Source organism: Vipera ursinii (assembly GCF_947247035.1).
Source record: "Vipera ursinii genome assembly, chromosome: 3".
NCBI lineage: Eukaryota > Metazoa > Chordata > Lepidosauria > Squamata > Viperidae > Vipera > Vipera ursinii.
This window is the reverse complement of record NC_139516.1, coordinates 67,632,794-67,908,957: the sequence shown is the minus strand read 5'-3', so window position 1 is coordinate 67,908,957 and position 276,164 is coordinate 67,632,794. Positions and strand designations below refer to the sequence as shown.

Below are 276,164 nucleotides of genomic sequence, written 5' to 3'. Positions count from 1 at the left end.
TTCTATTGACTACAAGGAAGCAGCAGGATATACAGAGAGTCCTCAACTTATGATTGGTTGCTTAGCAACTGTTCAAAGTTATGACAGACCCCGAAGAGGGGACTCAGATTCAGAGTTCCAACATCTGCCCTCTCCCTCCATAGTCACAGGACCATATTTTGAGTGCTTGGCCACCAGCCTGCATTTATAGCTGTTCACAGTGCCTCATGCTCACGTGACCACAATTTACATTTTTGCTCTTTAATTCTGGTCTCCAGCAAAAAATACCTCAAACTGAACTATGATTACGCTTAACAACTGCAGTATTGGCTTAATGGCCACAGCGTTCGCTTTATGATTGCTGCACTCAGTTATCGACCACTGCAAAAAAAAAAGTCATAAAATTGTGTCCAGTCACATGGAGAGACCTACTTTACAAATGTCATGACTTACTCTGAAATTACGGTTATAGCCATAAATTGAGGACTACCTGTAAACGGAGTCCTCAGGCTTCATTTTGCGTCTCAGTGTGTTGCTGTGTGCCTGTTCTTTGTCCCAAACCGCTAATCTGAGATCATTTCTCTTACAGCTACTTCCGCTTTTGGATGGAAGTAGCTGTATTTTTTGTAAAGAAAACTCCTTCCTATAATAAGTTATATATTCTCTGATCTTTGTTCAGGTTAGATACCCACTCAAGGGATTGATTGCATGGACACACAGAATGCTCTAACCTACAGTTATGTTACTGAAATTACAGAATAATGCATGGAAGGGGGAAAAAAGTGCATTGATGCCTGCATTGGTCATCCCTTGTGCTCTTCTGTGAATATTAATTTTAATAGCAATTCAATTAATTAATCAAAATGGAACTGTTACAGGTAATCCCTGACTTACAACCACTCGTTTAGTTACAATGGCACTGCAAAAAGTAACTTATAGCCAATTTTTTTACGCTTATGGTCATTGCAGCATCCCCGTGGTCACGTGATCAAAATTCAGCCATTTGGCAACTGGCCTCTCTCTATGACCGTTGCAGTATCCCGGGGTCATGTGATCATCTTTTGTGACTTTCTGATGAGCAAAGTCAAAGTCAAAGAGCCTTGGTGGAGCAGTGGGCTAATGCCTCCTTAAGTAACACCAGCTGCCTGCAATCAGTGCAGGTTCGCATCCCACCAGGCTCAAGGTTGACTCAGCCTTCCATCCTTCCCAGGTAGGTAAAATGAGGACCCAGATTGTTGGGGGCAATTAAGCTGACTTTGTAATAATGCCGCTGGGGTGTGTGTGAAAGCCCTAATAAGCAGGCATATACATAGAATGAAGGCTACTGCTAAGCTTGTAAGCCGTCCTGAGTCTTCGGAGAAGGGCGGGATATAAATGGAATTAAAATAAAAAATAAAAATAAATGGGTTAGCCACATTCATTTAACCACTCTGTTATTAACAACTGCAGTGATCCATTTAACAGCTGTGACAAGAAAGGTCATAAAATGGAGCAACAATTAGCAAGAGAAATTTGGGGCTTAATGGTGATCGTAAGTCGAGGATTACCTGTATTTGTCAAGCCAAGTTAAGCAAACAATCTGATGGGGGGTGGGGGAGAGTGTAATGTAGCTTTTCCCATTCAGGAAGTAAAAAAAAAAATACCACCACCGCCCCACCCAAACCCTAACAGATTGTGTGTGTGTGTGTATTTTTATCTCTGCATTACACTGACTACACTTTAGGTATCATAAATACTGAAGTCGGGTAGGTTTCATTGCTAGCACAGCCCCTTCCAACTATTGTTTTCCAGAGTAAGCAGCAGGCAATAGGTATCAATGGCTCCTGGGTTTAATTTCCATTTCTGTGATTAGTCTGCATATTATGAAACCACCCATCTGATCTATCATGGCAGGCCTGCTGACACCGGCTGACCCCGTACAACAATCTGGATAGAAACGGTGGGCCTGGCTGTTCAATGCCTGTGACTTTAACAGCACAGCTTTGGCCCTGGAATCAATTCTTTCTGTTTACAGACCATTTCACAGCCCTTTACTTGCAACATCACTTCTGTCAGTCCCATAAATACTTCAGTGTATATAATGCCTGAATTAGCATAATGGTTTAGGCACAGAGCTTTAAGCACCAAAAAGGACATGTCAACATGTGCTCTTCACTTAAGCAATTAAGAGTCATTATGCTGCTTCAGTGGAATATCATCAAGGTTAAAGACAATCCTGAGGCCCCCTGCTAACCTTTTTATCCTAAGTCTAATAAATGTGGCATAGAAATTGAAATGTTAGTAAACAGTGCTACCTGCAAGCCCTTTTTGGATCATGTTTAATCACACTTCTCATTCAGCCGCTTCCAAAGTGTAAGGAAAGGGGTAGGTTGCAAATGGTCACCTGCATTTTCAAGGATTGGAGACATCTCTTGGACCACAAATGAATTTCTGGGGCGATTTTGTTTTCTGAACAAAGCAAGTTATTCAAATTTGTGAACCTTGCCCCTGTTTTTGCTTTGATTTGTTTTTTGATGCCTTCAAGTCAGTGTTGGCTCCTGGAAACTGCTTGAACTAGTCCCTGCAGTTTTCTTGGCAAGGTTTTGAGACCTGTTTTGTCCTTGCCTTTTTCTTGGGGCTGAGAGAGAGTGACTGGCCCAAGGTTACCCAGCATTAACAAAGGCAGGGCCAGAATTCACCATTTTCCAGTTTCTAACTTGGTGCTGTGGGAAGTCAGACCCCCCCCCAACCCGAGAAAGAAATATTTTTGGGAATATTAAAAGGCAGAATATAATATTTCCCCAAAGGATCTTAAAGGCAGAAACCAATAACCCCCCCCCCAACACACACACACACAAGCCTCTCTACCCTAAACAGAAACCAGGTCTGCAGAAATGCAGATGTGATAATCTTGTCAGAAAGATTGGAGTCAGGAAGCTGGTATTAGAAAGACAAAGATATCTAGAATCAACAATCCCTCACACCAAAAAATCCAACATAGGATATAGTCATCAGCCACAGCCCCAGGGAAGAAGGATATTTATTTATTTATTTATTTTATTAATTTTATTTATATACCGCCCTTCTCCCGAAGGACTCAGGGCGGTGAACAGGGCAATACATGTTAAAAGACAAAATACAAAAATTAAAAGAGCCTATTGTAAGCCCACAGCTCTTACAATAGGTTAAAACACATTAAAAGTAATAAAAAACCCAACCCATCCCATCAGGCCAGGCCAGCTTGTTCAAAGAGATACGTCTTTAGATCGCGCCGGAAGGAGCGCAGGTCGGGCGCCATCCGGAGCTCAACCAGAAGATGGTTCCATAAATATGACCTTTGGGACATAATAGGATTAACCCACCACAATCAAAATACCAGAAAGGCACACTCAGACTCAGGTCAAAGTTCATGCCACAGGAACAACTCCAAACAAAAGGTCAAAACCTGGCCAGTGGGTGCTCTCAGTTAGTTGCAGGACTGCTTTGAAACCACTGACTGGAGTGTATTCGAAGATCAAGACCTGAATGTATACACGGATGCCGTACTCTCTTATATTAAAACATACACTGACAGTGTGACAACAGAAAAGTGAATTAGAGTTTATGGGAATTGCAAACCCTGGATGACTGCAGAGGTATGAACACTCCTGAGAGTCCGGGATTCTGCCTTTAAGGCAGGGGACAGGGACACATACAGAGAGGCCAGGGCAAATCTCAGAAGAGGCATTAGGATGGCGAAACAACAATATAAACACAAGGTGGAGAACCACCTAGCAGACAACAATCCAAAGTAAGTGTGGCAGAGACTGCAGCACCTAACCAACCACAAGGGCAATACTGATGCCTTGTTGGCAGAGGAGCTGAATATCTTCTTCGCTTACTATGAGGTGAAAAGACCAGACCCCATAGCCTCTGCTGGCCAGCCTTTTGATTCTCAGCAACTCACCCTGTGTGAACACCAAGTGAGAGCTGTATTGACGGCTGTGAATCCCAGCAAAGCCGCAGGCCCAGATGGGGTGCTGGGGATAGTGGTTAAGAACTGTGCCGACCAATTAGCAGGGGTCCTGACAAGGATCTTTAACATCTCCTTGCAAACGGCATGTGTACCATCATGCTTGAAAGCAGCTACCATTGTCCCAGTCCCAAAGAAAACTGCAGTTGAGTGCCTGAATGACTACAGACCTGTTGCATTAACGTCTGTAGTCATGAAATGCTTTGAAAGACTGGTTCTCCAACATCTTAGGACATGCCTCCCACTGGACTTCGACAAATATCAATTTGCCTACAGGGGGAACAGGTCGATAGACGATGCCATAGCTACTGCTCTACACTCTGTAGCAAGCCATCTGGAGAAACCTGGAAGCTATGTCAGGATGCTTTTTGTTGATTATAGCTCGGCTTTCAACACCATTTTGCCGAGCACTTACCGGTAATTGAAAAGCTGACTGACTTGAAAATTTCCCCCTCCATCTGCAATTGGATTAAAGACTTTCTCAGGGACCGGTTACAAACAGTGAGGGTCAGGTCTGTTTTATCCACCCCCCTGAAGCTTTGCACCAGCTCACCACAGGGCTGCATGCTTAGCCCCTACCTGTACTCGTTGTACACATATGATTGTGTATCATCCAACCCATCTACTGCGATAATTAAGTTTGCAGATGTTACCACCATAGTGGGTCTTATTACAGGTGGAGATGAGACAGCATACAGGGGGGAGGTACAAAAACTATCCATATGGTGTTTCAAGAACAACTTGCACCTGAACATCGGCAAGATGAAAGAGATGGTACTAGACTTCCAGAGGAAAAAAGAGGAACCTGCCCCACTTTACATCGGGGGGGGGCTGTGTGGAGAGAGTTTCCTCCTTTAAATTTCTAGGAGGCTACCTCTGTGAAGATCTTACCTGGAAAGTTAATACAACCCAGGTAGCCAGAAAGGCCCAACAGAGACTCCACTTCCTCAGGGTCTTGCAGAAGAACAGGGTAGAACAACGGCTAATGACCCTCTTTTACCGGTTTACTATAGAGAGCGTCCTCTTGTACTGTATTGTGGTTTGGTATGCTGGTCTGACAGCTGTCAAGAGGGAAGTATTACAGAGGGTGGTGAGCACAGCACAAGATATTGTGGGCTGTCCCCTGACACTACTGGATGACATCGCCAGGGCTCGCTACCTTGGAAGAGTGAGGAAAATTCTCAGGGATGACTCACACCCTGGTCGGTATCTCTTTACTCTCCTACCATCGGGTAGGAGATATAGGAGTATAGCCAGCCATACCAATAGGCTGAAGAACAGCTTCTATCCATGGGCAGTCAGGCTCTTGAACGGGAAATAATTTTATAAATTTTATGTATGATTGACTTGCGAGGCCAGTGTGTTGTGCAATTAGCTCACATGGTGTAATAAGATGGACGGTTTGTTGTCACTGTGAGTTGTGGGGGGGAGGGCACAAAGGGAGGCTCAGCCAATCTCAATGTATACATGGTTGTACTTTGACAATAAAGGTTCATTCAGTCAGGGTATTCTCCAAAACACCTGAAGGCAGGACAAGAAACAATGGATGGAAACTAATCAAGGAGAGAAGCAACCTAGAACTAAGGAGAAATTTCCTGACAGTTAAAACAATTAATCAGTAGAATAACTGCCTCCAGAAGTTGTGATTGCTACTACACTGGAATTTTTTAAGAAGAGATTGGACAACCATTTGTCTGAAATGGTATAGGGTTTCCTGCCTAAGCAGAGAATTGGACTAGAAGACCTCCAAGGTCCCATTCTATTCTATTCTATTTCTATTCTATTTCTATTCTATTCTATTCTATTCTATTCTAGTCTAGTCTAGTCTAGTCTAGTCTAGTCTAGTCTAGTCTAGTCTACTCTAGTCTAGTCTATAATTTACCAACTTCATATAAGTCTACAAAATGGTGTCCTTGCTGTTGATTGGGTGGGAAGGACAATGTTTATTTAAGTAGGAAAATAAAGATGTAATTCAGTTCTTGTGGACAATTTTGAACATCACTATGCAAAAAGTAGAAGATCTCTTTCCGCTATATAATTACATTTTGTCCTAAAATGAAATTAAATTTCAGGATCATCATTTTGTTGAAAAGTATCATGGATATTCAAGTAAAAGGATGTTATGTCATAGCAGTTATACAAAAAAATGTACAATGTAGTAAGTAAAGTGGCCAAAAGGGGTGTTCATATAACTACTAAGATGTGAAATCCAAAAACTGGCATTGGAACATTTATCTTTAAAGAGGATATACTGGATGATGTCATACACACTACCCTAAGAACTGTGAGTGGGCTTCAAATTGCATAATTAAATAATGAACAAAGACTAAATTTATTGGTTTTTGAGTTATCTATGTCAGTTGAACCAATCAAGTATTCTTTGTTTTCAAAGAAACACAAACTCAACTGAAATATGTGATAATTGTGTTATATTTGTAAACAGTCCCGTAATAGATATGTATATATGTTAACAGTTCAATAATACTGCAGCAGCAAAGTGTATAAACTAAAAAGCCTCCTGACAGAAAAACACGCGGGAACTTTGACAGCTGTCAAAGTTCCCCGCACAGCGCAGGCGCCACCACTGACAGCTCGCGGCTGTCAAACTCCGGACTACGAGGAAGCCTGAGCTGTCAAAACATCCACCGCACAGCGCAGGCGCGACCACTGACAGCTCGCGGCTGTCAAAACACCAAGCCACGCGAAAGCCGGAGCTGTCAACGGAAGACGACGCGGATTGGTCCCTGCCTGACACGGCGCCAAAATAAACACCTCTGATTGGTCCTCGCTACCAGCTGCCGGCTATAAAAGCCGGACAAGTTATTCTATGTTTGCCTTGCTCTTAATAAACCTGTTGTTACTAGCCTGTCGTCCCGAGTGGTCCTTCGGCTACTTCACTGGCGACGAAGGTGGGATCGCTCCGGAGCTGAAGTCACGGCCGAGGAAGGAAGTTCCCGGCAAGAGCTGTCACGGAAGTTTTAACTTCCATCGGAGCAACCCAGGACCGGACGACATGGCAAACTTCGGCCGTGTGAGGGAGTTTGATACCCGCCATCCCGAGAGATGGCAATCACACCTCGGCCAAGTCGAGGGATTCCTCCTCGTCAGTAAAATCACTGACGACCGAGCAAAGGCCGCCGCTCTGCTGTACATCAGCGGGCCCCCGGTGTACGATGCAGCCGTCGGGTTGTTCAGCCCAGTGCCCATCACTGAAGTCTCCTACGCGGACTTGGTGGACCAGCTGAGCAAATACTACATGCCGGCTCGATCAGAACTGTACTGGCGGGTGCAATTCGCACAAAAGAAACAACGGCAGGACGAGCCCGCCAACGAATTCATTGCCGGGGTCAGACACGCCGCAAGGAACTGCTGCTTCCCCGACCTGGAAGACCGCATCAGAGACCAGGTGGTGATCGGTCTGAGGGACGAGAAGCTACAGAAAAAACTGACGTCCAAACCCGACATGAACCTGGCCGAGCTGACCAGGGAGATCATGGCATACGAACACAGCCACAAGAAGAAGCCGACCAACACGACCCCAGAGACCCCCGCGACCGTCTACCAGGAAAGCGCAGCCTTCAGCGACAGTGGAGAGTCGGTAGATTTCACCGACGGAGAAGCTCTACAGCGCCGAATGGAGCACCGACAGCCGAGAAGGGGAAAAACGTCGGACCGCCGGGGGTCCAGGAACCCTCCACCGCCACCACCGCGTTACGAGCAACGAGCCGCCTGTGCCAGCTGCGGGGGCAATCATGCCCGAGGAAGTTGCCGCTTTAGGAACGCGAAATGCCACAATTGCGGGAAGACTGGCCACATCAAGCCGGTGTGCCGCAGCAAGGGCCGGGACAACATCAATGAGGTGGAGGCAAACCCCCCAGGTAGGCCGGCTGCCCAGGCCAGCAGAGAACCCCACCCAGGTCCCCTGGTAGAGACAGTGGACAGGGTAAACAGCATAAGCTCCAAGGTTAAGATCTGGGTCAGAATTCAGGGGGTGCCCTGCCACATGGAAGTAGATTCTGGGTCGGCAGTTTCCTTAATTTCGCTGACAACCTATCAGGAGATCTGTCAGAAAGGCCGAGGACAAATTCCCCTGAAACAAACTCAGGTACACCTAGCTGACTTCCAGAAAACCCCCATTCCGTTGGAAGGGAAAGCCAAGGTCGTAGTGCAGTACAAGGGGTTCAAGGGTCCCCTGGAGGTTTTAGTTACACCAGGGAACCGCACCAATTTGATAGGACTAAACTGGTTCAGTCCACTAGGCATCGCTTTAACAGGGGTTAACACCATTCTAACACCCAGCCTAGAAGCCGTTTGCGATAAGTTCGCCGACGTTTTCGATGGCACTTTAGGGAAATACACGGGTCCCCCCATCTCCTTACAGCTAAACCCTGCAATCCAACCAATTAAGATAAGAGCCAGGAGGGTACCTTTTGCCCTTAAAGAAAAAATCGAAAACGAACTTGATCGCCTCGTAGGACTAGGGGTGCTTGAGCCAACAGAAGGGGGAACCTGGGAGACCCCTATTGTCACCCCAATCAAACCTAATGGTGAAGTGAGACTGTGCGCTGATTATAAGGCGACAGTCAACCTAGCCCTCAGCCCCCATGCCTACCCGGTGCCAGCGGTAAGGGACGTATTTGCTTCCATCCGCTCTGGCGCCCTTTTCGCCAAGCTTGATCTCACACAGGCGTATTTGCAGCTGCCTGTCACTGAGGACACGGCGGAGGCCCAGACAATTGTCACCCACCGCGGTGCCTTTAAGGTAAAGAGGCTCCAATTTGGCATATCGGCGGCCCCGGGTATATTTCAGGGTATCATGGAGAAGACCCTGAAGGGAATACCCGGGGTCTGCCCCTATTTCGACGATGTTCTCATCGCCGGAGAAAACGAAGCGAACTTAGCTGACAGGCTGTCAGCTGTGCTGAGCCGACTCAGAGAAGCCGGCCTCAAACTTAAGCGGGAAAAGTGCTCTATTGGAGTCACATCCACTGAATTCCTAGGGTACAAAATAGATAGCCAGGGCATTCACCCCACCTCAGAAAAACTTCAGGCTATTCAGACCGCACCCAGCCCTAGGAATAAACAAGAGCTTCAATCCTTTTTAGGATTGTTAAACTTTTACCACGCCTTCATCCCCCATAAAGCCACTATTGCGGAGCCTCTGCATAGACTCCTAGACAAGGGTACAACTTGGTCCTGGACCAAAGAACATGAGAGTAGCTTTCAATCGTTAAAAAAGATTATCTGTCACAGTTCAACTATCACCCTTTTCAGGGAGGACACCCCAATATGCATCGCTTGCGATGCCTCTCCCTATGGAATCGGGGCTGTCTTAAGTCACATATTCAAGGACGGTACACAAAGACCCATAGCCTTCTATTCACGCACTCTAACCAAAGCTGAAAGAAACTATGCACAAATTGACAGGGAAGCCCTAGCAATAGTAGCAGGGGTCAAAAAATTTCATGATTACCTATATGGAAGACCATTTACTATAATTACAGATCACAAACCCCTGCTAGGCATATTCACGTGGAACAAAACTACTCCACAAATTCTCTCCCCGAGAATGCTAAGATGGTCAACCTTCTTAGCAGCCTATTCCTATCAACTAATACATAAACCCGGTAAAGAATTGGGACATGCTGACTGCCTCAGTAGACTACCCATACAAACCAGGGACTCAGACCCAGCCCCAGCCAGCCAGATTTTAGCAATCTCCCAACTTCCAGAATGCCCCCTGACTGCAAACATTATAGCTAATAATTCAGCTAAAGATAAAATACTTGCTAGAATCCTCAAATGGGCCACAACAGGATGGCCAGCTCAAAATCCACAACCTCAATTCCAACCTTACTATAACAGGAAAAATGAGATCTCAACACATAGAGGATGCCTACTGTGGGGAAATAGGGTCATCATACCCGAGAAAAACATTGACCAAACATTACAAATATTACACGAAGGTCACCCTGGAATTGTAAAAATGAAGGCGATGGCTAGAAGTTATGTGTGGTGGCCAGGCATAGATAAACAAATAGAAAAGTATGTGGGTGGGTGTTATACCTGTCAAGAGACCAGGAATGAACCACCCCAGGCACCAATCCATAAATGGGAGACTACAAGGAACCCTTGGTCACGTATACATATAGATTTTGCTGGACCCATCCAGGGCCAAAGTTTCTTAATTGTAGTAGACAGCCACTCTAAATGGCTGGAAGTCACACCCCTTAGAAAAACAACGTCCCAAGCCACTATTCAAGCTTTACGAAAAATATTCGCTACGCACGGCCTACCTGATACCATAGTTTCTGACAACGGACCTCAATTCACCTCTCGTGAATTTCAGATCTTCGCTATGAAGAATTGTATTAGGCTGGTCACGTCGGCGCCGTTCCACCCATCGTCGAACGGAATGGCTGAAATTATGGTACGATCCACAAAAGAAGCGTTAAAAAAATTCGTTAAAGGGAACTGGCAGAGGCGCCTCAGCCAGTTCCTCTTAGCACAACACACAACTCCATGCTCTACAACTGGCAAATCACCGGCGGAATTGAGATGGGGGAGAAGGCTAATAACACGTCTGGACAGACTACACCCCGATACATATCCAGAAGAAAAACAGCACCCCCACCCCGCCCGCACACTCAACCCAGGTCAATTGATTTGGGCACGATCATACACAGATAAAAACAAGTGGGCCCAAGGGACAGTAATAAAACAAACAGGGCCCATCTCATACCTTATAGCTACGCAAACACAGGGCATCATACGCCGCCATATTGATCAGCTCAGACCCAGACAACCACCACACAATTCTGAGCAACCAACCAATCCCGACATACAACCCCCACCGGAAATGCTGCCTATCCCAAACCAGGAAGAAGAACACCAAAACGAGGATCCAGAACCAGACCACCCTCCACCCCTTCGCCGCTCAACCAGGAATCAGAGACCACCCACCTACCTAAAAGACTATCAGTGGGCAGGTTCAAACATCCAAGAGGAAAGAAACGCACCAGGGGAGGGGTAAGGGGTGTGTTATATTTGTAAACAGTCCCGTAATAGATATGTATATATGTTAACAGTTCAATAATACTGCAGCAGCAAAGTGTATAAACTAAAAAGCCTCCTGACAGAAAAACACGCGGGAACTTTGACAGCTGTCAAAGTTCCCCGCACAGCGCAGGCGCCACCACTGACAGCTCACGGCTGTCAAACTCCGGACTACGAGGAAGCCTGAGCTGTCAAAACATCCACCGCACAGCGCAGGCGCGACCACTGACAGCTCGCGGCTGTCAAAACACCAAGCCACGCGGAAGCCGGAGCTGTCAACGGAAGACGACGCGGATTGGTCCCTGCCTGACACGGCGCCAAAATAAACACCTCTGATTGGTCCTCGCTACCAGCTGCCGGCTATAAAAGCCGGACAAGTTATTCTATGTTTGCCTTGCTCTTAATAAACCTGTTGTTACTAGCCTGTCGTCCCGAGTGGTCCTTCGGCTACTTCAATAATTGTTCCAGTCACATATTTATAAACCCTAGAATGTGCTTCAAATGTGCTTTTTTTTAACCTCTTATTATCCTAAATTGTCCCAAAGCTTTGGAGTTGGAAAGAAAGAAAGAAAGAAAGAAAGAAAGAAAGAAAGAAAGAAAGAAAGAAAGAAAGAAAGAAAGAAAGAAAGAAAGAAAGAGGAAGGAAGGAAGGAAAGAAGGAATGAAGGAAATGAATCATCTCTAGTCCATTAAAACAGTCTCTAAAGGCAGGAATTATAATGTATTGAAATAAGAGGACATACTCTAAGAAAATGCTGAATTGATTTTACAGAATGAGAAAATTATTAATGAAAAGAGGTAAAATCTTTCCCCAGAACAGGAAAAATTATATGTTCCCTGCTTTGGTTTGGTTTTCATTTCTGGGTATCTACTGAGGATAGACATAGTAAATAACTGAGCCAACCTAAAGCATTAGAGATGGGTACAGAATATTTTAGGCCTGAAAGAAAAGACTCAAAGATTTTCATTTTGAAAAGTAAGGAACCCAGAAAAAAATAATAAATTGGATTTAACTCAGATCAAATAACATCAATATGACTGTTTCCTGTATATATTTCATATCAAAATAAACAGATTAACAATTGTTCTTCCTACTGTTATGAATGTTGGAAAGCGTTCTGTTGTGCCAATTGGTTAGGAAAGAACATGGATAATAAATGCTGGGGGAAAATGAAATTAAAAATGTGATGAACTTAAAGCATTGTGAGAACTGATCCACTTCATTCCCTCCCTCTTGCTACCCATTTGCTAAATGTTAATGTTGAAAATCTGGAATAAATCTGTATAAAACAAAGTGCCAGAGCTTTCTGGAGAATGTAACACTTCATATTTTTAAGTTTTATACCTGGAATTTGCCTATTTCTGTAGACAAAGGAACCTTAACCCATCTAATAGAAAAGCACCAATAAATTTAAAATAGCTTGTACATGTTAGGCCCTAATGAAAGTCATCTTCTGTTTTGTCATGAAAAAAGATCTTTCTGCTGCTAAAGGAGACTGATTTAGATTATGAATAGCAGTCGTGATTTGCAAAAATGGCTCCAGAGAGAGAGTCAGAGATTCCATAGACTTGTGGCACTTGAGGTTTCTGCCCTTTTTGTTGAAAATTAATTTGTCCTGTGGGTTATTGGATTTCAGCTCAGCCAATGTAGATTGCTCAGTCATCACAAATTTACTTAAAATTTAGTGTAGTTGAAGTTCATTCAACAAGACAAAAGTCGGTACCTGAAAATGCCTACAAGAATTCCTGCTAAATATATATTGGAAAGTGCCAATTGTCTGACCAGATCAGTTTTACTGCTAATCCTCTCCAGCCAATCAGTATTTCACATAAACAGGTTTTGATATAGCCCCTGAAAATGCACAACAAACATTTGTATATGATATTTATGGGCTGAAATCCTGCTTGCATATATTCTTCAAATCTCAAGATTGCAATTTCTATTGCAGGTTGCCCCAAATTCAGTCCCAAACAGAGTAATATACATGCTGCAGATAAAGATAAAACTAATATTTACCTGACTAGGTATATAATCTAGTGGACAGCACCAAATCCTATAAATGAATAATAATAGATGAGAAAGGCTGCTCATTTATACACTGTCTGTGTGAAGGGGAAACTCATTAGACTATTTTGCTGGCTACATCTCTGATGTGTGAGGTCCTTTCCCTCCAAATCAAGTCTTAGAGTTTTTCCAGATTTAACTCAGAGACCAGGTCCAAGAGAACCCATATTATGCAGGGCCTCTGGCTCCATTAATTGTATAGAGACACTTCCAGAACATATAGCAAATATAGATTATGTGGATTCATTCTCATTCAGAAAATATATTTGGTTGACTACTCTCCTTTCACAAAATATCCCCACCCAGCAAGATTCTCTTCAAGGCCACAAAGATGACCTTGGAGAGGCTAAACAATGGTTGGACAAATGTGTTAGGCCTAGGAAAAGGAGGAAACTTGAGAAAAAAGCTCTGAGTGACTGGTGGGACAGAGGATAATATTCAGGCTTTCAAAGTTAGATCAATATGGCTATAACTTCTATCAATGTAGTATAGTTCCAGTTCGATTTGTGGCATCTTATTACTTTAAGACAGACATGTCAAACACAAGGCCCGGGGGCCAGATCCGGCCTGCGAAGTGGTTTCATGCGGCCCACGAAGCCATCCTGGAAACAGTGAGGGAACGGCCCCCACTGCCTTGGCTTTGGCCCAGGGACCCTCCTTCTGCCAGAGACCCTCAGATCTGTCCCACTCCTGCCTAGGCCCCCATAGGCACCCTTGATGCGAACGATGTAGAGCTGGCCACGCCCACCCAGTAGGCCATACGCACTCCAGCCGCGCCTACCCAGTAGGCCACGCCCACCCAGGCCATACCCACCCGGCCCCCTGAGGCCAACCGCAATGCTGATGCGGCTCTCAATGAAATTGAGTTTGACACCCCTGCTTTAAGAGCTGACATCAGTCTTAAAAGCCTTAAACCAGACTGAGGTTTCCTCTCCCTTCATTATTGGCCCTTGATCCTAATGTTTCTCCCTATCTACTTTCTTCATTCCACATATGATTTGATCCCAGTACTTGCTCAGCTTGTTTCCCAGACTCCCAAATGTTTAAACGTGACCTACAACTAACCTACAAACCCCTCAGAATCCAAATCATCTGCACAGCCAACCAGAGATAGCACCGACTCTCAACCAACCACACAGGCCCCCACATAACCAGCACTTCACCTCCCAATGACCCTCTCCTGACGTAACCTCCCCATCACAGCCTCTCACTGGTGACCCACACCTGAGCCATCACAAGACCCACCACAAGGTCCATCACAAGACCCTGACCTGATGGGATCCTCACTTGATGTGACCTCACCGTCAACTACTGACCACCTGAAGCCCTTATAAACAGAAGAACACTGACACTAACATCTCCTAAGCTCTGTTAAAAATGTTAGCTAGACTGGTAACGAAGCATTCGGAAACCAACTCAGAAGCTCGGAGAACTAAACTTCACCCTCAAGCAACACTATATTTGAGCAACTGGTGTAAACCTTTTAGCTAGTCATTTGCAGTAATCTGGGGCTTCTGTTTTCTGACAGTTCTAGCAGATTCTTTTGTTAGCTTTCAAGCTAATACCCCACAGTCAGTGAAGAAACTGAATCCTGAAAAAAAAAAGGTTGGGTATTGTATGAGACAATGGTCCTGGTAACTTTGGAGATAAAAGTATTGAAATGACCTCTATACTTTCTAGACATGATTACAGGTGGTCCTTGACTTACAAGAGTTCATTTAGTGACCATTCAAGGTTACAATGGCAGTGAACAAAGTGATGTGACCATTTCCTCTACTTATGACCGTTGCAGCATCCCCATGGTCACAGGATCAAAATTTGGATGTTTGGCAACTGATTCATATTTATGACAGTTGCAGTGTTCCAAGTTCATGTGACCTTCGGACAAGCAAAGTCAGTGGGGAAGCCAAATTTACTTAAAAACCATGTTTCTAACTTAACAACCACAGTGATTCACTTAACAAACTGTGGCAAGAAAAAAAACATAAAATGGGGCAAAACTCACTTAACAAAACTCTGTCTCTCTTAGCAACAGAAATTTTGGGCTCAATTCTGGTTGTAAGTCAAGGACTACCTGTATTACTAAAAGTCTGCAAGGTGATCTGGAAGATGCAGTGCTGGATGCAAGGAGACTTAAGGATATTTCTTAGCAAGAAGAGTTCTTAAAGAAAGAATAGGAGAAGTTTCCTGAAGCCAAAACAGATTCTTAACTAACTACAATTGTATAACAATGTTTAGGGCAAACTGGTCAAATTGAAACATACAAAATGACTAGGGTTGCCTAAACATTTGTAGAGAAACATAGATTGCTGGTAAAAGGGTATCCTGCAGAGCTACCATTATGTTCTTTATATAGTGAATTTGATTCAACATCCAATAGCTAATGTAAAATAATAGAACTGTGAAATTGTAACCTTTTAAAATACCATACACAGCTCGGATGAGCTCAGACTGAAAAACCCAAACCAGTTCTTGTAATACTGGCATGGTGATATTTTTCGGTCAAAACATTACATTTAAAACTGTCCTTGACAATTGTAACAACAATGATTCAAAACTAGTGTTAGATATCACAACATTTTAAATAATCTAATTTGAAAGGCTGGAGGAGATCTAATGCATTTTCCATCTTTCCCTCTCTGGAGCTTCGGTCTCAGCTTTGAGGCTATCCCCTTTGTGCTTAAGGTACAACCTTTATTGCAATTGTAAGGAATGAAATATTTTATTAAAACCAAATCGTGGCACAATGGACTGGAAATGTTAGATTAATAAACCTTTTCCTGTGGAGAACTAAATAACTTTTACAGTCTTATCTGGGGCTATCTACTTCTCTGAAGATTTATGATCTTTCCTACAAATATGCATCTCATGTCTCACTTCTTTAGGTTAGAGAAAGATGGCTTTAAACAAGTTTCTGAATGACATAATCCGAAATCAGCTGTGATCTAGCTTTTGTATGAAAAAGAGAGAGAGAGAGAGAAACCAAGATCCAACCTGTAATTTAAATAGAATCCTGACGGCTCACATCATAATGACTTGAAGAAAATCCAAATAAGTCTAGTAAAACACCATGCCCATCGTGTTTTATTCACCCGGTTGCAGGAAGATACCCTTTAGAAAGAATTAAAGGTTGTTTCCCTTTAAGGCCGCTTTAATTGATTGATGCTCAAAGTTTGGAAACTTACAAAACCCATCTAGCCATTACCAGAGCTGCTTTAACCAAGCCTTTTCCTTTGAAAGCAGGAGGCTCAATTGAAACTGGCAGCCCACAATGTTAGGTTTCAGGCAGCTCTTGTCATTCTGCAAGGAATGTACCTGCCACTTCACACGATAGGTTGAACTGAAAGACAAGGACTTTGAATCAAGGAATCAATAGAACACTTAATGGACAATTAGGAGAACAGCTGTAGGACTGTCAGAGTCCCATCTGTACATTGCTCAAACAGACTCAGCCTTAGACAGGCCACCGCAAACAAAGTACGCCGCTGCAGGGCATTCGCTTCCATTACCAAACCTCCCTTCATTTCCCCCTTGAATCTTAATACAGTATAGTGCTCCCTGTTTCCCCCCCCTTTCCCCCCCATTACAAATTTTAACACGTGTCGAAAATTATGGAAATTGCTCCGGCCCTTTGTCAACTTATATCACGTGAATTGATCAATAAATTTTACCGCTTTGTTGTTAATGTAGATAAATTTTGGCATTTAATTAAGCAATCGCAAAAATGTGGCCACTTTCAATTTGGGCAGATGCTGCCTCTTGCTGTGGAAGGCAGGCGCAGCTCAGACAAATGCGCGCCATTGCTAAATATTTATAGACAACATGATAATAAGGAAAGAGTTATTGGGGATGTTGATGCCGAGACAATTAATACGAGCATGGTGAGAACCCAGGCGTGATAATGAAGCGAAATTCTTTTTCTAAGGAATATATGATTGGGAGGCCTGTTCACGAAAAATGAAATGTATACATAAAGGCACATTACATATATAAAGGTGAAGTCTCTTCAATTTCTTACTGCCTCGAGCTTTCAGAAAATAAAATGGACGCATTGACAGGCAAAGAAATTAAAGTGATGGCTTGAAGTCCTTGTCTCTCTATGGCACATAAAAAGCTATGGTTGTCCCATTTTGGTAAATTTGGATTTTAATTTTTTTTTAAAAAAAATAGGTTAATTGGGAGCATTGAAAAGCCTGTCTAGGTAGAGTGATGACATTTTGGATCTTTTCCTAATAGTTCAGTCAAGCAATCTCCATACCACATTTCAGGCTATTTTTTTATAATTTATTATTTAGCTGCCTCTAAAGAAGATTCCACTGTAGCAACGGGGGTGATCCAACAGAGATGTGTCAGAAGATTGTTCAGAGAATGTTCTAACATTCCCCTTGGGTGGAAATAATTGTTCAACTCTTTGACTCTAAGCTGAAATAGTCAATCGATGTAGGGTTTAAGATTGCAGTCAGCATTACTTTCTTCTCTACTTTCTTCTCATTTCTCTTCCTTGATAAGGAAAACACTTTCTTATTATGAAACTTTTTTTCTTTTCTTACTTAAATAAAAATTGACATTTCTTATGAAAAACATGGCAACAAAGAAAAACTGGGATCTAAAGGGTAGCAACTTTAAGTATGGCCAGAGGGATTTTGGCATATATTTGTCATTCACAGTTCTCAATAGGATATGGCTATTGTCTTTAGAAGTCAATCCAGTTTCTAAGACTGGTTTGGAACAGGTCTGGATGAAGCTGATCAAAGAAGGAAAAAAATCTGCTAGTCAACTCCAAGTTACTTCTCCAAGTTACTTCAAGACCAGAGTCATTCTGTGATTTCACAGATATCAAAGTGAAATATTACTTTTATTATGAAATTTATTTGCCATTTATCTCACCATGTGGCTACTCTAGGCAGCTTACAACAACATATACAGAATCTAGTTGCCTTCCCAACTGTGACAGGGTTTGCCTTCTACAGAATAGTGCAACTAAATCATGGATCAGATTTGAGCACATAGCTACATAAAAATTCACCCAGCCGCACACAGCAATACTCTATCCTATTATAATTATTGTTTCACAATGAGAGTATTCTGATAGTTGATTTTTAAAATTATCTCACAACATTCAAAAGTTTGTAACATTTTTGAGAACCAGATGCTAAGCCTAAAACTAAAGACTCTGAATCATTTGGGGAAGTCTGCATTTATTGTAAAAGAAATAAATAAGGGATTAACTAAAAGCAACAATTAAAACAACTCCTTTGTGACTACATGCTGCTTGAACCTCATGGGGGTTGAAGGTGGTGGATATATGTGTGTGTGTGTGTGTGTGATTGTCCGCGTATTGAAGGTCAACTTTGAAAACTTAAAGCGTGCACAGATGTGGTCTGACAATAGGCAGCAAAACTGAACATGCTCAGTTTCCAAGATGGCCTTAGGGACTACAAAATGAAATCCTGCATTTGACAGCCAGAGGCCCTAAACACAGCATTCAGCAGCCGGGCTTGACATGATTAACTGCTGTAACTCATTGGGGTAAGTAGGAGGTTGACTGCCTTGTAGTGCTATTGCTGCTGCCTTGAGATTAGGAAAGAGTTTGAAATCACTCTGTTGTTTTAATCATAATTACCCAGAAAAAGCTGATTCTACACCGGATCTGTATTCTTCCCAAATAGCTTTTGCCAGGTAGAGGGGAAAGAAAATGGAAAGAATCAGTGTCTACTATGGGAAGAACAGAAAGATTGTCAGTCAAAGAAATCCTGCTGATCTTCATTCCTAAATTCATCCAGGATCTCTCAATATCTTAGGCTGCTATAATCTGATATTCTTAGATGTGCTAAATTGACTAGGAATTCTCTTGCCAAGTAATATGCAATGGTTTTTGGAGAATACAGGTCCTCCTTGGCTAAAGCATATTGAGCAAAGCTAGAGCCACTTCTTCTCAAACCAGTTTCAATTCTTCAAAAGCAGTAGACTTTAATATACCCCTGTTTTTCTTGTCATTAAGTTAGCATGACAGCCCTTGATAAAATTGAAACATGTAATGCTGCCTTATTTCAGTTGGACCAGAGGTCCATGCCATTCAGCACAGGACTTGTGCTTGGCAGCTGCTCTCCAAGGTCTCCAGTGGGGCTGTTTCTAATACTTGTTATTTCACAGCCTCAGTGACAAGTGACAAGAAGAAGCAACCAATTTAGCATCCGTTGAATGATGGTTGTTGAATAGATTCACACAGTTCTGCCTGAATATTCCTACAGAGAAAAATAGTGGAAAAAATGGATGAGATTATGGGATTGCACAATGATGGGAAAAACTGATAGGACCAAAAAACAATATTATGATATTTGGGGATAGAATAATATAATAACTATAAGTTACTTTAGGAAAGGTATTTTGGGAAGCTGCAATTCAATCTTTAATCTGTTAAGTCAATATCACCAGCTATGGAAAAAAAAATCTGATATGCTTAGCTGAATTAGTTTTCTTTGTTCAGTCCAGAATCTAGTCACTCTTATACCAACAAGCGACCTCCAAATTATTGTAGCTTGATATCTCCTAGCAAATATAACATCATGTAAACAATACTGTAATTTTTTTTCCTGGCCATTTGAATTAGCTGAATATTTTAGAAGCATGACATCATCAGTTGTGTGAATAGAAACCTCAGTACAGAACAGGAAAAGAAGAATCACAGCAAAATGTGTGCAGGACAAAAGATTTTAAGGATATTTAGGGATCTAAGTTGGCAATGAATTTGTACAGTGGCTCAATTTGGGGCTTTTTGCAGATTTCTTACAAAATAACTATGGGATTTGCTATCACAATCCTTTTCGCTGCAAACAGATTGCAAAAGGTGTGTGACTCCTGATTAGCAGGTATTTAAATAGCTTTAAAAAGTCATCCCAATTCTCTGAGCTCCCAGGTAGGGGTAGAGTTCTCCAGGGCTGCCTGAGCTTTGAGCTTGGGCGGCTGAAGGATTGAACTCCCCCGTAGCCTGGGTTGCTCCCAGCTGGCCAGCGTCTCTGCTCTGGATTTTATGGAGCAGAGCCAGGCGTCTGTGACCATCCCTGCCTGAAGGAAAGACTATGAAAGGAAAAGAGCAGGCAGAGCGGTACAAGAGGGAAAGATGAAGAGGATTATTTTATTCTACTCTCGAGCTTGATGGACTTTTTCTAAAACTTAAAGTGAAAGTGCGTCACAACTGTAAGTAAAAGATGGCGGCTAAACCTCCTCCTAAAACTTTCCGGAGTGCAGGAAATTCTCCGGTGCAACAACATTCATTATTGCAGGCGCTGCATTCTTCTGATGTATTGACATTGAAGGATCTTGAAAAGCATACCCAGTTAATTTTGGAATCAATGGGTGTTAAATTTCTACAGATGGAGGAGAAATTGCAGAAATTGGAGGAGAGAATGGAAGAGAGGATGGAACAGAAATTTAGAGAGATGAAGGTAGACATTTTGACTTCAGTGCATAAAGTAGCTGTATGTGTGGAAGATCTGGAGGAAAAGGTGGAAGATTTGACTCAAAAGAATGCTATATTAGAAGCAAAAGTATTGGAAATTGAAGAGTTAAAAGACAAAATGGATAACGAACTGAGTCTGGCTCAATTTTACCAGATGCAGTTTGCTGTTAGAATTAGAGGTTTAAAAGAGAATATTAAGGAAGACCTAAAGCAGCTGGTCTCAGAGGCTTTTGAGGTGGTATTGAACCAGCCAGCATCTGAAATAAAACAAGGCATGGACAAAGTGTTTCGTGTGAACTCGTGGATTGCTAAACAGAGAAAGCTGCCTAGAGATGTGGTGGTTTATTTTTTAAAAAGGGAAATTAGAGATGAAGTTATACAAGCTGCCTATGATACTAAAGTTGTGATTGCTGATCAAGAAGTTCTGGTTTTAAAAGAAATTCCTCCAAAGATTTTAAAGAGAAGGAAGGACTTTATATTTCTTGTGCAAGAGCTTAAGCAACGAGATATAAGGTTCAGATGGGAGATTCCACTTGGCTTGAGCTTGACGTATGAAGGCAAAAGGTATTGTTTGGTTACTGTGAAGCAAGCGCGTGATTTTTACAACAATGTTTTAAAAGTAATCCCATCAATACTTTCGGAAGATGCAGAGGGATCTGGAGAAGGAGAATATCAAGAGGATGAAGATGGACAAACAGATGAGAAGGGTGTAGGAGGAGATCAAGCCATAAATCTTTTGGATGACCCTAGAGAACAGAGAGTGACGCGTGCTGCTTTAAAACGTTCAAAGAAGATTAAAAAATAAGACTTGCAGAAATCTATGGAACTTCTATAATGTACTTACAGCTAAGCAGTGGACAATGGACTAAATTTACTAAATACTTACAGTTAAGCAGTGGAACTAATGGATTAAATTTACTACAGAGGAAATGGAAGAAAGCTTTATGGGCTAATGTGGGTTAATTTGTGTAAGAATTATCTATTATAGACTATTTTGGTTAGAGAGTGATTAGGATAATAGGGATAGGTGTTTGTGGTGTGTAAATGAGAATTTGTTTAGTAAATAGACAATTGTGGAAGAATGTAGACAGTGGAGGAAGGTTTTCTGTTTTTTTTTTCTTTTTTAACATGAATGACGCTAGTTTTTTTTTTATCTTAGTTTTCTATATATATTTAATATTATTAAGGATTGGTTTATTTTATATAAGCTAGAGAGTGATGGATTTTAGAGTTTATAGTTGTTAGTATATGATTGTTTATGATTGTTTTTTTTAGATATATACCTTGTATTTAGCTCTGGGAAGTCAGGGGGGGGCTAGGGGGGAGGGGGGGAAGTAGGGGGGAAGGAGGGTGGGAAAGGGGGGAGTTGGGGGGGAGGGGGAGGGGGGAGGTAGGGGGGGAGGAGGGCAGGGGAAGGGGGGTTTTTTAAAGGAAAACTGTATTTTAAAACTTTTCAATAAAAAAAAAAAAGTCATCCCAATTCTTAAAGAAGAGAGGAGTAGATAGGTGGAACCACATAGCACAATGTACACAATGTAGTTTGTTATGGTTTGAAATAGAATGTGATGTGAATTCACCCACTGTGGCTTCTAAATCATAATCTATGATTTAGCATGTTGTCTGAAGCTGACCTGTTAGAATTTAATCAATAAATTATGGTTAAGGAGTAACAATTTAACAATCTTTGTGGATTTCAAATATCCTTGACATTTATTATGAATCTGAGTAGGAGAATATAAGTTTTTTAAAAAATGTGGCAAAAACTTCTAGTTTTGATATGAACTGTCAATTCAAAGCTTTTAAAATTCCACAAAGCCTGGTTTGACTCTGAAGGATATCAACCAATGGTGTCGGGGTTTTTTATTATTCCTTAGCTACTTTTTTGCTTATTTTTTTAAAATATAAGAAGCATATGTATCTATAAAATTCATTAGAGAGACATTGAGACATAGAAGTATTTTCCTAAATAGGCAAGAACCTATTGTTTTCAGTACAACTGATTCCTGGCTTTTGCTGTAAACCACAAACGTTAGAAATTTTTATTTATTTATTTATTTTATTTTATTAGACTTATATACCGCTCTTCTCCGGTAGGACTCAGGGCAGTTCACAAGGTTTTTTAAAAACAATACAGCAAATTACAAAAGTTAAAAACAATTAAAATGATTACATTAACCTTGAAATAAAAACCCCAGTTACAATTAAAATACAATTAAAAACCCAGTTAATACTCTCAGTCCAGGCCAGAAAGCTCAAAGAGCCAGGTCTTCAGGTCCCGGCGGAATGAGCGAAGGTCAGGGGCAGTCCTAAGCTCTACAGGCAGCTGGTTCCAAAGGGCCAGCGCACCCACAGAGAAGGCCCTCCCCCTGGGTATTGTCTGCCGGCAATCTTTTACCGGCAGTACCCTGAGAAGACCCTCCCTGTGGGAGCGCAAAGGACGAAGGGAGCTTGATGCCGGCAGCAGGTGTTCCCTCAGATATCCCGGACCCAAGCCATTTAGGGCTTTATAGGTCATCACCAGCACCTTGAATCTCACCCGGAGGGCAACCGGAAGCCAATGCAGCTTGCAGAGTAGAGGTGTTACATGGGAGTATGTACATGGTTGTGATGGAAACCCCCATCACAACCCGCATGGCTGCATTCTGCACCAGCTGAAGCCTCCAAGTGGTCCTCAAGGGCAGCCCCATGTAGAGAGCATTGCAGTAGTCCAATCGGGAAGTCACGAGTGCATGAGTGACTGTGCGCAGGGCATCTCGGTCTAGGTAGGGCGGCAACTGGCGTACCAGGCGAAATGGTCTGTTAGTTATACTGGAACATTTGTAATGATCCAGAGGATCAGCTCTATGTAAATAATGTAAAATCTCCACATTCATGATGAGAAACTGAATCAAAATGCATGAAATATTTTTCATAAATTCAGATTTATGCAGCTTAACCCCGAGTCCATTAAACATTACAAAAAAATAGTAATTGAGCATGCATCTTAAGTATTTCTTCCTGTGCTAATTTCTCATTCATTTAAAAATGTGCTATTAAAAAAAACCAAATATAAACATTTGCTAAAGCATGCCAGATTTTCATGTATGTGAACAGCCATACGAGCAGCAAATTATTTGAAGGACTTCCTTTATTCCTAACCCTAAAAGCTTCTTTTACAAAAGCATTTTTAAAAATGTATTTCCTTTGCCTATTATTAAATTTATAGACACAAAATAATTGTGAAGCAGGAAAGACCTACTTCTTTCAATATCTTCATGATCACAAGCAGCACTAGATTACAGCTTCCTAGTGGAATAAACTTCTTATCAATAAAGGCTTGCACCCACGTTATGGTCTCAACTAAGTATCTTTACTTACATCAAGACACCATACTTCCCAAAAGTGACTTCCTAATTTTCAATTTAGCGATGTAAAAAGACAGATGTATAACCAATTATAAATATGTATTTTTGAATATATTCAGGATTAAATTAAGAGAGAGAGAAAGAGAGAGAGGGAGAGAGAAAGAGAGAGAGGGAGAGAGAGAGGGAGGGGGGAGAGAGATGGAGAGAGAGAAAAAGAGAGAGAGAAAAAGAAAGAGAGAGAGAGAATTTTTTAAAACAGTATACAGGTAATCCTCAACTTATGACCACAACTGAGCCAAAATTGCTAAGCAATTTGCCCCATTTTACAACCATTTTTGCCACAGTTGTTAAGTGAATTACTGCAGTTATTAAATGAATATGCAGTCATTAAGCGAATCTGGCTTCCCCCATTGATTTTGCTTGTCAGAAGCCAACTGGGAAGGTTTACAAAGGAAGAGTGTGACCTGAATTAGCAAGTGCCTGAATTCTGATCATGTGACATGGAGATGCTGCAATGTTTGTAAGCAGTGGTGGGATTCAATTATGTAAACAACTGGTTCTTTGTGTAGATGCCACTTCCGGAAGTCCATTCTGGGCCTGGGCAACAAAAAATTAGCTACCGGTTCTGCCGAACTGGTGCGAACTGGCTGAATCCCACCACTGGTTGAAAGAGTGAAAGCTGCTTATAAGTCAATTTTGTAATTTTGAACAGTCACTAAACAAATGGTTGTAAGTCAAGGATTACCTGTGTTTCATTGTATAGGTAATTCTCAATCATTTGAAAAGTGGATTATGACTGATTCTTACACTTACCATTGTTGCATCATCCCCATGGTCATGTGTTCAAAGTTTGGGATTTGGCATCTGACATGCATTTATGAAGGTTGCAGGATCAAGGAAATGTATTATCAACTAACATATTGATCAGTTATAGAAATTAATTATTATTTGTAAATATATGAATCCAAACAACACATTGTTCACTAAGCACTAAAGATTGTTATTGTAAAAATGAATAAAATATATATTTTTAAAAAGGTTGCAGCACAAAGGGGTCATCAAGATTGCCATTTGGGACCTTCCCAGCCGACTTCCAACAGGTAAAGTCAATGAGGAAATCCAGATTTGCTTAACAACCATGTGATTCACTTAAGAACTTCAGTGATTCTCTTAACAAGCTTGGCAGAAAAGATAGTAACCTCAGCAGTGACTCAATTAAGAACTGCCTTGCTTAGCAATGCAAAGCCTGGTCCCAACTATGTTTTTTTAATTTTTAATGAGATATGAACGCCACTGTTAAGTCATAAATAAATAGTATGCCTCTGTAGGAAGCAAAAAGTATATCAGATTAATAAAATATATCTGAACTAATCGTAGGTTTCAGCCTGCAACATTTCTCATTTTAGTTCTCATCTCAGAAAGCTACCTTAAAGGGACTTGATGTCTCTAAATTCCTAGAATGAGAAGGTTGTAAAAATATGTATTAAGAAATTGGTCTAATCATAAACAAGACAGATTGTGTTTGGAGATTCTAAATTACTGTTCATTGGTTGTCAAAAGTTGGGCAAATGGCTTTGACTACTGGCTATATAAAGTGCCTTTATACTCATTTCTATTGAACAGCATCTTTAAAAAAGAATCCATATAAAATATGTTGGTCAATAACCATTGGAAACCTATTTCTTCTGAAGGGCAATAAAAATACCCATTTGGTAAAGTTCAAATGTGTTATCAAAAAGGTTCACTAAGGTATAGAGTCCTAATTGGCACTTTCAGACATGCAAACTTTATACCTGAAAAGATATTTTTTTAAAAAAAAGAATGAGCTTGAGGTGCTTCTAAAATCTTGCCCTTAACAATTAATGGGATTGGAGAATTAAACACATAGTTGCTTAAACAAAGGTTACCAGGATGAAAATACTTAAAAGATACGTATATTCAAAAGGTTAACTATTACAGACAGATTTGTCTTCAAAACTGCAAGTATCTGCGTATCATTAACATTTAATCTTAAAAAAGATTACTGCTTATCAGGCCTCAGGAAGATTCCTTATAAACATAGGTTTAGCATTCTTTTGAAAGAGCACTAGAGATATACTACAAAGATTTATTTAAAGAGGGGAAAAGAGCTAGATTCTGTAATGGAATATTGATAGTTCTGTTACAACAGAGTGCATTTCAGTCTTTCCATGTGACACAAGACTTTTTGTCATCAAGGAAAATGCAACTATGAGTTTAATCAGACATGGACCTTGGGTTATTGGATACGTGTCTTTAATAAACACAGAACAATGTTTAGAACAATTCCATAATGGGGAAAAAAAGGAAAAATAAAAACAGTGATCAGGATGAATGGTTAATTTGAAATTTTAGAAAAGATCATGAAGTACTTCCAAGCATTTTGAACCAATGCAGTGATTATAGGGATCATGAAGGGTTTGTCAGGAATAAATCCATCAAGCTAGACTTATCTCACTGCAAAATACATTTTCTTGTTAGATCATGGAAATGCTTTGTATGTGATGAAGTTTGATGTCAATAAAGTGCTGCATAATTTGCTGATTAGTAAGGTAGATCACTGGTAGCGCTATTATTTGATGGCCTCATAACTGGCCACTGAACTGCACTCAACTCAGAAGCACCTGTCAATGTTTAGACAACCAACTAGAAAAAGATGTCAAGTAAGATGCGCAGAAACTGGAGACAATGCAGATTAGAAATCTGCAAGGTGACACCAAATTGAATGGAATGGGAATAATTGGATAGAGAATGATAAGAATGAAAATGAACTAAAATAAATAGTAATAGAAGCTATTCTGGATGCTTTTTCCACTTCTGGTCACAGTAGTACCTCGGTACTCATAGGTGGAAATTCCCAGTCATCCAGGTCATGGTTATCCCAAAGGTGCTTTTTCCAAGAGGCAACTGGACTCTCTTGTTTGTCTTTGAAGATGTTTCGCTTCTCATCCAAGAAGCTTCTTCAGATTCTTCGCTTCCCCACATCGAGTTAGAGCTGAAGAAGCTTCTTGGATGAGAAGTGGGGGAAAAAACCCAAAGGAAGTCCAGTTGCCTCTTGAAAAAAACACCTTTGAGACTCAGTATTTATCGTTAATTGGTTCTGGGAGCCATGATGAGTACCAAAAGTGATGTGTATGAAACAAATTTGTCCCATAAGGAATAATCTAGGGCAGCTGGGCACAAACAGATTCTAGCTTGTCACAGGGTAGCTGACAAAAACAGATTCTAGCTTGTGCACTGAGTACCAAACAAATGATGAGTACCTGGACAAAATTTTCATGTCAAAATGCACTGAGTACCAAATTTGGTGAATTTCAAAGCAGTCGAGTACCAAGGTACCACTGTCAATGGAAATGCCTTAAAGAAAAAGTGCCCTCTCCCCTAAAAACCTTCAGGAATGACATACAGAAGAAAACTATGGTGGTCCTTTTATCACCTCCGTGTACAGAACATGGAGTAATTTCATTTGAAGATTTTAATTTGCAGCCACAAGACTGGCTTAGTAAATCAATTACCCAGGACAAGTGTTGATCTTTCAGTCCTACAGTGTGTTGAAGCAGAAGCTGAACACACTCTTACTGTCTTGAGGATTCTTCCGTTGAAGAACAGATTGCACACCTAGACCTTGTGATCCTATCTAATTCTGATTCTATGCATTTACGTTTGTCGAAAATAGAACTAACAACTTGTTTATTATTTCCCTATAACCCAATAATACCTTATTAATGCTAAGGATAAAAAGAAAAATAAGTATATAGATGCCTCTTCAGGATATTTTTTTAAAAAGAAGTGTAGTTCTGGAAAAGAAACCTATCACACACACACACACACACACACACACACACACACACACACACAAATATATCTTTCTGAAGTTCACTATATTCTATTTTTGTTTTTAGTCTTTTTGAATAATTCACTTCATGCAACAATTTGACCAGTTCAGCTGACCATACTTTTATAAATGAACAGCATGAGTTCTAGTTTCAGATTCTTTGGATGGAAGATGAGTTTGGACAGCCATTTGTCGGAAATGGTATAGTGTCTTCTGCTTCAGCAGGGTGTTGGACTAGAAGACCTCCAAATTTCTTTCCAACTTTGTTATTCTGTTAATTCCATGGAACTTTTACACTCTGTTTCCTATTGGTTAAACATTGAGAGGATACAAAAGAGGACTTACACCTTTACATAACACATTATGTGCTGTGATAATTCATTATGTAACCCATAGTTTATTTTATAGGTAACTTTGCATATCATAATGAAACTGAATTGCAGCAAGACAAAGGTGCTGTTTGTCTGGAAGCCATCTGGACCTCATCAGCTCCAGTTATCATGTTGGAGGGGAATGCTCTACATGAAAGGCCCAGATCCATAACTTGGGGGTCACCCTAGATTCAGGACTCTTCCTACATAGGCACTGGAAGCCATGGCTGCCTCTGAAATGGGAACTTCTGGCAACAATTGCCACCACTGGATTGGATGATTGCAGTACACTCTACATAGGGTTGCTTTTAGAAATACTCAGAATTTGCAATTGATAGAGATTATATCCTGGTGTGAGGAGTCTCTCAGCTTACATTACTAGTGTGAGCATTGTATTAGTTGTGACTAGGCTTCTAACTATAATTCAAAGTTGCAGGATCTAATCCCAGTGACAGACTCAGATTGGATCCTGCAACATTATCCTGGGACACGTATATTTGCCTTCATTAATAATTAAAAATATTGGTCATTACTATAAAACCCTAGATGGTTTTGCTGCAGGACCACTTTCTCCATGTAAAATGGGGTCAGTTTTCCAGTTAGAGGGATGGGAGTTTCTCTCCCAGGTAAGATTCAAGGAAGAGAATAAAGAACTGTATGTTTTTTTTTTCAATTTAAGACTCATCCTATGGAATACTTTACCTCTCAAAATTTGAATCACCCCTTCATAATGACTATTAGCAGGACTCTCTAATTATTCTCTAATTGCTCTAGAGAATAACTGATCTTGCTGAATGTACACAGAGTTTCATTGTTTTATTGTTATTAGTTATATGTGTAACAGATTTCATACATAAAATATGGACTTTTGTATTAACTACAAAGGGTCCATATGAAGTTAGTGGTATACAGCAATGGTCCCCAACCTTTGTGGCTTGGCGGCTTGGCTGGGGAGGGGACAGGGGAACTGGGCCACGTAAATGGTGGGACGGCATGCACACACGCACAAAGTTTGACTTGTGCAAGTGGTGTGCACGTTGAGCTCCACACACAAGCATGTGTGTTCTAGTCAGCCAGTCGCACAACCCAATTCTGAATAGGCCACAGCCCGGAGTCAGCTGCAGCCTGGAGATTCGGGACTCTTGGTATACAGGTAGTCCTCAACTTATAACAGTTCATTTAGTGACCATTCAAAGTTACAAGAACACTGAGAAATGAGACTTATGACTGTTTTTCACACTTATGACTGTTGTGGCATCCCCATGGTGACGTGATCAAAATTGAGATGCTTGGTATGTGACTCACATTGTTGCAGTGTCCTGGATCGTATGATCACCTTTTACAATCTTCTGAGAAGAAAAATCAACGGGCAAGTCAGATTCACTTAACAACTGTATTACTAATATAACAACTACACTGCTTCACTTAACCACTGGGGCAAAAAAGGTCATAAAATGAGAAAATTGGGGCTTGATTGTGGTCATAAGTTGAAGACTACCTATTAGGATAGGATAGGATAGGATAGGATAGGATAGGATAGGATAGGATAGGATAGGATAGGATAGGGTAGGGTAGGGTAGGGTAGGGTAGGGTAGGGTAGGATAGGATAGGATAGGATAGGATAGGATAGGATAGGATAGGATAGGATAAGATAGGATAGGATAGGAATTTGATATATACTGTATATTGGAGAGAGAAGAGAGATGTAGCATGGTTTTTTAAACAGATCAAGGAATTAGTGTTCTTTATCAAACTACTAAGTTATATTTCACTTTCTAGGACTGAATCCTGCTCTGTTCAGGAGAATTTAGCTCTGAGAATATCTAAAATAGTGCTGCGAGGGAATTTGAATGAGGCCAGCTGAATAGTTTTATAGCTGAGAGCTTTACATGCATTCCTCTGTTAGTAGTCAAGGAAAGGACTTGCATCACAGATGTGAAGCTGAAAAAAATCCACTTAATATAGCAACAAATTGTCTATGTTTCAGTGCTTGGTTGAATCATAACTGCTATTGGAATCATCTGTGTATATGCAATATATGCTTGTATTTGTGTGCGTAAAAGCACATGAATTGAATTCCATCTCAACCGATTTAATTCTTAAATGTTACATATACTTGCTTAAACTCCCAATTTATAAAATAGAAAAGGTTAGGTTATAACATTGGTTTAGCTCTCTTTGAAGCTGGTAATAATTAAGTTGATTCACTGTTACAATTACTGTCAAATCCCCCTTAATTACCAGAGATTTTATAGCAGCTTCATTACACGTCTGCTGTAATGCAGTGTGGCCCTAAGGAAAAGGTTGCAAGAAATTTTGCAGAGCATCTGTAATTCTAAGTTGCACTTAAAGCTGCTCCTGAAAGCTTCTGCACTGGAGTTTGCTTTTTTCTCTCTTTTCAAAAAGCAAGTCTTTAGCTTGCTCCAAGTAGTTTCACTGAAGCAATACCACTAAACTATCTAATGAACTTTCTGTGGAAGAACTGATCTTTTCATAAAGGTAAAGGTAAAGTTTCACCCGCATAAGTGTGCTAGTCGTTTCCAACTCTAGGGGCCAGTGCTCATCTCCATTTCAAAACCGAAGAGCCAGCGCTTGTCCGAAGACGTCTCCGTGGTCATGTGGCCGGCATGACTAGACGCCAGAGGTGCACAGAACGCTGTTACCTTCCCACCGTAGTGGTCCCTATTTTTCTACTTGCATTTTTACGTGCTTTCGAACTGCTAGGTTGGCAGAAGCTGGGACGAGTAACAGGCACTCACTCTGTTACGCGGCACTCGGGATTCGACCTGCCAAACTGCCGACCTTCTGATCGACAAGCTCAGCGTCCTAACCCACTGAGCCACTGCGTCCCGATCTTTTCATAGATGTGAGAAATAAAAATGGAAAAGGAACAAATGTGTAGGAAATTCTTTCCTGTGGGAAGCTTAATTGCAAAATATTAGTAGGGCAACAGTAATTTGAAAATATAAAGTCGGCAGACAGTGGTTTTGATTGTAGCCATAGGACATTTTTGTTTGTTTTGTCCTAATCATTCTTTACTCTTCTGCCAATGAATATGAATGGCTTCCAGTTTGCAAATGAAACCTACTGAACCTAAATAGAAGTATTGGTTTCTTTATAGTTGAAGATTTACTACAGGAGAACCCATATTTATTACCGTTGTTGTGTTTTGGGGCCATGTGATCACCCTTTTGCAGCCTTCTGACATACAAAGTCAATGGGGAACCCAGAGACACTTAACAACCGTGTTACCAACGGAATAACTGCAGTGATTCAGTTAACAACTGTGGCAAGAAAGGTCATAAAATGGGGCAAAACTCATTTAACAAGTCACTTAGCAACATAAATTTTGAGTATTGTCACTGCATATTACCAAGAAGCAAACTTTATCTCTTTCTCTCTCCATTTTTCTCTCTCTCATACACACAACACACACACACACACACACACACACACGTTACACAAACCAAGGAGCAAATGTGATCACCGCTGCTGGTTAATACATGAATTTGCAGTCAGACATTTTGTCTGAGTGAAATATTTAAAATAAGAGCAAAGAATACAGGAAAATAGCCTCATCTTTATACGAATAAAGTAGCAGAAAGGATCATCTTCAAAATTATAAAATTATTAGAATGTAAAAAAAGCCAGCAGATATGACTCCCAAAATAAAGAGAAGTTCTAACACTTCTTAGCAAGTGTATGTAAAAAACACATTGGGAGTAATAGTGGAAAATGAATGACTAGGCTTTGGTGTCTAAGAGAAAACTAGAACCTGGGTCTTCCCCTTCCTAGTCCAATGCTTTATCCACCATACCACGCTGTCTGTAAGCACATATTCTACCATTTTTCCAGGCAGTTAAACATCCAGGCTAATATGGAAAAGGGAACATAGCAGGCAGGAATAAACTCAGGGATTTTAGAGTGGCAATTTCATTAATGAGCATGTTAAAGTTTAGAGTAGGTTTGGGCAAGAAAATGAGTCAAAAGAAGTAGTGGTTGAAGAATTCATATTTTTAACTATACAATATAAATTGAACATATGAGAAAAGGGAAACCATAGCAGAAGATCTCTGATCTTTAGAACGAGGAAGAAATTAGATTTTTAGAAAACACTTTCAAAGCATCAATGTTGTTTCTAAATTTTATAAAGATTAGTGACAGTTATACAGAGCCTACTTCAGGTCTATAGGCAAATAAATATACCGCAATGCACATTAAAATGACAGAGAAAGACGTAAGACCAAGAATCAGAACCAATGCTCCTAAATCTGCTATTGAAGAGGATTAAATTGATCTTCCTTTGTTTTGGTAGGATCAGGGATCATCCACTCAGCTGATAATGCTGAATGCTTTGAGTCTTTACTAGTATTATCATAGGTTGAACATTTATTTTTCTAAAAAAAATTTCTAAGAGCCAAAGAGTTGCCCTTAAATGTGTATTTGATTAGTCCTACTGAAAAAATTATCCAGCAGCTGATTTTGGATTTTTTCCCCTTACAAACCAGCATTATTTATAGTGCTTAACATAGGACACTTTTTGTCATCCCTAATTACCTATAAATTTATTAATATAGATCAGTTGATAGAAACCTAAGGCATTTAAGAGAATTAGAAACTAGAAGACACACGCAGATCCTCTTTCAAAGTAGACAGTGAATCATCTCAGAAATAGTATACGCTTATATGGTGACCAGAAAATCATACTTAGGTATTCTCCTTCCCTATGTATCTAGATTCTTATATTGAGGGCTGCAGTCCTAAACTTTTTTAACCTAGGATGAAGCCAAATTCAGCTTAATGGGATTCACTGTTTAGCAAATACAGTATATGAAAATTTTTCTCAGATATTACCAAATCCAAAGGACAGAAAGAAAAATGGGATGTAATCTAAAAGCCAGCTTTAAGGGTCTTTCTTACCTACCTCTTCAATTACAATGCTCTATACAGTCAGGAATTTGCGATAACAGTTTTATCTTAGACTTGTCTTGTGAACATAAGGAGATCAGATTTGTAAGGGCAGGATTTTTTCTTGCATTTTAAGAAACATGATGATAGGCCACTCCAACTTGAGTGCTGAAGATGTTACTTAGTGAAGCAACGAAAGGTCTACAAGCAAACAGAGAAGACCAACAATTCCACAGACTTCTCCAACTTGACTATCCTCAAAGTAGTGTGGATGTCAATTCTCAGAATTCTCAGAAAAGCTCTAATAGCCAGAGAATTTGGGGAAAAGAAGTCAGTCATCCAGAAGATGCCCAAATTGGAAAAAAATATATCAAACTACATTATAAATATACTATTCTACCGAACTCCTGTACACATTAAAAATCTAGTTTTAGACTATTTCATATGCTGCATCTGATAAGAATCATCTTACTTATCTAAAAGACTAGTCATTTATGATACAATTATTGAAACGAGAAAAGGAGCTACTTTTCCCTCTAAGATGTTGAAAGGAAAACTGTTGATATCAACTTCCTGGCCTTCCTATCAAATGCATGCAAACACAAAGGCTTTCTACAGCTTGCATGTCTAAGATGGTTTCCACAGAAAAAATCTTTACAAATTAGAGCCAGTAAAGTGAGCTTGCAAAAGTTCAAAATTGGGGAGTGTATCACAATCTTCTCTTGTGTTGAAAGGAATTCACTTCCTAGCATACATTTAGATTCAGAAAGAGCTTCAGTTTCACAGACACCCTTAGCAGCTGTGTTAACAGTGAAGGAGCTTGCTTTGTAAAGCAGTACAGTTATTAAATTTCTCCAGAGACCATGACTCATTAATCAGATATTCATACATCTTTGTAAATACACGCAAAACAGAGAACGGCTTCAGAGTGGACCATCCCAACACAAGGTCTCTTTCATGTAGGGCTGACAAAAATCCTGAGAACAAGAGGTCATGTTGTCCATTTCTGATGCCCTATGTACCCCAATTCCTAAAACAGAACAGAAGAAATCTTACCACAGGCAAAGGCTATGGAGTTACAATTAAAATTACTTTGCTATTGCTTCATACTATCTTGCTTTCTTAGAAAAAAAAATAGAATAATTTCTACTGTTCTTTGTTTTCCACCCGGCAAGTCACTTTCCCCTTGGGAGTATGGAAAAACCAAAGATAGAGTTTGTATGAATTTGTCCCATGCATTTGTATTAGCATGCACAAAAACAACTTTACCACTTGGACTATGGATCTTAGAGAAAGCAGTCCTTTGAACTGAGGCTTAGCTACTTTGACAGCCCAGCTGTATAATCTGCAAAGGAATTAAGCTTACTGTCCTTTTCAAAGCATTTGTCTTGCTTCTTATCCATAGATATAAACTGCAGTTTACTTGCTAATGTTTTGGGACTGGGTCCTGAATTAACCAGAATGTATTTTTTCTATCAAAGTTTTTCAAGTCAAGCAACAAAATCCAACAAGCAGTTTGGGTTTTGCTTGTACTGACAGCCGGCTGCCCAGAAAATGGCCAGCACCTGTGACACTGCCCTGCCTCTTTAAACGTCTCCCCAGCCAGCACTGCAATTTGGCTATAAAAGCTGTGCTGAGAGGCAACTGGGTGTGGTGGACAGGGGATGAAGTGTGTGTGTTTGTGTGGGGAAATAAAGCAGCCTAAAACAACTAGAAAGAATTTTCTCTAGTAATTAGTGTAGCAGGAGTAGTAGTAACAGTGGGGAAGAGTGGAGTAGTGGTGAGTAATGAATAATCACTTATGAATGTGTGTTACCTAGGGACTTGTGCTGCTGCTGGCTCCTTTGTGTCTTGAGCACACCAAACTGAGCGAAGTTAAAAAGAACTTGACACTAACCCACCAGAATACTTTTGGGTAGAATAACTAACTTGTTCCCTTAATTTTATGAAGAAACTTTTCTGAGTATACCCATGGCCAGTGTTTTGTGTTTTTTTTTGTAAAAGAAAAAGGTGCCGGAACTCACACATGTCATACAACCCGCCTTGCCTACCCTACAAGGTTCCATCCAAAAAAGGTGTTGGAACTCCATTCTGAGCGTTCTGTGAGAAAAAAAGCCCTGCCCTGGGCTATGTTTTGTAACAAAGATAGCTGAGATTTGTTGTTAACTCAGATTCAGAATGGGAATTTTTACACATTTCTCCAACACTGCAGATTAGAGATCTGTACAAGGCCACCATTGCACAAAGCAGAACATATTCCACAATGTAATATTTACAGCTTATCTTCAAAACAGACCATGGAAGGGCATTGACACCTAGTCTTTAGCAAGTTCATGCTTTCAAGTTACAGGAAATCTTAAAAACAACTTGAGCCCAGCAGAACTCATTTATCGGAACTTCTAAAACAAGAATATGGATGAATGAATAGATACCATTACAATCAATAGATAAATGGCATTTGTAGGCAACCTCTGTGACACCAAATTTATATTTTGCTACTCCATTGATGTATGTTTGTATATTACAACTATAAACTAGAGGAACAGCAATTTTTAGCTCAACTGGTTTAGGACCACACATATATTGGTTTGGTAGTCTTAGCAGATGCTTTCTCAGTGGCAGAGAAAAGAGGGGGGAGAAAGTAAATCTGCATGATGAAATTAATGAATTCCACAAGACTGGAAGGCTGACATTGATTGGCAAGTTTTTGCAGGATGTAACAGATTACAAAATATTCCCTTGGGCTTAAATTATATAAAAAGTTTGCCTTTATCTGAAGATAATTCAAAACATAATTTTTATGCAAATCATTGGTAGAGAATTAGATGTTTGCAAAAAAAGTAGCAGATGATAAAATTATATACTCTAAAAGTTGTCTTTTTTGCTTCAAACTCATGGCAAAAATGATAGGGATATTACTACAAGGCTTGGCACATTTTTTGACTGGATACATAGGAGACCCAAGAAAGCTGGCCAGTTCTAAAGATAAATAGGATGGTCTGCAGACTGGGTTTATAATCTAGCAATAGTTTTTCCCATCATTGACAAGTTTTAGTTGTTTAAAGCCCATCTTAAATCTTCAGTCTATGTATCTTAATAAGTAACTAAAGCCAGAGCTTGATTTACAAAGGCATATTTAAGAAAACGAGGCTACTGCTGGGTTTGTGATAACGAATGCTAGGATGGTTTCTGTTTGAAAGCAGTGGCAACAATAATGACACAAATTAATTGCAGAGATTTCAGAGATAATGCAACAGAGGTAACAAGAAATCACCATGTAATTAACGTGGTTTCAAATTAAAGTCCCCTGTAGTTATTGAAAAACATTAATTTATGGTAACTTGGTAATTTAACTTTCACCACCACACCACAGACCTCTAGAATAAGGACAGTTCAGGAATGCATCTAACATGAGACTGGGATCCAATGCAGATGAGACTACTAGCTTTAATATATTAGCTTTTGCTAATGAAATGGTGCTTTCAAGCTTCACATCTTTGTTGGTGTACAAAGTAATATGATGGTGACTCAGCTTAGTTCAGGAAAATGTCTTGTTCTGAGCTGCAATGGAACCGTTATAATCCAATAGTTTTAAACCTTTCATAAGCAAAATGGAAAGGATGTGTATTAATTCCTTATCTCATGATTTGACTGGAAAAGTTCCATGGATGCTGATGTAACTATGTAACCTGAAAAATGAAATTGAAATGGCCCTCACAACAGGGACTCAAAATTATTCGCTGGTTGGAATACTCTAAAAATGTCTGCACAGACTTGCCTTTGAAGGCCATTCAGACACCAGTTTGTCCAAAATGCTAATGACAAATGATCACTACAGCAACATATTCCCTGTTCTAAAGACACTACACTGATTAGTAGTAGGTTTCCAGGAACAGTTTAAACTGGTGTTTTAATCTATAAAACCATATGTGATTTACATCCTAGAGAATTAAAGGATTTCCTTTTCATCATAAAGGCCTTTCTGATCCACTCAGTGTACATGTCATCTTTTGCCTCCCAAGTCCATAAAATTGTGGTGTTACAGACCTACAAACAGAATCTTTTATTTTAGAATAGCCTCCCTCTTGAGGTTAGATTAAGGAAGCTTGTGAAGACAGTTATCCTGGAAGATATTTGTGGAATGAAGTTGATTCAATTATGTCAATCAGGAACCTGATTATTTTGATGATTGGTTAAAAGGTACATATGTTGAGATGGCAGAACTAAAGTTCAGGCCTCAGCAGGCCTTTGAAGGTATGCAAAGTTTCATTAAGAAATCACAAGCCCATGGGTTAAGCATTTGACCAAAACCACTTTATTTATGCTGATGTTTTCCACTTTATAGTGTAAGATACTGGGAAATGCTTTTGGTATACAGTGGTAACCAGATTCAATACAGGTTTTTGAAATGATTTTTGTCCAGAAGCTTGCTGTTAATGATGGATTTTTCTTACAATTAAAGAATCTGAAAATGAGCTACTTGTTGATAGCACAAAGGCTCTTCTGAAAAGATCTGTTGTATCTTGAGTGATACTGGACAGTTTTGAATTCTATTAGTAGCTTACATAAGATCTTTATCCCAGGAACAAAGTGGAAAGTATTACTGATTTGCCCTAAAGAGTTTTATTTCAGTATAACTTTCTAACAGAATTTACTTTCATTTTAGCAAAGAAAACTGATAGCTGGGGAAAAATATATTTTTTTCATAAAGTGGAAGATATACACCAAGGTAAATGGACAGTTAAGGAGACCTTAACAGTTTAGAAATAAGCAAAAAGTTTTATATTATATTGTAAAAAATATGTGACTAAATGTAGACAGACCACACTTAATATCACAGGACAATTAAAGTTTTAGTTGCACTTCTTTTTTTTCAGTAAGCTCTTTATTGTTTTTTTTTTCTCCTCTCTACATACACAGTGCTTTTTTTGTAAAAGAAAAAGGTGCCGGAACTCACACATGTCATACAACCCACCTTGCCTACCCTAGAAGGTTCCATCCAAAAAAGGTGCCGGAACTCCGTTCTGAGCGTTCTATGAGAAAAAAAGCCCTCTACATACATATGTTAATTTTTCAATCAGCGTGTGATCTGGGTTCATAAAACGCTAATACATAATCAAGTCCTACTCTTTGGTTCTCTCCTCTAACCATTTGTAGAATAAATTCCAGCTTTGGTAATATTCTGTTTCTTCTTTGTCTTTCAGTCTCATAGTTAGTCTGTCCATCTCAGCGCATTCCAGTATTTTTTTTAATTACTTCTTCCTCTGATGGTATTCGTTCATTCTTCCAACATTGCGCGTAGGTTATTCTTGCTGCCATTATAATATGTAAAATCAAATATAAATTTTGCTTATTAATTTTTTCTAGTATTATACCTAATAAAAAAAATCAGGATTAAATACTACATGTTCTCCTAATATTTTTTCTAACCAAGCATGTATTGTTTTCCAATAGGCCTTTACTTTGTCACATGTCCACCAGATATGATGGTACGTACCTGAATCATGTTTACATTTCCAACATTTATCTAACATTTTTAAACATTTTTGCTAATCTTGCTGGTGGCAAGTGCCATCTATAAAACATTTTATATAAATTTTCTTTATACGCAGTTGACATTGTCAATTTATAATTTCTCTTCCATAATTTTTGCCATTTTTCTAATTCTATACTCTAACCAAAGTTTTTCGCCCACCTTGTCATTGTCTCTTTAGTTTGTTCACTTTCCATCTCTAAAATTAACAAAAAATTATACTTTTTCTTAATTAATTTCTCATCAGAAGTTAACAATATCTTATCAAATACAGTTTGTTCTTTATAAAATCCGTACAATTTCACATCTTTTTCATATCTATTTTGTATTTGTAACAATGCCCACCATGACATGTTGATGCCCTGATTTTCCAGCTCTTGTTTCGATTTTAATGTCCCATCATTATTCAAAATATCTCTATATGCCCAAGTTTTTTCAAAATCTAACAAATTTGGGTGTGAGAAAGCTTCTGTCATTGATAACCACCCTGGAATTTTTACATATATTTTAGTTTTAATTTTTTCCCATACTGTTATCAAAGCATTTCTAATACAGTGATTTTGAAAATACTTAACGAATTTTGTTTTTCCCGTACCACAAAAAAGCGTGCTACCCCAATTGTAAGTCATGTCCCTCCAAATATAACAACCTTTTATTCCTAAGCATTACCCATTCTTTCACCCATGTTAATACAGATGCTTGATAATACAAAGCCCACTCGGGTAGGCCAAAGCCTCCATTTTTCCTTAGCATCTTGCAACGTTTTCATCTTTATTCTAGCTTTCTTTCCTTGCCATACAAACTTCAAAATTAATGAATTCAATTCTTGGAAGAATTTTTTCCCAAGTTTTATCGGAATTGTTTGAAATAAAAATAAAATCTTAGGCAATACTGTATATTCATTTTAACTGTAGCAATTCTTCCTAGTAATGACAATTGTAAATTCTTCCACTTTTCCATGTCTAGCTTTATTTGTTTCAATAGCCTTGTATAATTGTCTTCTTTTATTGTTGAGCATTTGGCTGATAAATATATACCCAAATATTTAACCTTTTTCACTATCTGTACCTCTACTGATTCTGAAAATTGTTTTTTTTTTGCTTATCTGTGAGATTCTTAACTATTATCTTAGTTTTTTCTTTATTTATTTTTAGTCCCACTATTTCTCCATATTGTTCTATCTTCCACCACAATTTTGGGATCATCTCCAAGGGTTCTTCCAAAATAAATACTAAATCATCAGCAAATGCTTGTAACTTATATGTTTCACCCTTTATCCCCAACCCTCTAATTTCTGTATCTTGTCTTATATTTCGATTTAAAACTTCCAAAGTGAAAATGAATAACAGAGGGGATAAAGGGCATCCTTGCCTTGTGCCTTTCCTTATTTCAAAGCTCTCAGTACAATCTCCATTAACAATCACTTTGGCTGTTTGTTATATATTGTTTTTACCATGTTTATATAATTCTGTCCAAAGTCCATTATTTGTAATTGATGAATCAGAAATTACCATGAAAGATTATCAAATGCCTTTTGAGCATCTAAGAATATTAATGCCATTTGTTTCCCTGGATGTAGCTCATAGTATTCTAATACATCTATTATCACTCTTAAGTTATTTTTAATTTGTCTCTTTGGTAAAAAGCCATTTTGATCTGGGTGTATAAATTCAACTAAATATTTTTTCAATCTCTCCGCCATTATTGAAGTAAAAATTTTATAATCCACATTGAGCAATGAGATTGGTCTATAGTTCTTAATCTGGGTCAAATCCAAATCTTCTTTTGGTATTAAAGTAATATTTGCTTCAATCCTCGTCATTGGCATTTTAGCTTTTAATAAAAGTCCATTACAAACGTCTTTCAACGGTTTGCTTAATATCTCTTGTAAGTTCTTATATAACTCTGCCAGAAGTCCATCTGGACCTGGTGTCTTCCCATATTTTTTTTTGTCTCTTTATGGCCTCTGTTATTTCCATCATTGTAACCCCTTCATCTAGCATACTTTTAAATGTCTCTGAAATCTTTGGAAGATTACTTTCTTCCAGATATTTTACTTTTCTCTCTTGAAGTCTCCTCATCATACAGTTCCTTATAGAATTCTTTAACTATCTTTTTTATTTCTTCATTTTTATATTGTAAATAACCTTTCCCATCGAGTAAATTATGTATCTTTTTTTCTTTCTGTTTTTTAAGTTTATAAGCTAACCATCTTCCCGGCTTGTTGGCATTTTCAAAAAAAAATTGTTTCGCTCTTTTTATCTGTTCTGCCATTTTTTTCTGAATAACAGATTTAATTTATGTTTTATTATGTCCATTTCTCTTTTTAAAGTGTTTTTGTGGATTTCTTTGCAGTTCTAATTCTAATTTTCCAAATTCTTCTTTTAATAATACATATTGCTGTTTTCTGTTTATTTTTCCTTACCATATACGTTATATCTATACCTCTAAAGTACGCTTTAGCTGTATCCCATACATTTTGTGCTGTTGTATCTTCTTTTTTATTTTCTTTGAAGAAGAATTCCATTTCTTTTTTTGTTAACTCTATAAATTCTTTTTCTTTTAATATGGAACTTTTTAAAGTCCATCTTGGCCCTTTTTGTATTCCTTTCCAGGTCATTTTCAAAGGATTATGATCTGCCTATATGCCTGTTTCTATTTCAATGTCCTGAACGTTTATTCTCATGTCAGCTGTCATCCAAATCATATCAATCCTTGACCAGGATTTTTGGCTATTTGAATAAAAAGTATATTGCAATTTTTGTGGATTAACTTCCCCCCAAATATCTTGAATTCCAATTTCCTCTGCCATATCAAAACATGTCTTAGGTAATCTTCCTCTTCCACTTTTCCCTGTTTTGTTACTTTTATAGTCAATTTTTCCATCTGTTACTGCATTGAAATCTCCTAGTAGGCAAATATTTTGATACTCCATTTCTATTATTTTTCTATGTAAGTTTTTGTAAAAATTTTCTTGATTATTATTCAGTGCATAAATTGCCATTAATAATATTTGCTTTTGATACTGATAAATTTCTACCATTAAAATTCTTCCTTCTTCATCTGAGTATACCATTTTAGAATCTATTGTCTCTTTAATGTATATAGCGATTCTTCTTTTTTCTGTTGCACTGATGCATAATAAAGTTTCCCAATTTTTGAATATTCCAATAATTTATGATGTTGTTCTTTTATATGCGTTTCTTGCAAACAGATTATATCCAAATTCAATTTCCATAATTTCCTAAAAATCTTATTTCTTTTAATTGGGGAATTCACTCCATTTATGTTTACTGAGAAGATTCCATTTCCTTCATTTCCATTTATTTATATTTCGGTCTAGTAGATCTAGTAGTCCTTTGTTCTCTGGCAAATCCTTCATCCTCGCCCTTTTGGTCGTCGTCTTCTGTTTGTGCAGTTGCTCCTTGGGTCCTCTCTTCTGTTTGTTTCTGCTCCTCACTCTTCCCTTGGCTTAGTTTCACTCCTTCATCTAAGATTGACCTGTTCCTCACTTTAAAATCTTCTGCTTTCCAAATTGAGTCCAGTCTATATCTTGTATTGTTCCAGTTTATTAAGATGCCTTCCGGCATCAGCCATCTGAAATTTATATCATTGGCAATCAGCTTCATGGTCAAAAAGTGATACTGTCTTCGTGTGTCTCTAACTCTCTTGGGTATCTGTTTTAAAACCACAATTTCTTTATTTTTATATTGTATTGGTTCATCTCTAACTTTCCGTAGTACATCTCTTGTTGTCTTCTTTGTAAACCATACATGTACTTCTCTTGGCAGTTTATTTCTTCTTGCATAGCTTGAATTGATGTGAAATGTCTCATCTACCTCTAACTGAATTTCTCCTCAATCTGCCTTCAGAGCCTCCTCCAGGATGTCAATAATCACCTCCGTTATGTTTTCTTCTCTATCCTCAGGGATATTTTGAAATCTTAAATAATGTTCCGCTTTCTCCATCTCTAAAGTCTTGATTGCATTCTCTAATTTTTCATTTTCTTGTAGTAATATTTCTATCTTTTTATCGTTCTCATCTTTTTTCTTCAATTTTCTGTATTTTCTGTTGATTTTTTATTATCATTTCTGAGCTTCAAATTTTCCCTTTATATCCAAAATTTCTTCATTTAGTTTCTCCAATTTCCTTTGTGTCTTTATGTGACTTTCCTGCATTTCCAGGTGGTTTTTTTCCAATGCCTCTTGATTTTTTAACATAAGTTCTTGAAGAAATTTTAATGAAATCTGTGTTTCACTTTGAGCAGTCCTTGTCTTTTCACATTGCAACATTGCTTCAATGGATCCCTGTGTTGTAGGACTAGATTGTCCTTCTGAGGGTGCAGAAGTTTTCTTCATAAGTCTAGTAATATTTGATGAAGTCATTTCACAGCTTACAATCTAAAGCCAAAACAACATCTGTTTAGATTTAGCCAAATTCAATAAAAGTAGCTTTGAATCTCAATCTCACAGCAAGGCACTCTTATCATTTGCAGGTGTCCTTTGTCAAGGTTACTTCAGTCCACATTTTTGTCAATTCTCACAGTATATCAGAAATTTCGTTCTTCTTTCACCACTAGATGTCCTCCTTAGCTTATTTATCAATGTCCGATATTTTTAACAAAGAGTCTTTGCCCCTCTTTATAATTGCTCGTCACTTTTAACTTTAATCCTCCTGGGGGTCTTTACTTTTCAGCCCTTTCAAATCAGGGGCACAACATTTATAATCCTCAAGGAGAAGGAAAGAGAAAATCTTGCTCACCCAGCTTCAGCACGCAGTTGGAATTCCGCTGATTTATAGTCCTTTTCTTTCCTGCTGGAGACGCCTATGGCTGCTAGATCTTGGCTGCCTTTTCCTTCATTTTTCCAGAGGGTCCTACAGTTCGCTCCGATCGGATGCCCCCTGATCTGAGCTCCTGAAGTATCCCTCCTCCTTCATTGCCCCTCCAGGGCAACTTTATGACCTTTTAAGGGTCGCTAGATGAAGAAAAACCAAGCTGGAAAGTCGAGCACCGCCTTTTCCCAGTTTTCCTGATGGCTGCCAAACAAGAAGTTGTCTTTAGTTGCACTTCTATATGCACAAGTATTTCCTACAAATCCTCATTGGTGAAAAAGATACTGAACATAAATGTAGCTGTGAAATCCATATTTAATTAAAGATTCTGGTGTCTTTTCTATCAGTTTGCACTTTTACCCTTGATATAATATACGTACAACAATCTTTTTGTTAATCCATTGGTCTCTTGATTATTTTTTTTAATTGTATGTACCAAGTAGCTATCCTTACTTGGACATCCATATGGGAAATGCGGAGATAAAAAATGAATAGATCTGTTCCACAGAGCAATGCATAGGCCATTTCATCTTAAAAGCAGGAACAGCCAAACACATTTAAATCTGTAATCCTTAAATATACTTTATGATGTAAATCATGCTACAAAACTGTGGAACTCTTCTTGTTCAAAATAACCACAGGATTGCCTTGCATGACTTCCAAGTTTACTTAATCCAGCTGTTTTAACTCACCTTTTCTGTAAGATTTCCATTCTTCAGCATTAGGCCTAATTTCAAGACATGTTCTTGAGCTAAGCTTCTATAAACTTTTTTTTGCTATTCATATAAAAAGTAATATAGCTATTCAGTTAATCAGCTCTGTCAGAATGTTAATATTGGTTACAAGAAACTGCTTATTTTTTTAGAAAATAGAATGAAATCATTCCTTGAAGGAAAAAAATCTGCATTTTAAACTCAGTTTAAATGAAATGAAATCTTGTTTATATAAGGTATCAGCTCTTCCAGAGATGCAAAGATCTATAAAATTTCACAAAATCGTGCTGTAATATACCTGTATGTTGGCTGCTGGCTCACTCCACACTTTTAGATTTATATTTAAGGATTTTGACGTTAAGAGGATAGATATCCAAATTGCACTTGGAAGTAAAAAATTAAGCAGAACTCCCATCCAACCATTATCTGTATCCAATATTATAGGCTATAGTTTAACAGTAGCAAAATGAGAGGACGGGGCCAATATTATATTAAAATTTCTTGTTAAATTTCAATTACAACAGTAATGAGTAGTCATTATAAGATCATACTGTTAAATAATAATCTTTACTTACTCTTCAGCTTACAATTACAAAAGCATCACTGGTAAAAATACATTTGACCACAATACTCTGCCTAGAATTCCATGATTACATCCATTAAACATTGTAGGGATTGACACAAAATAACACTAATATTTTGATTCCCTGGTTCTTTATGCACATTAAGCTTAGGTTTTTTAACAACACAACATTCTAAGTATTGGTTTCCAACAAACTGGTATGCTCTCTTACAAACTAACCAATTCCTTTATCTTAAATTAGTTAAGTGAGGAACAGTTGAACCACTTCATGGTCATTGGGATACTTCAGTCCTAGGCTCTTATCAAGCATTATCAAAAATATTTTTAAAATACCCCGTGTACCTTAGTAGAAAGACAATAGCATTGCAATGAATCCTTTTGAAGTCAAGAACTGATCTGAATTCAAAACAGAAATTGTGGGAAAACTGGAAATATGAGAGAACAAGCCCAAAGCATCAACAATTAACCATATCTCAACAAGCTCAGTATCTTTTTATTGCCTGCCATATTTGCCTACTAATAAAATGTTGCTACTGTATATACATTTTAAAATGTTTTAAAACATATTTGATTCTTTCAGAACACATTCAATAGATTTGAAGGATACTCAAGGAAACATCATTTCTCTTCAAATGCTACCATTTCCCTGAATCTGTTGGAGCAGGCGGATACAGTACCACAAAGATCACTTTGATACATCTAAATGCTACTTACCTATTAGCTAAAATGATCATCCTAGCATATTTTTTACAGTAGTGCACTCTTAGGACAGATGGTCCCCAGGATGTCACCTGCAGTAGTTATACTGCTTTAAAGAAATCCATGCAGTTCAGTGTTGATTTGCAAAGCATCATTGTAAAATGGCTATGTCAGTGTATTTACTATAAATGCAGACTATAGGATTAGAGATCCACTACAGTAGGTAAGACAGCTCAGAACTGACATCTGTCGTTAAGTCACTTGCCCTAAACAGGTGTCAGAAGTTCTTGAGGCATTTCTTGACTTTCTAATGCCCCTGGGCCAGGAAACATACCTGTTGCTATATATATATAAGGTGTATCCCTTTTTTCTGCTGTGTGATAGCACCGGTCAAAGACGTCTGGTGCAGAAACCAAATGTATGGAAGATGCTGTGCAATTTATGAAGTATGCTTAGAATGGGCTAAACTTGACTATTATGCTGAGCAAATTGTTAAGATGTGCCTGAGTACAACATCAACATTGAACACTGTAGGCCTTCAACATTGATTGTCTTTTATTGTCTTTCATTAAGTTTAATTACTTTCACAGTACAGGTTCTGGGTTCCTTTTAGTTTATTCTTTTAACCACCAGGAACAGAATTACTCATTCCTAAGCTTTTTGACATATTAATTATAAATCTGTTCTTATTAATTATATGCCAATAGACGCTTTGTTTGGTAAACTGTACATTTTTATCAATTAAAACTAATATTTAATTAAAAGGTCCATGTGATATGGCTTTATGTGGTTCATATAAGGAATTCCTCCTGTTCAATTTTCCATCTTTTTTACTTTTTTCATTGTTACTTAGACTAACAGAATTCAGACAGTTTGGGCTTAATATCTCCTGGAATTCAGCTGCTGGAAAAACTGATGATTCTAATCTTGCAGGTTAGACTTGAGTCACCACTGAGTGTCTATTCTGTGTCACTTCCCAGCTGAAGTATTGTGCATGGTTATGCAAAGCAAAGATTACTGGGCAGTGGTGCCTAGTCTTAAACTCTAGGATTCCTTTTGTTGGAAGTCAGAAAACAAGTTTTGAAAAACTGATCATTGATGATAGTCCTTAGTAGTCTACTGCTTATTGCCACACGTTTTTATTAATTACTTTTAATTGTGTTTATGTTGCCTGTAGCTTTTAGTTAAACCATTTTGTAGCATCTGTGAAGACTGAGCATAAAATCATTTTCCATGAATAAATAAAAATGTCCTCATAGCAAGACAAAGTCTTCATTGTTAAAACACGCCAACGTTTTGTGTTCATCTTCGGAGAACATTGTCTTCTCTTCCTGGACTGGACTCGCCACAAAATCGTAGTCTCTGGAATGTCCGTTTACAAAAGTAAACAAGGGATATTTCTCTTTAGACGAGGATTTCAAAATCTACAGTGAAATGTATTGGAAAAAAGAACATGAATTAGAAGACCAATGCCAAGAGTCTAAGCATATCAGTTTGAAGCAAAATGCACAATCGTTTAATGCACATCTTCCTTTCAATTTTATTTGTTTCATCTCATATTCCTCCTCATGTTCCTCCTCAGCAAAGTGCACACTAAGCCATATTTATAATGACAATGAAGTCAACAAATATTTCCCATTAAAGGCAACATTTAATCACTTCTTGGGCATGGCAAAATTGAATCAACAATATTGTCACTCGTATTTACTATTCTGCATCGGCTTTGGAGGCTGCTAGAATTTTAATCTAAATTGCATAAATGGTTTCAATAACTTATAAAACTAAATTAGTCTACAGATAAGGTGCATAAGGGATTGGTCAAATCTATATCCGAAAAATATTAACAGCAATATTAATCTGACATATTGAAAAAAAATCGAACTATTCAAATGGGATAAAATGTTTTAGAAGGAACCAACATGCTTCTGGAAAATTGTCTGAAGGTAAAATCCAATTCTATGAATTTTATTGGGCTCTTCAGTTTTAAACTTCATTCTACTATTCTTGAATGTATCCTCCAGATAATATGGAAGTAGTAGCAGGATTGAGGAATAAGAATAAAAAGGAGAATCGGAAAGGGAAATTTTTAAGGTGGAAGTTGATGGCAAAGGATCTCAAGGGACATGATAATTAGGTACAGACTTTTTATTGCTTGGCTACTGGATCAATTCAGTTCCCATCAATAACAAAAGTTCATGGCATTCTGATGCCTGCTTGGTAGCCTGTGAAATTAGCTGGTGGCTAACCCCTCCTATTAATTGACAGGTGTCTTAAAACTTGACAGCCGCCACCTATTAAGTGTCTCACTACCACGTTACTCTTTGATCAGGGATAGCTGCCACATTACAGATCACTTAGCCAGACAATGTAAATTGAGTTTATTCTAGCAATACATGCTATCCGAGTCACAAGATGAGGCTTCTACTTTCTTCAGTTAATTACTCCATCCTATAAATATTAAGTTTAAAGAAAATGTATGGCAACTTAGGACAGTGCAATATTCAGTAACTGCTTTTATGGAAATAATTGTACTAATATTTCATTCTCCCTATACTGATGGCTCTTAAGATACATGACAGCTTTATAAACCACCAATGATGTGAAACTCATTTACCCAACAGAAAACCACATTAATGGTCTCTTTTTGACATTCTCCAAACATTTGGCACATAGTTCTGAGTTTCTCTGGATTAAAAATATCCAGGCTATAACCTGGCTTTCAAAAAATGAAGCAAAGAAATGTGTCCCCCAGGATGAGAACACAGTCCTAGCTGTGGCTATGATTACTTTAAAATAAACCCCAGATCTGATGTTTTTGCACTTGTAGAATAATTTTTCTTTTATTAAGGCACTCCTTAATAAAATTAGACCTTTCTATATTTCTGATCAATGGCTGGTTTCTAATACAGCTATTTTTCTCACACAGATGATTTTAGAATGAATCGTATATAAAATGTTATTCTCCAACCAGAAAGCTAGAAATAACATGGGGAAAAAATTCTGAGGAAAAGTAATTTTAAACATTGCTCCCTTCCAGAGACAGAATTCTCATATCTGAAAGCTAGTGGGAGTTTGACTGCCAGTACAAACTGTAAGCTTTAAAGTCCCTAATTCAAATGTCATCTCAATAATGAACTTTCCAGTCCTAAATAGGCACTTTCTCTACACCCCAAGAAGTTCTATTAAAAAAAGTTAAAAATAACTTTACCTGGGTTTTTTCACCTGTTTTTTAAAGCATACATTTTACTTCCCCTCCCTCCCCCAGGTTTGACAATATATTGATTTAAATATCAAATAATTTAAAAAAGCAAGTCTGAATCGGCGTGAGATACTAAAAAGTACTCATAGTATATTATTTTGACCTTTGCAATTTGGCTTCTTAATGCTTAAATCTAATAAATAAGTAAACATAATAGCTCTGAATTTTATAGAAGTGATATACCATGTAAACTGAAAGAAGAAAATAAAAGTACAAAATTAAAGTCCATTTAATTGTCCCAGAATTCTCTAATACAACTGGGCAAAATAAATCATATATGACAGCTTGAGGAAAATGAAGAGATTAGTAGATATGAAAAAGCGTGGATAAAGTGAAAATGAAATATTTTATTGCAAGAATATAGCAGCAGCTTTCTTTCCATGTCTTAAGTAAAACTATTTTAATTTTTTTTCTGAATGCACTAAAACAAATGCTTATGTGGTTCTGGGAAATACTTACTTTTAACGTGGCGCTAAAACACCATAACGATATTTATTAAAGTGTAAATGTAATGAACATACTTCAACTAATGAAGAAATAATCTACAATTTATTTGATTTAATATTTCCATTTAAAATCCTCCCAGAGAAATTGATTGTCACAATACACTTCTTCAGGCTCTAATGACTGGAAAAGGGATTGTTTTTTTGTAGATATATTTTTGTTTAAATGCTGCCACCTGGTGGGATAAACCTCGACTTGTGAGGGAGAAGGATTGAATTAAACCAGTTTTACTCAATCTGGAAGCTGCTAGATTTGCTAGAACCAGAACACTCAGAATTCAGAGCTGCAGCCTCAGGACATTTAGAGGGTACCATGTTAGGAAAGACTATCTTACGGTATCAGAAATAAGTTAACTTGGATGAAATATCTTCTACATTCATATTCTGTCATAATACAGTCACTTCAAAGTGCACTTTAAAATGTAGTTAAATTTCAATAAGAGAAAGACATAATGCTCTGCAAACATATCAGTTTTTGCTACAGTTACTCTGCTTGTTACTGAATCCTTTACTTGAGACTTTACTAACTCACTTTTGCAGGTTTTATTTGCAACAATTTAACAGGATCACAACAAGCCAGAGTCGAGGTTATTTTGGGGTAGTGCTGTTCATACTATGACAGCAATTTAAGTTCTACTGGTATAATTGAAATGCATAAAATACAACCGAGCAAATGAGAATGACGTTGTTTTCGTCATCTAAATATTTACCTTAGTTATTTCTTCAGCAGCTCTTTCAAAACCTTGCATGTCAGGACAATACAATCCTATGGTGCAACTTGGATCCATTTTTTTAAACGACATCTTCTTTGGAGAAGGGCAATGGAAAGACTGCAAGTGACATATAATCTTTTTAAATGGTTAATAAGCATCAGAAAAAAACTATGATACAAATGTCCCTGGGTGGTTAGCAAATATTTATATGCAACAGATGAAGGTTAGGCTTTCAACAGGGGGAAAAAAAGTTATGCTACCCTCCGTTTGCTTCTCAAATAATATTTCAGCCACCTACAACGTGGGATAACATTGAGGTGGGGGAACAGACATGCTGGCAGAATTCTTCACAGTGTGTGTCTTGATTCATTTTTTTCCATTTTTCTTCCATTATTTAGTCCCCATTTAAATGTGCAAACTGTTATTTTAATGCTCGCTATCAATGATAATGTTTCTAGTACAAGATATTTAAGGCCCACTCCACATTCTCCTCTCTGTGAAAGGGAGAATGGAATCTGGAAGTCTTTTATTTGAAATCCCAGAGATGTTCAGCCAATCAGTAAAGGCAGTATTAAATTACAATACTGGACTAAACACAGCAGCCAGCAAAGATTTCCTAATGGAGTGGCAAACTTCCTAAAGGACATTTTGAGATTTTTTTTTTGAGAAGCTATTAATTACAGTGAATTGGAAAATAGAAATAAAAAAACACAATTAGCACAATGAGGGAAATGCTGTATATACAGAAATCAAATTAGTTTCTCATTGTGTAATGTTACTGTTACATTATTAATATGTAGTGATAATAATTGCTACTAATTGATATGTTTTTGGATCAATCATTAATGTAGTGGGTGATTGAAAAATTATATTAATAACCTATACTTTCCATCTGTACAGTGTACAGTTGACAAGAGTACCACAAGCCTGCAATAGGAAAACTATTTAATTTGCTTCTAGAAAGAAATTTGAATATTTTAGCTGCTTTAGAATTTGCTTCATTATGTGATCAAATGCTATCTGGTTTCAGAGAGATTTCTTGCACTGAAAACTAAATTAGCATTTTGTCTTCATATCTCAAAAAGTTTAGATAGCCATTTCTTAACTGTGGCACAGAAGAAGCTGAGATGATTTCAAAAATATCTGAAAAACTCAACGGTTGGCAGACTAATTTGATATATATGCCATTATTACATTCAAATTCAAAGGTAATTGTGCAATTTAATTCAATGAAGTTTTCTGGTGGAAATATGTAAGCTTGAAAAGCTACAAATAACTGAAGGACAAACTTAAGTTGATCAACTGAGATGAGTCCATTTTTTTAGTTTCAAAGAGAGAAGCAGGATTGCCCTAGAACTTAAAATTCACTGCAAAGAGTATTAGAACAGCCGGCAACATAATCGGGGACAGTTCTCTGAGGCATAGTATCAAGGAGATACATCAGCACCACTATAAGATCTAAGTGAAATTCCGCACTGGGTCTTACTAAAAGCAGACCACCTCTCTATGCAAAAATTATGAAGTAGAATCATAAGCCAATCTTGTACAATTTTCCCTGTACAAATACACCCACAAATATATACACATTTCAAAGGACACAATATACACAAGACTCTCCGTCCCATCTGTTCATGGCCTACTCCCATAGGCCAAAGATCTCTGCATAACAGAGGCCTGCACATTTAATGTGCAACTCAGCAACTACCAGTCTGGGGGCAATGAACATATGCATATGCATTAATTAATTGGTAGATTTTATATCTACAGCTTTGTTTGGAGACTTCAGCAGGTAGCACTGCTTGTTTTCTTGCCTAGTACTTTCCAGCCTTCTACTGAGCATCTTTGTATCAGTGAGGAAGAAATAGCTTTCCTATTAAAGTAATATTATCACTTGGAGCACTTGACTTTGGGTTAAACATTTATGAACATATTTGTGTCAAACACCTGGGAAGACTCTCATCTCTATTGCAGTGCAATTGGATATCCAACATTTGAAACTCTACTAACTGCAGCACAGTACAAACTAGCCTAGAGGGAGGAAAGTCACAGGATAGAGACTGCGCTGCTAACACAACAGACTCCTTGTAAGAGGTGGGATTCTCTCAAGTTAAAAATGTGAGCCAGGCAACCTCCCAAAAAACTATGGAGGTGTATTTGATATTATATATAAAGGATCAACATTTGACAGAGGTGGATCTCTTTTTCTTTTCTTTTTTTTTTGGCTACTCTAGATTTAAAAGGAAGAGGAGGTGGAAGGGGTGATTTAATAATTAGTGTTTGGTTCATCCATGAAGAAAACAGTGCTGTTCTTTATCCATCCTACCTCAAGGGGGAAATCCTTTACGCTGACATCTACAAAAGACTGGCAATAATGAGGATCCATGTAAATCAAGCTGTCATCTACAAGGACAAAACAAAAGACAAGTAATTCAAAAAACACTATATTATTACACTGCTTACAATCCAATTTCTATGCAGAACAGGAGGAGGTGTGGGGGGGGGGGTAAGAGTCCCCTTAGCAAGTCACTGTCTGCCAGGGTATATTCATTGACTTGAGGTTTTTACAGGGCGGATTAACTTCTGCATAATCAAATATGCTTGTAGAAGCAGAATTTTGATAAAGTGATAAGACTGTCATTTAATTTTTGGAGATAAAATTACTTTTACAAACACACAATTATATATACCTTGATTTTGCCTATGAAAAATGCATCGTATTTCCTCATCATGACAAGGAGAACATACTTGCTTGTCATTTGGTCATCAATTTGCACCACTTAAACTACTAAAGGATAAATACGTAACTAGGATCTGCCAGGTAGTAAGCAGGGAAAGGCTCAGGGAGTTTGATGGAAGAGATAAATTATGCCTTGTTTGTGCAACAAAGAAAATTATACATATTTTTACAGAATCTAATTATAACGTGGGGTAAATGACAAATGACTGGACTTTGGTGGGTCTGATAAATTAATAAAGAAATCTCTGCTGTTTTAATCATTTTTCTTTCTGCGGGGGCTTATAATAACTCCAAAGGTCTTGGAATAGAGATAGAGGGACACACACACACACACACACACACACACACACACACACACACACACACACAAATTAAAACACTAACCTTGAAATCCAGCAAAGTAATATGACTGCTTAGGTTTGCCTCCGATAATGCCAATGCAGTAGTCGAGGCTCAAAATTCCCTGTTTTATAAGAGTAGATTAACTGAAATTTAGACTTTTATGGCAGGAGATTGCAATGTAACAAGTTTAGACCTGTGGCCTTTGATTTGACAACAATGCAAGCTGTTTGCAAATCCTTCAGTGCGCAAACAGGAACTCTTTATTTTTGGCTGATAAAGAATAACGAAGTATTCAATATGCAAATGCCTATGTATAAATAGAATCTTTTACAAAAGGGAATAATAAATCCTCCATTCACAAGCTCTGGATTGCACCTTTTTAAATGCAACAGGAAATCATAGAAAACATCCTAGGGCAGGAGTCTGCAACCTTGACAACTTTAAGACTTGTGGACTTCAGCTCCCAGAATTCCTCAGACAGCATTATCAATGTTGCAGACCCCTGCCCTAGGGTAAGACCATAAAATAGAGATTTGTTAGCCCAAGAATCTGTGGAGTTCTGGCCCCTGTAATAGCTATTAATCAAAAAAGGAAGTTACAGTCCATTTTATCTTTGCAGGCTATAGATGAAAAAGATCTAGCATCTGTTAAATCTGTCTCCACCCTGTCCTCCCATTCTCCTCGTCACCATCTTCATTTCTTTGACTGTTATCCTACGGGATGCTAATAAAAAAAAAAGAGTATGGCATTCTTACAACTTCTGTCTGCCTTACCATTCTTTTAATTCCAGACTTCAGGCTCCTAGAGAACCAAAAGATTCTTTAGATACGTGCTGTCTTGCTTTCATTTAACAGAATAAGTCCACTTTAAAAAAAGACTAAAAATCCAAATATAACAGTTGGCAAAATTGCTTTCTCCCAACTAACTTGACCCTTTCAAGCAAATTCTATTAGAATATTAGGTTTTCGTGGTGCTTATAATTATCAAGCAAAATATCAACATATGCTGTAATTGTGTGAGTGTTACAGCTCTCCTTGTCTTACATGATAGCTACTAAATGATACAAAATGCCAAATGGCTCCTGTTGTATTTTCCTGTTGCATCTTCAACAACTCGTGAATAATGACATGGCTTCTTACGTGAGAATGAAAGTGAAGAGTGTTTTTCTTCTTTCCTGTTTATTTATAATATTTAAAGCACATTCAAGAATTCTGGACAATGTACAAAAGAGTCAAATCCCAATATTAAACCCTTCCAAGGAGATTGAAAGGTCAGAAGAATCCCTGCTGAAATAGCTTCTATGCTCTCTCTATCCTTAGGCCTCAACTGGCTCGGGGTATTTTTACAGGGCAAGGTTAAATTATTTTTCAAATTCATTTTTAGAACTCTTTTTTCAAAGGATAAGGGGGGACGGGGTTGCAGGAGATAGGAAAGTCTACAAATAAACTGACAGAAGGATATGAACTACCTATATAGTAAAGAACTTAGACTTAGTAAGGCAAATAATTAATAAGACCAGATACACTGAAAGAAGGGTACAATCCCCTATTTTTTCACTACCAATAGTTTTCTAACTTAATTTGCCCTCTATTCCCAAATCCTTGGCTCAAGAAGCAAAACACTTTGCCGAACCTCTAATACGAATCTGTGTACCTAACAAATGCAGAGTAGTCTTTATCATTCAATGTGCCCAAAATCTAGAACTAGAGGTAACAGAAACATCAATTTCAGAGATGGCCCATTGCTGATGTTACTGGAAATAATAATCTTTACATTTTATGGGGGGGGAAAAAGTTGGAAGCTATCTGATCTCTGAAGGAATCGCCAAAAAAGTGTGAAGCAAGTTCAGTTTTTATGGTGAACTCTGTAGCAGGAAGACAGCTATTTACGTTCTGGAATAGCTGTACTAGCTTACTTTTAATACTTAGGATTTTCAATCATGACCATATACTGAAATTTCAATTATTAATAGGTTAATTACCACTTTCAATCTTCTTGCCATTTAATGTCCCACTCTGAAAAGTGACTGACTCATTTCATACCTTCACAAACTCCAAGTATTCCATATTGGTCCGTTCACCACCAAGCCTGACGGGAATTAATATAATAACAGATTTGACTCTTGTCTTTTCAGAATCCATGAAAGAGCAGAGAGCATCAATAACATCCGACTTGTAAACTTGAAAAGAGAAACAAAAGTAAACAAGCTTTATTGAAATGCATTTTAAGTGTAAACTGAGTTGCTTTGTCAAGAATATCAAAACATCTTTTAGAATAAATTTGTAAGCAGAAAAAACATCTTGTCGTTTCACTTTATTGGTGTGCACTGATGTGTGAAAATGCAACAAATGCCACCAACCAGTGATGGCTTTAGCAGAGACCTGAACCATGCGTATGTGTGTTGAGACTGACAAGATGGCAGATGAATGTTGCTATACAAGCCCATTCCTTTTGTACTTGCATGCAACATCGACCTACAAACAAAAGAGACAGGGTTGTTTGATTTGCGACAAAAAAAACCTTGCTGACTTTGACACCCAACCCACATTATTTGCAGATACTGCTGGGATTCTACATTAAACATTTCACCCCTAAAATTGGCAGCATAATTATTGTATGTAGGCAAGACATGAGATAAAAAAAAACATATTGCAAGAAAAAGAACAAGTCCAAAACAGAGCCAATGAGCTTAGAAGACCATTTTAAGACCAGATTTTAAAGAAATTGAGAGCATGCGCAGCCTAGGCAAATCAGAATGTGCATCCACAGTCACATTTCTTTTTCCAATATTATTTAAAAACTTAGAAGTCCATGCAGCAATTATCATTGTTTAGGACTCTTAAGCCCTATGACATGTTGCCTTGTTTCCAGACATTGGGCTAACCCAATGGTCTCTGCCTCCTTCAGAAGTCAAAAAGAAACTAAATTCTACGAATGCAGATCCTGGATTTATCCCCTTGTGTTTCACAGATGTCATAAAGGATAGTTAATACTCCATAAGAAGTGTAGGTGACACTGTTCTGTTCCAGCCTATGACTGGCCCTGTTTGTGTGACAGAGACAACCCCTTTTTCCTTTTGACAAATTAGTAGGCTGGAAAAAACCCAACCCAAATTTATTTACAGTTCCAAAATGATAAAGTCTTTCAAACAAAAAAGCAGCAGAATATTTTCTTCAATAAATGATTCAAAACATCAAACAAGAGTCAACCAGATTAGCAAGAACAGACCAGGATTCTCTTCGAATGTCTATGAACAATTGCCTTCAGCAACCAGCACTGCCCAAACCTTCCCCTTTTATTATCTGTCCCAAGGCATGGCTTCTCAATGCCTTCTCCTCCTTTCATTGAGTTGCCCCATAGATTTTCTCTGCTCTGCTCTGCTGGATTGCCTTCTGCTTCTAGCATCTCTGAACAAATTCAGCTGTGACTCCTCTGAGTCCGACACCTCCTCCTCACACAGCTGAGCCTCATGAGGAACACAACTGGAGGGGCCAGGCTGAGAGTCCTGCAGTGCATCAGAGCTTCCCTCCAACACTGAAGGCTCTCCAAACCCCTCCTCCGATTCCTCAGACTCAGCTGCAGGGAGCACAGACTGACACTGAATCACACAGGGAAATTTCTTCACTAGTGTTCTGTACCAGCCTGCTACCGGCCCTGCAGAAAAGGCAACCCCTTTACAAACGGCAAGAGGCTGGAATTACGTCTGCCAAATTTATTACTACAAAAACAAACAAGACACGAACCAAGATACAGGAGCTTTGAAACACTATCCCAGCGGTTGCTTTCAGCAAACCAGCCCTCCCCACACATTCCCCTTATATAGAGTTCAGGGCGTGGCTTCTCTCTGCCTCCTTCCGAGAAGCCCCATTGCCTTCCTCTGTTTACTCCTACTTGACTGCCTCCTGCGTCGGGCGTCCTTGAACAGGGCCAGCTGTGGGTCATCTTCATCCACACTGTCAGGCTCACACAGCTGGGTCTCCATGGTGACCAAGTGGGAGGGGCCTGCCTGAGGGCTATCATCAGCAAGATCTTCAACCCCCTCAGCAAGGTCTTCAACACCCCCCTCCTCCTCTGAGTCGTCCGACCCAACTGCCGAACCCACAGGCTGACCCTGAATCACAACAACTAGGAGTTCAGGCATAGCTCTGTTTTGAGCTAAAATCGGTGCCTTCGGGGCACTTATAAACTCACTGTTGGTGTTCACGCAACATCCCACATTCCACCCAATGACTCAGTTAAATGGTTAATGTGATCCTAATGTACTTTACTTTCCTAAGTAAAATAGCAGAAGATTTGCTAGCTTTTTCAGTCAAACACTGAAGTGACCACAAGCTCCTGCTGAATTTATTTAAAGTGTTTTAATCTGTTTTGAATAGAAAATTCTGTCAGATGCAATTTTATAATGGCTTGATACAGAAAACTGTAAATGTATACTTTTCCCTTCGTAGTCTAGGACACACACAAGTCTACAAGACTAAGTTTGTAACTGCAAGAATATAATTCTTTAAGAATTATATAAGATGGAACACTCCCAGTCTAGTTTTAAAAGACAGCCTTACACCAGGAAAAGCTATTCATCTGACCTAGGAAACTTTGATTCTAGTATTACATTTTTAGGCTCTCGATGAAAGTTTGGGAAATATTTTGAAGAATGATCAAGTACATAATACACTTTATCTTACCCGTACAGTCTTGAGCAACGTAGATGGTTATTCCTTGTAATTCTGGGTCCCTTGCTTTTTCAATTGCTTTCCTAAAGGTATACATGACAGACACATTTCAGGTAAGCCACAAAAGGAATTAAAGCTATACAGTCCTCAGGAAGTGTTTTTTAGAAAAAACCACAAAAGTTTGAAAAGCCAGCTTTAAAAGATTACAAATGTAAACACATGTGATTTAAACTGTAAAATGTGATAAAAGAAAAAAAGGGTTTTTTTAAAAAAGGCCAATACATTATTAGATTTATCATGTTGTATCCATATATGTACAAAGAAACAAAAAGTGGACATATATACGTACATACATATGTACACATACATATACTATAGACATAAAAGCAAAGATAGTCAATCAATGAAACAATCCCAAGGTAAAAATCTAAACATACCTGTTTCTGTAAATGGATTTATGATTTTAACGGCTTCCATGTCACTATGAATAGGTTTGTTATACTATTTGCTATAACAAAACAATTCCAAAGAAGCACAAGTTTTTATGTTTAACTCTAAGGTTGAAGAGGGAAAGAACAGGCCTTCAATGAAAAAATGGCCAATGAAATTGTTACCAAAAACATATACCGGTAATATGACAACTGAATATGTAAATTATCAACCAAAATTGTGGGAGAACAGTTAACAAATTTCTGTGCTAAGTTCATTAGTTACTTTTACAAATGTAACAGGCTACATAAATAACTTCAACTCTTACACATTACATTATTTTACCACTTTCATTCAAGGAGACTGTTCTTGCTATACAAAACCATGCGCACCCTGCATTTTTTGGGCATTTTAAATTTTTAGAATGTGATTTACTTATTGGGGCTAATTTAATTTATTTTTAACCTTGTATATTGTATTTTAACTGCCCTGTACACCGCCCCGAGTCCTTCGGGAGAAGGGCGGTATATAAATCCAATAAAATAAATAAATAAATATATAAAATTTTCAGATATTTAAAATTACACCTGGATTTTAGATTCTTGTCATTAGATGACTGTAAAATTGCAAAACATAAAAACTATAAAAATAAAAGTATTGTCCAAAACAATGGTATATAATCACAATCTATACTCCAAAATTTGACTTTCATATAAAAAGACTAGGCTGAATGTTGGACCCTTTTATTTTTTATTTAGATGTAATTATTACTAACCCTATACACTTAATGTCTCATGAGAATATATTGATATGTTTGAAAATATAAGTTTTAATCTGACAGTTCAATTACACTATCAGTATATTAAAACAGGAAGTCTACAATGTAGGTATATTTCAAGGTTAAAAGAGGTGCTAGTTTTTATAATACATCATTAAAAATAGTGTAGTTAAAGGCTAAGTTTGTAATGCATCTGGTTAAGTTTCTCATCCGGAGGACCTACGGGAACATTTCAGGAATTCGAAATTGGACAGAAGTTCTTCAATACTTTCATGTTCCTGCGACATTTTTTTATGATTGAATTATAAATAATCAGGTAAAAAGTAAAGGTAAAGGTTCCCCCCGCACATGCATGCTAGTCGTTTCCAACTCTAGGGGCCGGTGCTCATTTCCATTTCAAAACTGAAGAGCCAGCGCTTGTCCGAAGACGTCTTCATGGTCATGTGGCCGGCATGACTAGACGCCAAATGCGCACGGAACACTGTTACCTTCCCACCGTAGTAGTCCCTATTTTCCTACTTGCATTTTTACGTGCTTTCGAACTGCTAGGTTGGCAGAAGCTGGGATGAGTAACAGGCGCTCACTCTGTTACGCGGCACTCGGGATTCGACCCACCAAACTGCCGACCTTCTGATCGACAAGCTCAGTGTCCTAACCCACTAAGCCACCACGTCCCTAAATAATCAGGACACATTGTTAAAGGTCTATTTTTTAAAAACCAAATTTGTTTTGTCCAGAGTTTTGTTTTTACCTCAAAAGGTGCGCTACCACTGCTGGCCCATACCAGTCTCCAGCTATTTTTCCAGAGTTCTTTCCATATTCTATCAGCCGATGCAAGCCAAAATTGGCAAATGGTGAATCGCCAAACCAAGAGATAATTCTTCGGTGATACTGCTCCTCCACACTTTCTTCAGTTCCCTGCTTGCGTATTGGACTTTTAGGATGAGTTGACTGGCTCCTGAATTCTCTTTCTCTTATAAGTGATGTTTCAAGAGATGCTGTGAGCTTTTTTACTGTCTGACTTGTCCATGATTCAGATTCTGGATTCTCAAGGACAAAGGCATTGGCCCAAGTCCAATCTGTGATAGGATTAAAAACATTATAGCTTAGTGAAAGTTAGTTTGTTCTGACATTAAGTTATTTAAGAAGATTTCTACCTCTTTGTTGTCTCGTTTCATATTAAATATTAAAGTTAGTTATTCCATAAGCAAATGCTGCATATGGATAATTTAGCAATTCTACAATAAGCATTTCAATTAAATTAAATGCATAAATGTACAATAATATGAAGCTTAAGTCAGCAACGTAACAACATCCGCAAACACCCATTCAAGAGAAAAAATTATGGTAATTATTGTCAAATATTTTATCCTTATAATTTCATATTAACCAAGACAGTTAGCATTAACTGTCTATGAGATAGTACTAAGATTTAACTGAAGTTAAATAGTTTATACTTCAATTCTTTCAGAGTGTTGGTTAGAAACTCTGATATGAGAAGCCTCCTCAACTGTTTATCAAGAATAAACACTTTCTTTCACACAAATCTTGGTAACTTACCTCTACCAAGAAAGTGGAGAATAAGTCCTTGAGCCAGAAGCATTTGGCCAGTCCTCAAAGTACAGCCCCAGCCACAGTCTGTGGTTAAAACCGAACCCCTGATTTGGGGAAATTCTTCCCTGTAAGTCAACCATATTCTAGAAATAAAGTCTTTACGGAACTCTTCGACATTTCTTGAAAAGCTTTCATCTGTCATGTCATCACAGGAACCATTTGGTGACTGGTCACTGGGCTCTGTAAGAGAGACATCACGCATACATGTTGTAAAAAAAATGAAAACATGGAACACATTATCCCCAGTTTACTAACATTGTACATCGTATTGTAAGAAAAGGCCATTTTCTATAACTGTAAATGAAAATAGCTTTTACAGATGCAGCCACTGGAAGAACGATAAAGAGCAAGGACATGCTCTTTTAGCAGAATTCAAGGACCTTGTTAAAAGTCTCCGCATTCTTCTCTTCATAAGATAAATAAGATTCAGATAAAGCACTGCTTTGAGTTGATTATAAAAGTTGTCTTAACCCTACAATCCCTTCTTGGGAAAGAACTTTTCCTCCTCAGAACAGATTCAGTGATCACCTTAAGGAGTTGTGTATATTTCCAACTTCTTTTGCAGTTCCCCCCCACCCTCAGGAGGTGTGTATGTATCTGAACTGATCTAATACTCAAGTATTTTCAGAAGCTCCTGCAAAAATAAAATGCAAGGTTTTGTTACATAAATGTAAGAACCAAAACCAGCAGCCACTTGGATTTAAAATTAGGTACACATACCATCACTCTTGAAATGGTAGCATTTTCCCAGCAAAAAGACAGGAGAATTTCTGCTAAAGTAAGTTTTGGTTTTCAGTACCCAGCCTACAAATAAAGACAAACACAGATTTTTTTAAAAGCTGCTCCATCTAGATCGAGTAAAAAAAATGATTTAAGGAAATTAAAAATAGGAGCTTTCCATTTTAATCTGAAACATTCTAGCATCTTTTAAAGATGGGAGAGAAGGAAGGTGTGGCTTAGTTTTCAAAATATCATTATTAAGCCTCAAACCAACTTACAGTAATTCTCTAAACAAATATTTCTTTCTTTCATTCTCTAAAGCAGAGTTTCTCTTTAAAAAAAATTAAGTTTTAAGAAATGTTAATTGCAATTATACACACACACACACACACACACACACATATATGCAACCTTACATAAAAACCATATAAGTATCTAATAAAAAATCCCCCCCACCGATGCTCACTGTCATGATAATAGCCACAGAATTAAAACTCTGCCCCTTTTTATATGCATCATGGAAAAAGGGTGTTGACTGCATGAGTACAGTCACCATCTTGATTTTTTTTTTACCCCATGTCCCTGCCTCAATTACACTAAAGCACCAGGCTAGAAACTAGGTAACATTTATTATTAGACAGGTCCATGATATAGGAGAAGAATCGGGAGTTTGCAACAAACCACCCTTCCCTCCACAAGTCAACTCTCAAAAACTGCTGACCAATATTTGTTCATCTCGGATGGTACAGATGAAGGACTGCGATAAGCGTTCTTCCACCGCCCAGAGAACCCAGTGGCGGCATCATCTTTTCCTTGAAGCTTGTAGAGGCGCTGGATGACAGTATAATTCACCCTAGAGGCACCATATTGATTTTTTTTTACCCCATGCCCCTGTCTCAATTACTCTAAAGAAATGACTAAGGCACCAGACTAGAAACTAGGAGAGACTGAATTCTAGTCCTGCTTTAGGCATGGAAAACCAATGGTGATTTTGGGCCATCAATCTCTCTCAGTCCAACTTGCCCTCATAGGGTTGTTGTTGTGGTGGGAAAGGAGGAGGAAGGAGTATGATACCTTGAGTGCTTTACAAAAATAATAAAGGCAGGATAAAAACAGACAAACAAATAACAGAGAGAGAGAGAAATTAAAAGCGTGAATAGATTAAAAAGCCTGTTGGGAAGAAAACCTGCAATTGAGCAACTAAGCAAAAATAATCAACCCACACAAAAATACCATTAACAAATATGTCAGACAGTTGGAGTGTCAAGGTCATATTTTGTTGTTTTTAATTCTTCGTTATGATTCATAAGAACATAGAAAATTGTCTGGTCTCGCCTCTTCAATACAAAGCTAATTCAAAGGCTGAAAGTTTACAAATTTCATCAAAACAACTTTTATAGTCTAGCACACAAAATTTATTTCAGGAGTAAATAGCCACCTTTTTGTAACTGTCCAATATATCAAAAGTTCTTTATGAATTGAGACATTTCAAATCTCTAGTACATAATTTACTATTTTACTGATATTTTTGTCTTTTAAATGTCTGCCAAGTTACTGGTTCATTATAATAACTTCTAACTAAAAAGAATTACAAAACACACTCATAACATGACTAGCTAACCTCCTTCAAATTTATTGCATCTTTGACATAGAAAACCTGACAGCCATCCTTTAAAAACATTCCTGGATTAGTTATTTATTTATTAAATTTACATGTTGCCTATCTTGCCATCAAGCAACTCTTAATGTCCAATAAACCCAGAAAATATTTTTTTTTGCTAAGGTCATTCACTGCTCAAAGTAGGATTCTCCAGTTCTACACTCCATTTTTAAAAATATATTATCCACATTTATTTTTGTAATGTTTTAAACTGATGCCACTAATAAATTGTTGGTTTAATGAGGAATACACACTGAAAGCAATGTGCTGCAGCCAGCAATTGCAAAAGCACTGTGCAGTCTGGTGTATTCCCCATTGTATGCCTGCTTACTCTCTTATTATCCCTTCCTTTCCAATCTTTCTCCTTTGCAACAGGGGAAAGAAAAACTTCAGGTCAGGTAGAGGACAATGTGTACTCACTGTAATGGCAATCATGTGAGTGAGGGATACTGCAAAGGTCGTAAATGCAGGCATTGGCCATATTTTTTTCAGCGTGACATCTTCAAATGGTTGCTGAACCAGGAAGTTAGTAAACAAAGAAAATCTGAAGCTGGTTAAGACTATCTATGCTTGAATAGGAATTACCTCAAAGTGTTGGATCAAGGAACTCAGACAGTTAAGCAGTTAATAATAGCCTAATCAAAGAATTACAAAGGAGAAAGCATGTCCACCAACACTGACAAGAACCCCGCTCCCTTCTAGCATCAAAGATGTTGTCTAGCTGGATAATGAAACCACTGCAAGAAAACAACCAAACTCAGAGAGGGTCAAAGACTCCACCAGTTCAACCCTAAGCTATAAACATTCTCTTCAATTAGTACCCAACTGTTAATTTCTTATGAGAACAAGAATCAAATTTAATTTTTCCACCTATTGAATATTGTGTGAACATAAAAACAGTCTTCAAAAATAGCCAACTTCCTGTTATGATTAGAACTAAGAACGTGTTAGGATTGCAAGAGTGCAAAGTAGTAATCTTCACGATGGTAAATAATCAGTAAAAGTCCTAAAGGTTACATCTGAATCTGAAAGCTTTAGACATGGCCTATAGAGATTTTCCAAATTAACTTTTTATTAAAGCTACTAAATATATGCGGACTAATCATATTTATTATAGTATGATTATAGTTACATTTTTATTTAAATCAAAGCTTCTTTTTCATTCTGATTTTACCTATATTTTGCATAATACTAAGTGCTGAATGACTGTTCTGACAAATCTGTGCTTTCTAACTGATTTTATGTCATGCTTGGCAGCCATTTTGTGAAGGCATCTAGAATTTGTTCCAAAATTCCAAACATATTCACCATCCCCTAAAGGTGGGGATTCCTGCTCTACACTAGATTCTAGTGTTAATTTCAATACAACACTAAACTGTAATTAAGTAAAAGCAGAACTGAAATATTTTACTCACTTGGCTGCTTATGAGTTCATTCAAACTTAAATCATGAAATTGACTATTTTTCTCCCTCATTATCTCTTCTGAACAAATTCCCTTTCCTTCTCTTGCTGATGTGTTTCACCTGAACCGGCACTAATAACCTTAGCATATTTCAGTCATTTGAGTAAATATACTATTGGTCAGCAAAAGCTAGCCTGCATTATTTTGCTAACTTTTTAAGTAAGACTTAAAAAGTCTATTACATTTCACTTACCATATTTCATATTATGCCATGCAGATACAAACTTTGATTTTATTTTCTCTACTTCATCTGTTCCAGTGGCCTCCATATTCAGATTCATGAGGAATAGCCATCACTATCTCAAGGACCTTAATGATTTTGTTCCTGCAAAAGGAAAGGAGTAAGACCAGCCATCATTATTCAGAACAGAACTGGATGCTTGTATTAGGTACTTGCATCCATTATGACCAGGAAGGGAAATAAAACCTCAAGAACATCCACTTGCATAGAGAAAAGCAATTGTAAGTTCTATGAATAAATAATAAAAAGCATTTGATTCCAAATATACAACAGTAAAATTATCATGCAAAGCTAAATAAAACATAATGTCCTCCAACTGCTCTCTACTCCACAATAAACTATCCAGTGTGCACGTATGTGTGGTTGTGCAACTGAGATCACCTAAAGGCTAATTGGAAGGCAGAGGAAAATATTTGAATTGCTGTACAAGGAACACCGTTTTATATTATGCCTATTCAGTTCACAGCAAAACTCAAGGCTTATCAATATTAATGCTCTATTTTAAAAAGTTGGGTTCTATCCCAATCCAAATTGCATGAAGCAGGTTGAGATGCAAATAAAAAGAACGTGCCTAAAGGAAGTATGAAACACAAAGAAAGAGACGGAAACATAAACATTTTGTTCTGCAAGACTAGCCCTAAACAACTTTAACAGAATGAAAATTACCCCACATCCAGATATGTTATTCAAAGTATCGGGATTAGCCTTTCTACTTTGCTAAGTCATCTTTCACTCCAAATATTTACCAAACTGATATGACTTTTCCTAAAGACTGGTCCTTTTGCTAAGGCACAAGAAGTGTCTCTTACTCAAAACCATGTGGCATGAAAGCCATAAAGTGCATCAGCATCTTTAAAAAAAAGTTGTGGGGGGGATTGACTTTTGTATATTCATGGTTTTGTTGTGTTAATAGCAGACAACCATTTATCTCTCTGCTGAGGTTCTTTTATTGCCTTTTTCACATCTGTCCAGGACATCCACTTGATCGCTGGTCTGCAAGTCAAGCAACCTGCGAAACTGTTCCTGCTTATTTTCAGAGATGAAATAAATTCACGCAGCATTTAAGTGATCTTGTGCAGAAATTTTCCTTTTCCCTACCGATTTAAATATATTTTCAGTTCCATTAACTTTATTGTACAAAATGTTGCAGGATTAATACCTGATTTCACCATTCCTTAGACAAGTTCAAGCCTAATGTTTCCAGTTGTGCAAAAGGTGTCTGGAGAACTCTTAATAAGCCTTGAATAGCCAAACAAAACTCCTCACTTCTCGTATTTGCCAGAGCAGGTTCCTCAGCTAAATTGTCCAGTGTCCAAACCTCGAACTGGAGAAAGTAATCTAAGAAAATTGGAGAAAGTAATCATGTTTTACTTATTTGATTACTAGATTTTTATTCCAATTTGCTAATAAATGGGATTTGCCACTTACAAAATAATAATCCAATTAAAATTAGAAATAGAATATACTTTAATACATAATACAATATTAAAAATCATGTGATCCAAACCATAATTCAAGTAATTCAGATTATGTTAGAGAAAGGAGATGAATTCTGCAATTTTGGAATGAAAGATAAAATGGCCATTTCTAGCATGCCCGAGTAACCCGTATATTTAGAACAACCTGATTTGCAAAGTTTTATATCTAGACTTGTTCATAATGATCTAGAACAGATGGTCTATTAAGTAACCTGGCAAGTCATTTAGGAGTGTAAAAATTTGAAGTGAAAATCATGAATTGATTCAAATGGCACTGAATACCTGTCCCCCCACCCAGACATTGAGTCTAGTAGGGATACAACCCCATGGATGAACCTGTGTTTCTATATTGCTCCTTTGGATATTTGAGTATTTTGTAGTTAATTTATTATTTATTTATTAATGATATACAAGACATTTACTGAAGAGGGAAGCTATATAGATTAGATATGGGCTTTTTTTCTCATAGAACGCTCAGAACGGAGTTCCGGCACCTTTTTTGGATGGAACCTTGTAGAGCAGGCAAGGCGGGTTGTATGACATGTGTGAGTTCCGGCACCTTTTTCTTTTACAAAAAAAGCACTGGATTAGATCATAAATCAAACAAAGCATTTGCAACTCTTTAAATGGTCAGTATACTCCTCGTGATTAGATCTTATATGCTCTTTATGTATAATTTCCTTTATGTCTTACAGAATTCTGCAATCAGCAATTTTGGACTTGGCTATTAAGAGCAGCAAAAATTCCATATAGCCAAACTGATGGTAAAAATCCAGTGATTAAAAAAAAACCCAGCTAGTGTGAGTGTTTTGCCTACATTGCTTTATTCAGGAACTTATAGATTGATAATGCCTTCCAATTGTCTTCTCAAAGCAATATGCAATATGCATGCGATCTGTAATATGCAAGCAATAGTTTGGGAGTTAAGCAGATCATACAAAAGGTGATCTATATGAAAACTTAACAGAAGTGATTTTGAAAGTCGGTCTGAATGCTGACACCAAAGGCAATTAATTCAATTTGATTTTGCATCCTTTTTGTTAAAAAAACTTAAGATAGCCACCTTCAAAAAGGAGAAAGACCACTTAGTATGAGAGAAGACAAGATTCGAATTATAACTTAGTAGCCTATAATCTTACATACATTTCCTTAGAAATTAAGTACTGTTGGATTCAATAACATTATCTTGGAAAACACAAGTATGCAATGTTTGATTACATTGTATGATTACATTGATCACTGCAGTGCATTCTTTTTAACTTGAGTAGCCATTACTTATGTCCTGAAGCTTTATAATTAATTTTAACTTTCTCTTTACATGTTAGATCCAAAATAAGCACATTTTGTCCAATGTATATAATAATCATCACATTTAAGATACAATATATAAAATTATAGAGTGTAATACAGAGGGGAAAATCAGTTTTTGGAATGCTAATTCACTTTTGGGTTGAAGTAATGGAAGATTTAAGGGAAAGATATAGTAGGGACTGAATCTGGACTTGTCAGGCCTGTTTTGTTCTCTTTCCAAATCCTGCAATGAAAGTCAATAAAGCAAAGAAAGGAGAAGCCCATCTAATACATAATCAACAGGAATTAACGTGAAAAAAGCCAACTAATCTTATATTCATTGTACTCTATATGTGATACTTGTTTCCATCCGATTAATACAAGTTCATGTTAGTTTACTGTGAAGATCCAGTGAAGATGAGAACTTGCAAACTGTTATAAATCTAATGTCTCCTTGGCTCCACTTCTCCCAAAATTCTAGGTTTGTGGTGAGGTGTTTTTTGCATTAAAACAGCACGTTTTTTGCTAATGATTTGATTTATTTGTGGGCTGAATGATAATAGGCAATAAACTCATAGCATTTAGCAGAATATGAAGAAAAACAACCGTGTCCTACTAGTGTCTTGCCAAACAAGCATTCTAAATGAGATCAAGCCACTTCCCAATCTTTTTTTCAAAAGCATTTAAAAACAAAAACAAAACACACACCAAATGGATTTTCCCCAGCTTCAAATTGAAATTCATTCCTGGAATTACTGCTCTGTAATTTCCAGATCCGACCATCTTTGCAGAAAAATCGGAGATCTTCTAGTTTCAATTTCAACTGAATTCAATTTCAATTGAATTCAGTTCTTACACACAGATACACAGCCCTGAGTTAAACCCGTTCAGTCACACACGAATTACTTCGCTTTTGCTCCATTGCTACACGTTGCCCCCCCCCGCCAATTCTCCAGATGATCAAAACTTCTATTTCAAACCCCTTGACTTGCAAAATAAAAGTGATTTTGACGACTCTCGGTACCTTTTTTTAAAAAAACCACCACCACCACCAATCTTTCAGACCTTTCCTGAATAAGGAAAAAAAGAAAACTTTCTTCGAAATAGCATTTTTTTTCCCTGCAGAAATGTCACTCTCTCTCCCGAGGTCCATCCGAGCCCCACGATCTCGAAGATTATTAATCACCCCTTGCAAAAGAGTCTTCCACGCACCGGGAGCTTCGCTCGGGGTTCGGAATCGACTGTTTCCTCCCGAAGAGAATCCCGCAAAATTCGAATCCCGCTCCGCGTCCAGGACACCGGAGCTAGCGTAAGGCGAGGAAGATACCCTCCCGCCCACCAAAAGCTAAAAAAAAAATCCTGTTTCGACTTACCACCGGATTGTTTTGACCCACTCCGGCTCCCGTTACTTATCCCCCTAGAGGCGCTGCTTCCGGAAAGGGAAACCAAATTTGCATGTCCAAATAGTACAGCACACTGTGTTACCATCATCTGATTCTGGGGGAATCCGACGTTGCGGCCGTCTCATTTGATACCTAGGCACGGACTGCATGTCCCAGAAAGCATTGCACTTTAGGCGGAAGTGGGCCCTCGGGGAAGAACTGCTGTTTGGGAAATGTAGGCTTCCAGTTTAGAAAAGTTGCAATGTTGGGAATCCGAGGAAATGGCCTCTGAAAAATCTAGTTTTTCATAATTTGTGCAATCCGCTGGGTTTTACGAATTAGGGATTTCTAATCGGTCGTACATTGCCACCAATTAACTAAAATAAACTCTATCCTCTTTTAATAGGTTGAAAATGAGCATTTTCATGATAAAACATTTCTATGAAGTATTAGTTTGTATAATTAGTTACAATATAAGTAAAATTCAAGGGTTGAGGTTTTTAAACTGTGTGTCAAATGTCCAGAAGTATCTACCCTAAATCATAATGAATATGGCCTACATCAGAAGAAACAAGTATACAATCAGATAGTTTTATATATGGGAATAAACCAGTGAAATCAGAGGAAATGGGGAATACAACAAAGAAACAATATCAGAACAGTCTGGCCTTCCGTGTTCTCAGTAGGGACACTTGTTGGAAGATAGTTATGATGGATGATGTTGTCACAGGTGAAAGTGGTTTCTCTGCATTGATTTAAATAATTTTGAATATTAAACCTTAATTCAGAGTAATACATTTAGCACACCATATTTTAATAGTTGCCAGTAGATGGCTCTGTTAATGTAATGTCTGGATAATTTATGTTATGGCTGTGTTTCTTGCCATAATGTATTATTTATTTCTTTGATTTACATTCTAGTACATTTTTTGTACAGAATTCAAGGTGACATGCACAGAACGTCTTCCTCCTACTTTTTGCCACAATTCTAAAGTAAAAGTAATCTATCAACTTCACCTGCATTATTTGAAAAACATAGCCTAGATATGGTGTACCTAACCTATGGTGTAGTTGTTATTGTTACTATCAGCATCTATACAAGCATTTATAAATACCCTAATGTAATCCCTTCAATGAAAAACCATGTCTGCTTCTACTCTTGTTCAAACCGTCACTGTATTCTTTCTCTTATTGTATTTTTTTAAATTTGTCTTTCTCTGCATTCTGTTTTGTATTGTGAACTGTCCAGGGTTGTTTTGGCGTTGAATGCTATCAAAATCAAATTAAATAAATAATAAAGAAATGATGAACTGAGCTTTACACCCACTATTTGTCTTGTATTAGTTGCTCATTAAGTATTAATAATCTACTGTAAGTTAATAAGTTCATAGGCACATGGAGCCAGTATCACAGCAAACCTAATCAGAGAATGATGCACACTGATTTCATGTTTGAGTTTATGTAAATAAATGTATAAAATCATATAAGGGATAGTTTAGTTTAGTTTAGTTTATCACGTCCCAGCTCTTGCTCCATACAGTAATCAAAAATAAAGTATCCCCAGCAGGTTCAGTGCACCCTGTGAAGGGAATAGTTACTCTTTTCTTAGATTTTTCTTAGATACCATTTGGCAAAATATGATGTCCTATAATTTGCATTCATTATTTTTTTGTTCTGTAAATATAGGCAACAGACTTATAATCTTCTGATGTGTGATGTCTTTTCAGGTATGTCACTTCATTGTCTCAGGCTAGCCATACCTAATTGTTTGAATATCTTAGAGTATTGGATTTAGCTCCTAGTTACTGGTCATCACTTATCTTCTCTAAATCTGATATAGTTTGTCTCCTTAAAGTGAGTCCTCAAAGCTGAACATAATATTCAATATGGAGTCTATTGATCACAGAACAAAATGGAATTATTATGTCCTGTGATGTGGGAAATATACCTTTGTTAATAAGTCTAAATACTGCTGTTAGCAAAGCTAGTATCCTCGTTCTATTTTGTGTCTATATATTTGATTTTTGTTTCCTAAATAAATGGCTTTGGATTTGTTTCTCTTAAATGTAATTCCATTATTTTCAGCCCATTCTATCACATCAAAATTCTTTTGAATTTTTTATTCTTGCCTCTCAAATATTAAAAATTCAGTTTTGTGACCTTTGCACATTTGCTATGCATTTCCTCTATCTTTTCATCCAAGTCGTTAAGAAAAGTGTGACAATGCTCAAGTCCAGCACTGAAACTACCTTGCACTCCACTTAAAGCTAGTCCTCCTAGACTCACAGCTATCCTTGGAAGATCACATAGGAGCTGTGACCAGGGGGGCCTTCACTCGCGTTCGACTGGTGCGCCAACTACGACCCTATCTGGACCTGGATGCCTTACGTACAGTCACCCATGCACTTGTGACCTCTCGCCTTGACTACTGCAACACTCTCTACATGGGGCTGCCCTTGAGAGCCACTCGGAAGCTTCAGCACGAGTGCAGCTGCACGAACACTTTTGGGGGCTTCCCGATACTCCCATATCACACCTCTCCTCCGTGAGCTGCACTGGCTTCCAGTTGCCTTCCAAGTGAAATTCAAGGTGCTAGTGATGACATACAAAGCCCTACATGGCATGGGTCCGGATTACCTACGGGAGCACCTACTGCCAGCGTCAACACCCCTCCGTCCTGTGCGCTCCCACAGAGAGGGCCTCCTCAGGGTGCCACCGGTCAGAGAATGCCAGCTGGTGGCCCCCAGGGGGAGAGCATTCTCAGTGGGTGCGCCAACCCTGTGGAACTGCTTGCCTACCGAAATCCGGATGGCCCCCAACCTTCGCACCTTCAGGCGCGACTTAAAAACCTACCTGTTCCAGCAGTCCGGCCTGGCCTGATAGCTCTTGGGGTTTCATTTGTTTTTTTACTATTGTTTAACTGTATACTTACTGTTAAGGAATTTGTTGTGCAGAGGTCTCCTTGTGCTACCAAAGAGTTGCACAGACAAGGAAGGGTACTGAGAGCAGCAAGAGTCACACACAGAAATACACTGAGTTCTAAAAACAAAAAGTAGTTTACTTTTGAGGTGGTGTAAGAACAAAAATGCACAGTCAAAAATAAACAGTCCAGGTCATAAACAATAGCAACAGTCCAAAGAGTAATCCAAAACTACAAAGTCTTCTTACCAGTCCAGAGGTCAATACACAGTTCAGGTTACAACAGTAGTAAACCAACAGCAGAGCAAAAACAGTAATAGTAGAGATCAGTGAATTCAGAGAGAGAGAGAAGCTACGTTCCTAGCTTCCTCTTATGGCCATGAGAACACTTACACACCCATTGGCCAATTAACATCTTAAAGACATAGCATTATGGTTAATATATTTTCAACCCAACATTGTAGGCTAACACCATATGCCTAACACTTACCTTGCTCTGTACACCGCCCCGAGTCCCTCGGGAGAAGGGCGGTATATAAAAACAAACAAACAAATAAATAAATAAATAAATAAATAAAGCACTCTCTGGTTTAACATTCTTTCATATAATAGTCAAGCCAGTTTGTTTCAGTTTTCTAGGCAACACACTTCAGAGTCATATACTATATTTCCTGACTTATTTCCTGCATTAAATGATGCCAAACATTGAGGAACATCACGCTATATATTCTTAATTCCCTACATCAAGTCACTTCATTTTTCATAGTATGCAAGATTTTAATTTCCCTCTGACATACCCGAAGTTTTTAATGTCCCTGCAATATTCTCATGTACGTACTGTTGTGAAGAATTCACTCTTATTTTGAGAAGTAAAGAAGTTTTTGGAGGAGAAGAGAAACATTTTTAAGGAAAAAAACAAAGTCTGGTTGCCTTTTGAAAAGCACCTTTGGGACACTCTTATTTTGATGAGTGAAAGGCCAGAGTTTTTAAATTCAGCACATTTTACTCACTGACCATTTATTCTGAGCTAAGAATTACCGTACATTTTTAATGTGTCCTATAATGCCTCCATGTCAATTATGCGTAGCACAGTAATTTGTTTAAATAGCTTTGTTACAGCCATCTACCAAAAGGCACCTTAGGGAGACATCCAATCACACATATGCAGTAATAACAACAGCATGACCAGACGATAAAGACTCCAGAGCTATATTGGAGCAAGGAAATTTATCCAACAGAAGAAGATCTACATCTCATGCACTTACTATATAAATTAGCATTAGCATTGGCATATACTGTATGTAAGTGCTGTATATATAAGATGCACCTGATTGAATCAACAATTGAAATAAGTATTTGTTCCTATTGATGCATAGTTACAAAATATTTTCATGGGTCAGACAAATATTTGCATACTGTTTCCCAACCAGTCACACAGTTTCCTCTTTCTGAAATACAGCGTAATGCAGCTACTTTCATATGTATTTTACTGGGAAGCCTGTCAGAATTGCTGTATCTAGTAAGAATTTGCATGTCTTTATTTCCATGCATGACTACATACCTCTTCCCCCCCCCCTATTATAGCATACCATAATAACATTGTCTCAAGGGAAGTACACAAATGTTGGTCATTAGCTGCAAGCCATTTCCTCAATTTTTGGGCAATGACAGATGGAAGGTGTTAATACTATTAACTGAAGTCATAGGAAATGAATAGCCAGGAGTCAATTGTTCAGCAGCTTCCTATACATGAGGTAAAATAACTCTTTTCCTAACAGAGTAACCATCTGGCATCTTCTGCACAAAAAAGTTATATTGTACAAAAGTGGTAGTGCACAGTGGTTAGAATGCAGTATTGCAGGCTAACCCTGCCAACTGCCAGCAGTTCAATTCTGACTGGCTCAAAGTTGACTTGGCCTTCCATCCTTCCAAGGTCAGTAAAACGAGGACGCAGATTGCTGGGGAAAATATGCTGACTCCGTAAACTGCTTAGAGAACGCTGCAAAGCACTATGAAGTGATATATAAGGCTAAGTACTATTGCTATTGCTGTACACATAATTAAGGACAATTCTCTTTAACTTACCTTAACCTTCATATAAACCAGTTATCCCATCCTGTAATACAGGATTGTTAGATTGAACAACCCTAGCATGAGATCAGTGGTCTCAGTTCAATAAACCTCAATTTTACTCAATAACTATTTATTAAAAATGTATATTGACTCACATAGCAGTAGAGATCTCCCATCAAGACATGAATTTGTCCAAAGGCCAGAGCGTTGATTCCACACCTACACTACGCTCTCACAAGTCTTTCCTTGTGTTAATCAGCTTAGCACTCCTTGGAACACATCCAAGTTCTCTTTATATCATAAATCTTTTGTAAGTTTCAGGAAATTTAATTTACAAACACGATGTTTTATTAGAGACTTCAGTGTTGCTGTTACTTCCTTCTTGACAGCTTATAGTCTTATTATCAGCTCTATTTTCAACTTCCCATCCCATTTATCCTCGACACAGTTCTTTTGTTTGCAGTGTTGTGACATCACCATTGCCCATACTTCTGCCTGCTGTAAATTTTCCCACTTATGTCCCATAATACTTACACAGCATTACATTGGAATCAGTGAATATCGACAGTATGTTAATAGCTATCAATGGCCCTGATGCAAAACTAGCAATATCCATAGAAGTATATATATTATGCAGATGATTCATTCCATAATTGTTTCAATATTACTCATAGGCTTTGGCCAAAGTGCAACTCACATAATATAGGGTGTAGGCAAGCAGGCAATCTAAAGGGTATCTGGGAACTACCTGAAGCAGTGAGTTTTATTGCATGAAGACTATACTCAGGTCTGTGGGACACACCTTTGGCTATTTTATCATGTACACAGCAAAATATTTGGTACATTGTCAACCTCCCCCACCCCAATATCCACTTCTTGTTCATTCACAAAGAGAAAGGATTCTCCCCTCCTTCATCATCAACCTTGGAGAGCCTGTCTATCATATCTTTCCAGTTCCCACTTCATGGTACCCAAATGCTAATATTTAGTTACTATTGATTTATTTTTATGTCTACCTTTTCCCCTACAAAAAAGCAATAAAATAATTAAAATATTACAACATTAAAACTACACAGATTAAGGCATTAATCTTATCTCGCAGCGATAAGGGCGGCGAGGTCTAATCACTTCGCTACCCTTATCGCGTCCGCAGATAACCGCCCAGCCGCCCTGTTTAGGGTGACCTGCTCCCTCCTTAATCAGGAGGTGAGGGAGGAACCCTTGCAGGGTCGTGCCGAGGAGTTTAGTCAACATCTGTTGGACAAAATTGCTCGGATTCGGACCGGTTTGGACTCCGACTGGGCAGAGTCTGACGATCAGGACACGGGTGGTCTTGTCGAAGTTATCTGGGAGGATCATGCAGAGGAAGTGGACAGGATTATGGGGAGGTTGAGCTCCACCACATGTTTATTGGACCCGTGCCCTTCCTGGCTGGTTTATGCGGCTCGGGACGGGACATGAGGCTGAGCTTCAGGCGGTTATATCTGCATCTTTGAGTGAGGGTAGTTTCCCCGCCGTCTTGAAGGAGGCGGTGGTGAGACCTCTCCTCAAGAAGCCTGCCTTGGACCCAGCTGTGTTAAATAACTTTTGTCCGGTCTCCAACCTTCGCTTTCTTGCAAAGGTTGTTGAGAGTGTGGTGGCGCATCAGCTCCCTCTGGTTCTGGATGAAGCGGATTATCTAGACCTGTACCAATCGGGTTTCAGACCCGGGTACAGCACGGAGTCGGCATTGGTCACTCTGGTGAATGATCTCTGGAGGGCCCGGGACAGGGGATATTCCTCTGTCCTAGTCCTATTAGACCTCTCAGCGGCTTTCAATACCATCGACCATGGTATCCTGCTGCAGCGTCTCAGGGGATTGGGAGTGGGAGGCACAGTTCTTCAGTGGTTCTCCTCCTATCTCCTGGGACGTTTGCAGTCAGTGTTGGCAGGGGGGCAGAGGTCGACCTCGAGGCCTCTCGCTTGTGGAGTTCCTCAGGGGTCGGTCCTCTCGCCTCTCCTGTTCAACATCTACATGAAACCGCTGGGTGAGATCATTCGTGGTTTTGGAGTTGGGTATCATCAGTATGCTGATGATACCCAGCTTTTTATTTCGACCCCAAACCACCCCAGTGATGCCCTCGACGTGATGTCCCATTGCCTGGAAGCGGTTCGGGTCTGGATGGGGAGGAACAGGCTTCAACTCAACCCTGACAAGACTGAGTGGCTGTGCGTACCGGCATCTCGGGATATTCAGAACATTCCATCTCTTTCTATGGGGGGTGAGTTATTACGCCCCGTAGATAGGGCTCGCAACTTGGGAGTCCTCCTAGCTTCACAGCTTTCTTTGGAAGACCACATAATAGCTGTGAGTAGGGGGGCCTTTGCCCAGGTTCGCCTGGTGCACCAGTTGTGGCCCTATCTAGACCGGGATGCCCTGCGTACGGTCACTCATGCGCTCGTGACCTCTCATTTAGACTACTGCAATGCTCTCTACATGGCGCTGCCCTTGAGGACCACTCGGAGGCTCCAACTGGTACAGAATGCAGCCGTAAGAGTTGTGTTGGGATTCTCCCGATACTCCCATGTTACACCTCTGCTCCGTGAGCTGCATTGGCTCCCAGTTGTCTTCCGGGTGAGATTCAAGGTTCTGGTAATGGTTTTCAAAGCCCTACATGGCATGGGTCCGGAGTACCTTAGGGATCACCTGCTGCCGGCGTCAACTTCCCTCCGCCCTGTGCATTCCCACAGAGAGGGCCTCCTCAGGGTGCCACCGGTCAGAGAATGTCGTCTGGTGGCCCCCAGGGGGAGGTCCTTCTCTGTGGGCGCCCTGGATTTATGGAATCATTTGCCGGTTGAGCTCCGGATGGCGCCCGACCTTCGCTCCTTCCGACGCGATCTGAAGACTTATTTGTTCAAACAAGCCGGCCTGGCCTGATGGGGGATGGGTTTAGGTTTTATTGCTATTTTAAATGTATTTTAATCTACTGTTTTAACTTGGGCATCTTGTTTAATTCTTTTTTAGTTTTTGTATTCCTGTACTTTTATATGTTTGCCCTGTTCACCGCCCTGAGTCCTTCGGGAGAAGGGCGGTATACAAATAATAATAATAATAATAATAATAATAATAATAATAATAATAATAATAATAATAATAATAATAATAATAATAATAATAATAATAATATAATAATAATAATAATAATAATAATAATAAAATATGTATTAAAAACTACTAAGAGAGCTAAAGCCTTTGATTGTGTGGATCATAACAAACTGTGGCAAGTTCTTAAAGAGATGGGAGTACCAGAACATCTTATTTGTCTCTTGAGAAACCTATATGCGGGTCAAGAAGCAACAGTGAGAACTGGACACGGAACCACTGATTGGTTCAAAATTGGGAAAGGAGTCCGGCAAGGCTGTATACTGTCGCCCTGCCTATTTAACTTATATGCAGAGCACATCATGAGAAAGGCAGGGCTAGATGAATCAAAAGTTGGAATTAAGATTGCCGGAAGAAATATCAACAACCTAAGATACGCAGATGATACCACTCTAATGGCAGAAAGTGAAGAAGAACTAAAGAGCCTCTTGTTGCAGGTGAAGAAGGAGAGTGCAAAACTTGGGTTGAAACTTAACATTAAGAAAACCAAGATCATGGCATCTGGCCCTCTCAATTCCTGGCAAATAGATGGGGAAGAAATGGAGGTAGTGACAGATTTTATTTTCCTGGGCTCCAAGATCACTGCAGATGGGAACTGTAGCCAAGAAATTAAAAGACACTTGCTCCTGGGGAGGAAAGCCATGGCAAATCTAGACAGCACACTAAAAAGCAGAGACATCACCCTGTCAACAAAAGTGCATATAGTCAAGGCTATGGTCTTCCCAGTTGCAATGTATGGCAGTGAAAGTTGGACCATAAGAAAGGCTGAGCGCCAAAGAATTGAGGCCTTTGAACTATGGTGCTGGAGAAGACTCCTGCGAGTCCCTTGGACTGCAAGGCGATCAAACCTGTCAGTCCTAGAGGAGATCAATCCTGACTGCTCTTTAGAAGGCCAGATGCTGAAGCTAAAACTCAAGTACTTTGGCCACCTAATGAGAAGGAACGACTCACTGGAGAAGAGCCTAATGCTGGGAAAGATCGAGGGCAATAGAAGAAGGGGATGACAGAGAATGAGGTGGCTGGATGGAGTCACTGAAGCAGTAGGTGTGAGCTTAAATGGACTCCAGAAGATGGTAGAGGACAGGAAGGCCTGGAGGAATGTTGTCCATAGGGTCGCGATGGGTCGGACACGACTTCGCAACTAACAACAACAAGAGAGCTAAGAGCCTGGAGCCAAAACTCTGTTCACATTATAGCTAAGCAGAATTTGAATTTGGTGTAGAGCAAACATGAGTACACAGCACACTTACAAAAGAACACCAGCATTTGCAGGTGAGCACAATGCAACTAAAGAAAAAACCTAGATTAACTTAGGCATGTCAATATGGCATATAAGAATTCTGTGATAAATTTAACAACAGTATATATGTGTAGAGGTTTGTTTCTACAGCTCCTGCAGTGAAAAAAGAATGCAATCTCATGCAAAACAGCCTGAAAGCAAGAGAGAACCATACCTAGTAAGGGATACCACTCAGACATGTCTACAATCTATATAAACATAGTTAGTGTTCATATGAAAGTTGGTAGATCATTTTATTTCAGTAGAAAAGGCAGAGACTGCATTGCATTTTTCAGACTTAATCAGTTTTTCCTTCATTTTGTTTGGTTAATGTTCCATGAGCTGAGCAAACTTGAGTCAGAGTGCAATATCAGCTGGTTTTCCTTACAAGGTCATACATACTACTAGCCATTTCCTATCTGTTCTGATTTAAGGTCACTAGCACTAGCATAGTTCCTTATAACACATGTGTCATGAAAATACATGAAATAAAGGAAAAAGAAAAGGCTTTGATTTTGAATTCAGAGGATGTGAAGACTAAGGAGGCTATTAAATTGTTAAGAGGACAATTTGATAAATTAATGGCTGACCAAGTGGCAACCAATTTGCGGTTTGCCAGGCATAATACCTTTTGCAACGCTAACAAACCAGGTAGATGGTTAGCTTATAGATTGAGGAAAAAGCAAAGGGCTTCTAATATAGACAAAATTGAGCATAAAGGAAGGGTTGTGTTTCAACAGGACCTTATCAAGGATGCTTTTGTGGATTTTTATTCTAAATTATATGCTAAGGAGAAGATTAATGAAAAAGACATTGATATATATTTGGAGAATGCTAGCATCCCGGTTCTTACGCAAGTACAAAAAGAGGGGATTAATCAATTAATTACAGAAGAAGAAATTTTTACAGCAATTAAGGAATTGAAGGTGGATAAAGCACCAGGTACGGATGGTTTGTCTGCGGCTTATTACAAAAATTTACAATTAGAGATGATGAAACCGTTAAAGGAACTGTTCCAGACAATCCAGAGGGGGGGAAAGGTGCCACCGTCTTGGAGAACAGCTTTTATTTCCTTGATTCCGAAGGAAGACCAAGATGCTACTCAAGTTAAAAATTATAGACCGATATCGCTTTTAAATACAGATTACAAGATATTTGCTAAGGTGTTGGCTAATAGACTGATGAGGGTTCTGCAACAGGTGATTCATGGGGATCAAACGGGGTTTATTAGTGGTAGGCAAATGAAGAATAATGTGAGGCATATAGTTGATGTGTTAGAGTTTTTGGAAAGGAACAACCAGATCCCTGCGGCGCTAATTTTTCTAGATGCTGAAAAAGCTTTTGATCAATTGAATTGGCAATTTTTGATGAAAGTTTTAGACAAAATGGATTTTGGGGAAAAATTTTTACAACCGATTAGGGCATTATATCAAAAACAAACTGCCCGAATTATAGTTAATAATAGTCTGACAGAAGCATGTAATATTGAGAAGGGCACTAGGCAAGGGTGTCCGTTATCGCCCTTGTTATTTGTGTTAACATTAGAGATATTATTGGTTAAAATACGGAATTCGGAAAAAATCAAGGGTATACAAATTAGAGATCAGGATTATAGATTGAGAGCATTCGCAGATGATCTGGTTGTTACAGTGACCCAGCCAGAGAACTCTGTTGTGGACCTGATGGAGATAATAACACAATATGGGAAGGTTTCTGGATTTAAAGTTAATATACAGAAAACCAAAATTCTGGCCAAAAATATGACAGTTTCGCAAAAGGCTCTCTTAGAAGGATTAACTGGATTTGAGATTGTTAAAAGGGTTAAATATTTGGGGGTGCTTTTGTCGCCCTCTAATACAAAGTTATATAAAAATAATTATGAAAAACTATGGGGGAAAATTCAAAAAGAATTGGAGAGTTGGGAAAAATTGCAATTGTCTTTGTTGGGACGGATCGCAGCAGTGAAAATGAATGTCCTGCCTAAATTTTTATTTTTATTTCAAATGATACCGATTCTTAAGAAAGATTCTAATTTGGAGGAATGGCAGCGAGGTATCAATAAATTTGTTTGGGCAGGGAAAAGGCCACGAGTTAAACTTAAGATTATGCAGGATACTCGTGAGAGAGGTGGTCTTAAAATGCCCAATCTTAAACTATATTATGAAGCTGCTGCATTAGTAGGAATAAGTGATTGGATTAATTTGACACAAGAGAGATTATTAAATCTTGAGGGCCACGATTTGTTGTTTGGCTGGCATGCATATTTGTTGTATGACAAGAAGGTAGACAATGTGTTTAGAGTGCATATTCTAAGACAGGCATTGTTGAGAGTTTGGAAGAAGTATAGACATAAGCTAGATTGCAAGATACCACTGTGGGCAATTCCAAAACACGCAATAGAAAATATACATGCTGGTTTCAAACATGATGTGACTACGTACAAGGAGATTCTGAGCTTGGAAAGAAATGTCTGGTGTTTGAAATCATATAGCCTCTTGCGAGAAGAGAAGGTTGTTCAAACTTGGTTTCAATATATTCAGCTACGGGCCAGGTGGAAAGAAGACCAGAAAATTGGTTTTACAATGACTGATGAAAATTTGATAAAGCAAATTAGAAATCAGGGTCCAGCACATATTAAACGGATATATCTTGCATTGATAGAAATTGACTCAGAAACAGAGCTTGTTAAAGATTGTATGATTAAATGGGCCCAAAATATCCAAGAAGTTATTACAATGGATACGTGGGAAAGGATTTGGGTGAGGAACGTAAAATTTACACAAGCTCAAAATCTAAGAGAGAATTTTTACAAAATGTTTTATAGATGGCATTTAGATCCTAAAAAGCTTGCGAGTATGTATCCGAATTATCAGCCTAAATGTTGGAGGTGCGGTGACGAAGACGCAACATATTTTCACATATGGTGGACTTGTAAAAAGGTTAAGGCTTTTTGGATAAAAGTCTGGTGGAACATGCAGAAGATTTTTAAACAGAGGATAAAGTTTTGTCCGCAACTTTTTTTGTTGGGAATAATTACAGATGCTACAGTTGTGGACACTAAGTTGATGTTGAATTTAATTACGGCAGCAAGACTCTTAATAGGTCAGTATTGGAAGAAGGAGGAACTGCCGACTATAGAAGAATGGACTTTAAAGGTTTCTGACCTGGCAGAGATGGCAAAGATATCGGCCTATTTGAAAGATCATTCGCAAGAATGCTATATTATGGAGTGGAGAAAATGGATTGAGTATATCCAGAACAAATACGGGTCTAAGAAGTTTCATGTAGCATTTGAATAAGTCTTCCTTTTTTTATATATATATTTTTATATATTTTATATTAATAGTGTTTGTAGTTATCCTATATGAGCTAGAGAGTGATAGATTTTAGAGTTTATGGTTGTTAGCATATGGTTGTTTATGATTCTTTTTTTTGTTGTTTTTTATACCTTGTACTTAGCTCTGGGAAGTGGGGGGGGTAGGGGGGAGGGGTAAGGAGGGAGGGATAGGGGAGGGGTAGGGGGGTTTGTTAAAGATAAAATGTATGATAAAACTTTTCAATAAAAAAAAAGAAAATACATCTAGAAAGCGTTCCTTTCCAGAGAATGTAAAAAAAAAGTACAAAAATGATAACGTTCTTTGATAAAACCCTAAAAATCAATCACTCTTTGAACTAGAATGAACCATATTGAACAAACTGGAGAGTGCAAACAAACACTCTCCAATTTTGCTTTTTCCTTATCCCTCTTTTTAATTCTTTTTTATTTGATTGTATTTTATTCTTTTTGGAAATTTAATAATGTTTTGAAAAAAGAGGGTTTTTTTCTTTAATTAACTTCTTGAAAGTTATTAAAGTGAAAGAACTCTACCTTTATTTTCCATTGATTTTAGAGAAAAAATGTAGTGGATTTGTAAGGTGTAACTTTTCAGAAATAAGTCGTATAATTGTATAATACCTTGCAAATTGTTAAAGTTCTATTATTGAAGACACGTGGGTAGCTAATTTATAATTTAGACCAGGAGTCTTCAAATTTGGCCCTTTTTTGACTTGTGGACTTCAACGCTGGCTGAGGAATTCTGGGAGTTGAAGTCCACAAGTCATAAAAGGGCCAAGTTTGAAGACCCCTGATTTAACCTCACTCAATTTAGACTTTATGCAAAAAATAGTATTGTGGATCTGAACAATAAACTGAGTCAGAATTTATCCTATTAAGCAGTAGTAACAAAGAATAGTAAAGTATGCGGTGCATTTTGATAATATATACTTCATATACTATATACTACATACTTTGTGTTTTCATTTTATTAAGTTTATCAGGGTGCAAAATAAAAAATAAAATAAAAATAGTAGGAAAAAGGAAGAAAAGGAACAGAAAAAAGCATTGACTTCTGATTCTTTTTAATACAGTAGAATAGGATAATAACATCCTAGCTTCAATCTTTTACTTTTACATGCTAATATGTAGCTACTATATATTACTATACTGTACTAGCCATTTATTGTACTAGCCATTTCTATCACAACAAACCTATCTAATCAACAAAACCCAAAGTCCAAGTTTAATATTTTTTCCCATCTCAAGCACAAAATCCAGAAGCAGAAGCAGCAACTAAGTTGGATATGTTCTTTTCTTTGATAAGGCAATCAATTTGACCATTTCCATCAGTTTTTCCAACCAATCATCCATTGTGGGAATTAAGGTATCTTTCCATTTTTGTGCATAAAGCATTTTTGCTACTGTCAACATATATAACAACAAAGTTCTAATTATTTTTCAAGTTCTTTGTCCACTAAACCTAAACGAAGATTTGCTTTAAGACTCTTTTGCATTAAAATATGAATCTTACTTACCTAAGTATATATTTTTTGCTTTGTCACAGGTCCACCAAAGTTCTTTCTTTACATTTACATACTTTTATACATTTTTGGCAGTTTATCTATTGTTAAATAACAATGGTACATCATTTCATAAAAATTTTCTTTTAAATTATAATTTTTCTTTTCTTTTCTTTCCATTTATATCCTGCCCTTCTCCGAAGACTCAGGGCGGCTTACAAGCTTAGCAGTAGCCTTCATTCTATGTATATGCCTGCTTATTAGAGCTTTCACACACACCCCAAGCGGCATTATTACAAAGTCAGCTTAATTGCCCCCAACAATCTGGGTCCTCATTTTACCTACCTCGGAAGGATGGAAGGCTGAGTCAACCTTGAGCCTGGTGGGATGCGAACCTGCACTAATTGCAGGCAGCTGGTGTTACTTAAGGAGGCATTAGCCCACTGCTCCACCAAGGCTCAATTTAATGTAAACTTTAAACCCTTCATGCACATATTTTCCCATTGTTCAAGCAGTATATTACACTGAATGTTTTTTTTGTCCATTGGATCATAAAATGCTTCAAATGTTCATTCTCCATATTTAATTTTAATAACAGTATATGCACCTTAGCAATAATATATTCATTATCATACGGTACAATTTCCAGTTCAATTTTTACAAGGTCAAACCAATGACTTTTTAAAAACTAATTTAAAACTTTCTTTCAATTGTAAATATGTAAACCAATGACAGATATGTCATTCTGATTCCAGCTCTTCTTTGGATTTGAGAGTAGGTTCACCTTGATTAAAAAATATTGCTTGACCATAAGTCCACCAGCCTCATCTTGTCATCATTTTTTTTTCTAAAAAAGGCTTCGTAAGGTGACACCCAAAGAGATACTTTCAAAAGAACCTTATTTTATATTTGTTCCAAATTCTTAGGGATGACGCATATAGCAATGATTGTTGAAATAAAATTTATTTTAACTTTGTAGCATGGCATCCAGATGGCCCTCTAATTCAAGTAGTCTTTTGTTTCTGGAGAGCCAGCGACTCTTTCATCATGATCAAACAATAGGCATCAAAATACAACTTCAAATTCCTCTTTCATCTTAATAAGTCCTTTTTGATATCATTCCAGAGTTATTTTGAAATAATTAAGGATGTGTATTTGTCAATATAACTGCAAGTTATTTCACTTTTTTCTCCACCTTGAAACCTGTTTTTTGTCAATATTTCATAATCCTGAAAAGCCATATTCCTGATGAGCATTGTTATTTTCTGTTTATTCTGAAGCCTGCTAAAGCTCCAAAGTCCTTTATCTTCATCAAGTATTCTACACCAGTTTTTGGATCTCATAAAAATATGACTAAGTTGTCAGCAAACACTCTCAATTTATAAACTTCCTTTTTAATATTTATGCCTGTTATTTTCTCATCCTAATATCCCTATTCAAAACTGTCCCTTATATCCATTGTTGTTTATACTGGTGCTGGAAGTTTGGAATACTGCATATTTTACTGAAGTATTTTTCTGAAATATTAACTATCAAAAGTCACAAGACTGTTGTGGTTTAAAAAAATCAAGTAAGTCAATTTTAGCATAATTGCTGTGGTTATGCCCTTGTAGAAAATAATGAAGATGAAGATATCAAGAATTAGTCATGATAAGAATAATGATCGTAATGATAATAACAATGATGATAATAATGAAGATGAGAAAAGGAAAAGCTTGACTGCTTTGGGGAAAGATCTTCTCCACAATGGAAAGGTCCTCACCTTGTGCTACTGATGTTGGAATTTCATCTCTTTTGAAAAAAGCTTGGACAACAACTGCCTATTTTTCATTCTTAATTTGGATGTTGCTTCATGTTCTACTGATGGCGTCTACCAATTCGACATTTGGCAAATTGTAGTATTTCTTATAGTTTTCAAAGTAGCCCTTACTGGCCATAATCTTGCTAGAATCACTGTGCTGTCCAGCTCTCTCTCACAAACACACACACACCACACACACCACAGTTGTTAGGAGTCTTTATTAACACTACCGATTTTCTCCAGCAATTCCCTTTGCCAGCACCAGTCCACCCCAATGAATTCAATAAGCTACTCAAAAGAAGCCAGCACTAGTCCACAGCACAAAGACATGGCAAGTCCCCAAGGTAAATCCAGAGTTCAAGAGGCACATTCCAAAGGCAAGAATCATGATGGTTGAAGAACACACAACAAGGAAATGAATACGTTGTTCTCAGCATAGTTTTACTCCCCCTTGCTGAGCTAAATAACTGCTTCCTGGTGCAGCCCTTCAAGAGGGTCGAGGCTGCCTCCTTGCAAGTAACCTTGCTGATCTTTGTTGTGCCTGCCTCCTCTCAGCTCTGTGTAGTCTCGGACCGGGAGGAGGAGGCAATTCTTCATCTCCACTGACTAGCTGCAGCTTTGTGTGCTCTCTATCAGAAGCCTCTGGGTTTCCCAGCTGCAGCTCTGCCTCTCCTATCAGTAGCTCAGCCAGATGCTCATCCAGTTCCTCTTCTGTGCTCAACCTCTCCATTCTTGGCTGGTAGCCATCGGCTGCCTCCCCTCCTAACATGCCTGGGACAGGCTCATCCTCCTCTGAACTAGCGTCTGGAGAGGCATCTGGAGAAGTGTCTGGGGGAGTCATCAAAGTCACCCTTTGTTGCAATGGCCAGAAAACATTCATAGAGGTTTTTTTTAGTTTTATTCATAACTAAAGTCATGCTCATAGGCATTTTATTTATTACATTTATTTGCCACCTATCACCTATGGCTCCAAACAGTAATGCTTGATCCATCTTCTCTATGGCCATGTCCAAGACCACAAGTGATGCTGCTGTTCCAGTTTTTATAAATAGGATCTTTTTTTTTAATTTCACAAATTTTGGATTATTTTTAATAAGAGGAATATTAATTTTTTCTGCAACTGATCCAGTATTTTAGTGTATATTGTAATGGATATACAGCACCTGCTGTAGGAACTTTAAACTCTGGACTTTTATTTATTTATTTATTTATTTATTTATTAGTTTTTATAAACCGCCCTTCTCCCGAGGGACTCGGGGCGGTGTACAGAGGAAGGACGAAGTATACAGACCGAACAATAAAATAATAAGAAACACTAATGAACACAAACTGGGACCCCAATTAACGCTATCATGCCAGGCCAGCCTGCTGGAACAAAAAAGTTTTTAAGTCGCGACGGAAGGTACGGAGGTCAGGGGCCATCCGGATTTCGGTAGGTAAGGTGTTCCAGAGGGCTGGCGCACCCACTGAGAATGCCCTCCCCCTGGGGGCCACCAGCCGACATTCCTTGAGCGGTGGCACCCTGAGGAGGCCCTCTCTGTGGGAGCGCACAGGACGGTGGGGTGCTGACATCGGCAGAAGGTGCTCCCGTAGGTAGTCCGGACCCATGCCATGTAGGGCTTTGAATGTCATTGTTAGCACCTTGAACTTCACACGGAAGGCAACCGGAAGCCAGTGCAGCGCACGGAGGAGAGGTGTGATATGGGAGTATCGGGAGGCTCCCAAGAGTGTCCGTGCCGCCGCACTTTGCACCAGTTGAAGCTTCCGAGTGGATCTCAAGGGCAGCCCCATGTAGAGAGCGTTACAATAGTCCAGGCGAGATGTCACAAGGGCATGGGTGACTGTACGTAAGGAATCCAGGTCTAGATAAGGCCGTAGTTGGCGAACTAGTCGAACCCGGGAGAAGGCCCCCTTGGTCACAGCTCCAATGTGGTCTTCCAGGGAGAGCTGCGAGTCTAGGAGGACACCCAGGTTGCGGGCCCTATCAGCAGGGGGAAGTAACTTGTCCCCAATGTTAAGCAGTGGGACGTTCTGAATCTCCTGGCTTGCCGGTACGTACAGCCATTCAGTCTTGTCCGGGTTCAGTTGAAGCCTGTTTCTCCCCATCCATTCCCGGACCGCTTTCAGGCAGCGGGACATCACGTCTAGGGCATCACTGATATTGTTAGGAGTTGAGATAAAAAGCTGGGTGTCATCAGCATACTGATGGTACCCTACTCCAAAACTGCGAATGATCTCACCCAGCGGTTTCATGTAGATGTTGAACAGGAGAGGCGAGAGGACCGACCCCTGAGGGACTCCGCAAGCGAGAGGCCTCGGGGTCGACCTCTGTCCCCCTGTCAGCACCGACTGCAAGCGACCCTGGAGAAAGGAGGAGAACCAACGCAGAACCGTGCCTCCCACTCCCAGTCCCCTGAGGCGTCGCAGCAAGATACCATGGTCAATGGTATCGAAAGCCGCCGAGAGGTCTAATAAGACTAGGACAGAGGAATGGCCCCTGTCCCGGGCTCTCCAGAGATCATTCATCAGAGCGACCAATGCCGTCTCCGTGCTGTAGCCCGGCCTGAAACCCGATTGGTACGGGTCTAGATAAACTGCTTCATCCAGGATCTGAGGAAGTTGGTGCGCCACCACGCTCTCAACAACCTTCGCAAGGAAGCGAAGATTGGAGACTGGACGAAAGTTATTCAAAGAGGATGGGTCCAAGGTGGGCTTCTTGAGGAGAGGTCTCACCACCGCCTCCTTCAAGGCGGTGGGGAAGTGACCCTCACTCAGAGAAGCAGAGATGACCGCTAGGAACCAGCCTCGTGTCGCCTCTCGAGCTGCATAGGCCAGCCAGGAAGGGCACGGGTCCAGTAAGCATGTGGAGGAGCTCAACCTTCTCATAATCCTGTCCACTTCCTTAGGAGTTACAGGATCAAATTCTTCCCAGATGACGTCGACAAGACTGTCCATGTCTTGTTCTTCCATCTCAGCCCAGTTGGAGTCCAGACCAGTTCGAATCCGAGCGATTTTATCCAGCAGATATTGACCAAATTCCTCGGCTCGACCCTGCAAGGGTTCCTCCCTCACCTCTTGGTTTAATAGGGAGCGAGTCACCCTGAACAAGGCAGCCGGGCGATTATCTGCGGACGCGATGAGGGTGGAAAAGTAGTTGGATTTTGCCACCCTTATCGCAGCGAGATAAGACCTGGTGAGGATTCTTAGTCGCAATCGGTCGGATTCGGATCGACTGGCCCTCCAACGGCTCTCTAGGCCCCGTCTCTGACGCTTCATCTCCCGGAGCTCCTCGGTGAACCATGGGGCTCGCTGGGATCTGCGCCGGGTCAGAGGCCGCAAGGGTACAACTCGGTCCAGAGCCTCCGTGGCTGCCTTTTCCCAGGCTTCCACTAAGGCTTCCGCCGAGCTGTGAGCAGGGGGTGCATGCGAGTCCCTAAGCGCTGCCTGGAACTTATCAGGGTCCATTAGGCGCCTAGGGCGGTACCATCTGACTGGCACCGTGCACCCACGCTGGGGGGTGGCAAGGGGGAAGTCTAGCCGCAGGAGGTGGTGATCGGTCCATGACAGGGGCGTAATAGTTGTGGCACCCCCACCGACATCATCACGCCACCGTCCAGACAAGAACATCAAGTCTGGGTTGTGGCCTCTCTCATGAGTCGGCCCAGAAATTATTTGCAACAGGTCCATGGCCGTCATGGAAGCCATGAACTCCCGAGCCAGTTCGGACGATCCTCCCAGGGACGGTAGATTAAAGTCGCCCAAGACCATGAGTCTTGGGAATTCAACCACCAACCCTGAGAGGACATCGAGTAGCTCGGGCAGGGCCGCCGCTGCACGATTAGGTGGTAGGTACGCCAGCAGCAGACCCAACTGCGCCCCTGGGCCGAATCTCAGTAGGAGAGACTCACACCCGACCATCTGAGGGACGGTGGTCTCTCGCGGGCTAAGGGATTCCCTGATGATAACTGCCACTCCCCCGCCCCTCCCATGAGCCCGGGGCTGGTGCAGTACCTGGAAACCTGGCGGACAGAGGTCAACCAGAGGAACACCCCCCTCTGGGCCCAGCCAGGTTTCCGTGATGCAGGCCAGGTCCGCATGCTCACTCTCCACTAGGTCACGAATGAGGTGAGCTTTGTTAGCTGCGGACCTTGCATTCAGGTAGACCAGCCTTAGCATGGGAGGGTGCGCACCTTTGCTCCCGGGTCCTCCGGGGGAGAACAGAGGGTCGGAGCGTCTCACCGCCTGTACAGGGCGGAGATGACACTCCCGGTGACGATACGGCCCTCTGTCTGTGGACCTTCTGCCATTCCCCACCATCCTAGGGATGGGACGTTTGTCAGTACGCCACTGGGTGTTATCGGCGACTGCACGTTTTTTTATGTTCGTCAGAAAAGTTCATTTCTAACTGTACATTTCCCCTGTTCTCTGCACCTGTTGTGATAACTTATCTGGTAACCATAGTGAATCCCATATGACTAGCTATGTTATGGTTTCAGTCTGTTTAGTGCGCATGTCTAGAAGATGTTCCCAGAGTTATTATCTGTATTGTTCTTTTTTCACTTTGCTGTTACTGTCTGTTACGTTAGGATGAAGCTAGCTAGCTCTGTATAATATATATTTAGTTTTTATTTTTTGTAAGTAAAAGGTATTTAGTAAGATTATGCGTCGTGTTTTTCTTGCCTTCCTGCAAGTGTAACATGCATTCTCTGAAGCACGGTCCGTCGCCCTCTACAAAGGTGATTTTTACCTTGACATTTTGGTATCGAGGATGGTTTGATTTATGTTTTTGGAGAAGCATGTTTCTGCGGCTGTTATCAGTTAGTTAGTGCTAGTGGGGCAGCGGTGATTAACTGCTGAAACATGTCAGGAAGGAAGCCACGGCTGGAAAGGAGTCTTTCTGTGGGGCAGATCCCTTCGACCTTAAGAACTCCGATAGCTTCGGCCACACGCCTTGGAGAAGACGCGCCTGCTCCTGTCCACGATGCAAGGTCAGTCACTCCTTTTTCTATTTTTCCAAGCTCCCTGGCAGCTGCTTTTGAAAATGTTCACACTCCAGGGGCTCAGGATGAATTTCAAAGGCTTGGAGCGAAACCTAAAGTTCAGCCGAGGAAAATTCCTTCTGCTCCTTCAAGCCCCAAGCAAACTATGCGAGATAGGGCTATGCAAGGCTACTGTGAACAAATTGGGGTTTTTGAAAGGCATTTGCAGCAGGCAAAGAAATATGTGTCAATGGTTCAGCAATATGAAAGGAATTATGAGCATGAACCGGCCATATTGCCACACCCACAAGGAGAAGCCATATTGCCTCCTTCTTCCCCAAAGCTAAAGTCACGCCCATCATTGAGTGTCATGCAAGACGAATGGGAACCGGAGGCTCCTATGTCACATGATTATGGGCTGTCCCAAAGGACATACAGAGCCACAGTGATGCCTGAAGCAAATGTTATAGCACCATCTACTGGTGAAGCTGCATTAAGACATAAATTGGAGCTCTCACTCTCGCAATTGTCTATGGAGGAGTCTTTGCTCAGAGATACAAGATTTCTGCCATCATCTGAGGCTCCAGTCCCTGATGGTGCTAGGATTCCTGTTACTATTGCTTCTCCTGTTAATATTGCTTCTATGCAAGCCCCTCTACCTGGCAGAGCACAGCCATATGTAGCCCACATGCAATTGCCACCGGGTTCTTATATGCGAAGGCCAGAGTCATCTGCAGATTATGCTAATGCACCAGTCCCAGCGCCAGCGCCTCCTGCTGGCCAGGGTGGAATAGCAGCTCAAAGACAGTCACAGCCAGCACCAAGACTACCGGCAGCTTCAATGCAACTGCCGCATGTCCAGAGACAGACGCCACTGGTGCCCCCTGCAGGTTATGGTCGGATTGCACAACCTGCACAGCCAGTACCTCAATTGTATATTCCTCATCAAACACCTTCCATTGTACCACTGGCTGGTGATTCAAAATTAAAGAAGTCAGGACAGAATTACAGGGCATGGGTCAGTGAGGTTGGACTTTTGTTACGCAGAGAAGGTACTCACATGATGGTGTTTAATCCTCCTGCCCAGCCATGGACTCCTGACATATGGGACTTGGATAATAGAGCATGCACAACATTATTGATGTCAATGGACATTGAATTGCAGCTCACGTTTTCACAAGATGCAACTGCCCAACAAATTTGGACTCAGTTAGAGGCATGTTATCGGCCTACATCAATTGAGTCTACATGTTTGCTTTTGTCTGAGTTCCATGGTTCCAGATTAAAACCTGGTGAACATATTGGAGAACATTTGACTAAAATGAAAGGTATTAGAAAAGAACTGGGTGAAAAAGGCTATCCTATTGATGATTTTCAAATGATCAGCATTATCATCAATTCTTTGAATCATGAGTGGAAAGATGCTATTTCCAAGATCAATCAAGTGCCTATTGCTCAACGCACAGTGGATCATGTATGCAGGATCTTAGCCGAAGAAGAGGCAGTTATGCAAGCTGCGCCACATTTAAGGGAACCACCTGCATCAAGAGCTTCAGCGAGGCGTGCCTTCCGTGGAAGGACCTACGTTCCAAGGATGCCAAGATGCTACATCTGCAATCGTGTGGGACATGCCACCCGGGATTGTCCCCAACGAGTTCCAGCGCCCGTCACATACCAGCCCAGAGGAACAGATTCCAGAGGAGGCAGAGGTAGAGGCGGACGACAAAGTCATGGTCGTGGTTCCAAGCGTGATCCACAAGCTCCACTTGCCACATTGGTTGTGACCAACGATCCACAGCCTCAACCAGAGTACGACAGACGATTTCTTTGGACTTTGGACAGTGGAGCAGCATTACATGTTACCTACAGAAAAGAGCTTTACACTGAGATGCACGAGCCTGAACCTGAACTTCGTGAACTTTACTCTTTTTCCAATCATCCTGTTCAGGTCTTGGGAAAAGGAACTGTCTACATTGAAGAGCTTGATGCTCTCATTCCAAATGTTTACTATGTTCCATCTGCCAGTAGTAATTTGCTTAGTCAGAGTCATTTGTCTAGGTTTTCTCATTTTCAGGTCCACCATCTTGAAAAAGCAAGTTATATAGTCAAAGACGGAGATATTGTTGCTGAAACCATGTTGATTGGTGGTGTTTATTACTTAAAACCAAAGCCTAAGCAGCAAGAGCAGGCAAGTATACACGTTCCAAAGAGCACAGGCCCAGAGAGAGACGTCTCAGAGAGAGATCCTGTTGCTACTCCAAAGGTTCCTAAAGATAATAAAAATACAAAAAAGACACAGGTTGCTCACAGCAAGCCTGGGGTTCCTAATAAAAATGCTAAAGTTGAGAATTCACTAACAGGTAAACCTTTGCATTCCAGGTGTATCCATAAGTGGCACAGAAGATTGGGTCATGCCAGTTTCCGTGTTCTGAAGAAGATGCCAGAGTTCGCAAGAGGTTTGGATCTAAAGGGGTGTAAGGTGTTCTTGGACTGTGCTGTCTGCAAGAAAGCCAAATCCAAGGCAGCAGCAATTCCAAAACGCGCTACACGCCTGTCAACACGCATTTTTGATTTGGTACACACTGACATAGTTGGTCCTTTTGCACCAACACTTGGTGGTAAAAGATATTTCTTGACAATCGTTGACAATTATTCTAGATATGGATATGTATATCCTATGAAAGAAAAATCTGAGACCTTTCAGATCTTTAAAGACTTTGCTAGTCTTGTCTATACCCAATTCGAGGTCAACATTGCCAGAATCCAGAGTGATCGCGGTGCTGAATTCATGTCTCAGCGTTTCCAGGACTGGATGCGTAAGAATGGGATAGTACATCAGACATCTGCTCCTTATACTCCAGCTGAAAATGGGGTGGCAGAACGCAGAAATGGGGTTTTGCAAACCATGATGCGTTGCCTCCTTGAAGATGCTAACCTCAGTCTTCCATACTGGGGTGAAGCTATCAAATATGCTAACCATATCATCAACCGTACTTGGAGTAGTGTGATAAATCAGACCCCTTATTTCATGTTGTATGGACACAAGCCTGATCTCTCACATCTCCATATTTTTGGTTCCTATGCTATGGTGAATATTCCTTTAGCCCAAAGAAAGAAAGGGGGTCCTGCAGCAAAAAGGATGAGATTTATGGGCATTGATGATAATTCAAAATGGAGCAAATACATTGACTCTCATCATGTTATTGTGATTTCACAATCTGCTACTTTTGAGGAAGATGCTGACTGGTCCAGGATTCATTCTAACGATCCTGGAGTTTATTTTCCTAGAGATGATGTTGCTGATGCCACGCAACCTGATGCTCAAGATGCACAGGAGAATGTTCCTTCCACGAGTTCTTCTCAACCTGTTCCGTCTTCGCAAGCCGCTGATGTTGCTGCTGGCGACGATGATGAAGACGAGGACGACACAGAAGAAGAATGGACGGTTGGCCCGAGGCGTTCCAAGAGGTCCACAAAGGGAATCCCTCCAAAACGGTATTCGTGGCAAGTAACAAAAACACCTGTACCTTTGATTTGTAATGTTACACTTCCACCTGAGAAGTTCACACAGATCAAACATCTTCCTGAATCAGAACAAGATAAATGGTTTGAGGCAATGCAGGCTGAAATGGACAGTCTAAAGAAACTCCAAGTGTTTACGCCTGCAAGCCCTCCAGCAAACAAGAAAGTTATTGGTACTCGATGGGTCTACAGGATCAAAAAGAAGCCGAATGGTGAGTCGTTGTACAAGGCCAGACTCGTAGCCCAGGGTTTTGCTCAACGTTATCCTGAGGACTATACAAATACATACTCACCCACAGTGCGGACTGAAAGTGTGAAAATTGCTTTAGCCACTGCAACTATCCTTGGCCTGGAAGTTTTCCAGTTCGACGTTGAAACGGCTTATCTTCACGCTGATCTTGATGAAGACATCTACGTCAAAGGTCCTCCAGGTTTCAGACAGCAAGAAGGGGATACCTGGTTTCTACACAAAAGTCTTTATGGTCTGAAACAGTCTGGTTTAATGTGGTACTTATGTCTTTCTGACAAACTAAATTCAATGGGCTTTATTAAGTCCGAAACAGATGAATGCGTGTTTACCAAAAGATCCGGTAATAGGTATGAGATAATTCTTGTTTATGTCGATGATATTGTTTATATTGGTCCAAATAAGCAGATGAGTGAGGTTTTTGCTAAAGCTTTACATAAGTTTTTCACGTTGAAGTGTTTAGGGTGTATTAACACTTATTTAGGTGTTCAAATTGCCAAAACTCAGAAGGGGTTTAGTCTCACACAAGAAGAGAAGATTGAACAACTGTTACATCACTGTAACATGGAGGACGCTAAGCCTGTGAGTATACCCATGCAAACTGACTTTCACATTTTGGCACATGAACCAAGTCCTGAGTTCGAAGATCAAACACTATATCGCTCAGTCATTGGGTCGCTGCTGTATATTAGTAGTTGGACTAGACCCGACATTGCACTTAGTGTTAATCTTTTATCACGACACGTAGGTAAGGCAAAACAGTTTCATTGGACATGTGTTAAAAAGTTATTGAGGTATCTAAAACACACAAAAGACATGAAGTTGTTGTTGGAACCCACACATACTGACTATGCAGAGTTATGTTGTTATGCAGATTCAGATTGGGCGAGTGATAAGAAGTCACGGAAAAGTACATCAGGTTACATGATGTTTTTAAATGGATGTCCTGTTTACTGGCATGTGCGTAAACAGAATTTTGTTTCTTGTTCCTCTACAGAAGCTGAGTATGCTTGTGTGTCTGATGCATGCAATTCTTTAACCTGGTTTGATGCTTTGGTCACAGATATCTGGACACATCCGATTCGACCGATCACAGTAATGGAGGATAATGAATCTGTGGTTTATATTTCTGAAACACGTTTTACAGGTTCAAGGTCCAGACACATTGACATCCGATATCAAAACATAAGGCAACTGGTTAAACAAGGTTTTGTGACGTTACAGTATGTGCCTACACGTGATCAAATTGCTGACATGCTGAACAAACCACTTCCTACAGCCCAGCATGAGTATCTGCGTGAGAAGATGTGCCTTACTTGAGTCTTCACTTTGCTGACGAAAGAAGGGGAATGTCACTGCACGTTTTTTTATGTTCGTCAGAAAAGTTCATTTCTAACTGTACATTTCCCCTGTTCTCTGCACCTGTTGTGATAACTTATCTGGTAACCATAGTGAATCCCATATGACTAGCTATGTTATGGTTTCAGTCTGTTTAGTGCGCATGTCTAGAAGAAGTTCCCAGAGTTATTATCTGTATTGTTCTTTTTTCACTTTGCTGTTACTGTCTGTTACGTTAGGATGAAGCTAGCTAGCTCTGTATAATATATATTTAGTTTTTATTTTTTGTAAGTAAAAGGTATTTAGTAAGATTATGCGTCGTGTTTTTCTTGCCTTCCTGCAAGTGTAACATGCATTCTCTGAAGCACGGTCCGTCGCCCTCTACAAAGGTGATTTTTACCTTGACATCCTCGTTGTACGCCGTCGCGAACGGCCGTGGGCCTGGCATGCGTTATGGTGGCTGGAAGGCGTGCCTTTCCCGCGCAACCATAGTCTTCTCCCTCCCCCCTCCCTAACCCCACAAAAAACTTAACTAAGAACTTAATCAGGGGCCTCTTGTTGGGCTTATGCTGGAGGCCCCTGACCCTGCCTGGCCATCTCTCAGAGGCCCAGTGGTTGGGCCCATCATCAAGATTGGATGTGATGCAGGCGGGTCGCACCCAGGAGAGTGGGGAACCCCTGAGGGCGTGCAGTGCTATGCTAGAGTATTGAACGAGCATAGTCACAGGTGGTTCCGGGAAGGCTGTCCCCTGGATGGTGAATTTGCAGGAGGGTCGAGTCGGGTAGGTGTGTATCTGGATCGTCGCCCTGCCACTGCCACTTGGCCGGGCGAACCCCCAGAAGCAGGCCACTCCTCATCCTCTCACGATGGGTTGTGTCTCTGCTTCCGGAGGTGGTCCAGAACGTACTCTGGGTGAGGCATACCCCATAGAGCTCTCACCTCTATGGGGTAGCAGGTGTAAGGCCCAGCCACTCTGCCACTGTGGCTAGCACCCAGGCCCGTTATGTCCTGTGGGGAGAGAATGGGCAAAGATGGGTGAGAGTGGGCAGAAGGCAGGATGGAGGGATCCATTAATTGGCGTCAGCTCCGGTGGTTCAGCCGCCCCAAACAGTTCCCTCCCTGATCCTCTGGGCGTTGTTCCCGGCCGCAGTTCCATGGCCCCTATTGGTTGAGGACCGTCCAGAGCGTGGCCTCCCAGAGGTACGGGAGTCCCTGGTGTCATGCCCCTGGTGTTGCCGTCTCCGATCAAGGTGTCTCGAGGAGGTGGCTCGGGCCGTCGCCTCCATTGTCCAGTGTCTCCTTTGGTGTGAATCTTTCGGAGGCACCGCCGTCCAGGGGCAGCCCACGGTGTTCGAGACGCCGCACCGCTGTTACTGGCGTCTCTGTCAGGGCCTCTGTCAAGGCCCCTCGGAGGGCGGTCGACCAGGGCCCAGAGCAGCTGCCTCACCGCCCATGTCTTCGTTGCTGCCGCTACCGTTGTAAAGCTGGTCTGCGGCGTCTCCTTGAGGATTGTTGCAACGGCCGTAGCGGTACAGGGGGCGGGTCGAAGATGCCACGCCCTCCGTGCTACCGCCGCTGTCAAGGCCCCTGGGTGGCGAACGACTAGGCCTGGAGAAGCAGTCCCGGCCGCGGTCGTCTTCGCTGCCGCCTCTTCCACCGCCCAGCTGATCCGCGGCGCCTCCTCTGATCCACGGAGACGCCGCCGCTGCCCGTTGCTGCTGCTGTTGGTTTCGTTGGCGGCGCCTCCGCCGCACAGCTGATCTGTGGAGACGCCGCCCTTGCCCGGTGATCGGCATCGGAGGAGACCGCAGACCAGGGCTCGCTGGGCTCTCACCGCGGAAGATGCCGCCGCCACCCGGGAGCCGGTCACGGGCAGAGCAGAGCCTTCGGCCCCTCCTGTATGGCTGCGAGGGCTGCCGTGGTCCAGGGCTGTCGTGGTCCAGGGGCGGGCCTCTCGACGCCGATGCCGCCGCCTCCGCCACCCAGCTGGTCCAGCTGGTCCGCGGCGTCTCCGTGGATAGTCCGGTGACGCCGCCGTCCCCGGGAGCCGGTCAGGGGGCCGGGGCAGAGCAGAGCCTCCGGCCCCTCCAGGATGGCTGCGACGGCTGTCGTGGTCCAGGGGCGGGTCTCTCACCTCCGGCGCCGCCTCCGCCTCCGCCTCCGCCACCCAGCTGGTCCAGCTGGTCCGCGGCGTCTCCGCTGATAACCTGGAGACGCCGCCGTCACCCGGGAGCCGATGGGGGGGCCGGGGCAGAGCAGAGCCTCCGGCCCCTCCTGGATGGCCACCATGAAGCTTGGGGGCCACCTTAACTTTATATAATGAATGGACCATGTGGGTCTCTAAGTCTTGTGAGAATACATCATGTGACCTTGTACTGTAGTTACATTACACAGATTTTGGGATTGTATGAGGCAGATTGACAGACAGAAAATTTCTTGTGGAGATTCATTTTCACATATAATAAACTCATACAGTATATAATTGTAAATATATTTATTTAACCCTTTACCTTAAAAATGTAATTATCAACTCCCTTGCATCTGTTCCTTTCCATAATTCTCAAAATTTTTCTGCTTTGACAAACAAAGAAGAAAGAAGGGATGGTGACAACTTGGACCCCAGAGTGCTAATGACCAGATGACTGCAAAGAATAGAATTCCTTCCATTCCCTAGCTTCTTGGATAAGAAGCGAAATGTTTTCAAGGAAAAAAAACAAGGAAGTCCAGGTGCCTTTTGGAAAAGCAGCTTTGAGACTGAATATGGTTTTGCCCATCAAGCAATGCTCCATTGGTGATATCCTATTCGGCTCAGCAAATTAGAAATCAATTTTGTTAAGAATTCTTGGAAGAATGATAAGGAAAGTAGTATGCTTTTCATTGTGCCTTTGTAATCTTGTGCAAATGAGCTTATCTTAGTGAGGCAATTTGGAGAAACAAATGTTGAAGGCCATCTACTTAGGCCTCTCAGCAAGGAGGTCAATTTATCCGGATATCTTAGGACTTAGGAGCACACTGTTGTGTTAGTAACATTAGGGGGTTTCACACTAGGGCTTCACACTGGAGCTGTGGTATTCACAACTTGTCTATGATGGTTTATGACTGTAATAAATATTGGATTTGATCTGATTCACCTCTTATGACTGAAACTTGCTTGTGTTGGATGAAGAAGCGATACCTCGCATTTGCCTAGATTCTAGCATTTTTGAAGATGAATTAAGAACTGAATATTCTAAACCTTGGTATGATCTGATTACTTAGCCTCTCTTTGAAAGAGATGGGCAGTTTAGATATATGAAATATAAATAATTTGACTAGTTAGGTAGAACATGAAATAAGACCGTCCACTTTAAAAGGGAAATGCCATTTACCGGTACTTGGTGCCAGTGGGAGAAATGAATGCATTTAGATTAGAACACACTGAGCTAGAAATAGAAACTGTTTTTTTTAAAAAAACAGAAGGAGCTAAATTAATTCACAGTGGTTATTCTGGATACTTCCCACATAGCCCTAATAAGAGTTTCTTTTTAGGAAAATAATTGTTTGCAGTGTGTTTGGTTTTATGATTATATTGCACTTAATTTATTTTGTAATTGTTTGTTTTTGACTACACAAAGATATTATTTATGTATTATTTAATTCTGAATTCAGAATAGAGGAGTTATATGGCAACTTAAATATAAAGACAGATTAAAATTCTGGCTTGAAGTCATACATACATTTACTTCAGATTTATAGTTCTTATGTCATACATGCGCTACAGGTTAGCCCTTCAAAATAGTCCAGACAAAAAATACACAAGTAGGTATACTAGCTCTATCTTTATTTCAAATTTGCATTAATAGGATCTTGGAAGACTGATAAGTGTTTCTCCTCTTTTTTCTTTTTACTCTCTGGAAAACTAGAGAGGTTTCCTCTGAAATGTTCGATTAGCCCTAGCTAAATATAATAAATACAGATATACCGTACATTCCCTTTTTTTGTCAATGTCCTTGACTATTTGATCATGTTGTACAGTGAGAATGCAGACCGTCTTCCAATAGAGTTAGCATAGGAAAGGAAGTTTTTTAACGTAACATTAGTTTTACTTTAAAACTACTTTTCTGTGGTCTCTTTTGTCTTTTATTGTGAATTTGGATGCGATGGTTGGCATAAAATTGTGACAGGCCCAAGAGAGGCCTCAACTTGCCTCAAGTGTTTGAGCAATGCTATCTATTTATGCATGAGAACAGATAAGAGAAATGAAAGCCATTTTTTATTACAATAACTGGAGGGCTGCTATCTTTCCCAAGCAGAAAAATGTCTTGGCAGCTTTGGCCTTCCTCTCTAGATTTTTTTTTAAAGTGGGAACTAGCTAGAAACATATCATCCATTTGAAATGTCCATAATTACACTTCATGTGTAGGTGCTTCCTTTGCAAGTAGGCCGTTGTGTGACACACTTACTTGAAATTAAGGTAGTTATAGTTGACTCATTGAAGTGAGTTGCATGGTTCATTCAACATGCTAGTTTGTGTTTCATGTTCAGTATGAACAGAGAAAGTGTAATTATATTTTGGATTTAACATCTGTATTTTTTTCAAATGTACTCAAACAGTTTAAGATAGAACTTTATATGTTATTCAATGTTCTAATGTTAAAATTGATGTTCTCCTGTCACTTTTGGATCTGAATCAACAGAGTTATTGATAGGTTTCTATGCCAATTACTCTGTTTAAAATATACTGTTTTGTAATTGCCTCGATATTTGGAATCCATCATGAGAATTCTTTTTAAGGAAGTATATATCTATGTTATATAGGAAGGAAGGAAGGAAGGAAGGAAGGAAGGCAATAGCATCTTCCTACTTAGGCTCCACAGCAATTGGAGTTGAGGCATATTAATGAGCAATAATAGTATTACTCTTATTTTTCATGAAATGACAATTCAGAAATCCCTTCTCAGTTACTACAGTTTGTTTTTAGTACCATTGTCCTAAATCCATCTGACTTTTCCCCTAATTTTTCTGATGTGCTTATTTGTGAGTGGGGCATGATATAGTATCATAAGCCCAACTTTCTCTTCTTGTTATGGCAGGGGTATCAGTCAAACTGCCAGCCCGCAGGCCGGATGCAGCATAGCGAAACCGTGCCCACCCCAATAGGAAAAAAGTAGAGATACATCACATTATGGGATCTCAAGACTGTTTCTTGCTCCTTTCTTCTGCATTGTGTGAAGTATCTGTTTTGGAATGAACATAATCTAAAGGCATATCTTGAAGGCACATCAAACAGCAAGTTTTGTAACAGTGCTGGTTTGAGGTTGATTGATTCTGACTGGAAAACTCAGAAAAAAACAGACTGTGCTCTTTCATGGAAAGAAAATCAAACCTCACTATAATTCCTATCACTTAGTAATAGTTTCTACCAAACAGTTTTACATGTCTAGGTAAAGCAGTTGGAAGTTCCTGGACAAAACAAGGAAGTATATGCAACTATTCAACACAGTGAAAGTACCGTATTTTCCAGTGTATAAGATGACCCAGCGTATAAGACGACCCCCGACTTTTAAGATTTTCAAGGTTTTTCGTCTTATATGCCGGAAAATACTTACATGCCAGTTGCCAAGTGTCCGACACAAGCCCGATTCAGCCCTGTCTGATGCACATGGTGCAAAGCCCCAAAGGGGCTTTTCCTTCCACCCACCCATTTGAGAGCACATTTGCAGACGGAGCAGCCGCGTGTCTGGAGGCAGTCAGTCAGGTGGGCTCGGAAGACGCGCTGGAGAGGCGGGCTTGGGGCGGCCATGCCGAGGCCAGCTGGCGAGGGCCGCTGTGTGGTCTGCGGGCGAGAGGGGCACCAGGCCTGCCAGAAATCCCCGGAAGTTCCTGAAACTTGGAACGGCCTGGCGGCGGGCGGGCGCTCCCTCCCCAGGGGGGATGCAGGGCAGGCGTCCTGCGGGGGGGGCGGTGCAACCACCCCACCAGCGCCTGGGGTCCAGCTCCACCCCACGGAAGGTGGCTCTCTGGCCCCTGCAGGGAAGAGGGGCTGCTGGGGGGGGGCTCTTGCCTTCGAGCTCTGGCTGGGAGGACGCCTCTCAGCCCAGGAGGCTTTTCTCAGGGGAGGGCGCGGGGGACGCGCAAAAGGGGCCGTTTCACCTGAGGGCTCCTAGGCCTTGTGGGGGGCGGCGAGGGGGCAACTTTTGCCAATTGCACCTGCTCACACAAGACCCGCAAAGGCGAGAGCAGAGGGCCGCCCTGCCCTCCCTGTCTGTCGCAGAGGAGGCGAAGGCCTGACTAGCCCCGCTGGCCCTCCCGCTGCTCCCGCGCTTCTGCCGGCCCCTGAGGCACAGCGTTTCCCAGGCGGCAGGCAGTGCCGGAGGGCAGCCGCCACCCCGCCATGGCCGGCGCCCTCCTGCTTCCCCCCCAGGCCTTGAACTTCTCCCATTGGGTGCAGGGCGGGGCAGCTCTGCCCGCCGCCTCTTTTTTACAACTCATGTGCCGCTTCCCTCTCACTGTCGGCCGAGGCGTGCTCGGCCCGGGCTCCCAGTCCCTCTTCCCTGCCGGCTTCCCACCCTGCCCCTCATGGAGCTGGACTGGGCGTGCAGCCTCTCGGTGTGGCTGCTTTTCCTGGGCAGCCTGGCGGTGCGGCTCCTGCGCTCGGACCTGTTGCTGAGCCGGCGGCTGCTGCTGCGCGTGGGGCTGCTGGCTGTCCTGCAGGCGCTGGGCCAGGCCGTCTTGCCGCTGCCCCTCAGCGCCACGCTCACGGCGGCTGCCTGCTGGCTCGTCTCGGCCAGCACCGCCCGGCGGAAGCGCATCCCTGTGGGGGAGAGAGCGGTGCTGGTGACAGGTGAGTCCGGCGGGCGCGAAGCCCTCCCCTCGGGCCAAGAGCCGCCGGGCAGCGCCGCCTTCACGTGGGGAGAGCCGCCCGACGCTCCCGCCCAGCCGTGTCCCGGAGCCGCGCCGGAGATAGCTCGGTTGCGCGGGGCGGCCCGGCTTTGCAAGAAAGGGGACGCTCGATTGATTTATGTTTTTTTTCCGGCATATAAGACGACCCGGCGTATAAGACGACCCCCCAACTTTTGATAAGATTTTCATGGGTTAAAAAGTCCTCTTATACGCCGGAAAATACGGTAGTCAACCTATCAAGTGATTCTGGATGATGTGAAAGGCATAATAATTTAACCAATTATTTATTTAAAGTTGTACATGGTTTGGAGATGGTTGTATGAGATATACCTTAAATGAATACACCTCAAATGCTAAATCATTGTTATGAATATTGTCTGTTACAGCTAGGCAAGGAGGGAACTTCTGGAATTTAGAGTGTCATGTGCCAAAATAGTTTGGCAGATGGCCCTGGGTGATGCTTATGAACAGTATTTGGAGGGGACAACCCTTGGATGCTCTACTTTAAATGATGAAATCACTTCTGTGGAAGTAAAACAGAGGCATTTGCTTTCTAAATTGTTACATGTGTTTGCTCCTGGCTGGTGAGGGATCTGGTGATCTCTCTCACATTAACAAGTTTATGTTTGTGTACCTTTGAGTCAGTTTTTGATTCTGGTGACTTCCTGCACAACTCCCCTGCAGTTGTCTTGATAAGGTTTTTTTTTCAGAAGTGGTTTGCCATTGTCTCCTCCTTAGGACTGAGAGAGAGTTGCTCAACTGATTTTGTGACAACAGTGGGCCAAGAATTCACAATATTTCAGTTTCTAGAAGGATGCCTTAATCACTCACTTCTTGGCCCTAGGAACTTTATGCCAGGGCTTTTCAACCTTTTCACCCATTGTACTGCTTTTAGGATATGACAACATCCGCCTATCAAGGTGTCAAAAACTTGATGACTAAAAAAAAAGGAAAAAAGTGATGAAGTACAGGTAGTCCTTGACTTACAACAGTTCGTTTAGTGACTGTTCAAAGTTACAATGGCACTGAAAAAAGTGACCCCCAAGCCACAGCCGAGCAAGACACCTGCCCTGCCTGCCCGGCGGCACTCTTCCTCCTGTCTAAGGTTTCCATTGTTAGCATTTCTGTTGAGGATTGGCAGCAGGGGTGTGGTAGGGGGGTGTTTGGTTTTTATTCCCCCTGCCCATCTGCTAGGTGGTTGCAGCAGATTTTGGTCACTTCACATGACCCTGGGACACTGTGACCGTCATAAATATGAATCAGTTGCCAAGCATCTGAATGTAAATCACAAGACCCTGGGGATGCTGCAATATTCCAGCTGATCGGCACTTCTTCTGGACTCAGCGGATCAGCGCCAAGCTCCAACTGGAGCATGGCACTGATCCTGGTGCTACCACTAAGCCCTGGGCCCTGCAGCTCCAGCCATCTCTCGCTCAGGCTTGTGCGGTGCTGCCACCGGTTCAGCTCATTCTCCTCAGCCACTACCACTTCTCTAGGATGGGCGTGTACCACCTGTCAGGTGCCAATGTACCACAGGTGGTACCCGTACCACTGGTTGAAAAGCCCTGCTTTATGCACTGAAAAACACCTCACCAGAAAACAATCTGATCATTCAAACGGATGGTGAAACTAGGAAAACTCGACAGAACTGGTAGGAATCGACTCTACCCGGGGACGCAAGGAGGAGGGAAACGAATCTCCCTTTTCTTTTCGTCTTCCAGAGCTTCTTCGGCTTTGACGTGATCCCCTTCCAGTGTGGATCGGATCTTCTGGATCTCCTGCTCTTGTTCTGAATGGAAACCTCCGCCACGGATTTCTGGAAAACAGATCATCCTTGCACTTTTAAGCGAAATCGGTGCCATCTCTTTCCGGGGAGGGTGTTGGACTACTAGGAAGGACGTTCCTGCTTTCTCTCCAGGATTCGGCTCTCTACACAGCCTCCAGTCCAAGTCCGGTGCAGCTCCAACGCAGCCACTCCTCCCGCTTAAAGAAAATTGGAGGCAAACACTCCAGTCCCTCCTCCGTAGCCCACACCCACTCATTCCCGTCTAGATAGCCTGTGATGGACCACATATCTGCTAGGAGAGGCGCATAAAGCATTTCCCTCTTCTTGCTGGAAACGGGCAAGACTTTGGGACGCGCGCCGTTCAGGAGCATTACGGCACCCATTCCTTATTCCTTTTGACTGCTCTCCGGCGGCGGCGGCGGCGGCGGCGAAAGAGCCGAGGAGCGTTTTTGGGTCGCAGAACCCGAAGCGGCCATGGCCGAGCGCCGCGCCTTTGCTCAGAAGATCAGCAGGTAAAAAAAGAGCCGGTGCGCGGCGGGGAAAGAGGCGCTGGCCGCAGGCTAAGCTCCGTGGGGTTGGCCTGGGGCTGGGCAGAAGCGCGAGGGGCCTAGCAGGGGAGATGCGTTCCCGTCTCCGCTCTAAGGGAGATGGTTTTTGCCGGCGTGGGGGATTCCGGAGGCTTGGCGGGGGGAAGGGCCGGGAATTGCGCCTATTGTGTGGATGGCTTTGCGGGTGGGTGCGTCGCGCCGTTTTGTGTACTGGGCCGTGCAAAAGGCGGGGGGGGGGTCTTCCGGGGCTGGGCGGCCGCTAACCCGGGGCGGGTTTGTTTTTTTTTTTTGCTCCGGAGCCCGATCACGATAGGCGCGGATGTGATTTATGCAGCCGAAGCGGCAGCAAAGGGCAGGCCGTCCCGTGGGCGGCCGGATGCATTTTGCGCCCAGGCTTTTAAATTCAGAAGCACGCTCCCTTCCCGCGGCTTCTCGTAGCGAACTTGGTTGCTTTCGTTGGTACGTGCGTACGCGGGCTTTCTTTGGGCCACAAAGGCGTCTTTGCTTTAAGGCAGCGTTTCCCAACCTTAGGAACTTGAAGATGCGTGGACTTCAACTCCCAGAATTCCCCAGCCAGCATAGCTGGCTGGGGAATTCTGGGAGTTGAAGTCCACGCATCTTCAAGTTCCGAAGGTTGGGAAACACTGCTTTAAGGAGTGCTAGCTTTGGATGGAGTCACTGAAGCAGTAGGCGTGAGCTTAGATGGACTCCAGAAGATGGTAGAGGACAGGAAGGCCTGGAGGAACATTGTCCATAGGGTCGCGATGGGTCGGACACGACTTCGCAACGAACAACAACAGCTTTGGATTTGCAGCCTTGCGTGTTAGATCAGCTCCCCGCCGCCTCCCCCCCCCCACTTTGTCCTTTGGCTTTAGACGTAGATGATGGTCCTTCCTGGGATTTGCATCTGGTTCGCTTGTCTACAGTTTGCTCTTTGGACGGTCCCTCTTGGACAAGGGAGAGCTGTGCTTTGGCATTGGTTGTTTGGGATGGATGGTTGTGTGTGTGTGTGTGGGGGGGGGTGTTGTTGTAATGCACTTGGCTTTGAAATAAGGGAGGCTGCCTATATTGGGGTTATGTGGAGGAATTGGAAACGGGGTTCTCGTTAATTTTTAGAAGACTTAATCACGGGGTTAATGTAGCAGAGCAGCTGCCTCTTAATCTCTGACATTTTTTGGTTGCCTTGCTTGATGCTCTCTTGTCATGCTCTCCTCTGAGTGCATTTTATCCATTCCCTGAAGTTCTTTCTCTGCAGTCTTTTCTCAGTGAAATTTTTCTGCCCCTGCACGTGAGTGGGGTGGGGGAAATCCAGACTTCTAAAGTTTCAGTTTCTGTATTATGTATAATCTGGCTTCCAAACTTAGATAGATAGATAGATAGATAGATAGATAGATAGATAGATAGATAGATAGATAAAAAACCCATCTGATTTTCCTTTATTACTTTTTAATTTTATTTTTTTTCACCTTTATCACTTTTTAGTTTTATTTTTTTCCACTTTTATTTATATTTTATCGTTCAGATTTTATTTTGTATTCCATTCTTACATGTGAATGTTGGTGGAAAGAACTTTATCCTTTCTTCTAACATACCCTCTGTAAATGGCCACTGACACATTAATAAATTCACTTTATCTACAGTGCTGCCTTTGAAACTTTTATAGAGTTTTTCATCTGTGCTTTTTAGAAAGTTTTGGCATAAGAGAGTGTATTCATACTGTAAATATTGTTGGGAAAGAACCCTGTTAGTCTTTGGTAGCCAAAAATCAGGAATATGATAGTTCCCTTTCATGCTTAACATACTTTATCAGTTTAGCTATCCTCCATCAATCTGATGAAATGAGATGAAAACTTAATGTCTTTTTATACTATCTGTTAACCTGATATGGGACTGACAGTTTCCTACTGTAGAGGTAGTCCTCAACTTATGCCACAATTGAGTCCAAAGTTTCTGTTGCTAAGCAAGACAATTGATAAGTGAGTTTTGTTCCATTTTATGACCACAGTTGTTAAGTGAATCACTGCAATTGTTAAGTTAGTAACACAGTTGTTAGGTGAATCTGGTTTACCCATTGACTTTCTTGTGAAAAGGTCACAGAAGATGATCACATGACCCTGCAACTGTCATAGATACATGCCAGTTTCCAAGTGTCTGAATTTTGATCACGACTCTGGGGATGCTGCAATAGTCATATGCGTGAAAGACAGTCATAAATTGATTTTTTTCCAGTGTTTTAACTGAATGGTCATTAAGTGAATGGTTGCAAGTCAAGGACTGCCTATAGCCTATCAGTTTATTCCTTATGTGTTCTGTCCTTATGTGTTTAGCTACTAAACGTGTTAGGATTAGGGAGATTGCTTAGCAACTAGCAAACTTGGCAGTTGATTTATATGTATGGTGGTTGCTGCGTCCTGGGGTCATGTGATCCCCTTTTGTGACTGTCAACCAAGCAAAGTCAGTGGAGAAGCCAGATTCACTTAACAACTGTGTTATTAATTAAACAACTGCAGTGATTCACTTAACAAACCGGGGCAAGACTCACTTAACAAATATCTCACTTAGCAACAGAAATGTTGCGCTCAATTGAAGTCGTTAGTTGAGAACTACCTATGTCTAAAAAGGCATAGGGATGCTTTTTCCATGTTCTGCCAATCCACAGTGGTATTAAAACAGATCCAACAGAAGCTCTTCCTTTTGTCAGAGCACTGTGTGATCAAGACATTTGGTTAATGCTCTTTCTGCTTTTCTTGACTACTGGCTTTTCCAGATTGGTCAAATATTGCGATAATTATAGCTGTTCAAAAGAAAGAATGTTATTTTGCTTCTCTTGAAGGACAAGCGCTAATAATATTGACAGAAGCTATGTACAGCAAATGAAAAATGAGGAAATCTCTCCTAAGAAGTGTTGCGAAATAAGAGAAAGGATATATTTAATTACTATTGTTTGTTTGTTTTTTTTAAATTGTGCTAGCGATATATATACATATACGTATACATATACATATATCACTCAGCAAAGAAAATTGCCAGAGCTTTTTTTCTATCTAGGATTTTTTTTTAAACTAAGTAATGCCATGGACTGACAAAGTTTGAAAAATTCTTTTACTGTCATTCTAGGAAAGATACTCTCCAGACATTGCAAGTTAGCTTAATTCTGATTAAATTGGAAAATACTTGGCAGATAACTTACATGATTGCCGGTAGGTTTTGCTTCTAATTTTAAACCAGGTGTAATGATCTGGAAGCCATGGTTTGTTTAGAAATAAAGAGAGAATTGAAATAATGACTTTATCCTGACTTATTTTAAGTTATGTTGGGATAAACTAAGGACAGGCAACTATTTTTGTTCTGATAAGCAAATTTGGAATTATAAGGTTATAAATTATTATTTATGTATGCATATATTCAATATAGCTGTAAATAAAAGCAAGGAAACACACAATAATATAAAACTCCAAATGTTTTTTCCACTCCAATCCTTCCAGAAATGTTTCCATGGATTTATCTGTCTTTTTCTGGATTATATGGGCACATTTACTAATGAAGCACTGGATTGGAGCCATGTATCATTTATGTTTCCAGAATGCTCTGTGGGGCCCTGGAGGCATTCTTGGTAATAAAAATTATGTTGGCTATAAAAACAGTGGTGTCTTGTAGCATGTTACTATGGTAGTGTTCTTATTTTTAATTTAAAGGATTTAAAACAAGTGGAGTCTCATGGAGAAAAGAGTCAGACACCAAGGGAGGCACCTGTGTTTCTTTGGTACCAAAGTGTACCATTTTGTCTATCACTAACTAGCTGATTCCTGGAAAAAATATTACTTTAAAATTTAAAGTGGTTGAATTTTCATTTTTGACTCTGAAAACGGAGAATCTTTCTGTGGAATTATGTTAGGAGAGAGAATTGAAGGGAAGAATAAGTCAATGCAAAGTTTTTGCGGAAGAAGGCGGCTTTGTTTTCATTGGTGCAAACTTGATCAGGGACCACTTACAACTCTTTGGGGAGGAGGATGGTAATAGTGATTAGAGATGGTTATTCTATAGCAGGGCTTTTCAACCAGTGGTACATTGGCACCTGGCAGGTGGTACACGGCTATCCTAGAAAAGTGGTAGCGGGGGAGGGGAATGAGCTGAAGCGGTAACAGCACTGCACAAGCCTGAGTGAGAGATGGCTGGAGCTGCAGAGGTGTCAGGTTTCAGCGAAAGCGCCAGGATCAGCACTTCTTTGGGGCTGTCAGGGCTCAGTGGAAGCGCCAGGATCAGCGCCAGGCTCCAGCTGGAGCTCGACGCTGATCCTGGCGCTTCTGACCCCAGAAGAAGTGCCCATCAGGTGGAATGTTGCAGCATTTCCGGGGTCTTGTGATTTACATTCAGATGCTTGGCAAATGATTCATATTTATGACGGTCACAGTGTCCCAGGGTCATGTGAAGTGACCAAAACCTGCTGCAACCACCCAGCAGACGGGCAGAATAAAAACCAAACACCGCCCACGCCACCCCACCCCCGCTGCCAATCCTCAACAGAAATGCTCACAACAATGAAAACCTCGGACAGGAGGAAGAGCACCGCCGGGTGGGCAGGCAGGTGTTTTGCTCGGCTATGGCTTGGTGGGCACTTTTTTCAGTGCCATTGTAACTTCGAACAGTCACTAAGTGAACTGTTGTAAGTCAAGGACTACCTGTACTTCATCACTTTTTTCCTTTTTTTTTTTAGTCATCAAGTTTTTGACACCTTGCTAGGCGACTTGGTGGTACTCGGATGTTGCCATATCCTAAAAGTGGTACAATTGTAAAGCCCTGTTCTATAGGAAACTCAGCAAAATCTCCGCCAACAATCAGTGATCCAGTGACAATCCAGTGAATAAAGGAGTTTTAATTAGGCTTTTGAGATACATTGTGTTAATAATTTTATATGCATATTTCCTAATAAGGTCATTCTGCTCGGGAAATTCTGAGAATCTTAAATTATAAAATGGTTTACAATATATTCCAATGGCACAATCATTACGTATGATTGTATTGTATTGTGTTATAATTTCAGAGGAACACTTCACAGATGAGTTATACATACAGGTTGTCCTCGACTTACAACAGTTCATTTAGTGATCGTTCGAAGTTACAATGGCTCTGAAAAGAGCATTTTTCACACTTAATCATTGCAGCACCCCTGAGGTCATGTGATCGAAATTTAGACGCTTGGCAACTGGTTCCTATTTATGACAGTTGCAGTGTTGCTCACCTTTTGCAACCTTCTGACAAACAAAGTCAATGGGGAAGCCAGATTCACTTAACTATCTTAACAACTGCAATGATTCCCTTGACTATGGCAAGGAAAGTCATAAAATGGGGCAAAATTAACTGCCTCACTTAGCAACAGAAATTCTGGGCTCAGTTGTGATTGTAAGCCGAGCTCTTCCTGTATTGGGGAGATAAAAAAAAGATCAGAAGATGATCTTTGTAATTCCCTTCCTTTCCCTGAAGCTAAAAAAATGCTATGCTAATTGGGAAATCTTTCAGAACAGCTGTAGCAGAGGTCTTCAAACTTGGCCCTTTTATGACTTGTGACTTCGACTCCCAGAATTCAGTCATTCCTTAGAATTATACTCTTGTCAGCACTATTCTTATGTTTTTATAACAAAATGGTTAAATTTGTCAATGAGTATTTTATTTTGCTTTAACTGTAGGGATGCCACACTTTCTGGAAAGTCTTATGTGAGCTTATGTCTAAATGTAATTACAATTCGTTGCACTTTTCCCTCTTCAGGTGACTAGATTGACTATGAGGTTTTTAAACCTTGTTGAGGAATTGCCTGCAAGATCCACAAAGGGAATTAGATTAGTCTTCACCCACCCATGTAGGTGGAATATTTTGAAAACTGTAGTCTTCTCCACTTGGAGTGTACCATTTGAGCTGTTCTAGAATAATGTTTTCTATATGAGCAATGTGCTAGAGTTGATACAGGTCTGTACCTAAATATGCAAACGAACAGAATTCAAATTAGCATATTTATCCCAATATAAATGTAGGCCACACAGGTAATTGGCAACATTACTTGATTCGAAAAAATTACAACTATCTTTTTTATTAAGTTTAAATTGTGCATTTAAGAAAACAAAGAGCTTTGATATGTGGAGAAAAATGATTATGTTGGAAACGAAGTTGGGCAATAGACAGTAAAAGATTAAAAGATATGAAACTGCCAAAATTGCCTGAAGTGGAACATTCTCTGCAAAATCTTGACCCCGGAAATTTTTCCAGTCTACATCTCTCATGCCATAAACATCAACTCTTTCCTTGTTCTATCTAGGTGGCCAACTATACAGATGTTGCTTTAAAAAATAGATAGGAATTTTTCTTTCAGCATCTTGTCTAAGTAACTGCTTTCGATCGCGAGTAATTTATTAAATAGTTCAAAACAAGACCAAGATAGGATTTTAAAAAATTATTCTCTATACATAGCATTCCAGATTTTATGTATAAAGAATTGTACCATTTCACAAATACTTACGTAATCTTTAAATTAAAAGTGTATAAAATCAAGTGTTTTCTAAAATCCAATTCTAATGAATTTTTCCACTCAGAAATTACTCAAAATGCAGACCAGAAAGGTTTATCAGGCATTTTTTGTTTGTGGTAAAAAAAAATGTTTAGCAAACTTGGATACTCGTAAAAGACTGTGCAGTGTGCAATGTGGGAATTTTGCTTTCCTTTCTATTAGCATAATCAGCTGATCTTTTTCTTCACAGCTATCAGATGATTTCCCCAGTTTTATTCTTTAGAAACTAATTTGTCAGTTTTTGTTAGAATAATGTAGGCAGTTTTGTAATCATTTTCAGTTTCCAAAGTTATTTGGGAACCCCTATTCAAAGAGTCTTCTGACTCCCTTCACAGCCTCCTGTTTAGAAAACTTTGAATCCTACTGTCGATAAGAAATTCTACATTACAAAGTGTATTTTTTTTGAAGAAGTGAAGAATGACGCATCATTATCGGATATTTTAATGTGAAACAGCCCAGTTTGATTTATTGCTTTAAAAAATAGGAAGGCAGAAGTAACTGAATTCAACTAGAAATAACTATTATTTGTGTGTCATTGTTGCTGTTGTTAGTTGTAATTCCACTCCAAAACACTGGGTGACTTTTTCATGTTGCGCTATCCTTGAAGCCATTCCAATAGATGCAGTAAGTTGACAGTATGCGGTTTGTGATTGAATCCTGACATCAGTTGTTAAGCAAGCTCAAGAGATTTCATTTTTCAGTTGTCAAAAATATTTGCATCCTGCTGAAACATCATTTCCAAGTGCTTTTGAGACATGTTGTCTTTAGCGCCTATTGACTCAAATCTTAGTTTCTGTTTATAAGAATTTTTTTGCAGAGCATAATTCCAAATCTCTAATTTTAAGTGAGTATCTATGGAAAAAGTATCAACACTGCATTCTCAAAGTTAGTACCAAATAAATATAATATCAACTTATGATAATAGAAGTAACATAGGTAAGAAAGGTCTTATTAACAAACCAGGATATGAATATACTTGACCACCCATGTTTAGGACACAGTCAGTGGAAGTAGTACAGGTAGTCCTTGAGTTACGATCACTTGTGACCTATGACCTATTAATTCCTGTTTATATGTACACTGTGAGCTTATGCACTGGAGAAGAATTCCTTGTGTGTCCGATCACACTTGGCCAATAAAGAATTCTATTCTATTCAGTTGAGCCCAAAATTTATATTGCTAAGGGAGACAGTTGTTAAGTGAATTTTGCCCCATTTTACAATCTTTCTTGCCACACTTGTTAAGTGAATCACTGTGGTTAAGTCAGTAACATGGTTGTTAAGTGAATCTGACTTCCCCATTGACATTGCTTGTAAAATAGGAACATATGATCCCGGGACATTGCAATCCTCATAAATATGAAACAGGTGCCAAGCAGCCAAATTTTGATCACATGACCATGACCAAGTGAAAAACAGCCATAGGTCTCTTTTTTCAGTGATACTGTAGCTTTGAATGGTCAGTAAATGAAGAGCTGTAAGTTGAGGATTACCTGTAGTTTCTTTGATAAAAGAAATTTTAGCTGGAGAATCAGACCTAATTGCTGGAAGAGTTTGAAACTCACATGAGAATTATAGATATTGTCATAAAAATTTAGTGATTAGGAGAAACACAAAGCATTATGGAAAAGCTTCCTTGAATTCATGTCCTGAGCATATATGTACAAGAGGGTTTTCTTGATTTTAAACAAAAGCCTTGTCCATGTAAAATGCTGCATTTGAAGGAATAATTTAGAAAAAAAGTAAGTTGTGCCATTTCTTAAATCACAACGTGCAAATAGTCTGAAATACTCCTTTGCAGTGTTTCATCACCTTTTTTCAACTCCCCAGTTTAGCCTACAATTCTAGGATATCCTTATGATCATGCTATTGTGTACTAAGCAGATTTTAGCTTTTCAAGATCAATGTTATTTAGCTGACTTTAGTCACTTATAGACTCATCATCATCATTATCCAAAATTATTATTTTCATCACAACAATGAAAGGGGGCTATAAACGTATACATGAAAACCTTTTGTATATTTCTTCCAATGTTGTGTGTACACACACATATATACACACAACATACACATACACACACATATACATTCACACACACATGTATGTATGTACACACACACACATCCCTTCTTGGGCTTTTGTGTTTGGAGTTGTTTCTATGGCATGAGCTTTGACCTGAGGTTCAGTGTGCCTTTCTGGAATTCTAATGGTGGTGGATGTTAATCCTATTATGTCCTGCTTCCCTGAGCTGTAGCTGATGGCTATGTCCTGTGTTGGATATTTTTGGGTGAGGGGTTGTTGGATCTTCGTCTTTCTAACCCCTTCAGCTCCAAGCTTCCTGGCTCAAGCCTTTCTGAAAGGATTATCAAATCTGCATTTCTAAAAGCTGCCCTGCTTGGTTTCTGCTTGGGGCAGAGAGACTTGGGGGAGGGGCTTCTGCCTTTTAAGATCTTCTCCATTATTCCTTTGGGGAAATATATTCTGCTTTTTTAATATCCCCCAAAATATTTCTTTCTCTGGGGTGTGTGTGCTGTCTTCCTACAATATACCGGTAATTGGAATCCTTATCCTTGTAAAGTGTGTAGGGTTTGGGATGAAAAAGACTGAGCCAATAAAATAATCAACTATTATCTATTATGTCTTATTAAATACATGAACCCAGACATTATGCTGTTTGCTTAATATTGAGAATGTTATTTGGAAAAACCCTAATCCCAATTCTAATCCCAGCCCAAATCCCAATCCCACCTCATCCCTAACCCTATAAAAACTAATAAAATTTATACAAAAAAAAGTAACATAATGGATCTGGATAAGTTAAATGAAAGGCATAAATTGGAAGGCATAAATTGGATTTAGCTGACTTAGTATTAATACACATAAAAAAGATTACGTTTCCTTTCAGCCAGAAGTTAAAACACGAGTTAGCAATGTGATGAAGCTGCTTAAAAAAAGAAAAGGCTATCTTCGAGTATTTTAAGAGGAACACAAAGTCAGTATTGTAAGAAATAAGTACTCCATTCTACTTTTCTCTGGTCAGGCTCTTTGGAATACTGCCCTCAGTTCTGAGCCTCACCATTCAAAAAGGAGGAGTTCAGTTTTGTTTTATATTTTTAAAAACTTATTTTGTAATTTAACTCTTGATTCTTCAAAAACATTCAGTTATAAATAGGATTCTACAACAAAATGTTGCAACATGGAATCCTTCTTGAGGGCTTCAGACATGCTTCTATTCCCCTACTCAGCAATTTTTTCCCCTTTCTCAAACTGAGAACAGTCTTATCTTGGATTCCTTTCTCATCCCACTCTACTCATTCTTTAGACCAGACATGTCAAACACAAGGCCCGGGGGCCGGATCCGGCCCGCGAAGTGGTTTCATGTGGCCTGCGAAGCCATCCTGGAAACAGTGAGGGAACGGCCCCCCCTGCCTTGGCCCTGGCCCAGAGACCCTCCTTCTGCCAGAGACCCTCAGATCTGTCCCACTCCTGCCCAGGCCCCCATAGGCACCCTTGATGCGAACGATGTAGAGCTGGCCACGCCCACCCATTAGGCCATATGTACTCTAGCCATGCCCACCCAGTAGGCCACGCCCACCCTGGCCATACCCACCCAGCCCCCTGAGGGCAACTGCAATGCTGATGCGGCCCTCAATGAAATTGAGTTTGACACCCCTGCTTTAGACCATTTTTCTAGAATGGGTTTTGGTTTGCATGCTTTTGTTTTGTACTTTGCAAACGTTGAGCTACTCTGAAACCTGCTTGCATGCCCTTCTTGTACATGGGTGGTACTTTTTTGAGCTCCTCAGACATTTTATATTATGTGAGCGTACATTCTTTTGATTATTGTGTGGTTCATTGCAAACTGGAACTAAATGCCGTCTTTTGGAATATTCCTGTTCACTCTATCATACAAATGAGCCATGTGTTTTCTCAACTTTATTCCATTTTAACTCTTCCCTTTTTGTTTTTATTTTCCTTTGTGCATTTACAGAAGCCTTGTAATGAGATCATAGGAACAATACTTCCATTGCTCTCCTGCGGGCCTCACCCGCCAAAAATGGAGGTCGGGGCTGGTGGCCGCGGGTCTCCCGAGGTCCGTTCTGGGCAGGGGACGCCTCCTGTGGGCATCCGACACCCAGAACGGAGGTCGGGAGCTGTGGCCGTGGGTCTCTGGAGGTTGGGAATGGTGGCTGCATGGCTCCAGAATCCCTTCTCGGCAGCAGAGGCTTTATGCAAAGATGGCAAAAGGCTTTGCAAATGGAGGGAAGGCTTCGATGTTTCAGCTCTTACCTTCATTTGCAAAGCCTTTTGCCACAGATCTCGTCCAGGGCTCCGTTTGTAGAGAACAGAGGCCTAAAATACTGTGAGATAACATGAGATCAGTATTGTGAGATCTCTCATGATCTTGGTACTTTAGGTCTCCATTCTCTGCGAGTGCATGGAAGGGCTGAAGCAGCAAATCAGCCAAGAAGCAAAGATTGTCTAGATCAGGGGTGTCAAACTGGCGACCTGTGGGCCGGATGCATCAGGTTAAAACTGCACCTACCCTACTGCCGACAATGGATAAAAGGCGTGATAAGTCACGACATGTCACATGACATCGCGAGTTTGACACCCGTGGTCTAAATCTTCACAAGGTGAATATCCACAGGCCTAGTGCTTTGGGAGACCCGGGGGAGGGCGAGGAGCCAGGGTGAATGTTGCAATGCTTCTGCGGTCATTCGTAAGGGTGAACAACTGCCTTGGTGCAGCAGCATTCATTTTATAAACACTAGGGCAGGGGTCAGCAACCTGAAACAGTGAAAGAGCCACTCGGAACCGGCTCCCTCACAAAAGGATAAACTGGGAGCCGCAAAAAATGTGTGCACATGCGTGTACATGCACCCATGCGCAGAACAGAATTTGAGTGGAGCCAAGGCGGGATATGCACCTACCCTGCATATTTGAATTGGTTGAACTTTTTTAGTCCCACTTTTTTTTTGTGGACTGCACATAGCAGAAGACTGGGAGCCGCAGGAGACGGCTGAAAGAGCCGCATGTGGCTCCGGAGCCGCGGGTTGCAGACCTGTGCACTAGGGACTGCTTATCGCGTTACTTCGAACGTTCGCTAAGGAACATTTTTAACTCAGGGTTTGGTTGTAAATATATTGTGGCTTAGAACTTACTGGAATTAAAATAAAGCCATTTTGGTTAAATTTACCCAAAAACTCGTGTAAGATTTTGACCCTCTAGCTTAGAAGCATTAATGTTGATTGAACTTCAACTTAATTACAATGGATATCTGCTGAATTGTTGATCTTTAGTACAAGAGTTAGTTTATTCTTAGAATAAAATTACTGATCTTAGAATAATATATAAAAGGTAAAGGTAAAGGTTCCCCCGCACATGCGTGCTAGTCGTTTCCGACTCTAGGGGCCGGTGCTCATCTCCGTTTCAAAGCCGAAGAGCCAGCGCTTGTCCGAGGACGTCTCCGTGGTCATGTGGCCGGCATGACTAGACGCCAAAGGCGCACGGAACGCTGTTACCTTCCCACCGTAGTGGTCCCTATTTTTCTACTTGCATTTTTACGTGCTTTCGAACTGCTAGGTGGGCAGAAGCTGGGACGAGTAACAGGCGCTCACTCTGTTACGCGGCACTCGGGATTCGACCCGCCAAACTGCCGACCTTCTGATCGACAAGCTCAGCGTCCTAACCCACTGAGCCACCGCGTCCCTCTAGAATAATATATACTAATCCTCAAATAACATAAATTCAAAGAGAAAATGTGGAGGATTTGTTTCATATTACCCTGGGTAAGATGAAACCCCTTGCCACTCTTGTAGGTTTTATAGCAGAGGTCACCAACCTTTTGGGCACCAGGAACTGGTGCCTGGAGAAAGGATTTTCCGCGGACCAGAGGGGGTGTGGTTTTATGTACTGCATACATCCTGTGGGTGGGGCTTTGCTTGTTTGTGCGGCCCAGTTGCTGGCATGCTGCGGACCGGTGCTGGTCCACGGACTGGGGGGTTGGGGACCCCTGTTTTATAGCATTAGTTGCTATGTGGTATTTACAAAATTAGTGATAAGAATAATGTTAACTAAGTTAAAATAACAAATGACCACTCTTTCATTTACTATGAGATGAATTTTATAAATGTAAATACAGAATTTTAGAATAAACCTCTTTTTTTAGTGTCATTATTTTATCATGTTATGTAATGTTATAATGATAGCATCCCATGTGACACAATTTATATCATTTAAATCCTTTATATTGTTAGGGTAATGATGCAGTAAATATTTGCAAAATTACATCTTCACACAAACAATGTAGATTAATACAGATGGTGTCATATGTGTCATGGATGTGATGACATTATACAAAGGGTGTATAATGGGGAAATTATGTAAAATAATGAATGGAAACGATGGAAAACAGTTCCTTGCATGCAAGGTCTGTTGCCTGAAGATTTCGCTATATTGTTTTAATATACTGTATTTGCTACTTTTTTGTATGAAGTTTGTATATTTTATTTCCTTGATGAAAGTAATGAAAATATTCTTAAATATCATCACTTGTCTTGTTCTAGAACGGTGGCAGCTGAAGTACGGAAACAGATTTCAGGGCAATATGGAGGATCACCACAACTTCTCAAGAATCTTAATATTGGGGGCACCATTTCCCATCATACAACTGTAAGTAACTTCTTAGATTTGTAAACAGCAGGCCCAGTGCATATTGCCATCAAATTAAGCTCACCCTTCCACATTTAAGAACAGCTACATTTTGGTAGTTCATGAATTGCATTGGAATGTATGGAATTTGTAGGATTCCAAGTACAAAGAAATATTTTAATCTATTATTTGCACAACAGCAAAAGTTGAAGTCAGAGGGAAGTTTTCTGGATTCATTTAGTCTATTTACTGATACTTGGAATGTGCAAGATTATACAGCACTGTTGTTCGAATTTGGGGTTTTTATTTTAGTCCTGTAAATTGCAATTTGTTCATTGTAAACCAATTAAACAATAATTGCTGCAATAATGATAGGCTTGTTTAGCAAATGGGTTTGCCCAGTGCATGTTAGAACTTTGATTTGATATGGGGGGTGTTTATGTCCAATTTTGCCTTAATCAAATTAAATAGGAATCTAAACCCTAACCCTAAAAATCTAATATGGGTTTTGCAATGAATGTGTGTATAGGAATATTCCATAGCTAATCTCTATTCTAATTTAACATAAATTGGTATGCTTGTGGAGTCACTAGGAAACATGAAGACTTCTAGGATGCAATGTTAGCCAGTTATTTAGAATTCTATTTAGGAAGATATTAAAAGTTGAATTAGTGTCATTTGAACGTAGCCCGTAGAAACAGCAAAGCAGTAATAAAATCTTTTTTAGGCTTGCCATTTTACTGGCATCCTAAGTCATTTGTACAGTTTCTGTAGCAACCCTTTGCTTACTGATAAACTTAGCAGCTCCCGTTGTTATAAATCAGGTTCATATTCTGAACGTTCCTTTTAAAAAAAAATCATACCCAGAATGAGAATAAGGTTATGCATAGCCAGTTTCTTAATCCTACTGAATTCTTTAATTGCCAGCGGTTGGGTTGTGTGTTCATGCTTAGTTCATGCAATCTGTGACAGGACAGTAACTTTAATGAATGGGCTACTCATATACTATTATATGGTAGACCGCAAATCACCAGACATTAATGTAAAAGTCAGATTGAAATTAAATAAAAGGCAGTGCATTTGTTAAATCTTGTTTTATTGAAATATGAAAAGGTCAACGACTCCTACTCTTTTCTTTCATTTCTGAGACATTTCTTTGAACATTTGCCATTGCCCAGTGGGGTACTAGTATTAGAGCAAGATTTATCAAGAGGACTGATGAGAATTCATTCTGTCTATTAAAATAAGTTCATTCTTTTCACTAGAGCTGTGGCTATTCTACCAGCAAGGGAAAAAGAAAATCAATTGATTGGGTGAAACTTTAGGCCGCAATTATTTGATGGATTGCGAACCAGTTAAGAATTGTGTCTTGACGCATTTCAGTATCTGAGGCAAGTCTTGCCTGAGTACCATGTCTTAATTAAATAATTAAAATTTATAGCCTATTCTGGGTTTAGCTCAGTTGGGATTAAAAGAATGAAATGAAATAACTATCAGGCAGAATATGGTTTCCAAATCTTTTGCAAATAGTTCCTGGTGACATTCTAAATGAATTTGCTTCAATTCTCATCAGACAAGTGCTTTATAGAGCTACTGCAAATGATGAGACGCTTGAAGACATGCTGCTGCCTGTTTGAGTGTGGAACCACAAAAGAGACAGTTATAGAAAATGAAGAAACTAAAATATTCAAGCAAATAAGTACTGGCCACAGGATACTTTAGAGTTAACAATTATTGATAAGAAAGACAAAAAAGTCTGGATAGTGGGGGTACAGTGCCTGTAGACAGCAAAACAGAAGAGAAAGGACTGGGGGAAAAAATCACAAAATTTGAAGACCTGCAAATAGAAGTAGAATGGCTGTGGCTAAAGAAAGCAAAAATAATAAAAATAGTAATAGGTGCCATGGATGTAATCCCAAAACATCTATAGAACCACCATTGCCATTGACAAAGTCATAACCGGACAATTACAAAAGTCAGCTTTACTTGGAACAGCTTACATCCTGTGATGATACATTTAATATTATTAAACAACAACATCTGCCGATCCCAGGTCTTTGGAAAGGACTCAGTAGGTGGACACAGTGCCAGATCCAGTTTAAACATCTGGCTGACTGTGTGATTATCATAATAATAAAAACATCTTTTGATGGCCGCAGTATTAATAAGTGGAAATTGGAATATATTTATACATCTTTAATTATATTTCGGTATGTTAAACAAACAGAAATCTTTGGCATAGTGCCTCCCCACTGTGAGTCTACCAACCAGAAAGTTAACTTCATTTTTCTAAAGTTAGGGAATTACTCCCTTGTTTTAGTAATGATGGTTACCAAAATTATGGTTACCAAATGATGGTTTGGTAACGATGGTTACCAAAATTATGGTTTAATATGCTGTTTTTGCTCCAGTGTGGTAATCATAGTTTCCAGATTTTGATGAAATGGGAAACAAAGGTAATTCCTGATTTAATTGGAGCTTGCACAAAAGAATTTGATTTGTGGCAAAAGGCTTCTTCTAAAAAGCAAACAAACAAATCTCCTCAGCTATGAGGCTTAACTTTTTGTAAAGTATTCAAGTATCTCCTATGTTAGGAACCCTCCTGATGTGTTGGGACTACAGCATCAAAGATGGGAAAAAATGCATACTAAGAAGGAATGCTTTCTGACGTTAGTTTTTCATGTGTCGATTAAGTTTGTTCTGGAGGTTAGCATTCCATCCTATGAGTTTGTAGACTAAATGTCTACACATAGTCCTCAACATATAACCATTCATTTAGTGACAGTTCAAAGTTACAGCGACACTGAAAAAAGTGACTTAAGACCATTTTCACATAACCGTTGCAGCATCCCCATGGTCACATGATCAAAATCGGGATGCTTGGCAACTGGCCTGTATTAATGATGGTTGCAGTGTCCCAGGGTCCCTTTTGTGACTTTCTGACAAGTCATTGGGGAAGCCAGATTCACTTAACAAAGGTGTTACTAACTTAACAGCTGCAGTGATTCATTTAACATCTGTGACAAGAGTCATAAAATGGGGAAAAACTCACTTATCAACTGTCTTACTTAGCAATGGAAATGTTGGGCTCAATTGTGATTGTAATTTGAAGACTACCTATGTTAAAAAAGGTTTATTGGGTTTGAATATGTATCCACCTATCTATGCACAAAACCTTTAGCTATTTACATCAGTTCAAATAACATCTTGTTAATGGAATGAGAATGTGTCTCCTCGTCAACTTTCTGGCTAGGACTGATGGGAGCCGTACCACAAAATATCTGGAAGTCTTTAGCCAGTGTGCATATTCAGTTAAATAGAAAGATGGGATATAAAGTAAGCAAGCATGTAAATAAATAATGCATTTGGAAAAGACTATAAAGGCTTAATTGGACCTCTGGTCTATTCAGTGCTAAAGTCCCTCTTGAGTAAAGCTTGACTCCTTATAATTCCTGCAGTTTATATGACTTCCTTCTGAGTTGCAACATAAATCTTTTAACTTAGTCAAGGTCAGGGAGGTTTAACGCAGTTCCAAATATTTGATGAGATGTATATATGCCCATAGAACAACATGAAATCACATTGAGTGGAAAAGGGAGATGCCAATACCACCCACACAAGAATCAGGAGAGAGATGACAGACTAACAAGAGCAGGGCAATGCACATGACAGGAGGAACGGCACCAGATGCGATCGCACAACAACTTACTAAAGCCATAGGATGAGGCAACTTAGAGCAGGGCTTTTCAACCAGTGGTACGGGTACCACCTGTGGTACATTGGCACCTGGCAAGTGGTACACGGCTATCCTAGAAAACTAGCGGGGGAGGGGAATGAGCTGAAGCGGTAGCAGCACTGCACAAGCCTGAGCGAGAGATGGCTGGAGCTGCAGGGCTGTCAGGTCTCAGCAAAAGCGCCAGGATCAGCACTTCTTTGGAGCTGTCAGGGCTCAGTGGAAGCGCCAGGATCAGCGCCAGGCTCCAGCTGGAGCTCGACGCTGATCCTGTCACTTCTGAGACCAGAAGAAGTGCCCATCAGGTGGAATGTTGCAGCATCTCCAGGGTCTTGTGATTTACATTCAGATGCTTGGCAACTGATTTATATTTATGACAGTCATAGTGTCCCAGGGTTATGTGAAGTGACCAAAACCTGCTGCAACTACCCAGCAGATGGGCAGAATAAAAACCAAACACCCCCCACCCCACCCCTGCTGCCAATCCTCAACAGAAATGCTCACAACAATGAAAACCTTGGACAGGAGGAAGAGCACCGCCGGGTGGGCAGGCAGGTGTCTTGCTCGGCTATGGCTTGGTGGGCACTTTTTTCAGTGCCATTGTAACTTCAAACAGTCACTGAGTGAACTGTTGTAAGTCAAGGACTACCTGTACTTCATCACTTTTTTCCTTTTTTTAGTCATCAAGTTTTTGACACCTTGCTAGGCGATATGGTGGATGTTGCCATATCCTAAAAGTGGTACAATGGGTGAAAAGGTTGAAAAGCCCTGACTTAGAGGATGATCCGGCAATGATGTTGAACAGCTGCACGCAAGCAGAGCGGGCGAAGGGAACAAGGGTGGGGAGAGGGAACGAGGGTGGGGGGAGAGAAAACGCCAGGATTCAAACATACACAGGCAGATTAAATGTGATTATGAGCAATACGACTGACTGGGGGAGAATGAGAGGCGGGTAGACAGGTCACGCGTTCTATGAGCAGATCATTGAAGCAGCCACCGGCTTTCACTCTGATATTGGCAGAGGACCAACAAAAGCTTAGTATTAAACAGTTTTTATATTTATCCCAGAGTTCAGTGACTTTGTTGTACTTTTAACATGAATATACCTGGGATTTGAGTTTTTAAGATTATTTGAGACAACGATGGGCAAGCAGCACTGCTACAAGCCAGGAGGTGGGAGAACCTTGCAGAACACAAAACAATCAGGCTACGAGAAGCTAACCTTTCTACACAATTGCATCTGAAGTAACCTGCCACCAAAATCACTACGAAAAAAAACACTAGTAGATTCGGTAGGGGGTCAGGTGACGGTCCGACAGTTCCAAAGCCAGACAATGCGCGCCTTAATCAATGACCATAGACGCATTGGGGCCCTGACTGCAGAAATCCAGAGACACCAGGAATACTGCCGGACCATGCTGGCGCACCAACACTACAACACCCTCAACCTCCACATATACCACGCCATATAAAGAGCACGCCAGCATAAGGCTGAAGCACTCTGACAAAAAATGGAGATTTTAAAAGCATTGGACGGGCGTGACAACATCAGTAAGTTAGTCCACAACCTGTCATCAAAAATCCTGACTAACAGACAAACCATGCTGTTGCAGCAGGACACCGATCTCAGTTTGACAGACACACAACCCATTGATTTTGCCACAGCCCTGGAGCCAATTGTTTATCGCATTGAGGACAATGACGAAACCAAAAATTCCATCAGGTAACGCATCACAGGGCTACTCATGAATCACAGACATTGCCTGTCAGCAGCGAAGAAAGAGGCCTTAGAGGAATTACGGAGGGACGGTTCCATCACCATTCTGCCAGCAGATAAGGGCAGGGCAACTGTGGTGATGGACAAGCCTGAATACGATCGTAAAGTCCAGGCCTTGCTCGATGACACAAATGCATATCGAACCGTTGCAAAGGATCCAATGACGACACTTAAAAATCAGCTCGACAGGACAGCAGAAAGACTTAAAAGGCAAGGCAAAATTAGTGAGGATGATTTGAAGGCAATAAGACCCAAGGACTCGGCCATGGCAAGATTTTATGGACTATCAAAAATTCATAAAGAAGGGACCCCGTTACCACCCATTGTATCATTTAGGGGTAACCTTTGGCCTGGCCAAATGGTTGAGCAGATGGATACAACATCTGGTGGAGGGCAGTATGATCATAGTAAGATCATGGGAGGAGTTCCTGAAAAGATTAAAACCGCTAAGGGTGGAGGATGACGAGGTCATGATGTCATTCAGTGTGACATCACTGTTCACCTCCATCCCACAAAACCTAGCTATCTTGGTGATAAAGAGCCGACTATGGCAGGAGGAACCGCGGCATTCCAACTCAGTTAACATGAAAGATTTCATCCACCAGATGAACCTGTGCCTTAAAACATACTTTACATTCCAGGACACAATATGCAAACAAGTAAAAGGCAAGCCAGTGGGGTCCCCCATCTCGGGAATCATTGCGGAGGCTGTCCTACAGTAACTGGAACTTAAAGTAATGGCCAACTACCACCCTAGGTTCTGGGCCAGGTATGTCGATGACACATTCGCCATCATCAAATGACAGGACAGCACTAGGTTCATGGAAGAGCTAAACTTGGTCTACCCAGACATTCAGTTTACAGCAGAGGAAGAAGCCAATGGCACCCTGGCATTTCTAGATGTACTGGTCAGCCGCCAAACCAACGGCACCCTCCATACATCCATTCATTGCAAAATGACACGGATAGGATTTTACACTATGGGAGCAACCATCCGGTGTCATACAAGATCAGCTGCATTTGAACGCTGTATAGGAGAATAAACACCCACTGCAGCATGATGAAAGCAAATATTAAAGAACGGGCCTACCTCTACCAGATATGTAAGTGCAACGGCTATCCAATAGACTTCATCCGGCACTACGGCAACGACACAAAGACTTACAGCGAATGCAACGAATACCACCCATATACAGGAGGAAGGGGGACAAGAAAGACCCAGGATGCCCATCCATAGAACAACATGAAATCACAGCAAGTGGAAAAAGGGAGATGCCAACACGACCCACCCGAGAATCAGGTGGTAACATGAGATTATGTGATGTATTTTAATTTTGTAATTCTTGGAAAATAAATTCCAGTATAAAAAAAGCTGTTTAGACTGCACAGTGAAACATCGTTATTAATACTTATATTTGGGAGAATCAAACATTTTGGTGGGAAATATAACAACAGTAAAAATTACAATGGAGTGTACATATGAATTTGAATTGAATTTCAAGAATTTGAAATATTTATTTTAGGGGAATAATTTAAAGTGAATTGTATTATCTGGAGGATGGAGGCTAGGATTCCATTATTTCAACAATGTCACTTTTGGTTATGGAGCTTTAATTACATAATTTAATCATACAATTAAAAATATCCATTTAGTTTTATAGACTAGAATAACAGAGTTGGAAGAGACCTTGGAGGTCTTCTAGGCCACCCCTGCTTATGCAGGAAACCCTGCCTAATGGTTATCCAATCTCTTCTTAAAAATTTCCAGTGTTGGAGCATTCACAACTTCTGGAGGCAAGTTGTTCCTCTGATTAATTGTTCTAACTGTCAGGAAATGTCTTCTTAGTTCTAGGTCAGGGGTGTCAAACTCAATTTCATTGAGGGCCGCATCAGCATTGCAGTTGCCCTCAGGGGGCCGGGTGGGTGTGGCCAGGGTGGGTGTGGCCTACTGGGTGGGCGTGGCTAGAGTGCGTATGGCCTACAGGGTGGGCATGGCCAGCTCTACATCGTTGGCATCAAGGGTGCCTATGGGGGCCTGGGCAGGAGCGGGACAGATCTGAGGGTCTCTGGCAGAAGGAGGGTCTCTGGGCCAGGGCCAAGGCAGTGGGGGCCGTTCCCTCACTGTTTCCAGGTTAGCTTCGGGGGCCACATGAAACCACTTCGCGGGCCGGATCTGGCCCCCGGGCCTTGTGTTTGACATGTCTGTTCTAGGTTCTCCTCTCCTTGATTAGTTTCCATTCATTGCTTCTTGTCCTGCCCTCAGGTGCTTTGGAGAATAGGTTAACCCCGCTTCTTTGTGGTAACCCCTTAGATATTGTAACACTGCTATCATGTCCCCTCTCGTCCTTCTCTTCATTAAACTAGACATATCCAATTCCAGCAACCGTTCTTTATGTGTTTTAGCTTCCAATCCCCTGATCATTTTTGTTAATATTGTTGATTTTTGTTATATGGGGTGGAAGTCCCATTCAACCTAGGGAGCCCTGGTAGCGCAGTGATTAGAATGCAATATTGCAAGCTAACTCTGCCCCTAGTCTGGAGTTCGATCCTGATGGGGCTTGAGATTGAGTCAGCCTTCCATCCTTCCGAGGTCAGTAAAATGAGGACCCAGACTGTTGGGGGTAATATGCCGACATTTGTAAACTACTCCAAGAGTGCTGTAAAGTAGTATGGAGTGGTATATAAATCTAAGTGCTATTGCTATGTGATTTGTTGTGATTGCCTTATGTCATAAAATTGTATTTTGTTGGACTTACTCTTGGTTTCATTCTTACAAATTAATAACCATTACACAAGTATTCCTTAATCTTAACAATTATATAAAATTATATTAAAAGAAGAGAAGAACATTTACATCATACTTAGACAAGGGCAACTGAGATTCTACTAGCATACAAACTATATAGATTATGCTAGCTATGTTGATCAATCTGCAACACTGTGAGCCTGTTTTGATAAAACAGCTTATGTATCAAAATTCCTTGACAGTTTTACAAATGAAAACAGCTGTAGGAAATACAACAGTGTTGTATGGACGGAATAATGGATAGGTACGCTTAGCTAACACATTCCTCATGTGGTATTATAGGCAGGCAGGTAAGAGACCAAACAGAAACAAGTACTGGCTGATTGGGAAAAGCATTAAAATACATCAAAATACTGTGTTTGACATCCAGGGAAGGACAAAGTTGACAAGCAGAGTTTTATTTTCAATCTTGCAAGGTACTATAGCAGTGAAGACTAACAGAGCCTTAAAGGCAAAATGCTTCAACGTCCTTGTAATCGTCCAGTAATAAACATTTGAGACAAGATTTTATAATGTAAGCATTGGTGGCGGTGGTAACTCTCCCTGTGCATTCGGAAAAGGCTTGAAAGATGATAGTGTATACAAACCTTATGTAATAAACTTGCATCTCACTTTTTGTGAAAGGCCATTTGCACATTTATGCTGATTTAAGATCACTTTAAAATGACTTTCAATGCAGTATTGGGAGTTTTTCATGGATACATTTACATATGAAATCAAGTCTTTGCAGGCCTGTAATGGGAAGGAATAGTTGTAGTGCATACTAAGAACACAATATTCTTTATATGCCAGATTCTACTGCACATAATGTAGCACATGAAACATGGCAATGGATAGCACTTGACACCAGAAAATATAACACATCGAATTAATTTGAGTTTCTGCATTTAAAAAAAAACAGTAGTAAAAGAAAATTAACTTGGACTATCCTTGCCAGTTGTAAATTAGTTCTCATTTTCTAGATCACGGGTGTCAAACTTGCCATGTCACGTGACGTGTCGTGATGTATCGTAACTTTTTTTGCATTGCCAGAGCTGGGATGGGCGCCGCCTCTGTATGATGCAACTGGCCCATGGGCCGGCAATGTTCTAGATTACGTGAACTACATATCTTTAAAACGAAAGAAACTACCTTTTATGTGGTATTCTATTAAACAGAGAATAATAGGATCTGGCTATCTCTTTATTAGAAGGCTGATATCAACAAATCTCTTATAGCAGTAGTTCTTAAACGGGTGTGCGTGTGTGTGTGTGTGTGTGTGTGTGTGTGTTAATTATTCCCAGGGAGCATATTTAAGCATATACTGGGGATCATGAAGCAATTTGTATTCGTTTTGTAAGTAGAAGATCCAGTTTGGGACTGCCACTGCAAAGGTGTTTGTATACAACAGACTCTGGGTGATGGTGGTGTAATTATTGTACATTCATTATTCAAGACCTGGAAAAGGGGTAATTGGTTAAAAACAGTTTTAAAACCACCTCCTTTTACTGTTGGTTTCAGCCAAAAAGGAGATAGGTTACTTCCAAATCTCTTCTAATAATCTATTAGAAATTAATTCCTCTTTTTCCTGTTTATTCATCTGATAAGCAGCATTTCTTACTCTTACCAGGTTGGTGAGATTAATACTGGTTTCTTAGTTTGATATTTATGCTGCTTTATATCTTCATGATATGATTGTCACTTGGGCAAAAACACAAGAGCAAATATGACACATTTTACGAAATTCTTAGCATTACTGCCTTCAGAATGGAGTTTTTGCTTTCTGGTAAAAAGTGTTTCTGGCAGAGGGTTGAACTAGATGAGCTTGTACCCCTCTTGCAACTCTACAATCTGGCGATTCTGTGACTGGCGCTCTGCTTTCTAATCAGTAAAGGATGTACAGTCCTTGGAAGAGAAATATTGGCACATTGTCTGTATCTAAAATAGAAGTCTTATTGTTCCGTGTACATTTCATACTTCCCTGATGGAAAAGGTTTTGCTCACATTACTCTCTTTGCAGCCTGTTACCCTAGTCTGTGATTCATTCATCCTTCCTCTGAATGTGCACACAAATCTAAAAGGAATTCAAAGGCTGTGGAATTCGTTGAATACAATATTTGCATGCATAGCTGATTCATATAGTCCTCTGTTTAAAAAAAAACTGCGTGCTTAACCATCAGCTATTTTTATAAATGTGTAAATAGAATGTGTGCAGTGCTGCCTTTGGATAATTTCCCTGATCAGCCTAATAACCCACAGATAAGTATATATGCACAATATATCTTGGGATAAATCTTTCTTTCATTGCACAGTTGTATTAATGAGTAAGATACTGACTTATATAAAGGCCAATAATTTATCTTTTTCAGCATTTTTCGCATTAGCTCACGTTCACATAAATAAAATAGAGCTACAGATTGGGATAATCATTCCATTTGGGCTTCGGTTCAAGCCCTGTTGAGTAGAGCAAGCCTTATATATTGTTCCCTTTCTTATTTTTGATTCTCTTTAGCAGTCTCAGCTTAAGGATTTTCATCTACCACCTCGCAGTTTTTCTGGAACTAAGTGCTCTGTATTCGTCATACAAAAGTCCTCCCTTGCTTTATGCCAGGTTTATGTTTTCCCAAATCTTGTATAAAGCAAATTTGCACATAGTAAGACATAGACCCATAAGGGGAAAAAGAGATATGGTGCCAATTGAACTGAAGAATATACTCATATTTTCTTTTCTTAAGCACAGCTACTCAAACAGGTGTTCTTGTCTCATACTTTGGGTAAAATTAAAAGAATTTTCTCCAAGTTTTCTTCAGTAGTATTTCTACCACTTGCAATGTATGGCAGTGATTGCAATGTATGGCAGTGAAAGCTGGACCATAAAAAAGGCTGAGCGCCAAAGAATTGAGGCCTTTGAACTCTGGTGCTGGAGAAGACTCCTGCAAGTCCCTTGGACTGCAAGGCGATCAAACCGGTCAGTCCTAGAGGAGATCAACCCTGACTGCTCTTTAAAAGGCCAGATCCTGAAGTTGAAACTCAAATACTTTGGCCACCTAATGAGAAGGAAGGACTCACTGGAGAAGAGCCTAATGCTGGGAAAGATTGAGGACAATAGAAGAATGGGACGACAGAGGATGAGGTGGCTGGATGGAGTCACTGAAGCAGTAGGCGTGAGCTTTAATGGACTCCAGAAGATAGTAGAGGACAGGAAGGCCTGGAGGAACGTTGTCCATAGGGTCACGATGGGTTGGACATGACTTCGCAGCTAACAACAACAAAAATTTCTACCACACATGGTTATTGAGACAGACAAAGGAATATGCATCATGGCACTATGAATTTTAATAGCTGTGGCATGATATAGCAATTGCATTTAGACTTAAATACTACCCCATTGTGCTTTACACCACTTTCTGAGTGGTTAATAATCTAAGCATTATTAGAATATTGCCCCCAACAATCTGGGTCCTCATTTTACTGACCTCGGAAGGATGGAAGGCTAAGTCAATCTTGAGCCCCATCAGGATCGAACTCCAGGCTGTGGGTAGAGTTTGCCTGCTATACTGCACTTTAACCATTGTACCATCAGGGCTCTTAGTATGTCCAACTTTATTTCTCGATTAAACAGTCCTTTTTCTTTTGGGTAAAGGGGTTGGGCAAGAAGTTGATGGGTGTTTTGCAGCAACAATAAGGGTAGGAAAGGGAAAGAGAGAGAGAGTGAACATACAAATACAACAGTTGTGCAACTGGATGATAAATGCATGAATGAAGGCAAAAAAGGGATTTGGGAGGAAAAATGTTCAGGCGATTTTGATGGAAAAGTTTTTAGATCACTGGTGCAAACTGCTGATATAAATTGTGTAATAGTAGTTTTTTTTCACTTAAAGCAAAGTTTCTGGAATGAAAATATTAACACAACTGCAAATTTGCATAAAGGCAGGTGTGTGTGTGAATCTGAAATACAACAGGCCTTATAAGAGTTTTTGGAGCTTTGCAGTATCTGTTCGTATTTCCCTTGCTGATCTGAAAAAACTTGCACGAAGGTTGTAAAACATCTCCCCCCCCCACAACAGAAGAAAAGTCAGATCAGAGGCTTTGTTTTGCATCTGTAATTAGTTTTAAATAGCAGAGAGGCAGCCTCAGAGGCGTGACTTTAACCTGACATTGCAGCTAAGCACTTCTCAGGTTTCATGACTTGGGTTGCTTCAAGGTGGAAACATCTGTCTTTAGAGTCACTTTGATACCTAAACTTGTAGCATAATAGAGATATGGCTCAGAAATAAGAGCATCCATATAAATCAACCTATATACCACTCTGCTATCTTCCAGATGATTGGACTTCTGCATCTTAAAATTCTTCAACTAAATTATGTGGTGATTTATTTTATTATTATTATTATTTTATTTTAATCCCATTTATATCCCGCCCTTCTCCGAAGACTCAGGGCGGCTTACAATTTTAAAGCACAAATCAATGTGCTTAGCAATTTAGGGATGCTTGATGCATTGGATGGGCATCAGGTTGGGAAACCTGAACTAGCATTATGTTGACACTCTTGGCATTAAACTTCATATGGTCGACATGGAATTGTTAAGTGACTTTCCATCCATTGAGACAATTTCAGCAAGGTTTCTGCATTACAGTATGTCTTTTTGGAACCGGTTGTAAGAATTTGATTTGATCTGTTGATCATGCCTTTAATATCATATTTAATTTTATTCCTCTTCCTACAGGCAGTCTTCGACTTAGGTCCACAATTGAGCCTAAAATTTCTGTTATTTTGAAACATTTGTTAAGTGAGTTTTGCCCCACTTTATGACCTTTCTTGCCACAGTTGCTAAATGAATCACTGCGGTTGATAAGTTAGTAATCTGGTTGTTAAGTGAATCTGGCTTCCCCATTGACTTTGCTTATCAAAAGGTAAGCAAAACGTGATTACATGACCTTGGGAGACAACAATGGTCATAAATAAGAACCAGTTGCCAAACAGCTGAATTTTGATCATGTGGTCATGGAGATGCTACAAAGGTCATAACTGTGAAAAATGGCTGTAAATCAATTTTTTTTCAGTGCCATTTTAACTTTGAACGGTCACTGAGTTAATTGTTGTAAGTCAAGGATTACCTGTACTTAAAGAACACTCCGACGCAATATCTGGGAGACAATGACTGAAGTTTGCAAGGACTGAGCTTTCCATCAGGCTGGCAGGGTGGGGTGTTAAATGTACTATATTACAAATTTGGATTTTTTCCCTCCCAATTATCTAGCACAGGCATGTTAAACATGCGGCCCATAGGCTGGATGCAGCCCATGAAGGCCAAAGCCAAACCGACCCTGCATCACGATACGGCCCTTGATGCGATCGGGTTTGATGCCTGATCTAGCAGTTGCCTGGAAGCATGTTCAAATATGGTATAAAATATTTGAATTTAATGGCCGCTCTGCTTAGATGCCAGAAAAGACTCAATAAGCAGTGGGGGGAAAATATGTATCTTTCTTATATACTAGGTATTTAAAACCTGGTCATTTTCTTTTTCTCTTTGTCTCTTGTTTTTAATAGGTGCCTCTTACTGAGCCTGTGGATCCAGTGGATTTGGAAGATTACCTTCTTACGCATCCACTTGCAGTGGATTCTGGTCCTATGAGAGACTTGTTTGAATTTCCTTCCGATGATACTGAAGTTATCTACAGCCTTCGAGAATGCAGAACATTGGTATCAGCTGTACCAGAGGAAAGGTAAGGAACAGAGGGAAAAATGTACTTAGATCACACACAGATCCCATATATATGTACGTTTGAGATTTATGTATGCAATGGTACCTTGGTACTCTGCTGCTTTGAAACTCATTGAATTTTGTCCCGGTACTCATCATTTCTTTGGTACTCAACACACAAGCTAGAACTTATTAGTGTCGGCTGCTCTGTGACTCATTACGTTATTTGTTTAGTACTCTGTGTTTTTGGTACTCATTATACCTCCCAGAACCAATTAACTATGAGTACTGAAGTACCACTGTATTATGTACTTTCCTGCTTCTTTCTTCCTCATTGCATTTTTTTTAAAAAAAAGTTCTTTCAAGGTCAAATTCAGTTCTTGGAGAATTCACTGACATGTCCATGTCAGTTTTCTTGGCAACCATTCACAACTGTTTTGCCCTTTTTCTCTGTTGTTAAACTTTGGTAAATTTCAAATTAAGGAAAGGGAGGCTTTGAACTAATCATTAGTAATATTTTGTTCGTTTAAATTCCTTTTTGCTAAGTACCCTGAACATTCAATATATTTGGAAGGGGGACATGAATTGAAAAGAAAAGATAAATATTTGTATGGTGGGGTCTACTTGGATTTGTTAACCAACTAGAAATAAGATTTTTGGAATCTTTGTGGTCATACCTCCTCCTGGTTTCATCTCTTTCATTTGCAGTGAAATGGACCCCCATGTGAGAGACTGCGTAAGAAGTTATACAGAAGACTGGGCTGTTGTGAATAGAAAGTAAGTATTTATATTTAAATATACACAATTGTGCAAGGGGATATAAACAGTTCCCATTATCTATAAAAATGGAGTGGGGCTTTCAGAACACTGTCAAGCAGCCATCACAAATTATTATTTTCACTAATAAAAATGAACTTTTTGTAAGTATTGGTTTGCTCCTAGGCAGCAATTTGGCTTTGTAGGAAGAACAGGCCATTGGCCTCAGGGGAACCTTTGTTCAAGTCTTGATGCGGGACTAGAAAGACAAGGCTGGATTTGGTGTGAGTTTTAACTTGCATGAAATATACTACACACCTCTGTGTGCTGTAGAGAGATCTCATAAAAACTTAACATTGGCACAAGATTCATGCTATTCTGGTTGCTCATTTGGGATTAGGTAAATAGCGCAATGTAAATGACTTGCTGCTAGCAGGTCTGTTCAGATGCCATTTATGCCTGAGTCTAAAACATCTATTATCAGTAGCATTGCTCCCGTTTTTCATGTCTTTCCTTCTTTGGTTTAGGAATTTTTAAAAGAAGAAATTGAAAGAAAGAGGGGTTAAAAGAAGTAAGGAAGGGTAAAGACGACCCAGAGAGAGAAGTGGGGAAAAAATATTTGGATGTATGTGTGTGTGTGTGTGTGTGTGTCCCCTTTTTAGGTTATGCTCAATGGCAGTCTGTCTGAAGTTTGCAAAGATTGCCTCTTTTGAAGTATGGTCACTAATACTTAAAATTGCATGAAACGATTCCACTTCTAAATAGCAAATTTAGTCTTTTTTGGGGGTGTGTGGTTTTGATGGAAACACTGTTCCATAGAGACATACTTTTGGGTGGAATTAGATATGAACAGTGGTATTTCTTTCAAAAAGAAACAAAACAATTCTAAGCTGAATTCCTTCGACCTTCACCCTGAAGCAGTTAAGCTGGGCATTTCAGATTTTTTTGAAGTTGCCAATAATAAGCCTTGCCTGTTGGCCATACTTAACCATACTCAGTGGAACAGAAATTCAGAACTGTAGGAGAACTTCGGGGTGCCCACCCCGCCCTACAGTAACAGAACTACATTGTATGGTATCATCAGATTATTTCTACTGATCAGTAATCATGAAGGCTTATGATAGAATGGAAAGAATGGACAGGATCAAGTTTATTTATTTATTTATTTATTTAATTGGATTTGTATACTGCCCTTTCCCGAAGGACTCAGGGCGGTTTACAGGGAATTAAAACAAGAAATACAAAAATTAAAAACAATTAAAAAGATTATAACAGTCCCTGAAAGAGTAAAAACCCCAATTAAAATTAAAGTTAAAATTAAAATTCTCAGCCTGGGCCAGAGAGCTCGAAGAGCCAGGTCTTCAGGTCCCGGCAGAATGAACGGAGGTCAGGGGCAGTCCTCAGCTCCACGGGCAGCTGGTTCCAGAGGGCAGGCACACCCACTAAGAAGGCCCTCCCCCTGGGCGTTACCCGCCGGCAATCTTTTACCGGCGGCACCCTGAGAAGACCCTCCCTGTGGGAGCGCACTGGACGAAGGGAACTTGATGCTGGCAGCAGGTGTTCCCTCAGATATCCCGGACCCAAGCCATTTAGGGCTTTATAGGTCATTACCAGCACCTTGAATCTCACCCGGAGGGCAACCGGAAGCCAATGCAGCTCGCGGAGTAGAGGTGTTACATGGGAGTATCGGGAAACCCCCATCACAACTCGTGCGGCTGCATTCTGCACCAGCTGAAGCCTCCGAGTGGTCCTCAAGGGCAGCCCCAAGTTGCTATGTTACATGTTTCCTAAGAAAACCTTATAGCCAGTCAAGAGTCTTGAGTTCTTTTGGCTGCAGTTCTGTTTCTCCCATATATAGAATACAAATTCTTTTTATTGTATACCTTCAAGGTTCTCCGGAGAGAGTGCCCAGAATTAAATCCTAAGAGCTTAAAATTTAAAACTGAAATGATCAAATACAATCTTAATCATGCTGATATATTGGCATTTTCAACTTATCTATTCCATTTGACAGTTCTTCTTGTTAAGGGTGTTGTATCTGATTTCACCTGCAAGATATTTTGTGTACTTTATGCATCTGCATTTAGAACGGAGATGTGAGGGATAATTTTTTTTCTTTTAAAAAAAAGGAATTATACACATTGAAATGCAAAGACTGGTGGAGGAGGACAACTAGAACCCACAGAAACAGTAAAACTTATGTTTGGAACCGAAACAGCAAAATGGAATTTCTTATGAGCAAATATTATTTTTTCAGCTGAATTGTGCTGAAGAAATTTGTATTTCTATGATAATTGCACTCTAGTTGAATATACTAGATATGACTCTTAAGGACATATTTCCATTATTTCAAGGGAGATATTAACTTGTATTTAACTAGATTATGAATAATTATGAAAGTATCATCTGCTTGTAGAAGAGAATGTGAAATGCTATCTCTATTAAAATCAGAATATTTAATGTAAAACAATTCAGAATATGAAATTGCTGTAGCAGCCAAACAGCTGCAATAAATTATTTGTTCCCTCCTCTCAGCTGGTTTTCATCTCAATCTTTTGGAATTAATTGTTGAGCATTCATATTTATTATGTAATATAGATGTTCCAAATGTGATTATACTTTTTAGCGGTAATTGGTTATTGGAACAAAGAAACTATACAAATTGAGGATTACAAACCTAAATGTACTTTAGTGAAAAGAGTTGAACTTTCTTAGATCCAAAGTAGCAGCTTCTAGGATATCCTACCATGAATATTATTTTGATTATTGAAAATTATTTCTAATGATGGGATTAAGCTTTCAGAAGTCAATAACTTGGGCTTTTTTTTGAGGCAAGGCAGGGCTATAGTTTAATTTGCTTTTCTTTGATTTTGAATAGGTATCACAAACTGGGTACAGGATTCAATCCCAACACGTTGGACAAGCAAAAAGAGAGGCAAAAGGGCTTGCCCAAACAGATCTTTGAGTCCGATGAAGCTTCAGATGGAAACAGTTACCAAGATGAACAAGTAATATCGCTCAGTTTACTTCATTAAAATTATCTGCTAGGTTTTTTTTATTGTTGCGATTCCTTTTGCAAACTGCATATGATTTATTGGGTTCTTGGTACTCTCTGAATTTGGCTGTTTTCTTGTAAATGACAACCAAACACAGAGAGCACCAGGAACCCAAGAATTCGCTCCTGAGCTATATATAAACTCTTCTATTTGATTTGTCATTAGGATGATCTGAAAAGACGGTCCATGTCAATAGATGATACACCACGAGGTAGTTGGGCCTGCAGTATTTTTGACTTGAAAAATTCCCTTCCCGATGCTTTGCTCCCTAATCTTCTGGATCGGACGCCGAATGAAGAAATCGATCACCAAAATGATGAACAAAGAAAATCCAACAGACACAAGGAGCTTTTTGCCTTGCATCCAGCACCTGATGAGGTACTTTTGGGATACTTGATGTTTGGTTTTAATTTATTTATGTTTTAATTCTATGCGTATAGACCTATTTATATGATTGTAAGTTACCCTATGGTAAGACGGACAGCCAATAAATTTAATGAACAAAGAACAAATCAATCGAGATAATTCATACCAGTTCATGCTATGGACACATAGACAGAATTCTTGTTTATACGTTTGGCATTTTTATAGAAAGATAGTAAGCTTGTGCTTTTTACTAGGTATAGGCACGGCTGTGAATTTCATAAATAAGCAAAATTTAAAAATAAAAATAAAAAATCCAGACAAGGGAAATATCTCAGATAAGGACATTTATATGACCTTTCCCGTATGAGAATAAATTCTTTATAAATAAGTCAGCAGGAGTTATTTCTGAGTTGACACACATCAGTCCTATAAGTGTGAATTGCCCTCTCTTCCATAGCCTTGAAGCTCTGACATGTCTAAAACAAATGCTAATGTTTGCTTGTTCCACCACATTCCATCACAATGCAAGTTTTGGTGTGGTAATTCTTGGCTAATAACCAGCAAGCTTTGCCAAGTATAAAAGAACAACTATTTAGCCATGTGCTACCTTGGTTTGTTTTCTGGGATTATTACAAACTTTGCTTGAAGACACAGGAACGAAAATATAATCCTTTAGATACTGCTTCCCACGGTTTTTTTTTTAAAAAAAGGTGTTTAGGTTGACCATGTTCCTATTAAAGCAAAGCAAAGCAACCCTTTTGTTTGGCAGAGAGAAGTGAAGCAGCCATGTTGCTTTGATCTTACTGGTTCACTTTCCTCCTCTGCAATTTCATCTGGCATGAAAGGTACCCAGAGCAGGATTTTCTAGTGGTGCTCCACTCATGCCAAATTCTCTGTCACCTTCTGTGTGCATCAGAACTGGATGCAAAGAGATCCAAAACTCCTCTTTGGAAAAAAAAATGGCATTCCTGTTTGGCTTAAGGTGGCAAATGGCGGTATTTTCGCAGCGTGAAGGTTTTCATCCAGATTAATCCAGATTGCCTTGCACAGGCAGATCTACAGAGAACTGAAGAAGCTTCTTGGATGAGAAGCGAAATGTCTTCAAGGAAAAACAAAGCCCAGTTGCCTTTTGAAAAAGCACTTTGGGGACAACCATGACTTGAATGACTGAGACTCTCCGTAGACAGGCAGATCTACATTTACAGTCCTCCGATCTGTTGGGAAGTTTCTATCCTAAGCCCCTCTATGTACTATTGTTTATAGTTGCTGCCAGCTGATCAGTTTTGAAATTAAATTATATTTGTGCTTTAGGAAGGGGTGGATGGGGATCTGTCTTGCACTTTTTTAGTCACTTCATGCTATGCTTTGGTTATGGGAGTGGTGCATGCATTGCTTACTAGGTTTGTGCCCAATTCTAGGAGGAACCCATAGAAAGGCTTGGCATTCCAGAAATCCCCAAAGAGCACTTTGGTCAAAGGCTTCTTGTCAAGTGTTTGTCTTTAAAGTAAGTATTAACTCAGCCAGTTTTATTTTTTTTTGAAACGCTGTTGTATTTTCTCCTTTATCAGAAGCGACACTGACACACATATACATGTACATAATACTTATCTTGTCAAACTTAAGAGTTGCCAGCTCCAGGTGAAGTGTTTTCCCTGAAAGAAATGTTTTTATTTATTTATTTAGTGTATGGCATTTATAGAGGTTCACTGATATACAATCATTGATATACAAATTTAGTTTAAAGCGTTATCAAATATGTGTGTGTATGTGTATGCATGTAAGATATGTGAAGAATACAATATACATAAAGTTATGTACATAATACCTATCAAACTAAGGTGCCAGCTCCAGATGTTTTCCCTGAAATTTATTATTTATTTATTTAGCATATGACCATTTATAGAGGTTCACTGATAATGCAATCACTGATATACAAATTTAGTTTAAAGCATCATCAAATGTGTGTGTTCTGTGCGTATGTATGCATGTAAGATATGTGAACAATACAATATAAGACATAATATGTGAAAATTTTAATATATTAATATATTGAAAAGAGCCATGGTGGCGCAGTGGTTAGAATGCAGTATTGTAGGCTAACTCATTGCTGACTGCCAGGAGTTCAATCCTGACCGGCTCAAGGTTGACTCAGCTTTCCATCCTTCTGAGGTTGGTAAAATGAGGACCCAGATTGTTGGGGACAATATGCTGACTCTAAACCACATAGAGAGGGCTGTAAAGCTCTATAAAGCGGTATATAAGCCAAAGTGCTATTGCTATTGCTAAATTAAGATAAAACCTTAATAAAATTACCATAACATAGAATTGCAATGGGATGGATGTTGTGTGTGTTTATGTGGTGCATTTGTATAATGCATAGTGAGTGTATATATGTGCTGGAATGCACACTGCTCCCCAGAGAGGCTGGCCCAGTTCCAAAACAAATTAATAGATACAAATTAAATGAATCACAGTCGATTAAAATGAATACCCATTGTAAGTTGTCATGGGGCCGGGTGAGCTCTGGTCCTTCACTCCAGCCCCTGCTGGGCACATAAAAGGAGCCCCCAACTGGGCGTCCCCCAGACAGTGGTGCTTCTGACACGAGTGCGGTGCGAACTTAATTGGTTCTCCCTGCGTATCTGAACCATTCTGTCCCGTACACAAAGACTATTCTTGTACACAATAATGTAGAATTTAGACATGCAGAGGCACAAATGTGTTTCCTCCTTTTTCCAAAAGGAGCAAAAAGGAAAGAAAAGGAATCAGGTATAGCTGCACCGTGTAGGAAAGAAAAGGAGGAGGAGCGGGTAGCAAAACTGGGGACTGGGGCATTAGTAAAGTGGAACAGAAGAGTAAAAAAAAAATCCCACTTAGAGATAAAAAGAAAGAGCCTTGGTGGAGCAGTGGGCTAATGCCTCCTTAAGTAACACCAGCTGCCTGCAATTAGTACAGGTTCGCATCCCACCAGGCTCAAGGTTGACTCAGCCTTCCATCCTTCCGAGGTAGGTAAAATGAGGACCCAGATTGTTGGGGGCAATAAGCTGACTTTGTAATAATGCCGCTTGGGGGGGGGGGGCAAAAGCCCTAAATAAGCAGGCATATACATAGAATGAAGGCTATTGCTAAGCACATTGATTTGTGCTTAGATTGTAAGCCGCCCTGAGTTTTCGGAGAAGGGCGTGATATAAATGGGATTTAAAAAAAAGGTTTAAAATTAACTAGGTAACACATCCAAACAATGAATAATCTTCAAAGGCATCCATGTCTTTCAATCACAGTCTTGTAGTCATTTGCACCTTCGATCTATTTGCTTTCAGTTTGGTTTTTGATTCTGCTCAGCTAATGACCCAGGTTAATTGATAGAATTTGTCCATCTGCTGTGTTGGATAACCAGACACACTGAGTTCTTTAGATTTTTAAATGAATTTTTAAAAGACTTGCATGTGTTCCGCACAGACACTTGTGAAACTGTAACTATGGCTTGACACAAATGTATGATTTACACATTCTCCAAATAGCCTTCAAATAGTGGGAAGCAATTAAATAGCAGCTGAGTGCGGCTGAGGCCAATGAAGTGCCTGAATGTTTTGTATTCACAACTAGCACAACTATAAATAATATGTGCCTCAGTTGCAATTGCTTCTATCTCTTCCCTCCTCTTCCCCAAAAAGAATAGCTGAGGTATATTTCTTCTGAAGAAAATATAAACTGAAATATGAAAGTTTTTTTTTACTTTGGTGGAAAGTAAGAATACAAGGTGGAGATTTATAACGGCATGTGTGGGGAAAATAGAAAAAGAGAACTTCTTACTTTCTCATAACATAAAACTCAAACTGTGCAATAAAGACTTGTTTTTTTTTTGGGTCTAGTGGTTAGAAAGCTGAAGGCCATGAGTTTAAGTCTCATCTTAGCCAGGAAAGCCAGCTGGGTGACTTTGGGCCAGTCACTCAATCTCAATCCAACCCACTTCCCAGGGTGGTGCTTGTGAGAAAATAGGAGGAAGGTATGTTGTGTATATTCACCACCTTGACTTCTTATTTGTAAAAATAATAAAGGCAGGATACAAATTAAATAAAAGGAAAAAAAACCAGAGAAAGAGATCGGGAATGGTGAATAGAAGCCTAGAATGTGTAACTAATACATAGAATTTGCTGGTTGGGATAGATCACTTTCTCCAACATGATAGTCATCAGACGGGTTAAACATGAGCCACCCTGATACTCATGCAGCAAGGCTAATTCCCATGCTGGCTGGGAACTCTGGAAGTTGCAATCCATTGCTTCTAAAAGGCACCACTTTTAAGGCAAACTGAAGGCTCAGAACTCCAAACTCTCTTTAAACCTTGAGCCTTGAGGCAGCCAGCAAAGCATTCACCAGGGAGGCAGGAAACTTGTTAAACAAGTTTAATGAAGTGGAGCTCCAGAATAGAGGGTTACCTGTAGTTGGTTCATTGCCTATAACTCTTCTCTAATAACAGGAGGTAAAATTTTACTGCTATTCCCTTTGAGAAAATCAGCACAAAACTGATTTTATACCTGACGTTTTTCATCTTGTCTGTCCTTAGTTCTGTCAACATTTCTTGTTAGGGAGTGCCAGTTACTAGAGCTTTTGAAACTGAGATGCAAATAGGACTTAACTCCTACAACTGTGGTGCGCAACTCTGCCCCCTTTACGAGCTGTGGACTTCAACTCCCAGAACTCCTGTGACAGCTGGGAGTTGAAGTCCATGGGTCATAAAGGGGGCAGGGTTGCCCGCCCCGACTTAGAGGAAAACCATTTTAGGTCCTGGCATCAATCCAGATAATTCTGACCTTATTTCTGTTGCAGTGTTCCATAAGATCCTACAGCATGAAGTTGTACACATACAATGAAATACTAGATCAATTGGCCATTTGCTAAGCTTTATTTCTATTAGATCCCAGAAATGATGTTTAACATAAAGAGCTCCGGAGTATTTTGTACTGATGTTCCAGAAGCAGTCAGAATTTTGTTAAGTGTCCCAAAAGGGGATTCATGTATTTTGGTGGACTGAATGGTGGGAGTTAGGATAAGAAAGGCTGAGTTCTCAGTAGGTTAGGGCCTTGTGTGTCAGGTGTAAAACCTCAAAATTGGCTCAGTCAGCCCAGTACAAATGCAAAGGGGGGGGGAAAGTTAACTTGTATATATCTATTGTGCTAAGTGTGGATAGCTAGGGAACCTCCACTTTAAATATACCGTATTAATTCAGCAGATAATGAAAGTGGAATTTTTTTAACATTTGTCACCCTGGTATATTGTTGTTAGGATGTGCAAAGTCAGAAGAAATGTCAATTTATCATCTGCAGGAATGGGGGACACACATGATGAGCAGAATCACTAATACGTTTTGTTTTGTAAATGCAGACGGGTGTTGTCTAGTGCCTACTTAGATTCATGATCTGGGAAACCAATTGCGCTTTTCATCTTTGTTAAGTGAACTGTAGAATAAATGGAATCAGGAAATAAGAAAAAAAATATTCAAGAAAGCAAAGGCTTAATTTAGAACAGTAGTGTATTCTCATGTTGTGCCTGAGCTGTATGCTGAAATACATCCCTTTGTTCCTTGTACGAGCGCTTAATTGCCTTCCCTGGGTTTCAAGGGCCACAAATGTTGCCTTGATTGTGGTCCCCCGAGTTTCAACAACTGCCATTGAGTTTTAACATGGCAAAAGGGAGAAATTATTAAATAGATGGTGGGGTGGAAGTGGTGCCAATTGCACTTACATTGATCATATGTTTTTCTCACTCAGTGTGAGCCTGGGCATGTTATTTATTTATATATATATAAATATGTTCACTGTGTTGAACAAAATATCCTGAGCTGTGGAGCCTTGTTCCTTTTCCAAATTATAATTGCAAACCATTATTTGTTTTTTATGATTCCTGGTTTACCTTGGAGAAATCAGGTAAGAGCTCTGGACTACAAAGATTGAAAGTTCCCAGTTAGTTTTATCCATAGTAAAAATTATTTCTGAATAAGAAGATTGTATGCAAACACACAGTCACACCATCTACAAAAAAGTAACAATAGCAAAAAGCTTTACTTTTTGTTTTGATCAGAAATCTTTACCCTAGAATCTTTCTATGCCAAGTCAAATTAATAGGCCTTTTTTTTTTTGAAATTTCACAAGCTGAAGCTTTGGTTTTGGACATAAGGAATTTCATAGACATCAGTCATGTATATTTGTAACATTTATAGGCTGTGTTAGGATTATGTAGATGAATATAAAGTTTATGAATTGGTTAGTCATACAACCATATCAAAAAATAAAATATGCAGGATCTAATTCCAGGGTAAAAGAGATAGCAGAAAATACAATAATAAAACAATAAAACAAAAACAAAGTACAGGCTATAATTCCAGGATAAAATAGCAGAAAATACAATAATGAAATACCTATTGCTGCTCAGCCTTTTGGTTAAGATCAAATGGATTATATAGGAGTTGGTTGAATCTAGTGTAAAAAATAGGCTATGGAAAATTGTGCAGTTGCACAACCAATGGAAGATTATGCCCTTGCACACCTCTCATTCTTTTTATTGGCTAGACATATTGAGGAAACTTTAAGTTTATAAAGCAGCAGTCAGAGGTATTTGATTTTGTCTTATTCAACACCTGTATTTTAATACCTTACTATCCTTTCATTTGTGCTCAAAGCTTTTATTTGGTTGCTATTGTATGCATCTTGCTGGAATACCTTGAGGTACTTGAATGCTTAAACTATGCTACGGGTGTTAGACTGTTGTTAAAGCCATGGAAATAGAATCCTTGTGAACCATCATAATCCTAATTCTGTGTGCGTGTAGGGTTCATACAGTGGAGTGAAATGAGGTTGCTACACTTTGGTTGTAATTACTCTTTTTCTTTTCTCGGAAGGTTTGAAATTGAAATAGAGCCCATTTTTGCAAGTCTGGCATTATATGATGTTAAAGAAAAAAAGAAGGTGAGTTGAGGCTTGCTTGCTTCATTTGGAAAGTGAATTGAACGCAGTAGCAGTGCTTCTATGCTCAGCACTTGTAATGTTGCCTTTACTTTGTTTGCCATCGTGATACAGATTCAACAGATTCAAAATGGAGAAGGCAGTCCATCTGAGGAATAACAGAAAATTCACTGTACTGTAGTCTAAGCTGTCTCACAAGTGACTCTAGCAAATGTATGAACAGCAGGCGTTCAGACACATTTGTACCCTTAATCCAAAAGTCCATGTTTGCCCATTGTTAATTAAACCATATTTGGTTTAAGGTATTCTTGACAGGTATGCGTACATACGCACGTTCCAAATCACATTTTGCCCTCCTAATCCGAGCCTTGTGCAGTCCCAAATGGCGTAAAAGAAACTATGTGAAAATATAAAAAATAACTTGAGTTACTGCCATCTCTAGTGATTATAAGAGAAGCCATATTAAGAACTGTTCTGATATTTTAAAATTTTGTATTTGGTGAAGAGTATCAGTCTGTCTGTCTGTCTGTCTATGTAACAACCTGCAACTAGCCAGCTTCTTATTTATTTTTAGATTTCAGAGAACTTTTACTTTGATTTAAACTCTGAACAAATGAAAAGCATGTTGCGACCTCATGTTCCCCCTGCGGCCATAACCACTTTGGCTCGTTCAGCCATCTTTTCTATTACATACCCTTCCCAAGATGTCTTCCTGGTAATAAAGGTAATATTTTTCTTCTTTTGTTCAAAAAGAGAATATTTTATGTGATGATAAAGGTTGGGAATATACCTATTCTGTATGTATTTAAAAATTAGAGATGAAAGTCATTTAAAAGTCTGATGGAATATATGATTGCATAAGAACTGAATATTGTTCGTAGGTAGTCATCTCTCTTTATATACGTAGGGAGAAATATACAAGGATTAGTTACAGAAACTATTTTTAAGACAAACAGAACAGCCAAATAAACTAGGCACTGTATAAACGCATGCATATACACAACTTTCCTAAAGGAAATAAATCCTGACTGTTCTTTGGAAGGACAGATACTGAAGCTGAAGTTCAAATACTTTGGTCACCTAACGAGAAGAGAGGATTCACTGAAAAAGCCCCTCATGTTGGAAAAGATGGAAGGCAAAAGGAGAAAGGGATGGCAGAGGATGAGATGGTTAGATAGTGTCATCAACAGAATGAACGTGAATTTGGGCAAACTCGGGGAGACAGTGGAAGACAAGGGAGCCTGGCGTGCTATGGTCCATGGGGTCGCAAAGGGTCAGACAGGACTTAGGGACTGAACAGCAACAAAAGACACAACATAAAATGCATTATCAAGAAGTGAAGTAAGTCTGGCAGAGTCCAGTTCAGTTCCTTCCCCTTCCTTCCCCTTTCTCAGAAAGATAAGTCCTGACCCTGTGTCTAGACGCTGTGTTCCAGCACCTGAAATTACTCATGCTTTCTTGGACAAATTTTCGTATACAGCAGGAAGGGTATGCCTGCAGATTATACATGCATAGGTGCTACTTAAATACCGATTTTGTCCTGCCTCTCTTCCTCCCACTCTGTTTACTTGCTTCACCCGCAGATTATAGTTTTGAGAGGATGAATCGTGGTGTTCAGGGTAGACATTTTTCTTCTTAAAAAAAAAAATCAGCAGAATCATTGTGTGGTTATCCTACATTGTAAGTGTTCCATGATCATTCCAGGCCTTTACATTCTTATTAATGTACTCCAGTAGCCCAAGGGCCATAAGCTCTGCCGAATGAACAAAAGAAAAAAAAATCTGTGTATAATTAGGCTGGTCTCCTAGTAGGGAATTTTAGAGAATTGCCATAGTTAATGAAGAAGACTTGAGTCCCTAGCAAGCAAATCTAAAAAGATGGAGCTTCAAGCAGGACCTTCTCTTTCTTTCAGTTAGAAATCTCACATTGGCTACTGTGAGATAAGAGATTGGCCTGTCCTCCTTTGTACAGATGCACCTGTTGTTTACCTTTATGGACGTGGCTTATATAGCTAGTGCACAAAGAAAGAACCTCTCTTCCTACCTGTAGGACTGGGCAATTGGATGGAAAGTTCAACTTCATTCAATCACGTATTGTATATATGTAACATGTCTCCTGTATCATACCAGTCTTCTCTGCTTCCTTTGTGTAGTTGGAAAAGGTACTACAACAAGGAGATATTGGAGAATGTGCTGAGCCATATATGATTATGAAAGAAGCAGATGCTGCAAAGGTAAGCATTTTTTTTATTTTTCGTCCAGAAGTAAATTATGTCCTGCACTTAACAGTTGATTGTTACATTCATTATACAAAGTGGAGCAGCTCACAGAGAAGAGCTTGCATGGAGATACAAATCATGGATTGCTTCTAAGGGTAGTCATTCTACTGACAAATAATAGTGTAAAGTGAAGCAATTTGTGGTGATTCCCACTCCCCTTGTATCTTAGCCTTTTGGAGATGCCAGAATTGCTAAAGTTTTTATCTATCCCATTCTGCCTCTGAACACCATTTATAACTTCTCCTAAGTAATTTGCTGAATGGCCTTGGGTAAGTTCTTGGGAGGATTTGGACATATTGCTCAATGATATTTGCCACTACATGACTAAGCCAAAAACTTATATCTTCACTCCTGCTCTTGTCTCTTTGCATTGTGCTCCCATTCTTCCTCTTTTATGAAAATTTGTGGTTTGCTGTTGCCCCTTAGTGTTTGCCTTCCAAACAGAATGATGTGCTATAATGGAAAGCTACCGAGATAACGGTTTGAAATTCTGCTCTGTAAAAAAAAATACAAGTAACCTTCAACTTATGTCCACAGCTGAGCCCCAAATTTCTTTTTCTAAGTGAGACAGTTGCTAAATGAGTTTTGCCCCATTTTATGACTTTTCTTGCCACAGAATTAAGTGAATCTCTGCCATTGTTCAGTTAGTAACATGGTTGTTAAGTGAATCTGGCTTCCCCATTGGCTTTGTTTGCCAAAAGGTCACAAATGAGGATCACATGACCCCGAGACACTGCAGTGTCCTTAATATGAGCCAATTGCCAAGCATCCAAATTTTGATCACATGACCATGGTCAGGGTTAGACAACCTTGGCTCTTTTATGACTCGTGGACTTCAACTCCCAGAATTGGCTGGCTCAGGAATTCTGGGAGTTGAAGTCCACGAGTCATAAAAGAGCCAAGGTTGCCTACCCCTGACATGGAGATGCTGCAAGTGTGTAAAATGGCCATGGGCCATTGTAACTTCAAATGGTCACTAGCTGAATGGTTATAAGTCAAGGACTACCTGTATTTTAAAGTAACAAAAAGATATTGTTAATATTTTTGAGGTCTTGGCATAACTCTAGAAAAAATTCTAAATAAATAATAGCTCTCTCTGAGCTGCTTTTTCATAATCTTGCATCAGTCTCCTTTTGTTTGGTTGCAACAGACATTTCTCTTGTAGCTATAGTGTAGCCTGTAATTGTTTAGAGATATATTTTGGTAATTCTCTTAGATTCTATTATTGACTTAATTGCAAATTCTGTGATTTTCACTTACAACTAGAGGCAAGTCCTTTCATTTCAATGCATATTTAAGCCACATTTAAAGGTCCATTGCAATACTTAGTACAATATTGCAAAAAACTTTAATTCATGTGAGGACTGTCTATACAATCAAATGCCTCAATAAAAATTTCCTTATTTCCTACAGTATATGAAAAAAAATGTTCTTAAAATATGCCAAGTTTCAGCTTTTAAACATGAACTGACATGTTATAATTAGTAGAGAACTATTAATGTTTTAGAAATGCTTCAGTTGTGTGAACAGGTTTGTTTTCTTGTTTTTGTTTTTGCAGAACAAGGAAAAGCTAGACAAATTGAAAAGCCAATCAGAACAATTTTGCCAAAGACTTGGCAAATACCGCATGCCTTTTGCCTGGACTGCTATTCATTTAATGAATATAGTCAGCAGTGCTGGAAGTTTGGAAAGAGATTCTGCAGAAGTAGAAATTGCCACTGGAGGTAGAAATCTAAACGTATTATAAGAAATTGAAAATAAGTCTCAGCAAAAGACCGTTATGTGACATTGCTTGCTTTTTTAAAACTACGTCCTTACTAGCTGCAATATTTGTTTTCAGTTACGTACTACCTATCACTTAAAAAAATAGCATTTCATTACTAATGGAAATAAATTCACATAACGTATATATTTATAATATAATATAATATAATAATATAATATAATATAATATAATATAATATAATATAATATAATATAATATAATATAATATAATATAATATAATATAATATATAATATAATATAATATAATATAATATAATATAATTAATATAATATAATATAATATAATATAATATAATATAATATAATATAATATAATATAATATAATATAATATAATATAATATAATATAATATAATATAATATAATATAATATAATATAATTAATATAATTATAGACCTGGCTCTTTGAGCTCTCGGGCCCAGGCTGAGGAGACATTCATTTTAATTGGGGTTTTTAATAGTACAGGGTTGATTTAATATTTTTTAAATTGGGTTTTAACTTTTGTATGGTTGATTTTTAACTCCCTGTAAACCGCCCTGAGTCCTCAGGGAAAGGGCGGCATATAAATGCAATAAAATAAATAAATAAATAAATAATAATATAATATAATATAATATAATATAATATAATATAATATAATATAATATAATATAATATAATATAATATAATATAATATAATATAATATAATATAATATAATTAATATGGAATATGCTGATAAAAACAAGCAAATGGATTAGAGATGGGAAGGGCTGCAGATTTTGCTGCCGAAAAGCTAGGTCACCCTAGTGGGTTTTAGTGTCTGGTGAACTTTAATATTTTTGTAATGTGGAGTCCTTGGTGCTCTGTTGAGCTTGGTTGCTTTCTTGCAGATGTTTCATTACCTGAGTAGGTAACATCTTCAAGGCTAGAAGGGAGTGGGGTTTGTAATGCCTGAACAGACTTCTTTTTCCTTTTTTTTTATTCATCTGGTTCAAGTGACTCTTCCCCTTCCCTTATCTTAATCCAATTTTATTCTATTTTGTTTCCCTTTTCATTCATTCATTCGTTCGTTCATTCAATATCTGCAGCTGTCCATCTCAGTCAATGATGCTGAGTGGCTTACAATTAAAAAAATATATAGATAAAAATACTAAAAACATTTTAAACCAATAAAAACACCACCACCACCACCCACTCAAACATCCAGATTAAATATACATAGGAACAAGATACTTGGCCAGTTAGCAATATAGCCAAGAAACTGGATCCTTAGCACATTCATCACCATAGCCACAGGATCACAGCCAAGTGTTTAGACCTTTAAGCAAGGCTTATAGGTTTAGGCTTACAAACAGCCTTGGAGCAGACTGAAAGGGAAGTTGACAAAAAAGACAAATATTGCTGGATATCAACCTCTTCCAGAAATAAATTAGCTCTTCCTTTCATAGAACAGAGCGCTACGTTTGGTAGTGGTTAAGGCACTGACTTGGAAACCAGAAATGGGGAGTTCTTAGTCAAGAAAGCCAGCTGAGTGACTTTGAGCTAGTTATTATTTCCTCATCTCATCTCGTCTCACTGGTTTCTTGCTATAGGGAAATTAGGAGACAGAAGTATTAGGTGTGTTTGTAGCTATACACACACACACACACACTCTAAAAATCTAATAATAGTAATAACTATAAAATAATAAAAATGTAAGTTACTGTTGCATTTATTTGATTGTCACAGAGTTTGGATTGACTATCCTACAGATACATTATTAACTTGCATTTCCTTTTTTCCTTTTTAATACCTTCCTTCCTTCCTTCCTTCCTTCCTTCCTTCCTTCCTTCCTTCCTTCCTTCCTTCCTTCCTTCCTTCCTTCCTTCCTTCCTTCCTTCCTTCTATAAAGCTGCCTCAATACAAAGACAGCTGGATGGTATTTTATTTGTTTATTCAGTTTATATTGCCGTCCATCTCACATACATGGTATTGGGTGGCTTATAAAGTTAAAAACACGAAAAAAACCAGTACAAAAATAACCAGGTACATGAAAACAAACAGCATTACAAACAATAAAACCTGTAAAAACCATAGAAAACGTAATCTGCATACAATAAAAACCAACATAACACTTAAAAAACAACAAAGCCCAAAAGAATATCCCATAAAAGGAGAAAATCACATCATCACACACACTAACCAAACATGTTAAATATTCACACCACCAGCCTTTCTTATGGGACGTTGTGGGAAAAGCCAGTTTGAAAAGAATGCTTAAACCAGGGGTCTTCAAACTTGGCCCTTTTATGACTTGTGGACTTCAACTCCCAGAATTCCTCAGCCAGGCATGCTGGCTGAGGAATTCTGGGAGTTGAAGTCCACAAGTCATAAAAGGGCCAAGTTTGAAGACCCCTGGCTTAAACACTTGTAGGCCATTCCCCAAAGGTAGGAACAGAGAAGACCATGTGATACTGCTTAGTGAATGAGATTTGAAGTACAGGATGAGTAGAAATAATAAAGGAGAGACAGTCTCTCAGCCAGATTCAATGTCATAAAAGAGCTTATAGTTGGTGAGCCACCGTCTTTCAACTGGAAGTTCAGTTGGAAAGTTCATATGGCAGAGATATTATATGGACTTATCAAGATGCATGCATAAATTTTTCCGGTGCTCATTCTGCATGAGCCGTAGAGCTAAAGTGCTCTTTAAAGGCAGCTTCATGTAGAGCACATTGCAGTAATCCACATTTGAAGTGACCAAATACGAGTGACCACGAGAAGAGATGAACAATTGGTGCATTAGATGATTCTGTGCAAAGAACCTACTGGCTACCACTGCCATTTGCTCCTTGAGCAGGTAGGAGCTGTGAGTTCAGAATAAGTGCACGTCACCTCGGTGCAACTCCATTCAGAGCCAAAGATCGAAAATCAACAGGACTAGACAATTTACATGCTCATAACTGTTTGGTCTTTTCAGGAGTAAATTTTAGCTTGTTACTCCCCATCCAGGCCCAGGCAGGCTCCAGACACAGACATGAACTGAGACAACATAACTAAGTGCATTGAGGATACCTGATCTCATGTCGTTGAATGACAGCCTGTAATTTCATGTAGATGATAAACAGGAGAGGGGAGAGTCCTGAGGTACCCTGCAAACCATTTGGTTGGATAGACCACCTTCCACTTGGCAACATAAACTGGAACTGGTCACAGAGAATAAAATGTACTTCAACAACATGCTTACTACTTCATGGATCCAAGTTCACCTTATTTTATGGGAAGACTTCAGCCACTGGGAATTATATGCATCCTAAAGATAAGTGTCCAGGCTAACAGACCTGGGAATGCTGTCCTCACATACCTCCCAGATAAGAAGACAGGATCACACCTTGGCCAATTCAATAAGATGTGCTTAGTCAGAGTCAGAGCAGATCCAGGCAACTTTGTATACCACATGCCTACAATGTAGGTATTGTTGTGCGTCAGGAAATGGGTTATTATAAACATTGGCATTAAAAGAAGAATAACTACGTTTTCCTGCTCTTAGCGCCAAGTATAATTTCTTATATGGTTTCTTACATATGCTTGGTCTGATTTTCTTCTTGTCCTTTTCCAGTAGTGATCTACCATTCCTTCTACAGTTCCATGTCTCACAACCCCTTGGGATACCAAGGAGCAGGACTCGCACACAGATAGGTGCATGTGCACACTGATCCAAAGCCCTCAGTGCACATCCAGTTTAGATGGAGACTACGATCATCATCAGAGCCCCAGAAAAAGAAATCCCAGGCTCTCTGAAATCCATATGGGTCGATTAGTTGCTTGGGACAGACTAATCAAATAGCTTTTGATTTTACAGGGCAGCACTAACAAGCAACCACAAAGTGATTTGTCCTTGATAAAGAACTGATGGTAATGTAATCCACCTTCGGTTCACAACTGCCCAGAGACAAAAAAACACCAGGTTCAGTACATGATCCTTGATAATGTGTTTGACCCTCAAACATTTGGGTGAGATTGCTGGTTGTCAAGGTGGCCATAAGTACTCAGGCACACCAACTCTGTGACACAAGAGGGCAAGTGAAAGTTTCCCCAAATTAACAGTTTTGAAGACTGCTGCAGACTTGATAAATGGAAGCAAGCGCTTGTGGCCAGTACAACATTCACAAACTAACTTGCTTCCTAGAGGCCATCTAGGTTCTCACATGTTATTTATGGCATAGATCCTCTGATCTATGGACGACTGCTGTTACTCCAATCCCTGGGGTTGTAGCTGGTGCCAAAGCCAAAACTCAGTTGAGCATATTTGCAAGACCGGATCCACCACTTTGATCACCCAGGTCTGAATGATTATCTCAAATTAATTGTCTCATTCATTATAAGATCATGGATCTTGTCACTGCTTTATATATCAACCTGGCATCGACCAACTGAAGACCAGGGCTGCTGAGGATCATTGTGTGCAGCCCATGAAATAAATTCTGCAATAACAAATAGAATTATCTTTTAGGGATTTTATTCCTAGTCTGCTGCTTTCTAAAACTGTTCTGCTAATTCTGTGGAAGTGAACATATTCCACAGGAATGATGTGATGATTGTGAAAAAGTATCATGGAGTATTTTATTGTTGGGATACTACTGCGCAGTATAATCAGAATTTTACTGATTTATATTTCCTATTTCTAAACCTCCCATCTCCCTCAGAATGGCTAACTTCATCATTTTTTGAGGAATGAAGACATAAATTGCCATGTGGTTTATAATGAGCATAAGTCACTCGGTACAGTTGTTGTGAGGGAAGTAAGGGTAATGACTGCTTTGTGCATTTTTGGTGCCTCAGAAGTAAAATTGTGTTAGCATAACTGTCTCTCCTAACTTGCATTCTCCAAAGTTCATACAGCTAACCTTTCAGAAGTAATTATGGAAGTTTTCTTTATTTCCCCACCTTTTTTTAAAAGAACGCAAAGGATCTTGGTCTGAAAGAAGAAATTCTAGCATTGTTGGTAGGCGTTCTCTAGAAAGAACCACTAGTGGGGACGAGGCCTGTAACCTGACTAACTTTAGACCAGCTACCCTGACAGTGACAAACTTCTTTAAACAGGTATTCCACCATTCTTGATACAGTAACAATTGCTACAACTAGTCATATGTTATTGTTATTATTTTGTGATATGTTGTCCTAATCAGTTAAGGTTTCATTATCCCCGCAAGAAATATATATCCAGGTACATACACAAAAAAAGAGCCAGTTTGGCATCAGGATAGAAACCAGGTAATCTCCAGGAATTGGAGATGAATGAACAAAAGAAAAAAAAAGCACAAATAAGCTATATTTTGGCGATGTATTTGATAAATAGTACCTCTTCCGTATCTTTCTTAACCAAGATTATAGAATGTAGAAATAGAATTAAACCTATTGACAGGTATTGATTCAAGGCTTGGAGATGTCCAATGTATTCTTCATGTTTTGTTTTGTTTTGTTTTGTTTTTGCACCATTGAGTCAATGTTGACTCCTGGTGACTGCCTGGACTGCCTACTAGGTTTTCTTAGCAAGGTTTTCAGAAGTGGCTTGCCATTGCCTTCTTCTGAGTGCTGAGAGAGACTAGCCCTAGGCCCTCCAGCTGCCTTCATGCTTAGCCTAGAACTCACAGTCATCTGCTTTCTACCCTAGTTCTTTCATCACTACACCAAACTGGCTCTCATGCATTCATGCATTACAGCTACTGTATATTATTTTTATCTGTGTAAGCTTCCGATGCAAATTGGAACTTCCTTTGTGTAGCATTTCAATTTAACTAGTGGTCTGTGGTTGTACATTTTCTCCTTCAGACATACATCTCTGAAGGAATCAAGGGAAGCCACATAATTTTGAGGGGCAAGAGGTTTGGTGCATCCTCTCAGCCTGCTTCTATCCCCTTAAACAACTAATGTGTGGAGTCATTGCAAGAGAATGTGCCAAACCAAGCTTTATATTCTCACTTTGATATGTGATCTCAAATGAGATAGGCTGCTTGTCATAAGCATCATGCGGCATATTTTAAGCACCCTTTTGCACTGAATTCTACAGCATCCTTGTGAATGAATGAACCTTTATTGTCAAAGTACAACCATGTATACATTGAGATTGGCCAAGACTCCCTTTTTTCGTGCCCCCCCCACCACACTCACAGTGACAATAAACCCACCATCTTGTTACACCACGTGAGCTAATTGTACAACACACTGGCCTCACAAGTCAGTCGTACATAAAATTATAAAATTATTTCCCATTCAAGAGTTTGACAGCCCATGGAGAGAAGCTCTTCTTCAGCCTGTTGGTACAGCTGGCTATACTCCTATATCTCCTATCCGATGGTAGGAGAGTAAAGAGGTACCAACCAGGGTGTGAGTCGTCCTTGAGAATTTTTCTCACTCTTTCAAGGCAGCGAGCCCTGGCGATGTCATCCAGTGGTGTATGGCAACATTAAGTAGGAAAGTGTTCCCTATTTTAATTTGGCTACTACTAATGTTTATCTAAGTTCAATAGCTCCAAGGATATGATGAAATAGGAGTAATTACCGAGTTAAAAGGAGTTGTATAGATAGTCCAGGAGAAGATGGACTGTCATATGGCATTTCCTTACCTTTGAAAGAATACAGAAAATATTTAGTGCACCCTTTGCCCTGAAATCCATCTGATCTTTTGTTATTGGGCCTACCCATGATGCAAACAAAAGAAAAAGATAGGGCCTGATTATGACAGTAAGTTAGTAACCTGGTTGTTAAGTGAGTCTAGCTTCCTCATTGACTTTGCTTGTTGGAAGACTGCAAAAGGTGATCCCATGACTCCAGGGCACTTCAACTGTCATAAATATGAGCCGGTTGCCAAGCATCCAAATTTTGATCACCTGGCTAGGGGGATACTGCAAGGTCATAAGTCACTTATTCCAGTGCTGTTGGCCTGAAATGATTGCTTCCCTTATTTTATCAACTGTAGGAAGGTGACCGGTTGAGTGATGAAGATTTATACAAATTCCTTGCAGATATGAAGAGGCCTTCTTCTGTTCTAAGACGCCTGAGACCTATCACAGGTACAGTTCACAGATGACTGCTGAAAAACATATTGAAGATCAATGTTTGTTTTTTAAGCAAATGGCTGTTACGCTATAATTTCTCATTCCATAGCTCAGTTGAAGATTGATATTTCTCCAGCCCCAGAGAACCCACACTATTGTCTAACTCCAGAACTGTTGCAAGTAAAACTTTACCCAGATAGTAGAGTTCGACCAACAAGAGAGATCTTGGAATTTCCTGCAAGAGATGTTTACATTCCAAATACTACTTACAGGTAAGAAGAAAAAAACGTCGCTAGACATATTGGGACTGTTTTGCTGGCAATGGGGTGAGCGCGGCTTCTAGATCATGCGTCTGGCCCGCGGGTCGGCAGTTTGACACCCCTGCCCTAGATGATTCAAAGATAAAATAAATTAACTCTTCTGCCATGTATTGGTCAACCTGGTGTTTGCTACCAGGTTTGATAGTGGTAACTGTACTTTAATTCTTTTCCACTGAAAATAATATGGAAATTTATCATGCTTAAGTAACTTAGTGCTATATTATGAAAGTGATACAACAGCTAGAGAGACATGCTGCCTGTCTCAGTTAATGGCATACAATGCTGAAAACAGGATCATTTATACAAAGACAAGGAACATTATTTTGCAAATAGATAGTATTGGGATCTGGTTGCTGGTATAAGGATTGGACTGCTTGCCAGCACAGCGTCCTGCAGGCTTAGCTAGCTGCTGTTTTAGGGAAATAGCTTTTCCCTTTCTTAGCTTTGTTCCCATGGCAACCAACCAACTCATTTTATATTAATCAATTAATATTCTTAAAATGTCAATCTGATCTTTTTAAAAACTGTGGGTCAGAAAAGAGGAATTTTTGTAATGGATTTTCTAGTTCACCTGAATTTGCTGACCTCTTGGCAAATCATATTTGGGCAGTATTATTTCCATTTTCAGACTGCCCTTTCAGGCAAAGCAAGAACAATATCATGTGCCTATAATAGTATGTCAAAATTAAGCTTTCAATCTTCTCATTATAATCTTACTTAGAAGCCATTTCAGTTTTTGTTTGTGTGCTTGTGCACGCGCACATGCTCCTTTGAGTCAGTGTTTGACTTCTGGTAATTGGACAAGTCCCTGTTTGTTTTTTTGACAAACTTTTAGAAGTGATTTTGCCATTGCCTAGAGCTGAGAGAGAATGGGTGGCTCAAGGTCACCCAACTGGCTTTGCATTTACAGTCGTGGCCAAAATTGTTGGCACCCCAGAAATTTTTCCAGAAAATCAAGTATTTCTCACAGAAAAGTATTGCAGGAACACATGTTTTGCTATACACAGGTTTATTCCCTTTGTGTGTATTGGAACACAACAAAAAAAGGGAGGAAAAAAAGCAAATTGGACATAATGTCAAACAAAACTCCAAAAATGGGCCGGACAAAATTATTGGCACCCTTAACTTAATATTTGGTTGCACACCCTTTGGGAAAAATAACTGAAATCAATCGCTTCCTATAACCATCAATAAGCTTCTTACACCTCTCACCCGGAATTTTGGACCACTCTTCCTTTGCAAACTGCTCCAGGTCTCTCTTATTGGAAGGGCGCCTTTTCCCAACAGCAATTTTAAGATCTCTCCACAGGTGTTCAATGGGATTCAGATCTGGACTCATTGCTGGCCACTTCAGAACTCTCCAGCGCTTTCTTGCCATTCATTTCTGGGTGCTTTTTGACGTATGTTTGGGGTCATTGTCCTGCTGGAAGACCCAAGATCTCGGACGCAAACCCAGCTTTCTGACACTGGGCTCTACAGTGCGACCCAAAATCCTTTGGTAATCCTCAGATTTCATGAAGCCTTGCACACATTCAAGGCACCCAGTGCCAGAGGCAGCAAAACAACCCCAAAACATCATTGAACCTCCACCATATTTCACTGTAGGTACTGTGTTCTTTTCTTTGTACACCTCATTTCATTTTCGGTAAACAGTAGAATGATATGCTTTACCAAAAAGCTCTATCTTGGTCTCATCTGTCCGCAAGACGTTTTCCCAGAAGGATTTTGGCTTACTCAAGTACATTTTGGCAAACTGTGATCTTGCTTTTTTATGTCTCTGTGTCAGCAGTGGGGTCCTCCTGGGTCTCCTGCCATAGCGTTTCATTTCATTTAAATGTCGACGGATAGTTCACTCTGACACTGATGCTCCCTGAGACTGCAGGACAGCTTGCATTCCTTTGGAACTTGTTTAGGGCCGCTTATCCACCATCCGGACTATCCTGCGTTGCAACCTTTCATCAATTTTTCTCTTCTGTCCACGACCAGGGAGATTTGCTACAGTGCCATGGGTTGCAAACTTCTTGATAATGTTGCGCACTGTGGACAAAGGCAAATCTAGATCTCTGGAGATGGACTTGTAACCTTGAGATTGTTGATATTTGTCCACAATTTTGGTTCTCAAGTCCTCAGACAGTTCTCTTCTCCTCTTTCTGTTGTCCATGCTTAGCGTGGCACACACAGACACACAATGCAAAGACTAAGTGAACTTCTCTCCTTTTTATCTGCTTTCAGGTGTGATTTTTATATTGCCCACACCTGTTACTTGCCCCAGGTGAGTTTCAAGGAGCATTACATGCTTGAAACAATCTTGTTTACTCACAATTTTGAAAGGGTGCCAATAATTTTGTCCGGCCCATTTTTGGAGTTTTGTTTGACATTATGTCCAATTTGCTTTTTTTCCTCCCTTTTTTGTTGTGTTCCAATACACACAAAGGGAATAAACCTGTGTATAGCAAAACGTGTTCCTGCAATACTTTTCTGTGAGAAATACTTGATTTTCTGGAAAAGTTTCTGGGGTGCCAACAATTTCGGCCATGACTGTAAGTCAAGATTAGAACTCACATTTTCCCAATTGCTACCCTGCTGCCTTCACTACTACATCAGACTGGTTCTTTTTGTAGCTTAGCGCCTTAACCATTATGAACGATAATTTACAAATGTGTTAAAAATGCAATATTTTGTCAAGAAGGATTTTGCTAGGGAAACTTGTGAAACAACCTTCTCTAAAACTTGAGAGTTCTTGGAGGGAACAAGCTAAATTTCTAATTTCTGAAGGAGAAATTTAATCATCTTCAAGGCCATATCAGGAAGAACGTTTGTGAGGTAATTTTATCTCTTACAACTATATATGTTTTAGGGATTAGGGAAGAGGGATAATAGTTGCAGTCAACCAACCATTAGGTAGCGTGTAATAAATCAATGTAAGTAAAAAGTCCTAGCAAGGACAGAATGGTACCAAATAATATATCTGTAATAAAAACCATGAAAACTTTATGCTAGATTTTTTTTTCTATTGAGGTTTACAACTGAATTATGTGTCACCTTTCAGAGAGAAGGAATAAACCACCAGCTACTTCATGTATTCATTTAGTTATAGATTGAGACCTCCTTCTCCTTTATATTTTCTAGATTTCTGCATAGTAATAACATGTGTTTAGTCAAACAATACACTAAATAAGACTCTGGGGAGCAGACTAATGTATAAGAAAATATAGTATGGATTTTTTTCCAGTAGTTCCAGAATCTGCATTTAGTATCTTTGGGCAGAATTGCTTTTATGTTGATATTTTTATTATTTTTCATTTATTTAATAGATACTCTACGTTTCTCCTTTGGCATGTAATCAAGGATGCTATTTTTCCCCCCAAAGAAGAACATAAACATGAAAAGCTTATTAAAATAACACTAAAATGGATAAATAAATTAACAGTTAAAAGCTTGAGGAAATCACAGGTGTTTTCTTAGATTTTCTAAGTAGTAAAAAATAGAGCCCCGGATGCAAATACTTACGGAATGTGCTTAGCGTAACCAAATGTTCTGATTTGAGGAACGTGTGTCCTATATGAGGCAAATTCTTCAACGTAAAGAAAACGTGTCAGTTTTCAGGAGTCCCATCTCAGCTTGCCAGCAGCAACAACAGTGTGAAGAATCGCTTTATGTGAGCCTCAGCAGGGCAGAACCTCTCCACATTCATTGCTCTTTGTGCCTGCAGCGTCTCTTTATAGGACTGTTGCCAACCAAGATAGCATTAAAGAGAGGGAAAAATTTCTAAACTCATTACCACCATCTACTGACCATGCAGATTTTTGCAGCCCAGATTTGCTAATCTTAAATATTGGAGATAGAGCAGACAGCAGCTGTGTGAGAAGCCGTGGTAGAAAAGGCATCAGTTAAATAATTTTTTTAAATAACCCATCTATCGAGAAATAAGGTTATGGGAAATACAGTCTTAGGGCAGGTGGTCATTGTCAGGGGCAAACAAAGATTGATCCTGCATTAAACAATATCCACGCACAGATAGTACAGCACACTTTTTCTCCAATACTGTTCACCAGGATCAGGTGACGTTTATTTAATATTGAATATCCGTAGCCATCCTCCAGATAGTCCCTCAATAGCTGATATATTAGGAATCAGAATGCCTAACTTCTAAAAGATGTTTCCTTGATTTAAAAGCACTGCTTTCTAAATTTAAAACAGTGCTACTCAATTTTGATATAGGATTCTGCATTTTATGGGCCTTTCACGTTACCTTTAAAAATGCTCCATTATACATGTAATATTTTAGCATTACTTGGTGATATAATTACCACCAAAGCTGGTTATTATTGTAAACTGAAAGATGGCATAAATAAAATGTAGCTCTATAGTCTTTTTATTGAACTATTAAAATGATTCAAATGTGTACAGATTTTTAATTAGATAACACACAATCTTACAATGTAATTGCCTAGACACAACGCTAATAACTCAGCCTAAAAAAGAAAATTCACATTCAAAAGGCACTTTTGTGAAGATTAGAACTGCAAGCATGAAACATATTATTTCCTATGCATTGTCCATTAATGTTTTTCTTTTGGCAATGTGCACATTTAATCTACATTGCTGTTGACATGTATTAGAAAATAAGTATTTAGATAGGGTGTACTGTTTACATCTATCTGAAAGCCCTCTGAAAGCCCACTGATTAAAACAAAATTGCTGATGTAAATCTAAGGGTTACTTTCCCCCTTTAACAAGTAATTTTCATGGTTTTATAAACCATCAGTTTGTTTTCAAAATAAGTTGTGGTTGATTTGTTCATCAAAAACACCAGTAGTTTTTTTTTTGCTTGATGGCTTTTTTTGCTTGATGTCATGAGACAATTTCTTACAGAACTATTTAGCTTAATTTGTCACAGGCCTAAATGTTTAACACCATTGTCTATATGAATTATTTGATAGACACATTGATAAGGTTATGCCTATGTTTATAGGAATATATAGATAATGACATTAAAATACTGTATTTTAATGACTTAAGCATGATACTCTGATTCAAATTTTGTATACTTCCAGTGAGTATAATTAAATTTGTCCTCATATTTTGAAGGAACTTTAGAAATGTATACATTTTTTTATTTTAGCAGCAAGCCTGCTTATTTATTCCTTCATTCACTCCACTTGTAAAGCACCAAATCATTTACAGATTTGTGATGGTTTACCAAACAATCAATAAAAAAATTCATAAAGCAAGTTAAGCATTCTATACCATAATGTAGTTATCTGTATTGTGATCTCAATAATTTAGAATTTACAATTTTGAAATAACAACGAACTACTAAGTTATCTTCTTAGTCGAAGCCAATTTTAAGAAGCCATTATGATACAAAGACATTTGTATTATTATGAAAGTGAGGAGGAATATTAGGCACATAGTGAAAGGTTTTAATGTGGCAGACAATGTACACATTGGTTTTCCATCACTAGAGATGAGTTTCTCAGAACTAGATGGTTTGTTCCACCAGGGTGATATTTAGGATATTTATATTTAGGACGTCACATTTCTCCCAAAAAGTGAACTCAATATATGTAGACACAGAGAGGGAGGTAGGAAAGACTTCAGTATATAGATAAACATTAATAAACAGGTGCACTTTGCAGTCTTGTGCAATCCCAATGGGATGGAACCAATGTTTATGTCCCAGCTGAACTTTCTGAACACGAGAGGCTCATTTGTTTTATGTGATTCATTTCAGTGGAAGGTCTTGCTTGTACGGGGGATGTAGGCATGTTATGAATAGAGCTGTATAGCTAGGAGCAATATAACCTAAATGACTTCTGCTTTTAGGCATCTCCTTTGCTTCCTGCTTAACAAAAGCTGGAAAATCCGTGGTCTATATGCCATATACAGCCAACCCCAATCTCTGTAATCCTTGCCCAGATCATACATATATGTAATAGTTCCATTAAAAAAATAAGAGAAGAAAATAGGCATGTTAAACCTCTGCTAAACGTCACACTCCTGTTTTCTTTTGTTAAACAACTCCAAGGATACATTCCTTCCGTGGCTCCCAGATGCAAAAAAGCAGCCCAATTTTACTTTATAGAACTGAAATAAAGCATTAAACGAAATAGAGGAGGAAAAAAGCTTCCCCTGTGCCTAAAGTTGGTGACAAGTTTTTTTTCCTCTCCACCTGTTTGAAAACACACTGTTTGATCTCTGCCAAAGAAGTGAACGGAGACCATTTCTGTCCTTGGCAAAATGAATATGATGATTTCTTGTCTGACAGCACTGTCTACCTAATTCTGTGAGACAAAATCTTTTTTTTTCCCATCCCACACTTCACAGAGTTGAAGCAGTGGCAATTTCCCTTCCCTCCCTAAGGCAAAACCTTGTCCCAAAGAAGGTCTGCAGCTGAGATCTTTCAGTTTTTCCTGTCTTTCTTGAGGTAGCATGGATACTAAGAAAGCTTCTACTAAAGTGACCCTCAAGGAAAATTGTCCTTGTATAACAGCAAAGGTCTGCTTATTTCTTGAACATATGGAGCAGGACAAAGTACATATATCTCAGAAGGGTATGGCTGACTGATGAGAACAAATAAGTTTGAAATGATCATATCGGTCTCCCTTTATTCTTTGTTAGCAAGCCAGAAAAATTTACACACACACACACACACACACGTGTGTGTGTGTGTGTGTGTGTGTAAATTTTTTTTTTTGGATCGGCCCAAGTTTGAATCTCAGAGGGGTATGGCTGACTGATGAGAACAAATAAGTTTGAAATGGCCATATTAGTCCCCCTTTAATTCTTTATTAGCAATCCAAAAAAAAAATACACAAATATGAGCTGTCACTGTTGTGACTACTGCCTGTGGATGGCCTTGGGTTAGGCTGAAACAGGAAATAAGATTTGTCCCGTGTTTGGGGCCTAGCAAGGTATTCTAAATACTTAACAATATTTACACACACACACACACACACACACACACACACACACACACAGAGTTGCAAGAAAAAGTATGTGAACCCTTTGGGATTACGTGGAGTTTTGCATGAATTGGCCATATATATATATATATATATTATGGTTTGATTTCATCCTTAATATGATTTTCTTTGTACACCAGGAAGGGCTATCAAGTATTAGATTCTGACTGCAGTAGTTTGCAATTTCTTAGGTAAACTTTGATAATGTTCAGTCAAGTTTTTCAAAATCTGCAGGATGTATCATCAGTTTGGTTGACTTGAGAAGACAAGGTTTTCCTTTCTGAGGCTTCCAATACAGTCCTTGTTTCTTCCTCTCTAGTCTTCCTTTTGAGATTGACCTGATGTACCTTCCATTCAGGTTTGTTTCTTCGCATACATTGAACCACCAACCACCTGAAGGTAATAATAGGAACACCATTGAATTGATATGCCAATAAATTAACTACATGGAAAAATACATTAAAAACTTTTTGGATAAGAACGCTGTTCCCGTAGGACTGGGATTCCCACAAATGCCCAGCTTTTCGCTGTCTTTAATAGTTTATTTAACCTGGGTAGGGATGTGTTGGGATTACAATTCTCATTGTCCCAACTACTATAGCCTTTGGCCATAGTGGTGGCAATGATGACAGCCACTGTATTTTGAAGAAAGCCCCCTCTAACTAGATTACCTGGAGACAATGACATGTTCAGGAGAACTTCAGGATAATGCTTTCTATGCTGATAGAGAATGTAACATAATACAATTGGATATTTTTTAAAAAAATATCTCAATCTGTGGAAGGCTGTTATGTAAAACAGAGGAGATGTAACACTGGGTTGTCTATTATGTACCAGCTTTTTGCATGCAAGAAACTTTTTTAATTGAAGGGATGTTTAGTTCTCTTTCATATATCGTCTTTGATTTTTTTTCCTTCATTTGCTTTCCTTCCTTCCTTCCTTTCTCTCTTCTTTCTTTCTTTCTTTCTTTCTTTCTTTCTTTCTTTCTTTCTTTCTTTCTTTCTTTCTTTCTTTCTTTCCTTCCTTCCTTCCTTCCTTCCTTCCTTCCTTCTTTCTTTCTTTCTTTCTTTCTTTCTTTCTTTCTTTCTTTCTTTCTTTCTTTCTCTATATTATTAGTATTTTATTCTTAGAATGGTACATTTATGAAAATCCTACCTTCTGCCACTTTTCCCCCAGATTATAAGAAAACCTGAAACACTGGCACATACAGAAAATATCTACCTGTGTCACTTTCAGAGCAGTTAAGCTTTCTTTCAGTGCTGCCATGATCATTAGTATAAAATTTAATTTCTTTCTGCTCAGGTAGAGCATTTGGAATATTCCCAGTAATCCTAGAGAGAAAGAGTGCATAATCTCTGTCTGGACCTCCCATTTTGAATGTATACTCAATATAATGTCGGTTAGCTCTCCAGTCTTCAAGCTCAATACGCAGGATGTAGTCAGCTCGATCTACAATGGAATAGATCTTATGAAGGCCCAGCCAAAATTCTCCTGAAAATACAAGTGGAGAAACAGAATGATTAAGGCTGATCCGAGGGGAGATGAAAGCTTTAAGTGCGAGATTTGAGAATTGCATGAATTACCCAGTCAGCTTGAGTCTTGGAAGTCCTTGAATTTTGGATCACCTATAAAAGGTTTATCCCTTTTACAGTATTTATTAATGAACAATAAAGCTGGAAACTAAAACTTAAGTATAAATAGAAAAAAGTCTGCAAAGGAGGGAAAAGGCATTTTTAAATGAAGTATATATTCAAGTGAATATGTAATAGGTGAAGCAAATGGTATATATGAATATTTACTGTAATCCTTGAGGGGGAAAAATACCCTTAATGGATATTGGGTAGTTTCATTTACAACATTATGACACGCATAAATTTAGCATTTAGGTGGACTGTGTGTAGCATACGCCTGAGAAATAAACCTCATTGAACAAGCATGTTTAAGAGAAACGTATAAGAACATTTCTTGAGAAAATATAGTTCTGAACAGAATATAGCTACATGAGTCTGCTACAGCAAGGGCATAAATTTACTATGCTAAGAATAAAGCACTAATAATATAGTATTTTATAATAAATAAGAAAAAAGAAAGTCAACTTTTAAAAAACTTGGTATATTTATTATAGCAGCAAGTTATCCTTCATTAATTTATTGTTATTTTATGTTGCAAGCTGGCCATTTAAGATTATAACGTAAGATTATAACGTATGGCTTTGATCTTGCTCATGTAGGCATCACAGACCTTTCTAATTTGAAATTTCTGCTTAATGACTCCGGTTGCTAAAAATCTCATCTTTTTCCTTATTTCTGTACTATACCATTTCCAGGAAAAACGTGTTAAATCCTAACATTCCATTTCTTTATCACCGAAAGTATTAGAAAGTAACTGAACAAATTGCATAGGTGCCTCTTTCAGAAGTGTTTGTAGCCTGTGAGTGAATAGAAACCATTCAAATCTACATTTATGATTAGCTAGATTTGGACTTGTTTAAATCAAATCTATTTAAATGTGCTTGTGATAATTTAAATGACTGATGCCCTGTGCCTAGGAATTTAAATAGACAAAGGTTGAAGGGAAGGAAAAGAGTAAACAATTCTGAGACCAATCTCTGAGACCAAATGTGAGATCTCATTTACCAATGTCCAGGGTTTTTCTCCCCCTTTCAAAAGCTATAGTCAACATAAATGTTACTTTGAGTAAATTGGAAAATATCTTTACCGTCAAGATTACCAAACCCATCTATATAGCTCTCCCAAGTTTGGTTGAAATCGACTGATCCATCGGATCTCTTCTGAATGATTGTCCATGAGTTTTCTGTGGGTGAACATGATAAATTAGTAATGCAATCATTTGACTTTTAAATTTTTTTTAGAGTTTGCAAAGTATATATTATGTCTCTGAATGCTGGACATTAAATTGTACACACAAGAGAACTGGAGTACACTTTAACAAAAGAGAAATTATTTGCACAACGTTGACTAAATTTGCATTTCTGCATGAACTTCAATCTATCCAATTTAGTCTCTGTTCATATACAATTATAATATGCATTTGTCTAACCCAATTAGACAATGACTTAATGATTTACATATTTTCTAAAATAAACAACAACCAACCATAGTCAAAAAAATCCAAATACCTCATGCTACCTATTATTTGATTAAAATTGCATTATCAGCAAATAAAGAGTGGTGACAGCAAGTTTGTTTAATAAAGAAATATATAAGGAAGCCAGCACTTTGGAGAAGGTAAGAATTAGTTTTTTTAAAAAAAGAAGACTGCTAATATAACCAGCCATACCTCCTTCCATTTCACAATAAACATTAAATGCCTTGGATCCATTGGGCTTAATAGAATAAATCCCATTAGATCTTTCCCCCGTGTTGTAAACCCAAGTACAATCAGTAGCATTACCTAAAAGAAACAGAAATTTAGGAAAATCTATGCAATTTTTTCAGAATATACATTACTTTCTTTGAGCAGTTATTTAAACAAACTGAATCTATTCAAGATTTTTTTTATTTGGAAATAGATATAGGCTTTTGAAAATGACATTCACATGTGCTCTTGAGATAGAAATTTCAAAATGGGTAGTGACCAAAGAATATCAACACTAAAGTCTTCAATGGAATATTTGTACCCATTTTTTTTAAACAGCAGGTTCAGTTAATTAGTTCTTTATTAAGGATGACCAGAATTCTGCAAGTTAACCAAGGAATTAAACCATTTTTTTCGGTTAATAAAATCCAAGCATAAAATTTTTAACAGGGTCATCAAGGTAATCAATGCGTGTTGAGTTTTACATAGTGTAAAAAAAATTGCTACATTTAAGGAAACCTAATATTGTTCTGAGGAGAGTTATCTGTACCTAAAAATAAGTCAGAATTATCTGGGTTCTTTATCAGATAAGGGAGTTATGAAATAGGTCCTTGCGTCCTTATAAAGGGAGCAATGTGACAAAATATGGGGAATATATTCTGTGGACTATTCTCCAACAAAGCACAGTCTTACCTTGCCCATGAGAACAATTATTAAGAAGGTATTACACATGCTAATGTTAGCCCTCTTTGGAGTTTGGGAACAGTTACTTGATTTAAATATCTTGTGAAATGAAAAACGGGACTTGACAACAGGTTACCCTCATTTACTGAATGCTCATTCAATGACCATTTAAAATTATGACAGCATTGAAAAATGAGATGTACAACTAGTCCTTAAACTTGCAGACATTGCAGCATTCTCATAGTCATTCACACAGTCCCGATTTGGAAATTTGGCAACCAGCATTGATTCACAATAGTCACAATGTCCCATGGTTATAATTTGTGACCTTCTCCACCACCTTCCAACAGTAAAATAGATGGGGAAGCTGGCAGAACTAACAAGTTACGGCCACATAACACTGCACTTAACCACCCACAATGAGTTGCTTAATAACTGCTGCCAAAATTAACGGCTTAAGTTGGGTGCAATCATGTGATACATAAAAGTGATTTCAAGATATTGATTGTAGGACATTTGACAAAAACAGCAGCAGGAAACAGCAGGATAACTATCCTAAGGCAAAGAGAACATTTTTTTCACTAACTTCCAAAAGGTTTTAGTGGATGAAGTGAGACAGGTCTGTCTCATAGCATCAAGCAGATCAATTCTCTGGAATTGTAGGGACAAACAAGGAGTCCTCTGAAGATGATTTCAGTGGATTTGCAGATTATTATGGAATAGGCAGCCCTTCAAATATCCTGACCCCAAGCCTTTCCTATTTTTGTCAAAAGACATGGTTCTCCGGTTTTAATATGTGGCTAAAAACTGGACCATCAGAAAGTCCGAATTAATTAAAACTGATGCTTTTGAATTATGGTGCTGGAGAAAATAGTTGAAAATGTCTTTTTGTAAAAACAAATAATTCCGTTCTGGATGAAGTGAAACAGATCGCTTTCTGGAAGCCTAAAAGAGGTAAACCTTCAGTATTTTGGTCACATAACATAAGAGTCACTGAAGAAAATCTACAATGCTCGTAAAAATCAAAAGCATTTGAAAAGGAATCGAAGAGAAGATAACGTGCCACTGTAACAGAAATATGAGCTTAAAAAAAAACCTAAAGAAGCCATTACTGGCAGACCAAATAAAGTTCATCAAGTCATGAATAGTCAACAATAAATCATTCAGGACTGTAAAGATCTTTAACAGAACTTTGAAACGTACCCAGAAAATAGCTAAAAGCTAGTACCGCTGTTTCAGTAAGAGAATTATGGAAGATTGAATAGAATGCCTTGTTTTGGAGGAAAGGACTAACAAGAACACTTAATCTTATTTCAGGAGGTAGGCAAGACACAACATTTTATTTCAGATCTCACCGTTACTTTTAAATAAATGCTTTTTAATATTTTTGGAAGAAGAATAAGCATAATTAATCAAATCTGTTTCTTACATACTGTTAGTATCAAAGTATACACCAGAACAGTATTCTAAAATAGTTCTGCTCTCCAAACACTAGAATTGCTTAAAAAAAATACGTAAGCCCATCTACCTCTAGAATTGCTATTTTTAGATGTTTTTTTCAGTTTAGGATGTCTGTCATTTTTCTTCGTGGAAAATAATTGCGAGTCCTCTTGAAAATTGCGATTGTTTATCTGAAAATAGAAAAAAAATATTTCTATAGCTGTACTTCATTAGTAAGACAGGTTGCCTGTTCACAGAACATTTTGAAGCTCAAATGTATGAATGCACCAGGTGTGGACGGGGGAGGAGAAGCTCAACTTTTGATAAGAGTCCCTTTATCATTGCAGGCCAGGAAAAAAATTGGGGGACAAAAATTCTTGCATATGTCTATTCTGACCACCTCTGTTACATACAGAGTTGTGATATAAAACTATGAAGCTACATGCTTGAGTGATGCAGGCTATGTCTTCTGCCCAAGAAAGGTTACCAGAAAGAAAAAGCACCATGGAAAAAATTACATTTAACTAGGGACAGCAGTATCAACCATGTCATGTGAAGAAGTTAAACATAGCCATTTTAGGGCTAAAAAAATCTGGGAAATCCTAACTCTGCTTCCATCTAGTAGTTGTTCAAATATTTGCAGCTGCTAGATTAAGATCGCTTCCTTCAACCAACACAATGAGCAATAAATTCTTTCAACAGCAAAACACTAGACTTTTTAAAAGAGCTGTTTGGATGGGATTCATACACATGCTAATCCATAAACCATAATTTACCTAGACAATGACTGAATTCACACAATTTGTTGACCAAACAAACCAAATTATAACTTGCATGATGTGTGAACCCAGTTATTGAATCCTCTTGTGTTAAACAGAAAATGAAATCTGCAATACTAAACATACCTTCTGGTCAAGTTCATCTGAACACAATAAGGCTTAAACAGGCATAAACATGAATCTTCTGCATTCTCATATTGAATATGGCAAACTCAAGTATAGTTAGAGTTCTCAATCCTGGCTCCCTAAATAATTGTACCTTGGTTTTGACTGTTAGTAAACTTGATATTTCATATATAGCAGTGCCCCCCCCCCCACCTTTTGAGCACCAGGGACTGGTTCCATGGAGAGACGTTTTTCCGTGGACCAGAGGGAGCGTGGTTTCATATGCTGCCTGCATCCCATGGATGGGGCTTCGTTTGTTTGTGCAGCCCTGTTTCTGGCATGCCGTGGCCCAGTACTGGTCCATGGGCCAGCGGTTAGGACCTCTGATATATAGGAAAGCTGAAAGCTGAAATCGTGATACATTTTAGAAGTTACTGTATAAAAACTTTCTGAAAGCTGCAGTTTTCTTTCTGTCTTATAAGTCACCTGAACCCATTGAAATTGCCCCTAGATTAGAGATGGCCATTAAAATTCAACAATTTTACCTTTTCCTCCAGGTCCTGTATTTGCTCTTGCTGTTTTGTGAGCTGAGCATGTTGCAGTTGAACAATTTTCAGAAGATGTTTGAGGTGGCCATCTTGCTGTTCAATAAAATTCTATAGGGAAAGCGAAAAAAATAGCTTAGACTCAAAGGACCATAATCTGAAGTATAAAATGTCTCCATATTACTTTTTGCAGTACTGTAAGCAGCAGAGATCTTATACAAGAGCGTAGCCAGATAAACTCATTACCTAGTATTCTTTTGCTAAATCAAAGTGCTTCTCTGAGTAGATGGGCAAATCATTTTTTTAAAAAAACTGTTGCTTTATGTTTTAATAAATGTTGGCAATCACAATCCATTTAGAAATCCTTATACCAGTTGTCTGAAAAATCTAACAACTATATCTATCATTGGGCACATGTTTAAAAATACACATTGGGCTTCCATTTCTCCAAATTTTAAGTATTCTGCTTCCCATCTTCTCACTCATTTCTACCAAAATCGCTGTACTTTTTTACACTATAATCTTACAATGGGTGAATAGTTACTAGATTTGTTTATACTTGTAATGAAGGTGGGAAATCACTTGTTTATATATTTCTTTTCTTTTTCATTATTGCATTCTTTCATTTCCTTCTCACCCCCTGAACTTATTATTTTCTTTTTTATTCTTTTTTTATTCTCTGTTCAATTTGTATTATTTAATTACTGTTGTGACCAAAATTAATACAGATTATATTCAAAATAGATGTATAATAAAATGTTTTTCCCTACTTGGCATATTACAGGCATATTGAATTAAAATTTCTGTCATTTCTTGACCAGTATGTCCTTAAGTCATCCCAATACATTTCAAAAAGAATCATAGTCCAATATATATTTTTTATTTTATTTTTTTTTATTTTAATTCCATTTATATCCCGCCCTTCTCCAAAGACTCAGGGCGGCTTACAAGCTTAGCAGTAGCCTTCATTCTATGTATATGCCTGCTTATTAGGGCTTTCACACACCCCCATGCGGCATTATTACAAAGTCAGCTTAATTGCCCCCAACAATCTGGGTCCTCATTTTACCTACCTCGGAAGGATGGAAGGCTGAGTCAACCTTGAGCCTGGTGGGATGCGAACCTGCACTAATTGCAGGCAGCTGGTGTTACTTAAGGAGGCATTAGCCCACTGCTCCACCAAGGCTCTTTTTATGAAAGGCATCGTTTAAGAAATTGGCTTAACAAGCTTTTCCTAGGATGCAGTCTTCTGAAGTTTATGGGTGGTAATAGTATATGTTTGATTGATAGTGTGTCGTCAGATTGTTGTCAGTTAGTGACCACTTAGTTAAAATGATCAGCCCCCATCTGGCCTTCTGATAACACTATCCATTATCGCTGTAATCAAGTCTTATCTATTTTATTGCTGTCGTTCTTGTCCCTTTCTTTCCCCCTTTCCTAACATTATAGTCTTCTCAAGAGAGCTAAGTCTTCACATAATGTTCCAAAACATGATACTTTGAACCTGATCATCTTCCTTTCCGTGTTGGGCTGTAAACTGTGTTGGATAAATCTAAGCATTGTGAAGCACGTAAAATAAATTGTGTGATAGTTTGCACATTCTGCTGATCCTCCTTTTGACGGACCTTTTTCTAATGTTAGCATACCAATTTGAGGCTAATATCCTTCTGAGTTTGGAGATCTTTTGGAAGATTTTTGTTTGTGTCTATCCTCTGTGTATTTAAAGTTGTAATCATAATACTGGTTCTTGTATCTTCTAATAATTCTTGAACAATTTCTTCTTGAAATTTTTTCTTCCTTGACTTTTCTCTCTCTTTTCTTGCCAATTTCCACTATTTCTTCTGATTGTTGGCCTTGGCAATCTCTTTTCAAGTTCATCCTTAAAAACGTACTTTGATTAGATTCCTTATTCTTCTAGTTCCCTATCAATGAGGTTCAGGACCTCAAAGCAGTTCCTCATGTTCTTGTTGATAATGGTGAATATAGGCTGAAGATTGTACCATGGAAACAGTTTGGCTTAGTTGTTCCACTTTAATTTGACTTGGCCATGGGCAGTTTGTGATCTATTCCACAATCAACCCTAGCCACATCATTATAATTGAGCTGTTCCATCTTCTTGTACTAATAATAATCAATTTGATTTCTGTGTGCAAGTAAGGTCCATGTACATAGACATCATTTTGATTGAAGACTATGATAATAAAGAACTCATTGGATTGCCAGAAATGGATGAATTGTTCTCCTGCTTCATTTCTCTTTGCTAGGCCATTCAGTCGAACTATATTTTTCTCCTTAGCATTTCCAACTTTGGCATTCAAGTCTCCAGCCTGTTACTTAAATATTCTGTTGATTTTAGTTTGAACATGAGCAGAAAACTCATCGGCCTCCTCTCCTTCTGCATCAGTGGTTGGAATATAAATTTGATAATTATATTAAAATGTTGTCCACAAAGACCAATGGATTTTATTCAGTTGTTGACTGCATTGTACCCAAGAGCTATCTTTGATATATATCTTTCCTGACGATCAAAGCATTGTTTTTATTTATTTATATATTCAGTTTTGGGCACTTTTTTCACATTTCAGAGCAATAAACAGTAACTGAAACTGTACAGTTCAAGTCCATTTCAGCTGATGGCTAAAATATCAGTGCATGTATCATAATTACGCTGTATCTCAGAAATGTATACTTGATGCTTACTGTAGAGGTAAGCAAATGTTATATATTCTTATTTTAAAATGATCTTTCAAAGTTTATTAACCAACTTCAGTGTATAAAATCAGATTAACAACTTTTAAGATCCACTGTTTATGCCTGGAATAGAGCTGTAGGTCTGTAAAAGTGAAAGGATCCCTATTTCTTCTTTATGAACTATCCAAATGAATCATTGAAAAAGCATATCACTATTATTACAGGATAAAGGAAAAGGCAGTTTGCTAACTTTACTATTCCTGTTCTTTTTGGCATAAAATTATCACTTGTTAATTACTTCTTTTAGTCTAAATATTCACAGTTAAGCCAAATTGTCAAAATAAAAGTAGTAACTTCTATTGTACAAATGTTAATAAGGAGAACTGTCAGAGCAAATTTAGATCAAGAAGCAGTCATTACTTTCTTGATTATTTTTAGGACTTTACATGCTACACATTCCATTAAAGGCTATGGGTAGCATACAAACCACAATAAAACAGCATTAAGAAAAATGTTGGTTTTATTTCTCAAAATGTAGCACATTAGTCCAGCAGCAACAGGAATGACTAAATCTTTCTTAATTACCTCATTGCTCAGAATACAATTTACTTTGCTAACACTCAGTATGTTTCATTTTTACTTACTTTAAGTGATACAATTTCTCTTGGTTCATGGATTTCAAGCTGGGTCTGTACGAGTTCAGTTATTTTTTGTTCAAGCTTCCCTACTTTGTCCTTCAGTTGAATCTTCTCAATGGAAAGGACGTCTATTTTGGAATTAAGCTGCAAAGATAGATTTCTCATCTCTTCATCAGTTGCTTGCAACCTAGTTGTGGTTTTTTTTAACTGCTGTTCTTCTTCTTTAATTTGATTGGTTTGTTGCAATATCTCAGAAAAGGATCGGTCGAAAATGTTAAGCCTTTGAAAGATGTCATCCATTTGGGTTTTGGTTTTGATCACAAAATCTTGAAGGCCACGCCCAAGCTGGAGTAGTCCAGTGGCTAGCAAATGCACATCATCAGACATAGCAAATCTTGACTTAGGCTCAGGAGTTCCTGATTCCAAGTGGTCGTCTAGTCTACCTGAAATTACTAGAGAAATCATAAAGAGAAATGCTAGAATAATTTTCATGTTCTTTCTGCTTATTCTATTTCAGAAAAGAAATGTCTCCCTTTGCTATTTGTCTTTCTCTGGGAGAGTTCTAGTATGCCTATAAATACATATAGCATGTTGGATCCTAAAAAAAAAATCAAGTTAGAGTAGTTGATAATTAAACCCGAATGAATGTAACCTGTGTCCTGTTTAGGCTCTTTGAGCCCCTCTGATGAACATTTCCTGATAGCAAATGTTATTCTAAGTGTAAATGAGGCTTACCTTTAAAGATGACTTGGAACCTTCAATTCATGTAAAACTTGGCCACTTCAGCGTGCCTGTCATTATATGTGGCAAACATATTATGCCACCTGTGCTATTTTAACTTTGAAAGCTTTGAGCAATTTGGAATAACTGATACAGACCTTGCCAAGTCCACTCATTTATTACCATACATGCTGTTCAAAGACGTACAACAGAGGTTTTTCTGTTTAGTCTACCCTAAGCATATAAGATGGTAATCATGAAGGACAGTAATAGTATATATATAGAAATTATATATCTTTGAGATATATAATTAGTGAGAGTCTTCAAACCCTATATTTGCTTCAAATATAGATATAATTGTTGTCTTATTATTTTGACTGACAAGATAATCTATTACTCAGCAAATGAGAGTTAATAAAACTACTTAGCACTTTTGAAAAAAAAACCTGGCTTTTGTTAATGTTATATGAGAAATGTGTACTTCAAACAACAACAGAATTGGCATTTTTTTTACAAGAAAAATGGAAACTTCACAAGGAGATTTTTTTTAGTATAAATGTTCCCATCTGATTAGAAATTCTAGATTTCCCATGTACTCCATACAACCCCAATACTCACTGTAATATTCTATCTGTACAGCTTTTTAAGCCAATACATGAATATTGAATGTAAAGATTATTAAATTTCCAGCCTAATTTCAGAAGAGCAAATTTACTCTATTTTGATATTGTGGATTAAATAATATGAAGTAGCCACTATGGGAATGTTTGGTGGATTTGTATACTGTACATATTGTGGAATAAAATAGTTCACAGAAAAGGCATGAATCAAAAGCTTAACTACTGAGAAAATATTATTATAATAAATAGATGTTTATAATGCTTTCAAGAAATGAGAGGGCTATGTCATCCTTGTTGTAGATTTAAATTTGAATGTCAATCTACAGGAATCACAGCTTTGTAAAATGAATGTAATTCTATCACTGCCAGCTTTTATCAAGGGTGGTAGATTTATATCCTTCTCCTGTCTCCATTCAGCAGATACCTGGAAATAGAATCAAAGAATAAATCAAAGTTAGCTATGCTTAGTTCACATTTAAATCAATAAGAATTAAGTTGTCCTAATTTACCCCATTGATTTCATGGGGCCCTGATCAGTTAACTAATTACAGGCTTATGTGTCAGCTAACTTTTATTTGTCTCTTCAGCTTTTTATTATCTCTGACTTAGTAGTTTCCATCTCCTATTGTTTGATGCATGGTTTTATAATTGCATCAGCCTCTTATAACTTAGTAATGACAGAAACATCACTGGCAATGCTCCTAAATGTAGGAAAGCTTGGAGGAAGCACCATTCTGAATTGTAAAAATAGCTAAGCGTATCAGTTTATGGCTTGCATGGGTTTTGCATTCTTTAAAATGTAAACCGTAGAAGAAAGGTCAACCAGGATTTTCCCAGTTCAAACTCCAAGGTAATCCATTCATAAGTGAGAAACAGACTGATGAGGTTTATGCATTATAAGTGGTCTGTGCTGCATTTTAGTGTGTATCAACAAGTGATTGATAACTTGCACAGTACAGGATAAAGTACAGGATATCAAATGTATTAAATAGAACTAGGATGGGGACAAAGAGAAAGACAGGCAGCAAGAGTGATCCACATTTGTTTCCATATACGTGTTTATTGTAAATAAAGTATTTATTTACAAAATAAATATAAAATAAAGCAAAAGCTTTAAGGTTACTCATCAGGGGCACATGCCACTGTGATGCCTACAAGACCTCCTTTGGCAGCTTTCAAGTCTCCCTGGCCCGTTTTTTTAAAACGTTTAAATATTATTTTAATATTAAATAAAATATAAAGGAATTGGTATACTGCAAAATCTGAAAGATCTTTATTTTCAAGAATACTGTTGGGTTCTGCATAGACCCATATGCATTCTTATAAAACAGAAGTGGTGAATAGCTGCATTTTGGTGCTTTATTTGTAAATCTTCCCAGTTGGCAGTTGCCAATTGGAAGTCGCACAGAAGAAAAAAAAAAGGGGGGGGGGAGGGGGGAACAGATAAGCTGGGATTTGTGAGTAAGGGTTCAATAACCTCATAGGGAGGTTAAATAAGTAAAACCCCAGCTGTGATTGTGGAATTGAAGCCCTACCCATTTGTAAGTATGTGTAATGTCAGTGAGCATACGGAACGGTCATGACTTCATGTGCTCATGGCTGTCATTTTGACTCTTTTGACCTCACTTGTGGTTGCCTCCATATGGATGTTAGGGAGAGGTTTCCCTGATTGGTGTTCTGATCAGTATTTTATGACTCGCTATACTCCGTGTGTCAACAGATCAGTGAATGGACAAAATTCCTCTTTGAGAATCCAAGGCACGTTTCAGTATGTTAAATATACTTTCTTACACACACACACACACACACACACACACACACACACACACACACCTTTAAGGCCAAAGATCCCTTTGTTGTTTAATCAGCTTAGTAGCCACAGTCCAATCCTAATCCACTTTCTTGGAAATAAATGCGCCATTAAATAGGATTGAATAACACTGAAGATTGCAGTCAGATAACCTACAGGTAGTCCTTGACTTACAACCATAATTGAGTCCCAGAATTCCTTTGGCAAGCAAGATTACAGGTAGTCCTTGACTTAACAAAAGTTCATTTAATGACCATTTGAAATTACAATGTCACTGAAAAAGGTGACTTATGACCTTTTTTCACAGTTATGACCTCTGCAGCATCTCCCATGGTTATGTGATCAAGATTCAGATGTTTGGCAGCTGGTTCATGCTTAAGGTCACATGATCCCCTTTTTCAACCTTCTCACCAGCAAAGCTGATGGAGCAGCCAGGTTCACTCAACAACCCGGTTACTAATTTTATCAGCCGCAGTGATTCACTTAGCAACTGTGGCAAAAAAAGTTGTAAAATGGGGTAAAACTCACTTAACAAATGTCTCATTTAACAACAGAAACTTTGGGCTCAATTATGGTCGTACGTTGAGCACTGCCTGTAATCTTTCTTGCCACTGCCTACAATCTTTCTTGCCACGGTTGTTAAGCGAATCACTGCAGTTAAAGTTAGTAGCACGGTTGTTAAGTGAATCTGGCTTCCCCATTGACTGTGCTTGTCAGAAGATCGCAAAAGGTGATCACCTGACCTCGGGACACTGCAGCTGTCATAAATACATGCCAGTTGCCAGGCGTCTAGATTTTGACCATGTGGCCACGGGGGTTTTAAATGTGAAAAAAAGTCGGAAGTCACTTTTTTCTGTGCCACTGTAACTTCAAACGGCCAATGAACTAATAGTTGTAAGTCGAGGATTACCTATATTTAACTTGATCTTAAGAATAGTGAGGCTTTTACAGAGCAAGTTCATGTAACAAACTTGAAATTAAATACAGGTATAGTATATTCAAGTTTATTTTAATATTGACCTAGACCAGGGGTAGGCAACCTTGGCTCTTTTATGACATGTGGACTTCAACTCCCTGGCTCAGGAATTCTGGGAGTTGAAGTCCACGAGTCATAAAAGAGCCAAGGTTGCCTACCCCTGACCTAGACTCGGGGTGTCAAACTCGCAGTGTCACATGACGTGTCACGACGTATTGCGACTTTTTTTCCATTGCCGGCAATGGGGTGGGTGCGGTTTTGGCATGATGCATCTGGCCTACGGGCTGACAGTTTGACGCCCCTGACTTAGACATTTTAATATTGCCGTAGTTCGTATGTAATTTTTGCATTTCTCTCTCTCTCTCTCTCTCTTTTTGTAGAAATCTTCTATATGTTTATCCACAAAGCCTTAATTTTGCCAATCGCCAAGGATCTGCTCGGAATATTACTGTAAAAGTGCAGTTTATGTTTGGAGAGGATCCAAGCAATGCAATGCCGGTATGTTATTTTTGGGTGTGTGAGTGTGTGTGTTCTATTGTGATTTTGATGCTGTAAAATGCCTATTCTAATGGCTACTTTGTACATTAGATGCACATCAAAATGTTGTGCTATACCAGGCTGCATTCCTGCTGGGACAGAATCAGACTGGATCACTGATTTCTCAGACTTTTTAGTGATTTGAGAATTTGCTTCTTTGAACTTTATTTAATTTTTAATCCTTTGTGTTGCTTTAATATCTGCTCAGAGGCATTTCTGCATTTTCCTGCTTGTAACTTAACAGGGTTGACTTGCTGAAATGTTTTTGATCCAAGATTTATCTGATTTTGGTTTTACTGTGTATGGTATGTGAACCCTTGTAAGCCACCTTGAGTCACTTGACGATTAAATTAATAATAATTACATACTTCTGCACATGGCTCACACCATATAATATGCAGCAAATATATAACATCTATTTTCTTTGAAATATTAATAACTGTCTCTGCAGCCAAATATTCTTATTTAAAAACAAGTCAGTATGTAAACTAAATCATAATATTTATCAAGGGTATAAATCTTTGCCAGATAAATAGTTATCTTGATATTTATTTTTGACTTAGTAAAATTTCCAGTTCTGAAGAATAAAGAATGTTTTTTTAAAAAATATATTTGCTCACTTATTTTGTAGGTAATCTTTGGAAAATCTAGCTGTGCTGAATTTTCAAAAGAAGCTTATACAGCTGTGGTTTACCATAACAGGTAAAAAACAAACTTTTTGAAAAGCCACCTTTTATTTTACTCGACACGGTGCATAATATTGTGAGATCAGAAATAAAACATCTTCTGCACTTATAAGTTTACAAAGAGGATCTCAGGGTAGCAAGAATTTCATCCTTTTGATTATTTTGAAACAGATTCTGCAGTTGTCCAGCCACACGCATGCAAGTACAGGTCATCCTTGCATTACAATGGAAATTAGGACTGGAATTACTAACACTAAGGAATGCAGTTGTGTAGCCTGATGTCATATGACTACATCGCTTAATGACTGCAATCCCGGTAATCCCAATTGCGGTTGTTAACCAAATCCCACTGATCATTAGCTAAGGGCCCACCCCAAGTCAAATCACTCCCGAATTGGTCCCTCCCAACCCCAGGTTTTGATAAGGTAAAGGACTGCCTCCTCTTCAACTCCCTCCCCCCACCTATTTCCCCCATATTTCTGCCCTTTTGACTGCCTTGCACTCTGCCATCTCTACCACTCTTGCTGCCTTCTGCTCTCTGGCCTGCCTCATTGCCAATCTTGCTGCCCCTGGCTGACCTTTACCATCTTCCTCCGGGTACTGACAAGGCATGCTCAGCAAGGTCTTTGCAAGGCAGCTGCTGGCCACTCTAGGTCTTCTTCCAGAAGCTGTGCCCATCTTATATTGGAATTGTATGTGGCCTTTCAGAAGGCACAAAAGAAAGCCCTAGCTGTACCAGCATGAAAGTAGGGCCCAGCTAAAAGGGACCGTCTTTTGCATTGATGCGGCCGTGGCCTTCTTTTGTGGCCCTGCCTTCCAAAACCTGGTGGAGCTGTGGGCTAATGCCTCCTTAAGTAACACCAGCTGCCTGCAATTAGTGCAGGTTCGAGTCCCACCAGGCTCAAGGTTGACTCAGCCTTCCATCCTTCCGAGGTAGGTAAAATGAGGACCCAGATTGTTGGGGGCAATAAGCTGACTTTGTAATAATGCTGCTGGGGGGGGGGGGGCAAAAGCCTTAATAAGCAGGCATATGCATAGAATGAAGGCTATTGCTAAGCACATTGATTTGTGCTTTAGATTGTAAGCCGTCCTGAGTCTTCGGAGAAGGGCAGGATATAAATGGGATTTTAAAAAAACAAGCAAACATGCAATTGGGATAAGACCACGGTGGATTTGGACAAGGGAAGAAGGCCCAGCATAGCCAGCAGCTTCCTTGCAAAAGGCCAGTCCAGGCACACCTCATCAAAAGTGACTGAAAAAGATAATGAAAGTCAGTTGGTGGCAGCAAGGATAGCAAGGCACAGGAGGACCAGTGAGTCTAGGCTGGCAGGGACAATATAGAGGCTCCCCAAAAGAGGAACTAGGCAGACGAACGGAATTGAGGTTCCCCTGCAGGCAGCAGAATACCAAGCATCTGAATTTTTATCATGTGGCTCATCATGTGGCTTTATCCTTTGTAACTCCAGGATTACCTGTATATGTATCTGATCCCTAGCATCTTGTTCGCGCCCTCTTTGCCTTTCGTGATCCCGTAAACGTGATTGAAATTATGGCGCGTGAACCCAGAGAGATCACATCTTCTTTGTGTGTGATATCACATGAAAAGGGATAGAAGCCTTTTTTGTCCCTTTGCACATGATTAGGAGGTTGAAGAAAGGAGAACATGAATTGGTAGAACAGATCAGTGAAATACATATTTATGTGAACAAGAGCCGGAAAATAATCTAGGAATAAACCTGTCATCTTATAGTACTGAGTACATCTAAAAGCCTTTTAGTATATTCTGAGGTAGGGAATGATAACTAGCTAAACAGAAATGCAGCTGAATGTAGGGAAAATACATCATCATAAAGAAAAAAAAATAAAAATCTTAAATGGGAAATTATCCTAGGAATTTTTTTTTACATTTTATCTCAAAGTTTCTCTTTAACTAATGCAATACAGTAGTTGAACCCTGGGGGGGAAGAAGCCTAAGCAATTAAAACTACAATCCTTAGGTCCTTGAAAGAGTCTTCCAGGGACCACAAGATTTTGTAGTTTTCCTCCTAGGTCAGAGAAATTACTCCATCCTCATAGAGGGAGAACGGCCAAGATTAGGTTTACTTCAGGAAAGTCTTTGTTTGGAAAGAACCCCAAAGAGGTCATATGATCTTCTAGGAGGAGCTTTGGCTTGGAAGTTTTGTAAATAGTCTCTCAAACTGCCTTCAGTGAGAGGATATCTGGGGATTGCAGAATGCCACGTGTAACTTGATGGTCTGTTGCCAGCCTAACTTTGGAATTGTTGACAATTTGTCTGCTGCAGCTGTCTTCCAAACAGGGTAAGTCTGGTTTACAAACAGATCAGACTTAACTTTAAATCTCTATTTATCTCAAAACAGATCTCCTGATTTCCACGAAGAAATCAAGATCAAACTTCCTGCTACTTTAACGGACCATCACCACTTGCTTTTCACTTTTTATCATGTCAGTTGCCAACAGAAACAAAACACCCCACTCGAGACTCCTGTTGGCTATACGGTAAAACAGCTGCTGCAGAAGTTCTTCAGTCCCTTCCTTCCTGCCTTCATTCTGACTTTCAGCATTGCAGGAATCATTCTGCTTGCTATATATTTCTGTACACGTTAATTTGGAATAATGCTTAAGTCAGTTTTGATACATTTCTGGTTAATTGTTTTAATTTATTTACATGACTTTGGGTTATTTTAACTTGAGCGACCCAGAGTGAGGGACGTGAGACGGGTAGCTGTAAAAATTGAAACGGGTAAATGAATAGGTAAAGACTTCCAGTCTATTTGATAGGTGCTAATGATGTTTTGGTTCTTTTTCCCATTCAAGTGGATACCGATGCTACAAAATGGACGATTAAAAACAGGCCAGTTCTGCCTCCCTGTTTCTTTGGAGAAGCCACCACAAGCTTATTCTGTACTCTCTCCGGAGGTTAGCAACTTACTATAGGGGTGTGTGACTCAGTAAAGTGGATTAAGCAACAACTATCCCAAATATTAAGAGGCCCTATTTTGAAAGTAAATTCTAGAAACTATTTAGCAACATTTGTTGATTAAAATGTCTGTTTTTACTATGGTTATTCTTTCACCGTAATAAAAGTCATAACTGACTTTATGTCAAGCATGGAAAAATCAGAAGACCAGGCAGTTCAAATGAAAATACTTCTAGCTTATGCTGTCTACAAGAATCTGAACTAGTCAGAGCAAATTGGTGGTAGATAAGAGTCAGTGGAATTCAAGATCACTTGTGGACACAAAGGGATTTGAGACTGATGACGTATTTGACCCCTCCCTTGGGCTCAGCCTGTTTATCTCCTACAGTTTATTATGTATTGCTTTTTGTCAGGTGCCTTTGCCTGGAATGAAGTGGGTTGACAACCATAAAGGAGTTTTTAATGTAGAAATAATTGCTGTATCAACCATTCACACACAGGTATGTATTAAGAGTGATCCCGCTAACACAGGGAAAGTAACAATAAACAAAATTGCTCTAATATTATGACAGAATTTCTTGAGTGTTGAGGTAGGCTTCAACTTATGACCGCTCACTTAGTGACTGTGTGGAATTTTGACAGAGTGATGTATGGCCTATAAACCACTTCCAACCATTTCAGATTGTCTCATCCCTGCCCATCATGTGATTGTGATCTGGGGACTTGGCAACCCATTCGCATTTATACCAATTGTGAAGTGCTGAACAATCATGTGGACGCTATTTTCAGTCTTCCATGCCAGCTTCCCTGGAAAGTCCACACTTTCCGCTTGGGTTTCAATAAGAGCAGAGAGACACTCATGCCTGCGCTGTGCCTCCTTCACCTGCCTGAGGCAGTCCACTCTTTACGTTACCGCTGCCTCTCCATTCTGGCGCCTGCCAAAATCCAGGCAGGCTAAGCTTCCATGGAATATAGGAATAATGGGAATTTGCTGAAATAAGTTTGCAGAGGAGTTTCATCTCCCAGCAAAGAAACAGATGGGGAGGGTTACTTTTTCCAAAAGTCCAGCCGTTAGTGGTGATGCCTTGGTGCCAGTCTCTCCTTTCAGGAAGAGCATGTGCGCCTTTGGCATGGATGGAAGGAATCTGTTTTGATGGAACTGCTGCCTCTCTAGGAATCATTTTCATGGTTTTAATGCTCAGGAAGCCCAGCTGTAGCTGACCTTCTCCAGTTAGTGCTGCCTGCTTCTCTAAGAAACTATGCAGGAGCAGGGAGAAGAGAGTATTCGTGCATGGAGGAGCATAAAATAGTGGGGAAGAAGAAAGGAAGGGAGGGAGACCAGCTGGAGGGCGAAAGAAAAAGGCAGGAAGAAAAAGAAGTGTGTGTGTGTGGGGGTACGCTTTGACTTCATGTACTCTCTGGCTCCCTCCCAGCCCCCTGTATTTTTCCTGTTGTCCATGCCAAAGGCGCACATGGTGTTCCTGGGTTGCTAGGGGGAGTAGTTGGTCATAAATGTAAACAGTTGCATGGCTGGCTGGCTGAGGAATCCTGGGAATTGAAGTCCACAAGTCTTAAAAGTGGCCAAGATTGAAGACCCCTGTGCTAGACAAATGGTTGTAAGTCGAGGACTACCTGTGTCGAGGTCACACAGTTTGGATTTGGTATTTTTATCCACCTATCAAGCCCTTTCCAAGGACCTGGGATAGGCAGAGGTGGTTGTTTGATGGTTTTAAAGGTATCATCACAAGATATAAGCTGCTCCAAGTACAGCTGCCCTTTGCAATCGATTGGTGCTGATATACAAAAATGTGAAATCACAACTGTCAGTTCTTTAGCTGGTGCTGGCCCTGATACACAATGAGTTCTTCCCAAGAACCTAGGATATTGTAATGTATTAGTGTGGTCTGTGTGTGGATCCAAGCAGGGTGGCCTTTTGTAAGTGTCAGATGGAAATTAGGACCACTACAACCAGTTTATGCCCACATCTTTCAGTTTCGATACTTTGTGATCTCCAATTCCTTGTTTTTTTATTCTACTATCCCCTGGTCAATTATCCATACTTTCCTTTTTTCCCCAGCCACAGTTAAATCTGGCATGTTATAAACCAAGAGTTTTATCAGTGTATATTCAGAAATGCTACAATATTTTAATCTGCTCATTCTTGACTACTTTTTCAACTCTATGTCCCCACCAATGTTTCATTACCGCCACATGATAATTTTTAGAGATGTTCCATTTTGGTGACTATATTATGCTGCTGTTTATAACTGGTGCAATCTTCTTGCATGAACTGATTATATGATCTACTGTTTCTTCTCCCTCTTTACACAATCTGCACTTTGAATCATTTGATGATTTTTAAATTCTGGCTTTGATTGCATTAGTTTGACTAGTTAAACATTAAAAAAATATTACTATTATTTGTTTATTTAGGACCCCTATCTTGACAAGTTCTTTGCCCTTGTTCATGCCCTGGATGAACATATGTTCCCTGTACGGATAGGTGACATGAGAATTATGGAGAACAACTTGGAAAATGAATTAAAGAGCAGCATTTCAGCTTTGAACTCATCTCAGCTAGAGCCTGTGGTGCGGTTTCTCCATCTTCTGCTTGACAAATTAATCCTTTTGGTCGTAAGACCTCCTATTATTGCAGGCCAAATAGGTATTTCATTTATGCTTTTAAGAGAAAATTTGATATGAATTCTCTTCATTGTAAAATAAATTCTCTTTGCTGTAATTATTCTGCTGTAATTTAACATGCCATAGCTACATTTAAAATTATAGGTATTTATGTTTTAATCCCTTCCGAAATTGTCTGTTAACTGTCTTAAAGCTATTAGAGATCTTCAGAACAACAAGTTTGAAAAGTTTTCATTGGGTGAGTTTGTCTTCAGCTCTGAACAAAAGAAAAATGAACTACAAGCTGAAGAACTTAAAGAGTTTGAAATAAGCAGCAAAAAGAGTCCTTGTGGCGAGATGGGCAGCAAACAAATTTAATAAATAAATAAAAGCTGATTGAGATTTTAATCTAATAAAAATATAAATGGATCAAGGGTTCAGATAAATTTTGAATATTGACTTACCTCTATTATAAGATTTTGGAATTACGGTAACTATAAAAGAACACATCTTCTGGGAAAGAAACTTGTTTTGGCTATCATTACAACTACAAGCCATAACAAAAGATAAGTGACAATTTTAGAACTGGACACTAACAGATAGTTTCAAGTCATGACCATTGCTTAGTGACCATTTGAAGTTATGGCAGTGAGTGCCGAATGAATTTATTTGCCATCTTCACTGATAGTCGTAAAGGTAAAGGTTCCCCCACACATGCGTGCTAGTCGTTTCCTACTCTAGGGGCTGGTGCTCATCTCTGTTTCAAAGCTGAAGAGCCAGCGCTTGTCCAAGGACATCTCTGTGGTCATGTGGCCGGCATGACTAGACGCCAGAGGCGCACGGAACGCTGTTACCTTCCTACCGTAGTGGTCCCTATTTTTCTACTTGCATTTTTACATGCTTTCGAACTGCTAGGTTGGCAGAAGCTGGGATGAGTAACGCGCTCACTGTTACCCGGCACTCGGGATTCGACCCACCAAACTGCCGACCATCTGATAGACAAACTCAGCGTCCTAACCCAATGAGCCACTGCGTCCCACTTAACACATATTTAAGCTATTGTCAGATTATTTGAATGTGGTGACTATTATGGCTGCCTGCCTGCCTCCCTCCCTCCCTCCCTCAATAGTTTGTCATTAGAAATAAACTGCTTAATATCTAATTCTTTATATTCTTTTTAGTCAATCTAGGTCAAGCATCTTTTGAAGCCATGGCCTCTATTGTAAACAGACTTCACAAAAACCTTGAAGGAAACCAAGATCAGCATGGAAGAAATAGTCTTCTTACTTCATATATTTATTATGTTTTTCGGTTACCAAATACGTCTCCCAATTCTCCATGCCCAGGTACATTCACTTTTGCATTGGATTCAAATGGAAAATCCTGATATCAGGACCTTAGTCCTTGAATTTTACCTTGGTGATCAAACAGGTAGCGTAATTAATAAAGAAGGGTTAGTTACTAACAGCCTCCTCCCAAATTATGCTAATTTTTTCTTTTCTTTTACATATTCTTTTACGTATTCTACATATTTTACATACCACTCTATGGATCCACTACCTATAGGAACAACTGTTCAGGGGTATGGAGAGAGTATAAAGAAAGGACTGTCATTGGTTGTATTCAAGCTCATATATATAACATAGATGTCATGACTAAACATAGATATTTTGATTAAGGAAAGGCAGTCCTGGCTTAATGACCAGTTGCTTAGCAACCATTCAAAGTTATGACAGACTTTCTACTTACAGCCTGTTTTTGAAGTTCCAATGGCCGCATCACTATCACCACCTCACAATTGTGTGATCACATTTGGGTGCTTGGCGATTATGGCTGTTTGCAGTGTCCTATGTCATGTGACTGCTCTTTGGGTTGGGTTTTTTTTTTTTGCCAATGTCTGGTTTTCTTCTGGTTTCTAGTAAAAAAAAACCATTAATGAGAACAAGTTTATTTAATAATGACAGCATTTGCTTAATGACCACAGCATTCATTTAATGACTGCTAAATGTAAAATCGAGCACAATCATGTGGTGACCTGCTTAAAGACCACCACCACTTAACAATCATAACTCCATATTCAATATGGTCATAAGTTTAGGGCTACCTATAATAAATGCTACTATATGACTTCCAGGCAAATTTGAATTTTTCTTCAGAATTGACCTAGTGAATGGAGGTCTACATTATTTAAAGAAAGTCAAAATACAGGAATTTACAGAAACTGTCATCTGTAACTGTCAGTGAGAAAAATTAGCTGCGTCTATCTTTCAAAGTGATACCATGATATTAGTACATTAGGTATAATCCTCACACCCATCCCATCTGTCTCTTAGCTCTCTTAGCTGCAGTTTTAATATAGTTTTTAATAATAGTTTTATTATTTGTGTCATTTTAATCTTTTAACTGTTTTTTAAAATTTGTTTTATAACTTATAAGCCACCCAGAGTCACCTTGTAGCAGAGTTGGGCAGCATAAAAATAATAATAAATAAATAACAATAAAAATTAAATAAATAATTTCTGGCTCCTGCCATGCATTTCTTTAGCTCCCAGTGGCTTAGGGGGATCAGTCCACTACGCTACCATGGCTCGCTCAGCAGTCAGACCTGCAAGCCTCCACTTGAATCGTTCCAGGAGCCTTAGTAACAGCAACCCAGACATATCAGGGACTCCAACCTCGCCTGATGATGAAGTACGATCAATCATTGGAAGTAAGGTAAGATTGCTAATAATACTAATAATAATAACAATAATAATAATAATAATAATAATAATAATAATAATAATAATAATAATAATAATAATAATAATTTAATTTCTATACTGCCCTTCTCCCGAAGGACTCAGGGCGGTGTACAGGGCAAATACAATAAAAATACAGTGTACAAAAGTTAAAAAAGAATTAAATAATGCAGCCCAATTACAATAAAATTAATACAATAATATTAAATACCCCAAACCCATCAGACCAGGCCGGCTTGTTCAAATAAGTATGTTTTTAGGTCATGGCGGAAGGAGCGAAGGTCGGGAGCCATCCGGAGCTCAACCGGTAAATGGTTCCAAAGGTCTGGCGTGCCCACAGAGAACGCCCTCCCCCTGGGGGTCGCCAGTTGACACTCTTTGACCGACGGCACCCTAAGTAGGCCCTCTCTGTGGGAGCGCACTGGACGAAGGGAAGTTGATGCCGGCAGCAGGTGCTCCCGTAAGTAATCCAGACCCATGCCATTTAGGGCTTTATAGGTCATTACCAGCACCTTGAATCTTACCCGGAGGGCAACTGGAAGCCAATGCAGCTCATGGAGTAGAGGTGTTACATGGGAGTATTGGGAAACCACCACCACCACTTACACGGCTTCATTCTGCACCAGCTGAAGCCTCCGAGTAGTCCTCAAGGGCAGCCCCATGTAGAGAGCATTACAGTAGTCCAAACGGGAGGTCACGAGCGCATGAGTGACTATGCAAGGCATCCCGGTCCAGATAGGCCCGCAACTGGCGCACTAGGCGAACCTGGGTGAAGGCCCCCTTAGTCACAGCTCCTATATGATCTTCCAAGGAGAACTGTGAGTCTAGGAGGACACCCAAGTTGCGAGCCCTATCTGCGGGGGGTAATATCTCACCCCCCATGATTAGAGATGGAATAATCTGAATTTCCCGAGATGCTGGCACGTACAGCCACTCAGTCTTGTTGGGGTTGAGCTGAAGCCTGTTCCTCCCCATCCAGACCCGAACCGCCTCCAGGCAACGGGACATCACATCGAGGGCATCACTGGGGTGGTTAGGGGTAGAGATGAAAAGCTGGGTATCATCAGCATATTGATGATACCCAACCCCAAAACACTCCACTGTTATTAATTATTAAGAGTCAAATCATGAGCCGTATTGTCTCCAGATTTGACTGTAAGCCTCAAATTGGACAAATTGTAAGCATAGGATTCCTATCTAGTGACAGGGATACTAATGTTAGATTCTTCCACTTTTAGTAGATTGCATTTCCAGATGCCTTTTTCAGTGAGGATAATGACATCAAAGAACAGATTCTTTCTCATAAACCTACCGTTAAATAATTTCATTTTTCCTTCTGGCAAAGGATATGTTATAAGCCACTTTTAAAAGCTTTGATGCAGCATTTTAAAAGCATTTTTTTACACCCCAAAATTACCCGCCAAAAACGGAGAACCTTTTGAGTATTTTGAGTTAGCAGCCTACTTGCATACCGAGGGCAAGAGAAGAATGAGGAAGCACAGAACAGAATCCTTTTATTTAATTAAGGAAAAGGGAGAAAAAAAGCCTCACCCTCCAAAAAGGTTTACCAGTTGTTCTTATTAAACATTTCAAGTTTGAGTGGAAGAGCTAGGAGTCTTGTAGTTATTCATTTGATAGTCTTGCTTAATTAAACCACCTTGACCTTTTTTTGTGAAATGCCGGAGGGAGTGATATGCACATGAAATTTACCTAGGAGATGATAAGTTTTGCATGAGCAGCCTGGCCTGAATAATTTGGCAATAAAATAGATAGAAGCTTTCTTACAGAAGCATACTGGCTTTTTAATAAGCTGGAATGTTTCTGCCTGATAGGATCCCATAAAGCTCTCAAGATATTGAATGTCATGACAATCCTAATCTTTTTTCTTTAAAATGTCACTTACCAAAATTTGATGATGTGCTTATTGTTATATCTCACTTGATATTAAGTAAGATAAATAATTTGTTTCAAATGTGTATTATATAATATATTATATAATATAATATATGTATTATATTATATAATACTATATATATATATATATATATATATATATATATATATATATATATATATATATATATATATATATATATATATATATCAGAACATCCCTGCTTCTTGCATTCTTCAACACCCTCCAAAATCCCAACTAGTGTATCAAGGGATCCTTTGTAAGGAGTGTGAATTATTGCATGGAAGCTGGCAGGTCCGCCAAATGGGAAGAGAGAGTTGTTTATCCTGAGAAGCCAAATCAGGCAATTGTTTTCATTACCATGTATAGCATACAAAATCAACCAATCGACCACAGAACATTTCCTAGAGAGATTTAGTTTCTAACCCAACTGTGAAAGTTTAATTACTATGAATTCCTGAACTCCTGCAAGTTCAGGTGTTTAGCAATAGCACTTAGACTTATATGCCGCTTCACAGTGCTTTACAGCCCCTCTTTAATCGGTTTACAGCATCAGCCTATTGACCCCAATAATCTGGCTCCTCATTTTACTGACCTCAGAAGGATGAAAGGCTAAGTCAACCTTGAGCCGGTGAGAATCAAACTGCTGGCAGTCGGCAGAGTTAGCCTGCAATACTGCATTTGAATTACTGTACCACCACCGCTCTTGATTTATGGTTCATATATTACAGTTCATAATTTTTTCTTCGGAGTGTGCTGGGTCTTTTATTTCTTATTTGACAGACAATTTTTAATTCAGATATTTATAATATGTCTATACAGTGTCAACAGATGGCTGCAGCAATTAACAGAAACAGATATTCATGAGACAAAACCAATTCCCAAAAATATACATGAATTATCTTTTCTGCTATGAAATAATGTTTGAAAATAAGACTTGTGCATTATAAAATAAATGATATTAATTTGGTAAAATATAATCAAGTGTTCCAAATCCTAAGAATCCTCAGTTTAGCTTTATTCTAGCTAAAATCAGTAGAGGAAGATGAAGTTAATATACGTCCTGACATTCGGCCACTTTGCAGCCTGACTAAATTTCTTTAGAATTGGGGCTACTGTATAAGCCAGAGGTCTTCAAACTTGGCCCTTTTATGATTTGTGGACTTCAACTCGCAGAATTGCTCAGCTAGTGTGCCTGGCTGAGGAATTCTGGGAGTTGAAGTCCACAAGTCATAAAAGGGCCAAGTTTGAAGACCCCTGGTATAAGCATTCATATTGATGACCTTACTAATATACAGCACCTAAAATGCCTTAAATAAACAGGAACTGTAGTAAAATTAAAAGTAAACAGGAATGAAGAAGGTGCCACTTATTAGCTACGCCTATATAAGGTGCTGCAAGATATATTTGGTCTGATGACATTTTTAGCATGTATACCTGGGAGGAAAAATACGAATAATTGTGGGGTCTTTGGTGCTGATGATGTGACCTGGTTTGGTAATGAAACCTCTGGAAGAAAACAAGCAAGCTCAAAGAGCATTAAGGACCCAACAATTCAATCCTGCCCTACAAATATTCTCTTCCATGTTTGGACTAAATAAACTATTTAACAGTACTAATTGGTGATTCGTTTGTGCTGAAGACATTAATCTCTCCCAATTTCCAATGCAAATGTGGCATGTAACATTTTCCTTTCCTTTCCTTGCTGCTTTCTGTTATGTGCCCAGGGCTTAGATCGCTCCAATTCTTGGGTAAACACTGGTGCTGCAAAAGCTGCCCCATGGGGAACCAACCCCAGTCCGAATGCAGAGACTTCACAGGTGGTGACTCCATCAGAGTTTCCTTATTTTCCAATATCTTTGGTTCATATCACCGTAAAGAAATCTTTTTCCACTTGAGTCTACGCTGCAGTCCCTTTCGCCTACTTTTACCTGTTTTTTACCTGTTTCACATACTTTTACCTGTTTACTGGTTCCTTTCTCCTGTATCCATCTGCTTGCATGAGAAACCATCCATCCCTAATTTTTTTTCTGTCCTCACGCATGTTTAGAACTGTTTTTCCTTCTCTATAATTAATGTTTACACTTGTTTTATAGCCTTTCATTACACGTAATATAGTCCAAATAGAAATATGCTTTCTAAATATTACATAGTTAATCATGTATAAAATTGGCTTGCTAAAATAATTAGGACTTACGTTAGCCATGTCTAATGAACATGTCTCATTAATTTCCTTTTATTTTAAGGAAGCCAATCTTATATTTTGTATCATCATCATCATCTGTTACGATTTTGATAATGCATTTTCTTCCTCGTTTGCCAACTTGTTTTTTTTACATAATATGTGAATCTCAGTTAATAACAACTCATTTTTCTTGATGAAAACTGAATGTTGAAAAATTTGTCAAGTAATATACTGCAAAATGTGAAATGCTTAGTATCATGATAATTTTAACTTTAGTTGCTTGCTTCTTAACACTGTGGGTATTTAAATGAAGTCCTGGTTAAATTCAATTGACCATGCTTTCAGCTTTTAATCAGTTTATTTTTGCAAAAAAGTAAAAAATCAAAAAAATTGGGTTGTTAAAACCAAATGTATAAATAAAAACCCATCTGATTGTATAAAGATAGTCCTTGACTTAAAACAGTTCATGTAGTCACCATTCAAAGTTACAACGTCATTGAAAGAAATGACTTATGAACATTTTTTATAACTTTTGCAGCATGGTCATGTGATCAGAACTCAGCTGCTTGACAACTGATTCATACTTAACGAAGGTTGCAGTGTCCTGGGGTCATGTGATCACTTTTTGTGACCTTTTGACAGGCGAAGTTAAGATTCACTTAACAAAACATATTATTGATTTAACAACTGCAGATCGTAAAATGGGCAAAACTCATTTAACAAATGTCTCACTTAGCAACAGAAATTTTTGGACTCAATGGCTGTCCTAAGTCGAGGACTACCTGTAGTTCTATACACTCAATATTGGTATTTGGAGCATTAGCTCAATATTTTTTAAGCTGGGGTGAACGACACAGAAGTTAGAAAATACCTTATTTTCTTGTATGTCAGTGAAATGCAAAGTTATTACAAACTAGTTTCATACTTTTGCAACACTTAATTGTCGTTAAATTGCCTAAAGTTTGATCTCCAAATATTTTTTAACAAACAGCTTTATTGTCTATCAATAAGTTGAAAAATCTCCATAAAGTTCAGTACTGCTTGTCCTTTTATTGAAATGAATTAGAGGTTGAAATCTAAAATGTTTTTGTTATTTTTTTTCTAATGTCCGCTGTCATCCATAGCAAATTTTAATGTGCTGTCACCATTTATTTTGCAGGCTGCAGATCGAAGCTGTAATCGTATGTCTTCCCATACAGAGACTCCAAGTTTCTTACAAACATTAACAGGGCGATTGCCAACTAAAAAGGTAGATATAACAAAGATCATTTCATGCTGTTGTGCAAGGCAAGGAGGGATAAACAGTTCAGTCACTGTTTAATGTGTCCCAAATTTGAAGAGTGCTGAGTCAACTAGAGTTGCAGTGGCTTGGTTCTAGTTCCACAAATATAAAATAGCTTAGAGGTTAATCCAGATCAGACATGTCAAACACAAGGGGGCCGGATCCGGCCTGTGAAGTGGTTTCATGTGGCCCCCAAAGCCATCCTGGAAACAGTGAGGGAACAGCCCCCACTGCCTTGGCCCTGGCCCAGAGACCCTCCTTCTGCCAGAGACCCTCAGATCTGTCCCACTCCTGCCCAGGCCCCCATAGGCACCCTTGATGCGAACGATGTAGAGCTGGCCATGCCCACCCAGTAGGCCATACGCACTCTAGCCACGCCTACCCAGTAGGCCACGCCCACCCTGGCCACACCCACCTGGCCCCTTGAGGGCAACCGCAATGCTGATGCGGCCCTCAATGAAATTGAGTTTGACACCCCTGATCCAGATGAATCACTATTATTTGTAAAAATATTAATCCCTTTAGATCATACAGTTGAGAGCAATATAAAGATTAAGCAAATGCTCAGTGTGCTTCAGTGTAGCTTACGGGGGCTTCCACTTACTATCTCCTATGGTTTGTGAATTCTTATCTTTCATGGAGGTAGGAAGAAGTTGTGGATTACTGACATTCTGCTTCTGCTTGGGAGCATAAGGGTCTGAGCAGTAGGGAATCTATATGGATGGCTTTTCCCCACCAGTTTGTTTTTTCCAAGAGATGGATGAAAAAAATAAGAAATGTTTCTTATTAGTTTTCTGGCAGGTCTGAAGTTTTTCTCCCTGACCTTCTCTTTGTTAAAACTAGAGAAACGAGTAGAATTGTCAACTTCTCTTTCATCGTGAGCTCTCATTTTGCTTCCAGAAATTCAGCCTTTTCTAACAGTAATAAGAACATTTCAGGAGAAACCCAAATGAGAAATTGTGAGAAATTATAATTTGTCTTTAGTTCTACCTGACATAGATTGGAACTACACACCCCATTATGCGAGATTTCCTTTCAAAATGGTTGTTGAAGAACCATTAAGCCTTGGTATAACGTTCATAAAAATAGTTTTGCTTGTTGTCATCCCTGTATATTAATTATATTAATTATTAATTATATTAATCCCCAACCTTTCCAGCTTTGTGGACTGGTGACAGGAGAGGGGAGAGCAGATGGTTCAACGTGAGGGGTGGGTGAACGCCTGCCCCTCACGCAAATGGAACTGCACAGGCGCTTGCCTGCTGTTTGTGCAGTTCTGAACAAACCATGGCCTGGTTCCGAACAGACCACGGCCTGATACCGGCTGTGGCCCAGGAGTTGGGGATCCCTCAATTATTGTTTCAAGAATGATTAAATGGTAGATGAGTAAACATGACTTTTAATCTTGCTAGCTTTTTCATGAAGAACTGGCTTTACAGTGGGTTGTCTGCAGTGGAAGTGTTCGTGAAGCAGCTCTTCAGCGAGCATGGTTCTTCTTTGAACTTATGGTAAGAGAATGACAAAACTGTTCAGTGCAGGGATGGGCAACCTTCATGTGCCGCAGTCTAAAATCACAACCCTTATGCAAGAGATCAGTTCAAATCTCTGGTAAGACCTGCCTATTTCTTTCCTGTATTGGGGAAAAAAATGATCAGAGAGAAAGTGGGCCTACTTATCTTTTTTTGTTGTTATTGCCGCTGGATTTCTTTCCTGATCCCTATCATAGATTAACTTTCAGGGGAAATGGCCACTCATTATCCAGGTAATATCTACTTGTGTAGAAGATTAAATGCCTGTAAAAGTTACTCTCCAAATGGTAGATAGAGCTAGGCAACCTCGGCTCTTTTATGACTCGTGGACTTCAACTCCCAGAATTCCTGAGCCAGCATGAGTCATAAAAGAGCCGAGGTTGCCTACCCCTGAGCTAGACCAATGGGGAAAGATGGTAACATGGAGCCTCTCGCAAGTGTTACAATGATTAAATCTGGTTTACAGAATAGTATCAAATCATACTGCTATCCACAACTGACCTTTTTCTGTGCATGTGATAGTGAGTGCTAATATGTGTTTTCTTCAGGTAAAAAGTATTGTGCATCATTTGTATTTTGCTGACAAACTCGATGCACCCAGAAAGAACCGTTTCCCAGAGCGCTTCATGGATGACATAGCCGCACTGGTCAGCACAATTGCCAGTGATATAGTCTCCCGGTTTCAGAAGGTAATGGAAGCCATTCAGTTGTGCTCTTGTCAAATGTATACCCCGATATGGAGAGATAATTTTCAAATAGTAGACAAGTGGTTGGATAAGAGCCTCGGCATGAAACTTCTGTTTTGAAACATCCTGTTCTTTTCCTTTTTTTTTCTTTTTCTTTTTCTTTTCCCCCTCTGACGCAGGATACAGAAATGATTGAAAGACTCAACACTAGTTTAGCGTTTTTTCTCAACGATCTGTTGTCTGTCATGGACAGAGGATTTGTCTTTAGCCTTGTTAAGACTTACTACAAACAGGTACGGTGACAAGATCAAGGTAAAAGGAGAGCATCTTAAAATAGACAAGGGCTCGGGGTATAGAATTCTTGGAGGTGGCTACATTCAAGAGGGAGAAGGGAGGAAAGAGAGGATACATTGTGGTACCTGACTAGAGGGATGTTTTCCAAAGAGGCCCAGGTTCTGAGCCTCCTCTCTTTCCCTCTCTTTCCCTCCGAATTTGATGACCATCTGCTGGGGATGCCATCATGGTTGGAGTCCGCTTGTAGACTCCAAAGGCATCTTTTTGGCTCTTGAAGTTGGAAACAAATATCGGATTAGGTAGAACATATTCTCAGCCAGCAAAATATAGTCCAAGCGGCATGGAAATGCTTCAAAATGGTTTAAATCTCAAATTGAAAGTAATAATGTATTGCTCTTTTTTATGAACACCAAATTTAACATGCCTGCCCTTTGTTCTATTGTTTTTCTGGTCTAAAGCAGACATGTCAAACTCGCGACGTCACGTGATGTGGCGCCACTTATTGGGACAGTTTTGCCATTGCCGGCAATGGGGTGGGTGCAGCTTCTGTGTGACACGTCTGGCCTGCAGGCCAGCAGTTTGACACCTCTGGTCTAGAGGAACAAGGATACATTTACTTTTTGTAGGAACACAACTTCGTTGTCACTTTTTATCTTTGCTTTTCCTGTTTTACAGGTGTCCTCCAAGCTTTATTCTTTACCAATCCCTAGCACGCTGGTGTCCTTGAGGCTGGATTTCCTTCGGATTGTCTGCAGCCATGAGCATTATGTTACTCTGAACTTACCATGTAGTTTGCTAACACCGCCTGCATCTCCATCTCCTTCAGTGTCATCAGCAACATCACAGGTGGGTATATACCAAAAGTGTAGTGTAGTGTTATAAGGCTAGTAATAATCCAGTGGTTTGCAGCATTTCAGTCCATTAGATTAGATTCTTCTTTAACTCTGCTCTTCTTTAAATGCAGATTTTTTAAAAAGTTACACTGTGTTAAACCAAACTCTTACTTGATTGATTTTGACTTTATGTGATAAATATATATATAAACCAGTTACTTGATTGAATTTGCAGAGTGTGTGTGTGTGTGTGTGTGTGTGTGTGTATGAATTGGTGAGAATCGAACTGCTGGCAGCCAGTAGTCAGCAGAAGTAGCCTGCAGTACTGCATTCTAACCACTGTGCCACCAAGGCTCTATATAAATATAAATGTACCTATTATAGCTTATCAACATGGTTATTGCAAACTATGGTTTAACATGAATTGTTATCCTCATTAAACTGTCTAATTCCTGAAATTCCTAACTTCCTAATATACCTAATATTTCTGCTAAATGCATAAAAATGAAAACTGAGTAGTACGCCTCAATAATAATAATATGGTATTCATTCATAAATTCTAGAAATATCAGGAGCCCTTTTTCATTTGCAATAAACAAGTCCTGTTGTAGTTAGTTGTTGAACAGTAATAAAAAAGCAGATAAATTCTTTTGCCAAACTAAGGTTGAATGTATTTCTCTGTTGTTTTTTCTTCTTTCATGCTCTCTTATTTTATTATGAATATATTTATATAAATAAATAATGTGATGATGGTTGTGAAGTCTACTAGGACTAATACATATAATAAAACTTATGAGAGGCTGTGTTTTTGTGCTATAGAGTTCTGGATTCTCAACAAATGTCCAAGATCAGAAGATTGCAAATATGTTTGAGCTCTCCGTGCCTTTTCGTCAACAGCATTACTTGGCAGGACTGGTGCTTACTGAACTAGCTGTCATTCTAGATCCTGAAGCAGACAGGTAAATTTTAAAATTGTTTCCAACAGACTGTAACAACAGCAGCAACAACAACAACAATAATAATGTTCGAAGGACCTTGGAGGTCATCTAGTCCAACCCCCTGCTCAGGCAGGAAACCCTATACCATTTCAGACAAATGGCTGTCCAGTCTTTTCTTAAAAACTTCCAGTGTTGGAGCATTCACAGCTTCTGGAGGCAGGTTGTTCCCCTGGTTAATTGTTCTAACTGTCAGGAAGTTTTTCCTTAGTTCTAGGTTGCTTCTCTAATTTAAAACATATTTCCTCTCTCGTAAGCGTTCAAGTGTATTGTCACAGGATTGTGAAAGAATGTATTTCTTCTCAAGTCCTTGTTCCTTTCACACTAGACCACTCTTTAGATCTGCTTAGATAGTTGCACAGGTAGTCCTCGACTTACAACAGTTCATTTAGTGACTATTCAAAATTACAACAGCACTGAAAAAAGTGACATGACCATTTTTCACACTTACAACCTTTGCAGGATACCCACGGTCACATGATCAGAATTGAGCCACTTGGCAACTGACTCATATTTATGACGATTGTAGTGTCCCAAGGTCACGTGATCCACCTTTTGACAAGCAAACTAAATGGGGAAGCAAGATTCACTTCACAACTGTGCTGCTAACTTAACAACTGCAGTGATTCGCTTAACAACTGTGGCCAAAAAAATCATAAGATGGGGCAATACTCACTTAGCAATGTCTCACTTAGCAACAGAAATTTCGGGCTCCACTGTGATCATAAGTCGAGGACTACCTGTACTTAATTTTTGCCCACCAGAACAGCTTTTTTAGATCAGGACAATAAAAAAGAGAAAACAAGTGGATCAGTCACGTGTTTCCTAAAAGGTTGAAGGCCTTTGGCATGGCCAGCCTAGCGCGATAGTATAATCGCAGAAGTGAAACACTGAATCAGTGCATGGTTGATAATAAAGTTTGATTGCTAGACAATGTTTTCTATTCTCAAATGTACTGTATGGTCTTTTTGGAGAACCATCCATTGTACAGAAAAATCAGCTATCACTCTGGCACGAGAACCCACAGGCATCAAGAAAATCATAGAAATATAAAATACAATAAAATTTCTTAAGCATAGTGTTGTTAGAAAGGGGTTGTTTTGTTTGTTTTAAACCAAGTTTTTATTTTCCATTAGAATACTCTGTGGTTGAATAGTAGAGTCTCATATTAAGTAACTGAGGTCAGTAACAACTCACAATGAAAAATGCAAATAATGGAGCAAGCAATAGATAAATTTTAACTGACTCCATCACTTGTTAATGAATAAAGCATGTAAAGCCAAAATACACCAATTATTTCATTTCATCACTGCAACACCCGATATGCATTATTGATCTTTTTCTTCCCATATATTCTTTTCAACTCCAAAGGTGACATTTCTCATTTATATTAGGTTCAGTTTTGGTGAGTTATGTCCATTCAGGATTCACCTCTCTTGATATTCCTAGCAACCTCTATCTATCTGTAGGCTGTGATCAGTTCTAGGTCCCCATTTCCTAGAAAGAACTACCATTGGGATGTTTCAGAACCAAGCAAAACACAGTTTTTTTTGTTTTTTTTTATTTTTAATTCCATTTATATCACGCCCTTCTCCGAAGACTCAGGGCGGCTTACAAGCTTAGCAGTAGCCTTCATTCTATGTATATGCCTGCTTATTAGGGCTTTCACACAAATACCCCAAGCGGCATTATTACAAAGTCAGCTTAATTGCCCCCAACAATCTGGGTCCTCATTTTACCTACCTCGGAAGGATGGAAGGCTGAGTCAACCTTGAGCCTGGTGGGATGCGAACCTGCACTAATTGCAGGCAGCTGGTGTTACTTAAGGAGGCATTAGCCCACTGCTCCACCAAGTTGTTTATATATGTGTGATAAGCCGCTCAAGGAACACGTTGTGATATCGTGTGACATAAATGTTGCTTATAAATAAATAATGAACTTAAAAGAATAAGCAGAGGCCAAGTTGTGATAACGAAATCTTTGCTTGTATTTGTTACCAGAAATTGCTCCATCTTTAGCCATTGAAGCAAAATTGGTTGTGGTAATTTTATTCAGACATACTGTAACTCGCAAGTATCAAATGGTTTTGAAAATAAAAAAATGCTCCTATTCATCCCTCTAAAATTCAGGGCAAAGTGCTCTTTTTTTAATTTCATGTATAGGTTTTGAATAGAGCTTGTTAATGAATTATCATTTAATTCTTGAACTAGATTTCAAGGTGCTCAACTCGAAGGAGGCATTACTTTTATAAGTAATAAGGTTGAATGCTGCAACATAAGTTAGATTAAGACTTTTTTTCCCCTTTTGTTATGTATTCATCCCAGTGTGTTATCTTTTCTTGTACAACCATGGGCCTCTACGGGGGGTGGGGTGGGGTGGGGGGCAAGTGATGAAAATGCAACATAATAAATGACACGGATACCAAATTGTATATATGTTTGTCCAATATTACTTGTATCATAATGTTATCATACACGTTTTTTATTTTCTTATTAATGTGGGTTGCTGTGACATCACTACTTCTTAAATGTGTTGTGCTCCAGTCTTGGTTTGTGATATTCAGTAACAAGAATAATCACAGATTACGTTCTCCTACTCTGTGCTTATATCTGGTTCTGAGAGTTAACCTTTGGGGACTTTTGCTGCAGCCATCAGTGCAAAAAATAGAGAAGAATAGGAAGAAGCAAAGTAGTTGAAAGTATCAACCATCTAAAAGTGAAAGTACAAAGTATCAAAAAAACTTTCAGAATGACTAAATGTTATAATCTCACAAAGTATGCTGAATTAATTTTGTTTATGGTAACTGTTGCAAGAGTGGTTCTTGGTGTATACCTAGCTATCTAAAATAACTCTGTATTTCAAAAATAAATCTGATTACAGCTCTATATGTGGGCTTGTTCATATCTGACATGTGGGTTTCTCTCAGTATAAAGTCCTTAATTGCTTGCCTTAGTTAGAAATTCTTGGGATTTTTAATCTTATTTTATGATTTATATACCATGTTGACTGCTGCAGTTGATATTCATATAATATTTTAATAATGATTAGTAGTTTTTAAAATGATGGGGTGTATTTAGTTATTAAATGAAACACTGAAATTTTTTTTAAAAAAATCTTAAGATGTTTATAAACTATTTGTGCATTTTGTGCTTTCTTTTTTTTATCTTTTCCCTTCTTTTTCCTTTTTTTGTTTGTGCATCTTCATTTCCCTTTCCCCTCCTTTTTCATAAATGCACATAAATACTAAAAATAATTTATCTGCAGATCAGTTTATATATTAACCCCTGACTATATTTTGTGTCTGGTGTTAAAGACACAGAATCAAGTAGCCAACATTGGCTTCTTTTGTGTATTCTAGTTGTGTATTCTACTCTAGTTCTGCAATACATTTGCTATGTGGCTTCAGATTAACTAAAAGTGTGTGAAATTTTACACAAATCATAAAATAAGGGATGTAATTGGAAAGGAGCCAGATTTGTGAGTGAGTGTGTGTGTGTGTGTGTGTGTGTGCTACCGTGCCATATCTACTCTAAAACTATTAACTCATCCTACTGACTTTTTTTTTAAACAGTTTGTTTGGATTGCACAAGAAAGTCATCAATATGGTACACAATTTGCTATCTAGCCACGACTCTGACCCACGGTACTCTGACCCACAAGTAAAGGCCAGGGTGGCTACACTATACTTGCCTCTGATTGGAGTGATCATGGAAAGTGTGCCCCAGCTGTATGATTTCACAGGTATTTAGTATGCTAACCCATTAGCTGCTCTGCCATGGGAATACTGTGTTTAGTTAAAGCAGCAAATTCTTTTTTTTTAAGAGTTTCTAACCTGAATCCAAAAACTTGAATGTGTGCTTGAAAAGTCTTATTTTCCTTTGGAATTCCACTTCAGGTACACAGTTTTGTTCATGGCTGAACAGAGTATTGTAGTCCTCGACCTATGAGCACAATTGAGCCCGGAAATTTACGTTGCTAAGTGAAACATATGTTCAGTGAGTTTTGCCTCATTTTACTGTGATCTTTCTTGTCACAGTTGTTAAGTTAGTAGAACGCGGTTGTTAAGTGAATCGGGCTTCCCTGTTGATGTTGCTTATCAAAAGGTTGCAAATGGGAATCACATGACCCCCGGGGGCACTGTGATGGTCATAAATGTGACTCAGTTGCCAAGTGTCTGAATTTTGATCATGTGACCAAGGGGATGCTGCAATGGTGAAAAATGCAAGCGTGAAAAATGGTCATGTCACTTTTTCCAGTGCCATTGTAACTTTGTCACTAAATGAACTGTTGTAAGTCGAGGACTACCTGTAGAATAAGAAATCCATGCATGCTTTACAGGTAGTCCTCAAGTTACAACCACTTGTTTAGTGACCGTTCAAAGGTACAAAGGCACTGAAAAAAAGTGACTTGTGACCAACCCGTGAGCATTACAGCATCCCCATGGTCACATGATCAAAATTCAGACACTTGGCAACTGGCATGTATTTATGACAGTGGCAGTCTCCCAGGGTCATGTGATCACCCTTTGTGACCTTCTGACAAGCAAAGAGCCACCTAGAGCCACTTGTGTGATGGGCAGTTACATAAATTGGACAAATAAATAAATAAAAAGTGACATCATTCTTTCACCCATTTAAAAATGATTACCTAAACATTCTAGAGTCCTCAAATACCTGAAAGGATATGTCACCAAAGGTTAATACCTATTGCTGTCCTCCCAGAGTATTTAAGTACAAATTCTGCTTGCATGTTAACAATAATTAGGAGGGGTTTATTTTAATTTGACTTAGATTAGATGGCTAAAATGAACCTTTCTGGTTGGGATTCTGTTGGGCTGTTTACATGCCGTCTAATGCAAAAATTTTCTGTGTTTTGCTATGAAGTGTGTGTATTCTGTGTAACTGGATTAAAGCATTCATGTTTCATTTCATTGAAATTGGCCTGTTTTGCTGCAGAAAGTCAGAACCAGCGTGGAAGACCAAGCTGCGTTGCAGTGGAGGATTGTGAAAGCGAGGGTGGGAACATGATCAGTCAGACAGTTGCTATGGCCATTGCAGGAACCTCTGTCCCACAGCTCACTCGGCCCACCAGTTTTCTCCTCACGTCAACGGTACAAAAACATCTTCTGTCAATGGATCTATTTATAAATACATAAATTTAAATAAATAAATATGTGGAGACCTACATTCATAAAGCAACAAGACTGGGCGAAAGCTATGTCATGAAATGATGCCATTATTCTTACATATTTCATGGAAACTAAAGGACAAGTAGGGGAAAATGTTAATACTTCATATTCAAATATGATAGTTTTAGTTCTTTGGGAAACCATAGTACAGTAATACTATGGTAATTTAAAGCAGTGCATCAAGAGATAACTGTCTATGGAGATTCTCAGTCATCCAGGTCATGGGGTGTCCCAGAGATACTTTTTTCAAAAGGCAATTGGCCTTTCTTTGTTTTTCCTTGAACACTTTAGTTTTGCCTCAGAACTGAAGAAGCTTCTTGGATGAGAAACAAAATGTCTTCAAGGAAAAGCAAAGAAAGTCCAGATGCGTTTTGAAAAAGCTCCTTGGGATGATCAAGATATAAGATTTCTCTTCCCATTTTCAAATTTATTGAAAGAATTATCTACACCTTGTCATTATTTATTTAGCATATGGTATGTCATACATATATATTAAAATTTCACCTAGATTAATAAAATACAATAAAATATAAAATATAAATGTTTAAAAGATCTATGTTCAAATACCAATGTCTAGGCCATCCAAGCATTGAATGTCAGCATCATTTATATTTTAAAAAATCAGATATTGGACCGGTATATGCTCTCAGCTTATAGCTGGTTACAATGTGATCTCACAATGTGACATGGGAACCCGCAGTCACACTGAGGGGAGATACCATGACCGGTGGTGGGATTCAGCTGGTTCGAACCACTTCGGTAGAACTGGTAGCTAATTTTTTGTTGCCCAGTCCCAGAATGGACTTCCGGAAGCAGCATCCACACAGAGAACCGGTTGTTCACATATTTGAATCCCACCATTGACTATGACCCATTTATACAGAGTCTGGCAGATTCTCCACACCTTATAAGTTAATACTAAGCAGGATGGCATTAGGTCTATCTGAATAGCTTGCATCCCTTTTCGAAAAACCACAAAAAAATTATTTAGCTGGACTAGATGTATTTCAGGACCAAACTGGTAATCACAGTTTTGATCTGTTCTATCTATAAATCCAGACCAGCAGGCAACACTCAACATTTTCAGCTGATTCCAGTCGAAACCTTTTGATCTGCCTCTTATGGGTCCTGAAGAATGCTGATGAAAGTGTTCTGCAGAAATGGTTCACAGATCTGTCTGTCTTGCAGCTCAATCGCTTGTTGGATTTGCTTTATCTTTGCATTTCCTGCTTTGAATATAAGGTAAAATAGTGCTACCTACTTAAAAATGCACAGCTTTGATTAGAAGATGGGCCTTCTTCAAATGTTTGCACAATATAAGCCTTAAAATTGTATTGGAGGTTGAGCCTTTTTTCAGACACATAAGCTCTTGTTGATATTGCATAATTTCATTGAGAGCCTGAATTTTCATTGAATACTTCCAGAAAATAATGAATGAAACATAAGCTGAATAGTTTTGCTTCCTCATAAGAATTATAATGAGAGGGAGAGTGCGCTTAGTTGGAAGATTCCTATATTCTAATTGCAAATTCAAGGTTCTGAGAATGTTAACACTGACAGATTTGTATTAATATTGTAAATATGTCTATCAAATTTATTTGTTTATTTAATAGTTTTATATGGCTGCCCATCTCAAATATGTTACTTTGGGTAGGTAATATTAAAAATGATTAAAAAACTAATCCAAAAATACAATTTTCTGTTAAATTCTGTTCTAAAATAGCATTTTTCCACTAAAAGATACTAGAATTAGTTCCTTCAAATGCTTTTATATCAGGTTTTCAAACTTGGCCCTTTTATGAGTTGTGGACTTCAACTTCCAGAATTCCTCAGCCAGTGTGCCTGGCTGAGGAATTCTGGGAGTTGAAGTCCAAAAGTCATAAAAGGGCCAAGTTTGAAGATCCCTGTTTTATATGCTCCCCACTTTACTTTTTCCAAGTTTCTCTCTGGATGAAATAAGGCCACCTCTGGTTTCTCCTCTAACATTACTTGCATTTTACAGGCCTTCTCATCTTTTTAATATTTATTCTTATAAAGAACTTCTAATCTTTAGAAAGAAAATGTTCTTCTTTTATATTCTTGCCCTTTTGTGAAACATCTAGGGGAAGAAAGTGTTTGAAAGAATGAACAGTCTGACTTTTAAGAAATCAAAAGATATGCGGGCCAAACTTGAAGAAGCTATCCTTGGAAGCATCGGGGCCAGGCAAGAAATGGTACGAAGAAGCAGAGGACAATTAGGTGAGTGGACTGGTGCCTTTATAGTTGAAAGAGTTTGGGCAATTAATTTTCCCAAGGGGCCATGTGAGAAACTGGGAATGTTGGCTGGGTGGAACCAATAGGGTTGTGAAGGTGCGTAGGCCTGCATGTGTGCACATACATAAATTGAAAAACAAAAGTTCCCTTCAAAATAAAAGCAATTCACAGGGCTGGACAGGGACAGCCAAAGGGCTGGATGTGGCCCAGGAGCTGTAAAATGCACAAGTTTGCCTCTGATGAAAATTCTGTGTGATGAACGCCAGTGATGTTCATTTGTTAATAAAAAGGTAAAGGTTCCCCCGCATATGCGTGCTAGTCGTTTCCAACTCTAGGGGCCGGTGCTCATCTCCGTTTCAAAGGCGAAGAGCCAGCGCTTATCCGAGGATGTCTCCGTGGTCTTCTAATAATCAGAACACACACACATACACACAGAGCTGATTAATTCATTTCCTATGCCACGCAGGCAGCCCTCGTCATTGTATTAAGTTATATCTGGGAAACTCAACAGTAACAGATACCAAGAATTAATTATTGCTGAGGTAAAAGTAAAGGTTTCCCCTGTCCAATCGTGTCCAATCATCTCGATTTCTTAGCCAAGGGAGCCATCTTTGTCGGAAGACATTCCATGGTCACGTGACCAGCAAGATTACACACCGAGGCCATGGAATGCCGTTACCTTCCCACCAGAGTGGTACCTACTTATCTACTCACGTTTGCGTGCTTTCGAACTGCTAGGCTGGCAGGAATTGCGTGGGTACAGTTGTCCTATTTTGAATTGTTTCATGTTAAACATTACAATTCCTTGGCAGAAAGAAGTCCTTCAGGAAGTGCTTTTGGAAGTCAAGAGAACCTGAGGTGGAGAAAAGACATGACACACTGGAGGCAGAACACTGAAAAACTTGATAAGTAATGCCGTCTTATCCTAATAGCTTAATACATTGAGCACCTGGCATAGAATACTGGGAGACGTTGCCATCTCCTTTGAGGTTTAGTGGGCTACAATATGGACATTTTTAGACACTGATTAAGCAAAAACTTTTTTTTCACATTATAGCTTTGAAAGGGGTTAAATGCCAGTCTAAGCTATATTTAAAGCAATTTTGTTCCTGTGTATTTGGGAATAAGGTGTTGTACTCAGTGAGATTTCTGAATAGACCTGCTGGATTATATTAAGTTACGCTATTATAAGAAAGTAATCTGCTGTAGTAAAAACTGATATGGCATCCTATTAGATACTGCCAAGAGCCATAAATTGTACATGCAGGAAGTATATATGTCATTGGTCACTTAGTCCAGTAGAGTATACTGGAGTTTAAAAATTGCTTCTTTCCTGCCCTAATCCATGACTCTAATTATTTTTCTACATGTGCTGTATTTTTAGAAGCCACAAACCAATCAGGTATTGTAGCATTGGTATCCTGCTATGGGTTTTATTTTGTTTTGTTTTTCAGTTGCCACTTTGTACCTTTGCCCATTTTGTTATTGCAGCTGTGTGTTTGTTGATGCTTTGCAGAGGTTTTGTATGCCTGTGTGTTACTGCAGTAATTGTTACATCAGGAGTTGCTGGAATTTGAAACATTGGGGTTAATTAGCTGTGAAAAGTATAGTCTCAGCTTTGCCTGGCTGGCTGGCATGCTTTTTATCCCCAGATAGTGGCAGACCGAGATGCTTTGCAGAAGTTGTTTTGTGAAATGCTTTGGCTATAAAAAGAGAGTGTGTATATCCTGCTACAGAAAAGTTTCCGGTTCTGTAGCATGAGGCATGTCTGTCTTCTTATGTGATTACTCCAGATCTAGCATATGGTCTCATAATCCCTTAACGCCTCTGATAAGGGTCATAAACAGCTCTGCATACCAAATGAATTGTATCTTTAATACCTCTTTAATTTGCTGTAGATGAGATTTTGGGAAAATTTGACAAGAGAGCCTAAGGCGCTTGCCGTAGACCCCCACCAATGGGGGAATCTTTTACTGTGCCAAGGGCTAAATTAGCTCTGAGACTAATTCTCAAGGATTGCATGATGCCATAGGACATATTTATTTATAAGAAATGTATTTTTCTGCTGGAACGGTATTTATGCTATAGACTACATAATTAGCAAATCGGTTGTCTGGGTAAATCTTGCAGCAGCTAGAAGTAGTCAGTGGAGATTAAAACAACCTGTAATGCGTGAAAACTCAAATATGAGAAAGATGCAGTGGGTGAGGAAATCAGCTCTTCTTTCTCAGCCCCAAAATAATTGGCTTAAAAGAGATGTTTAAAAGTTAGTGATCACAATTTATTTAGAACCCAAGTTAATAATATCTGAAAACAATTTTCTTGATCACAGAACCGTTAATTTTAAAGCCAAACACACACCTGTATTGCAGAGCACACAAAAGGAGTGCTTTAGTATCTGGACACCAGGTTCATGTCAGTGTGGATTTGAGCCAGTCTTGATACTTTTCAGATGGTCTTCAACTTCCAGAATTCTCAGCAATGGCTGTGGATTCATAAGACCAGCAGAAGTCAGTATGGATCAGGACCATCCTCTACTTTGAAACAATAAAATTCTTCACTTAAAATCAAACTTGTGCTGCTTTTCTTCTGAGGTATTTAGTATTGACATTCCACAAACTGGAGACTGTCTGCAACTCGTTTGGAGTAGTTTGATGTACTGCTTGTGAGGAATCATTATCAGATTTTAAAAAGCAGGTGTTATTTAAGAATACGATAGCAAAATGAGGATATCTGCCAGATATCTATATTTCCATTTTTTGCTACCCAGACATTTTAGGAAGACGCGTATTCACACAGCACCCCCCTGTGTTCACATTATGAAATATGGAAAGCTATTTGTTACAAAATAGCATGTAAGGTGTTTTTTTTCCCCAACTGAAAGGGACTTCAATTGTACTGACAGAATGGTTACACTTTTAATCACTCATTTTAGATAAAGAAACAATGGGTATCATTTAGTCTTTTGACCTAGTACAGGGGTAGGCAACCTTGGCTCTTTTATGACTCATGGACTTCAACTCCCAGAATTCCTGAGCCAGCCATGCTAGCTAAGGAATTCTGGGAGTTGAAGTCCATGAGTCATAAAAGAGCCAAGGTTGCCTACCCCTGACCTAGTAGGAAAACTGCAAGAAAAACATAACTATATAAAGCACTGTGGGGCAAAGAATATAAGATAATCCCCTTTGTGCTATGAAAATGTTTGGAAATGTTTTAACAGTCCCATTAACATCAGAAGCAGCTGCAAAAATTATTCGATGAAACTGCAATTGGGTTGTTTCCCAAGAAACATTGGAAAGAACAATGGATTAATGAAAACGTAATTAAAATGATGTAAAAAGCTATTAACAGGTGAAGCAAAAAGATTGCTTCCACTGTGGAAACTTTCTGATCCTATTTCAGTCAAAATATTATCCCATTTAGGCAGGCCATTATCCATTTAAGCCAATAATTTGCCCTTTTTGAGCTATGTGTGTGTATGTTACGCGTTTGCCTGCATTTTATCTGTATATGCCAGAAAAAAAAATTCTCTCAAAAATAACTAGATTATTGGTCCATCTAGCCCAATTTTACTTCCCTGGAAATGCAGCTGTTCTGCAGTGTTTTCAGATCCCATACACCAGGGGTGTCCAAACTTTTTTCAAAGAGGGCCAGATTGGATGAAGTGAACATGCTGGAGGGCCGAACATTTTTCCGAACATTCTTTGAACAATTGCAATTAAATGCAAATGAATTATTTTATGCCAAGTTAATTGCAAATGGCATACTTTTCATTTTATAACATTAAGATCAACTGTCAGCTGAGTTTTCACAATGTATTTTAAATAAATTTTAAAAAAAACTTACCTGCACTAATGTGAAGGGTGAAACTGAGATCTGTACTGCAGCAAATAGGCTCGGTCTGGTACAAAGGCAGTGGTTTTGATACGCAAAATGTCACGGAGATGTGAGTCACTTAGTCTTGTCCTCACACGGTTCTTATTAAAGTTCATAGTAGAGAATGTCTTCTCACACAAATATGTTGAGCCAAACAAGCTCAGCATTTTCTTTGCAAATGTCCGAATCTCCTGAAACCTGCCCTTATCTAGTTGGCGGTAAAAGTTCACAAGAGAGAGCTGTTGCTGACAACTGCGTAACTCACTGTCACAATGCAGATCAATGAGCTCAAGCTGCAGCTGATCTGGAGCATCATCGGGGTCAACAGAGAATGGAGAGGAGAAAAGGCTGATCTCCTTTTCAATAGCTGCAAAATCTTGAAAGCGCCGTTTAAACTCTCCAGCCAGAGATGCGATGTCTGCTGCATACCTGCTCATTTGCACACTGATATTGTCCTGTGAAAAACTGTTCATTATTTCCTGCAATGCTGGGAAATGTATGGTATTGGGCTGTGTTTGTGACAAATGCCTTTGGAAAAGTTGCAGCTTTGTTCCAAAGGCCTTGATGTGTGAATAAAGCTGGTTCACCACTGCATCTTTTCCCTGAAGACTCGTGTTTAGTACATTCAGATGCTTTGTTATGTCAACTAGAAACCCCAAATCAGCCAGCCAAATAGGATCAGATAGTTCTCGCATCGGTTGTCCCTTTGTTTCCAAGAATTCTTTTATTTCCTTTCTGAGAGAGTAGAAACGCTGCAGCGCAGACCCTCGACTGAGCCATCTTACATCGTTGTGATATAAAACATCTTCATATTCAGCCTGGATGTCCAGTAGAAACTGTTTAAACTGGCGGTGGTACAGAGCTTTAGCGCGAATAAAATTAATAGTCTTTACAACCGGTTTCATAACATGATCATATTTGAGATATTTAGCACAGAGAACTTGTTGATGAATGATACAATGGAGTTTAATAGCTTTGCCTCCTTCTTCAATCACCTTGTTACAGATTAGGGTTGATAAGCCACTTCGTTCACCAGCCATAGCAGGTGCCCCATCAGTAATAATCCCAGTAATTTTGTTCCAGGGCAGTTTCATGTCATCTATTGCGGAACTAACAGCAACAAATAAATCTTTTCCTCTAGTTTGGTCCGTAAGGCTCTGGAGGTCAAGTAGCTCTTCAGTCACATTTATTTCATCGTCCACCCCTCTCAAAAAAATCAGCAACTGAGCTGTGTCAGATAGGTCTGTGCTTTCATCACAGGCTATTGAAAAGAAGTCAAAATCCTGTCCTTTGGACGTCAACTGTCTCTTAATATCTGATGAAATATCTTCAATTCTCCGTGCTATAGTGTTACGAGCCAGGCAAATGTTGGCAAACTCTTGCTTCTTCTCGGGACAGATATTTTCAACCATTTTCAAAACGCACTCTTTAATAAAATCACCCTCAGCAAAAGACTTGCAATTTTTAGCAATTAACATTGCCACGTCATAGCTTGCCTTTGTGGCATTTTCATTTGACTCACGGGCTCTTGTGAGAAATCGCTGTTGTGACATTAAAACTGCTTCAAGTTGCTTCAACTTTTCACTGCGGTCACGCCCTGTTAGTTTGTCATATGTGCTATGTTTTGTCTGGTAGTGTCTTTTGATATTAAATTCTTTATAAACGGCCACAGTCTCTTGACATATCAGACAAACACAGCGATTCCGTATTTCAGTGAAAAAAAATTCCACTTTCCACCTTTCCTGGAAACGGCGGCCCTCACTGTCAACTTTCCTTTTCTTATTTATAGTCGCCATTTTCTGTTTGACCTTGGAAGATGGAAACTGTGTTATTTGCTTTGACAAGGTCAGACTCTCTGGTAACAGCTCACACACTTCCACCACTTCACAAATTCTGCCCCGCCGCTGCCTCACCTTCCCCCCTGCCGAGGAGAGAACCAGCGCCGCACGCCCACCCCTTGCCTGGCCTTGAGGCTGCTGAAGAGTAGAGGGTGCCCAGGTAGATGGTCACAACCAATTGTTTCTGGCTGACAAAAGAACCATTGCACAAAGGGGCTGCCACATACCAAGGGCTTCACCTGCATTCCTGGTTAGCACTTGAGAGGGGACCAACCAGAAACATCCGGGAAGAATTCAAGCCGAGCCCTTTCCATGCAGCGGACAAGAAAATTGCCACTTGGAGCCCACCTGGCAACCGAGCGGTGCTCGCAGTGCAGAGAGAATCCGAGGGCGCGGCAGGCCCTTTTTCCCTGGCCACCGGGGCGTCTCCGGGGGCGGGAAGGCCGTTGAGGTCTGCCTGGCGCAAGCTCAGAGACTCCACCCGCCAGGCCTTTCTCCCGCTTGGCCAGGCCAGGCGCGCACCGTCAGCCTCGCTGCACCGGCACAGACGCCGCACCAAGCCCGGGGCGGGGGGAGGAGCGTGGCGGTTCGGCCAGCCAGGAAAAGGTGCGGGAAGCGGAGGCGGCAAGCGAGCGTGAGCTCAGGGCGAGGCGGCTGGTGAGGGAAGAGCGCCGGTGAGGGAAGAGCACCGAGGGAGCGGCCAGCCGGGCAGCGCTGCTGCCGAGCGGAGCTCGCCTGGGGCGCCCGCTCTGCGCCACTCGTCCTCCACGTTTGAGCGGTGCCGTCAGGATGCGGCCCTCTCACCGCCCTCCCTCGTGTGGCAGGCCCTTTCTCCCTGGCCCTCTCACCGCCCTCCCTCGTGTGGCAGGCCCTTTCTCCCCGGCCCTCTCACCGCCCTCCCTCGTGTGGCAGGCCCTTTCTCCCTGGCCGGCCCTCTCACCGCCCTCCCTCGTGTGGCAGGCCCTTTCTCCCTGGCCGGCCCTCTCACCGCCCTCCCTCGTGTGGCAGGCCCTTTCTCCCTGGTCCTCTCACCGCCCTCCCTCGTGTGGCAGGCCCTTTCTCCCCGGCCCTCTCACCGCCCTCCCTCGTGTGGCAGGCCCTTTCTCCCTGGCCGGCCCTCTCACCGCCCTCCCTCGTGTGGCAGGCCCTTTCTCCCTGGCCGGCCCTCTCATTGCCCTCCCTCGTGTGGCAGGCCCTTTCTCCCTGGCCCTCTCACCGCCCTCCCTTGTGTGGCAGGCCCTTTCTCCCCGGCCCTCTCACCGCCCTCCCTCGTGTGGCAGGCCCTTTCTCCCTGGCCGGCCCTCTCACCGCCCTCCCTCGTGTGGCAGGCCCTTTCTCCCTGGCCGGCCCTCTCACCGCCCTCCCTCGTGTGGCAGGCCCTTTCTCCCTGGCCCTCTCACCGCCCTCCCTCGTGTGGCAGGCCCTTTCTCCCTGGCCGGCCCTCTCACCGCCCTCCCTCGTGTGGCAGGCCCTTTCTCCCTGGCCGGCCCTCTCACCGCCCTCCCTCGTGTGGCAGGCCCTTTCTCCCTGGCCGGCCCTCTCACCGCCCTCCCTCGTGTGGCAGGCCCTTTCTCCCTGGCCGGCCCTCTCACCGCCCTCCCTCGTGTGGCAGGCCCTTTCTCCCTGGCCCTCTCACCGCCCTCCCTCGTGTGGCAGGCCCTTTCTCCCCGGCCCTCTCACCGCCCTCCCTCGTGTGGCAGGCCCTTTCTCCCTGGCCGGCCCTCTCACCGCCCTCCCTCGTGTGGCAGGCCCTTTCTCCCTGGCCCTCTCACCGCCCTCCCTCGTGTGGCAGGCCCTTTCTCCCTGGCCCTCTCACCGCCCTCCCTCGTGTGGCAGGCCCTTTCTCCTCGGCCCTCTCACCGCCCTCCCTCGTGTGGCAGGCCCTTTCTCCCTGGCCGGCCCTCTCACCGCCCTCCCTCGTGTGGCAGGCCCTTTCTCCCTGGCCGGCCCTCTCACCGCCCTCCCTCGTGTGGCAGGCCCTTTCTCCTTGGCCCTCTCACCGCCCTCCCTCGTGTGGCAGGCCCTTTCTCCCCGGCCCTCTCACCGCCCTCCCTCGTGTGGCAGGCCCTTTCTCCCTGGCCGGCCCTCTCACCGCCCTCCCTCGTGTGGCAGGCCCTTTCTCCCTGGCCGGCCCTCTCACCGCCCTCCCTCGTGTGGCAGGCCCTTTCTCCCTGGCCCTCTCACCGCCCTCCCTCGTGTGGCAGGCCCTTTCTCCCCGGCCCTCTCACCGCCCTCCCTCGTGTGGCAGGCCCTTTCTCCCTGGCCGGCCCTCTCACCGCCCTCCCTCGTGTGGCAGGCCCTTTCTCCCTGGCCAGCGGGGCAGACGCTGCGCCAAGCCCGGGGCGGTTCGGCCAGCCAGGAAAAGGTGGTCCGCCCCAGGCACCTCCTTGCTGCATTTCTTTTTTTTTACCAGGGAGGGAGGAGGGCTTACCTGCGTGGCTCTGCCCGGCTGGTCCTTAGAGTGGGAGGCGCAGCGAGATCGTCCCCCCGCTAGAGAGAGACAGAGCCAGAGAAGCCGGACAAGAGGCGGTGTCGGGTTTCTTCACCCCACCTCCCTGCACTCAATCCGGCCCTCGAACAGCCCTCCCTGCTCTATGTAAATGTGGCCCTCCCACGGCCCTCCTGCGCCGCTCGTCTTCCAGGTTTGGGCGGTGACGCCAGGAGGGCCGTGGGAGGGCCACATTTACATAGAGCAGGGAGGGCTGTTCGAGGGCCGGATTGAACCGCCCCGCGGGCCGCAAATGGCCCGCGGGCCGGACTTTGGACATGCCTGCCATACACAACTTAAAAACTGCAAAAGCACAACAAGACACAAATTAGTTGTTTAGTTTTCTTCTATTTGGCTTATTTTGGACTGTTGTAGGAGGGGTTTTAAGAGGCATGCTATTTTACAAATAGAATGACATTTGCTTTCCTTTGTTTTATGTCTTGGAAACAACATGGATTTTTAGTGCTTATTTTATTTCTACCAGGTCCCGAGCAGAGATTGAACATGAAGCACTTATTGATGGTAACTTGGCAACAGAAGCCAATCTGATCATATTGGATACTTTAGAAATAATTGTGCAGGTGAGGATGCTAAGGAGTACTTGACATAGTTTCTAATGACCTAAATGCAACATGTGTTGTTTTTGTGCAAAGTAATAATAATAATAATACTTCAGAATGCCTCCTACAAAAGCATATTGCAAACTGGTTGATGTCACAGTTAGCTTTGTAAATAAGCCAATCATTGATACTAACCTGCTATGAGGAAAGCTATGTTTCTTAAGCAAACACAGTAATATGAGAGTTTCATCTTCCATGCAAGCTTAGAGAGTAAAGAGGATTACCCTGATGGCGAAGGGGAAGATCTGTTACACAAGCAACTAAGAGGGGAACATTGCTTGGGTCCAGTAGATTGGAATGGATTTCTTGTCCTGGTCTATGAAGGTTCAGGCTTCTGGCATCTTGCCAAGGCCAGTGAGACAGTCTTCTGTCACATAGATTCATGAAGACCTTCTGCTCCACCGTTTTCATTGTAGCAGTGGATAAAAGCGAAATATTGGAGGCAGAGCAGTCATCACTTTCTTTCATATAATTCCTGATCCGCTCTGCTAACCATGTATGCTAAGAATGCTGGTTATAGGTAGTCCTCAACTTACAACATCAAGTGAGGCTAGAATTTCCATTGCTAAGGGCAGTTGTAAAGCATGACTGCATTGGTTATTGGCAGCAATCTCTGCAGCCATAGTTGCTGCCATTAAGCGAATACCTTTATTGTTACCCAAAGCAACATCATGCTGGCTATCCACAACCAAAATCAGTGGGGAAAATGGCAAAAGGTTGCAAGTCCCAGGCTGGCAAGCAGGCAAAAGAATGCCGTTGGGTAGAGGAGAGTGAGGAGGTGTGGGGGTGAAGGTGCACAAGGGAGATTAGAGAGGGCGTGGGAGAGTCGCTGTGACAATACAAGGGATGTGCAAGAGTTTTAAGGGGTGCATGAGAGGCAGAACGTTGGTCAAGGAGAGGCTGCAAGGAGTGCACACGAGGGTGTGGGGGTTGCACAAGAGGCACACCTTTGGTTAACACTGTTCAAGGGCGCAAGGGAGGCATGGTATGGGTTGGCAAGAGTACAAGGGTATGTGCGAGAGGCACAGCACAGGTTGAGGAGGAAGCAAGAAAGTCGTGGGTTGGGGAGGATGTCAGGGAATATGTGGATATAGCCAGCACAAAACATGTGCAGAAGGGCTGGTGGGAGCACTGGTGGGGAAGCTTACGCCAGTGCCTTGTGACATTACCTGCGGGCTTCCCCACTGAACCTCTGGAGAAGTCAGCAGAGAAGATTGCAAATGTCAATTGCTATCGCAAAGCGCTGGTAACTGGTTGCAAGTGTGTGCTGCAGCTGGTTGCCAAGCTCCCAGACTGCAATCTGTGTATGTTGGGACAACCAGAATTCTGAGGACTGCTCCTAACCACCATTCATTCAGTGCCATCATAACTTTGAATGAATGGTCATAGGTCAATGATTATCAATATAGTCCTTCCAGTTTGGCAGGTTCTCATGTATGAGAATCACAGGCCTAACAGGCTGACAAATGTTTGAACGTAAAATGAAAGGAAGTTAGATGAAATTTCTTCTGTTTTTATTATTCCTTTGTTTCATCAGTTTGCTTCCTTGTAAACAATAATTCCTGCAATATATATTGATTAGCCAAATAATTTCAGATCAGTGGGAATTCTTCTCAAGCAAATAAACACAGGATTAAAACATATATCAACGTTATTTCCTTTCTTGCCGTACATTATAATCTTTCAAGTTTTTAATCATCAAGCTTCTCAATTGTTAGCCTCTGGGGCAGTGTTTTCTCAAACTTGGGAACTTTAAAATGCAACTCTCAGAATTCCTCAGCTAGTCTAACATGGCTCTGGGGGATAAGCTTGCGTGTTGTGCAAGATCTGCTTCAATCCTCTTCAGCATATGCTTCAGAATGCATAGGGCTAGTTTTATTGACCCGAGTATGCGTGGTATTTCCCATAAGGGTCCTTTGAGAATGATAGTCCCGGCCTTTGTGACTGGGCTACGGAAGCCTCAGAATGAGGATTAGCTTTTCATTGTGTATTTATAGCACTTCACTTGAAAATCATTTTTTGACTGCTTCTGTTGCCCTGTTGTCTTTGGCTACAGACGGTTTCGGTGACTGAATCCAAGGAAAGTATTCTTGGTGGGGTGCTGAAAGCTCTTCTGCATAGCATGGCCTGCAATCAAAGTGCTCTTTATCTCCAGCACTGCTTTGCTACTCAAAGAGCTTTAGTCTCAAAGGTGAGTGTTTTGAAAATAGATTACCGAGTGAGGAGGTTTGATTTGATGTTGGGACGGAGACTGACTAATCTGAATTCAATAGCTCAAAGTAAGTTACCATTCCATGCCACTCTTGAATGAGCTTAGTTTGCACCCGGGACAGCTTTACTTCCACAGTCGCTGCTAGCAAAACGCAACCGAAGGCTTGCTTTACTTGAACTGGTGAGCAGGTGATCCTAGGAGGGATGAAAGCAGATAGTTAGCACTATAATGCAAGTAAAGTAGAATCAGGTTGATATTTGGAACGCTCATCGTTTCTAGCTTTCACTGAATGTTGTGCCTCTCATCCTGCCATTTTAGTTCCCAGAACTGCTGTTTGAAGAAGAGACTGAGCAATGTGCTGATCTATGCCTTCGACTCCTGCGCCACTGCAGCAGTAGCATTAGCACGATACGATCCCATGCCAGTGCCTCTCTGTACCTCCTCATGAGGCAAAATTTTGAGATTGGGAATGTAAGTACTGTATTTCTGAAAGCGCATAGATTGTCTAAATCAGCGGTCCCCAACCTTTGCGGCTTGGCAGCCCGGCTGGGGGCGGTGGGGGGGGGGAGAGGGGAACTGGGCTGCACAAATTGAGATGCTGGTGCATGCAAGAGCACACTGGCCCACCGCTCGTGCAAGTCAAGCTGTGTGTGTGTGCCAGCCCGCCGCTCACGTGTTCTGGTTCGAAATAGGCTACAGTCTGGTAGTGGGCTGGGATTGGGGACCCCTGATCTAAATGGTGGGGTGTCTGGAATTATGGAGGGAGGGACATCTCTAAAATGAGAATTTCAGTAGCCTTGCACTGACCAAAAGACTTGCATTAGACTCGGAAGAATATCAAATAAAATCTTGGCCTTCTCTGTTATAGTGCCTCCTCCCTGGAGTAACGACCACCTATCTATACATCTATATAGATTCCATCCGGATGATATTCCAGACGTCTTTGTATAGTGCCTCCTCTCTGGAATAGCAGCCACCTATCTATAGATCTATGTAGATCTATATAGCTCCCACTCTGATGATATTCCAAATCCCAGCTATTCTCCCCAGCCATGGGAGGGAGGTTGTGAAGCCATGTTGGTGTTTTGAGATTTTTTTTACCTACGTTTTTACTATACGTTTTTTAGTCTTCTGGATATACATAATCAGTTTCTCTGTCTTATTTTTTCTTTCTTTTAAGAATATAAACATCGGGAACCGGATGGCTTCAAAATCATACAACTAAATCCATACACAAATACTATTCTTATCTCTTTCTTAAAGCAAGAACAAGTAACATTTGGGTAGTGAAGAAAGTCACATAGGCTGGGAGGGGATGGACAATTACATTTCTTTTTCACCAGCTAACTCGTTTTGGTTCTGCTTTGGTCATTTGGCTTAGCACAGACGTGTCAAACACAAGGCCCGGGGGCCAGATCCGGCCTGCGAAGTGGTTTCATGCGGCCCACAAAGCCATCCTGGAAACAGTGAGGGAACGGCCCCCACTGCCTTGGCCCTGGCCCAGAGACCCTCCTTCTGCCAGAGACCCTCAGATCTGTCCCACTCCTGCTCAGGCCCCCATAGGCACTCTTGATGCAAACGATGTAGAGCTGGCCATGCCCACCCAGTAGGCCATACGCACTTTAGCCACGCCCACCCAGTAGGCCACGCCCACCCAGGCCACACCCACCTGGCCCCCTGAGGGCAACCGCAATGCTGATGCGGCCCTCAATGAAATTGAGTTTGACACCCCTGGCTTAGCACATCTATCTTAGTTTTCTACTGATTAACTTTAGGGGAAAAAAGTGTTACTTTCTTTGTTGTTCTGTCACCCAAATTTAATAGTTCAGTCCTAGGGAATATTGGGTTGTAGGAGAAAGAGTGTTGGGGGCCTATGGTTCGGATGTCTCTAACAAGCTTATTTTCTCTTTTGGGATGGTGAAATTTACGAAGTTTTTCTCCTTGAGAAACTATTCTTAGTAACAGATTAATGACCTAGTGGTAATTTGTCTGTTTCAGAACTTTGCTAGGGTGAAAATGCAGGTGACTATGTCACTCTCATCTCTAGTGGGAACATCTCAAAATTTTAATGAGGAGTTTCTGAGACGCTCTTTGAAAACCATTTTGACTTATGCTGAAGAGGATCTGGAACTAAAGGAAACAACCTTCCCTGATCAGGTTAGAGAAAATGATCACTCAGCCTGGAAAAGTACAAGTAATCTTTGCTTAATTACCATTCAGAGTTATGACGGACTCTCCAAAAATCACTTAATACCATCCTGAAAGTTATCTGTGCTACACAGACCCACTCTTGCGGTCATGTGATTGACAGCCAACTCGTATTTATGACCAGTTGCAGCATCTTGCAGTCATATGACAGCTATTTGGCATGTGTGGTTTTTTGCTGGTTTTCAGCCAAAATAAGCCTATTAGGGAGAATGGATTCACTTAATGATCATCTGAGTCATTTAACAAACATGGAGACTCAGTTTATGACCACTGTAAAATTAGTCGTAAAATAGAGCCATCACAGCAACTGAAGACCAAAATATCGGAGTCAATTGTGATTATTCATTTCATTTATTAAATTTAAATGCCACCCATCTCACTGTTGAAATGACTTGGGTGGCTATTATTAAGTGAGGACTACCTGTATGTGTATTTAATTCCTTAGAAAATTGTTGTATCAATATTTAAGAGCTTGGGGCTTTGATAAAATTGTAAGTAAAGGATCTTCTTGAAAGGACTTCATAAAGCAACACGATTCCCTTGCTTTAAACCACAATGTAGCTCAGATCAATACCACTTCTATCGGTCCTCTGATACTTACAAGACCTAGAAGAAGTTTCTGTGCATGTACAGGAATTTCTTACATCTTTTGCAATTGCTGGGGTACAGGAAGTGATGCAAAGCGTTCTATTAATGGTAATCAGATTGTTTGCCTTGATAAGGTAAATGCAACATGAAGCAACTTGTTCAGGCAAATCAAAGCTGCCCTTCACAGACTTATTTACTATGGAAATCCCCACTTTTAAATCTGCGTGCTTTTAGGTTTGGTGAAAAAAACAAGTATTTTTCTTCGAACATAAGAAGTGCTCATTCTCAGAAGGTCTAATCGATGCAGAATCTTACAAGAGTTATTGATGCAAAAATGTGAAGTAAATATTTAGTAGTGGTAGAAAATGTAAAGTAAAATTCCTGGAAGTCAGCACAGCTAAACGGGTGTATTGACCCAGGTTGTGGTTTGGATATACACATCATTTTCAGAATCGGCTGAAATACAAATTCAGTTTTAAATTTAGACTGTAAATGTATTTTGCAAAATTTTGATGATTTTTTCCTAGCTTTAGTAGTTTATACAGAGAAGGGGGAATAATGATTTTGGGCTCAGTAGAAACCTGATATCTGATACAATGAATGACAATACAAAATTTGAATAAGACAAGTAATTCTAAACCAAACTAAACCAAAGTTTGCTGTCAGGCTCTGAGCAATGAGTCAATGATATATTAACAGATTAATGTATGAACAAGTATAAATTTATTTCTTTCGTATTTCCTATTTTCAGGTACAGGATCTTGTGTTCAACCTCCATATGATCCTCTCGGATACGGTTAAAATGAAGGAACACCAGGAAGATCCAGAAATGCTAATTGACTTGATGTACAGGTAGGATTGACGGAGTTTGCTTCTCTCTCAGAAAACGCGGGCAAAGAAATGCACATTAACCTGAATCTTCTGGCTTTTCAAAAACTAGAATTGCAAAAGGATATCAGAATTCCCCAGATCTACGACTAACATGGCTGCAGAACATGGCTGGAAAACACTCAGCGAGAAATAACCATGCCGAATCAGCACAGTGTTTGGTTCACTCTGCAGCTCTGGTGGCTGAATATCTAAGCATGCTGGAGGATCGGAAGTATCTTCCTGTGGGATGTGTTACATTTCAGGTACTTTATTTTTTAATTTCCCAGATTATAAACTAGGCTTAACAACAGTTCACTTAGTGACCATTCGAAGTTACAACAGCTCTGAAAAAAATGACTTACGATCATTTTTCACATCTATGACCGTTGCAGCATCCCCATGATCACATGTCAAAATTTCAGACGCTTGGCACCTGACTCATATTTATGATGGTTGCAAATGTCCTGGGGTCATATGATCACTTTTTGTGACCTTCTGACAGGCATAGTCAAGGGGGAAGCAGATTCACTTAACAACTGTGCGGCTAACTTCAGTGTGTCAACGCTGCTAACACCAGATGTTTTTGCATTGACAACAGATGGAGATGCAGCCATTTTCTTCTTTTTTGCTTTCAGAGTTAGATGATGCTGGGGGGCGGGGGGGAATGTGCATGAGAGTCTAGCTAGACATAATAACACTGAACCTAGCCTGAGAACCAAGGTTGTTGAAATAAGAGATGATAAAGAATTGGTGGGCTGGAGAGCTGGAGGGGAAACCCGCACTTTAAACTAATTGGGGAATGTGATTTATGACTGTCAACTGAAGGAGGGAATTGTGCTTTGATACTATGTGCTCAGGGGAGGGGAACTCAGTTTTTGGTTTGATTATGTTAGTGCCGATGCTATGCTACTCAAATAAAGATTCTTTAAGGTAAACAATGCCTTGAAGTTTTTTTGAAGAGTTTCATCTGTTGGAACCATGACACAGTGATTCACTTAACAGTTGTGACAAGAAAGGTCTTAAAGTGGGGCATGACTCACTTAACAAAAGTCTTACTTAGCAACGGCTCAGTTGTGGTCATAAGTCGAGGACTACCTATATAAAGTCCAAGAAAGCGTAACTTGGTAGAATGATGAAACTACTATGTTAGGAAAGTCATCCCCAATGGGAGAGAAGACTCCATCAGATAGCTATGTCCAATGGTCTATGCTAAGAGGTGGAAAGAAAAATCTTATGGGTTACAAGGTCATAGTGAGCAGAACATGGGTAGTCCTTGACTTACAACCATTCATTTGGTGACCGTTCGAAATTACAGCACTGAAAAAAGTGACTTATGACCATTTTTCACTCTGATGATTGTTGCAGCATCCCTCACGCTCACAACGATCAAAATTCTGAGGCTTGGCCACTGCCGTGTATTTATGACGGTTCCAGTGTCCCAAAGTCACGTGGTCAATCTTTTGCAACCTTCTGTCAAGGGGGAACCCAGATCCACTTAACAGCCATGTTACTGACTTAACAGTTGCAATGGTTCACTTAACAACTTTGGCAAGAAAGGTGATAAAAACGGGGCAAAACTCATTTGACAACTCTCTTGCAGACATTTTGGGCTCAGTCAAAGACTAGCTATATTCCTACACTAGCTTCAGGAAGGACGGGACTTGCCCCTTGGGAAATCTGTTTGATTTAAATCCAGTAATCTCTTAGCGACTACTGGCTGACCCCATAATGCCCCATTTTAAGAGCATTCTCTTTTTTTTTTAATCCCATTTATATCCCGCCCTTCTCCGAAGACTCAGGGCGGCTTACAATTTAAAGCACAAATCAATGTGCTTAGCAGTAGCCTTCATTCTATGTATATGCCTGCTTATTAGGGCTTTCGCCCCCCCCCCCCAGCGGCATTATTACAAAGTCAGCTTAATTGCCCCCAACAATCTGGGTCCTCATTTTACCTACCTCGGAATGATGGAAGGCTGAGTCAACCTTGAGCCTGGTGGGATGCGAACCTGCACTAATTGCAGGCAGCTGGTGTTACTTAAGGAGGCATTAGCCCTCTGCTCCACCAAGGCTCCTTGTTCCCGTAGGAAAGCTATTTGTATATTTATCCATTTGCAGAGGGCTTCCCAGTGGAATGTATATTATTGCATTATTGCATATATTATTATTATTAATAATAATAAAGTTGGAAGGGACCTTGGAGGTCATCTAGTCCAACCCTCTGCTTAGGCAGGAAACCCTATGCCATTTCAGACAAATGGCTGTCCAGTCTCTTCTTAAAAACGTCCAGTGTTGGAGCATTCACCGCTTCTGGAATTACACCTCCCAAAATGTCTAACTTATCTCGATCAAGAACTGACTGGTCATCTTGCGTCAGGGTGGGGAAGGTTCATCTCGAGCAAACTTGTGTGGCTTGGCTCTTTTACTGACTATTTTGACAAAATTCAAAGAATGTCCAATACAGAAAGATAAACTGTTGCAATTGTAGCAGACATATCAGCAATGAAAAAATACCAAGAAATGCTGGTCCTGTATTAGATGAAGCCCACAGAATGGTTGCATCAGTCCCAATGGAAATTACAGCAAGTAGGAGAAAGTTCAGAGATTCAAAGTTTAGGGAAAGTTACGTAACAATTGTCACAAATAGTGTGTTATCACAGTCCATATATATTTAACTGTATGCCCTCCATGAATGAGCGTTCATCTACATTAATCTAAGCCAAGTGCTTTGCAAAACAAACATGATAACTTTCAGTCAACGTAATAACTTTTCTTAATTTTCACTGTCTCTGGAGATTCTCATTGGTAAACCAAAAAAGGGAATATGGCTTTTATTATCAGAATAGCCCATTGTGCTGAAATACAATTGCATATCCAAGAAAAGATTTAGTGCTTTGGCCAAGAGATTGCATATTGATACCAGTGAAAGTAATTACTTTATATTTCCTCAGAACGTCTCTTCAAATGTTCTAGAAGAATCTGCAGTTTCTGATGATGTGGTCTCTCCAGATGAAGAAGGGATTTGTTCTGGAAAGTATTTTACTGAAGCGGGTCTGGTTGGACTGCTGGAGCAAGCTGCAGCCTGTTTCTCCATGGTAGAAAATTTTTATGCTTTCTTTATTTCATCTGGTAGTTCCTTATAGCTGCATAGTAGAGGGATATATGATGTACATATCTGAAAGCACTGGGCACTCGGAAGTAAACATGAAACGTCTCAACTAGCATGTTTACATTTCGGCTGCTTAACTGAACTGAACTGAAATGGAATAGGAGTGGAAGGAATATCTACTGGGTTGTATATGGATAAGAGGACATATTTTTGTGATATTGAGGGGGTTAGCAAAGTCAGCTTTCAAACACTTTTAATTAGCCAAGATGCAATTGTAACATGCTCAAATTTTGCTGTTTTGTTCAGCACCGTGTTTCCTTTGAAATCTTGTTTAGGCTGAAAGTGAAAGGGATTTGAAGACAAGGAGGGCCATTAAGTTTTGGTTATGCAAATAATGGGGCTATTTTTTTCCAGCTCTCTGAAAGGCAGTGGAAAGAGGGAAATGGGTGGATGAATTCCTAAACGCCTTTTCATGGAATGTGTTGAAAGGAACACGCAGAATTGCTCTGTGCCCTGGATTACATTCTCTTATAGTTACAAAAGTATTGCAAACGAGCTTGTCAGTTTCTCTGTCATACTGAAGCCTTTTTATCATGCGTTGCACTTAGGATGCTTATTTTCTTGGTGAAGCAATAGATCCGTCTGACATGTAGTCTTTTGTAGGCTGGTATGTATGAAGCGGTCAACGAAGTTTACAAAATCCTTATTCCAATTCATGAAGCTAACAGAGATGCCAAGAAGCTGGCCACAATTCATGGTAAACTCCAGGATGCATTCAGCAAGATAGTTCATCAGGTAATGCCTGTGGGATCTATAGTGGAGGAAGTGGCAAAATATATCAGCCTGATTTTCTGTTAGGCCTATGCACTTTGTCAGAAGAGCACAATATAAGAGATGTCCATGGGTTGTATTAAAAAATGTGCATTCAGCTCAGGTGACAAAACAATGGGGTAGGCAACCTCGGCTCTTTTATGACTCATGGACTTCAACTCCCAGAATTCCTGAGTCAGCTATGCTGACTCAGGAATTCTGGGAGTTGAAGTCCATGAGTCATAAAAGAGCCGAGGTTGCCTACCCCTGGGCTAGATAGTTCTAATTTTTCTAGAGCCACCTACTTAAGTCAGGTGGCAATTATTGTGTCCATTGGTACATCCTGTTCTGTGCCTATTGTACAAACGGAAAGCTGGCTCCACAAAACAGGAAAGAATTGAATGCAATTACTGCATGGGCTATTTTACCCATTAGGTTTTAGTTATTTATCCAGTCTATATAATCATCTATCCAAGAAACTCTGGATGGTGAACAGACAAAAACAAAGAATTGCATTAAAGCAAAAACCAGCTGAAACTGTATCACCTCTCAATTGAAAACACAAACCACTACACACTTGCAGCTATGCTGGGGCTCCCAAACTCAATACGTTGAGTGCTCAGTGCACTTGATTGGCAGGTACCTAGTTTTGGTTCCTGCAGCTGATGCCTGTGTCTTGCATCCTGGGAACAAAGACGGCTATATCTTTGGATGTAGAGAACTGCATGGGTTCCTGTTGCTAAAAACTAGCAGCAGCTAATAAGCTCTCTACAACATGGGCAAAGCAAAGAGAGAAATTTGCACCATCGCATCAGCAAACTGATAAGACCAGGTTGTAAGTTAAAAGTTAAACCTGACCATTTTAATTTAATTTGTTTTCTAGCATCTTTCAAACATGAAATCTAACCATATCAAAAGTAGGATGTGTGGAACTTATTAACCGTTGAATCTGTTCGAGAAGCCATGATATCAACATAAATGATATTGATGTCTCTACTATTGAGAGTGTTCTACTACAAATAATGACCCCTTTCTTTTTAAAAAGTTAGAGAATAAACTCTGATTCTGGGCTGCTTACCAGACGTGTAAGACTGCCATAGTTCCTTTCTGGCCCAGATTCAGCTCCAATGCTGTGTTTCCTTCTGATTTGGTTTTTGCATCAGCACTGATTTAACCTTGGATGACATGGATGAGATTGTTTGAGGCTTTCCTTTTTACATGCATTTGCAACCAGACTTGAAGCAAAAGAGATAACCATAATAAGCCAGATATTTGGATTTGGATTTAGCAAAAACTATTAGGACTGCCAAGTTGAGAAGGTTTTGGAAAATGAATGGATGGAGATACTATGGGACTTTAAAATCCAAACAGATAGGCACCTTGGTCATAACATAACAGTTGTTGAAATGAAGGAAGTCTGGGTCATTGATGTTGCTATTCTGGGTGATACTAGGATTGAGGAAAAGCAATCTGAAAAAGTTGTGAAATATAGGACTTGCAGATTGAATACTAATGAAAACATAATTCCACTATTATAGTCATCATGATTGGAGTCCTTGGAACAATATTTAAAGGACTCTCCCAATTTTTGGAAAATTTGAATTTATCCCATCTGAACACCCTAATTTTACTGAAACACCCACCCCCTCCCCTGCTTGGTGCTGCCTATATCTTCAGAGGCTACTTTGATATTTCTTAGATCTTTGGTCTGCAGTTTTCTTGGCAAAATGCATACATAGTATTGTAAATACCATTTATAGAACTTGGAGAAATATATCATTTATATAATTTGTGACGACTATGAAATTAATAAAAACACCTTCAGTGTCTGTACAAAATGAACTTTACTCTGATTCTTGTACTGACATTCTCTGAAACCTGTATCTTGCAGGTAGTCCTCAACTTGACCATTCATTTAGCGATGGTTCAAAGTTACAACAATGCTAAAAAAAAACAAAGTGACTTATAACCACTTGTGACCGTGCAGACATGTGATCGCAATTCGGGCCCTTGGCAACCAGTTCCCACTTAGAATAGTTGCTGCATCCTACAGGCATGTGATAAACTTTTGTGATTTTCCTAGCCAGGTTTCCCACAAGCAAAATCAATGGGGAAGCCGGCAGGAGGTTGCAAGTCACTGTCACACATGTCTTGCTTAATCATGGGTGATTCACTTAATGACCATGCCAAAGGGCATAAAATCAAGTGTGGTTATTGTGACGCCTCTCTTAACAATAATTTTTCCTTATGATTGTGGTCATAGGTGAGGGGCTAGGTAACCATCTACCTACTATTACAATAGGGGCCCAGAATCTTGATTGTTGCAGAAAGGAACAGTTAACCGCTTTGCGAAACAACTGCAATCCCAGGTCTTCCAGTTGCTGTCATTAAGTGGAGTGCCAGGGAGAGGGTCCAGGCGTCCTGGGCATGCTGGGTCAGGACTTCCCACCACACTCATGAGGCCTGGCCCCTCTTCCCCCATCCCACCATGCCTGGGAGACCTGGTCCTTTTCCTTTCCTCACCCAGACCAGATCCACTTACTTTTGCGTTATTCTGCAGTTCCTGACTGCCAAGGCCACCAACTCCCATCTTTATTTATTTATTATTGGGACTTATATGCCTCCCTATCTCCCGAAGGACTCAGGGCGGCTAACAACAATAAAATAAAATAATACAAAAGTTAAAAAGAAATTAAATTAATAGCCCCAGTAGAATAAATTAAAATTAAGTTAAAAATTAAAAACATAATTAAAATCCCTGTCAGTCCAGGTTGCAAGTCATAATGACCCAGAAGGCTCCTTCTCCAAATCAAGCAGTTTGGAGAAGGGGCCTTCTGAATGATCACTTTCACCAGCCGGATACAAGGTCTGTTCGAGCCTTCCTGAAGCCTGGCATTCATTGGCGTTTTTTTCCCTCCCCTAATGCTTCCTTCAGCCTTCAGAGTCTTTCTGAAGGCTGGTGTTGACTGACGTTCACCTCTCCCCAAAGGATAGAAGATGTCAGTAGCTATTTTGCCAGATTCAAGGTCTGTTCCTTCAGTGTGTGGAGGATTTCTGTTCCCTGCTAGGAGAGGAGGGGAAATCCCTCAGTGCACTGGGGAAACAGACCTCAAATCCTCCATTCCTTCTGCTGGCAATCTTCCCTGCCTGGGTTCTTCTCACTTCACCATTCACTTTCTGGGGAAGCCAGCAGAGAAGATTGCAAACGGGGGATCACACGATTGCAGGGCACTTGACAACGGATCATAAATGCAAACAGATTGCTAAGCACCTGAAATGCAATCATGTAGCCGTGGGGAGGGTGGGGGAGTGGGGATGAAGGCTTCATCATTTGCAACGGCTGGAGATGCTTTTGGTTCTGATCCCATCGTAAATGTGTAAAATGATTGGTCATAAGTCAAGGACTACCTGTACCTGCATTGCTGCAAAACAAATACTGCATAAAAATTATTGCATAACTCATGCACAAAGTTTTAATTTCTCCAGTCTGACATTAGTCTGACTCTCAGGCTGAAATGGTGAATATGTTGCAGTGGTAAGAGAGGTCTCATATTCTCATTTGATTCTTAGAACTTTATAATAAAAAAAAGAATAATTACACACACACACACACATACACACACACACACACTGTGTGTGTGTGTGTTTGGGCCAGGAGTTTGTGTATATTTGCCAATGCAATGGAGCCCAGGGCTGTAATCCCTCGACTCCTATCATTAAAACTTAAACTTCCTTTTGTCTGGGACTTTCTTTATCATGTTCCCCTTCAAACTTCACAATGAAGAGAAAGGAATAGTTAAAACAGAGGTCCCCAACCTTTTGGCCACCAGGGACCAGTTAAGTGGGGAGAGGTTTTTTCGTGGACCAGAGGGAGCATGATTTTGTGTGCTGCCTGCATCCCTCAGATGGGGCTTTGTGCAGCCTGGTTGCTGGCATGCTGCGGACCGGTACTGGTCCACGAACTAAGGGTTGGGGACCCCTGAGTTAAGGTATCTATATAGGAGGCAGACATGCATCGCCATATCCTTAGAGTTAGCCTTCATGCATTCAGCAAAAATATCCTTATTCCCATAGGTTCTTCTTTCCCATATGATGTTTCTTCTGGTGAAATGAAAAAAAAAAACTACTAATGTAAATACGTGGCCCCTAAAAATCTTCTAAACCATTGTAGATGTATACTGCTGTATTGTTAATGGCATGTCAAGAAAGTTCTGCATTTGTTTCTATTACATACTTCTTTTTTTTACTTTTTATTATACAGAGTACTGGCTGGGAGGTAGGTAATGTTTTTAGTTAGTAAAAAAAAAAAGACTAATAGATTGGTTTGATGCCTCCTGCCAATGCTTTGCCCGCATATGCTAGTTGTGGGTATCTGTTGCTGTCTGCTATTGACCTGAATTAATTAACCAAAAAGTATTAGTAAAACTGTTGTGGTCATTTTAGACAATTTAGGTAGTGCATGAATTACGACACTAATGAGGTTCTTTGGGGAATGAACCATTTTTACCATTGTGAATTTTGTTTTTTGTTGTTTTTTTAAATTCTATTTCTCATCCATATTGACCTAGAATATCATTTCTTCCTACCATGTTCTTACCCCGCTAACACAGGGGTCGATTTAAGTTCTAATGTTCAAGGAGTTTGAATGCAAAAAATGCATAAGTTTATTCATATCATAACACATAACAAGTATTCATTTAAGAATTGTATATACTTGTCTCTTGTACGAAACTGAAACAAAAACCAAATTAATTCAGATTAAAACTTAGCTCCCAAATGCTCAGTTAGAGCACGGTTTTCAGTACCCCATTGAGTAAATATATTTGCTTTGATTATGTGATGTGTAATTTTAATATCTCTAGCAGTTTTCAAATTACATTATGATCCAATACAAAAATTGGCAAGCTGTAAAAGTAATTGTGACTTCAGCAACCCCAAATCTAAATAAAACCTACCAACTTTATCTCATTCGTATAACATTATTCAGTCTTATTTTTCTGGTAAGGGCCACAGTCAAATAATTAAGATAGATGTTTTAATAAATTAATAACATTTATTTAGGTCAAAACTGGGAAGTAATGGTTAATAGTTTCAAACTAATCAAAATATTTACTTACACTAAGGGAAGCAAAATAACAGTTAACAACACACTTTTGAGTTTTGTAGTTTGAGATCTTGATCTGGTATAAACTTTCTTAGTTTCAGTAGAAGTGTGATGTGACTGAAACATTGGATAATTTTAAATAAAGGAAGCCTAAATCAATAGATTTCACATCAGTTTTATTTCTCTTTTTTATCATAGTCAGCCTTTATTGCTGAAGCCCAAATCTGTTCCTAATACTGCCTTAAATTTAAATCACATCAGTGGGTTGTTACCACACTATTAAAGAATATAACAGGCTTCCTCAGTCTTTTGCCTCCCTTTATGTCAGACATGTCAAACACAAGGCCCGGGGGCCAGATCCGGCCCGTGAAGTGGTTTCATGTGGCCCGCAAAGCCACCCTGGAAACAGTGAGGGAACGGCCCCCACTGCCTTGGCCCTGGCCCAGAGACCCTCCTTCTGCCAGAGACCCTCAGATCTGTCCCACTCCTGCCCAGGCCCCCATAGGCACCCTTGAGGCAAACGATGTAGAGCTGGCCATGCCCACCCAGTAGGCCATATGCACTCCAGCTGTGCCCACCCAGTAGGCCGTGCCCACCCTGGCCATACCCACCTGGCCCCCCGAGGGCAACCACAATGCTGATGTGGTCCTCAATGAAATTGAGTTTGATACCCCTGCTTTATGTTCTATCAGCCATTGTTTGGAATTCTGAAAGATGAAGTCCAGTGTATATGATAGATAGCTGCTGAGGAGTGGCTAGTTTAAAAGAACAGCCAAGATTGTCAGATTCATTTGTGCAATAGCTTTGTTGTTCAGGTAATCCTCGACTTACAACAGTTCGTTTAGCGACTGTTCAAAGTTATAACGGCACTGGAAAAAAAAGTGACTTACAATCATTTTTCACAATTAGGACCGTTGCAGCGTCCCCCATGGTCACGCGATCAAAATTCAGATGCAGACATTTATGATGATTTCACTATCCCGAAGTCACGTGATCCTCCTTTTGTGACCTTCTGACAAGCAAAGTCTATGGGGAAGCCAGATTCACTTAACCACCGTGCTCCTAACTTAACCGCAGTGATTCACTTAACAGCCGTTGCATGAAAGGTTGTAAAAATGGAGCGAAGGTCACTTAACCACTGTCTCACTTAGTAACAGAAATTTCGGACTCAATGGTGGTCGTAAGTCGAGGACTACCTGTATTTCATTGTTTCAGGGACATCCATGCATGCATACACCCCAAGCAACCCAGAGAAATTCAGCAAATGCAACTTTTCCACATGACTCTTTCAGCCAGAAAAGGTGGGAACCTTTAGAAGGCTACACCCTTTTTTTCATTAGTTGGGATTTAGAATCTTGCAGATTTAAGTGCAACATGTCCTTCTGACTGCAGTTTACCATACACTACACCAGGGGTAGGCAACCTTGGCTCTTTTATGACTTGTGGACTTCAGCTCCCATAATTCCTGAGCCAGGCGGGAATTATGTCCACAAGTCATAAAAGAGCCAAGGTTGCCTATCCCTGCACTACACCCACGAAAGTGATCTGCAAATGGAACTGATTATATTACGAGCTAAGTAAAAATATATTTTTTTATTTTTTAACTTGTTTTTTTGTGGAAAAGCCCTTCCTTTTGGTGGAGGAGTTGTCCTCTGCTCCTTTGGTATTTTGCCTCTTTAATTCCTGATTGCGTCCTGTGCCCATCCACTGCCGTTAAAAGCATGTAGGTCCTGAATTAATTTCAGTGGAAACTCATTGCAAGTGACTTTTTTATAATTGTGTGGAATATGTGCTAACAAAACATGGACCATCCTCTGTTCGTGTGGAGAATTTTTAGAAGCGATTTTTTAAAATCTGCACCTTTGTTTGGTGTTGCATCAGCTGCATATAGTAGTTAGGTGTTTTAATCAGTTCCCCTCTACTCATAAAAAATGCTGTGAAAATAAAGTTTTCTGCTTTTTCCTGGCTCATGCTCCTTTATTTTGATCATTCCACTGCAGAAATGGGATCTTTATAATTTTTGCTTAGGAAGGCACTATAAAATAGACCCAAAGATTCTCAGAGCACATGAGGTCAGATTTCCTGGATCCATGGCAGGGGGGCCCTTCAAACTTGGCCCTTTTAGGACTTGTGGACTTCAACTCCCAAACTTCCTCAGCCAGGCACGCTGGCTGAGAAATTCTGGAAGTTGAAGTCCACAAGTCATAAAAGGGCCAAGTTTGAAGACCCCTGATCCATGGCCATTCAGCTTCAAGGAGACCTTCAAGGATTCAGATTGTTTTGTTTTGTTTTTTAAAACCCAAGGTGCAACTTTGCAGCGCTTGAAAGCTTTCTCACGCAGAAAAATTCAAGTATGGCCACACACCATCTATGTAAGCCTACTATAGATTAGTCCTTGACTTACGGCTACTCTTGAACCCTAAATTTACATTGCTAAGTGAGGCAATTGTTAGCTGGCTTTTGCCCATTTTATGACCTTTTTTGCCACAATCGTTAAGCAAATCACTGCAGTTGTTAAGTGACTCATGCAGTCATTAAGCGAGTCTGGCTCCTTTATTGACTGCTTGTCAGAAACTGGCTGGGAAGCTTAAGATGATAATCAGATAATACCAGGACAAACCAACCATGATAAATTCCATGCCAGTTGACAAGCAAGAGAGAGAGAGATAACTCCTAGGGAGACGTTGCTACTGGGAAGGCAAATGATTTTGATATCTTGTAATGTCAAGTGAGGAAACTGAAATTGGCTTACGATCCTTCCTTCCCCAAAGTAGCCACGGTTTGTAGTGGAAATGATAAACTGTCTTGCTAAACTGTCACAAACTGATCGAGCTCCAGATTTGTAATTACGGGTAGTCCTCGACTTACAACTAAACCAATCATTTAGTGACAAAGTTACAAAAGCACTGAAAAAAGAGACTTTTGAGCGCTTTCCACACTTATGACCGTTTCAATGTTCCCCTTGGTCACATGATCAAAATTTGGGCTACTTTGGGGAAGGAAGGATCGTAAGCCAATTTCAGTTTCCTCACTTGACATTACAAGATATCAAAATCATCTGCCTTCCCAGTAGCAACGTCTCCCTAGGAGCGCTCTCTCTCTCTCTCTCTCTCTCTCTCTCTCTCTCTCTCTCTCTCTCTCTCTCTCTCTCTCTCTCTCTCTCTCTCTCTCTCTCTCTCTCTCGGAAGGGTTTCCTGTTGAGGTTAATAGTTGGCACAAATCTGTTGCAAGAGACAAACAGATACAAAGGGACAGGTGAGCACTCCCGGTTATATAGTATGGCTGTTCAGTGACCACTTAGTGGAGGACAGCCTAAGGGGAGTCTTTTCAATGTGTGTGATGCTAAATCGACCCCTGAAATGCACCCTCTCCCTCAGTTGCAGTTTTAACATAGTCCAGGAATGTTTTATTGCATGGTAAAACACACCCATGGTTTATGTTCTTATCCACTGCTTTGCACTGACATCCCCTCCTGCTGAATATTTCTCCCCATTTGGCTTTTAATCTCCGTTGCATGCTTTTTTTAGCCAGTGCTTATTTTCAGAATGCTTGGGTTTTCCTTTATTTGCTGCCAAATGCTGCTTATTTGTTTTTTGATTTTCCTTAATTAAAATACTTTCTGTTTTCTCCTCTATTGCCCTGGTTGCTGATTCTCCTCCCCACTTTTACTATTATCTGTTGTGGTAAGTTCCTACTAAGTTGTTGATGATTCTTAACAACATGGCATCCTTCAATAATTTCTTTCTTTTTTTTTTAATCAAAGACTTATGCCAGCTCAGGGGTTTATGAAATGCCATATAAATTCTCTTCAATTGGGCTGGTGGGAAGGCAGGAAATTACTTCAGAGGCTGATTGGTTCATCATTGATGAGTGAGTAGTTTTTTCCTCAAGTAACAAAGTTGGATGGCCTTCAGAATTTGGGTTATAAATTGAAAGCTGGGTTAGATAGGAAATTACTGGAACAAAAACTTTTGGTTTTTGTTCTTCCTATTCCAGATTATAAGATATTGTAGTCTAATATTATATATTTGGGGATATTTTCATCTACCTGTTGGAAACAACAGGAGTAAGATTGACAGTGATTTTTAGTCATGTTTGGTGAAGTAAACCCAGTTGGCAAAGCTTTTGGTCTATATGCAGAAGAAAAAAATTAAAACTTTATACCTAGCAGGTATTTACCATGCCTAATAACATATTATGAGCCCTTCATAAATCATGATGGCTGTATACCCACTCTGCCAGATCTGTAATGACTCTACAGCGTTCACCTTCATTCTCTTTGCCTCCCGAGGACTATTATTTTTCTCAAAATAATAGACATAAATGCTTTTATAATATCTTCCTTACTCATAGCTGCATTTTGCATCTCTCAGAAACAAAGACCATGGATTATTGATGTGTTTTATGGCTTGAAAGCAAGAGTTTGATTTCTGTGAATACCTTTGATCAAAATCAGAATTTCCATGTAGATAATGCTCCACATTCTGAACAATAACATGATACCATATGATGTTATTGCCCTCTCCATTTTCTGCCTGTTAATGCTTTGTTTCATTCCAGCATGTTTTGCATTCACTCCATTCTAAAATTTTCCTAGGACCTGACCCATCAATGCATTCCCATCTCCCTAAATAAATGGGTGCTAAATGGAAAGAAACTTCCTTTCATACGCCAAGTCCTAATTTGTCTTGGGTGACCATTGTTTTAGAATTATGGCAATATGTTTGAAACTCATTTTCATAGAATACTTCTAATTAATTACATAGCGGCAAGCATTTTCTTAATTGTTTCATAAGTTTGAAGAATCTTAAAGCCCAGAAATTGCTGAATTACAGTTCCCAGGTTCAGAAATATTTGGAGCATCACAGATTCATTGTTCTGAATTGTTAGGTAACGTTGCCTTAGCAACCTGATAGAGAAAAATGTAAATTTTCTAGGTACAGTAATGAAGCAGATATCTTACATATATAAAATAAGAACAGCCTTAGAATTAGTACAGTGGGCTGGTGCATTGGAGGCAATTTTTTTTTCAAAGGCGAAATTAGCTGGACCACATAATAATTAGCTTAGGAGCAGACTTGGGCACTTTGCTGTCCCTGGGCCACATCTGGCCCTTTGACTCTCCCTCTCCAGCCTGTGTGGATTGCTTTTATTTTGAAAGTGACTATTATTATTACTATTTGCAAATTACTTACGTGCATGCATGGTTATGCACTTTCACAGCCTTATTGGTTCCGCACTCCACAATAGTCCTAGTTTCTGATGTGGCCCTTTGTGGAAGTTAATTGCCCACCCCTGGCTTAAATGAACAAATGAATTGGAAGATTCCTTCTGGTGAAAAGCCTGTTTCTGTGTTATCTGGTTTTACACTCCCTAAAACAACTTGCACAGTTTTCATTTTAAACAGATTTTAGTTCAGTGTTAGAGTAACGCTTGTTCTTCCCAATTGCAAAATTCCAGGATAGAGAATAATAACTTCAGAAAAACCAGAATATGCAATTAAATATACACTCTCTCTTATTTACTCTGTTCATAGCAAATATGCTAGATTAAAAAGTTCAGTTAAATACCATTTTACGTCTACTGTATACTTTTCATTGACCCAAAATCTTAGACTTAACTGTATTCCCCATAACTAAAACAGCTAGCATTTTGAAGTTATGAAAACTGACATTTTTAACAAAGACTTCTTGTCTGCTTATGCGAATGTCATTTGGATTTATAAAATACAACACATGTAAAGCTTGGTTTTAGGATGTCCATGCAGTTGGAATCAGATAGCACTGTAAAATGCATCTTCTTTAACAATTTATGTCGTGTAAGGACACCCACTGTGTGTCACATCTAGGCAGGGTGTAGAGATAATTTTCCAGAACTATATACTAAGAGTACACACAGCTTGAGCCCAAAAAACCCCTCCCATTATTCTCCCTTTCTCAACTACTACTCTCCCCCCCCCCCCGCCGCCACCTTTTTATTTATTTATTTCTAGCTGTTTCTCCCATTTCTTTTCCATCCAGCTGTCAGGGGAGACATCTCAACTGCTAGTTCAAAGCTAGACCAAGGCCACATGCAGCTTTTTACTGAAGGCAGTAGCCAAACACCCAGCCTACTCTTCACAGAGCTGAGTTTTACTTTTAAGCTGTGTTCATGCAATATGGCTGACTATCTGCCATTCTCCCATTTATCTGATGATCCTGGACAGATGATCAAAGAAATCTGAAGTGGCTCTGGTTATATCAGCTAGCACCTTGTTTGGAAACAAACAATACATAGGTAGCTTTTTAGTTTAACAGATTTTTTAAAAAATTAGAGGGCAGTAGAGGGGCAAATCTCTCTGCCTTTTTATCTCTCCATGAGTGTGGGTAGAATGAAAAGTAAAATTATAGAAAACATCCTCTTAAATCCTGTTTGATCTTACACTGTAAAATTCATAATTACCTACAAAAACCTTGGGGATACATGAGGACAGAGCCTGATTTGAGAGTGACCAGGTTTTTGCATTTCCACAAGTAATTTACACTTTAAAATGACCCAATGAAATGTATTATTAAAATAGATTTTATTTAAGCCATGCTTTTAGAGAACCACACAAGATAGAAGTGATATTAATGTCCTTTTCTAGTTTGCTTGACCAATTGTTTAATTGGCAGGTCTAAAAACTGCACCTGTGTTCACACTTGCAACCCTGGTGTTCACTTAACAACCATAGGTTCATTTAATGTCCAGGGTGATTTGCTTAATGACCATCATAGAAATGGTCATAAAATCAGGTCCGATTCAACACAGGACGACAATGATTTCCAACAGAAATCATAACCAGTTGCGGTTATAAGTTGAGAACCACCTGTAAAGTTGTTTGACAATTTTAACCTGTAAAAAGTGAAACTTTAGCACATTTTTCAAATTATTCCACATTATAGACTGGCAGACTTTTTCAGAACTGCCATGCCATGGTATGGAAATCCAATTAACCTATTGTTTCTAAACAGCCAGAATTTTTTTAAAAAATATGTGTCTGAAGGTATGCAAAGGGTAGCCTTTATCAGTAAATGCAAATCACTTGATCCTCGCCCCTGATGCTCACATGATGAGTTCTTTGCCTTTTAAGAACTGGACCTGGTTGCATTTGATGGTGATGAAGCCTTATTTTCTAAAACAAGGGTTTCCAAACCTGGCAACTTTTAAGACGCGTGGATTTTACCTGCCAGAATTCCTCAACCAGCCATGCTGGGAGCCAGGAATTCTGGGAATTGGGATCCACAAGTTGCCAAGTTTGGAGATTCCTGTTCCAAAAGGAGGAAGGACACCAATAATCATTGGAAGAATAGGCCTGGATCCAATCTTGAATAGTAATTTAATAATTAATAGTTAAAAGTTTTAATTGTTTGTACAATCGGCTCCTGTACAAAACCACTTTTCCTGGAAGAACCACGGTAGGGTGTTCTTTTCCCCGGAAGCTTTTTGCATATCCCAATCTGAGCATCTTCCTAAAAGATTCTCTGTTCAGCCTAAACAGCAATAGCGCTTAGATTTATATACTGTTTCACAGTGCTTTACAGCCCCTCTCTAAGCAGTTTACAGAGTCAGCATCTTGCCCCCAACAATCTGGGTCCTCATTTTACCAACTTTGGAAGGACGGAAGGCTGAGTCAGCCTTCTTAAAGCTGGAAATTTAAGTTGGAGGCATGGTTTAACTTTGTTCTTCTCTATTCAACATACTTTGAAACGTAGTCGTGGGACACAAAGTTCAAAATCTCGCTGTGTTGTTCTTTTTTTTTATAAAAAAAGAAAAAGGAGAAAGGCAGTTCACAGAACACAATTGTGCCATGAGAGTCAAGGTGAACATTGGGAGTCCTTTCCTCAGATATATTTTGTTCCAAGTAGTGTGATCTTTTTGTGGGGGAGGAAATTCCGGGATTGGTAACCTTAAATTTGTGCTGCTTTGGGTCTTTTAGTTACATGTTGTCTTTATAAAAGAGTGCCCTTTTTAGTTTTGCTGCTATAAATCAGGGATTAAGCATTCTGGCGCCTTTCCAGATGCCTTCCATTGCAATCCCCTTAATCCGCGGTTAGTATGTCAATGGTCGTGGATTCTGGGTGTTGTAATCTCAATAGTCTGGAAAACAACAGTTGCTATCCTTGGCTTTACTGTTGCTTTCATTAAATGCCCAAGTGAAAGGAACTGCATGGGAACCTATAAAGAACCCACAGGATATTTCCCACCCTATAGAACTCTGCACCCCGTGACCCAAATCCCCTTAGACATGCACATAGTTTTCATGGCACAAAGGCACATACACAAAGGGAGAACTGGCAGGCTTCCTTAAAACCTCCTTAAACCATAACCACTATTCCTATACTACGTAGAGGATAGAGTAGATGACCTGTATCCCTTCCAGTGTTAGCAATGCAAATCTCATTACTACAAACAGAAGAATTTCAACTGTCACGGATATTTGAGCTGCAGACACATGGTATGACCTCAGGAACAGTGGTTGGAGGAAGTTTGGTGACAGTGTAACTAAAATCATCTTCCTAAATTGTTTTCATTTCTTCTAGAACGGGGGTAGGCAACCTTGGCTCTTTTATGACCCAAGGTTGCCTACCCCTGTTCTGAAAGATAAAATGATACTTGAGAATAACTCAAGATTGTTGTACCATGGCATTCTCCACTCTACATTACATATAGAGCAAGCATCACATATGACACATTGGGATAACACCGTGTTCATTGCATAGCCAGGTGGAACTTCTTGAAACCAAGATTGCCGTTTCGATCTTTGGCTATTGTTTTAAGAGAAGTTACAAATAACAGTCATTTCACACTCACAGCACTCCCGTGTTCCTTTTGAGTGCAGCTACATCCATAGCAAACCACAATGGTGCTAAAATGGAAACACACATAATGGCACCATACAAAATGCACCCATTGTGTACTCGCATCCTTGAGACACAACTAGGTAAATCACAACATTTGCTTGATGGCATCTTTGCGTACGTTTTGTCATTTGCCTCTCTGTCCCTCAAATGCCCATGTTGAGTTGAACTATGTTGAACCTAGTTCATATTAGTGCTTAGACTGCAATGTGCAGATTTATTTTGAAGTTATTCACACTTGTAGAATTTAGAAATGTATCTTCCAATAGTTGTAGAAATAAAAGAAACTTACCCATTCTTAAGGAACCCTCATCAACCGATATTTATATTATCATCTAAATTCAGGCCATTAAAAGTTATTCCATTCTTCCTATGCAGAGCTAAGCCACTGGGTTTTTTCCCCCAATAATGCATGAGATTCCCATAAATCTCATAAGTGTACATTTTAATTTTGAATTTTGCCTTTGTGCTGTAACTTTTATAAAATATCACTAGTACTTTTGGTTAGTTGATTGGTTGTTGTTATATCCTTGCATGAGGTTGTATTTTAGAGAATTTTTATTTAAAGAATAATATATTTTATATTAAATATCACATAACTTTATATACCTTAGGATGGTAAGCGAATGTTCGGTACGTACTTCCGTGTTGGCTTTTATGGAACTAAATTTGGAGATTTGGATGAACAGGAGTTCATGTACAAGGAGCCAGCTATAACAAAACTTGCTGAAATTTCTCATAGATTAGAGGTGAGATTTCCTGGTTAAGCTTAGAATATTTGCCTATGTTAATAAAGATTTTAAGCTTTTACTTTATTTCATTTACCGTATTTCAATGAAATTTTAACTATACTAGTTTTAGTAACTTCAGCTTACATTGTTTTGAAACTCACTTTCATGATCTAGTTGCATTGGAAGTTGGGGGATATATATCAACCAATATTTTTGATTTTAAAAATTCTCCTTATTTGTATACAATAATAAGTCACACTTTCCGCCATGCTGATACTTGCTCTCGATAATTCTGTTTTGTCTATATGAGGATTAGCAGTGGGAAAATGAACTTCCTCAGAGCATGTAAAATGCCGAGTCCCTCTCTGAGGAAGATGGGTGGTTCAGAAATGTGAAAAATAAATATAATTCTAAAACGTATTTAAGCCTTTCATTCACGAGTTTAAGGTTGTATACACAGCACCTCATTCTGTTTTTCCCCACATCAGCAGCACTGTAAGTAGGTTAAACTGAGATTGTGTGAATTAGGATTATGACGTGGAAGCCCTAGGTTCAGATCCATCACCAGCCCTGGTAACTTATCATATTCAGCCCAATATGTCACAGATTTGTTATGGGGACAAAATTGGAGGGAAGAATGCTGTGCATGATAGCTTGAGTCTCTGATGGAAATACAGGACATAAATCAGACAAACTATAGTAAATTTATTATTCAGAATGTCAAGAGCCGAAAGCATGATAATAATAGAGAATGAGTAATGTTTGAAGCTAGAGAGATAAGAAACAGTGCTTTCAAACCAGATAAAGTCATTGGTCTTATAGCAGGTACTGTATATTCCAGTTCTAAAGCTGAGAAAAAGTCTGGTGTGATGGGATGAAATGTCTTGTTTTTGCTCAACTTTTGTTTACAATGTTGGCTTCTGTTTAGTTCTTAATATCTTGTTTATCATTTTCAGGGATTTTATGGAGAAAGATTTGGTGAAGATGCTGTTGAGGTTATTAAAGATTCTAACCCTGTTGACAAGTGCAAATTAGATGCGAATAAAGTAAGATATTAATTTATGATCACGTATTGTGTAGACCTTGTCTCAAACATTTTTCCGTGTGATGTTAGAAATGGCCTAAATCTACCTAACTACTTCTCCCAAGAGAATAAGGATAACAAGTTGTATTTACATTTTCCCTTTCAATCTAGATATGAATAGCATGTTTCAGGAATGAAATTGATCAGGAAGAATAAAGCTCCTCTCTTGTTATACTGCTTCTGCTCTGTCAACATATGTATAGCTCTTAATTATCTTTATTATGTCCAAAGACCACGCAAAATAAAAAGGGTTTAAAAAAAGAAATCACATAATCTTGAGGGCAAACATTCAGAACCAATCAATTGAACAATTAATAGAACAATTAACCAGTGGGACAACCTGCCTCCAGAAGGGGTGAATGCTCCAGCACTGGAAGTTTTTAAGAAGACACTGGACAACCATTTGTCTGAAATGGTATAGGGTTTCCTGCCTGAGCAGGGGGTTGGACTAGAAGACCTCCAAGGTCCCTTGTAACTCTATTATTATTGTTATTGTTGTTATTATATAGTTAAACCTGCCAAAGTAATTACTAAAAATAGAATAATAAAAAAGCCAAATATTATTTAATAGGCAAGCTAATCCTAAATAGAAATAGACTGGATAAACTCAAGATAAAACTAGAACTGTTACAAAATTACCCTCTATAAAATATATTCAAAAATGCATAAAACAGGAAAATATTGATTTATAAAAGAAGGACTGTAAAATCTTTTACAAAAATCAGAATGCATAGAGGTGGTCCTCAACTTTCAACCACAATTGAGCCCCAAATCTCTGTTGCTAAGCAAGGCAATTGTTAAATGAGTTTCGCCCTATTTTACAACCTTTTTTGCTACACTTGTTTAGTAAATCACTGCAGTTGTTAAGTGAATTGTGTAGTCATCTGGCTTCTCCTCCCCCCCCATCCCCCCCCCCCGGGACTTTGCTTTTGGAAGCCAATTAAGAAAGTTGCAAATGATGATCTCATGACTCTGGGGTAGTATAGCTGTCATAAATACATGCCAGTTGCCAAGCACACAAATTTTGATTTACATGACCCTGGGGATGCTGCAGTGAATCATAAGTGTGAAAATGGTTCTAATTGGAGGATCACCTGTACTTGTAAAAAAAACCACAGTTATATTCCAGAAAAGTTATTACAGAGGCGCTTAGAAGAGAAGTAAGGGGAAAAACATTCTGAGGGGGAGGAAAAAACACAATTATGGTGACAATTTAATAATAATAATAATAATAATAATAATAATAATAATAATAAGAAGAAGAAGAAGAAGAAGAAGAAGAAGAAGAAGAAGAAGAAGAAGAAAAAGAAAAAGAAAAAGAAAAAGAAAAAGAAAAAGAAAAAGAAAAAGAAAAAGAAAAAGAAAAAGAAGAAGAAGAAGAAGAAGAAGAAGAAGAAGAAGAAGAAGAAGAAGAAGAAGAAGAAGAAGAAGAAGAAGAAGAAGAAGAAGAAGAAGAAGAAGAAGAAGAAGTAGTAGTAGTAGTTGGAAGGGAGCTTGGAGGTCATCTAGTCCAACCCCCTGCTCAGGCAGGAAATCCTATACCATTTCAGACAAGTGGATGGCCGATCTCTTCTTAAAAACTTCCAGTGTTGGAGCATTCACCACTTCTGGAGGCAGGTTGTTCCACTGGTTAATTGTTCTGTCAGGAAGTTTCTCCTTAGTTCTAGGTTGCTTCTCTCCTTGACTAGTTTCCATCCGTTGCTTCTTGTCCTGCTTTCAGGTGCTTTGGAGAATAGCTTGACTCCCTCTTCTTTCTGGCAGCCCCTGAGATATTGGCATACTGCTATCATGTCACCCCTCACCCTTCTCTTCATTAAACTACACATACCCAATTCCAGCAGCCGTTCCTTATATGTTTTAGCCTCCAGTCCCCCAATCATCTTTGTTGCCCTTCTCTGAACCATTTCTAGAGTCTCGACATCTTTTTTACATTGTGGTGACCAAAACTGGATGCAGTATTCCAGGTGTGGCCTTACTAAGGCATTGTAAAGTGGTATTAGTACTTCACGCGATCTTGATTCTATCCCTCTGTTAATGCAGCCTAGCACTGTGTTGGCTTTTTTGGCAGCTGCAGCACACTGCTGGTTCATATTTAAGTGATTGTCCACTAGGACTCCGAGATCTCTCTCACAGTTGCTACTATTGAGCAAGGTACCACCTATACTATACCTGTGCATTTGGTTTTTCCTGCCTAAATGTAGAACCTTACTTTTTTCACAATTGAATTTCATTTTGTTAGATAGTGCCCAGTGTTCGAGTCTGTCCAGATCCTCCTGTATCTTAAGCCTATCTTCTGGAGGATCCAATATCTTCCTCTACATGCCACCACACAAAATGTTGCTATATTTTACCTTATGATGGAGCTCTTTCCAGAGCATAGGAAAGATGCACCGAAATGGCCCAGGAAGTCCACTAGCGGTGGTCTAATAGAGGTACTTCCATCAGAGCTATAATATTCTCAGCAAGCAGCACATGCTCAGTTGCTCCTTCCGCTTCATCCTCCACCATTGTTCCTGGCTTGATATTTCTCTTCTAGCACAGCTGAAGGGAAGACACTTCCATTACCAGGGGAAAGGCTCTTTTGTGAAGTACGAAGCAGGTTTTAGAACAGGGGAGTCTAACCTTGGCAAATTTTAAGACTTGTGGACTTCCCAGAATTCCCCAGCCAGCATGAACATCCTTTATACATTGCTCCCTGGTAATGTAGGGGCTCTGTCTAGATCAGTTTGGCACTTCACATCCCTACAAATCTGGCAGAGGTTGCCAGACCATAAACCCTCTTGAATGCTTCTTGAGGAGAAAGTCAATATATCTGTAATTTGTTGACAAGGAAGTTCATCCAGAAAGCCTTTTCTGACAGCCCTTCGGCAAGTCAGTGAAATTTAAGAACCAGACCCTGCCCTCTATTTTCATCATACATGATTCAAGGCATAAAGATATATTAGATGCCTCACAACACCCTGAAATCCCACCCTGAGGAATTTGGACTGGATTTGTCCCGGAGGAATAATGTACAGTTGTGGAGGATTCTGGTATGGTTGTGTGAAAACACATTTGCCCCTTTTTGGTCTTGTGAATGTTTGTAGATTTTTGTTCTTGAATCAAAAATTTCATGTGAAACTTCCTGATGCAAGAAAGGAGTCTGATTGAACAAATGACACGGTTTGGCACATTTTTCATTTATTTCATAAAACAAAGTTATCCAACCTGGGCCTAGTGTGAAAAAGTAATCATCCCATAACTGCAACTTCTATAAACATCTATACAGGTACTCCTCAACTTACAACCATTTAGTGACTGCTTAAAGTTTATTTATTTATTATTTATTTATTTATTTATTTGTTTGTTTTTATAAACCGCCCTTCTCCCGAGGGACTCGGGGCGGTGTACAGAATAAGGTAGGCATACAGAATGAACAATAGTGAAAACAAACAATAGTAAAATACAAACTGGGACCCCAATTAGAGCTATCAGGCCAGGCCGGACTGCTGGAACAGGTAAGTTTTTAATTCGCGCCGGAAGGTAAAGTTACAATGCCATTGGGAAAAAATGAGTTACGACCATTTTTCACACTTACGATCACTGCAGCATCTCCGTGGTCACGTGATCAAAATTTGGTCATTTGGCAACTGGCTCATATTTATGACTGTTGTAGTGTCCTGGGGTCATGTGATTATCTTCTGCAACCGTCTATCAAGCGAAGTCAATGGGAAAACCAGATTCACTTAACCTCGTGTTATTAACTGAACAACTATAATGGTTCACTTAACAACTGTGGCAAGAAAGGTCATATATGAGGCAAAACTCGCATAACAACTGCTGCTTAGCATCAGAGATTTTGGACTCAGTTGTGACTGTAAGTTGAGGACTACCTGTAATTATAGCAGTGAGGAATGGGTCAGCTTGCTGCAGCCCCAGGATCACTCACTGTGGGACAATTTAATCATTCTATTTAATTATTTCAAATAAATTAAAAAAGCAAAAATGTTTTAATTTTTGCCCTTCACATTTCATCCCGCCCCTCCTATTGCATCCTTTCTTTAATCATTCTGTTTCACCATTTCTTTGATATTAGTGTAACTTTTGTGCCGCAACGAGTTGTCCTGTGTCGGGTTGGCCATGGCGAGTTGTCATATAGCAATGAAAGACTTTGTATTATTGTCTCATCAGTTCCTTGTGTCATTATGTGTGAATTTTGGCCTGTGCCTCCATGACAAACCATTTCGGTATAGGAATCCTTTAAAAACAACCGTGAACTGCTAGTTTCAGAACCTGCCATGTGGGAAAGAGCTTCTTCCAGCACTAATAGAACCTCCCATTTCTATGATCAGTTATGTTCTAACATTTTATTGCTGTCAATCTGTTTTCCTTCCTCAGGCTTATATACAAATCACTTACGTTGAGCCCTATTTCGATACTTACGAAATGAAGGACAGGATAACTTATTTTGACAAAAACTACAATTTGCGGCGATTCATGTATTGTACCCCGTTCACGTTGGATGGCAGAGCTCATGGGGAGTTGCACGAACAGTTCAAAAGGAAGACTATCCTGACCACATCACACGCTTTTCCTTACATTAAGACAAGGATAAACGTCATTCACAAGGAAGAAGTAAGTCTTGTACTTCCTTAAACTCTGCCTTTAAGAGATGAAAAGGCTGGGTGAATGAAGGAAATGATGGACAATGTGCCTAGTGCTGCAATATTTTCACACAACTCAGTTTTAATTTGTAACACTTAAAAACATTCAAGTTATTTTTAATTTGGCAGCATCTCCGTGAGTCTTTGAGAAAACAGCTTATGCTTTTGTTCGTCACAAAATTCTGCTGCTGCTATTATTAACATAGATTTATGTGACTGTTGAATAAACAAGCACCCTGAATTTATAGAAGCTTATAATTTAAAGTATGGTGAAGGAGATGAAGTAGAAGTGAAAGAATGCACTGTATCTGTGTGAGTCTTAAATTAATGGCCCGTAGTCCCATTTCATTTCTTAAAAAAACATAATTGAAAGTCCCCATGTAGACAGTCTTCTGAGGGAAACATGTTTTCTCCACAAAACAGATGTTTCATTTTCAGTGGGAATCTCTCTGCCATTTTGCTTTGTAGTTCTCAGGAAAAAAAATATCCTTCCGCATCAAAGTATGCTTCTCAAATTACTAATTCATGTATTGACTTTGTAGCCATCTTTCACAAATAAAATCTTTTCTGCTTCATTATTATTATCATCCTCCCTAAGTTGTGAACTAATTAGATCCACATATCACACTAAGTAATGTTTATGTTTGGTTTTGGCTTTGTACTGTAGGTGAACCCATACACTGTGTGCTTTAGCAATAGCGCTTAGCAATAGCAATGAGACTTACACACCACTTCATAGTGCTTTACAGCTTTACAGCCTTCTCTCTGACGAGTCTTAATTTGACCAACCTTGGAAGGATAGAAGGCTGAGTGGTTAGGCTTGAACTGCTGGCAGTCGGCAGAGTCTGCAATACTGCATTCTAACCACTGCACCACCACGGCTCTTATCTTTAGCTTGTGTGCATGAACCCCGATAACTATGGAGTATTCTGCAAAATGTGGTTAAAATAAACCACAGTTGACCATAGTGTGTGAATCTTGGCATCATCAATCAGTAATTAGGGTCCATTACCCAGTAAATTGCCCAGTATTTTTTTTAACAGTCTATTTTTCAGATTGTTCAGGCTTTTTACTGCAGAAAGCTAGTATAGGGCATTAGAAAATTAGTTGAAATGATAAGATGGGCTCCTGGGGCATTTGGTAGTAGTGGCCACCTGTTTTAGTATAACCGGCTGGTATCCTTCTGCTCTAATTTTTTAGTATTTATTTGCACTGGGCAATGGAGGGGGAGCATCCGAATGTTTTCTGCCCTTATTTAGAAAAATAAAATGTCTGTAAATTTACTTCACGCTTTTTGCATCTCCCTGGGTCTTTGTTTTGTTAGATAATTTTGACACCAATCGAAGTGGCCATTGAGGACATGCAGAAAAAAACCCAAGAATTGGCTTTTGCAACCCATCAAGATCCAGCCGACCCAAAGATGCTCCAAATGGTGCTTCAGGGCTCAGTAGGCACCACTGTAAATCAGGTAAGAATACAGAGTATCATAAAGCACACAACGATTTGGGTAGTTAAAAGTTGAGAGTATGCTGTTAAATACAAGTCTTTATTTCGAGGGCTACAGGGAGGACTTTAAAAGGCATGTAGTATAATAGGTAGTCCTCGAGGTATGACCACAGTTGAGCCCCAGATTTATCTTGCTAAGTGAAATCTTTGCTCAGTGAGTTTTTGCCCCATTTTACGACTTTCCTTGCCACATTTGTAAAGTGAATCACTGCAGTTGTTAAGTTAGTCACACGGTTGTTATGCTAATCTGGCTTCCCCATTGACTTTGCTTGTTGCAAAAGGTGATCATATGACCCCGGGACACTGCAACTGTCAAAGTTGCCAAGCATCTGAATTTTAATCATGAGACCATGGAGATGCTTCAATGGTTGTAAAGTGTGAAAAACGGTCATAAGTCACTTTTCCCAGTGCCGTTGTAACTTTGAACACTCGCTAAACGAACTGTTGTAAGTTGAGGACTACCTGTATCAGATGTCTTCCTGTTAGCATACATGGAAGTGAAAAGAATGGATAATTTTATATCATAGGATGAGTTACGTACTGGCACCTGAATTTATAAGAAATGAGCATGCACAATTATTACTATTATTATTTTTTTTAATTCCATTTATATCCCGCCCTTCTCTGAAGACTCAGGGCGGCTTATAAGCTTAGCAGTAGCCTTCATTCTATGTATATGCCTGCTTATTAGGGCTTTCACACACACACCCAAGCGGCATTATTACAAAGTAAGCTTAATTGCCCCCAACAATCTGGGTCCTCATTTTACCTACCTTGGAAGGATGGAAGGCTGAGTCAACCTTGAGCCTGGTGGGATGCGAACCTGCACTAATTGCAGGCAGCTGGTGTTACTTAAGGAGGCATTAGCCCACTGCTCCACCAAGGCTCTTATGATTGGCAAAGGGGGAGGTAAAATTTCAGCTCTGTTCCTCCCTAAAGATCCACAATCATCCAGATCCAGTTGGCCCCCACTCTGCTGTTGTTTACAAGAGATAGGAAGACGTGGTCCTTTGCCCAGGCCTTTAGCAAGGGAGAATGAGAGCCTCTCACTTCATCGTGCTTGCCATTTTTTTTATTTTCTTAATGTTTTATTGTAATTTGTTTGTTGTGACCTGCTCAGAATCTTTAAGAGTTGGGCAACATAACCAGATCAACTGAAAGATGAAGTCAACGTTGTGGGCTGATGAATTCTGGGAGTTGAAGTCCACAGGTTGTAAAGGGGTCAAGAGTTGCTCATTCCTACTGTAATGAGAGTTATAGTGCCAGTTATATAACTAAGAAGTGTATTTATGAATTAAGTTTACTGGTTTTATATTCTGGCTTTATTTATTTTTGCAATGTTGCAGATAGCTCAAGGTTGTAGCTTTAGTTGCTTAGCCTCATACAACTGAAGTGGCATAATTCTAAACGTAAACACCTCAAATTAGCCCCCAAATACTATCTTTTTCAATATATTAAAGGCAAATTTACTCCTTGATGTGATGTGGTTTTTGTGTTGCCGGTCTAAGGGCTTTTGATGTATAAGGTTAAAGAAAATTCTACATTTTATTAAAATATTTTGTGTCCATACAATTATTTTGCCCTTTTTTTTCCATTAAGGGGCCGCTGGAGGTTGCACAAGTATTTTTATCTGAAATACCCAATGATCCTAAACTCTTCCGTCACCATAATAAACTTCGGCTTTGTTTCAAAGACTTTACAAAAAGGTATTGTGTGATTTGTTATAAAGATCTGTACTTTTTTCCCCCTTCGGTTAGCACAGGGGTAGGCAACCTCGGCTCTTCAACTCCCAGAAGTCCACGAGTCATAAAAGAGCCGAGGTTGCCTACCCCTGGGTTAGCAAAAACAAATCTTTTGGGTGCTCATTTCTATGTCTCTTGTGCTATTTTGAGTCCCTTTCCACTTTTCGGTCTAATGGATAGGAGATACTTTCTTAATACAATCCAATACAATTTTGAGAAATCACTCAAATGTTATTCTTTTTTTTAATGAAAAAGCAGTCATCTTTATATTTGAGACAATGCTACCTATTTAACATTTGTAAAATGTTGTGGAGGCCAGACATTTAGCATAGACAGTAAATTGGTTTTATTTTTTTCAAAAAAGCTCTCCATATTAGAAAAAAAAGAAAATGTCCACAATTACTTGGTAGCAAGTGTGCCAAAATATAGAGAAAACCATAGTGCTGAAAAACCAGCTTCAACAGTACAGTACAACTACCCGCTAAAATCAAGCTGCATTGATTTTATGTGAAATGGACTTTCAATTTAAGGCGTAGTTAAGCATTATCTAGGAACTTAAGGATGAACAAAGATAAATTGACATAATGTTTAATTATCATCTAATACGTTTATGATCATTTGCTCACTTAAAATGCTTTCTATTGTGTTCTAGATGTGAGGACGCACTACGCAAAAACAAAAGCTTGATTGGTCCGGACCAAAAAGAGTATCAGCGGGAACTTGAAAGAAATTATCATCGTCTCAAAGAAGCCCTTCAGCCCTTGATAAATAGAAAAATACCCCAATTATACAAGGCTGTTCTACCTGCTGCTTGTCACAGGTCATTCTAATATAACATTTCTCACTTTTCCCCAAAGGCCTCCTGAATGGAAAAAAAAATCCACCATAACTATACCTAACGTAACCTATGGGGTAAGATAGTGCCATTTTCCATAGAGGTGGCCCTTGACTTATGACCACAATTTCCACTGCTAAGCCAGTTGTTAAATGAGTCACAGCCTATTTTACCACCTTTTTGCCATAGTTGTTAAGTGAATCACTGCAGTTGTTAAGCGAACCATGTGATTGTTAAGATTTGCTAGTTTGGAAGCCTGTTGGGAAAGTCACAAAAGGCGATCACGTGACCCTGCAATTGTCATAAATATATGCCAGTTGCCAAGCGTCCAAACTTTGATCACATGACTGTGAGGATGCTGTGGCATTCCTAAGTGCGAGGAACGGTTGTTAAGTCACTTTTTTTCAGTGCTATTGTGACTTTGAACAGTCACTAAACAAATGAGTGTTAAATCTAGGACATATTGACTGGCTCAAAGCCTGGCTGTCTTTTTCCATCTACTCGCAACTTCGCTGCTGACTTCCAACAATCCAATTGAGTGAGAAAGTTAGCAGGAAGTTGCAAATCCCAGGTGGCTCACAAATAGACCAGCAGACAGATAGGTTGCTCCTGATAGGTGGGAGAAGGAGCATGGGAGTGTGCAGCACGCACTTGGGAAGAATATGCTTGGGAAGGGTGCCCGAGTGGCCAGGGAGATGCAGCATGAGCGCAGAGCGGCTAGGGTAGGACGCAAAGGTGAGAAAGACGTAACCGAGCAACTTGCGAAACTTCCCTGTCAACTTTCCCATTGACTTTGCCGGTGGGAAGCTGGCAGGAAAAGTTGCAAACGGCAATCGCATGACTGTGGGACACTGCAAAACAGTCATTAAGTGTGAGCCGGTTGCAAAGACCCAGATTGGGATCATGTGACCTCAGAGGTGGTGAGACAGTTGGAACTTTGAAGGACTTGTTCAGTGCTGTCATAACTTTGTTGGAACTTAACCAAGGGCTACTTGGGGGGGGGGGCAAATGTTCTATAGAAGAAACACTTTCTGCAACAGATTGTTATTCAATTGGCAAGAAATAAAACTTGATTCTGTGGTTTTAAGTTGTGGTAGCTCATTTCACGTTTTTTTCCCCCCACTCTCCAGAGATTCCTTCAGCAGAATGAGCCTTCGAAAAATGGACATATAAGCACCCCAGAAGGGACTTAAAAAGAGTTTTAAGGTACTGAAAAGGCAGTTTCAGTGTTATCGACACCAGGAAATTTGTGGAATTTTGCTCTGGGCAGGGTAGCTAACTTGCATGGGAGCATTAAGTGGCCAAATCTTTTCTCCTGGAAAATGTAGTTTTAAAAGTCTGTTTTTGTAAAATCTATTGCAACAGTATGAAAGTATTTTTTAAAACTTCTTTTTTTAATATTCAAAGGTACTCTGAATTCATCAAGCTTATTTATAGCATTCTGTAACGTGATTTTTTTAGTCTGTATATTTAATTTATAATAGCATTTGAAAAAGCAAACAATTTTAATATAGTGTTTGTTTATATTAATGGTACTATTAAATATTTGAAAGTTTCCACTTTATTTCATGCTTTTCTTATTTATCTCCATGTGCAAACAGTTTTTAAAAATATGGACAGGTATTGCTGAAAAGAATGCTTTCTATTGTAAATTTACTCTTTATATATGCATGATTATTACATCTGAGCTTAAAATTACTAGGGTAGCTTGGAGCTCTGTTTTTAGTATAAATTTGTACTTTCTAATACTGTTTGGAGCCGCTGTAAATAAAACAGGTTTGACTAAAAGGTGAAAACATAACTTAAAAATTCATCTTATCCCCCATCTCAGCTAGTGTTTTATGCTAGGGTTCTTTTTAAAACAGAACACTGGATTGAAAGGATGAAGTGAACTAAAGTGAGATTGAAAAGTTAATCATATACTATCATACCATATCCACATTCTAGCTAAATTTATTTTTCTTCACTGTAAAGTTATTACCAACTTTTATTTGTAATGATTGGACAACTTTCTTGGCTACTTCCCAAGTGCCTCTTCCATATGGACATAGGGAGAAAATTATCTGGAATGTTTGTCTTTGCAATTTCTGGCCTGATCTAGTTTAAATTTTCTTTTGCCAGTGTGTTTCCTTAGCACCAAATTTGCTACTATTTTGTTTGATTATGGAGTTATGGTGGGATGGAGGGTTTGTTGTCACTGTGTGTTGGGGGGAGAGAGCACGGGGGGGGGGAGGCTCAGCTAATCTCAGTGTACACATGTTGTACTTTGACAATAAAGGTTTATTTATTTATTTTATTTAATGGCCATTTTCAGTTCTCTTTTAAATCACTTGCCTCCTACATTCTGTTAGGTTGGAAAAGAACAAAAAGGCAAATATACTTACCTCCATCAAGGTTTACAATGTTAGGGTTCTACTGCCAACATGATCTACCACTGAACTTTGGTGACAAATTCTCATCAAGTTCAAAAAGTGGTTCAGAAACCCAAATCACAGGTCTGGCAACTTTTAACTTAGCTTCACCTATTGGGGCATGTCTCTGCCAGCTGTTTGGAATGCAAAGACCTTTATTTTGGCCACTGATTGATACAAATGCATTCTATAAAACAAGAAAATTTGTCCCCTAAAATTAATAACTGTTGGCAACCATTTGTGGGCAAATGGGCAGAGTTATAATGCTGGGTTGACAATTTGCAAGCCCATGTTCGAAGCCCAAGTGCTGCTGTGTTATAGGGTGAGCTCCTGTCATTCACTCCAGGTCCTGCTAACCTAGCAGTTTGAAAGCAGGCAAACTTGAGTAACTAAACAGGTATCACTTCAATGGGCTCATTAAGGGGGACTGGCTGATCATTTCACTTCAGTGCTTCCAGCACAGAAGTATAGTAACATTTGTGGGCAAAAAATTGTTACTTACTTTTAGAGAAATAAATTTATCTTTATTGTTTAGGACTCAGGGGTAGGCTGGCTCAGGAATTCTAGGAGTTGAAGTCCACGAGTCATAAAAGAGCCAAGGTTGCCTACCCCGGGTTTAGGTAATCAATTGGTGAAATATCCTTATAAAATTGACAATACAAAAGGAGCTAGGCTGTGGTTTCTATAGCACCTAAATCAAAGGGGCAATATTAAGTTTCCTATATTTCCCTTCCAAAACAGCTGTGGGGAGAGTATTAAATAATAAAATCAATTTGAAGCATGCCATCCCTAAACATTAACTATCATCAAATAAACGCTGAAAATCATTGATACAGAAATACAGCCATTGTTATGGAAGTTAGCCAGTGATACCAATATCACTGTAATATCCGTAATTAGCTGTACCAAAAAAAGAGATGAGCATCTTGTTTTCAACCTTAATTAGAACACTTACAAAATGTTCATGGGATAGAGGAGGAAAAAGTTAATTCGAAGTTTTCAAATGTGGAATGAAGTATCAAATCATACACAGATACAGTTTCCTTTTTTATATAAAAATCATGTTTCATCATCAGCTACAAATTTTTGCAAGATTGAATACATGCAACTTTATTTGTTAAAAATAATATATTTACTGTACAAGTAATGCGATGAAGCTGGAATCGCTGCTATATGGTGCTTGCTCTTAAGACATTATTTATTCAACAGAATATATACAGACTTGTATTCTAAAGCAATTTGTATAACATCTACAAATTGAATTATTGCCTTTAAAAACACATTTGCCCATTCTTATAGAATGAAAATAATTTTAACATGTATCTACAAAATTGTCATTGTACGTTTTTCAAAAGCTACCATTTGCATATCAAAATACGATCTCACTCTACAATTTTCTTATAAAATAGCAGATAAGGAGTAGATGTAGATGACGAAATTGGAGACAACAAGTTAAGAAAATCTCTTTCCTCTATAAGTTTAACCTCTGAATCGTCAAAAAGTAGCCACTTGCCTTCATACTGTTTTAGGGAACTCATTACATGCGCTGCTTCATTTTCTAGTCCTGTGGACGTAGCGCCAGCTTGTTCGCACTCTCCAAATGTCATGATTGCTTTAGGACAGTTCCATTCAGCATTTCTTGCTTCACCCATCACATGAGCCACTTTCTCAGAATGGGCCACTTTGTTATTTGGCAAATCACAGCTGGACTTGCTTTTCTGTCCGCCCAAAAGACCCACAGCTTCCATGTTCTTTTTGTTCAATCCTTTGCTAGGTTGAGTGTTTTCTCCAACTGTAAAAGAGACCTCACCATCATCATAGTCCTCAGTGACAGCTTTGGCTTCTTGTTCATTTAGTGGCTCTGGGCAAAATTTACAAAGAGCATCACTGCTGAAATTATCACTGTCTATTTGCAAGCTGTCAAGATCTGCGAGTTTCACTGAGGCTGTGTAGTGGCCGCTGCTGATAGTAATTCCACTGTGCATCACTATGGCAAATAATCCATAGATTTCACTGGCTGGGTTTATGCTCCAGTCATCCAAGGACAGCTTGAGAGGTGTCTGTAGAGGAGTATTTATTTTGGAGAGTCCACCATAAGAATCAAACCTTTTGGAGAAGATAACATGTAAAGTTAAGAGCACTGCTTTCCATTAAAATCATTTTTAAGATGTAAATAAATATTTTATTTTGTAAAAATTAACCTCATACTATATTTTCTGATTTTTCTCTATGATCATCAGCCAAAAAGATGGCAAGAATTTTTTTTTGCAAGAGATAGGCTCACTGTTGCTTACTTTTGAGATCTATAAAATAATCAATCCATGGTTAAATAGCTTCTTGGTTTAATTGCTTTAAATTTGTATGCTACAATGAAAGCCAATTTTTGGCTAGATTTTAAAATGAGGAACCAGATTGTTGGGGGCAAAGTACAGTATATGACTTTGTAATAATGCCACTTGGGGGGGGGGGCGAAAGCCCTAATAAGCAGGCATATACATAGAATGAAGGCTATTGCTAAGCACATTGTGTTTTAGATTGTAAGCCGCCCTGAGTCTTCGGAGAAGGGCGGGATATAAATGGGATTAAAATAAATAAAAATAAAAAAAGCCCACGATACTGGGTATCACCTTTACAAAAGAATGGCATTGCGTTATGGATTTGTAAACTGAGTGTTTTTCACCAGATACGAACAGTACTAAAGAGCAGTCTTGCAGCCACGCAGATCTTTCAAGCATTCAGAATAAGCACTCCAAGGTAAAAATCTTATTTGATCAGCCTTATTTTAAATTAGACATTTTAGATGCTACATATATCCAAGTAAGTACTAAATTAATCTTTAAATTCTACTTATTTTTCCCAGCATACTGCTGAAATTATATACACTACTAGACTGTACCCAATAAGATCTATTTGTAGCAGCTAAATAATTAATTTTAGATGTCTAATTACACAATTTTGTCAAAGTTATATGAGCACTTAGCACTTTTCTGCTAAGCCATGATGGTTGATGAGTAGTAGAAAGAATAGCGTATAGAGAAAGAAAATTAAGTCAGTTGGTTGTACCAAATTCTGTTTAAGTCATACTATCAAACAAAGTTGTACTTATATCCAGAATGATCTTAAAAATAAAAATTAGAGAACAGAGCTTACATATAGAATAAAATCTTAAAATTTATCCCTCCATAGAATAATTTATGGGATCCTATTTTTCATTCAGTATCTATTAAACATAAATGCTAATTAACATCTAAATAATGTTTGACAGTAAACGGTTTTCATTTTATCATTAGTCTAAATTTTAATTGGCTTCCAATAATTTTTTCATATTATTTATACCCAATACTCACTCTAAGCCACTTGCAGCAAAGCACTTCAGGTGGATTGTTACAACTTCAGGCATTTTATCAAACAAAAGACTGCGTTCCGCTTCTGTGTAATGGAGACAATTTTCACAAAAGTATTTATCTTCTCCCACAATCCTCTCTATGGAAGCAAACTGTGAAATTGCCCATTTCAAAGTCTTTACATCTGTCTTGGGTTCTGGGGAAACTAAGAGATAACATTAATTCAACAATATTTAATACAATTGTTCTGCAAGTGCAAAGGCAAATTGCTGTTAATTATAGCAGCAGTAAAAATTGGAAAAACAAATTATTTGTAAGAACACAAGGTAAGGAGTTACAACGTTAAGAATATTGGTTTTTATATTTTGGTCTTATCTCAGAATTTCAAGGTCAAGTTTCTGTCCTCAGCTTATTGATATTGGGTCAAAGAATGCCATAATTTAAGATAGTGAGGAATCAGTAATGTCCATTAAGTAGTACAGCCTTATTGCCTTGGCAGCATTAATACAGACACTTTAACTACATTTATAGCAGAATTTTTAAAAACTAGAGGTGGAGAAAAAAATTTGCTACAAAGAAACTGTCATACATTTGGGGCAAATCCAGTTCAGGTTTTCCCTCGTTCAGTCACTACATCAAACCAGCTTGTGTAACAGGTTATTAGATATTGTACTGAAAAAAATATCCTAAAAATTCTTTTCTGAACTGAGCAATGTACACAACTTTCCAGTAATATGTGTTTGTCATAAACATACAAGATGGAATTATGTATCTCCCTTTATGATGTAATACACTAGAATAGGATATTTAAAAGTAAAGATGAAAATTCCTAAATTGGACAAAGACACAAATAGCTTAAGTACATTGTCTCATAGACAATGAACATGACAAAGATATTTAGGACAAAAAACAGAGGAAGTTCCTAAAGAATTTATGACATCAATGACATTTATTGAATCTCCCTCCGAAAAGTTAACCCCATACAATCATTGTGCTTCATTGATGAAAGCAAGAGAATCTAAACTACTTTTCATTCATAGTGTGGGATTTTTTTTAACTAGCAGAATTTCATAGATTAAAATTCACTTTTACTATTAAACATCGAAAAAAATAGAATGTTCTGCTGAATAAATTTAAATTCACAGATGAGCTTCTTTAGGATCTCAAATTCTCCTAGCCCATACATACCCTGAGACATACTTTCTTTTAGGAAAACACCAAGATACTTAATTTTTTGAAAAAGTAGAGTACTGGTAAAAACGTAAAAGAGAACTTTCCTTCTGACCACTGTGGAGAGAATTAAACTAATCTTATGGCTGGGGGAAAAAGTGATTTAGGCACATGATACATACATGAGGACCCAGATTGTTGGGGGCAATTAAGCTGACTTTGTAATAATGCCACTTTGGGGGGGGGGGTGAAAGCCCTAATAAGCAGGCATATACATAGAATGAAGGCTATTGCTAAGCACATTTAATTTGTGCTTAGATTGTAAGCCGCCCTGAGTCTTCGGAGAAGGGCGGGATATAAATGGGATTAAAATAAAAATAAATTTATTTTATTTATTTTATTTTAATTCCATTTATATCCCGCCCTTCTCCGAAGACTCAGGGTGGCTTACAAGCTTAGCAGTAATAAATGATAAATGATACAAATACGCTTATTTGTTTCACTATCTTACATTCTGCATCTTTGGGCACTCGATAGTTTGCAAACAAAAATTAGCTATTTTTCAAAGCTGAATGTTAGATAAAAATACACTAAAGGGTTTTACTGTGTGGAGAATTATTTTTTTGAAATGTAAAAACAGTAAGATTCCTGATGCAGGCTTCCCTTAGATGATTTATACTTTATCACTTTGACATCCAATTAACTTTCTATAAATAATATCTAGACTTTCAGGCTTTTTCTGCACTAAACGCTATTTAATATTCCTAGGATGGTTGGAATACTCCTTCCTGTAATTCTCGCACATGGCAATTTTTAGTCCTGGCTAATTTTCCAGTCCATCTCTCTGCTTTTGGTCCTAGCAATGTAACACAGAAATCAAAAATACGGGGGTATAACTTTAAACCAGGCATGTCAAACTCATGACGTCACAAGACGTCGCGTGGTGGATCACAACTTTTCCCCCACTGCCGGCAATGGGGTGGGCGTGGTTTCGTCGTGATGCATCTGGCCCGCGGGGCGGCAGTTTGACATGCCTGCTTTAAACAGACAAGGAGGAAGTTCAAATGTTAGAAATTATTACTTCACAGAAAGAGCAGTGAAAGCTTGGAATCGACTTCCAGAGGAGGTAGTGAATCAGTCATCAGTAACTGAGTTTAAACATGTTTGAAATAAAATACATGTCCGTCCATCTGACAAAAATGAAAAAAATAAAATATAAAAATTAAAAATAATAGACAAAAACAAACTCAAAGGGCAAACTTGGTGAATCACTAGGTCTTTTTCTGCCACCAGTTTTCTATGTTTCTAGGAATGGATCTACATTTAATTAATTATCGAATCTACATTTTCTTAAAAGAAATGTGGAGAGAAATTACTAACGCCGAAGCTTATTTAAAATCAACTCAATATGCCTAAAGTGGACTAGGAACCCACAAGTTTCATTCCACCTTTGTAACTAAATGATAAAGCAGTATTTGCTAAGGGAAATTTAAAGTAATCAACATACACTTCAAAGGTTTAAGGTGTAGTATCCCGAGTACTCTCTATAGCAACACCTGCTATCCAATAAAGTTCTAGTATAAATTATGAACGTGTACCTATTTTCACTTTGGAGGTTCTACTTACTTTCAGAATTCTCCTCTACTTTTAAGAGCTCATCTTTTTGAACGGGTACACTGATATCTTGAAAATCTTCTCTTCTCTCAGTAAAGCACTCACACTCTAAACATCGGGTTCGTAAGACCAATTGACCTTGGAAGAGTCTCTCCACTAAATTGAAGATAGCCAATTCTGTACAAAAAAAACCGCAGATTAAGTGAAATATTTTCTCTGAACGGATTTTGTTTAATGAAACAGATTTTTTAAAAAAATTCCTTGATATTTTATCAATGAGTTTGAATAACTGTAGTAAAAAGGAGAATGACTGAAGCAGAATAGTTGGAAGACTTCTTATGTCAAGACCATCTTATTCTACTCCATAACACACTTTTTATTTAAACAATGTACTTCAGATGTGACACTGGAACACAGATATGCTAATAATATTACAAAGTTCTGTTTATATGGACGGAGCGCACACATGGAAAGATTTAACCATGCTTGTTTGAGATACTCATAGGAAAATTGCATTTCGCTTGGAGGTAAACACATGTGCAGAGGCAAAAAAACCTAGATGCATGGTTTACTTTGCCTTCTCTTACAGCTAATAATTGGTTATAAATTTTACTATTAAATTTGATGGCACAGAAGGATGATCAGATCACTAGAGCATCGAAGCTGGTAAAATTCCCACTCTCCCATGTCGCGGGCATAGGCTAACCTTGACTGAAGCATTCAGTTCTTTCTCCAGCTGTAGTTTTCATAGATGAAGAATCACAACATTCTCTGTTTGATTTGCTATCGTTTTCATACTTGAGGGAACTGTCTGTAAATTCACAGTTGTTAATGTCTTTAACTTGATCTTTGGACACCAAATTTGTTTTCAGCTTTCCCAGACTACAAAATTTAGATAAAATGCTAGGCTGGTCATTTGAAGATTTTAACCAATTTAATCTAAGTCTTGATTTTTTATGTACTGGTTTTGTATTTTCATTTTCAACAGACTGTTTGATGATAGCTTCAGTTTGATTTTCTACTTTTTCTTCCAAAGCTTTTCTTTTCGACCGAGTCTGTCTCAAATTTTCTTCTACTCCGTTTTTCTCTTTGAAGACTTTTGATTTTTTCTTTTCATTACCACCTTCCATAACATTTTTCCTCTTTGCATTTTCTTGCTTTGTTTTGTTTTCATAATTCTTTATAGTTTGGCTCTGGAGCACAATGTCATCTTCCCCAAAGCTAGTGCCATTGGCATCCAACTTTTCTTTCAGTTGAACTGCAGGCTCCTCCAGTGATTTCCGTCGTAGTTCCTCCTTTAAGAGCTGACAAGTTCCTTGTATATGTCCTAATATACATTGTAATACTTCTTGAGCATCATGCTGCAAATATCCTTCATACATGGGATTTAGCTCTCTATAAGTACATGAGAAATAAAGAATATATACACTCAGTTAACTTAAATCTAATAGTATTTATAAAACTTGTACAAGGAAATATATGAGCCTAAGCAACCTTAGTAACCATTTTCCAAGGTATACAAGAACTGCAATTTAACTATTATAGAGAACATAGTTCAAACTAAGCAGTTTCATTTAGAAAGATTATATGTGCATTAATTTATAAAAAGCCTGCCCAGACCAAAATTACTGTTAATTTTAATCATTAAGACTTATACCATTGAGATCACACAAGAAGCAAACTCTAAACTGGTAATTATTGAGCTACATCAATTAAAAGTACTAATAATTTGCCAGAAATTTTCTATAAGTATAAGACTATATGTCCTTAATACAAATAATACAGTAGTGCTTACAGAAGGCTATTGTAGTATTTCGAAATAGGCAGTTTCTTATATTTGGAAACACTGTAAAAAAAAAATCATTACTACCTAAGCGTATTTAGCAGTCTTCTTGGTTGAGTAGCAAGTTCATCTGTATATTTATCTGGATTTAAAAGAAAGCTTGCCTGAAGCTGTTCAACTGAAACAATCAAAGTATGTAAGCTGCATACCAATTCATAACTTCCAAAAGAATTTTCTTTAGTAGTTTCCTATAAAGACAGAAAATTGTTTGCTTTACTAATTTATCTTTTTCCCTATTATTTGTTATATGAAAATATAGTCTTTTTGTATCATTGACATGCATGTCTAACTTTTGTTACTATAAATTCATGCAACCATGAGAGGAGATATTTAAAAAGTGGAATAAATATTATCGGCCTTTCCATTGTTACATGCATGTTTATATAAGCAGGGCAGGCCTGTATCTAGAGTCAGCCCAGCCCTTTGATCCTGCCAGAAGAAGCAACTGGCTCTCCATCATTTTCTGAATGAGAGGGGAGTCAACATGTATCAAGACTAAACCTCTGAAATGGTTTCCTGCAAAAATACGCATTTGGCTGCAACCTACTGCCTTCCAGAAGCTTCTGGAAATAATTTTTCATTTGGGGACTGATGCCAGACATTATCCTATATGTATGGTTTTCTATTTTTCAATTATTTTTTTATGATTATGCATTGTTTTCTCATGAGGTGAGCCATCAAGAACCTGCATATGATTGCATCAGGATATGTGATTAATTGTCCTGATAATATAACTGTGTTTGTAAGTTTCTTATAAATTCCTTCTAAAAAAACAAAACTGTTACATCATTCTGAATTCTCTAAAGGTAGCTTATGATATACCTAATAGTGGGCAGTAAATCTCACCTTATCTATTTCATCCTTTAAATTTTCCTTCCTTTTTGAAATTATATTAAACAATTGTTTCACTCCTGTTTTAAAGCCAGGACAAAAATAGAGCACCTAAAATTAAAATAGAAAATAAAAAATTAAGAATACATTATATGTGGAAAAATTCAAATATAATATACATGCTTTAAACATTTGAACCAGAAATCATATTTAAACTCACAATCAACAAATGATCCTGAACTACATGCTACTTTTTAGCTAAGATATCAAAGTTGTAAACTTTTGCATATATAGTAGGTCTCTGATGACATACCTTCATTATGTTACTTAACTTGTTTATTATAACACTGAAGAAAGATGTGTGATCAGCTACTTTAAAAAAGAGAGAAGGCAGTACATATAAAATTATTTGTATAGCAAGAGATTCCATCCTTTTTGTGCAAGTACAGAAAAGTCATAACCAACCTAGAAGCAGAAAATGCTTTCTGCATGTTTTGGAGTGATGTGGTTTCGACTTCAAATCTGAGGAGGATATGCATATTTGGCAGGAGAGGTATGCTTTTTTGTTTAATATTTATTTAGGGGTTTCTTAAACTGAGTATGCTTTACTTGTTTTTAGTATGTTAATTTTATTCAGTAATCTTTACAGTTTTCTTTAAAATTGTGCTTATATGTTGCTCTAATGTGTATGAATGCCTATTCACATTTACATTGGGGGAAAGGAGTTGTGAATTTATTATCAAAGATGCCTAGTTCCTCTTCTGTGAAATAGATAAGATAGTCAAACCTAACAAGGCCAAATGTGGGTTTGGTATTTATAGGTCAGACATCTAAGCTAAAGGAAGGAATAAGATATTAAAAGAGGAGAATATAGAGTTAGTAAAAAGTGAATGAGGAGTACTTTGGGCAATAGGAAAAGAACAATAATAATGTAGTTATAAAAAAAAGTTTGAATAAGAACATTCCAGAAAGCATTTATATGCAAATAATGGGTGATCAGCATGGAAAATATTCACATTGCATTATAATTGTTTTAATCAATAGCACATTTCTACTTGTAAGGGATAAAACACTTGCAAAAAATTAAACTTTGAAACAGCTAAATATCACTAAAATAGGACATGAAATTAACATTACAAAACATTTTTTCTGGTACAGATTAAGCTCTAAAAGTTTCTTTTGAAAGACAACTTATCAGTATCTTACCATGAAAAGGATGTTGACAAGAGAGCAAAGATTAAATAAAAATACAGAAATATTTGCTTTATATGTGCTTTTTTAAAATAACCTGCTTCATCCAATTAGAAAACCAAAAACATTACATTTCTAAAACCATATAAAAATTTACCTGAAGTATACTGTTAAGATAACAAGTATTTCCAAGATTGTTCAAGCCCACAAAAGGTAGCATGTTGTCTTTTTTATCACAACAGGCAGGTGAAAGAGGTTGTGCTGCAGGAACTATCTGATCACTAGTAATATAAAAAAGATCAATTTCAAAATGCATATGAAAAATATAGCATGCATTTTAATAATACTATCCTATACATAACTTTCCAGAAGACACACATACTTTAATGAACTGCCCAAATAAGTACATTTAGGTTTACAACACTTACATGAATTTAGATTCTAAACAATTATGTATTCAGGGTACACTTACAGTACAGCAATCAACATTTTTAAAAATTAATATACACTTTTAATATTTACAAAATCAACTCAAAAGGTATTGTTTAACATTATAGCACACTTTTTAACATGCTGCAAACTAGTTTCTGAAGGCATTTTTATATCTAAACTGATAAAGATCTAAAACAGTAAAAGCTTATTTACATAAATTAGATGGGTAATCTACTTGAGGCCCAGGGCTGAACTTAATATTTGTTAGGTGATCAAGGGCTACAATGAATGGATGATGATGATGAAAACTGGATGGAGTAAAAATTTAAAGATATGAATGGAATTTTCTTTTTAACTTGCTGAGCATATTTTAGGGCTTCCACTGGTTTTTAAATACTTCTCACCTCAAAACACCAGGAAACTGTCTTATGTTTATAGCAACTGAAGCCAGAAGAGGGCCTCTGGAAGCCATAAAAAAAAGCAGCACTGGGGCCACAAATTATCTATCCTGCTGTAAGGGAAATATTAAAGCGGCTAGTATCTTTCAATATATCCAATATCAGCTTAGCATAACTAATATATTTTTCATAAATACCACACTGTCTTGCCTCAACCCCTTCCTGCATGGTGCCATAAATTGATTGCCTCTGTCCAAGACACTGGACCAGAATGGGAAAAGTCTACATTTGCATGCTTAAAATCCTCTACTGTATACCTTTTACTGTGATTTAAGTATGCAACTGAGTACGCACAACTTTTTTAAAAAAGTTTTCGAACTTTTTGCTCTATTTGTTACAAACTAAAAAGCTTACATTTCAGAAGGCTCATAGGCTGATGTCTTTTGTTCATTTTCCGCTGATTCTACAAAATCTAGTGCTCTTTTTGTTTCCCTTTTCTGGAAAAACTTCAGTGACAGCCTGCTTTTCGCTGCTGGCGTATCTCTTGAAAGTCCGTGACTGTCACTGGGCAACACGCCAGGCATTTTCCCCCCTCAGCCAAACGTTGAGGAAGGCATGAAAGAGAACTGTAATCTGCAGTTACTCCTGTTGAAGCACACAAAAGACGTTTGTGTTTTATTAAGTGGTGTTGTCCCTCTCCCTCTCCCCCCCCACATATTACTCGAAAAAACATCCGGGCCCAACAAAGAGGGGGCTGGTTCTATAGTAGATGCACTTTTATCAAGGCGTCATAGGTCTGATGGCTTTGACTTTGTGAAAGAAAGTATCTTCTGCAGGAAAGATAGCAAGCCAGTTACTTTCAAGTGGGGCCTTTTAGAGGCTTCCTGCAAATTTAATGGATAGTAGACCACGGAGACGTCCTCGGACAAGCGCTGGCTCTTCGGCTTTGAAACGGAGATGAGCACCGGCCCCTAGAGTTGGAAACGACTAGCACGCATGTGCGGGGGAACCTTTACCTTTATAGTTCCTAAAGGTGGGCAGAAGCTTCTGAGCCCACTGGGGCATTCAGGGAGTTTGAGTCCTCACATTTTATAGTTGCTAATCTTGAGAAACACAGTGAGTGTGTATATATATATATGTGTGTGTGTGCGTGTGTGTGTATATGTATATATATATGTATACACACACACACATATATAGATATATATGTGTGTATGTGTGTATATATATATGTAAATTTTTTGGCTTGCTAACAAAGAATAAAGGGAGACCGATAAGAACATTTCAAACTTATTTGTTCTCATCAGTCAGCCATACCCTTCTGAGATTCGAACCTGGGCCGACTGTGTCTTAAGCAGTTGTTTTAACCCCTAGGTCTCAGTCAGTCTGTCTTTCTCTCTCTGTTAGCTGAGAAGCAAGGAAGATATGTGTTTGTGTGTGTGTGTGTATGTATATATATGTATATGTGTGCATGTGTATATATGTGTGTATATATATATGTATATGTGTGTGTGTATATATATATATATATATAGTGTGTGTGTGTGTGTATACACACACACACATTCCGCCCCCACCGCCTCAAGATCGCCGTTAGCCTCAGCAGCCGGACTCTCTACCCGTTCCCGCCACGACCACGCCTGACACTTGCTTCCACACGAACAGGGCGCAAAGCCGAAAGTCAACCCTCCGTCTTTCCCCACGACGACTACCCACCCCGGCTAGCCTATCCCCACCGCATCCTTTCCAACCATGGTCACCCCCCGCCGCCCTCCTCAATTGGCGGGAGAAGCGGTGGAAAGAGCCACTTCTCCTCAGCCTAGCCGGAACCTCAACGCTTCAGGGCTATTTTAAAGCAGACGCGGCTCAACCAGGGAGGGTGGACGACGAGCTTAAGTTTGCTAGTCCTCAAGGATGGAAGAGGTAGCTCTTTACATAGCCCCAGGCTAAAACACAAAAAAAAAGCCACCGGGTTTCTGCCCAGCCGGCGGGACTAACTCCCGCGCCTCTTGGCTCGCTGATCGGGCCGCGGTCGCATTTCCTCACCCGCTACATCTTGCCGTTCTGCGCGCTCCCAAAGGCTGAAACGTGGGGGGGGGGGGACAAGGAGACGGCGTACACCAGTATTGGGTTAGTCCAAACTCGGCCGCCCCCGCCCCGAGAAACTTGGCGCGTTTTGACTCTCTCCCAGGACCCCTTTTTCGCCCGCGTTTGTCGCGCCGCGGGACTCGGCCCCGCCGGCGCGAACGCCTGTTTTCAAAATAACCCTTCCTCCCCTTTCCAAGGCGGGACGAGGTAAAAACGGGAGCGGACGGCCCCCATCGCTTATTCAGGGACGGCTTCCGTTTCCGAACGGAGAACGGGGGCCAATAAAAAAGTCTCCCTCCCGGTCTCTTCGGTCAGGCACTTGGCTGGGAGGACTAAAAAAGGGTCCTCGGGTGAAGCGCGCGTGCGGCGGTAGAGGCCTGGTTGGAAAGGCTCAAATCCAGCGACGTAGATGGGTGTAAGCGAGCGTAAGGAAGATGTGAATAATTCCGCTCTGGCCTCAACCCCGATTGGATCGCTAGGACGGTGGGGGGGGCGCATTTAAACGCGGCCATCTAACGGTTGAGGAAAGGGAGGGGCCCCGCGGAGGGATGGACTTTTGAAAGGGAAGGGAGGTGCACTTGGCCTCGCTATTAAAATCCAGACGAATCGGCGGGTCTCCGCGTTGAGCTGCAAACGGTGCTCGAGGAAGGGCAGTTAATACCAACGCGTTAGGCTCGAAGGGAAAGAGAAGAGAGAAATACAAGTCAATACAATAATCGCCTGCTTTTCCGCTCGGCGAGAGACTTAGAAAGGCAATTGGTGCCTCTCGCTTTTGGTGTATCCCGCCTTTATTATCTTTTACAAATACAAGCAGTCCTCGACTTACAACGCTTCATTTAGTGACCGTTCAAAGCTACGACGACACTGAAAACAAGCCACCTGACCGTTTTTCACAGTCACGACCGTTGCAGCATCTCCGTGATTGCGTGATTTAAGATTCAGATGCCTGGCAACTGGTTCATTCTTGCAACCTTTGCCATGTCCCAAGGTGATGTGATCACGTTTTTGCTACCTTCCAACAAAGAAAAGTCAACAGGGGAAGCCTTAACAACTGAGTCACTTAAGTTATCAACTGCTGTGATTCACTTGACTGCAGCAAGAAAGGTCATAAGATGGAGTAAAATTCACTTAAGTCTCACTTAACAGAAATTTTGGGCTCAATTGTGATGGTAAAGTCAAGCACTAAGTCAAGGTGAGGAACATATTTAACATACCTTCCCCCTGTTTTCCCCACAACAGTCCTGTGAGGTGACCAAACCAAATGTAAACAATTATTTTTATTTCCATCTAGTGATTGTTGAAAATTTTGCAGCCCTATGCATCCATCGCGACCCTATGGACAATGTTCCTCCAGGCCTTCCTGTCCTCTACCATCTTCTGGAGTCCATCTAAGCTCATGCCTACTGCTTCAGTGACTCCATCCAGCCACCTCATTCTCTGTCATCCCCTTCTTCTATTGCCCTCAATCTTTTCCAGCATTAGGCTCTTCTCCAGTGAGTCCTTCCTTCTCATTAGGTGGCCAAAGTATTTGAGTTTTAGCTTCAGGATCTGGCCTTCTAAAGAGCAGTCAGGGTTGATCTCCTCTAGGACTGACCGGTTTGATCGCCTTGCAGTCCAAGGGACTCGCAGGAGTCTTCTCCAGCACCATAGTTCAAAGGCTTCAATTCTTTGGCACTCAGCCTTTCTTATGGTCCAGCTTTCACTGCCATACATTGCAACTGGGAAGACCATCGCCTTGACTATACGCACTTTTGTTGACAGGGTGATGTCTCTGCTTTTTAGTGTGCTGTCTAGATTTGACATGGCTTTCCTCTCAAGGAGCAAGCGTCTTTTAATTTCTTGGCTACAGTCCCCATCTGCAGTGATCTTGGAGCCCAGGAAAATAAAATCTGTCACTACCTCCATTTCTTCCCCATCTATTTGCCAGGAATTGAGAGGGACGGATGCCATGATCTTGGTTTTCTTAATGTTTAGTTTCAACCCAACTTTTGCACTCTCCTTCTTCACTCGCAACAAGAGGCTCTTTAGTTCCTCTTCACTTTCTGCCATTAGAGTGGTATCATCTGCATATCTTAGGCTGTTGATGTTTCTTCCGGCAATCTTAATTCCAACTTTTGATTCATCTAGCCCTGCCTTTCTCATGATGTGCTCTGCATATAAGTTAAATAGGCAAGGCGACAGTATACAGCCTTGCCGGACTCCTTTCCCAATTTTGAACCAATCAGTGGTTCCGTGTCCAGTTCTCACTGTTGCTTCTTGGCCTGCATATAGGTTTCTCAAGAGACAAATAAGATGGTCTGGTATGCCCATCTCTTTAAGGACTTGCCACAGTTTGTTATGATCCACACGATCAAAGGCTTTAGCATAGTCAATGAAGCAGAAGTAGATGTTTTTCTGGAACTCTAGCTTTCTCCATGATCCAACGTATGTTAGCAATTTGATCTCTTGTTCCTCTGCCTCTTCGAAATCCTGCCTGTACTTCAGGTAGTTCTCGATCCACATACTGCTGGAGTCTAGCTTGTAGAATTTTAAGCATAACTTTACTAGCATGAGAAATGAGTGCAATGGTGCGATAGTTTGAACATTCTTTGTCACTGCCTTTCTTTGGAATTGGAATGTAAACTGATCTTTTCCAATCCTGTGGCCACTGTTGAGTTTTCCAAATTTGCTGGCAAATTGAGTGTAGCACTTTTACTGCATCATCTTTTAAGATTTTGAATAGCTCAGCTGGAATACTGTCACCTCCACTAGCTTTGTTGTTGCTCAGCTTTTCTAAGGCCCACTTCACTTCACATTCTAGGATGTCTGGCTCGAGGTCAGTGACCACCTCATTGTGATTATCAGGGACGTTAAGCTCATTCTTGTATAGTTCTTCTGTGTAATTTTGCCATCTCTTCTTAATCTCTTCTGCCTCTGTTAGGTCCCTGCCATTTTGGTCATTTATCATGCCCATTTTTGCATGAAACGTTCCTTTCATCTCTCCAATTTTCTTGAAAAGATCTCTGGTCCTCCCTATTCTATTGTTTTCTTCTATTTCTTTGCATTGTTCATTTAAGAAGACATTCTTATCTCTTCTAGCTATTCTTTGGAATTCTGCATTTAATTGGGCATATCTTTCTTTTTCTCCCTTGCCTTTCACTTCCCTCCTTTCCTCAGCTATTTGCAAAGCTTCCTCAGACAGCCATTTTGCTTTCTTGCATTTCTTTTTTTTGGGATGGTTTTGGTTGCTACCTGTTGTACAATGTTGCGAACCTCTGTCCATAGTTCTTCAGGCACTCTGTCTATCAGCTCTAATTCCTTAAATCTATTTGTCACCTCTACTGTATATTCAACAGGGTTATGATTTAATTCATACCTGACTGGCCTAGCGCTTTTCCCTACTTTCTTTAATTTAAGCCTAAACTTTGCAACAAGAAGCTCCTGGTCTGAGCCACAGTCAGCTCCTGGTCTTGTTTTTACTGACTGTATAGAGCTTCTCCATCTTTGGCTGCAGAGCATATAGTCAATCTGATTTCTGTGTTGACCGTCTGGTGATGTCCATGTGTAAAGCCGTCTCTTGGGTTGTTGGAAAAGAGTGTTTGCTATGACCATCGTATTCTCTTGACAAAATTCTATCAGCCTGTGCCCTGCTTCATTTTGTACTCCAAGGCCAAACTTGCCTGTTATTCCAGTTATCTTTTGGCTTCCTACTTTAGCATTCCAATCCCCCATGATGATAAGGACATCATTTTTGGGTATTAGTTCTATAAGGTGCTGTAGAGCTTCATAGAACTGGTCAATTTCATCCTCTTCAGCACCGGTGGTTGGGGCATAGACTTAGACTACTGTGATCTTGAATGGTTTGCCTTGGAGTCGAACTGAGATCATTCTGTCATTTTGAGGATTGTATCCTAGTATTGCTTTTCCTACTTTTTTATTGACTATGAAGGCTACTCCATTTCTTCTAAGGGATTCTTGCCCGCAGTAGTATACCTGATGGTCATCTGAATTAAATTCACCCATTCCTGTCCATTTTAGTTCGCTGATACCTAAGATATCGATGTTTAGTCTTGTCATCTCTTGTTTGACCACATCCAGCTTTCCTTTTCTTCCCAGTTGCAATGTATGGCAGTGAAAGTTGGACCATAAGAAAGACTGAGCGCCAAAGAATTGAGGCCTTTGAACTATGGTGCTGGAGAAGACTCCTGCGAGTCCCTTGGACTGCAAGGCGATCAAACCGGTCAGTCCTAGAGGAGATCAATCCTGACTGCTCTTTAGAAGGCCAGATTCTGAAGCTAAAACTCAAGTACTTTGGCCACCTAATGAGAAGGAAGGACTCACTGGAGAAGAGCCTAATGCTGGGAAAGATCGAGGGCAATAGAAGAAGGGGACGACAGAGAATGAGGTGGCTGGATGGAGTCACTGAAGCAGTAGGCGCGAGCTTAAATGGACTCCAGAAGATGGTAGAGGACAGGAAGGCCTGGAGGAATGTTGTCCATAGGGTCGCGATGGGTCGGACACGACTTCGCAGCTAACAACAACAACAACAAGCTTTCCTTGATTCATGGATCTTACATTCCAGGTTCCTATGGAGAAAAAATCTTTACAGCATCGGACTTTCCTTTCACCACCAGACATATCCACAGCTGAGCGTCCTTTCGGCTTTGGCCCAGTCGCTTCATTCTTTCTGGCGCTACTAGTATTAGCCCTCTGCTCTTCCCCAGTAGCATATTGGACGCCTTCCAACCTGAGGGGCTCATCTTCCAGCATCATATCGTTTTGCCTTTTGGTACTGTCCATAGGGTTTTCATGGCAAAGATACTGGAGTGGTTTGCCATTTCCTTCTCCAGTGGATCACGTTTTGTCAGAACACTCTGCTATGACCTTTCCGCCTTGGGTGGCCCTGCACGGCATAGCTCATAGCTTCATTGAATTACGCAAGCCCCTTCGCCACGACAAGGCAGTAATCCATGAAGGGGTATGCATCAATAAGCTGCGATAAATAAACTTTGATAAATTGACTAAACTAGTAGACCAGAGAAATGCTGTGGACATAGTATACCTACATTTCAGTAAGGCACTTGATAAAAGTAGATCACAACCTACTCCTTGGTAAGCTAGAAAAAGGTGGAATAGACAACATCACCACCAGACGGATCTGTAGCTGGCTGGCAAACCGTACTCAATGAGTAGTCCTCAATGGCACCACATCCACATGGACAGAAGTAAGTAGCGAGGTACCATAAGGTTCTATCTTAGGCCCAACACTTCAATATCTTCATAAATGACTTAGATGACGGAATTAAAGGGGAACTCATCAGATTTGCAGATGACACCAAACTGACGAGTAAGCAACACCCCAGAAGACAAATTCAGGATCCAAAAAAATCTTGACAAACTTGAACAATGGGCCCTATTGAGTTTCAGTGTAGAAAAAAGCAAAGTTTTACATTTAGGCAGGAAAAATCAAAAGTTACAAGTACAGATTGGGCAAGACCTGGCTCAAAAACGGTAACTGTTAGAGGGACCTTGGAGTCCTAGTGGACCATCACTTGACTAAGCCAGCAGTGTGCTGCAGCAGCCAAAAAAAAGCTAATACAATCCTGAGTTGTATAAACAGGCATAGAATCAAGATCATACGAAGTATTAGTACTGCTTTATAAAAGCCTAGTAAGACCACACCTGGAATACTGCAGCCAATTTTGGTCACCTTATCACAAAAAGGTGTTGAGAGTTTGGAAAAAATTCAGAGAAGAGCAACTACGGTAAGATGATCAAAGGCCTGAAGACTTGGGTTTGGCTAGTCTAGACAAAAGAAGACATAGGGGAGACATGATAACAGTATTTCAGTACTTGAGGGGCTGCCACAAAGAAGAAGTCACGTTACTCACCAAAGCACTGGAGGGAAGGACAAGAAACAATGGTTGGAAACTGATCAAGGAGAGAAGCAGCCTGGAATTAAGGAGAAACTTCCTGACAGGACAATTCAGTGGAACAGCTTGCCTCCAGAAATCATGGGTGCTCCATCACTGGAGATTTTAAAGAAGAGTCTAGACCAGGGGTGTCAAACTCAATTTCATTGAGGGCCGTATCAGCATTGCAGTTGCCCTCAGGAGGCCGGGTGGGTATGGCCAGGGTGGGCGTGGCCTACTGGGTGGGTGTGGCTAGAATGCATATGGCCTACTGGGTGGGCGTGGCCAGCTCTACATTGTTCGCATCAAGGGTGCCTATGGGGGCCTGGGCAAGAGTGGGACAGATCTGAGGGTCTCTGGCAGAAGGAGGGTCTCTGGGCCAGGGCCAAGGCAAGTGGGGGCCGTTCCCTCACTGTTTCCAGGATGGCTTCGGGGGCCACATGAAACCACTTTGCGGGCTGGATCCGGCCCCCGGGCCTTGTGTTTGACATGTCTGGTCTAGACAGCCACTTGTCTGAGACGGTATAGGTTCTCCTGTTTGAGCAGGAGAACACTTGTGTTCTACATGAACGTGAACACTTGTGTTCTAATCTAACTAGGTAAATTACCAGAAATCCAAACTAGTTACCAATAAAAAGTAACATGTTACAGTAGATACTTATGTAATAATTTTTGAAACAATATTTAGCTGCCTGAGGGTTATCTTGATCTTTCTTCACTTTTTAATGTGAACGTGGAGCACAAGATTATAAAGTTAATTTAGTATCAACATGAGAAAGAGGGTTTATATGTTAAATTATATTCAGTGGAGTTTTTCAGTTATTTTTTATAGGGAAGGGGAGACATTGAGGATTCTCACCAAGACATCAGCAGGTAGAGGTGTGAGTTTGATTTTAAAATGTGCCTGCAAGGCAGCTAACAAATCATCTGGTGATATTACTGTATTAATATATTAATAGTATTATTAATATTAAGTAGCAATGTATTAATAAATGGCATTATTGTAGTTCCTGCCGCTCTTGTTAATATTTTTTTTTTGGTGGGGGGAGGAGAAGAATTCCAAAAAGAGATTAATAAATTGCCCTGATCTTTGCCTGTTTGTAAAGTTAACTTTTTAAAGCTGCCCTAAAGGACAGCAGCATCAAGGCCAAATACTCTTGGAGGGAGAGGGTGATATAAAAATTAGGAACATTCTGACCAACATTTTATTGAAGGGCAACAAAGAAGCATGCTTGTAAGCCACCTTGAGTCTTCGGAGAAGGGCGGGATATAAATGGAATTAAAATAAAATAAAATAAAATAGTATAACCTTTTTACGTTGATAGGATCCAGATCATACCTACCCTGTCCCTATATGACAAGCAAATGTAATTAGAACAAGTTTTACACATAAATCAGGTCCTGCCCTGATAGGGGAGAGGAAAAGAAACTTTTATTTTTTTTTATCAGTTTATAATATAAAATATAAAAACGTGAAAGCAAGCAATAGGAAAAGTAGGGGAGGAAAAAGGGAAGAGAAAAGTATAAAGAAGGGAGAAAGAAAAAAAGGCATTGACTTCTGACTCCCTTTGGTGCAGTAGAATAAGAAGTAACATCAAACCTCAACTTTTTACTTTAAGAAGTTCTGTTTTATTTAGGGGGGAAAAAGAGAATGTACTTGTTAACTCCTTATTAGCAGAATTCTGAAATTAGGCTTGCAGTAGTTCTTCCTTCTTGCTCCATCCTGAAAATAAAAAGAAATGTCGTAACAGGGCTTTCCTTAATCATATTACAAATTTCTTAACCTCAATCACTTTTCCAAGTGAAGGAAGTCCATTGGCTAGTCAGTTTCAGTTATCCAGCTAGCAACACAGTAGTGGGGAATCTGTATCTGTTTTCCTAGAGGTATTTCTTTCCTTCTCTCTCCCCTGTGTACCCAATTATATCTGTTTGAATTAGAATCTCTACTCAGTTAATTTTTAAAATGGTCAAATGTACACACATTTAGAATTGGCAGTCGTCGTCTATCCATTTCTACATCTAATGTATTTAATACCTGAGACACCTAAATGAAGTTTGGGAAGAAAGGCAGACTAAACCAATCTCCAGATGTTCAGGTGAATCCCCAAATTGTAGAATGAGGTTTATGCCTCATTTGTTCTGCAGTGTCCACATTAGTAGATCCTATATTTTTCCCATTAGCTAATAATGTGCCAAAGGAAATACTAGTAAAGCAGAGGAACACAAGCAGTATGCCCTATACTAACTAGCAACAAATTCACAAGTTTGGCTGCACAATAGAAGCAGGTTATATAACACGATCCAGACCAACAATTTTGTGGGTATACTTTATGCTGACATAAGGGGTGGATAGCACGTTACACTGGTAATGGCCTAAGTAATTTATTAGTTACAGATAATCCTTGACTTGCAACCAAAACTGAGCCCCAAATTTCTGTTGCTAAGCAAGGCAGTTTTTACATGAATTTTGCCCCAAATTGCAGCTCAGTGAATGCAGTTGTTAAGTGAATTGTGGTCTTTAAGAAAATCTGGCTTCTCTCATTGTCTTTGCTTGCTGGGAGCTGGCTGGAAAATTTACAAATGGTGATCATGTGACTCTGGGGCACTGCCAGTTGCCAAGCACCCGAATTTTGATCACTTGACCATGGGGATGCTGCAGTTGTTTTAAGTGTGAAACCTGGTCATAAATAATTTTTTCCCCAGTGCTGCTGTAACTGAATGGTCACTGAATGATTGTAAGCTGTACTAAACTGCTAGGACAACATGCAACTTCCTTGTGGCAAATACTCTCAATTTCTTTGTGTTATGCCAGCTCACATGAGCTGGCAAACATTAGGAAGATAGTTGGCATTACTGTGACATAGGTGAGAAAGTCAATAGAGAGGTTGGTCAATACGGGGTGGGGTAAGAATTGATAGAAAGCAATGCATGTGAATATTTACTTTAAATGTTAATATGAAATTGTTCAAGGCAGGATTATCAGCTAATTCCTACACTGACTTCTACTTTGCCATGTCAGGAAATAGAAGGGATGTCTTGTAACAATAAAACACTGTCTGTGTTTGCACAGCACATTTCACTCATGGATAATTTAATCATGATTTACTCTTATCTACTTTTTAAGCCTCACATGACAAACTGAACTATAATGTAATTACCTAATTGAATTTGCACAGCATGCTGTCTATAGTGTGGCTGCATAATTTTGCAGTTCTGCATTTTTGAGATTTTTTTTCAAATGGATAGTGGATGATTTGGGCCAAATGTAGAGCAACTGAATAAAGGCTCTTGAATAGTACCCTTCTAAATGGGACCGATAAGTTGGTGTGTTAAGTTTTAAAAAGACTTTCCATTTATTTCTCAGTCATTTCTGACAAAATTTACATTCTAAGAAAGATCATCAAGGAAATATTTTAGGATAGGAAAAGTATTGAAGAGATAAAGATTGTGTATAAAATCACAAATTGGCTGCTCAGATGTCAGTATAGCATCTTGTACTAACTAGCCCACATGGGTTAATAAATTAACAATGATACATAATGAGATCACAGCCAAAGTGAGAGACTAAAGTTCTATTCATGCCAAATCTCCACTAGGTGGTGCTCAACTTGTATTTCAAATCAAAACAAAAACTTACTGTTTATAGATATCCTACCTACTGCATTTCATTTATTGTACTTTTTTTTTCTAAATCCAGGATGGATATCCTAAACAATGACTACTGAAGTATCACTGGTTCAGTAAGTATGTCTGTATTTGCAGGCTTAGTAATGCTGTTTAAACCAATAAAGGCATAGTAAAAATATCCTGAAATACAGAATTTAAACTGCTCCACTTTTTTGAAAGAAGTAATTCAATTACCATTCTTACTTGGAATTTACTATTTAGATATTCATTTAATTTATATTTAGCTCTGTTCCACTTGCTTCTGCCAAAGCTACTTAGCAGTTAATAAAAATCTAAACATCTGAAAAGATATAATAATACATAATACATAAAACATAATAATGATAATGAAACATAATAATGATTGATTGCAATTAACGTGACTACTACCCATATGATTTTTCCCTTCAACTCATTAAAATTACAATTTCATGATAATATTTTGAGGGAGAATCCTGGAATTTCAGGGATCTGCTTTCTGTAGATCTATGGTTTCTAAGAGAATCCCCAACCACTAGCTAGCATGTTTTCAAGCAGTTCAACTAGGTCAAAGAACGTGATCTTGGGGCCAGCATAGGCAAAACCTGGAGGCCTGCCCTTTAGCCTCTTAAAATTCATCCCCCCTTTGCCTTTACAATGTGCAAGCAAAATTGGAGCAAATTTAAATGCCCAAAGCTGTGTTTTCCCAAGATCTCTGCAGGCAAAGGGAAAGCAAGGATTGTCAGGTGGCTGAATTCACATTCACCAGGTAAAAAGAAAACATGGGTTTTACCATTTAAATTTGCTGTCCCTTGGTCTCTGAAAGCCTGCTAACAGCCCCTGTGTTACTGCTAGGACCTGAAGTCCAAAACATCTGCCAATTGCCTTAAACAATTAAGGATAATAAGCATGTAGAGGCGAAGAACCAGGTATTGCATATCACAGATGCCCATTGAAGATGTTTGCTAAATGTTCCCCTTTTACTAATCTGAAGGGCTATATCTTCCACATATACAACAGGGATGGCCAGTATAGTGCTCATTGGAAGTAATATGTCCATCCATCCATCCCTTGGTGCCTATCAGGCTCCTTGACTCACCCGGCTTTTAAAAATACATCAATAACTAGAAAGCTGGCATGCTACAAAGCATAACACCAGCAATATATTTATTGGCAGCAATGGATGGTGATGACAGACAGCTAGTTTGTCTTCTGGCAAATGGGTGTTTTGTGATCAGCTATGTTTAGCATGGCAGCCCTTTTGTGAATAGTTTGTGAAGTTTCCTGTGATAACCATTTTCTGATATAAACCTGACAACCTCAAATTGCCCCCTAGCTCCCAAAATGTTGGTTACTCCTATAAACCACATTCCTTCAAAGCGTCTGCCCAAGAAATAGTAGACTGACCTTAAGGGCTTACTGAAAACGTCAGATACCCTTTTCAAAATAGACTGGTGAAAAATCTTTCTGCCATTCCTAACAGACAGCTAGTGCTACAAAGAGTTGACTGTCACGTAACGCAACAGAGCAATGAATTGTATCCTTTATTTTCAATGCAGGAAGCCTAAAATATTATTATGGATCTGCCAAAAAGTAAGACAATGTAAACCTCTGGGGAAAAGAACTTGCATACTCCCATTTAAGTTGGAAGGTGCAGTCTTTCTCTCGCAACATCAGTAGCCATGGATTACATTTTTCAGAAAATGGCTGTTACATTGTACAGACCTCCAAAGACACACACCAACTTCATTGCCAGAATTTATATAGATGAAATATTCCCATAAAATGAAGATTTAGCTTTGTAAATATTCCAGATTAACTATGAACCAAATTTCAATGCCATAAGAGCCACATTCCATTTTAAACTGATCCTGAATATCACTTTTTTTATTAAAGAAACTATAGAAGTTGAGGAATTAAGTAAGTAAGTAAGGTATATAAAACAATAAATATTTCTGTATACTACTAAACTCTCAAGTCGTAACCTTTAACTGGCTGAAATGGTGCATCCTAAGTAAAAAATAAAAATAAAAATTCAAGGTACCTCAAATGGGCTAACTTACAAAATGTGTCCCAAATCTAGAACCAATGAATTCTCTGGAATTAAAATTTGGCAAATTTTATAAAACATTTTATGACATAAACTTATGATAAAGCATTTTATGATACAATACAAAATGTCCTAAAATATTTTCTGTAGCCAACAACTATTCAGTTCAACATGACTACTTTCAAGGCAGCTACATCTGATAATATCTCCTTGAATTTTTAAAAAACCTTTTCTAGTATGTTAGAAGCTCTACCATTGTTGTAAACATTGATGAATTTGGGAAGGAACTATCTCTGAAAAAATAAACCAATATTTTAAATATAAAAATACACTAGGAGAGGTATGGATCTTATATTTGCTGCTCATTTGGATATTTTAAGAGTTCAGTACAAATTGTAAACAGCTGCTTCCAAGTGATATTCTTAGTGAAATATACTAAGAATATTTTAACAAAATACTACAGAACTTATTATTGGTAAAAATAGATTGTATGTAAGAGTGTTTAAGAAATACCATTTCAAGGGAAATAAATATAAACATGAGGTGCAATTATTATAATTCTGAATTATACCATAAATATTACTTCTATCAAACAGCCATTACAGTGCTGTAGATAAAACACCGGGTCTTTAGGGTACAGATCTTTGAAACCTCATTGAATATTTTGGGGTAAATCTTTCAGCATGCAGAATATGCAGAGCTGTTATAAAAATAAAAGGATTCTATGTATCTTGAATTAGCTCCTTAATATAAGGCAGTGTTTTTCAAACTTGGCAACTTTAAGAGGCGTGGCCTTCAACTCTCACAATTTCTCAGCCAGCATGAAATTCTGGGAGCTGATGTTCACACATGAAGTTGCCAAGCTCGCAAAACACTGGTGTAAAGGCAGAATGCAAATGAAAAATATTTATGTACCGTATATGGAACTGTTTACTATTTCTATAAGCAAGAAATAAATTCTCCTCAAGTGATATGATTAACAATGAAGTTAAAAATACTATTGATAAAACTCTGCTGCAACAATCTGACCCTGTGCTTTACAGTATAGATTCCTGGATATGTTTTATGTTGGGGGAATTCAAATAGTTTATCACTCTGGGATTGTCTGAACCAGATTTATTTTTGCACATTGCCTGCTGCTGCTTTTGAAGAGAAATATCTGCCATTTGCATCTCTGCATTTTTATTTGTACGCATTCAGCTTTAATGTAACATCTGGCACAGTCTTGAGCTACTCAGGAGACGTTAGTTTATCCCACATATTTGAAACTTTTCAGTTGTTTTCCAAAACAGCATGGGTCCGTGATTCTAATTTCTTGACAAAACCAAGCTCTATTTTGCAGTTATTTTGAAAGTTTGAATAAAGAAGCAAATTAATATTTATTAAGTTATCACTAAAAGCCACATTTCACCATAAATATTAATTACAGGAGCTTTTTAAAAATATCTTAAGAATAACAGCTAACTGTCCTAGATCCAGGCCAGTCTATTAATAAACTTCCAATGATATAGGAATTTGTACACGTCTAGCACATTTCAACCCTCCCAATGTTTAAGCTGCATCCAAATAAGCGTTCTAGCAAAAAGCACTTTGAGGTAATAAATAACACCACTTTGGTTTATGCTGTATATAATCTGATCGATGATTTAAAAAAATGAGAGAAGTCTCTCAATTTAGGAGCAAAAATGGCACAATTTACCTTTTAGATGCTTTAGCAATAAAAATGTGGATGGATATTATTGAATTATTCTTGATTATAAAATAGAATTGTTCCCTTATAGTAAATCTTTGCCATTATTTTTGCTTTAATGCTACCTTATATAACATAATTGTTTTAAATGTTAAAATAAAATCTCTTTAGAATTTTTCCTATAGACCATTTCTGATGAAATGTGAAGGAAATCCATATTTGAATTAGCATTAAAATAGTTTATAGCAAACATCATCTTAAGAGTTGCAAAACAGACCATGCTCATTTGAGTGAAAATCTGCTTGTTCGCACAATTATTGACAGGTAGAATTAAACTCAATAATGAAACATTGGTCCTCCTGGATAATTTTTACATGAAATTTATGGAAAATCCATTTATTTTCCCAATATTTTGTTTTGGTTCTGCGAGGAAAGCAATTAAGAAAACATAGATTGCTTATGTGATTTTAGAGCCACTGAGATAATTTAATATTGATATACACCACGTGGAATCTTTTTGTAGAATTTCACCCATTGTTTCCCTTCTGCAAAATACTCCATTCTATTTATCCATTCTGCTATAAGTTATCAGTCTAGGTCTAGAGAAAAGTTTCACTACCATTGAGACTGTTTCTCTCTCCCATTATTTTTTTTTTCAAAAAATAGTCATGATTTTGCAAACACTGCACTTTTTCCTAGTTTCTTTTTTGTATGTGTCTGTTTGGACTACCAAAAGCTACCAAATTAAAAACCCAGGAACTGAAAGGCCCACAAAGTAACACGACTTCCTAGAGGTTGAACCCTCAATTGGAATCCATGAGTTTGATCTCTGGTCTATTTCTTAACTCTAATGCTGGAAAAGGAAACATTGGACAGAAATTCTAGATCTAATTGGGATTTACTACATATATAAAAATTATTATAAATATATATCTACAAGTACATCTGGTCTATATGCTACGCAGGGAATCCTAAGATATCTTTACATAACCAAGAAGTTTTCTGGGATCTCTTTTAAGTAGATTGATTTGTACGGTTCTTGGTGAAATATAGGGAGATTTTTGACTAAAAATGGAAGCCATCCCTTTTTTTTAAAAAAAAAGCCTGAAATATTAATACCAACCTACATTCATACCTTTTCCTGGGCTCCAAGATCACTGCAGATGGGGACTGTAGCCAAGAAATTAAAAGATGCTTGCTCCTGGGGAGGAAAGCCATGACAAATCTAGACAGCACACTGAAAAGGAAAGACATCACCCTGTCAACAAAAGTGCGTATAGTCAAGGCTATGGTCTTCCCAGTTGCAATGTATGGCTGTGAAAGTTGGACCATAAGAAAGGCTGAGTGCCAAAGAATTGAGGCCTTTGAACTATGGTGCTGGAGAGGACTCCTGCGAGTTCCTTGGACTGCAAGGCAATCAAACCGGTCAGTCCTAGAGGAGATCAACCCTGAGTGCTCTTTAGAAGACCAGATCCTGAAGCTAAAACTCAAATACTTTGGCCACTTAATGAGAAGGAAGGACTCACTGGAGAAGAGCCTAATGCTGGGAAAGATTGAGGCCAATAGAAGAAGGGGACAACAGAGAATGAGGTGGCTGGATGGAGTCACTGAAGCAGTAGGCGTGAGCTTAAATGGACTCCAGAAGATGGTAGAGGACAGGAAGGCCTGGAGGAACGTTGTCCATAGGGTCTCGATGGGTCGGACACGACTTCGCAGCTAACAACAACATTCATACCTCTATTCCTGTAAACTTTTTTCTCTATGTCTTTTGAAATACTTCTATATAACATCGAAGCGTTGCTGTGAACTACTCAGTGAATTGCAGTGTTCCGTATGAAATGTAGGGTTGCCATGAGTTACTGTCTCTCAGCCACAGAGACATTCCACCTACAATATGGAACTTTATTTCTTTCGAAATTTTCATAAAGTTACACTTTTAAACTGCACACTGAATGCTTCCAGAAGCATTAAAAGTGGAGTCATAGCTAAGGTTTGTATTTCCCCAAGGTTTTATATACACTCTTATTACAATTGGTTTTATTCTGCGTCTCAGTATAACACTTCACAAAGAAGCTTACAAACAATGTAAAACTCCTTAAATAAAATGCAATCAAATTATTTAAGGACCCAGACAAAACAAAGCAGTGGAAGATAATGGGCTTATGCAAGGATGAGTTTTACCTTCCCACTCTTTAAAGCGCCTTTCTTTTTTGAGTGTGATTATTTCCATTTCTAGAAAATATAATACAAATCTTGCAGCTTGAACGAGGAAATGTTCCATCCAACACCAATGAAACAGGTTTTTAATCCTTCTCTCCATTCTATCAATAAATGGAAGGGGCTGCCCCCAAAATTAAGATGGCGGCTGTGACCACTTCAAAGCCCAGCCCTTTTTATGTGCATATCATTATTTTAAAAATACCTTGAGCTATTATATAATTAATCAGTGGAATGGCTTGCCTCCAGAAGTTGTGGGAGTTCCATCACTGGAGGTTTTCAAGAAGAGACTGGACAGCCATGTGTCCAGAGTGGTATAGGATCTCCTGCAATAGGCAGGGGGTTGGAGTAGAAGACCTTCCAAGGTCTCTTCCAATCCTATTATTCTATGTTCTATGAGCTTTAATTGCATGGTTGTGGTCCCCATTGTGCGTTTTTGGAGCCATCTCCATTAGG

General features: G+C 39.5%; 4 protein-coding genes and 2 long non-coding RNA genes across 16 annotated transcripts; 1 reads left to right on the top strand and 5 right to left on the bottom strand.

The window, feature by feature from the left end:
- Positions 1 to 38,076: 38,076 nt before the first annotated feature.
- LOC310639417 lies at positions 38,077 to 39,417 on the bottom strand. Its single transcript, XR_014492301.1, has 2 exons — positions 38,722 to 39,417; positions 38,077 to 38,338 (listed from the first exon to the last, which is right to left on the bottom strand). It is a non-coding gene; the product is annotated as an uncharacterized lncRNA (long non-coding RNA).
- A 5,236-nt stretch (positions 39,418 to 44,653) lies between these two features.
- On the bottom strand, positions 44,654 to 68,712 carry ATG4C (autophagy related 4C cysteine peptidase). Of its 4 annotated transcripts, none has more exons than XM_083359907.1 (12): positions 68,658 to 68,712; positions 65,676 to 65,854; positions 64,469 to 64,600; positions 61,153 to 61,236; positions 60,379 to 60,612; positions 59,570 to 59,897; positions 57,624 to 57,694; positions 54,984 to 55,120; positions 52,984 to 53,062; positions 52,186 to 52,262; positions 49,860 to 49,979; positions 44,654 to 46,811 (listed from the first exon to the last, which is right to left on the bottom strand). In XM_083359907.1, the coding sequence occupies exons 3-12, from the start codon at positions 64,554 to 64,556 to the stop codon at positions 46,641 to 46,643; spliced, it is 1,389 nt and encodes a 462-aa protein (XP_083216033.1). In that variant the 5' UTR covers positions 64,557 to 64,600; positions 65,676 to 65,854; positions 68,658 to 68,712; the 3' UTR covers positions 44,654 to 46,640. The 4 variants fall into 4 exon arrangements, with proteins under 4 accessions (XP_083216033.1, XP_083216035.1, XP_083216034.1 ...); XM_083359909.1 differs by lacking the exon at positions 68,658 to 68,712 and adding an exon at positions 68,471 to 68,640; XM_083359908.1 differs by lacking the exon at positions 68,658 to 68,712 and adding an exon at positions 68,497 to 68,640.
- Positions 68,713 to 103,895: 35,183 nt separating this feature from the next.
- DOCK7 (dedicator of cytokinesis 7) lies at positions 103,896 to 246,450 on the top strand. 8 transcript variants are annotated; one of them, XM_083359887.1, is made up of 51 exons: positions 103,896 to 103,983; positions 117,146 to 117,251; positions 131,081 to 131,256; positions 131,943 to 132,011; positions 134,869 to 134,998; positions 135,212 to 135,424; positions 136,831 to 136,916; positions 142,311 to 142,377; positions 142,949 to 143,098; positions 144,527 to 144,607; positions 146,211 to 146,376; positions 151,359 to 151,501; positions 153,377 to 153,470; positions 153,565 to 153,727; positions 175,450 to 175,567; positions 176,238 to 176,308; positions 178,671 to 178,809; positions 179,128 to 179,229; positions 179,644 to 179,730; positions 181,664 to 181,895; positions 183,034 to 183,198; positions 184,398 to 184,567; positions 188,236 to 188,328; positions 189,853 to 189,942; positions 191,388 to 191,483; positions 192,053 to 192,193; positions 192,370 to 192,483; positions 193,160 to 193,330; positions 194,137 to 194,276; positions 197,884 to 198,053; positions 199,268 to 199,422; positions 200,560 to 200,742; positions 201,603 to 201,738; positions 202,566 to 202,662; positions 203,138 to 203,155; positions 210,440 to 210,536; positions 212,632 to 212,766; positions 213,106 to 213,258; positions 214,786 to 214,944; positions 216,335 to 216,435; positions 216,524 to 216,716; positions 219,402 to 219,545; positions 220,223 to 220,354; positions 224,631 to 224,645; positions 234,976 to 235,101; positions 236,040 to 236,129; positions 240,545 to 240,781; positions 242,135 to 242,278; positions 243,916 to 244,022; positions 244,711 to 244,878; positions 246,024 to 246,450. In XM_083359887.1, the coding sequence occupies exons 1-51, from the start codon at positions 103,946 to 103,948 to the stop codon at positions 246,064 to 246,066; spliced, it is 6,414 nt and encodes a 2,137-aa protein (XP_083216013.1). In that variant the 5' UTR covers positions 103,896 to 103,945; the 3' UTR covers positions 246,067 to 246,450. The 8 variants fall into 8 exon arrangements, with proteins under 8 accessions (XP_083216013.1, XP_083216017.1, XP_083216015.1 ...); XM_083359891.1 differs by lacking the exon at positions 188,236 to 188,328; XM_083359889.1 differs by lacking the exon at positions 203,138 to 203,155.
- On the bottom strand, positions 152,227 to 157,457 carry LOC310638668. The gene is made up of 3 exons (XR_014492149.1): positions 157,286 to 157,457; positions 153,726 to 153,841; positions 152,227 to 153,490 (listed from the first exon to the last, which is right to left on the bottom strand). It is a non-coding gene; the product is annotated as an uncharacterized lncRNA (long non-coding RNA).
- On the bottom strand, positions 160,952 to 171,749 carry ANGPTL3 (angiopoietin like 3; the record flags this gene model as incomplete). Its single annotated transcript, XM_083359912.1, has 7 exons — positions 170,950 to 171,749; positions 167,615 to 167,725; positions 166,274 to 166,376; positions 164,044 to 164,157; positions 163,462 to 163,557; positions 161,965 to 162,234; positions 160,952 to 161,136 (listed from the first exon to the last, which is right to left on the bottom strand). The coding sequence occupies exons 1-7, from the start codon at positions 171,433 to 171,435 to the stop codon at positions 160,952 to 160,954; spliced, it is 1,365 nt and encodes a 454-aa protein (XP_083216038.1). The 5' UTR covers positions 171,436 to 171,749.
- Positions 246,451 to 248,338: 1,888 nt separating the features above from the next.
- Positions 248,339 to 260,319, bottom strand: USP1 (ubiquitin specific peptidase 1). The gene is made up of 9 exons (XM_083359886.1): positions 260,174 to 260,319; positions 258,542 to 258,772; positions 257,455 to 257,578; positions 256,122 to 256,217; positions 255,303 to 255,463; positions 254,139 to 254,827; positions 253,445 to 253,609; positions 250,652 to 250,853; positions 248,339 to 249,410 (listed from the first exon to the last, which is right to left on the bottom strand). Exons 2-9 carry the CDS (start codon positions 258,709 to 258,711, stop codon positions 248,687 to 248,689), a joined length of 2,331 nt encoding a protein of 776 aa, XP_083216012.1. The 5' UTR covers positions 258,712 to 258,772; positions 260,174 to 260,319; the 3' UTR covers positions 248,339 to 248,686.
- Positions 260,320 to 276,164: the final 15,845 nt, after the last annotated feature.

What these genes read in the sequence shown, in the direction of transcription:
- USP1 (XM_083359886.1), bottom strand. Translation starts at nt 258,711, where the DNA reads ATGCCTGGCGTGTTGCCCAGTGACAGTCACGGACTTTCAAGAGATACG. An exon ending in AGTAGAGGAGAATTCTGAAA is followed by an intron (nt 250,854 to 253,444) that starts GTAAGTAGAACC and finishes GTTATCTCTTAG; the next exon opens with TTTCCCCAGAACCCAAGACA. An exon ending in TTTGCTGCAAGTGGCTTAGA is followed by an intron (nt 249,411 to 250,651) that starts GTGAGTATTGGG and finishes CTTCTCCAAAAG; the next exon opens with GTTTGATTCTTATGGTGGAC.
- DOCK7 (XM_083359887.1), top strand. Translation starts at nt 103,946, where the DNA reads ATGGCCGAGCGCCGCGCCTTTGCTCAGAAGATCAGCAG. An exon ending in AAGAAGCAGAGGACAATTAG is followed by an intron (nt 201,739 to 202,565) that starts GTGAGTGGACTG and finishes ATTCCTTGGCAG; the next exon opens with AAAGAAGTCCTTCAGGAAGT. An exon ending in AAAGAGCTTTAGTCTCAAAG is followed by an intron (nt 212,767 to 213,105) that starts GTGAGTGTTTTG and finishes CTGCCATTTTAG; the next exon opens with TTCCCAGAACTGCTGTTTGA.
- ATG4C (XM_083359907.1), bottom strand. Translation starts at nt 64,556, where the DNA reads ATGAATCTGAATATGGAGGCCACTGGAACAGATGAAGTAGAGAAAATA. An exon ending in CGTTGCTCAAGACTGTACGG is followed by an intron (nt 55,121 to 57,623) that starts GTAAGATAAAGT and finishes TCTCTTTTCAAG; the next exon opens with TTTACAAGTCGGATGTTATT. An exon ending in TTACTTTGCTGGATTTCAAG is followed by an intron (nt 52,263 to 52,983) that starts GTTAGTGTTTTA and finishes TTGTCCTTGTAG; the next exon opens with ATGACAGCTTGATTTACATG.